Source organism: Myotis yumanensis, unplaced genomic scaffold, assembly GCF_028538775.1.
Source record: "Myotis yumanensis isolate MYYU_CA2020_CCGP unplaced genomic scaffold, mMyoYum1.0.hap1 SCAF_3, whole genome shotgun sequence".
NCBI lineage: Eukaryota > Metazoa > Chordata > Mammalia > Chiroptera > Vespertilionidae > Myotis > Myotis yumanensis.
In genome coordinates this window covers 152,426,643-152,670,435 of record NW_027223754.1, presented here as the reverse complement: position 1 = coordinate 152,670,435, position 243,793 = coordinate 152,426,643, and the positions used below count along the sequence as shown (strand labels likewise).

At 40.2% G+C, this 243,793-nt stretch overlaps 4 protein-coding genes, 1 long non-coding RNA gene and 2 pseudogenes across 9 annotated transcripts; 4 read left to right on the top strand and 3 right to left on the bottom strand.

Annotated features, from left to right (window-relative positions):
- Positions 1-453: 453 nt before the first annotated feature.
- On the bottom strand, positions 454-28,122 carry KICS2 (KICSTOR subunit 2). Its single transcript, XM_070409809.1, has 3 exons — positions 27,852-28,122; positions 17,994-18,279; positions 454-4,146 (listed from the first exon to the last, which is right to left on the bottom strand). Exons 1-3 carry the CDS (start codon positions 28,084-28,086, stop codon positions 3,330-3,332), a joined length of 1,338 nt encoding a protein of 445 aa, XP_070265910.1. The 5' UTR covers positions 28,087-28,122; the 3' UTR covers positions 454-3,329.
- Positions 28,123-28,202: 80 nt separating this feature from the next.
- LOC139006949 (uncharacterized) lies at positions 28,203-129,595 on the top strand. 2 transcript variants are annotated; one of them, XR_011470814.1, is made up of 4 exons: positions 28,203-28,395; positions 73,540-73,617; positions 128,408-128,531; positions 129,300-129,595. It is a non-coding gene; the product is annotated as an uncharacterized lncRNA (long non-coding RNA). The 2 variants fall into 2 exon arrangements; XR_011470815.1 differs by lacking the exon at positions 28,203-28,395 and adding an exon at positions 28,499-28,598.
- Positions 53,326-130,532, bottom strand: CUNH12orf56 (chromosome unknown C12orf56 homolog). Of its 4 annotated transcripts, XM_070409805.1 has the most exons (13): positions 130,252-130,532; positions 107,370-107,529; positions 96,369-96,441; positions 86,580-86,985; positions 79,447-79,520; positions 73,397-73,541; positions 70,779-70,885; positions 70,069-70,158; positions 63,713-63,836; positions 60,956-61,030; positions 60,350-60,424; positions 56,099-56,277; positions 53,326-53,765 (listed from the first exon to the last, which is right to left on the bottom strand). In XM_070409805.1, exons 1-13 carry the CDS (start codon positions 130,501-130,503, stop codon positions 53,639-53,641), a joined length of 1,887 nt encoding a protein of 628 aa, XP_070265906.1. In that variant the 5' UTR covers positions 130,504-130,532; the 3' UTR covers positions 53,326-53,638. The 4 variants fall into 4 exon arrangements, with proteins under 4 accessions (XP_070265906.1, XP_070265907.1, XP_070265908.1 ...); XM_070409806.1 differs by lacking the exon at positions 60,350-60,424; XM_070409807.1 differs by lacking the exons at positions 60,350-60,424; positions 60,956-61,030.
- On the top strand, positions 83,671-85,175 carry LOC139005242 (RNA-binding protein FUS pseudogene; annotated as a pseudogene).
- A 10,025-nt stretch (positions 130,533-140,557) lies between the features above and the next one.
- On the top strand, positions 140,558-180,662 carry XPOT (exportin for tRNA). The gene is made up of 25 exons (XM_070409804.1): positions 140,558-140,906; positions 144,766-144,899; positions 148,649-148,731; positions 151,362-151,418; positions 152,116-152,185; positions 153,206-153,424; positions 154,613-154,797; positions 154,878-155,046; positions 156,826-157,062; positions 158,366-158,404; positions 158,539-158,601; positions 159,555-159,679; positions 160,305-160,449; positions 160,600-160,719; positions 161,095-161,189; positions 161,757-161,826; positions 163,756-163,994; positions 164,827-165,112; positions 166,787-166,976; positions 167,770-167,886; positions 168,059-168,174; positions 168,836-168,883; positions 171,841-171,912; positions 173,650-173,706; positions 178,222-180,662. The coding sequence occupies exons 2-25, from the start codon at positions 144,840-144,842 to the stop codon at positions 178,246-178,248; spliced, it is 2,889 nt and encodes a 962-aa protein (XP_070265905.1). The 5' UTR covers positions 140,558-140,906; positions 144,766-144,839; the 3' UTR covers positions 178,249-180,662.
- On the bottom strand, positions 149,362-149,456 carry LOC139007816 (U6 spliceosomal RNA; annotated as a pseudogene).
- An 823-nt stretch (positions 180,663-181,485) lies between the features above and the next one.
- Positions 181,486-230,877, top strand: TBK1 (TANK binding kinase 1). The gene is made up of 21 exons (XM_070409803.1): positions 181,486-181,573; positions 184,684-184,802; positions 189,129-189,269; positions 193,608-193,737; positions 200,530-200,711; positions 202,274-202,434; positions 205,349-205,459; positions 210,510-210,689; positions 213,574-213,770; positions 214,984-215,042; positions 215,454-215,545; positions 218,115-218,213; positions 219,264-219,342; positions 226,318-226,439; positions 226,537-226,613; positions 227,213-227,252; positions 227,719-227,820; positions 227,947-228,043; positions 228,664-228,770; positions 229,002-229,073; positions 230,102-230,877. Exons 2-21 carry the CDS (start codon positions 184,716-184,718, stop codon positions 230,151-230,153), a joined length of 2,187 nt encoding a protein of 728 aa, XP_070265904.1. The 5' UTR covers positions 181,486-181,573; positions 184,684-184,715; the 3' UTR covers positions 230,154-230,877.
- The last annotated feature ends 12,916 nt before the right edge of the window (positions 230,878-243,793 follow it).

Genomic DNA, 243,793 nt, shown 5'->3' with positions numbered 1-243,793 from the left:
CTTGGTAATGCCAGATATTAGCTGCCTCCTAAGAAACTGCACAACACTAATACTATAAAACTAAACCAAACCTGATCAGACCTCTTGATCTAACTCCAAATATGAAGGGGGAGGGGAGTAGAAATATATGTTAAATGATGGTTTGAGGATATCATCAGCAAAATCCTGACTGTAAAAAAACAAACAAATAAACAAACAAACAAAAAACTATAGGAAAAGTGAACTAAACACTTCAATCAAAAGGCAAAAACTGTCATACTGGAGAGCACAGAGTTGGTTACTGCTCTTTTTAATCAGTCTTTCTTTAGCTCTTACTACAGACACTTTAAAAATAAAGATACAAATAGGTAAGTGAGCGGATAGAAAAAACATACCATGCAAACACACCATGCAAACAGCAAGCACAAGCAAGCTGGAATGATCATAAAAAATGGACTTCAAAGCAAAGGGTAGTAATGGAGATAAAGCAGCAAATTTTATAAGTGGTTTATACATGAGAAAGACAGAAAAATTAAAAATGTGTACCAACCTAATAAAAGGGCTTCAAAATACAAAAACTGACAGACATAAAGGACAAATTCACAGTCACAGTTGGAGACTTTAACACACCTCTCTGAGGAATTGACAAAAACAAAACAGTTTGGATATAGAAGGACTGAGTGATGCTATCCATCAACCAAAAAAACTTAGGAACAAAGAACCACGAAGATTCTAAATTAAGAAAAGTGGGTGGGTTGCTTAGGCACTTATCTGCCTCCTCTTCTACACTAGTTAAGTGTGTTCAAACTTATGACTCAGCACAGTTTTGTCACAGACCTGAAGAGAAAAATGAGAACAGGAGAGGCCTTGAGTTTAAGGAAAGAGCGGTCCATCTTTTATTGATACAACTTTCAAACCCAAGTATGTTTTCTGAGCCTTTTTTACACTCCATGATCTCATCCCATTCTTACATAGTCTTTGAAAAAGAGCCCACATTTCCTTATCCCCATTTTACAGATAAGGAAGTCAAGCTGACTTGCCAAAGAAACAAAACTGCACTTTTGCTGCTGGATCTAAGGGTGGACACAGTATTTTAAACTTCATCTGACTCTCCTGGGAGTGCAGTGAATTACCAACTATTTTCTTTCTTGAAAGTAAATTTTCTCCAGTATGTCCAAATGTGCAAAGTGATTATGTAAAGGATTTTGGTTCCTCTGTTAAGAATTAGGCTCTATTTTCACACACTCCCTAAAAGATACAGTCAGATACCAGGCTGGACCCCAGAGAAGACAGTGGTAAACATTCACCCTGTGTTCAAACAGCATCCTAACACGCAACACTCCTTGATGGACTCACTAACTCAGTGTTGACCACTCTCTTGGTTACCCATAAGAATCAATCAAGTTGTGGTTTAGAAACAAATTTCAAAATAAGCAGTCTGTGGGAAATATGCAGGTTTACTCTTCCAATTAGCAAAACATACACTTTACAGATCACTTCATTACTGAATTTAGAGGACAAATCTCAGAGTAAAGTGACTTTGTTTCTTGGCCTGAACCAAAATATATTTAAAAATAAATATACAATTCAAATGTGTTCTAGGCGAGTATTTAAGTACTGTATATATGTTTATTTACACTCTTCTCCATGTTATAATGAAGCATATTTTCTTTAAGGCTAATGGTGGTTTTATCTAGGAAAAAAAAATACATGCATGCCAAGGAATGTTTTTCAGCTTCTTAGCAAAGCACAAAAGGGAGGAAAAATGATTTAACTTTTTAGTTCCAATTGTTTTCAATGTTTTATGGAAGGTCAAAGTTGTACAGTCTGTTCAGATTTTTATAGAACCTGAGTGAATAAAATGTAGAGGTAAATCACTACTTTCTATTTAAAGCAAACTGGCTTTTTACAAATCATATGACTTTTATTTTTTTAAAAGGGAAAAAGAAAAGAAAGCACATGTTCTCCCCAGAAAATAGGTCAGTGGGTTCTACTCCAAGTAGTCCAGACTCAGGGGAGCCTCCTTTGGACTCGGAGGGGCTCCTCTGATCTCGGCCAATGCTGCTGACTTGTCTGCTGTGGTCGCTCTGAGCAATCATGAGAAACAGGACTGACTGGACTATTACATGACACACAAGCTTCGAAGGAAATATCAAATAATAACTCAATTACTCTTTGTGGCTTATTTTTATTCTGAATCAATAAGCTAGAGGTGAAGGTCTCCACAGCTCCATTATGCCTTCTTCCTCCTGAACACATACTGAAGAAAAGGGTTAAGGCAGCATGTGTTAAGATGTAGCACTACTTCTAAAAATATTTGGAGGAGATAGACACGAATCCCAAGTTCAGATGTGCTTAAGTACTGAGTTGATTACACAAGTATGAAGAGGTCCTTTGAATGCACAATTGATTTTTAACAAGTGCAGCGATTCCATTTTGATTTTATGAAAGTAGGCTGAGTCACATGAATGTTTAAGAGTGGCTGAAAAACCAAGACTGCATGCTTTTTCAGCCTAAAAATAACCAAGGGTAGAGCCAAATATGAACATACATTTCAGCAGAAAGGTGATAAACAGAAAGCCAAGCAGATACTCTGTGAAAATATCCCACATAACGGCTTATGCTGACTTTAAAATAGAGTGAAACATTCAAACTTTATAAGGGTAAAAACAAATGCAGTTAGGTGTGTAGATCACCCCAAAAGAACCCATGGCTATTAAAGTTGCCATTGGATCTTCTGAACTGGTAAGATCTGATGTTATCCTACTATTCTGATTTACCTTCAACTTTAATAACTGGCGGACATTTCTCACCAAGACTCTAATTTTGGCATCAAAAATATTCATTTGTAGATCGGAATCATAAAACTAGTAACTTCATGTTAAGTGGCTAGTTTATGAGATAGGAAACATATAATCCTTAATTCTAAAATGGCCATTTAATATCTGATCCCAATTACTCATCTGGGTGGGAGGGGAAAGGAGAGGGCGTTTGGAATGGCATTAGAACACAATGTTTGGAATATAAAACGACTGGAAAGAAACATCTGGAAAGAAACATCAAAGGCTAATAAATATTCAGTCTACATAAAATACAGGAAAACAGGAGAAAATACTGAGAGTACTTTGCTGTACCACAGAGATATACTGTAGCCTAGATTACCCTTTGGATACTTTACTTAATTGGCCTTAATTGCATATAAAGTGTGCAACACAATTAGGGAGGCTTTGTCTTTAATTTAGCTCTGGAAGAAGCATGGATGGATCGAAACCCTAATCACAGCCCATTGTAGATCATTAGAGCAATTAACACAATTTCTTCTCTTGAAAACCTTTCGCACAGATAACCTGCTAACCTTTGGACCCAGGTTTCAGACTTGCAAAAACCTTGGGGTTCTTAAGGGCAAGTGAGAGCTCATTGAGGAAGGAAATAAAGTGGGAGTCTCTCTCAGATTTCTTTGACTCAAAAATGACGACAATGGTAAAGTGGGGTTCTGGGCGGGTTAGGAAGTAGGTGCTCTGAACTTTGTCATCGTAGAAGTGAACCACTTTCTCCAAGCTGTTCAGGTCGGAGGTGCGGTCCGTCATGATCATGATGACGTTGGGCCAGTGCATGACAGGCCTGTCGCTGGGCAGAGACACCACGGCTGGATACTGGTCCACACCCTTGGGGGCCTCCCTGTAGGAATGGGGGTGGTGATAGCCGTGACCCTGAAAGCTCTCAGACCCTCGGTTATCAAAGATTAAAGACACGTTGGCAGCATCGTACTTCCTGATGAAGCTGGAAATCTTTCCAAACAGGTCTGGGTTGGCTTTTGCCGTCAACGTTTTCATTTCTGAAGCAGTCGTTTGTCGGCTCAGTGCCTCATGAAAGTAGAAACTAAATTTGGCAAGAAGCATGTTTTTGAGTTTCATCAGCCAAAGGAAAAGGTGTGGGGGCTGAACGGCCTTCTGAGACTGCCCTCCAAACAGATGTTTCTTGGTCTCCCGCTGCTTTTCAAAGATCTGGCCCCAGGTCTGCAGCTTGGTGTGAGCGCTGTGCAAGTTAACCAGCGACGGCAGGAACTTCCACTCTGAGACCTGAGCCTGGGCTTTCAGGAGATGACTCAGGACATCGACTTCCAGCTGGAAACTGCTTTCCAAAGGGCTGAGGATTGGGTGGTGAAATCTGAAGGGGGAAGGGAAATTAATAGAAATAAGTGGAAATATTACTCCATGTTCACGTTTTCTGCCCTCAAAAAGAAATGTGGTCAGATAAATAATATTACACTTGGGGGCAGGGGATGGAAAAATGGAAGGATCCCATGTTCAATTATTTAAAAAATTCATTCTGGCCCTTGCTGTTGTGGCTCGGTTGGTTGAGCATCATCCCATGCACTGAGAGGTCACCAGTTTGATTCCCTTTGGGGCACATGCCTGGGTTGCAGGTTCAGTGCCCAGTAGGAGGTGTGTAGGAGGCAGCTGACTGATGTTTCTCTCTCCCTCTCCCTTCCTCTCTCTCTAAAAACATCAATTAAAACATGTTTTTTAAAAATTCATTCTGACATAACTTTACCATTTCAGAATTATGTCATCATCATATTCTCCTATGGCAATAGCCTGATGCTTTTTAAAAAAATGAGAGTAGTAGCTACCTTCTTTTCAAATACAGGGAAATTAAATTAGCTATCATTCTCAACTTATTTTATTTATTCTGGTAATTGTATAACTAACATTATCATCAAAACAAGGCATCTTCCTTTCAGGATGTGGTCCTAAAGAGGTGCAAGTAATGAAAAGGTCACTAAAACATCTCTTGACTGTGTACATAATATGCTAAACTTACTTAATGTTCACAGTAACTCCATAAGTATTATTAAACCTGTTTTTCAGAGTAGAGTATAGACTATAAACCTATTCCTGAAACCTAGTATATAATAAAAAAATGTTTATTAAAGGAGCAGAACATTTACCAGAAAGCCCTCATTCAATCCTAGTTCCCAAATTCCCTTTATATATTTAATCACGGTTAAAAATAAAATGTAGCTAAACAAAAAATATCTAACAGTTCAGTCATTTTCCATTTATCTTAGGGTAGAATCTAAAATCCTTAAAAAGGCTTGAATAATCTGGTCCCTTATTAGCTTGAGCCACATTCCCATTCTACTCACTAAAGAAATAGTGACATTAAGTAAATAATTAGAAATGCAATATCATAAAGAAGGTCAAGGTAGTAGGTGGTTTCATTTCTACTTGTTCTAGACAAAATGTTTAAAAAAATTTTTTTGACCATGATCTACAGTTAGAAGTACGTTTTATATTGTGACTAAGTACACACCACACACATATACAAATAAAAGGCTTTTTGAAACCAGCTCTCCAACATCCCCGAGGGGTCCTGGATTGAGAGAGGGCAGTTCTTGGGTAACACACCCCAGAATTGGGCTCCCTCCTCTCTGGTTCCGGATGCATCACCCGAGAACCGCAGCTGCCAAGTCACTGCAGCTGGGCAGCTCCTGCATTGAGTGTCTTCCCCCTGGTGGTCACTGTGTGTCATAGCTACCAGTCAGATGGTCGAATGGTTAGGCAGTCACTTAGGTTTTTATATATATAGATATGTATATTTTTAATTGAATTACTATTCACTAAATTAATTTTATGACTCAAGAATTGCTACCTGTTGTTTGCAAAACAGTCTACTTTACCTGTAGTAACAATGTTGAGGGGGAAGAGGATAGGATGTGAGAGTATCCTCCCTCCCAGCAGAGGGGGAAGAGGGCAAGTGCAAAGACCCTGAGGTCAGTGAGAGCGTGACCCTTTTTCATCAATACTTTTTTCTGTACTTCAGGTCTCCTCTTCAGAGTCACCCATCCCCGCCCCCTCAATTATATCCTCTAGTTTCTGAATACCTGTCTTCCTCTTTAGTAACTTAATCATATAATTTATCAGACAAACTGGGACATATGGTTACCTTTGCTTTGAGCTCCTCTCTGAGGGGAAGTAAAACCTGCCTACTTTTTCATGCTTTTATCTACAACACGTGGTACATAGTAAAATTCAGTGTATGTGCTAACTGTGTTAAGAATTGAACCCTAGCCCTAACTGGTTTGGCTCAGTGGATAGAGCGTTGGCCTGCAGACTGAAGGGTCCCAGGTTCGATTCCAGTCAAGGGCATGTACCTTGGTTGCGGGCACATCCCCAGTAGGGAGTGTGCAGGAGGCAGCTGATCAATGTTTCTCTCTCATCGATGTTTCTAACTCTCTATCTCTCTCCCTTCCTCTCTGTAAAAAATCAATAAAATATATATATTTTTAAAAATAGAAGAATTGAACCCTAGTTTCTGTCCCATTGATTCTGCCTGTTGCTTATGATCTAAGTGAAGTTCTGTAACAATGAAATAGAATGGCTGAGGAGATCATCTCTGTATGGAATCTCCACTTAGAGCTTTCTTGCTCAGTTTTTTGTTGTTTTTTTGTTTTTCTGAGAAGCGCCAAGGGAGGTTTAGTGTCTGCCGAGTCTGGTGCACCCCCCTTCTCAAGGTGCCTATATCAAGCCCTTATATTCTTCCTAAAGATCCAAAGCATCTGCCAAAGTTGCAGGAATCTGCTTAGCAAGTGACCCATTTGAAAGATATGGACAGAATCGAGCATTTACTGAGCATATCCAGGCAACCCAGGAGATGATTTACAGGCCTGAGCCCATGGGATTTCACTGCTTCACTGTCAATGAGACAGAAGCCTCTTACACAGCTCAGTTTTGACCCCAGTTGAAAGGGAAAATGCTAGTTATCTTTTAAACAATTAGGAAAAAAATTATCACAAGTATATCTAGGGTTTTTAAAAATGTATTTAAACACTAATTAAAGGGATTATGGTTAAGAGAGCCATACTAGGTTGGACATTATAAGACAGGAACTGATTGTCACGTGATCAACAGGATGTAGTTATTCACACCACGACAACAACATCATTTTGGGTTTTTTCTATTACTTGCATTTTACCCTCAAGATAGAGAAGCTAAAAACATGGGTGGAAAAGCTAGTCTAATAATATACTCAAAGAATCAGAAAGATGAAACAGATCTCAAATCCTCTAACTCAGGTGCTTAAGTAATTAACTAATTTGGACTATTCAAACATGACATACTTCTGAATAAACATTAAGAAAGTCTAACACAGACACACAAAATCTTTGAATTGTAAGAAATGCTCTACACCCTTGGCCTAAAGGCTAAGGCCCCTTAACACTTAATGAGCATTAAGCAACACAAGATTCTATAATCGTGGATATCAGGAAAATTTACCAAGCAACTAGAAACACAGCAAGACTGCTAATCACAGAAAATGGCATGAGATTGGAGAAAATGCTACCACAAATAATACTCTGTTATTTTTCTACTTCCAGTTGGAAATCATCATTTATATCCCTAATGTTCTCCTTGAAAGAACATGAATTATCTTACAAATCTTCAGGAAAAATTCTGAACAAGTATAAATATATACTAAAAGTGCTTAAATACTCAACATTTATTAGGATGCATGTGAATGTTGAAGCTATTTTTCAGTTTTAAGAAGAGCTAAAAATACATGTTTAAATTTATTCTGCCAAGACTTTGAGATTAGCATTAGGATGTCTCATTTCCCCCATTTCCATTCTGCTGTGTGCTTCATACCTATTCACAACCCACACTATAGGGCAGCAATTTGCAACTTTTTCATTTCTTGGCACATATAAACTAATTACTAAAATTCTGTGGCACACCAAAAAAATACATATTTTTCCGATCTGACAAAAAACAACAACAACAGGTATAATTTGACTTATTCACACCAGATGGCTGTTGTGATTTTTTAAAATTTGACAATCTAAGAGAAAAGAGATCAGTGCCCCTGACTAAACAGCCAGGTATTGCATGTTTTAAAAGTTCTTGCAGCATACTGATAGAAAATTGCTGCTATAGGGGAATCTGTTAAATTGTTGTAATCCAAAAATATACATCTCAGCTATGGCAACAAGCTTAAATGAGTCTGAATACAGAATAAATTGACAACTATTTGCATAGAACATCTGCTTTTTAAAAAGCCCTGGCCAGGTACTCAGTTGGTTAGAGCATAGTCCCAATGAGCCAGGATTGTAGGTTCGATCCCCAGTCAGGACACATTCAAGAATCAACCAATGAATACATAAATAAATGGAACAAATCAATCTCTCTCTCTCTCTCTTCTCTCTCTCTCTCTTTCTCCCCCCCCCCCCCGCCCCAAATCAATTTTTTAAAAGGCCACAAAAAGAGAAAGTGTACATGCACAAATGCGTTCTTTCCTCTGTAAATCCCTATCAAGGAGTTCCTTCAAAACAAGCCATGCATGTGAGGAGTCAGAAGCCTGATTAAAAACAAATCTGTAGCACAACAATGGGAATGCACTAAGTGCCACAAAACTGCACATTTAAAAATGGTTAAGATGCTAAATTTTGTTACGTATATTTTACCACAATAAAAAAAAACCCTGTAATATCCTCTCATTTAAAACAATTAGTTTACTAGTTTTTAGATGAATTAGCCAGAAGTTTGCCCTGCAGAACCCTCCATGCTAGAAGGAGGTATTTATAATGGATACACATTTGTTCAGAAGAAGGAGCAATTCCTTTGGTTGAAAGATTGTACAGGAGACAGGATTTGAGTTGAGCCATAAAGCTTACAGAGCAGGTAGGATTAAAAAAAAAAAAAAGGAGCAGGTACAATTTAGCTATGTGACGATGAGGGCTTATATTTCTGGTCCCAATCTGTAACCACCGCTGATTCCACACCCTTTGCCATGTGACTCTGGAGCTTCTCCCACCCGAAGAGGAGTGCCTTTTCCCCACCCTGGACTGTGGAGGCACTGGGCCATGTGGCTTTCTTTGGCCAAAGAGATGTTAACAGATCGGATGAAAGCAAAGGCTTAAAATGAGGTCGGCTGGTCTTGTTCTTTTGAACTTTGGCCATGGCCACTGAATAGCTGATCCCTCTCTAACCTGGGGCTCAGACACTGTGGAGCAGACTAAGCTCAAAGCTCACAGCAATAAGCCAAGCCTAGTGAGACCAACAGTGTTAAGCGACCCAGCTAAGATTAACCCAGGTACGCAACTCTCGAAATAGACCTGCTAGCCTGTAAGTGTGAAATTTGGGGTGGTGCTTATACAGAATGACTGTGGCAATAGCTAAATGATATATGATAGAACCATGTGATGGGATTCAGAACATGCTACTCAAAAATATGGCACATGCCGCTGAGTCAGTTCTGATTCCTGGCGACCCTATGATGAGTCATGTCCACAACATCCTGTCCTCAATACCTCTGTTCAGCTCTTATAGACTCATGCCTAAGGCTTCTTCTTTTTTTAAAATATATTTTATTGATTTTTTTACAGAGAGGAAGGGAGAGGGATAGAGAGTTAGAAACATCGATGAGAGAGAAACATCGATCAGCTGCCTCCTGCACACTCCCTACTGGGGATGTGCTCGCAACCAAGGTACATGCCCTTCACCGGAATCAAACCTGGGACCCTTGAGTCCACAGGCTAATGCTCTATCCACCTAGCCAAACCGCCTAAGGCTTCTTTTATGAAGTCATTCCATCTCATAATTGGTCTTTCTCTTTACCTGCTGCTTTCTATTTATCTCAGCATTACTGTCTTTTCCAAAGAACCCTGCCTTCTCATGATGTGCCTGAAGTAGGACAGTTCCAGTTTTGTTATTTTTGCCTCCCTTGACGTTCCAGGCTTAAATTGCTCTAAGACCTACTAGTTAAGTCTTTCTGGTTGCCCAAGGTATCTGTAGAGCTGTCCTCCAACACCGTATTCCAAATGGATCAATTTTTTTCCCTTTAAGCCTTCTTCATTGTCCAACTTTTACATTTGTACATAGTAATTGGGAATGTGAGGGTGTGGGATGCTCTTAGCCGTGTCTCTCTAATGATACATCTTTGCCTTTGATGATCTTTCCTAATTCTCCCACTGCTGCCCTTCCGAGTCTTAGCCTTTTGATTTCTTGGCTAGTCTCCATTTAAAGTGATGACTGAACCAAGGTAAGCAGAATCTTTAACAATTTCTATACTGAATGAATTTGAGAAACCCACATGCCCAGGAAGGACTTCTGACCCTTCCCTGATTCAGGTCATAAAAGTCTCAAGTGAAAGGTGCCATCCTCATTCCCTGAGTAAAGGAGCATCCTTATCTCCCAAGAATAAGGGACACAGAGCAGAAGCTGAATGAACAGGCCTGCTGTTACCCTCAGTTTACTATACTTGGCTCCCACCCTTTTTCATCCTAGTACATTTTCCCACGACTCTCCATTCAAATCTAGCACAAAAACACGTAAGTTTAACAGCTTCTTTGGGTCTTCATTTCTTATGAAGGCTTCCCTGTCATGTAAAATTTATATTCAATACGTTTGTATGCTTTTCTCTTGTTAATCTGTCTTTTGTGTGTGTGTGTGTTTTAAAATATATATTTATTGATTTCAGAGAGGAAGGGAGAGGGAAAGAGAGATAGAAACATCAATGATGAGAGAGAATGATTGATCGGCTGCCTCCTGTACGCCCCCCACTGGGGATCATGAATGTGCCCTTGACTAGAATCGAACCTAGGACCCTTCAATCCGCAAGCCAATGCTCTATCCACTGAGCCAAACCAGCTAGAGCAATCTGTCTTTTGTTAAAGGGACCCCGCCTGAGAACTTAGAAGGATAGAGAAAAAAGATATTTTGCCTCCTCTACAAATTCGAGGACATTCTAAGCAAAATAAGTAATATGAACCAAAGTAGGAAATGGGGAAAGATTTCTCTAAGGCTTCTTCCTCTTTACTAAGAGTTTGGCTGCAATTTGAGGCATGTGATGGGCCTTAGATGAATTTGAAAAGGTAGGCTGGGCAAGATCACAAAAGGCCTTCAGTCTGCACTGTTAAGATTAGGCATGTCAAGTGTCTAGAGTAGAAGGCATCTCACAGAAACTGCACTCTTATTGGTTTTGCTTAGGAAATTTTCAGTGAGGGATAATTAACCCTGTTAAACTATACACACAACTGTTTCATTAAGTCTTATCATCCATCACAAATCTTTTTCTTTAGAAAATAAGGGCATAAAGACTAAATAAATCACAGTTCTGCCTTTGGTGAGAATTCTGCCATTTGAAGCATTCAGATAAAAAATGCAAACAAAAGTTTTATGAAACTAAAAAAAAGTTTTTTAAATTCTAGCTATAAAATTCTAGCTACTGAATGGTGTGTTATTCCCATACCAGAGGGGATTTTTTTTTTAAATTTCTATATTGGTTAAGGTATTACAAATGTGTCCTCATCCCCCCATTAACCCCCAACCCTCACCCCCACTCATGTTCTCATCCCCCTGTTGTCCATGTCCATTGGTTTGGCTTATATGCATGCATACAAGTCCTTTGGTTGATCTCTTCCCCTTACCCCCACCCTCCCCTACTTTCCCTCTGGGGATTGATAGTCTGATCACTGTTTCTCTGTCTTTGGATCTGGCCAGAGGGATTTTTAAAAGCTCTCTAATGTATGAATAATTGCTGACTTCTTTAAAAGCATTATTTCTTAAAAGCTATATTCTTGATTTAGGACAGTAAATACTAATTTGCATTAATTCTACCAGTTTTGTTTTGACCATAAAACAAAACAAAATTAGCCAGAATTTTCTTTTATGCTCACCGTATGAAACAGGTAAATAAAGTCAAAACAAATTCTACAGACTCAAAAAACATTTCATTGATGCTTCCTTGGAGAGAAATCCAGTTCCATTGCTCCTCAAGAGTATTCAAGGAATAGTAGACACTCTCATCCTAAACGAGCCAAGTTCATGTTTTTTCTTCTAGAAGGCACACAAAAACTGTTATATGAGTAATGTTAATTATTCAATTTGAAAGGCAGCATCATAAATGACTGTGATTCTTAAACGGGATTTGTATTTGTATAATAATGCAATGTTTACCAAAAGAGGAAACCTTTAACACCTTTCTACTCAAACACACTGGCTTGTAGAGAAAAAAAACCAAACATGCTTTCCATTCATCTTTGAAAGCAGGCTGAACATTGTAATAACTCACACAAGATCTGCATCTCAAATCAGGACCAGAGGTTTAGACTCCGTGCTATATATCATGCTTGTTAATTTTTTAATACAAAAGCATTCCACGGTTTAAAAGATGAAAAATTCACACCATTTTTTATAAGTGTTCTGACATAGATCAGATATATTGGGGCAAGTAAGCATTTCCTGAAAGATAAATTGGGTCCTTTGGGAAAAAAGATTAACTCATTCAATACAACAGAATAGCAAAATATGAATTATTTTTCTAGAACACTGGGGCCATAAAAGAAATGTGCTTGGTGTAGCACAGATGCCAAATCAAAAAAACTGTAGAAAAAAGGATGTTATTCCCCGCAAAGGGCAAATCATGTTTATTTATACCTAAAATAATCCCACTTGCAAAAGAAAATCAATATATTATACAGGATTTCAATTTTTTAGAATTTCTTAACTAAGGAATTTTATGTTGTTCAAATTAACCCACAGCCTCTAATGTAGATAGTTTTCAGGCTAGGAAATCAAATGCGAACATCATGGAAGTCAAATGTGGACATCATGCCATTTGACTTTCATATAACTGTGATTAGTAATTCCCTAATGATTAGAGAAAGGTAGCATGGGTGGAAGATGGAGACTGCTGATGAAAACACCCATTGACCATGCATGGTATTGCCACCCAGTTCCATCGGATTCCATCAGCATCCAATCAGAAGGCTACTGAGCACAGCCAAGTGCTGCCCTTGGAGTTTCAAGAATGTAATTCAGGCTTTTGCAGAAAATGGGAGAAATCTGCAAGCCTTTGAGAAGAGGGATATTTCAAAGAACATTCAAAGATGATAGATAGGTCACAAATTTAATATGATAAAAACGAAAACAGCTAAATCATTCCTAGGAGACATACACATTCACACATACACCCAGGCACATATATCTGTAAGGTTCAATACTCCGTGTATCCTAGTGGCATCTTTCTCCTATTTTTCCAAACAATCATTTTAATGCAGACTGTATATCAGTATCACAGGGAACTTTTAAAACATACACATTTCGGGGCACCCAATCCAGAATCACTAAATTTTACCCTCTTAGGGAAAGAGAGGAGGGGCCCAGGAATTAGTATTTTCTTAAGCTCGGAGATGGGTCAGCAAACCACTCTCACATTAGCTTTAGGAATCACCACATGAGATCTCTTCCCCTTGAGAATCATTATCTCCAACTGTACTTTAGTTTTTGGTTTTCAAACAATTACTTTATTTAAATAAATATATACATATATAAATCAGATTTGAGAAAGAATACATTTACAAACAGAAAATTTGTACACATGTAAAATCTATATATATAAAAGCCTAAGTGACTGTTAAGACCAAATGACTGGTCGGCCGCTTGCTATGACATGCACTGACCACCAGGGGGCAGACGCTCAATGCAGGAACTGCCCCCTGGAGGTCAGTGCACTCCCACAGGGGGAGTGTCGCTCAGCCAGAAGCCGGGCTCATGGCTGGCGAGCGCAGCTGGGGCGGCGGGAGCCTCTCCTGCCTCTTTGGCAGTGCTACCGGGCGGCGGCAGCTGGGGCTCCTCCCTGGCCACCTGCCACTTCAGCACTGCTACATCCCTGGGGGGATGTCAGACTGCCAGGTGTCGGACTGCCAGGCCTGATCCCCGTAGGGCCTGGCCTGCAGGGATCAGGCCGAAACCCGGCAATCTGACATCCTCCCAAGAGGTCCCAGATTGCAAGAGGGCACAGGCCAGGCTGAGGGACCCCACCCATGCATGAATCCATGCACCGGGCCTCTAGTTTGTTTATAAAAAGAAAATGTGTATATTTATATGCATGGACTATTGGCATGACAGGAAGAGCTTGCTAACATTTATTGCTTCTTAGGAAGGGAATTAAGTGGCTAAAGGACAGGGGGCAGCAGGTAGACTTTTCACTATGAATTCTTTTGTGCTTCATAAATTTTGACCCATATTTATGTATTACCTATTAAAATTAATAAAAAGAAAATTTAGAATATATCACAAGTTCAAAAATACAAGACAACAACTGAGGAAATCTGAATATGGACTCTATATTAGATGATGGCAGAAATCAGTGTTAAATTTTTTGTGTGGAAACTATGTTATAGTTTTGTATGGTTCTTAGAAGATCCAACTGAGTATTTAGGAGTGAAATGGCATGATGTTCGCATTTGACTTCCAAACAACTCAGGAAAATAAAATTATATACTGAGAAAAATAAAGCAAGTGTGGCAAAATTTTAATAACTGTGAATCTAGAGAAAGAATGTGTTCATTGTACAATTTTTTTTAGCAACAGTTTTTCTGGTATTTAACTCATATATGTAACATACACACTTTAAAGTATAAAATTCAATGGTTTTAATATAGTCAGAATTGTATAACCATCACCACTATATAATTTTATTTTATTTTTTTTTATTTATTTTTTTTAAATATATATTTTATTGATTTTTTACAGAGAAGAAGGAAGAGGGACAGAGAGTTAGAAACATCGATGAGAGAGATCGATCAGCTGCCTCCTGCACGCCCCTACTGGGGATGTGCCCGCAACCAAGGCACATGCCCCTGACCGGAATCGAACCCGGGACCCTTGAGTCCGCAGGCCGACGCTCTATCCACTGAGCCAAACCGGTTCGGCACCACTATATAATTTTAAAACAGTTTCATAGCCCCAAAAAGAAACCATATATACATTAGCAGTCACTCCTCATTCTCCCTCCAGCCCTCCAACTCCTGGCAACCATTTTCTGTGTCTACAAATTTGTAATCTACTTCCTGTGTCTATGATTTTGTCTATTCTGGACATCTACCTATATTAATAAAAGCATAATATGATAATTAGACTGGACAACCGAACAATCTTCCGGACGTCCTTCCAAATGACCTTCCGGATGAAGCCAGAGCTGCAAGGGCCAAGGCATGCTGCTGTGGCTGCAAGGGCCAAGGCAAGCCACTACGGCTGTGAGGGCCAAGCCTCTTGCACAAATTTCATATAAATGGAATGACACAATATATAATCTTTTATGACTGCCTTCCTTCATGTAGCATAATTTTACTAGGTTCATCCATGTTCTAGCATGTAGTACTTCATTCCTTTTATTTGCTGAATAATACCCCACTGTATGGATATGCCACATTTATTTATTCATTGATGTGTATTTGGGTTGTTTCCACCTTTTGGCTATTACCAATAATACTGTTATGAACATTCCTGTAAAAGTTTTTATGTGTGGGCATATGTTCTCATTTTGTATTTTTCATTGGGCATAAATATACTCAGGAATGGGATTTACTGGTCATATTACAATTCTATATACATTATCCTATTCTTGCAACTTTTCTGGATGAGTAAAAATTACAAAATTAAAAAAAAAAAACTAGGAAAAAACTTTATAAAGGAAGGATAAAAACATAATATATTAACCAAACTATCTGTGCTCAGAGGAAAGATGCACATTACATGATTTTGCCCAGTATACAACCCTTATTCTTTGCAGGGGAAGTAAGTGCTTACAATGTTTTCCATCTTACTATGACAGAAGACTATTACTTCATAATCTTACTTTGTCTTATTGTTTATTCAAAAAATAAAAACAGACCTTGTTTATTGACTTGCAAAACGATCAACAGAGATGAATTATTTACCTGGACTGGATAAAGAGCATCTCACTATTGATACAAACAATAATGCATACAGAGAGAATAGGGGCTCTGGGGTCACAGAGAAGGCGTTCAAGATAAGTTGCATGGCCCTGGGCATACTTAACTTCTCTGAGACTCCATAAAAGAACTATCTACACCTATACCTCAAAGCAGATATCATATAAAAGAGTATTACACAGTACCTAACATACAGTAGTTGTTCAGTATGTACTAGTTTCCTTCAAAATAGTTATATAAAAGTATTCCCCCCATTTTTCCTGCAAGCTTAAAAATCAATTTGCTGTATAGCAGAAACATTGATATGTTAGTTTTGAAACCAAAAAACAAGTCTACTTCTCCATACAGATGATCTCATTGTTTTGTTTCTGCTTTTTCACCTGAGCTCTAGATCCATTTCCAACTACCTAATGAACCTCTTCTTGAAAATATGCTAGCAACTCAAGCTCAAATTGCTCTAAATTTTGCTCACTACCTTCCTTCTAAGCCAGCCCCTCTTGACTTCTCAATTCTGTAAATAATATTATCATTTAAGGTGCAAAACCACCAAATCACCTTTGACAAGAAACTTCTCATTATTCCCACTATCCTGTTGCCAAGACTTGTAGACTTTTCTTGTCCTCATCTCCTTTGCCACTGTCTTGCAACCACGAGGCCCTATCACTGATCAGATTACCATACTAGCCTGCTGAACTAACCTTCCCTCCTGTGACCACTCCCTTTACCATCCCATCCCATCCGACCCACCAGTGCCATAGGAGTCAGTTTAAGATAAGGATGAGAACACAACACTCTCATCTTCAAAAACCTTTCAGGGTTCCCCACTATTTATCAACTATTCACTTATTCATCCACAAACACCTTTTGAGCACCTATATGTGCTAGGCTCTGTTCAAAGCGCTGAAGGCATAGAAGCTGCCATGGAGCTCACATCCTAGTTGTGAGCAAAGAAAACACACCCTGAGCAAATAACAGTAATTTCAGATGGCAAGAAGGAATGTGAAGAAAACAAATCAGGGGGTCAGAAGAGTGACTAAGGGTAGGATGGAAGAGAAGGCTTCCCTGACATTTGAACTGAGACTTAACTGATGAGTAGACAGCTAGGACAAGAGTTCAGGAAGAGAGACCAGCAGGTACCTCACTCTGAGGCCTTTCAGTATTCTGAAATCACCTTCTCATCTCAAAGCATCTGCTCCCTTCTTTCCTACCTTTGCTTTCAAAACCCTACCTGCCCTTAAAAGTCATCTCTGATTCTACGTCCTCCATGAAATCTCTTTTAATCCCCCCACTTTACCTCCCTTCCCCAGACCATTAATCAGATAAGTATTATCCTTCATTTGGGAATATAAGTTAACATATCTACCTTTCTCTTTTAGGCAAACATATAGAAAGTCATATATTTGAAAGAGGGGTATCCTTCAAAGTAATCACTAGGCCAAAAGCAATTATACAGGAGTTTCTAACACATGTACTTGTAAGTAACAGGTACATGAGAGGAATAAGTGGATAAGTCACCAAGGTGATTACTTTGAAAGGGCATTTATTCAAACAGTGGTTTGTTAAAAAATCACATTAGCCCTAGCTGGTTTGACTCGGTAGATAGAGTGTCGGCCTGCGAACTGAAGGGTCCCAGGTTCAATTCCGGTCAAGGGCACATGCCTAGGTTGCAGGCTCGATCCCCAGTGGGGGGCATGCAGGAGGCAGCCAATCAATGATTCTCTCTCATCATTGATGTTTCTATCTCTCTCCCTCTTGCTTCCTCTCTGAAATCAATAAAAAGATATTTTTAAAAATATTTTTAAATCACATTATTTTATAGATAACTAGAGACCCAGTGCATGAATTCATGCACAGGTGGGGTCTGGCCGGCAGAGTGAAAAGGGACACGGGAGGTTGGCCAGCCAGTCCCACCCTCTTGTCGAACTCCTGGTCAAACTCCCGGTGGAGGGGACAATTTGCATATTAGCCTTTTATTATATAGGATTCTCTTTTGGTTGTATAAACTCCTTTTATAATACATCTTTTAAGACTTATTTCATTTTTGGTCTTTCACTATTGCTTAGAAAAGTATCCATCCAGGATGGTGTTAACTAAGTCCAAAGAAGGTGCCAAATGCATACTTGTAAATTAATTAATCTATACAAAAGCAATACAGCTATTCTCCTTTGTTTTGTCATCATAGATTTTTATAAGAGTTTGGGGAAAAACTGAGAGTCTGCATGGGATCCAGAGGCTGCCACATTCTATCCCTCCCTCCTCCTTCACCTACACTGACCTGGAGCTGTATTTCTTGAGGATGGTGTCCAAAAGGCCAACGAGCTCTTCAGCATTGATGAACTTCTGTGTGCTGAGGGTGTACATCTTCTCATAGAAGTCTGCAATCTCCATCCGCGCCTGAACGAAGAAGCAGAGCTGCTCTGACAGGTGGGAAAGGAGTTCTTCCACGTGAGGAGCGGTCCCTCCCAGGGTGCCACGGCCAGTCACCACCTTCTTCAGCTCGTTATGCAGGGAAGTATAGATAGTTCGGATGGAGTCCTTCCTGCTGAAGAAAGACTGGCCCCCTGGTAGGCAAATGACATAAGCACATGACAGGTAAGGAAGAGAAAGCAGAAGTACAAAATACCTCTCAGCATTCAAAAGGAAAGGATCTGAACCTGCTGAGCTCAGTGAGTTTGCATCGACCATATTCTCTAATTTCCATGCTTGGGATTTAAATATTTTGAGGTTGATAATTTCACTGAAGAGTAAGTTAAATGACTGCCTGGAACCACTCATTAGTGTAGCAATGGACCTGTGATTGGTTTCCTTACGCACACACCAATTCCCACCCACCTCACTTTAATGAGGACTCAGATTAATTTCAGAGAATAATTACCCTAGATCTAAAAAGCCTTCCTTCCACATAAGTGTATTTGAAACAAACAAGAACACCCAATTATGAAAAACTGTTGTTATTCCTAGTAAATCAGCAAATTTTATTTCTGCTTTAGAGTTACATTTTCCTTTGAATCTCATCTTTTAATCTTATCTTTCAAACCAGAAAATGGAAAATACACAAAGATCTCCCTCATACAAGAACACAGACTACTAGCTCTCAGGGGAAAAAAAGAACAGCTTAGTACTCTTGACAAAGTTGACAATATAGGTTTTAATAAGCAGCACATTGTGAATCATTAAGAGCAACAAGCAATTATAAGTAACTGCTACTGTAACTTAGGGGTTCCAAAGGAAATCAGCAAAATATAAGACCAAGTATATCCTTTTCAACAATCAAAAAGGATCAAATGGCATAGATATAATTTGCTTACTTCTATATTAATACATAATCAACTATATTTCTGACAGTTATAAAGCCAGCTTCACAAATGTTGCCTTAAGCAATTCTGCTAACCATCAAAGGGTCAGAGGCAAGACATTAGGAAAATGAAGAGAAACAGGACAAGTTTAAAACTGTAATTCTTAGGAAATATAAAAATAAACCTCAGAGATGGGTGACAGTTTAAATTTTCTATTGATATACACAGAAGGCTTTAATGAGTGAATTTATTACTATTCTAAAATATCAGGAGTGAAAATTATTTATCAAGGCATTTGTAAAAATAACCTCTTAATGAATGAAAGATTTCACAAAGTTGTTTTTAATTCATTGTCCAGCTTATGATTCAAGAAATGAATCTGGGCTTCTAGTCAAGAAGGTGGTGTAGGTAAATGTGTTATTGCATCCTCCCACAACCACATAAAAATTACAACTAAACTACAGAACAACCATCATTTAGAACCACCTGAAATTTAGCTGAATGGAAGTCCTACAACTAAGAATATAAAGAAGACACCACACTGAGATTGGTAGGAGGGACAGAGACACAGCACAGGCTGGTCCCACACCCACATGTGCTGGAAAAAATCGGGAGGGATATCTCAGCTGCAGAGATCTCCCCTGAGGAGCGAGGGATCCCAGCTTCACACCAGGCTCCCCAGCCCAGGGTTCCAGTGCCAGGAAGGGAGGTCCCCATACCTTCTGATTGTAAAAACCAGCAGGGATGGAGGCTGAGTGAGACAGAAGGCTGCTGGAGTCCCAGGCAGTTCCTCTTAAGGGCCCTCACACAGACTTGGACTCACTCTCTCTGAGTTCTAGCACTGGGGCAGCATCTGGAAAGGCACCAGGGATATACCGGGGAGAATCTGAATTGTCTGGCATCAGGACGAGAGCTGGAGGGGGCAGCTTTCTCCCAGACAGAAGTGCTGGCAGAGGCCATTGTTTCTTTTCTGAGCCCTCCCCCATCAGAGCCAGCAGGAGGGTGCCATATCTGAGACTCCACCAACCTTGCTCACACTGTTCACCCTGTCCTAGTGATTCCCTGAGATCCTACCCCACCCAAGCTCTTTCCAGTAACTTTTCCATATGGCCTGTCTTGGCTCAGGCTTTAGACCTTCCTATAATCTCTCAAAAGAGCATCTGGCTTTAGTGTGCCTCATACCTCTCACTAAGTGGCTCTGGGCCCAGCACTAGCGGCAGCAGGTCTTGTTCATACCTTGGTCTTGCCTGGGCACCTCCAAGCCCAGCACAAGTAGCAGCCATCGGCAGATGGCTTTGTAGCTTATGCTGGGGGGCCCCGGGCAGAACTCAGGCAGCAGTTGACCTTGGCTTGCAACTCCTGGGAGGCTCCAGAGCCAGCACACCCAGTGGACAGCTTCAGACCAGATCAAAACACCATCCAACCACTTTCACAAGCAGATTCAGCAGACACCAGATCCCTGCTTAAGTAAGCTCGGATCTATGAAGTGGGCCCTTGCACAGCTGATCCTCCACAGGGGTGGGTGGTCAAAGCCAGTCCTTGCAGCTGATTGGCCTGGGGAGTAAATCCCTACCATTGATAGGGGGTGGGAGGACACACACTGGGAATTCCCAGCTTGGTTGAAAGGGGAGGCTGTGCCACTGGACCTTACAAGACACCTACTACATTAGGCCATTCTACCAAGTCCAGGAGATGTAGTAGCTCTACCTAACACATAGAAACAAACACAGGGAGGCTGCCAAAATGAGGAGACAAAGAAACATATCCCAAATGAAAGAACAGAACTCCAGAAAAAGAACTAAACAAGATGGAGTCAAGCAATCTATTAGATGTAGGCTTCAAAACACTGGTTATAAGGTTGTTAGTGAGAATGCCAACAACATATTAAAGGACATGGAAACCATAAAACGAACCAGTCAGAAATTAAGGATACACTAACTAAAATGAAGAGTAATTTACAGGGAAGCAACAGTACAATAGATGAAACCAAAAATCAAATTAGCAATTTGGAATATAAGGAAGCAAAAAACATCCAATCAGAATGGCAAAAAGAAAAAAGAATCCAAACATACACACACACACACACACAAAAAACACGAGGATAGTGTAAGGAGTCTCTGGGACAGTTTCAAGCATACCAACATCAGTATCATGGGGTGCTGGAAGGAGAAGAGAGAGAGAGCGAGGAATTGAAAACCTATGTTTAAAAAAAAATGGTGGAAAAACTTCCCTAACATGATGAAGGAAACATACAAAAAATCCAGGAAGTGCAGAGTCCCAAACAAGATGAACCCAAAGAGGCCAACATCAAGACACATCATAATTAAAATGCAAAAGGTTAAAGACAAACAGAGAATCTTAAAAGCAACAAGAGAAAAGCAGTTCGTTATTTACAAGAGATTTTCCATAAGATTGTCAGCTAATTTCTCAACAAAACCTCTGCAGGCCAGAGGGATTGGCAAGAAATATTTGAAGTGATGAAAACCAAGGACCTACAGCCAAGATTACTCTACCCGGCAAAGCTATCATTCAGAATCAAAGGACATATAAGAGCTTTCCAGACAAGAAAGAGCCAAAGGAGTTCATCACCACCAAACCAGCATTACATGAAATGTTAGTTTTCTTTAAGAAGAAAAAAATACATAAAACATAGGAACAATAAAATGGCAATAAGTACATACATATTAGCAATTGAATCTAAAAAAATAAACGAACAATCAGAACAGAAACAAGCTCATCAATACAGAGAACATTTTGATGGTTACCAGCTGGGAGGGAGACTGGGAAGTACAAATTGATTGTTACAGAATAGTCATGGAGATGTAAAGTACAGCAAAGGGAATATAGTCAATAATATTCTAGTAACTATGTATGATGTCAGATGAGATTTATTGGGATGATCACTTAGTAAGTTATATAATGTCTAATCACTGGATGTACACCTGAAACTAATATAATATTATGTCAACTGTAACTGAAAAATAAAAAATGTGAAAGAAATAATCGAACTACATACACAGATCTTTCCTATAATCTGGGAAAGTGAAATGTCAGAAGTCAATCAAATGCAATAAAAGCACTTCACAAATTCTGTTCACTAAAACAGTTAACATATCCTCGTTTATATCCTTCATTTTATAAGTGGCCGTGACTGTTTGGATTGGAGGACACAGAAAAATGGACAGTTTCATAGCAGTGAAAATGTAAAAATCAAGTGATGATCCTTTGGCCAGGTTTTTGTTTTTGATGACCTTAAATCTACTTTAACTCTCCTTTTATCAGAGGACAAAACAGAAGGATTCTGAATTGGAAGAATAGTTTAAGTCCCAGAATGCTATTACTTTAAAGCAGTGGTTCTCAACCTTCTGGCCCTTTAAATACAGTTCCTCGTGTTATGACCCAACAATAAAATTATTTTCGTTGTTATTTCATAACTGTAATGTTGCTACTGTTATGAATCGTAATGTAAATATCTGATATGCAGGGTGGTCTTAGGCGACCCCTGTGAAAGGGTCATTTGACCGCAAAAGGGGTCTCGACCCACAGGTTGAGAACCGCTGCTTTAAAGTGAGGATGTGGGTGGATATTAAATCACTTTTTTTTGCCTATAGTGTTTTATTTCCCCTCCCCCTCAAAAAGAAAAAAAAGGAAAAGAAGGCAGGAAAAATAAATTAATCTTATATCCCTTACTACTATGGTAACCACCTTGTCCCAGTTTATCCATGACTTTCCAGATTTTAGCACTGAAAATGTTATTCTTGGTAAATACTTCCTTAATCCCATGTCCGAGGAACCCCAGCAGTCCTAGGCAAATCTAGAAGGTTGGTCACCCTACTTACTACTGATTCCAAAGACAAACAACTAGCACTTAAAAACCGTTTTCTCCAATATATTGCTTAAACAGACTGACTAACATTCACATCATTTCTCCTAATAGCAGCAAAATTCATAGGTACAGGTGGGTTTACACTGACACCAACATCCCATTCAGGACTGTACCTTGGAGGGTTTCCCTTCCTTCCATGCCCACACTTAGTCTAGCTTTGCAGATTTTGTAAAGTGACGGGATAGAATAAACAGACCTCCGTGCCAAGGTCTAGGACAAAATTTCTTAGGTTAGGAAGGTAATAAAGAGTACCATGTAAGACCTAAAAGCTCCGACAGTCTGACCGACTTGGTTCTAAATCCCAGCTTCCATACTCGAAAGCTGTGTGATGTGGGAATGACTTAGCCACTCTGAACCTTAGTTATTGTTTTAAATGCAAAATTAGTAATAAAGCTGCTAAGAAGGCAAATTAAGTAACATTTGGTATGTAATGTACCTAGAGCAAAGCACATATTCAATCATGCTAACCTCTTTCCCTTCCATTTATAACTGACAGAAGAAAACGCTCAATACTGCATAATTGGACCTCTGAAACTCTATGGTAAATTGGGAGTTTCAAGTCCTGTAAAAAGAATAGCTATCTATTTGACAGAGGTAGGTGACCTCAACTCTGTACTCACTTCCAGTGTTAAACAGTGTGGCCTTCGTGATACCTTCTTTCATCAGATTGCCCTTACCTAGGGGAGTTAAGCATGACATGAAAACAAAGAACAGCGTTAAAAACTTATCAATAAACATCAATCACTAGTATGTGGTAACAAGTAAAGTAACACTTAAAAGGAAGGGACAGACCACCAATGCAATTTCTTTATCCAGGCCTCTCTTCTCAAAGCTCTCAGGAGCAAAATCCTATTTATTGACTAGCCTGGTTAGGAATATCCAATGAGGATTAGTGTTCCAGAGATACCAGAATTCTTTCTCTTTTCAATTTTTTGAATTTATAAAATATGAATATTTTGATTTATGAGTGCTCATTATTTCTCAAAATTTCAACAGTCTATCTCACACATGAAATTTCAAGGTATAAGTATATTCAAGGAGCATGTAAAACATCTAATTGGGTATTTTATTCTACAACTTCTTGATAATTTTTAAATGTCAGTTCTCAAGCTAAGTCATTTTCTACCACACTAAATTCCAGCAGCCAGAGGTTGAGGAAACTCTCCAGTAATGAAACAAAGGGGACAAAAGTATGACTTTCTAAAATCCTCCACAGGCACTGAGTCACTGACCCTTCCCCAAACAGAGATATTCTCCCTTCAAAGGCAAGAGAAGGCTCCAAGACAAGGGCTCCACCCAGACTTTCTCACAAGTGAGCCAAGACCGGAACAGAAAGCTCCCTGTCAGGTCTGTCCTTTGTCCAAAAGACATCTATAATCAGAAATCACTGCTAAGGTCGCCAATATACACCAGTTACAGAGTGAGGTCAAAAAGACTCACTTTTTTAAACCATGTTTTAAATGTTTAAAAAATACATATAAACTTTTTGTTTTGCTTTTTAAAGAAAACCATAGAGCCCTAGCTGGTTTGGCTCAGTGGATAGAGCATTGGCCGGAGAACTGAAGGGTCCCGGGTTCAATGATGGCAAATGCCCGGGTTGAGGGTTCAGTCCACAGTGTGGGACATGCAGGAGGCAGCTGATTAATGAGTCTCTCATCATTGATGTTTCCATCTCTCTCTCCCTCTCCCTTCCTCTCTGAAATCAATAAAAATATATTTTAAAAAAAGAAAAACCATCGAGCCTGGATGGTGTGGCTCAGTGGTTTAGCATCGAGCTATGAACCAGGAGGTTACTGTTCGATTCCCAGTCTGGGCACATGCCCAGGTTGCAGGCTCCATCCCCATTAGGAGGCGTGCAGGAGGCAGCCGATCAACGATCTTCTCATCATTGATGTTTCTATCTTTCTCCCTCTGAAATCAATAAATCAATATATTTATATATATATATATGTAAATCATAATAGATGTACAAAATTTTAAATAAATCATGGATACAAATACAATCTGACAGTTTAAAAGCAGGTATTCTGGTTTGGGCTGTCACTCACACAACGCACTAAATATATATATGTATATATATATATATTTTTTTTAAAAGAAACATTTTGATTAGCAAAGTACTTGAAGAACATGAGAATGTTTCAAATGGCAACACAAACCATTTTTTAAGAAAATGGAGAGTTGGGAATATACAGATGGCCAAGAGACATATGAAAAAATGCTCAACTTCAATGATCATCAGAGAGATGCAAATTAAAATGACAAAAGATATCACCTCACACCCATCAGAATGGCTACCATCAACAAATGACAAGCGCTGATGAGGATGTGGAGAAAAGGGAATCTGCTGGTGGGAATGCAGACTGGTGCAGCCACTATGGAAAACAGCATGGAGTTTCCTCAAAAAATTAAATATAGAACTGCCATTTGACCCAGTGATCCCACTTCTAGGAATATATCCTATGAAACCTGAAACACCAATCAGAAAGAATATATGTACCCCAATGTTCATAGCAGTGCAATTTACAATAGTTAAAATCTGGAAACAGCCCAAGTGTCCATCAGTAGATGAGTGGGTACAAAAGCTGTGGTACATTTACACCATGGAATACTGTGCAGCAGTAAAAAGAAGGATCTCTTACTCTTTGAAACAGCATGGAGGAACCTGGAGAGTATTATGCTAAGTGAAATAAGCCAGTCAGAGAAAGATAAGTATCTCATGATCTCATTCATATGTGGAATCTAATAAACAAAATAAACTGATGAACAAAATAGACCCAGAGGCATAGAAGCATGGAACAGACTGTGGAATCCCAGAGGGAAGGTGGGTGGGTGGGAAGATACCAACTGAAGAACTTGTATGCATATATGCATAACTCATGGACACAGACAATAGGGTGGTGAAAGCAGGGCCTAGAAGAGGTCAATGGGGGAAGAAGGGGGACAAGGGGGACATATGTAATACTTTCAACAATAAAGACTAAAAGAAAATGGAGAGTCAACCCAATAATCATGAAGTCGTACTGTATAAGCATGTTGATATCACAAACAATCCAATACCAAAAAACTGTAAGGTATTTACAAAGTTAAAATTAACATCTGGAACCTACACATTTACTATACATGTGAATAGAAGTGACAGGTCACCTGGGAGCCTGAACAGTGCCTGGCCATGTTTCCCAGTGTAAAATGCTCTGTGGGTCAATTTCAAGGCATAGTGCTCAAGCTCATCCATGCAAGGTGGGGTCCACGCAGAGCCAATCACAGCGATAATATGGCCCACTTCACAGAACCCAAGCTGGAGACAATGATGGTCTTACACATGATCTTATACACGGGACAGCCAGTTTTGTTTACCTAAAATCAGTCACATACAACTTAACTAGAGTAGCAAACTTTTTAAATAGGGATGCATAACTAGGCTTTAGGAAATCTAACTGAATGTTCTCAGATTATATGCAAAACTGTATTACATGTATATATTTCTGGGGAATAAGCCCACAGGTTTAATGAAATTTTCATAGATAAGCTTAAAAAATTAAGAATCATGGCATTGGGGTCAATCTCCACACTTCAGGAGGAGGGGAATCTATAAACAACAAAACTGCCAGAAAATTTACCTACCTTCAATTTTACAGTCAAAATCCTCCCCATACATATAAATAAATATATATATATGTAAATCATAATAGATGTACAAAATTTTAAATAAATCATGGATACAAATACAATCTGACAGTTTAAAAGCAGGTATTCTGGTTTGGGCTCTGTCACTCACACAACTGCATGTACACAATTTGCCAATCTGTAAAAAGGGGACTAATAACACTGCAACAGCAATTGAAATCTGTGACAAGTGCCACTGTAAAAAGAGGAAGAAAAAATCTACAAGTTGAAACTATTTGACCAGTTTTTGCCAATGAGTCAACGTACTAAATAACAAGTTATCAGTTGAATAGCTAAGGCAGCAGTTAAGATCTCAGAAAGACTTGCTCCTTTAGTGTTCACTAAAAACAAGATGTACACACATGGGCACCTTCAGGCAATATGAGGAAATTGGGGGTGGAGGGGAATCAAAATGGAATCTGCACGCAATTTATACATTTCTATTCTATATTTATGTGTCCTTTGTTCATACCGGAACCTGTGCCTCTGACAATTAAAGGATCTAAAATAGGCCAAAGGACTAAAACAACTCTGAAAGCCCTGTGATTCATATTTATTACTGATAATTATAAGTAATAATACCTTGTATGCATAGGCCTTGGCTTTTACATATGTTATTTCCTTCTGATCTACTTACATTGTTTCTGCTAGTTTAAATTAATTGAGTCTGCTCTTGTATCTTATTATCAGGGGCAAGATTTATCATGGGATGATAAGAGTGTTTACCATTTTCCCTGTAAATCCCCTCTTGCTAGTGTTAGGCATATTTCTTGCCTTTCCTGTCCAGTATCCATTTACTTCTTCGTTCATTAAATATTTATTGAGGGACTACGAAAAGAGAGGAGGACTCCATCTGTAACTCTCGGGGGCCTTAACCTTCGTAAGCCAGACAACTGTCTTCATTAACTCTAACGAGGTTGGTATTAACAACTTTTGCTCCTCTGGCGGCAGTGTCACTAGCTAGAAGAGCGGAGACAGAGTTTGCTTAACTTCTCACTTATGGCACCAATCCATGCACTGGGCAAAACAGATACATCCAGCGGTTTGGGACACGGCCCGGCAAAGAGCATCCACCCCATCCGCCAATCTATCCGCAGCGGCGGCCGGTGGGCGGGGCTTGTGGAAGCCGAGGGAAGGAAGGGAACGGTGGGAGGAGATCTGGGAGCGCCGAGTAGGACCTGCCACTAGAAGTGACAGAAACAGGGAACCCAAGGCACTGCCGACAGGGGACTAGACCCCCTTTCCTTCCTCCTCAAGGGTCACGGGGGGGGCGGGGCGGAGGTACCTAGTTTCTGCCCCAGGTAGGTGAGGCTGTGATAGACCTTCTCGGCTGCGGCCAGGTGGGCCAAGGCCGCCAGCAGCGACAGCCAGCTGCCCCCCGCGCTCTTGTTGGCCTCTCGTTCCTTCTCCACATTGTCCTTGGCCTTGTCGTAAGAGAAGACACCCAGGTGAGAGAAGAACGTCTCCAGCACAGCCTGTTCCACCGGCACCGGGGCGGCCAGCGGGATAGACTCCCCCATGCGAGCCGCGCTCCAGCTCCACCCACGTGGCTCAGCTCTCCCTCGCACTTCCGGGTTCTCAAGCAACGTGCGCGCCGCGTGCGTGCGCGTGCGCGTCGCCGCCGCCAGCGGCGGGCTGGGGAGCGCGCTGCCGCCGGGACCGCGCCTGGGCCGTGGAGGGCGCGGGTGAGGGCCCAGGAAGGAGGCGGCGGCCCCTGAGCTGCTGAGCAGCTTCCGCGCTTCAGGTCCCGCGGCTCTGAGTATTCGGACCCTCAGGGCCGAGCGCCAAGTGCCCAACTCGCTGCTCCGTGGAGCTGGCCGCGTTCTGAGGTGAGCTGAGAGGCCCCTCCCGTGACACCGCGTCAGTGTTGATGACGTCACATTTACATGACGTCAGTGGTTCCTGCCCTAGCCTCTGGCCTGGGCTCTCTGTGGGCTCCAGGGGCGGGGCGAGGTTGTGACACTGGTGGCTGGAACAGCGCTCACTCTCAAACGACAAGGAGTCAGTCCTCAGAGCGTTTAAACTAACTCATGTAAGTGGTTTACAGATTAGAAGGCTTTTGTTTTATCGCCACGTCTAATTTTCACCCAGTCACAGACTATGGGCTAATTGCCACCTGTATCCCGTTCTAGTCATCTGAGGTCCGTGCCAGCAGCTTCCAAGCAGAGCTACTCTTCAGTACTACCCAAACTACATGAGGCTTCTTATAAAGGTCTCAGAATGAAGAGTAAATTAACGTAACTTCTGTTAAGAGATCTGAATGGGTGCACTTTGTCATTCGGATTAATTGCAGATTCCTTTGACATTTAGGAAGCACCATACACCCAGCCCATAGGTATGTCTGCTACTCACTACCTGCGTTTTTTCCTTTCTGCTTCTTTGTACATGCTTTTTTAATGCTACTTAATCACACTGTATTAATCACACTGTATTTTCACGTGTCTCTTCTCCCTACTAAGTGGTAAACTCCCTAAGACAGGATATAGGTTCACTCACCTTTATTATCTTTTCATAATGGATAGTCCAGTGATGTTTATTGGACAAATGAGGGAATTTTCTATTTTAATTTTTTTTCAAACTAGAGCTATTTTGCCATTACTACAAACCATTTGACAATACAGTATTTAATGCCAGTCCCATAGCTTAATTTTAATGAATATATATAGCACACCTATTCCCTGCTCTCAAGAATATAATTGGATATGATCAACCCTGTTAACTGTGATACAAGGCAGAATTTTATATGTTATAAAGGTGAAAAAGGAGGCAGCAATTATTGGGGGTGGGGGGTGGGGGGAATGGAGGCTTCCTAGAAGGGAATATGATGGTTCTTGATGAATAGAAGCCAGTAATAAAAATTTTAAAAAGGTGTACTACTACTAGCACCAAAACCAACAGGCAATGAGAGTTATAAAGCTAATAAACATACCCAAGTAATATAAGAATTCTTCAGATAGTAAAGATGTGATCATAAATCAGTGGAGAAAGGAAAATTAATTCAATTAATAGTGGAGGAGATATGATTATGAAAAAGAAAACTTTACCCTGCATTCTTTTTTTTTAATTAAATCTTTATTGTTCAGATTATTACATTTGTTCCTCTTCCCCCATAACTCCCCTCCACCCAGTTCCCACCCCACCCTCCGCCCTCACTCCCCACCCACTGTCCTCATCCATAGGTGCACGATTTTTGTCCAGTCTCTTCCCACATCCCCCACACTCCTTCCCCCACCAAGAATAGTTAGTCCATTCCCTTTCTATGTCCCTGATTCTATTATAATCACCAGTGCATTTTGTTCATCAGATTATTTATTCACTTGATTTTTAGATTCACTTGTTGATAGATGTGTATTTGTTGTTCATAATTTTTATCTTTACTTTTTCTTCTTCCTCTTCTTAAAGAATAAAAATAATTATAGCTAAATTTATTGAATATTTAATAAACTCCAGGAATTGTGCTTAGTACTTTACATAAATTAACTCACTGAATCCTTAGGACAATGCTATGCTCATTATGGAAAATTTGGAAAATATTTAACAGAGAGAGAACCAACCTTAATCCCCAAATCAGAGATAATCACTGTTGATATTTCTGGTGGATGCTGTAGTGTGCTGCCCAGATCCCAAGATACAGTTGCCAGGAATGTTGGCTGCTGATGGCTCACAGTTGAATTTCTCTCCAAAATTGCCTTCTGTGAAAGGAAATACCTCACCCTAGGTTATATCCCCTCCCTGGGGGCAAGCCAAATCCAATGACTGGTCAATTGTGGAGGTACAAAGGCACAGTCTCTCAATTGGGACCATCTGGGACATCCAGCTTTAGAACGTCCATGGGACTGGTTTAAGTCACTGTGGCAACTGCCCTGCGGGTTACCTTCTCCCTCTGCCCAGTCCTGCCTCCGCACAGGTACTGTTCCTGAGAGCACTCTCCAGTAAAGCACCTGCATGCAAAGCTCTCTCTCAGAGTCTGTTTTCTGGAACATCCAACCTAAGTCAACATTTTCAGAATGTAAGTTCCAGTTGTTGTTTTTGGCACATATCTGTTTAAATTTTTTAAATCGATCTAAATTTATTCCACTCCAACAAATTTGATGGGTTTTTTTTTATCGATTGTTTTATATGTTTTCAGTTGACAGCATTTTATGAATACTTTTGCTTGCAACTACATGTTCTTCTATACCACAATTTAACAGGAATCATAGGGCAGTCAATCTTGTATTCTTAGATATTTTTCTGTTTCCTGGATTTCACTGTGGCAGACCCTAAAACTCAGTAGACCAACACAGTTCCCAACTGCTCTCTCACTTGCCTGCTTTTAGGATGGGAAAAAACAAATATTCCCATTTATTTCATTTTCCTAGCCTCATTAACAACACGGGCGGTGTAAATCCCAGCCATTGGGAAGTAAGCTGAAGATTTCTGAGATTGAGGGGGAAGTTCCAGGAAATCTTGCCCTCCTGAATTAAATGGGACAGCCCAAACTGGTATCATCTCTTACCTGTTTTTTTCTGCTTTCTAAGGAATGAGATAGCTAGGGCTTTGAGCATTTAAATCAATGCCAGTAACTACCAATCTCTGAATTTCTTATTATAATTAGAAAAATAACTATTGTTGTAACCTACTTGTGCTTGGGTTTTCTGTTTTTTATAGCTAAAGTCATTTGTAAATGTCACTGTTGCTGAAATTCATGATTAGAAGTGATGCAGTGGTGAACATCATTGTACATAAATACTTAAATAGCAACAACTTAACATTAAAGCCAGGGAAGAAGAGAAGTAGGATCCTGAATTCCCAGCATTTCTTCTTCTTGACCGTATGCAGCTCTGTCCTTAACCTTCCCATTATCTTTCCCTTGTGGGGATCAGAAAAATAGTGCATATGAGGCTTCCTTTATTCTTCTAAAAGACAAGTAGTTAGAAGAGAAAATAGATCTTTTATAAATCAGAATCTTATCTCCAAATAGAATTTTTTGCCAAATGTATCATGTCATGGTATTCATTATCCAATAATACAGAAATCAGCAAATTGGGGTTTGTGTGTATTTTTTTTTTTTTTTTTAGAGCTGGTATTGTGCAAACTGGGTTACATTTTAGACTATGTCATGAATTAACTCTCTATTTGACTGGGAATCATTAAGGTCTCTAGGGTTGGAATATTTTATCACCTCAAAATAAATATGGAGAATCAAAGAAGCTGCACTGAACTAACATTTGAAGTAAAAAGGAGCAGGGTGAAATTGAAAAATAGGTATTGAAATTGTGTTTGATTTCAGCTTTCTAGTGGTAGGCACTTGGCAATGCAAGACCTGAATCTGGTGAGCCTACCTCCATGACTCCTACTTACTCACCAGTCCTGAGGCTGGGCCTGGTTCCTGGTTCTGAGTAAAAGCAAGCAGATGCTTTTCAGTATTCTAGGGAATCAGAGTGCATAAGACCCGAAGCGTCCAAGATAAAGATGCTCTGGCTCATTTCCACTAGCGTCTTTAGGGTAGAAGATGACTCCAGATCTGGTCAGACTGTCTGCAAGTTGCTCCAGAATAGATTTCCATTTGTGAGCACAGACTAAAACTGGACTGGCATCAGCAACGGAGTGAAAAAGCAACCTAAGGAAATCATCTAGTTGAAAAGGAGCTCATATCCAGAATATATAAAGAACTCCTAACTCAACAACAAAAAATAAAACCAGAGTTAAAAGTGGGCAAAGAAAATGCTGTGCAAATGGTTGACAGCTGTATATAAAAAGCTGTTCAACATCACTAATCATAGGAAAATGCAATCCAAAACCACAATGAGATATCACTTCAAGCTCATTGGAATAACTATAATAAAAAAAAAAACAGAGAATAACAAATGTTGACAAGGATGTGGAGAAACTAGAAACCTTGAGCACTGTTGGTAAGTATGTAAAATGGTACAGCCCCTGTGGAAAACAGTGTGATGGTTTCTCAAAAAAATTAAAAATAGAAATATCATATGCTCTAGTAATCCCACTTCTGGGTATATATGCAAAAAAAAATTGAAAACAGGATTTTGGAGAGAGATTTACACATTCATGTTCATAACAGCACTATTTATGATAGCCAAGAGGTGGAAGCAATCCAAATGTCCATAAAAAGCTGAGTGGATAAAGAAAATGGTGTATATACAAAAATGGAATGTTATTCAACCTTACAAAGGAAAGAAGGAAGGAAGGAAATACTGTCACATGCTTTCAACATGGATTTTGAGAACATTGTCCTGAGTGAAAGAATCCAGTTACAAAAGAGACAAATACTGTATGGTTCTACTTATGTGAGGTATCTAGAGTAGTTATATTTATAAGACAGAAAGTAAAATGGTGATTTGTCAGGGAGCAGAAGGTGGGGGAGAGGGAAATGGGGAATTGTTATTTAAGGAACATAGACTTTCAGTTTTGCAAGATGAAAATGTTCTGTAGATGTTTGCACAACAATGTACATAAATATACTCCATGCTGAGCAGGAGGAAAAGGAGATCGAGATCATAAGTGGCCCACAAAGCTTAGAACATTTACTATCTTGGCCCATTACAGAAAAAGTTTGCTGACCTCTGCAAACTATATTATTCATGGCACATTTTGCATTTTTGTAACCTGCTGGTGTATTAGGTGCAAATATAGGAACCACTCACACCATTTTAAGGAAAAAGGAATTTAATACAAGGAATCAGGAGCTTACAAACTCCCTGGAAAGGTTAAAGGAAGGGTCACTTAGCGGGGCCTCCAGAAATGATTCCTAGGACAAGACTGCTGTACTGGTTTACTGGGGCAGCTCCACCTCTGCAGTAATCAGAAAGGTGGGGAGTCAGGGGACTCCACTGGTAGTGTTGAGATAACAACGTACCACTGTGGCTGTGGCCCAACGATCAGGAAGCCACTGCTGCACCTGCGACTACCTAGACTGAAATAATGCTACAAAAAAAGCCCAGTGTGTCCACTCTGAGTTTGCCAACAGAAACAAAGCAGATGACTCCAGCCTGAGATCCACCTTCCAAGTGCTTCTAGTTGGCACAAGCAGAAACCTGCTGCAGGGAGATGGGGGAAATGTGGGGTTTCTTTGTTTAGCACCTGCAGTATCAGAAAGAACACTATGGGTTTTGGATTGGATGCTGAGAGCCAGTTCAGAGCATCCACCATAGCTCGTTTGTGGCTTTAGGCTCTTTCCACCTCTTCTCATCATTGGCCAACTCCTTATTCTTTTATTTGAGAAACTTTCTCTGCCACTCCCTTTCCTACCTCCACCCGACCTTACTGGATGGATTGACCCTTTGTGAGCTTCCATAGTCCCTAACCACTCTACCTGCCTGCCTGATCGACCCTAACCCCTCTGCCTGACCCTAACCCTCTTCTCACTCTCCCCCCTCCCCCCTTAACTCTGGATTCTTCCTCCGCTAGACTGCAAGATCCTTGAAAGCAGAAACTCAGTCTTACTTGTCATTGTGTAGGTAATCAGTATATATTTGTTGAGAATAATAAATAGTTCCTATATTATAACATCCTAATTAGAATTTCTCCTATTTCCTTTGCTCCATACTCTTTTACGCTGATATCTGTATATAGTGAACGCTCAGTAAATATTAACTTTCTGGCTTTCTTTGTGATATGGCAAAGAAAAGTTCCTCCAATACTCTATAATTGTGTCCTTATTTGACTCTCTGTATACCTAAATAGTTTGATTAATACTATGGAACAGCTAATATATAAACAGTGTCTCTATATATACACATATACACTCAAATGTGTGTATATAAAATCCTCACAACTATCCTATTAGGTAGACACTATTTTTATTCCCATATTATAGATTAAGAAACTGGAGTTTAAGGAAGGTAAGTAGCTTACCTACTGTTACACAGTAAGAAATAGAACTAGGACTTACATCAAGGTCTGGCTCATACCAAAATTTATACTCTTAACCATTATGATGATGATGATTGTGATAATGGTTACAGCTCATGGTTCCAGACACTGTGCTAGGCATTCTACATGTGTATTTCCAGCTATATACTTCCTTGCATAGAATTGGTGCTTGATAGTTATTACATACTAGAGGCCTGGTGCACGGATTCATGCACTGGTGGGGTCCCTGGGCCTGGCCTGTGCCCTCTCTCAATCTGGGACCCCTTCGGAGATATCAGACTGCCAGTTTTGGCCCAATCCCCACAGGCCAGGCCGAGGGACCCCATCGGTGCACGAATCCGTGCATTGGGCTGGTTTTGGCCTGATCCCTGCAGGACAGGCCAAGGGACCCTACTATAATCCATGCACCAGGCCTCTAGTATGCATATAAGATCTTTGGTTAATCTCTTCCCACCCTCCCACCTCCCCTTCCCTCTGAGATTCATCAGTCTGTTCCATATTTCCATGCCTGTGCATTGAGCGTCTGCTCCCTGGTGGTCAGTGTATGTCATAGCTACCAGTCGAATGGTCGAACGGTCGCTTAGGCTTTTATATATATAGACTAGAGGCCCCTGTGCACGAAATTCGTGCCCTGGGGGGGGGGTGTCCCTCAGCCCAGCCTGCCCCCTTTCACAGTCAGGGAGCCCTCAGGGGATGTCCTACTGACAGATTAGGCCCGCCCCCTGTGCTTAAGCCGCAGTCTGGCCTCCCTCTGCAGGAGGCGACCGGGCTGATCAAGGGAAGGCGCCACCGCCATCACCCCGCTGCTGCTGCCACTGCTGGCTGTTGCAGCTGCCAAGGTGTTTTCATCAACACGAACTCCAGTCCCTTCACCATGAAAAAATGACAACTTTCTTTAGGCATTTTCAAGATGTCTCTTTCATAGGATATGACATTTCTTTCTTTCTTTTTTTTTTTTTCATTCTTACCTGAGGATATTTTTCCATTGATTTTTAAGAGCATGGAAGAGAGAGGGAAAGACAGAGAGAAACATCAAAGTGAGAGGAACACTTCAATTGGTTGCCTCTTGCATGAGCCCTGACCTGGGCTCTGGCCAGGGAGGAGCCTGCAACCTAGGTACCTGCCCTTGATCAGAATCAAACCCAGACCCTGTGGTCCACAGGCCGAGGCTCTATCCACTGAGCCAAACCAGCTAGGGCAGGATATGACATTTCTTAGCTCCTTCAGCAGCAGACCTTCATTTTTTCCTCCAGGAGTGAGGTGGAAAAACCCTAGATCACCTTCTTGGATTCTTATTACCCAAGTTACCAAGAACACTGCGAGTGGTGTATCGGGAGCTTAGCCAATGAGCGGTCAGAAAAGGTGTTTCCTCTGCAGTTCACACGCAGAGGTGGGACTGCTGGTGCGTGGCACTTGACAGGCCCCCTATCTCCGCTCCAGGCCTGCTCAAGCCACCGTGGCCAGCACTGGCAGGTCCCCCTGTCTCTCTCTGCTCCGGACCTGCTCAAGCCTCTGCAGCATCGTGGCTTGCCTCACCTCCCATGCAGTCCCCTCCCGTCCACCTGTGCACACAGTCTCCTTCTGAGAGGTCGTGACATTATGGCGTCCTGGACAATTTGCATATTACCTCATATCTATATCTATCTATATCTATATATATATATATATATATCTATCTATATCTATATATATATATATATATAGATATAGATATGAGGTTCCCATGCACAGGAGTGGGGGGAGTCCAGACCTGAGCCCAGAGGGTCGGAGGGAGACCGCATGGCAGACAGCCGCGTCTCTTGGGACAGACACAGACCCTGACCAGGGTAAGGAGTTCCGCGGGTCTGCTGGCGCCAGGAGATTTGAGATTTGGATTTTGTGACTGCGGAGAACTGAGACTAAAGGGGGCATCCTGAGGAACTGATCAGACCATGCAGTGCCCATAAGAGAGGAGCGTTTCCCAGACCGCAGATCCAAGCAACAGCAGCCCCCTGAGCACCGCAGCCTCCTGATCACCACAGCCTCCTGATCACCACACCCTCTGTCTGTGGAACAGCAACTGTACTTGAAGCCTCCCCCTACCAGCCAGAAGAGCCAACACAGCTGTGAACAACACCCACCAGAGGAGCTGCTGCCAACTGGAAAGCAGCTGCTACCGCAACCATCTGAGCAGCAACCACAACCCAAGGAGCCCCTGCCACCCAGGGAGCAGCCACTGAACATCTCAACATCTACATATGTCAGCGAGATCAAACATGGGTAGGCAAAGAAACCCCCAAAGGAAAGAAAAGGAGGACTCCCCAGAAAAGCAGCTAAGTGAGACAGAGATATGCAACATGACGGAAAAAGAATTCAGAATAAGGTTCCTAGAGTACATGCACCACATGTTCAAGAAGCAAGAAGAAACAGATGAAAAACTCAACTACTTATGCAAGAAGCTAGAAGAAACAGATGAAAAAATCAACAACTTAAGTAAGTCCCAAGAAGAAATGAAGAGTGACATAGCTTCAATAAAAAACTCCATTGAAAGTATCAACAGTAGACTGGGAGAAGCGGAGGACCGAATTAGTGAATTAGAAGACAAGGAAGCAAAACACACTCAAACTGTACGGCAAATGGAGAAAAAAATTAAAAGACAGGAGGAGAGCCTAAGGGAGCTTTGGGACAACATGAAACGAAACAACATACGAATAATAGGGGTGCCAGAACAACAGAAAGACGAACATGGATTAGAAAACCTATTCGAAGAAATAATATCAGAAAACTTCCCTGAGGTGGGGAAGAAAAAAGTCACACAAGCCCAGAGAGTTCCAAACAAGGAGTGGGGGGAGGGTCCCTCAGCCTGGCCTGCACCCTCTTGCAATCCAGGACCCCTTGGGGGATGTCTGACTGCTGGTTTAGGCCCGATCCCGATCCCTGCAGATCAGGCCTAAACTGGCAGTTGGACATCCCTCTCACAATCGGGGACCACTGGCTCCTAACCGCTTGCCTGCCTGTCTGCCTAATCACCGCTAACTCCTCTGCCTGCCTGCCTGATCACCCCTAACCACTCTGCCTGCCTGCCTGCCTGATCGCCCCTAATTTCTCTGCCTGCCTGATTGCTCCTAACTGCCTCTGCCTCGGTCCCCGCCACCGTGGCTTTGTCCAGAAGGACGTCCAGAATGACGTCCAGAAGGTCATTCAGCTGTTCTGTCTAATTAGCATATTACACTTTTATTATTATAGACTAGGGGCCCAGTGCATGAATTTGTGCACCTTGAAAGGAACTGTGGGCCATGAGGCTGCGGTGGGCACAGGGGTGGGTCTCGGCCCATCCTCCACGTCCCCATCCAGCCCCTCCTGCCATGGCCCCGGTCCCCTGTCTGCCAGCAGCCCCGCTCCCGCTGCTGCTACTTCCACACGCTGACAGTGCCAGCCCTGCTCACAGCCGCGGACACGTGGAGCAATTGGGGCCGGCACCATCAGTGGGTGCAGGCAGTGGCTGCTGCCTGATAGCCCCTCAGGAGCAGGGAGAGGTGGAGAAGCCCTGTGGGGCGCTTGCACTCACTGATGGCGCTGAGTGATTGGGGCCGGCGCCAGGCACCAGCAGCAGATGTGAGTGGCAGCCCTGGCACCAGCAGCGGGTGCGAGCAGGGCCGGTGCTGGCAGCAGGTGCGAGCATCCAGCAGGACCGCGGTGCATGGGAGTAAAGAATTTTCAGTAACCACCAGAGGCTCGCCCCAATGACAGCAACTGGCGCCCCGCCTTGGTCTGGCGCCCCTGTTCACCTTCTCCATGATCCCACTGCGGCCAATGCCCACCATGTTCCAGGCTCTGCCGCCTACTGCCGAACCCACCATGTTCCACGCGCGCCTCCCCTGGTGGTCAGGGCACATCATAGCAACCAGTTGTTCAGTTGTTCGGTTGTTTCGCTGTTCGGTATATTTGCATATTGGGGTTTTATATACATGGATGGTAAGGAATACAAAGCTCTCTTGATAGCTGTGGTCTCTTCCTGTCTCTGCTACTAATTCACTGTGTAACCTCAGGTAACTACTAACCCTTTGGAGTTCCAGTTTTCTCTTAAAGTCAGTGAATGATCTTAAGAATAATTTTAGTTCTAAAATGTTAGAAGCCTGTGAATGAATTCTACTTTGTTTTTTATTCTATAATTATTATTTCCATATACCAAGAGTTTCCTCACCATTTAAATTCTAAGTTCCTATAGAATCTTGATTTTGTTTAATTTTGTTTTCTCACATTTTCCATGGTACCTAGACCATTGCTCTGCATAGTATATAACAGGCTTATGAAAGGTATATATAGATATATAGATTAAGGTGAGTCCAAGGGGAAATATCCATCTTCACAGGGAGCTGTGCTTATTGCCATGTTGCCTGCCTTTGGAGATGACATTCAACTGTAATTTAGGGCTGCCTCGCAGAAATCAGCAATCAGCACCTTTGGAAACTTTCCTGTAGTCAGAGATAAGATTCTTATCCTTAAAGCAGAGCTGTGGTCACTGTTCAAACATCTACTCCTGTGACCGAATGCAGAAAGTTTTCTTTTAGGAAAATTATGCTGTGTGCATGTAAAAGGGTCTTGGCCTATGGATAATGCCATATACTGTAGGGTGTTTTCTACTGGGAACCAGTTTTTATTCTGTTCCCTATCTCTTATACGGCAATCTGAAAATCATAAATCATTTCGTAGCTTTTCTGAATCTTTGAGGAATCACATTTTAGAGAATGAAGTTTAAAAAAGGGAAGTAGAATTATCCCCAAACATATGAATTACTTATGCACAATGCAAAATATTTCTGAAACTTCGACTTTATATCTTGTAGTTTAGACAGTCTCAAGAAAAATGCTGCCGTAAATACAGATCAAGAAAGAGAATTAAGTAAAAACACATGTGAACAGGGAAATAAAATAACTTTTTAAAATAGCTATTTTGCCGAAGCCGGTTTAGCTCAGTGGATAGAGCGTCGGCCTGCGGACTGAAGGGTCCTGGGTTCGATTCCGGTCAAGAGCATGTGCCTGGGTTGCGGGCACATCCCCAGTGGGGGGTGTGCAGGGGGAAGCTGATCGATGTTTCTCTCTCATCGATGTTTCTGGCTCTCTGTCTCTCTCCCTTCCTCTCTGTAAAAAATAAATAAAATATATATTTTAAAAAATTAAAAAAATAAAATAAAATAGCTATTTTTAGCTGCTAGTTTATATTCTTGGGGAATGGCAAAATTTACCTCTGGGGTAAATGAAACTTTTATTTGAAGAGAGGGAAAAAAAAAGATGGGCCTTTTGGCATTGTGAGTTAGTCCATATGGGGAAGGATGTGACAATAAGAGTTTCCGTACTTGGGATAATAAAATTATAGAGCTTTGGACCAAGAACTTCAAAAAGAGATGGAGGAGAGGAGGTCTAAGCAAAATGACAGCAGTCAGGGCCTGAGGAGAAAATACAGTGAGAAATTTTCGATGTTAAAAAAGGCCAAAGAACTTTGGGTACTTATATTCCTGCTCTGCACTATATTATTATTCCCATACTTTCAATAATAGTCTGTTATAAACAACCACTTGTAAATAATGGTGCTTGGGGAATAAATGAGGAGAGGACAGGGGGCCAAAGAAAACCACACGAGACACAAAAATAGGAATTTAGACTAAGAGATGGTGAAGAATTCCTTCTTGGCCTTGGGGTAACCTTGAAGAATCATATCTGTGTATTAAAAGACTGGATAAACTTAGATGCCTGGGACACTTGAGGTCATTCCTGAAGGGTTAAAGGCAATCCCCAACCAATGGAAAACCCCCAAACTCTGTGTGGTCAGCATGGATGGGTCCACATGCTCTTGGTTCAGTTTTCTTGGTTCTTGAATACAGAATATCCACATAGAAAATTGAAGACCAATATTAAGAATTATTCATCTGACTGGAGAAACTGCACATTTTAAAACAGCGACAACAAATCAGAACACCATAACCTGTTCATATGTGGATCTATGCATTTCTTAGTAACTGTCACCATGGTAGCAAGGCAGTTTGACAAGAGTGACTTCTTAGCACAGTACATACCATGGAAGAGGGAACAGCTAATCATGTACTGTCATACCTTTCTTTATTTAATTGTTGATCCTACATCACTGACTGTTAGCCTGGGACACTTCTTTCCTTCATAGCATCAAGCACAGTGTTAGGAATATATTAGGCACTCAGATATATATACTGGTGGACTACATTAAATAAATGGTATTTCTGCTATGTCTTCTTTTTTTTTTTCTTTGATTTTATTTTATTTTGTTTTAATTAAATCTTTATTGTTCAGATTATTACAGTTGTTCCTCTTTTTCCCCCCATAGCTCCCCTCCACCCGTTTCCCACCCTCCCCTCCCCCGCCTCCCCACTGTCCTCACCCATAGGTGCACGATTTTTGTTCAGTCTCTTCCCGCATCCCCCACACCCCTTTCCCCCCCCAAGAATAGTCAGTCCACTCCCTTTCTATGCCCCTGATTCTATTATAATCACCAGTTTATTCTGTTCATCAGATTATTTATTCACTTGATTTTTAGATTCACTTGTTGATAGATGTGTATTTGTTGTTCATAGTTTGTATCTTTACCTTTTTCTTCTTCTTCCTCTTCTTAAAGGATACCTTTCAGCATTTCATATAATACTGGTTTAGTGGTGATGAACTCCTTTAGCTTTTTCTTATCTGTGAAGCTCTTTATCTGACCTTCCATTCTGAATGATAGCTTTGCTGGATAAAGTAATCTTGGTTGTAGGTTCTTGGCATTCATCACTTTGAATATTTCTTGCCACTCCCTTCTGGCCTGCAAAGTTTCTGTTGAGAAATCAGCTGACAGTTGTATGGGTACTCCCTTGTAGGTAACTGACTGTCTTTCTCTTGCTTCTTTTAAGATTCTCTCTTTGTCTTTTGCTCTTGACATTTTAATTATGATGTGTCTTGGTGTGGTCCTCTTTGGATTCCTTTTGTTTGGGGTTCTCTGCGCTTCCTGGACTTGTAAGTCTATTTCTTTCACCAGGTAGGGGAAGTTTTCTGTCATTATTTCTTCAAATAGGATTTCAATATCTTGCCCTCTCTCTTCTTCTGGCACCCCTATAATTCGGATGTTGGTACGCTTGAAGCTGTCCCAGAGGCTCCTTACACTATTTTCGTATTTTTGGATTCTTTTTTCATTTTGCTTTTCTGGTTGGGTGTTTTTTGCTTCTTCGTATTTCAAATCTTTGACTTGATTCTTGCGATGCTCTAGTCAGCTGTTGGGAGTCTGTATAATATTTTTTATTTCAGTCAGTGTATGCTTCATTTCTAGTTGGTCCTTTATCACAACCTCGAGGGTCTCACTAGATTTCTTGAGGGTCTCATTAAGTTTATCGGCGGTTTCTAGAAAATTCTTGAAAAACCTTAAAAGTGTGGTTTTGAACTCTATATCCAGTAGTTTGCTTTCCTCCATTTCTGTCATTTGTGTCCTGTTTCTTTGTCTCTGCATTTTTTTATGCTTCACTGTGTCGAGAGAGTGGCTTTCTGTGCTAGGTGTCCTATAGGGCCCAGTGGCTCAGCCTCCCCAATTACCTGAGGTAGACACTCTTGGTGCACCCCCTTGTGGGCTTTGTGCATAGTCTTGTTGTAGTTAAGCCTTGATTGTTGTAGGTATCACTGGGAGGGATTGACCTCCAGGCCAATTGGCTGTGAGAATCAGCTGTGTCTGCAGTGGGAGAACTTCTGTGCTGGAGACACCCCTCCGAGGCAAGACTTGCTTCAATGGGGCTTTGGTGCTCACTGAGTCTGCCCCCTGAGTGTGTCCTTTATGGATCCGAGGAGCTGCAATCTGGATGGTCCTACTCTGACCACCGGGCACACTGGCTCCTGGATCTCTAAGGAGGTGCTAATCTAGCCTCTGCCTGAGGCTATCCCGCAGGAGCCAGCTGTGATGCAAATCAAGTTGCCCTGGGGCCTTGGGCGCTATAGTTTGTTAGGTAATTATCGGATTGCAAAGGGCCAGGCGTTTCATATGCAAAAGCCTCCATGCACGGCTTAGGCGAGGCGGGGTCCCAGGGGATCAACAGGGCAGAGCGAGCAGTAATGGCTGCTCTCAGTCCTGCCCTCAGAGGCCCTGCTTCTCAGTGTCCCGGCAATCGCTGCAAGCACCCCCGAGAGAAAGCTGCCCTCGAGTTCCGACCAATGCCAGACAGTCCAGTTTCTCCCATATGAGTCTGGGTCCCCAGAGACTTGCCCAGAACTGGAGCTCAGAGCCTGAGACTCCCTCCCAATTGAAAAAAACAATCGTGTCCTCAGCCGCCAGCCCTCTCCGCATGCACCTCCGCACCTTTGTATTTTACTTCCGCACTGCACCTCCTCTGAGTCTTGGTATGCTTTTCTCTTTCCTTCTAGTTGTAGAATTTCCACTCAGCCAGCCTTCCTGTGGTTCTGGATGATGTCCATTCTGTCTTTTAGTTGTATTTTTGAAGTGTTGTGCGAGGCAGCAATCTCCAGTGTTTACCTATGCTGCCATCTTGGTTTAGACTCTGCTATGTCTTCTTTTCCAACCTATAGAGAGAGTCACCTGGCAGAAATTTGATTTTAAAAAATGGCTCCTAGGGGATCAGAACTAGGCCATGTTCCTGATTGGGCTGGCCTAACATGGATTTCAGATTGAGGGGGTGGAAGGACAGTGATTAGGTACTCTAAGACACTATATTATTAGAAGAATTACATGTAAGTGATAGTGGAAGAATAAGTAAACTCCTTTTCATCAGTGAGGCCATTCCAAGGTTCAGAAGCTTTGTGTAAGGACTTGCAGTGCTGTTTCCTGGGTGCTAAGACAAGTCAGTAGTTCCTGAAGTGTTTAATCTCACACCTGAGTTAAAACCCTAAGGACAGGGAGTTCACAGATTCAGCCTTCAAAACGAGGAAGCTTTTTAAGTTCCAACCCTCACCTTTTACACAGTTAACACTCAGCCTGGGAAGCCTCCTTAGTATAACTGCTTGAGTTAATGATAATCTTTTTTTTTTTTTTTTTTTTTTTTTTACAGAGAGGAAGGGAGAGGGATAGAGAGTTAGAAACATCGATCAGCTGCCTCCTGCACACCCCCTACTGGGGATGTGCCCGCAACCAAGGTACATGCCCTTGACCGGAATCGAACCTGGGACCTTTCATTCCGCAGGCTGATGCTCTATCCACTGAGCCAAACCGGTTAGGGCTGATAATCTTTTATTATAGCCTTTCCCCTAATATATTCTTACATTTCATTTAAATTATCCTCTATATAATTGCTCTACATTTCAATTCCGTTTTTATTTGTAATTTCACATTTGTTTTTACAGTCTTTAAACGAAGACACACCCTCTTTATTTCAATAGCCATGGTGCCCTAATTTGCTACTTAAAATATGGGTTCCTGTAGTTTCAACAGATCCACAAAGTGTGCCACCTCCAGCTGATAGATTGATATTCTAATCATGTTCAAGGCAAGGCTGAAAACAGCTCAAGAATTTGTCTTTGGAATTCTTTAGCAGTAGCTTCCAGTTGATAAAGCCCAAATTTGTCCAGTCTGGTGGATCAGCCACTAAATTATGATTATCATGGTATCACCCTCACCGGGACAAACCAAGCAGGACTGGCCTCTTGTGGAACAAGCTGCCGAAGTCACTGTTCCCAGAGAGGAACAGGTTAAGTCCTTCCAAACCTGCTAAGGAATTTGACCTAGTTCCTTGAAGCTGGAGTGTAACTTGAAAGTATAATTGGTCTCAAATGTTTCTTTCTTCCTCAAAATTACTTTTGAACCCCTGTGCGACAGAGAGAAGGTATCTCTTTTCTCATGGGACTCAGACCACCACTATTGATAAGATTGACACAGTCACTATGAAATTTGGGGCACAGACAATGAATGTGATTTCATTTTATCAAAAGGGTGTTTAGGTCTCTAGTTGTGAAAGTCTAAGAATACACAGATGATGTGGTTATAATACTCAAGTCTCCTATCTGTATTTTTGCCACAGTGTTTAGCACAGTGCCAGGCACAGATGCTCAGTGAATGTTTGTTGAATGAGTGAATGAATGGAAAGCTCTTCACAATTAATTCCTTCCTACTTTTCCAGTTTATTTTCTATTCCCACCCCCTGGCCCCCCTTCATATAGTTTAGTTTACACGCTGGCAAAATAGCTGCTCAGTTTCCTAAACACCTCTCCTGCTTTCCCACTTCTGTACCTTTGTTGTTGCCATACCCACTGTCCGGAATGCTCTTCTCTCATATCCCAGACTATGAAAACGCTACTGTTTTCTCATCTCAAATGCTACTTCCTTTATGAAATTTTTACTGATTATTTCAAGAAAAGATAAGCCTTTTCTCCTCTCATAAAAATGTCAACCTCTTGCGTATTTATTATCAACTACCTTATATGATAATTATTTTTGTAGTTAACTTATTCCCATTGATTGATGTATCTTCTTGAAGTTAGGCACTGGTTCTTATTCATCTTTACAGTGACTAGCACACAGTAGACACTCAATAATTACCAGTAGTCAGTTTTGCTAATGTTATACTATGAACCCCAGCAAATTTTTCTTTTTAAAAAAAAAATATATTTTATTGATTTTTTACAGAGAGGAAGAGAGAGGGATAGAGAGTTAGAAACATCGATGAGAGAGAAACATCGATCAGCTGCCTCCTGCACACCCCCTACTGGGGATGTGCCCGCAACCAAGGTACATGCCCTTGACCGGACTCGAACCTGGGGCCCTTGAGTTCGCAGGCCGACGCTCTATCCACTGAGTCAAACTGGTTAGGGCGAAAATTTTTCTTAATAAAATCTAAATGTTGTCCTCATATATAGACATTATTCAAACTGTAGAAATAGACCGAAATTGACCCTTTTGTCAACATTTTCTTTTTAGTTAATTATGCAGGGGATTGAAGACTCAGTAAAACTCTCCTTTGTATTTTAAATGAGCATGGACTTGTTTTGTTCTTTTAGTGACATCATTAGCACGATTACAAGTCTTATCTTGTGCTCCTCGGATCTTTTGAGTATTCTTTTCCTTAAATATGTATGTGTCTTTAAATTCTTAATTCTTGTGATCATTCATTGCTGTCATCTTGCCTGCCTCACTAAAAGGTAGCATTTCCATCCATTCATCATTTGCATATGAGGCAAAGGTCTTCATGGAGACTCTTGGGGCTGTGCTTTCCGCATATTATTAAACATTTCTTTCCACAAATGACCTCTTCTTGACACTTAATGATAAAATCAAATATTGTCTTCCATTTAAAAAAATTAGCCATCGTCACCTGCAAGGCATTCTCTTTGAGAGGAGAGGGAGCAAAAATTGCCTCAGAATTGAGCCTGGAAGTGAATTGAGAAACTTCCCTCTTGAAAGCAGAAACACTGCTATGTGCTTTAATTCCTAAAACTTCTAGCCCTCCTGAGAGAGGTTCGTAATATCTCATTTGGGAGATTTTATGTCAAACAATATAAAGAGGTAGACAAAGTTGTCCTTTACAAAATTGGGGATAATCTTTATTCTGACCAGTGTATAGGTAGCAGTCCTGGATTACAACGTTCAAGTCTCTTAAAAGCATTATTCCTGAAATAAATGCGCCTCCCAGCCAAGCCCTCACCAGTTTTTATTTTAACTGAAATTCTCTCTTTTCATCACACTCCTCTTACAATACAGCTGTGATTCTGCCTATTTTCTTTCTGTATCACTCTCTCTCACCTTTCCTCCTTTTCTAATCATATCTTGGTCCATCTTTTTTTATTCTCTTTATTCTAATTTACATCATACTATTTAGTCATAAAATACTTTCCATTTTTAAAGTAATTTCATAGTCGTCTTGACTTCATTCATCTTTTTCAAAACGTCAATTTTAAAAAAATTGATTTTAGAGAGAGAGGGAAAGGGAGAGGGAGAAAGAGATAGGAACATTGTTTGGCTGCCTCTTGCAACCTCCCACCCCCCCCCCCCCCCCCCACACACACACACACTGGGAATTGAGCCCGCAACCCCAGGACATGCCCTGCCTGGGAATGAACTGGTGCATTGGACAACAACACTCAACCAACTGAACCACATCGACTGGGGAAAAACGTCAATTTCTTATTGATACATGAAAATTATCTGAGTTTAAATTTCAGTGTCTATAAATAAAGTGTTATTAGAATACAGCCACACCCATTTATTATGTTTTGTGTATGGCTGCCTTTCTCACTAACAGAGTTGAATAATAACAGAGACCATATGGCCTGCAGAGCCTAAAATATTTTTCCTATCTGGTCATTTACAAGAAAAGTATACCAACCCCTGGACTACAACATAGTTGGATGAGACCACAAAGGGTCTAGGGTAAGAAGGAGGAAATATCACTGCCTAATGGAAATGGATTTGAAAAAAATAAAAACAGAAAACAAACAGGCAGAACAGAGGAGCAAATCAGGATGTTAGGGAGCTTAGTCAGACCACCATATTTTCACCTGAATCATTATTATAAGATCCTTCCAAATCTGGACTCTCCCCATCTTGTACATTTCCCCCGGAGTCCTATTGGTGATCTACTGCTCTGATCATACAGTGTTCATCAGAAACCTCCATGGGTTTCCCCTACCTGCAGAGCTGAGTCAGGACCACTGAGCCAGGGTCCTGCATGCTCTGACTGCATCTTAGTTTTCCAGGACTCACCTTTGACAGAACCAGACACCCAACCTGAATTTCAGGATTCTGTGCTTCCACTCATGCTTTCTATACTACCGGAAATGCTTTTTTCTCTTCGCCAAGTCCTAGACACACTTTATTATTGTTATTGTGAAATATTTCAAGCGTACAGAAAAGTAAAGAGAATAATATAGGACTATCTATGAACTAACCACCAAGCTTTGTCAGATCTTATCATTTTGCCACATTCTTTAGTTTTAACAAAGTATTACAGACTTAGATATTGAAAACATGTCTAAGTAGGCTTCTTGATGCACCCAATCGGAATTAAACTCTTCTTCCTGTTATTTCCTATAACACTTTCTTTGTACCTCTATCATCTGGCCTATTCTGCCCTTATAAAATATTGTCTTTGAGTATTCCTTATGATTTTCATTCCCAGAATGGACTCTTAGATAGTCCAAGGAAAAGACATTTAAAATGTTTTCAATTGTGTTTATTTAAAAATGTACATTAGAAATATGTATACACAAGTATTTAAGAACATTTAGCTACAATATCAACTCCATGATTTCCCAGATATTCTTTAGAATATGGCTATTATAAAGATACTAGAGGCCCAGTGTGCGAAATTCATGCAAGAGTAGGCCTTCCTTCCCCCGGCTGCTGACACCAGCTTCCCTCTGGCCACTGGCACCTGGTACCCGGGCTTCCCTCGCAGTGGGAGTCCCTGCCCACCCACCGCAGCCTGCTGGTCGGTGGCCTGGGCCTCCCTCTTTGGGGCAATCTGGAGCCCCCCAATTGATCGCCCTGCTGGTCAGTGGCCTGGGCCTGCCTCTGTGGGGCGATCATAGGGTGATTGGCAGGCCCCCAACCAATCACATTGTACCCGCCTTGGCTGGCCTGGTGCCAGTGGGTGTCATAGCATGGTCCTGGATGGTCGTCCCACTGCTTTGCCATTAGGTTGATTTGCATATTACACTTTTATTATATAGGATTAGAAAATTATTGATTAAATAATGATATCAGAAAAAATATTAATAAAAAACATAGATGACATGGCAAAAATTTGAAGGTTGTACTAAAAATAATTTAGCTTATAAAACTTAGCTTATTAGAACAGGTGTCCAACTTTAATTATGTTTGTATACCCTAAGTATCCAACTAACTCAGAAGAGATGCTTTGAATTGAATTGATTTTTCTCTGGGATAGTGAGATCCTTAAAAATCATATGGAACCTGCTAAACCTTCTGACAGACCACTTCTAAGACATTTAATACCCCTGACATATATGCCAGGGACAGATGGTGGGATTTTTCTCCTTATCCCTTTCTTGTCTGTGATGATAATGTGTCGGGGGCGGGGGGGGGGGGGGCTTGATAAATATGAAATAATGCTAATCAAAGTCATCTTCTGAAGGAATGAGGAACCAAGGTTGCCATAATCCTCTTATCATTTCAACAGACCAATATCAGCAATTTCAGTTTGTTAGTTTGGTCCAGTAAACACACACACACACACACACACACACACACACACACATACACACTTTTCCTCCTACTACTTTATGTATTTCTTAGAGAAATATTTCTCAGTCTCCTTAAAATCACTGTTTTATGGCATCTCTTCATTGTTAACCCTGAACCATCTCATCATGTTGGCAACTGAATTTGGTCTTGAGACTTGGTAGTGAGGAATCATGTTGTTATGTAGCAACCAATGCGCAGTGCTAGCCAAATTACGTCATATAGTTACAAAACTGCTGTCCTGTCTTCCAGCTCATTGGAGTAAATGTAACCCTTTCAGAAGTTTTGCTCCTCCTACCTCAAAATGACCTTATATATTCTCAGATATCAGAGGGTCCTAATTGTGGTGAAATCTTTCCCTTTATTTCCTTCCTTTTGGTCTGTGTTTTTAGGTAGTATTTTGAGAGTGTGGGAGTGGGGAGGGGAACCCCTGAGGCCCCTGAGTCATAAAGGAAGATTAGAACTGGCTGAAGGTTGGTTTAACCCCCAAAGCTTCACTCATATTGGACCAGGGAAGCTTCGGTCAAAGGCTTTAACTTCTTTGTTTCCTAACTCCTACCGCTAAGGCACAGGTCTTTCCTGATCTTAAAACTCCACACCAGTCCTGGCTTGTAACCAGAGTATATAACCTTACATTTTATCATCCAAATGAGGACACTTCTGAAAATGAAATGCAGTCCTGGGGGGAAAGGCATAAACCACTCAGGGAAACCGTGATGTTAAGACACCATACTTACAACATTTTGAACCCCTTATCCTATAGCAGAACCTATCAAATGAGGGTCTCGATTTCAACTTGAAAGTCTGTGGAGCTTCTTAGCGAATTTAAGGTTTTGTTTTCATTTCAATGAAATGCCTGTGTTTTTTTTTGCATTGTTTATATTGATCCATTATTTGTCTCCAAGTGGAAGAACTTTCATTGTCCCTGGCCAAAAAGAGAACAGAAGCAGGATTCACATGGTGAAAGTCAGAGATCAGCATGGCCTGTTAAATAAAGACATGTAGTAGTTCTGAAAGAGAAAAGCGAAATGTGGTAGCAGAGGGTACTGAACTCAGGAGCCTATGTTGTACATTCTGCCATAATCGTTTTGCAAGAGGAGGTGCAGTTTCGGCAAAATGTCATGCATGACATTAATGATATTAATTTGCACTTAATTTTATCAACTTTTAAATTATAAATGTGTGTTGATTTTATAAGTGCATAAGGATCTTTCTTACGCCAAGATTTATGTTGGTACATATTAAAGAAGCATGATAAAATATTCTGCAGGAATTTTAAAAGTTTAAATTAATCAGTGCAGGTTAGAGCAAAGTTTAGCTTTTATTCCTTTGTCTTCCAAATATAGCTATGCCCTCTGGTGGTTGTAGTTGCTAACAGAAGTGAAATACTCTATTCCCTTTATAAATGTGTCCTTTCAAAATTCATTTGTAGGTCAGGGTGCAGAAGCAAGAATAATTTCCTTGTAGAAACCATGTTACAAATAATGGCAGGTATTGCAAGATAGCTCACAGAAACCCATAGTAGTCCTGTGTCCCTTGATCTAAACCCTCCTCCTTCCTCCACTGCCCTCCTTGCTGCCAAACCAAACAAATCACCATACCCACAGTCAGTGCCACCACCACTACTACTCTGTTGCCATCACCACCAGAAGTAGAAAGAAGAGGGAAGGGAGTTAGTGCTTTGAAATGCAACACCTTTATTTATAGGCACAACTTGTGCCCTGAAACCCCATACCTCTTCTGTTGCCTTCAACTGAGTAAACCACCTAGAAGGAAACTTAAAGGTCCTCTTTGCCTCTCTCAGAATCTTGGGACAAATATTTTTTTTTTTTGTATTTTAATTCAATTTTATTTATTTTTTTTTTCTTCCTTTTTTTTATTCTTTTTTAAAAAAATATTATAATAAGTATTACAAAGGGTATTACATATGTGTCCTTCCCCCACCCCCCGCCCTTGACAATCCCCTGCCCTCCTGCCCTCCCTTACCCCCCAGTGTCTTATGTCCATTAGTTATGCTTATATGCATGCATACAAGTCCTTCGGTTGATCTCTTACTCCCCTCCCTTCTGCCCCCCAACCCTCTCTTGCCTTCCCACTGCAGTTTGACAATCAGTTTGAGGCAGCTCTGCCTTTGTATCTATTATTGTTCAAAAGTTTGTAATGGTCTTTATTATCCATGAATGAGTGAGATCATGTGGTATTTTTCCTTCATTGACTGGCTTATTTCACTTAGCATAATGCTCTCCAGTTCTTGGGACAAATATTAAGCAAATCTTACTTCCTTTTCTCTTGCCCCAAAGGCCCTCTTAGTTCTCCAGAGTCAAAGTCACCTTCCAAGTAGAGGAAGGCAATAAAAATGGGAAAAGAGACCAAAAAAAAAAAAAAAAGGAGAAAAAGAAAACCCTTTGACCCAACGTTTCCCCAAATCTACAAGCCACTTTTATCAAATGCCTTATAGCACATTTATTACTGTACTCTCAAGTATTCCTACACACAATTGAAAGATACTACCAATGAGTGAGAGTCAAATGGATATGTTTATCAATTATAGGAATGTTAAACTTTTCCCTCTTTACATAGTATCTAGATTATCTAGATTTCAGTAAAATGAAGAAATTCTTCATTTCCTCTCACACTATCTGTGAATCAATTAGGAACTCTGTAAGTATAGAATGACTACATCAGTTTAATCAGTTTGTTATTAGCTCTTCGAGTCAAAGGCTGAAGAAAGTTTACATGACTAAAAAATTTTCTGTCTACCCTTGAGAAGCATATTTTCCACAAAATATTCTTTTGCATTGATAGTGTCAATTAGATCCAACAGTTCTTTGTGGTGGTGAGCAGCAGAAATAGTCACTTGTCAATTAAGTCCCCTCATGCTAATGGGAAATAGGATTTTCAATTTAATAACTAAATGAATCTGTTCTTCAATGCTATAGAGATCAAGGGTCTCTGAGTCACCCAGATTGGATAAAAATAAATAAATAAATAAGTAAATAAAAAATAAGGGCAGTACTTATTAACCTCTAATTTCTCAGCCAGCTTTGGTATTATCTTAATAATCATAATAATGAATACCATTTACTGATTCCTTACTACACACCAGATACCATACATGCTATGTGCATTACCAACCTTTTCATTCAAATCTCCTAACAATAGGTTATATTATCTTTCAATTGACTGAAACTTAGAGATGTTAAGTAACTTCCCAAGGTCCAAAACTAATGCAGAGCTGAGATTTAAACTCAACCATTTTGGCCTCAAAACACCCATGCTCTTACCCCCTAATATATACATTTGTTTATTTTTAATGGTAGAGCTAACTACTGTGAGTGAATTTATTCTTAGAGGGGGTGTGGAAAATGGCAATGCTTGCATTGTAAAGGTAGTCAGAGTCCAGAATCTTGAACCCAGCCTTAACACTAGCTATATGTGTTTTTGTTTTTGGTGATCCTTTGTTATTGATGTGATTTTCATATTCAAAATTTTTCTACAATTACATCTCCTTAAAAATATTTATTTTATGGTTGAGGTCAATCAAATGTATCTGATCAGTAATAGAGATGAATTATTTAGTGATTTTTTGGTTTTGGCAACAATGCAAAAAATACACAGCAGAAAAGAACTATGATAGGATAACCCTTCAAAGTATTACATTTTGGGCTTTCCCCCATCTCCCAGACTGTACCAATGAATAGACATGTGTGATAAGAAAATCAAGGTGACAAATATTCAACCAAAAGAGCTACTGACTTAGAAAGATTCAGGTACATTCTGACAGAGTTTTTGTTCCCAGAGATAAGATTAAGTACGTTCTCAGAGCAAATAGAGCTGTGAAAGAGAAGGGGTGACATGGGCAAAAAGGCAATGCTTGGGGTGAGAAACCACAGTCCCCCTCTAGAGCCTGCATGTCACTAGCCCAGGGCACTGCTTAAAAGGTGAGGCAGAGCTGAGTTGATTCTCTCATTGTTATTCTGTAGGTTCCAAAATTCCCCAGTAGTCAACCCACTGTCCATCATTTGTCCAGTTTGAAGTGCTGCTTGCCTGTGTCCCAGAATTTTCCTATTTTCTGATTCACTGTCTGTTGGGAATAATCTCCTACCCAACAACCCAGGACACTCATAAATACTATTTTGTTGTCCTTTCTGTCCCCAGATTGAAGAGTAGAAGACTTGTAGTCCTGGATGGGTGATGGTGGAGAAGGCTTGGACACTTTGTAGGGTGATGTTGGTGATACCAGTTTGGTCTAAAGAAAGCAGGATTATTTGGAATCATTGTGATTGATTGAGCCAGGACAGCAGCCAGGACAGCAGAGGAATGTTACAGAGTGTTAAGAAGTGTTCAGAGTGTTAAGCAGAGAATTCTAGAGCTGGGAGAGAACTTGGAGAACTTCTATTCCCAGCCTTCCATTTAGCAGAGGAGGCCCAGAAAAGGTACCTGACTTGCTCAAGGTCAGATAGCTGGTTTATGGCTCAGGCTGAACCATAAATAAAGTGTTCTGAGTGAGTTTAATTGTCTCTACTGCACAGCACAGGCAAATCTGGCTTGGGAGCTCTTTCTTTGGAGGCAGATTTCTCTCTGATACTCCTTCAGGTCACGCTAAGTTGAATGGAGGGTCCATCTCCTAAGTTCTTCGAAGCGCAAATTCAATAATAGCTCACAATGATTCCAAAGTTTTGTTTTGGATTTAAGTTTGTTTATTGCCATAAGATATAGTTGGTAGAGCATAACTGCTTATAGACCAGTGATTCTCAATCTGTGGGTCGCAACCCCTTTTAGTATTTTATGTCTTTAGGAACTTTTTAAAGGGAAACACTAGTTTTTAGCACCACTTTATGTATGTCAGTGTACCAAAGTTTCTCTGATGTGGCAGATAAAAAATGTTAAAGACTTCTCTTAGGGATTGATGGAACATTCAAATAAAACCTTTGTTTATGGGACCCAGGGATAGCCAGGTACTAAATAAATAAAGAAGTGTTTCTCATAAATATTGATTTCCAATGAACATTTTATACTCATTTTTTAACATTTCACACATTGTTTCTGCTCAACCAATTTCAGGACTTCATGAAAAAGTTGAGTGGTCGGCTGGGTAATAGGATAACACAAGGGAAGCCTTTTTTCCAAGGCTGGTATGTGAATAAAGTACCTGCAATCATAAAAAGAAATAAAATAGCTTTAAAGACAAGAATTTTCACACTGTTCACATCAGTATGTACACTGGTCCAGGGTTATTGGGTGTGGGAGTATTGATCATGAGCGTCAGCCAGCATCCTTAACCCTCCAGCCTCCCCGCTTAGTGACCCAGAAGCTCTCTGATATGTGTGCCTTTCAGCGCATTGAGCACTTTACTTCTGCCAAGGAAGTGAACTTCATTAATAATGTACCAGGCATCGAAGCATTCATAAGGAAGCCAGGACTGCCCTCCCCACCGTGTGAGCTGAGGCCCTGCTTCTTGTTTTCTCAGGCAATATTCAGTGGGGAGTTGAAATGGAAGCCAAAGCTGTGGTGACCACCAGCGCTGAGTTAAAGAGAAGAGATTAGAGTTCTTCCCCATGGCCTCAGGAAAAGTATAGGGCCAGGGGAATAGACAACAGGGACAAAACCTTTAGCTATTTCCTGGCTTAAGGGATGGCTTAAAGAATTGGTTCTTAATCCTAGGTGCACATTAGAATTACCTGGAGGTGTTTTTTGTTTATTTGTTTTATTTGTTTTGTAATGTCTATGCCCAGACCCCACCTCAAGAAAAACTGAATTTCTATATATGAGACCTGGGTATTAGTAGTTTTTGATATATATATTTTAATTGATTTTAGAGAGGAAGGGAGAGGGAGAGAGAAATAGAAACATCAATGATGCAAGAGACTCATTGATTGGCTGCCTCCTGCACCCCCTCCCCCCACTGGGGATCAAGTCCACAACCCAGGCATGTGCCCTTGACTGGAATCGAACCTGGGATCCTTCACTCCATAGGCCAACGTTCTGTCCACCGAGCCAAACCAGCCATGGCTATTAGTATTTTTTAATAGTTGCTGTGGTGATTCTAATGCACAGCCAGCTGAAAATCACTAGTTTAAAAAAAGGGTCACAAACCTAAATTAAATGCCCACAAGTAACATATTATGAGTAAGGGTAAAAGTAAGAATAGGGGAAACAGTGGCAAATTATACAGTGTGTTATCACCTAGGAGGGCAGCTGCTATTGAGCTCCGGCCAACTATATCGTCATGGAAAAGTATGGCACTATTTTTTGCCAGCACTTCTGATTTTTAAATGTGCATAAGTAATTTTTTAAAATTGGGTTATGTAATACATGCCACAACACGGATGAACCTTGAAAACATTATGCTAAGTGAAAGAAGTCAGGCACAAAATTCTATATATTGGAAGAGACCATTGATATGCAATGTCCAGAATAGGCAAATCCTATTTTGAGACAGGAAATAGATATGTGGTTGTCAGGTTCTGTGGGAGGGGATAGTAGGGTATGACTGCTTCATGGATATTAGGTTTCTTTGGGGATGATGAAAATGTTCTGCAATTAGATAGTGATTATGGTTGCACAACACTGCAAAATGTATTAAAAGCCACTAAACTGCATACTTTAAAATGGTGAATTTCATGATATATGAATTTTACCTAAAAAAAAAAAAAAAAAGTGAGGAAAAAATTGGGTTGTGTGAACCAACTCAGAGCAGGCCAAACAAAACCCTGTTATAGGAGCCAGAGTGAAACCTATATTGTAAAACCACATTGAGAAAAAAATACAGGAACCACAAATTGGGCTAAATTTTCTTGAAAGCCAACCTAAGGCTGCAGTGTATACCTCCACATTCTTTTATGTCTCCGTGAAAACTGGTGGCAAAGCTGTGCCTGCTGCACCCTTTTCCTCTTAAGTCAGACACAAGCTGGTATTTTTCCTTGATAGGTGCTGATGCAGGGCTGTGCAGCTAAGTGCACTGGGCTTTGCCAGCCTATAAATAGAAGTAGGAACCCCTGAGGTGCAGAACAAGCTGGCTGATGAAACCAATGCTTGCTTTTCCTGCTCTTTCCTGCTGCTTTGTTACTGAGAGTAAGAGGGGTAAGTGAAACAAAAAACACTAATAATTGTTTCTTCTTTACCAATTTTCCCCCCAATGATCCAGTTGAATTCACAATCCATAATTTTTCATCCCCTTCAGCAGTGTTTGTTACTCTTAATTCTCACAGCCTGTTATAATCATTACAACTTCCATGAGATACTGGCTGCAATAAATACAATGAATAAGAAACAGTTCTTCAAAGAAAGTTTGATGTTTCACTAGTCTTTTCTAGCCTGGGAATATATTTCAGATGGCAGGGGTTCTTAGAAGTCCCCAAATCCTGCCTTACCACCGATCAAAGTGAAATATAAAAAAAATAGAATTAGTTGGCCGTGTCGCAGTTTTTCGTGAAGATTAGAAACGATTGGATTTTAACTGCAGATTAGATTCAGATTTCTTACCTGAATTCTTCTCTGTAGTTATTCCTAATGTGCTCAGCTAAAGTCTTGCTGTACTGCAGGCAGCTCTTGAGGATGTAAAACTGCTGGTACAGCAGAACTGCTTGGCTGGGACTTAACAGCTGAAGTGAAGCTGAGAGTCCCTTCACCAGCTGTTTCACAATACTGGCCACAAAAGTAACCTAGACAAGGAAAACACAGTGACACGTCGGCGGCATGCCACCCATAGAGCACCTACTAGTATTTCAGCGGGAGCCTCAACTAGAAATCTAGGCTGAAGCCCACACCACCCTTATGCCAATGCCCTTGCACTATTTCTCACTGAAATGGTACTCAGAGCATAAGACAACAGACAGTTGGGTTTACCAGTTGTCCCCCGACAAGCAGAATCAGAACTAGTACTGACTGTCAAGGACATTGGGCTCCAAAGTGGAGAGAAAGCACTGGAAGCAGAAGTGGAAACAGAAGGGGAGCTTGGAAAGGTCTGTGGCCTCCTGCAGTAGGAATGTGGTTTCTATTTTACTTTTAAAAGTAAATGGCTGACTTTCAGAGAAGGTTCTGCAAGGCAATGGTTCTTAAAATTTAGTATGCATAAAAATCACCTAGGCAACTCACGAAACATGCAGAACCCTGGGCTTCACCTCCAGATATTTACCATAAACAATTCTGATGGATTTGTTCCCTGCACCATCCATTGAGAAAAACTAAGTGAGAACACAAATAAAATGGGGCTTGACACAAGCCAGTGATGTTGATGTCACTGGTAGCTGGGGTTTTCATCAAACCCCACTTATGTTATCATTTCTTAGGGGGAAATTACAGTGGAAAAAGTAGCAATAGTGTGATTTTATTGGGCTCCTGCTTCTCACACACACACACAAAAAGCAAAGCTGTCATTCACAACAGAACCAAATGTTAAAAAAAAAAAAAATAAGAACAGTGGATTCTACAAGGGTTGTATTAATTTTTAGGGAGGTTGTTGGGGGCGGGGGGGTTGGGTTGCATTTTCAAACTACTATCCATAAATGTAGGCTACTATAAAAACAGAAAGGAATGATGGTGCCCTTTCAAGCTCCAATCAGCAAGTCGCTCTGCACGCCCATTAGGTAGTATCAATAAATGTGTCACCTTTTCTCCTGATGTTGCTGCTGGCCCTTTCTAAAGTGAGTTTTCCAGATCCATTTGCACATATTTACTAAATATTGTGTCAGGCAAACACAGATTGAGGTGAGAGAGTCTGGAGCAGTGGGACAACGCAATGCCCATTTGGAGATTAAATTTTTAACTTCTTCAGCAGCTTGCTTTAGCCAAGTAGGAGAATCAGCCAGAACTGACTGTGCAGGTGTATTCAATGATCCCTACAGTTTCCTTGCTTGTAAATTTTTCTCAAATGATCTATTTCTGCCTGTACTCTTTAGAACTGGGTTAATATGGAGGCTTTCAACAGTGTTCGTGGGGTTTTTTGTTTGGTTGGTTTTTTGCTACTCTTCATCCTGACATGTTTTACAGTCACAGACTGGCCTCATACTCTACTCAGTTCCTTTGGTGAAACAACCCTAGAGGTTGATAAAGAAACTTTCCTAATGCTTGGAGTCCTTAGGACCCCAAATTTCACACTTCAATTCAGATGATAGGGTTTGCAGCCACAGCACAGAAAAAGTGTCTTGCATTTTGCACATATGAGCTTCTGTTGCTGTGAATGACTATAACTTTGACATTCCTCAATGTGGGCCTGAGACTGCTTAGGGTCTGTGTGCTGCTAAAGGAGCCAAGGTGATGGACTCAATCCCTGTATAATGCAATTAGCTGTACTACTGACAAATGTAGCCTCCTCTGGCTCCAGCCAGATTTTTGTCACAGGGATCTGGCATGAGAATCTAGATTCCCTAGGACAGACTTAACATCACTCTAGAACAGTGACGGCGAACCTTTTGAGCTCGGCGTGTCAGCATTTTGAAAAACCCTAACTCTGCCGGAACCGGTTTGGCTCAGTGGATAGAGCGTCGGCCTGTGGACTCAAGGGTCCCAGGTTCGATTCCGGTCAAGGGCATGTACCTTAGTTGCGGGCACATCCCCGGTGGGGGGCGTGCAGGAGGCAGCTGATCGATGTTTCTCTCTCATTGATGTTTCTGGCTCTCTATCTCTCTCCCTTCCTCTCTGTAAAAAATCAATAAAATATGTTTAAAAAAAAAAGAAAAGAAAAACCCTAACTTAACTCTGGTGCCGTGTCACATATAGAAATTTTTTGATATTTGCAACCATAGTAAAACAAAGACTTATATTTTTGATATTTATTTTATATATTTAAATGCCATTTAACAAAGAAAAATCAACCAAAAAAATGAGTTCATGTGTCACCTCTGACACGCGTGTCATAGGTTCGCCATCACTGCTCTAGAACAACAGCTCAAAGAAGGAGCCTACTGATGGTCAATGGAGGCATGTCTGTATACAGAAAGAGAACTTATTACCTCATGTTAAATCCTCCATTAGCAATGAAAATTTAGTTTGGACTGTTACCTTTTGAAGAGATTTCCAATTAAATGTCTGGTGATTGAATGTATACATGCATGACTAAAGGACACTAAGTTTGGGGAGATGAGAAGAGATTAAGGAATAAAGCCTTTATTCAAATTAATTAAGCTATATATATATATATATATATATATAGTTTTAATCCTCACCCGAGGATATGGTTTTATTGATATTTTTTCCAGAGAGAGAAAGAGAATCATCAATGTGAGAGAGAAACATCGATTGGTTGCCTCCCATACAAGCCCTACCAGGGACTGAACCCACAACCTAGGTATGTACCCTGATGGAGAATCAAACCCATCACCTTCTGGTGTATGGGAAGACACTCCAACCAACTGAGCCACCTGGCCAGAGCCAGCAGACATTTTATTGAACGTCTATTACATGCCTAGCTCAACTCCTACCCTCATGGCACTTGGAGTCTGCTGAGGGAGAATGACGTATCCGCCATGATAGACTAGGTTATTCTGTGGTAACAATCTCACAAAATATCAATGCTTCGCTTGAAACAACCAAGGCTTATTACTTGCTTATACTTTGTGTAACTACTGGGTGGTAGGGGGTTCTGCTCATTGTAGTTACTCAGGACCATCTGGAATGTTGCCAGTCACCATGCCAGAAGGAAAGAGAATGCAGGGAAGCATGCACTGGCTCCTAAACCTTCTGGCAAGAAGTGACAAGGCTACCTCTGTTCACATTCCATTGGCAAAAGCAGGAGCAGAGACCCACCTAACTTCAGGTGAGGTGGGAAGTACAATCCCGGAATCTTGTGTCTAGAAGCAGAGAAAGCCAGAATATGTGTAGGCACTAATGGCTACCATAGGAAAGAAACAAATAAATAACACAAACAAATGTGAAATTCAACAGTGACAAGTCCTGTGGAGGAAGGGAAGAAGGTGACATGCTGTGTCTACATGTGCCTATAATGGGGGAATCTGACTTAAGGGTCAGAGGATCATCCACCCACTCCACTCAGGAAGGGGTACTGAGGCCTGAAAGATGAGTAGAAGTTAACTAGGTGGGAAAGAGAGGGAAAAGCATTTCAGACAGAGGTCATATAATGGAGGTGGCGGTCTTAGGGTTGGGCAGTGAGTAAGAGATGCAAATAGCTGGGAAAGTGAGGGATTAGATGACGCTATAGGGCCATAACATGCACACCTTGTAAGACATAATAAGGAGTTTAGTCTTTGTTCATTATGTCATTTTGAGAGATTTAAAGCAAGGGATGACATAATCAGATTTTTATTGTGAATAGATCCCCCTGGCTGTAATCTGGTGGAAAGGTAGGGGCAGACTAGGTAGATGTGATTGTAGTGTCAAGGAGAGAGTGACATTATGGACTGGAATGGTGGCTGCTGGGACAGAATGCCCAGATGTTATAGTCATACTCGCCAACTCCTACTTACTATTTAAAATAAGTGTTCATTTTTTTCACTTAATTACACAGCCAGTATTTTAATATTCTGTTTTATACATATATATTAGGATTTTTCATCAAATAAAGATCCCATTTAACATGTTGTTTCAGTACCTTAAACATTCAGGCCCCAAGTATAAAAACATTTTATTTTAATTAGATAATAAAATCATCAGACATATAGTTTGCTCCTGTTTTACAAACTTGACCACTTATAGAGAAAATGTGTGTTTTATTAATTAAGCACAAGAGCATCTGTTTAATAGCCTTGGGTGGTTTTGTTTTTACTTCTAGATACTTACTATGGGGGGATGACTCTGTAGCAAGGACATCATCCAGCTAAGAGCAAACTTGATTGACCCCAATCCAAGATTTCCCTAAAAGATGTACGGAAATAAACCAGTTATATTCATGGGGTCCAAGTTGTGCCCAAAGGGACAATCATTCTCAAGTACATTTTATCCTTATTTAATCAAATCTTTTTTTTATATATATTTTATTGATTTTTTTACAGAGAGGAAGGGAGAGAGATAGAGAGTTAGAAACATCGATGAGAGAGAAACATCGATCAGCTGCCTCCTGCACATCTTCCACTGGGGATGTGCCCGCAACCCAGGTACATGCCCTTGACCGGAATCGAACCTGGGACCCTTGAGTCCGCAGGCCGACGCTCTATCCACTGAGCCAAACCGGTTTCGGCTAATCAAATCTTTTAAGTCAGTATTTAAGAAAATAAGCTAGGTGAGTGCTTAAGAGCAAAATTAATACATGTAAGTTAGCCAATTTTGGAAACCATCTCTAATGGTATATTATTAATCGTGATATATAGTCATATAATATACATAAATAGTTGTGTGATATATACTAATCACAAAATGTAATATGTATAATAAATATATATATTGTACCTGCTGAAAGACAAGAAGTATCTCATATAAAAGTGCTGTAGCTGTATCTGTATATTCCAGGATAAGCTTCTGTAACTAGAATTTTAAATAATAATTAATGCAATATCATTGGCAGAACCAGAAAATGGTCATTTCTCCTAGTTCCTTTTATGTACTCATAAAAAAATTTATTAACTTAAAATACAGTTAGTGTGGCAAATTTCCCTGTTTCATTTGGTTTAGTCATTCTCAAAAGAGTGGCTCTCGAAAAGACAACACATTTACTAGTGGCTAAGAAAGTGGGTTAGGGAAAGAAGATACAATGGCCCACAGAAAACTAATGCCAAAAACAAAAAAAAATGCACACTTCATTTGCAAAATCATTCAGATCAACAGTCCTAATTCTTTTCAAAACAGTAGAAATGTGCTCCCCAGAATTCAGATAAGAGACTCAGAAAGTTAAGCTTATGTGCAACTTGAACTATAACTCCTGTAGTATGGGTAGATATAGGGCTTAGAGACATTTTTTTCTCTCAAGAACTCTAAACAGTGTTGAGGCTGTCTTCTAGCCCACAGGCCACTTGGTGCATGAGAACTGTGTCTGTGGGCATGCTATCGGCCAGTGGTCGGCAAACTCATTAGTCAACAGAGCCAAATATCAACAGTACGACGATTGAAATTTCTTTTGAGAGCCACATTTTTTAAACTTAAACTATATAGGTAGGTACATTGTTATTAACTTAATTAGGGTACTCCTAAGGCTTAGGAAGAGCCACACTCAATGGGCCAAAGAGCCGCATGTGGCTCTCGAGCTGCAGTTTGCCGACCACTGCTATAGGCCAACAAATTTTTTCCTCACAGTAGTGTTTGCCAGGAAGAGCTATAGTTTGAAATCGCTCCCTCTAATAGACCTTGGGACAAAAATGTGTGTATGATCTGCTCATGGCCACAGTAATAGCCCAGGTGCAAAAGATCAGCAAGTCCAAAAACAGGAAACTCAGACCTATCCTGCTCACTAGATATTTTCATATTTTGGAAATACCATAGCCAAAGCAGATCAGTTAACCCCAAACCAAACTGCTTATTTTCCCTTACAACCTATCCTTCTTATTGTAATTCTTATCTGACAACCAGGCCTGAATCTAAAAGTCATCTAATCTTCATACTTTATTTCCACATCAACCTATCAATTCAATTTCCCCAAAATGTCTGGAATCTAGCCTCTTTATAACTGTGATCCCTTTTATTTTCTTCATTTATTTATTCAATAGATATGCATCAGACTCTGTACTGGGTGTTGGGGATACAATGGAGAGCAACAAAGACATGGTCCCTACCATACGGAATATACAATCTAGTGGGGAACATACATCATTCTAATAAATAAATAAATAAATAAATAAATGCATAGTGGCAAACCGAGGTAAGGGCTATAAAAGAAAGATACAGGAAGTGAGGAGAGCTCTAAAAAGAAAGCCTCGTACCATTTGGGGGTCAAGGAAAGCTTCCTTGTAGCCCATACCATCCCTCACCTGGACTACTAAACTAATTTTTAACAGCTCACCCAGTCTTTACTCTTTAATGTCTAATCCACTCACTCACTCCACTGTTGAAAATGGTGTTCTAGATGCTCCATATATAATCTATAATAATCTATTCATGTTATATTTGACTAACCTCTGTTTCCCCAACCAGACTATAAACCAGTGGTTCTCAACCTTCTGGCCCTTTAAATACAGTTCCTCATGTTGTGACCCAACCATAAAATTATTTTCGTTGCTACTTCATAACTGTAATGTTGCTACTGTTATGAATCGTAATGTAAATATCTGATATGCAGGATGGTCTTAGGCGACCCCTGTGAAAGGGTCGTTTGACCGCCAAAGGGGTCGCGACCCACAGGTTGAGAACCGCTGCTATAAACTAATGAGGACAAAGACTGTGTCCATTTTGCTTCTTATTTGGACCCTATTGTCTAATACACTGTTTAGCTAATTGATTCTCAAATATTTATTGAGTAGATGAGTGAATTTAAGAGTTTTCTAAAACATCATTCTGATTATATGTATAAGAACTATCAAATCATGTCCCATCTTTTCAAAAAATTCTGTGTAGACCTGCACAAAATAAACTAATAAGCTGATTTATTCTATCAGAATAAGTACTTTCTAGCAATTTTGTTTCTAATGTTTTAGTAAAACCTTAGAAGAATAAGTAACTCTTGTTGAGTTTACACTACTTAGGTAAGGAAATGGCAAACTAAGGCAAGAGAGGTCATCTAAAATCTCTGAGACAGTGCTTTTATACCCAATAGACTCCTTACTACAGAGTTACATATACATACATATTTTGTATAGAGACAAACAGATGTATCTAATGTCTATAGAAAGCTAATTACTTTTTTAGTATACATACCAGATATGTATACTAAGGAAATTATTCATATAAAATGGATATATTAATGTTGACAAAATAGCTATCAAAGTTTTGAGGTTAATGACAAAATAGTTATTCTTTGATTTAATTATATGTCTATGTTCTGCAATGTCACAGTCTACATTAGAAGACAAGAAGCCAGGGACCTTATATATCACTAGAGGCCCGATGCATGAAATTCGTGCAAGAGTAGGCCTTCCTTCCCCGGCTACCCGCACTGGCTTCCCTCTGGCACCTGGGACCCGGGCTTCCCTCACAGCCCCGGAAGGATATCCGGTCTCATTAGTATGTTTCGCTTTTATTATTATAGATATTTAATCTATCCCAAAATACTCATCTCACCTCAGCATCCAAAGTCGTCTCTACTAAAATTGAATCAGCCACTAAATGGATATCAAACACAGGACAAGATTCTGGAATCTGAGGCTTGCTAATTAAAATTACCAAGAGATTAAATAGTGTTCCCCTGAAAAATAAATAAAAGGCAATTAATGAGTAAAGTCTGAAAAGAGAAACAGTGAAGCCAAGTTTGCAGACACTGAATAGAATTATACTTAAAAGTACAAAGCATTGTAGACCATTCTCCACTGAGCTTTTGGATCCTTGGACACATAGACAAATGTCTAGAGATAAGACATTTAAATTAAAATATAATTTCTTGATCTTTTGGCTCAGAGTAAATACAGTTTTAGAAGTTCACATAACTTGGAAAGCTCAGAAAATCTGGATTTAAGGGAAAGTTGGGTGAGTTCAATTCTAGCAGTATTTTCCAAAGGGTTTTTTTATGGATTAACAATTTCAGGCAACATTATAGTAAGTAGATTGTGTTCAAAAGAGGAATGAGAAATATTTGACTTAACCAAGTTCACTGGATATCTTTACTACAGAACTTCTCAGAGGCTTTAATATGCTAATGTTCATGCCCTGTATATCTCCAGGACAAAGAAACAGTGTAAAGCATTTTTTAAAATATGTTTTTATTTATTTCAGAGAGAGGAAGGGAGAGGGAGAGATAGACACATCTATCGGCTACCTCTTGCATGCTCCCTACGGGGATTGCGCCCACAACCAACGTATGTGCCATGACTGATAATCAAGCCAGAGACATCTTGGTGCATGGGATAATGTTCAACCAACTGAGCAATGCTGGCAGGGCTGAAGCATTTCTTAAAATGCTTATTTGATCACAAGTTTTTTGATTCTAGAATCCTTTTTTAGACAAAGCATTTCAGAGGGTTTACTGTTCTACAAAAGACCACTGGCTATTAATAAAACTAATATTAAGCCCTGGCCAGGTTGCTCAGTTGGGTGGAGCGTCATCCTATACATCAAAAGGTTGCAGGTTCGATTTCTGGTCGGGACACATTCAGGAGGCAACCAATCAGTGTTTCTCACATCGATGTTTCCTTCTCTGTCTATCTCTCTCCCTCTCTCCCTTCCCCTCTCTCTCTAAAATAAATAAATATATCCTTGGGTGAGGATAAAAAATAATAATAAATAATTAAACATTAGGTCTTTTGCTTTCAAATTCAGTGTACTGTACATTATTAAGATATTAATAAATGTCTTAAATGTTATTACATGTTTGAATAGTATACCATGTGATTTGAAAATAAAAAGAAAAAAATCATAATTCAAACTGAGGAGCCTGAGGTGCTGGGTTAAGAACACCATCTTCATATGTGTAGTGCAATCCATGTGTGCTTGAACAGGAGCTGCAAGCAGATGACTAGAAATACAGTTGACTAATTGATGACAAGATCAGAGTAGGTTTGACACGTAGGAGTAATAAAAACATTTCAAATAAGATTGTATAAAAATTCTCTATAACCATAAGCTTTCCTTTCATAATGGATTAAAGAAGGCTATAAACAATCCCTGTTTAGTAATAGTTGAGGCTTCTTGCTCTTTTTACAATCATTGAAATCATTACTATGATTACAAGTTCATGATTAACAACAATTTTAATAAAAATGTAAATCCCCCCCCTTTCCTCAACTCAAAAAAACAGATCTAGTTCTCATATCTGTAAAAGAAGAATCATGTCAGTTAGCACACTTCTCAAAAAAAAAAAACAAACAGGACATATCCTATAGGATATTTGTTCATGTTTTATTCAGCTATTTAAAAATGGACAATCTTCATGCAGCACGGCCTCCTTATCAGGCCCATCAACTCCAGGGCCACAGGGGCCACTGGCAGATTCAAATTCGTTCCTAAGTAATAAAAATCCAGTCCAGGAAGGCAGCCATCCTGTCATCGCCTCCCCTCGCCCCCCTCTGCCTCGCGTCCTGGTGAGGCCAAGGAGGAGGCCCCCAAGAAAGACTGTCAGCCCAAGGGGGAAGAGGCAAGAGTGGGCAAGGCCAGGAAGGCCCCAAACAGCCAGACAAGGCCTCAAAGGCCCCTCCTGGTGCCTGTGGGCCCCATAGAAAGCCAAAGGTTAAAGGCAAAAAAGGACAGCCCAGCAGATGCCAAGGCCCACAGGAAAGCCAAAGCTAGGATTCAAGTTTAAAACCCATGGTCACCAAGGGTGAAAATGGTGTGACTTCCCCAGCAAAAAAGAAGATAGAGAACAAGGTCCTTAAGGTCCCTTTAAAGTGGTCTTTACAGAGGCCACTGCCCAGGGTGTCAGGAAAGGGTCGAAGACCAAGGCTGCTGCTGCTCCTAAGGACAATGAGTCCAAGATGGTACCTGTACCACTGATCAGGAAGACAGAGGTCCCCAAGGGCCCAAGAAAGCCTGCCATGTCCACCAAGGCGTCATCATCAAAAGAAACCAGTATGAAGGCAGAAGCCAAGAGCTAGAGGCGGAGTGGAGAGACACTAAGACTCAGAGTTTTTATTTCCCCCAAAAACATCACTTTATTAATTTTACTGTAACTTATTTATCAATAAAGAATTTCCCTCCCCTCACAAAAAAATTAATAAAAATGGCCAATCTTACTTTTAGAAGACCCTTCCAAAACTAGCAAAACACTCCATTTAGAAGCTTTTCCTGATATTAAGTTTGAACTGACGGTCCATTCACTGTTATATTTAATTATAGTCCTTTATTTTCAACCACAGCTTCTTTTCAAAGTATCACATATCTAAGGCTAACGCTCAGATTCTGGTTCACTTGCTGTGATAATATATGACTTCAATCAAACAATACTGAAACATGAAAGGATTGTGGTGCGTTTCAAGAAGAATACAAGGAAGTGGGGTTGAACTAATAAAATCTCCACTTATGAGAAAATAGAGGAAAATACTGAAATGATTCAATGCTTTTTTTATTTGCTCAAATGGAACTTAATTTGTAATCTACCCTTTCTGCCAACTCAATTTAAAATCCACTAGGCCAATAATAGATACAAGAAATTTTCATCTAAGTGGTAGTTTCATCCTGAAAATAAAGACTTACAGGAATGACATCACAGCCTTAAAAAATGGTGCTAGCAGTTTGATACTTTCACTGTTTAAATTGTTATTATTTCCAATGTAAGAATTTTGCATGTAAGAATTTCCAATGTAAGAATTTTATATTTTAAAATACAGACTTTGAAAGGCAAATTCAGCCTGGCCAGTGTGGCTCAGCAGTTGAGTGTCAACCCCAGGAATTAAGAGATCTCCGGTTTGATTCCCGGTCGAGGCACATGCCCAGGTTGGGGCCTCGGAGCCCAAGGGGTGGCATGCAGGAGGCAGCTGATTGATGATGTTTCTCTCTCATAGATGTTTCTATCTCTCTATCCCTCTCTCTCTAAAAAAAAAATCAATAAAAAACATATTTTAAAAAAAGGCAAATTCATAGCCTCAGATTTCAGTGTATAAAAGGCAGAATTCTTATATGGCATCCAAGATTTCTGCCCTCTTGTATGTACACTCTCTGTAACCCGTCCCCCTTAAATTTGGGCAGGACTTGTAAATATGTTACAGTATCACCATTATGATTATATTTTGTTAGATGAAAAAGGTGAAAGGATTTTGCATATTTCATTAAGGTTCCTAATTAGTTGACTTGAGTCAATCAAAGGAAGAGACCTGATCTAATCAGGTGAACCCTTTCAAAAAGAGCTGAGCCCTTTCCTGGGCTCAGAGATATTCTCCTGCCAAGAAGCAAGCCATCACGAGGATGCGGAGGAAAAGGAAACCTCCTGCACTGCTGGTGGGAATGCAGACTGGTGCAGCCATTGTGGAGAACAGTATGGAGTTTCCTCAAAAAAATTAAATATGGAACTCCCATTTGACCCAGTAATCCCATTTCTAGGAATATATCCTAAGAAACCAGAAACACCAATCAGAAATGATATATGCACCACTATGTTCATAGCAGCACAATTTACAATAGTAAGATTTGGAAATAGTCTAAGTGCCCATCAGCAGATGAGTGGGTTAAAAAACTGTGGTACATCTACACAATGGAGTACTATGCTGCAGCAAAAAGGAACTCTTACCATTTCCAACAGCATGGATGGAGCTGGAGAGCATTATGCTAAACGAAATAAGCCAGTCAGAGAAAGATAAATATCACATGATCTCATTCATTTGTGGAATATAATGAACAACATAAACTGATGAACAAAAACAGATCCAGAGACATAGAAGCATTGAACAGACTGTCCAACCTATGAGGGAAGGCGGGGGGAAGGGGGCAGGGGGGAAGGGGTGAGAGGGTAAGAGATCAACCAAAGGACTTCTATGCATGCATATGCACATAACCAATGGACACAGACAATAGTGGGGTGAGGGCCTGTGCTGAGGGGTGGAAGCAGCCAGGGAGAGGTCAATGGGGAAAAAAGAGACTTATGTAATACTTTAAACAATAAAGAATTTTTTTAAAAAAGAAAAATGTTAAAAAAAGAAAGAAGCGAGCTATCATGAGTTTATAGCTGTAAGGAAATGTATTCTGCCAACAACCACCTGCATGGTCTTGGAAGAGGACCCCAAGCTTCAGATGAGATTGCAACCCCTGCTGACACCTTGATTTCAGCCTTCTGAGACTCTGAGCAGAGGACCCAACCAAACTATGCCAAGATTTCCTGATCCACAGAAACTGTGGGATAAAACATTTACATTGTTTTAAGCCACTGAGTTTGTTACAGAGCAATAGAAGACTGTTGATTTATACAGTTATATTAGGTATTTACTCTGCTAGCAATGCTATGGGTAACATGACTTGACCCTATGCAGATCAATATTGGCTGAAAAGGTAGTATTACAGCCACACTCTATTATAGCAATATGTATTGAAGGATACGAACAGCATTACACATATAAGGAAAGAAACTTGATATAGCAGGGCTAATGTGCTCAAACCAAGTTAAGACTAAACAATTAAAATACAACACTTTATAGTATAAATTAGTAAGAGTGATTTTTTTCCAACTTGAATAGAGAAAGATAGGGACCAAAAGGTGCATAAAAAGAGTAACATGATTTAGCAATAATTTCAGTGTGGGAGAAAACAGGAATATTAGAAATGATCTTGAATTTCCATCTTGGAGATAGGGGAAATGGTGGTACTACCAGCTGCATAAAGAAGTATGCAGAGAAAAGAACAAGAGTATATTTTCCTAGGAAAGCAGGGGTCAACAAACTAGCCTGTAGGCCAATGGTCCAGATGCTGTTTTTGTAAATAAAGTGTTATTGGAACATATGGCCATTCATTTATGTATTGTCTATGGCTGCTTTTGTACTGCACTGACAGAGTTGAGTAATTGCAACAGAGATTATATGGCCTGAAAAGCCAAAAATGCTTCCTATAAAAAGTTCAAGCAGATAATTTGCAAAACATGTAAACACATACCTTATTGGCAAAGAATATTATTGTCCCACTATTATACAGTCTTGCATTCTTCCTTTTAATTACATATGTCCCCAGGACCATCCAGGGTTTACTTAGGCACATAACCACACAACTATAGACACATCTTCCAGCCTCTCTTGAAGCTAATTATGACCACATGCATGAAGTTCTCACCAGTAGAACACGAGCAGAAGTCTTATATGTCTTGCTTTAAAAAGAAATTTACTTGCCCTCTACTCCTCTCACTGCTTCCCCATAGGGTGTAATGAAATCAAGAAGAAAAGCCAGCTTTAACCATAAAGACAAAGGTAGCCTGATAAAAGATGGCAGAGTAACCAAAGGGAAGGGAACCAAGATCTCCGGCTGATCCTGTGTAGAGGAAAAGTTGACTATCTTGTCTGGACTGTTATGTGAGAAAGGTGTAAATTTCTTTCTTTGGGCCACATATTTTAGAGTATCTTTATAATAGCAGCTTATGCTATATGGTAATAAACCCTCCAACGTCATTCACTCCAAGGTCACATAATTACATATTAAATGAAGCTACCATAACTTCTGCCTTTGCAATGTAATTTTTCTGCTGTGTGGATATAAGGGTACTCTGGAAAATTCTAGTAGAGAACCCCCTGGCTTTTAATGTACTGTGGGTCATTGGTCTTTTTCAAGCTCATCAGACAATGACAAAAGATAAAATTATACTAAGAAAATCTTTGTGCCCTTAATAATACAGAGAGACAGAGAGAACTCAGCATGTGCCAGTTAATCTGTTCACAGAACAAAGTGGAGGGACAAAAGAGTTTAATATACTTACAAGGGGATGAAAAGAGAAGTTAGAGAGCTATAAGCTTTGGAAGACATTCAACAGAGTAGTTAATGGGTTGCAACTACAAGGTCCTAATATTTTCAAACCTTACTTCTTAGCTGCCAATGTGTTCAGACGTGATGGCTCAGTTTCTGTTTCTCTGAACATCAGTCCCAGAGTCTGTATAATTTCAATGCATGCCCTAGAAAACAGAGAGAAAAAAACATGGAAATGGCATGATTTCAATACAAATTCAAAATTCCACAAAGTCAGTAATCCTTAATAGAATTGCACTCAGGTACCTATGTGGAAAAAAGTACAGTACAGGGAGGAAATTCTGTATATCAAATTGCCAACACTAATTGAGTGCCTACTCTATGATTGCTACATAGTAAGCACTCAAAAATATTTGCTGAATGCATGAATGAATAACTGGATGTCAGGATTAAAAGTCATTTTCATAATTCTGTGTATTTTCTAAAGTTTTTATAATAATTATGCACTACTTTTTAAAAAAATAATTTAACTTTTTCAAGTAGGTAATATTAGGCTCAAAATTTCAAAGGTTAAAAAAAATACAATAAAAAGTATCTTTCCTCCAGAACACCCAATTTTCCCCCTTTAGGACAGCCAATATTTCTAGTTTCTTGTGTAATCTTTCTTTAAAAATTAGCACAAAATGAATGCTGTTTTATAAATTCTATGTGAAGCAAAACTTGCACCATTAATCATTAAAACAGTATATATTTTGTCTAGTGCCTTCCATTTATCTTTAACACCCTAGGGAAAAATAATATGTGCGGTTATCCAATTAGTACTTACACCAGCTCATCAGCTCTTTGGCTTTTATTTTGAAGTGCATTCTTATCCCTAGACTCTGGTAAGTACTCTTGAAGTTTGTTCACTAAGAAATAGAAAAGATCACTGGTCTGTGAAAGCAAGCAGGAAAGATGATGAAGTTAAGGTATCTATTGGTAAAACTCTCAATGCTTACATAATAATAAAAAGAAGAAGAAATGATTTCTTCTTTGACCAGGAAGTGATTTAAAATATTTCTCATTAATACTAGCATAACTTGCATTGAAAACATACTTTTACTTATAATCAGGAGACCATTGTCCTGGTGAACAGAGCAAGAGCTAAAGTCTAGAGAATGATGCTGGGAGATGCCTTCTAGACTTGGTTTGACCATTAATATTGAAGAGTATCCAGAAGTAAGTGATCATCTCAGGCAAGTCATTCAGTTACCTTAGAATACTGTATTAACTGGGGGCTACTATAATTCCTGCCTTTCCAAAGTAATTTGGCCTTTGTGAATATATAATGAAATCAAGGCTAGATAAGCTCTCATTTAAAAATGTTTACTGTTACAAAAACAAATGTAGAGCACTCCTATAGCTTATGAAGATGGAGCAGAATGACATTAATACTTCTGTTAATGCAGTGGAAATGCACATTGTCATTCCTGCCAAAATAAACACTGAAGTATGGTGGGGAACCGATTTTTCTGTGTTCCTATCCAGTCTCATGAGATAAATCAAGCATGAAAATAAGCACTGGCCCATGAAATCAGGCAAGTTGGTACTAATGAGAAATATGACGTAATTGTTTCTCTTTTCTCTTCCTCTATTGTTCAATTTTTCCCCAGAACTTTTTTTTTTTAACTAGTGACAACTTAGATTCTTTGCTTAGACAGGGATATGTGTGCCCTTGTTTAGGTGATATGGCATGAGAAGAGGCTGAGGATGACAGGTGAAGAGAGGGAATAAAAAGGGAGGAGCAAGCTGGTCACCAGGCCCATCAGAAATGTTTGGGCTTACCCAGAGCCCTGATAGATTAGCATAGTGTGGTAGTTTTACACACTGACTCTGGGGCCAGGTTCTTGAGTTCAAATCCCAGCTCTGCCACTGATGATTGGATGACATTTGGCAACTTTCGGATATACTCTGTGACTCAGTTTCTTCATCTCTACCATAGGCTTAATAATGTCCCCTCATTGAGTTGATGTTAGGATTAAATAAGGTAGTATTTATAAAGCCTGAATAGTAGCTAGCACATTATAAGTGCTTAATAAATATCTGTTGTCATTATCTCCCACTTGCTTACTGGTTCAGAAATTTTCACTCATAAAATATCTCCCACCTACCTGTAACAACATGAAAGAATCTAAAAAATACTATGCCGAAGAAGCCAGACACAAAATAGTACCTAGTGTACAATTCCATGTAAGTGGCATCCTAGGACAGGCAAAACTAACCGATAGTGCCAGAAAACACAATAGTTGCCTGAGGCCAGGGTTGGGAAGAAATGACTGCCAAAGGGCAAAAGGTAACCTATTGGGGTGATAAAAATGTTTTAAATCCTGAGTGGGATGGTCAACTGGGACAGTTGGTCACCCTATAGTGGGCAAACTAGAATAGTTGATCATCCTACATGTGAAGCATTTAGGATCTAAGGCAGTGATTCTCAACCTTCCTAATGCCGCGACTCTTTAATACAGTTCCTCATGTTGTAGTGACCCCCAACCATAAAATTATTTTCGTTGCTACTTCATAACTGTAACTTTGCTACTGTTAGGAATCGTAATGTAAATATCTGATATGCAGGATGTATTTTCATTGTTACAAATTGAACATAATTAAAGCATAGTGATTAATCACAAAAACAATATGTAATTATATATGTGTTTTCCGATGGTCTTAGGCGACCCCTGTGAAAGGGTCGTTCGACCCCCAAAGGGGTCGCGACCCACAGGTTGAGAACCACAGATCTAAGGAATGGCCAGGACTGTCCTGTATGATTGGGGAGGTTGTGCACATCACAACTGCTCAATGAAATGGTGGCAACTATGTATGAGGCCACTGGCGAGAATGAACCTCATTCACACCAGCACCAGCACTAATCAGGGCTTCTCAATACCTTCTCAGTACCTTTCACCTGAAGGTTCAGGTGAAAATGAAACTAAGGACGTCTTATAGGGTAAGTCTGTAAACTTGCTGAATGAGAGCTAGGTTGTTTTGACTCAAAACACTCAAAAGTAATTTTTTAAAGTATATTTTTATTGTAGGAAAACCTTCATGTAAAACTTCTTCAAATTTACCTTCTCATCTCACTGTCTCTACTCATATATCTCATAGGCCAGAAGCTTCCCCTCTTAGTTACTCTTTTCTTTGATTCTGTAAATCCAACCTATGCAAGCTACTATCTTTTTGCTACCACTCTCCTCTCTTCCCATCTACCCCACTCCAACACACACATACATTAATTACATTACATTTCCAGTGTTAAGGCACAATTACATTAAATTTAGTCAAGATTGTAAAATACAGCATCAAAACACAAGGTGGCATTTTTTATACAGCATTTTACTTGATCCTTGAATATACTGCGTTTGATAAACAGTTGAAACACATTTTAAAGGTTAAAATTAAAACACCTACTTTCCAGAAAAGCCTTTTCAGAATGTAGTTTTTCTGGGCTGCTACTTTAAGTTCCATAATTAAACAAACTATCTTCCTCAAAGTATTGTCTTTAAGAAAAAGTTCAGATTTAAGTTGACTGAAGTGCTTGATTTTCTCCTCAGATCTACAGAAATACAAGAAAACTTTACATGTGAAAAATGATAGGAGACAGCAGTTGAGGAATACCAATTAATTGACAGGTATGTAAAACTTTGTTACTAATGGAATTTCAATATAGTTATTTTTTCCTGTTTGGGATATTTTGTTTTAATTTTTCAATTACAGTTGACATTCAATATTATTTTATATTACTTTCAAGTATACAGCACAGTGGTTGGACATTTATATAACTTACGAAGTGATCCCTCTGATAAGTCTAGTACCCACCTGGCACGACACATAGTTGTTGCAATATTATTGACTATTATCTTCCCTATGCTGTACATTATATCCCTGTGGCTATTTTTTGTAACTACCAAGATGAACTTCTTAATCCCTTCACCTTTTTCACACAGCCCCTGACCACCCTCCCATCTGGCCACCATCAGTTTGTTCTCTGTATCTATGAGTCTACTTCTGTTCTGTTTATTTTGTTCTTTCGATTTTATATATAAGTGATATCATAGAATATTTGTCTTTCTCTGCCTGACTTATTTCATTTAGCATAATACCTTCTCGGTCCTTCACATTTTCCCACATGGAGTACTTTTCATGCACTAGTTCATTCAGTCACAGTAAGGGGCTAAGCTGGGAATTACTGTTGCATTTATAGCATCTCAGAAAGGCTAAGTAACCTGTTCAAGCTCACACAACTAGTGATTCAGAAAAGCAGAGTGCAAAGTAATGATAGGATAGATGTTTCTTGTTTATGAAGTTGGTAGAAACTTCTTAGAATTTCTGACTCGAATTAAAAATATTGTTACCACTTATGCCACAAACCTTGATACCAGCTATTTACATGGAATCTTGATTCTTGCTCACTACCTCCCACTCTATTTTTTTAAAATCTAAGATGTTCTTCCCTATCCAATCACACACCTCTCTTATTTTTTTTTTTTTTTTAAATAATTTTTATTTCTTAAAGTATTACAAAGAGTATTACATATGTCTCCTTTTTCCCCCCCATGACATTCCCCCGGCCCCTACCCCCCCGCCCCCCCCCCCCCCGCCCCGTGTCTTGTGTCCATTGGTTAATCTTATATGCATGCATATAAGTCCTTCAGTTGGTCTCTTAATCCCCCCCCCCAACCCTCCCCAGGCTCCCCATTGTAGTTTAACATTCTGTTCAATGTTGCTCTGCTTCTGTATCTACACCTGTTCATCAGTCCATACTGGTCCCCTTTATTTGTCCCAACCTCACTGGAGTAGTCTCAACCTCACCAGGGCCGTCTGAGCCTCACCAGGGCCATTTCAACCTCACCGGGGTCGTCCCTACCTCTCGGGGGCCGTTTCAACCTCACCGGGGTCGTCCCTACCACACCAGGGCCGTTTCAACCTGACTGGGGTTGTCTCTACCACACCGGGGCTGTTTCAACCTGACCGGGGTTGTCCCTACCACGCCGGGGCCGTTTCGACCTGACTGGGGTCGTCCCTACCTCACGGGGGCTGTTTCAACCTCACCGGGGTCGTCCCTACCTCACGGGGGCCGTTTCAACCTGACCGGGGTTGTCCCTACCACGCCGGGGCCGTTTCGACCTGACTGGGGTCGTCCCTACCTCACGGGGGCCGATTCAACCTCACCGGGGTTGTCCCTACCACACCGGGGCTGTTTCAACCTGACCGGAGTTGTCCCTACCACACCGGGGCCGTTTCGACCTGACTGGGGTCGTCCCTACCTCACGGGGGCCGTTTCAACCTCACCGGGGTTGTCCCTACCACGCCGGGGCCGTTTCGACCTCACCGGGGTCGTCCCTACCTCACGGGGGCTGTTTCAACCTCACCGGGGTCGTCCCTACCACACCGGGGCCGTTTCGACCTGGCTGGGGTCGTCCCTACCTCACGGGGGCCGTTCCAACCTCACCGGGGTTGTCCCTACCACACCGGGGCCGTTTCAACCTGACCGGGGTTGTCCCTACCACGCCGGGGCCGTTTCGACCTGACTGGGGTCGTCCCTACCTCACAGGGGCTGTTTCAACCTCACCGGGGTCGTCCCTACCTCACGGGGGCCGTTTCAACCTCACCGGGGTTGTCCCTACCACGCCGGGGCCGTTTCGACCTGACTGGGGTCGTCCCTACCTCACGGGGGCCGTTTCAACCTGACCGGGGTTGTCCCTACCACACCGGGGCCGTTTCGACCTGACTGGGGTCGTCCCTACCTCACGGGGGCCGATTCAACCTCACCGGGGTTGTCCCTACCACACCGGGGCTGTTTCAACCTGACCGGAGTTGTCCCTACCACACCGGGGCCGTTTCGACCTGACTGGGGTCGTCCCTACCTCACGGGGGCCGTTTCAACCTCACCGGGGTTGTCCCTACCACGCCGGGGCCGTTTCGACCTCACCGGGGTCGTCCCTACCTCACGGGGGCCGTTTCAACCTGACCGGGGTTGTCCCTACCACGCCGGGGCCGTTTCGACCTGACTGGGGTCGTCCCTACCTCACGGGGGCTGTTTCGACCTCACCGGGGTCGTCCCTACCTCACGGGGGCCGTTTCAACCTGACCGGGGTTGTCCCTACCACGCCGGGGCCGTTTCGACCTGACTGGGGTCGTCCCTACCTCGCGGGGGCTGTTTCAACCTCACCGGGGTCGTCCCTACCTCACGGGGGCCGTTTCAACCTGACCGGGGTTGTCCCTACCACGCACACACCTCTCTTATTAAGAGAAAAATTCAGCCCTAGCCGGTTTGGCTGAGTGGATAGAGCGTTGGCCTGCAAACTGAAGTGTCTGGGATTTGATTTCAGTCAAGGGCACATGCCCGGATTATGGGCTTGATCCCCAGTAGGAGGCAGCTGATCAATGATTTTTTTCTCATCATTGATGTTTCTATCTCTCTCTTCCCTTCTCTTCCTCTCTGAAATCAATAAAAATAGATTTTTTTAAAAAGAAAGAAAAATTCAGACTTCCAGCCCTACCTGGTTTGGCTCAGTGGATAGAGAGTCGTCCTGCAGACCAAAGGATCCCAGGTTCGATTAAAATAAAACCTTATAGCCCTAATGAGTTGCTCAGTGGTTAGACCTGCAGCCTGAAGGGTTGAGGGTTCAATTCTGGTTAAGGGCAGGCACCTCGGTTGCAGGCTGGATTCCCAGCCCTGGCTAGGGCACGTGCTGGAGGCAACCAGTCGATGTGTCTCTCTCACATCGATGTTTCTCTCTCTCTCTCTCTCTCTCTCTCTCTCTCTCTCTCTCTCTCTCTCTCTCCCCCTCCCTTCCACTCTTTCTAAATATCAATGGGAAAAATATCCTTGGGTGAGGATTAACAAAAATAAGTAAGTAAGTAAATAAATAAATAAAATCACTTATATTTGTATAATGTTTGACAGCTGGAAAAGGCTTTTCATACATTATCCCAGAAACACTGTGTACATGTTTACAATGGTCAGGTTACAGAACTCACATTTGTGACAGAGTTCTAATTTAAAAACCTAATGAATATTTATTTCCTTTAAACTGAAGGTGGCTTGCAGGCAAAGACCATTTCTTGTGTGTCTTGTGCATATACTATATCCCTGAGAGTGCATTCTAAATCACTGCATTTTAAATATGTTGCCATCAAGAATTAACTTTGTAAGAAATATAGTTTTCTTGAGTCAAGATGGTGGCAGAACTCTCCCTCTTGCCTTCAGGGATACAAGCCACACATATACAAAGCTAGAGCCTATTTTAATATGTAATTAGCTTAAAATCACTTTAAATAAACACCAAAAATAAAACTAATACTCTTTTAGACTAGCATATGAAAACATGTAGATATTCTCTAAGATATCTCTATTACCATCTTTTTACAAAAGAAATCACAAACGTTATGTTATTTAACTCCTATGTATAAAAATAAAACAAGCATTTTCTTACAATATCATGATTATCGCACCCAACAAAATTATCAATAATTCTTTGGTACTGTCAAATACCCAGTCTTGTATTAAAATGTCCTCTATTGCCTTAAAAATATTTTTATGTTCTGTTTGTTAAACCTAAGATGTAAATAAGATACTTGTTGTATGTGCTTCTAATGGAGCTCAATGCATTTTTATTTCTGTGTGGAGGTGCTAAAATTTGTATATATTTATTGTGTTTCAACCACCTCATTCATTGTTTCTTCTGATACTGAAATTGTCCCATTTTGGCTATTAAGAGTACCTTCATGAGGGCTCGTTTGTTCTTTGGGGTCCTGTTACCCTTTGCATTCTGGCACAAGCTGTTTCAGACTCATGTTGTGTATTTCCTCCTCCAGACCTAGAATTAGTTATTCCTGTAAGGAACTTTGGTTCCTTCAGTGGGAAATAAATATGTACCTTTTAAAATTAACTTACTTTTAACTCATTTACATGACCCCCTAGTAAATATCATTATTGTAAACCTTTCATAACTTTCCCTTGACTTAAACTTAATATCAAAATTGTTAACACCATCAATTCACTAGGTGGTTTCTATGTGCAGAGCACTGTTTTAAGTAAGAGAAATACAAAAATTAATAAAACATACTGCTTGCTTTCTAGGGTCTCACCATCACTGGCAGAGCCAGTCACATCACAAGTCACTACTTCAATATAAGGATGACTGTGACAACAACCTAATAGAACTACGAAATCTGGATAAAACCCACACTTCTTAGCCTTCAATATAAAGCCCTTTATGATCTGGTCCCTGTCTCTATCTTATCTCATTCATTCATTCATTCATTCATTCATTCTCTGAAGGCTTATTGGCAGCCTCTATGTGCCAGTGATCAGGTCCCTGCCCTTAAAGAGCACACTGCATAGTAGGGCAGCACATAATCAAACAGGCAACCATAATACCGACTGGTAAGTGCTACATGAAATATCAGCACAGGATGTTATGGAGGGGCCCCTCTTTTTTTTTTTTTAATCCTCACCTGAAGATATTTTTTCCATTGATTTTTAGAGAGTTGAAGGGAGGGAAGCAGGGAGGGAGGAAGGGAGAAACATTGATGTGAAAGAGAAAAATTGATTGGTTGCCTCCCAAATGCAGACTGATGTTCTAACCATTGAGAAAACTGGAGAGGGCTGGAGGGGCCCTTCTTAACTTAGTTTTGAGAAATTAATCTTAGAGAAAGGGATAGTAAGCTAAGACTTGATGAACTGAAGTTGTTCATAAGGGGAAGAGGAGTAGAAAGTAGGCCATCATGTTAGGGCCCAGAGGAAAAATAAACGGAGCTTTCTGAGAACTGTGAGTTTATTTGGGTGAGGTGCTTAAGGCAGGAGTGGGGAGGACACAATAGTTGAGGATGAAAAAAATGAAGGGAGACATGAGGAAGATCTGTGTAAGCTGTTAAAGATTTTAGAGCCTTCTCCTAAGGGCAATGGGGAGTCATTCAAAGGCTTTAAGGGAGGAGTCACATGATCAGATTTGTGCCTCTGTTGCACAGACGAAGGTATAGAAAGGGCCAAGAATGAAGGCAGAGGCCAGCTAGGAAAATATTAGGAGCCCAGGCTGGGTCCGACGGTGTGACAGTGGAAAAAAGTGAATGTTACCCAGATATATCAAAGCACAATAAATCATATGGTGTTTGGCACAATAAATCATGTGGGTGATAGTGAAGGGAGGAGAGAAGGTAAAGGTGACATCCAGGACTCTGGTTTAAGTGATCTGGGGTAATAACATCATACCCCGTGTTAAGAAACAAAAGAGGAAGGTTACGTTCCAGAAGGAAGATGCTGAGTTCTGTTTTGAATATGCTGACTTTAAGGAACCTACAAGAAGTGATGTCCAGTGGGTAATAGTGTTTGCAGGCCTAAAATTCAGGACAGAGTTGAGGTAAAGGCTCATTGTGATGTCAGCAACATAGATTTAGGAGAGGCATAGAGGAGAGAACACTCCTCCATGGAACTCTATCATATCACCACTCCTTACCTGTATGGCTTTTGACCTCCAATAGCAAGACTGAGCTCACTAACATATAGGGGATCTTGTAAAAGAGTAGCTTTCTGAAAGAGGAAAAAAGTGAAAATAGTTAGAACTTTTGTTTACTGAAAATCAATTCCCCCTACTTTTAGTCAATATCATAGATCTTTAATACGTTCTACAGTACATGATTTATTTATATAATTTATTCTAGTGTTTGATAATACCGCAGGGAATTTTTTCCTTATATAAAATTTTAAAGTTTTAAATATAATTTTAGTTTGTTTATTATAAAATAAAATCACCTATCAAAATTAAACAGTACAGAAATGTATAAAGTAAAAGACAAAAGTTTTAGTCTCTCCCTACTTCTTCTATCCTGCTACTCAAAGTACCTTGCTATTATTAGTTTGGTTTATATCCTTTTGGCATATAAAAGCATACTAGCCCTAGCTGGTTTTGCTCAGTGGCTAAAGCATCAGCCTGTGTACTAAAGGGTCCCGGGTTTGATTCCGGTCAAGGGCACATGCCGGGGTTGTGGGCTCCACCCCCAGTAGGGTGTGCAGGAGGCAGCCAATCAATAATTGTCTCTCATCATTGATGTTTCTCTCTCTCTCTCTCCCTCTCCCTTCCTCTCTGAAATCAATAAAAATAATAATAGTAATAAATAAAAGCATACTAATTATAATGTATACATTTAAATATTAGATGATATATTTTTATAATATATATATTTAATATTAGCTAAATTATAGCACATATATTGGTCTGGGGCTGTTTTTTCTACTTAATACATGGTAGACAGTTTTTCGTGTCTGTGTATATAGGTTTACTTCAATCTTTTAAATGATTTCCTAGTATTCCATAGTACAGTTATACAATAATTTAACTATTCTCCTATTAATGAGGTTATTTTTCCTCAAGTCTTTAGTGTTATCATTTTCCATTCATTCTGGGTCCTCAAAACCAAAGGTCAGGTAGTGTTCAGCAAGTTTTATTTATGTTGAGGCTTAACAGACAGATTATTTCAGAAGAAATTTCTGAAATGGTGCTGATTTACTACTCCAAACAAGCGGAGTATGTGCTTTTTCTTTTTCTTTCTTTCTTCCTCTTCTTTTTTTTTTTTTAAATCCTCACTGAAAGATATTGTCTATTGATTGTTAAACAGGGTGGGAGGGAGGGGGTAAGGGGAAAGAGAGAGAAAAGAAAACACATCCATGTGAGAGCAACACCATCAATTGATTGCCTTCTGCACACACCCCAACCAGACTGGAGTTCAAACCTGCAACCCAGGTACATGCCCTTGAATGGGAATCAAACCCACAACCCTGCGGCTGACGCTCTAGCTACTGAGCCATGCCAGCCAGGGCAGTATGTGTTTTTTCTTACAACTTTGTCCTTGCTCTAAGTATTTTGGGGTGGGGGGGTGCGGTTTGAGTTGCTGGACATATGGTAGGCATATTTTTAATTTTTTTGGAAGCTTCATACTGTTTTCCACTCTGGCTATCCCAACTTACATTCCCACAAGAGTGCACTATGGTTCCCTTTTTTCCACATCCTTACCAGCATTTATCTTATCTTTTTTATGGCAGCTGTTCTAACAGATTTGAGTCGATATCTCATTGTGACTTTTTATTTGTTTTTTCCTAATGATTATTGATGTTGAGCATCTTTTTGTATACCTGTTGGCTACTTGTACATCTTCTTTGGAAAAGTGGCTATTCAGGTCCTTTGCCCAATTTTTAAGTGGATTACGTTGTATGAGTCCCTTATACATTTTACAATTGAGCTGTATAAGTTCCTATACATTTTGTGTATCAATCCCTTATCATACATATGGTTTGCAGATATTTTCTTCCATTCCACAGGTTGACCTTTTATTTTATTTATCCTTTCCCTTGCTATTTTCAAAATTCTAATTTCCTTTGGCCTTTTTTGTTTTTATTTTTAAATCTTATTGTTGATAGTATTACAAATGTGCTCTAAGTTTTTTTTTAAAAAAAGCTACTTTTTTCCCTCTCCAAATGTTTATGCTTGCCTTAAATCTAGAATTTTAATTTGGAAATATCCCTTAGTTCTTTAGCTTTCCAGTAGCTGTCTTCACAATTTATAAAGGGCAAAGAATTGCCACATTTCATTTCTTAAAATTTATTGGGGTGACATTGGTCAACATGAACATATATGTTTCAAGCATATTTCATTTTTGAAGAATTTGAGATGCGAAACAACCCAAATGTAATTATTTTTGGTGAAAGTTACAAATATAATGGGTTACCAAAGGAGACTCAACTCTTTGGAAACACTTAAAATCCAAATGAGTGTTAATTTCTAATTGGATTATTTAGGTTATTTTTAACTGAAAATATATAGAGAGTTAAAATGTCCAATTCCTTTTCCCGGAGCACTTCCCTGCTTCAATATGAAAGATCATTCTATATCTCAAGGCACAAGAGATCAATTAACGAAGATAAGTCTGACTGATTGGATTTTTTTCAATTTCCTAAAACTTATGAAGATATCACTAAGACTAACCAAAGGAGACCTGCCCGATGAGAATATTTAACTATGTCAAAAAAGGCACAACTTTTAAATGTTTATATTGAATTAATATTTTATTTTTATAAAAGTAAATGCTAACGTGACTCATCATTTATGTCTGAAATATTTACTCATTTTCCATCTTTCAAAGGATAGAACATTATTTTTTTTTTAAATATATTTTTATTGATTTCAGAGAGAAAGGGAGATAGAGAGATAGAAACATCAATGATGCAAAACAACAAGAAAACCCACCTCGTGGGAAAACATATTTGCCAACGTCATATCTGATAAGGGCTTAATCTCCAAAATTTATAGGGAACTCATACAACTTAACAAAAAGAAGATAAACAATCCAATCAAAAAATGGGCAAAGGATCTAAATAGACACCTTTCAAAAGAGGACATTCAGAAAGCCAAGAGACATATGAAAACATGCTCAAAGTCACTAATCATCCGAGAGATGCAAATCAAAACAACAATGAGGTACCATCTCACACCTGTCAGAATGGCCATCATCAACAAATCAACAAACGACAAGTGCTGGAGAGGATGTGGAGAAAAAGGAACACTTGTGCACTGCTGGTGGGAATGCAGACTGGTGCAGCCACTATGGAAGGCAGTATGGAGGTTCCTCAAAAAATTGGAAATGGAACTCCCATTTGACCCTGTGATCCCACTCCTAGGAATATATCCCAAGAAACCAGAAACACCAATCAGAAAGGATATATGCACCCAGATGTTCATAGCAGCACAATTCACCATAGCTAAGATCTGGAAACAGCCTAAGTGCCCATCAGTAGATGAATGGATTAGAAAGCTGTGGTACATCTACACGATGGAATACTATGCTGCTGTTAAAAAGAAGGAACTCCTACCATTTGCAACATCATGGATGGAACTGGAGAGCATTATGCTAAGTGAAACAAGCCAGTCAATGAAGGAAAAATACCACATGATCTCACTCATTCATGGATAATAAAGACCATTACAAACTTTTGAACAATAATAGATACAGAGGCAGAGCTGCCTCAAACTGATTGTCAAACTGCAGTGGGAAGGCCAGAGAGAGTTGGGGGACAGGAGGGAGGGGAGTAAGAGATCAACCGAAGGACTTGTATGCATGCATATAAGCATAACTAATGGACATAAGACACTGGGGGGTAAGGGAGGGTAGGGGTTTGTCAAGGGGGGGGGGAAAGGATACTTATGTAATACCCTTTGTAATACTTTAAGCGAAAAATTAAAAAAAAAAAAAAAAAGAAACATCAATGATGAGATAGAATCATTGATTGGCCACCTCCTGCATGCCCCCTACTGGGGGGATTTAGCTCACAACCCAGGCATGTGCCCCTGGCCGGAATTGAACCTGGGACCCTTCAGTTCACAGGCTGACACTCTATCCACTGAGCCAAACCAGCCAGGGCTAGAACATTATTTTCAATATTATATTATAGTACCCACCAAGTAATAAACCTCCACCGAGGTTTTATTTCAGTAGTCACAGAAAGAAAAAACCAGTGTCTGGTTTCAAATCCCAGCTCTAGACCAGTTGTGCAAGCTTGCATATATCATTTAATTCCTCAGTACCTTAATTTCCTCATCTATAAAATGAGAATAAAAGACCTACATCATAGCGTTGCTGTGCAGATTGAATGAGTTAATATACAGAAAGCATTAAGCGTGTGTAGCGACATGGCCTCAAATGACCATACTCAACAAGCAACTCAAAGCTATGCGGCAGGCCTTCCAGCCTGGGCAGCAATCCATAGGTCTGCTTCCCAGCAGAGCAATCAGCCCTATAGACAGCAGAGTTATGGTGACTACAGCCTGTCAGGGGACACTTCAGGCTATGGCCAGAGTACCTATGGTTCTTTTTTAGGACAAACCCAGAACAGCTAAGGCACTTGGTCAGCTCCCCAGGGATGTGGCTCAACTGCTGGCTGTGGCAGTGGCCAGAGTTCTCAGTCATCTTATGGGCAGCAGTCCTACCCTGGCTATGGTCAGCAGCCGGCTCCTAGCAGCACCTTGGGAAGTTACAGCAGCAGTTCTCGGAGCAGCAATTACAGGCAGCCCCAGAGCGGGACGATGGTCAGCAGTCAGGCTATGGTGGACAACAGCCTAGCTGTGGTGCACACCAAAACTCCTATAATCCTCCTCAGGGCTATGGGCAGCAGAACCAGTACAAGAGTAGCAGTGGAGGTAGAGGGGGTAGTAGAGGAAACTGTCGCCAAGATCAGTCCCCCATGAGTGGTTGCAGCAGTGACGGTGGTTATCGAAATCAGGACCAGAGTGGTGGTGGTGGCAGTGCTACAGGAAAGGCCAGCAGGACCATGGGGGACAAGGTCATGGCAGTAGCAGCGGTTACAACTGCAGCAAGGTGGCTATGAACCCAGAGGTCATGGAGGTGGCCAGGGAGGCAGGGGTGGCATGGGTGGAAATGACCGTGGTGGCTTCAATAAATTTGGTGGGCCTCGGGACCAAGGATCACATCATGATTCTGAACAGGATAATTCAGACAACAGCAGTATCTCTGTGCAAGGCATGGGCAAGATTATAAATAAGAAAACAGGACTGCCATGACTAATCTGTACACAGATAGTGAAACGGGCAAGCTGAAGGGAGAGGCAATGGTATGACCCACTTTCTGCTAAGGCAGCAATAGACTGGTTTGATGGTAAAGAATTCTCTGGGAATCCTGTCAAGGTCTCATTTGCTACTTGGCGAGTAGATTTCAGTCGGGGTGGTGGCAGTGGTCATGGAGGGCGAGGAGGACCCATGGGCCAAGGAGACTATGGAGGTAGTGGCGGTGGTGGGGGTGGACTCCCCAGTGGAGGTGGCAGCGGTAAAGGATAGCAGCGAGCTGGAGATGGAAGGGTCCTAATCCTACATGTGAGAGTCTGAACTCCTCTTGGAGGAATGAATGCAACTGTGTAAGGCCCCTAAACTAGATGGCCTAGGACAGGAACCAGGATGCTCGCTGGTGGAGGTTGCTATGGAGATGGTCGCCATGGTGGCAGAGGAGGCTATGATTAGGGCAGCTATCTAGGCCGAGAAAGGGATCATGGGGGCTCAGGGGTGGCCAGGGTGATGGGAACCAAGATTACTTCAAGCAGGTTGGCCCTGGCAAGATGGACTCCAGGGGTGACCACAGACAGGATTGCAGAGATGCCATATTAGCCTGTCTCCTGAGATTCTGAAACAGGTTTTCTCCTATACCCAGTGTGACTCTTATTATTATATAACCTTCCAACTCCTGACCACACATGGTTTTTTTTGTGACAGACTATGTAATTATAGCCATATCTCTGGTTCCCATTAAACACCATTGTTTTAGAGGGAGGGAGGGAGGGAGGGAGGGAGGGAGGGAGGGAGGGAGGGAGGGAGGGAGGGAGGAAGGAAGGAAGGAAGGAAGGAAGGAAGGAAGGAAGGAAGGAAGGGTTCCTACTGGATAGTAACAATACATGTTAGTTATTGTTGCTGTTTTTATTATCAGAATACTCTAAATTGGTCTATCTGACTTGTCCCAACCATGCTTCTGCTGCAGAATTAAAAAGTCATATTAAAACTAAGAATTAGTCAATTCAGGGAAGTCCAAACAGTTATTTTAAAATATTTAGATAGATTTTTTTTAAGCCAATTAATTTTTGGTTTGTCTTTTAGAACAGATGAGGCCTTCTTTTAATAGACGAGGATTTTTCCCTTTATGATTCATTTACATTCTTAATTTGGAGAAAGCTGTTTAAAAATTTAGAAAATTTAAATATTTAACATTTAATTTAAACATTTAACATTCTAACTGTTCTATGAAGGGGAGAAAATAGAGTTTTCTTGAAATTTTTCACAATTTATAGCCATTTATAAAACCCCCTGCTTCCTAGCTTCTTTGGAGTGAAAACAGCCTTTCATATTTCTTAATATTCTTATGTTAAAAGATTAATAATAAAAAGTATATATCACTGAAGATAACTGAAAAAGATCATGTTACTTTTTTATTAAATTCCTTATTTTTAAACTGAGCCCAGTGTAATAAAAAGATCCCTAAAGGGGAGTCTGACTCTGTCCCTAAACTTACTATTTAATCTTGAGCAAGTCACTTAAAATGGTTGCACTTCCATTCCTTCACCTAAAAAGGACACAGACTAGGTGGTTTCCATAAAATTATCCGATCTTATAACAATGACTCCCATCAACCTACATTCAATAGCACAGCTAAGAAATACAGAAACATATTGGCAATGTTGACCTTTATCTGAGCTCTCTTCTCTCTGAAAGCAGAAGTGGTTGAAAAATCACCTGCTCACACACATCCCGAGATAAGACCTGTCTCCTTCCCCATGATTCTCATGAGACTCTCTGATGACTCGCTTATTTACCCGCCTCTATAAAACCCAGGTCTCTCTCCTTTTCTTTAGGACAGACGCTTCTCATTAATGAGCATCTCCCCTATTGCAATCGCTGAATAAATTCACTTCCTTAATTGTCCAGGGCATTTTGTCTTTCATAATATGATTAAATTCCAAGGTTAAATTTCCAAAATGAGGAGGAAGAGCAGCATGTAAAAAACAATACTCAAGTCAAGGTTAACCTATGAGGACACTTACTATAATATAATTGTTCCATGAACTTTTTAAGTGCAGAAATATTGATGACGTGGTGGAAATAATGTACAAATGGAGTTCTGACTCTTTTTTCTCTAGGTTTGGGTTGCTTTGTAAAAGGGAGGCGGGGGAGGAATTTCCTAAGTAAAGCTCATTTCCGTTCCCATTGCATTTGAAAGGGATTTCACTTAGAGAGTCTTTGTGATCTGGAAGTCCCTCGGGTCCTTTTGTGTTTGTGGTGCAAGATGGCACGCTGACAGCCTGGCCAGTGGCTGCTGTAGAATGACAGCTCCTCCTGGAGGGCATAGGTAGGGGTCGACCGGCGCTTTGACCTTGAAGGGACAGCTTCTTGAGGTCTGAAGGACAGAGAGTTGAGTCCTTGGACAGTGTGCTGCTCTCTTGGTGGTACCTGTCAGGGAGAATTTAGTATTAAACATGATATTCAGAATTGAATAGTAAGGAACAAGGAGACACCAATGACCCAACTACAGTAGTTTAAGACTCTGAACGTGAATGTTTTCACATAAAAGGAATGCTTGCTAAGAGAAGGGGGTGACTTAATCTCACTTGCTTACACACTGACCCAGGGGAGATATAGCACAACTCTGCAGTATACTTTTCTGCTTTCAGAAATAAAATTCTACCCAATGTCATTTAAAGAAACACTTTCTATATCTAAAGAATTGTGCCTGTCCTTCACAAAGTCCAATATTTCCATTGAAAGGACTTTTCATTCTACTTCTGAAACCTGATTTTTCTTTCACTCTGCATTTCTAATTGATCTGATAAAGAAAAAACCATTCACATGGAGATATAGAGAGATTTTTAATGGTGTTTTGATTCATCTCTTGCTAATACTCTTCTGATATTAACAATAGCATCCCCAACACCTCAGTACTTTTTTCACAATCAATCCTTTACCTTCCCTGTTCTCTCCAGCTCACCGCGACCCATTTCTACTCTGCTGCCCCAGGAAGCAAGTAGTAGAGGCTTAGAAGTTGCAGAGTATGCTGAGATCTAAGTTCCCATCCTGGCTGTGCCACTCAGTGGGGCTGTGACTTTGGCTGACCTAAGCCTCAAGTCCCTAATTTTAAAATAGGAACCATAACAGTACCCATCTCACAGAGTTTCTATGAGAATGAAACAAGAAAATATACATGCTATGTGTCTGTAACACTGGAAACAGTAAGTGCTAGCTATTAATATTATCCTATATTGTCTTAAATTGCTGGTTTGTCATTTTCTATTAAAGTGTCTTTGTCTCCCTTATAAAATTGTAACTGCTATATAAGTGGAAAGTCATTTAGCTTTTATTAGTTCCTAAATTAATTTTAAACAGGTATAAAATTCATTCATTATCTGTATAGTGCTACGAACTGTGCTGAGTTCCAACCATCTGCTCCCTCCCCCACTGACACTGCATGTGCGCAGGTGCGTACACACAGGCACACAGCACACACACACACACACACACACACACAGGTCACTCAAGTTCCATCCCCTTTAACAGCCATAATTATCTTACATTGTCCTATTTCTTCATAGGATTCTATTATGTAACCGTGTTATCAAACTGTCTGAGTACATAAGGTGCTCACACTAAGATTTTCAGTTAAAGGAATATGTGTCTAGCCCTGAAATGGATGACACATACTCCAGTCCTCTTTAAAGTGACAGTTTTTCTTTTTATTCTTGCAGATAATATTTTCTAAAATTTTCTCCATGGAAATTGAAAGATCAGACAGAGGCCAAAAACCAGGACTACAGGCTTTATTAGAGGAGAAGGACCTGCCGGGCTGTCTCGCAAGGGGAGGACAGCAGCACGTGCAGGGGTGGGCACGCCTTTTGAGGGGCGGAATGGGAAGGGGTGGGGGGCTTAGTGTACTCGGCGCACACTGATTGGTGGCTTACTGCATTGTCCATATAGGACAAGGGCTTAGGGTATTTGGCAGGTGTGGATTGGTGGTCCAATGTATAGTCCATATAAGGTACCTGGTTAGTCACTCAGGTATTTCCGGGCTGCAGGTTATGTTATACTCTGCCCACCAGTTGGGGGAAGGGAGGATCTATCAGAAATTGAAGAGAGTTAATTAACCAGTGCCTAGATTATGTTAGATAATGTTAATGTTAATGAAAATATGTTACAATGTTCATGTCAGGCACAACATATGTTTCATGTGAAAATTCAGCAACATGATTTCATGTAGTTACAGAAAGTCTCACTTAAATCAACTGTTACTTACTCAGGTGTATGAAAAAACCTACTGTTTTGGGGGATTTAAGAAGGGTTTCTAAAAAAGAATTATTGTTTTGGCAGCATAAATGAAAATGCCATGGTCATTACTGCTTCACTAGTTAAAGAAGCCAACTCATAAAACTAAACTGTATCCTTCATTTTAAATTCAATAACGCCCTTCATTACTAGTCTGACTAAAGAGCAGTTCATTACTAAGAGTTCTGGAACTTTGAATTTGCACTTTGCAACCTCCTATTTGTAAAACTAAGTTGCTAAAAGTCAAGTGTTTTTCTAATGAGCTGATTATGTATCTCCAGGGAGAAAACAGCCACAAAGGAAAAAAAGATGAGAGAAATGGGAAAGAGAACTCCAAGTCAAAAATATGCACAAATCATTTCTCTCCTTTTCCCCTCTGCATCCAAGACAGATAAACTCTTTGAGGCTGAAAATGTCAGGTTAAAAGTCACAGTCCAAAAAGCAACAGGCAGAATTGAACAGCTTCAGAAAAATCTGTGAGGTGCGAGTTCAGCTCAGAATAAATTGTACATATAGGCTGCCGTATTGATTCTATCAAGAAAAATGGCAAATTATAAAAAAAAATGATTATTTGATTTAAGAAACTCTTTAAAAGGATAAGAAAGTAGTTCAGTTAATATGAAAATGGAGAGTTTAGTTTTGTGGAGAGCTGAAAACCTATCAAGTTGAAATAGATAATTAGATTAAAATGTTAAAATATAAGAAAAAATGTTGATGGATTAGAGATATATTATGGGTGTAGACCTCAGGAGTCTCAATAATCCAGGAGTAAACTGACTACCTGGCCCAGGAATTCCCAAACCTTGGTAGCTAGCTAACAGGAGCATCTAGAGAGCTTCCAAAACCAGATTACTGAGTCCCATCCCTCAGTATTAGTGCCTAGGCTGGAGTTCAGGAGTCTGAACTCTCCATGAGCCCTAAAGAGATTCTGACGCAAGGCCATGCTTGAAAAAACCATGAATTTTTGCCGTTATTCCAGGTCAGCTTTATTCCCACACTCCAAAGGGTGTGGGTTGTCTCCTCACATAGCGTAACCAGCAGGCTGCTGAGAGCACAAACTAATCTCAAAGTAACAACACGTTGGGAAGCAGCCACAGTGTCCCAGATTCCGGCTTATTCAAGCAAGTTCAAGCTGCATAGCCAATCTAACCTCAAACAGCAGGAGTGCTTGGAGAAATGAGCTCTCCTATTGAATTGACTCCCTAATCCTGTTTTGGATGCTCGACTTTGTTAAGAAAGTTTTCTAAAAGTGTTTTGGTTCTATCTTTTTGTAAAAGGCAGACTAGTAGGCATACATGACTCTTCGATAATTGGGGTCCTTCTGTGCTTCAGGGTTATCTTCATTATCACAGTCTGGAACTGGAGCAGGTAAGTTGAATTGGAACAGCGGGCTTCCAGAGACAGAGGCCAAGAGGAGGGGGCATTCATGCCCCTCACTCCCTAAGATCTCCAATAGCCACCACCCCCCTCTCCGAACAAGCCACCACAATAAATGCATATGTACACTACATAAAAACAGTGCATCCGTGCCTACCAATGGAAAAAGAGCTTCAAGCCACTCCAAATAAACATACATTCCAAGTACATGAGTCACTTGATTCCCCCTTTTGCTACCCTTTTTTATGGAATCTCTTCTATTGAGATTCTGGAACCATCACTGGCTCTAGGAAGGATCTGAGACCGGTCCAAATCCTTTTCCATATATATTGGTATATGCTTAAAATTCTACTAGTTTTCTTCTACTTCAGGCCAAGATGGCATAACAGGGACTAAATATACCTCCCACCCGAAACAACCAAAAACTAGGAAAATACACGAAGAAAGAAAAAAACAGCTTTTAAGACACTGGACATCAGACAACATAAGAGGGTGAGCTCTGAGTAGTGGGAAACAAGGTGAGAACTAACATCTGCCCCATCATACTGACTTGAAAAAGTTTCCAGGCCATGGTGTAGCAAGGAGCAATAGGTATTGATTGTGGTCATGGTTTCACTGGTATATGTATATAAGAAAAAAATGTATCAAATTGTGTACTTTAAATATTACAGCTTATTGTGTGTCAAAAAGCTTTTAAGCCCTGGCCGGAGAGGTCTGTTGGTTAGAGCATCCTCCTGATATGCCAAGGTTGTGGGTTCGATCCCCAGTCAGGGCACATACAAGAAGTAACCAATGAATTCATGAATGAGTGCAACAACAAACTGATGTCTCTCTCTCTCTCTCTCTCTCAAAAATCAATCAATAAAAAAAATTAATCTGTTAAAACAAAATTCTACTAATAGAGCTTTCCTTGAGTTTCTGGCTTTGATGCCAATTAAAATGGAAATCCCAGGGAAGGGGGAACCAGTTTAAATGTGTATTATTAAGTTATCACATTGTGGTGTCAATAAAAACCCAAGTACAGAATTGTATAGAGAGCAAGGATGCATACTAGGAAAGGCTAGAAAGAGGAATTCACAGAGAAGGGAGATAGAGCACAGGATAGAAAATGCAAACAAACTTTGCAAGTGTGTTGTCAGCTAGAAACAACAGGGGTGGTTTTGCTGGAAAGTGTGGTGCTGTGTGTTAGTTGCCACAATGATGGGGAGTATTACTAGTATTTAGTGGGCAAGAGCCAGAGAAGTCAAGTCCTACACTGTGTGGAACTGTTCTGCACAACAAGGAAGAGTCCCACACAAAATGCCAAGAGCACTCCACTGAGAAACCCTAGTGCAGTGATGGCGAACCTTTTGAGCTCGGCGTGTCAGCATTTGAAAAACCCTAACTTAACTCTGGTGCCGTGTCACATATAGAAATTTTTTGATATTTGCAACCATAGTAAAACAAAGATTTATATTTTTGATATTTATTTTACATATTTAAATGCCATTTAACAAAGAAAAATCAACCAAAAAAATGAGTTCGCATGTCACCTCTGACACGCATGTCATAGGTTCGCCATCACTGCTCTAGTGAAAGGAATTTCGTTGCACAGACTGTTGGTCCCTTCAACAATACCAGCATTACAAAGAGGTCTTGGGGTGCACTCTGCTATGTATGGCTTGTAGTGCGAAACAGAACACTTAGTCATCAACCTTTCTTAGCCAGTAAGTTTTTCTGATGTTTCAGCTTCAAATGTAATCAAAACCTCCAAAGATTTGAGAACCCTGACATGAACACAGAGACTGTTTTTAAAGCTAATTCCTTAAATCCTAAAAACCTGTAAGAAAATTACAGTTACTATAACCAACTTTCTCATCCAGAATAGTTGGTTGTGCTAGTAAAGTTAAAATTGTGTAAAGCAAATTGGTGATGTATTCCCAGTAGAAAAAAGAATCTTCCTAAACCAATAATCAATTTTTGGTGAGAAAGGAAGTTATAATAATGAAATTTAGATTTAGAAGAGACCTTGCAGGTCATCTTGATAAAACAGCAAGAGAAGGTGAGGGTGAGAGACAGTGCAGTGGGCCAAGGCCCTTCTCGGCAGCCTAGGTTACTGCACAGTGTGATATACCACAGGTTTGTGAATACTCCGCCCTCCTCCCCCTTCCCTGCCCCCCCCCCCCCCCCCCCCCCCCCCCCCGCCCCAGCTCACTTTTTCTTTGCAGCATTTTGCAATGTTTTCCTATCCTGTCTTTCAAGGCCTCAACCCCCATTAATTTTCCACATGCCTATGTATCTCTTGACTCACATGCCGTAGACCAATTCCAGCATGTCATAATTATAAGAGTTTCATCAAAAGGTTGATGAAACTTGAGGACTCAACAGGGTTGAGTCTCGCATGTAGTCACCTGTTGGGAATGGCTAAAGGCATTTCCCCAAACCTGAATAGGAAACTGATTGTGGCTGCCAGACAGTTAAAGGGCATCTTAATCTACATGTTATTGCCTCCTACTGGCCAAACACCTGAACAGCCATAGGCTATTCCCCAAACTGACAATGCTTCAGTACCCTTTGAAACCTTACCCTTTGTAGTGTATTATCTCCACCTTGCCTTAGGACAAATTGTGTTAATAAAAGCAAGGGTCCTAGGCAAGAAGGTACTCTTCAGTTCCTTTAGTTGAAGGTCCTCTGACCCCCAATGCCTTTCAAAATTATAATTTGTCTCCGGACTCTTTATTAGTCTCTGGATTTCTATGTCATCTGCGCACAGCCTTTTCCAGATTCCTGAGCCCTTCTTGATGCTGGGACATGAACCCCAGCATACTCACAGCTGTTAGAATGCTATGCTCCCCTCCTCCCTCTAATGTCTAGATACTGATTGTGTAACAGCATCACACTTTGAGTTATGAAGCTTAGGAAGCTCCTTTCTACATTTATACCCGGACTTCTTTCCCACTGTGCAGACTGAAATTTCAGTGCCAGATGAACTTCTCCACCAGATGAGGCCCTCACACTTAACCTGTGCAAACCAGTACAGGGCTTGATCCCTCCTGACATCCTTATTTCTCTGAAAGGCATCACCTTGCAGTCACCCCAGCTTGAAACTACAGTGGCTTATCTCTCCATCTCTCTTATGTTCCTTAAATCAACTGACAGTTGTAGTTCTTACTTCCCCAATCTCTCTCATTCATCCCTTTTTCTTTATTCCCACTACCACTAGCCCAGTTCAGATTCTTATTGCTTCCCACCAACCTTTGGTCTCTCCCTACTTCAGTCCATTTTCAGTACAACTGTCAGGTTATTTTCTGTAAGAGTGATTTTTATCACATTCTCTGGCTCAAAACTTTCAATAGTTTTCTCATGTCCTATGAAACAACATGTAAAATTTTCCCCTGGATTTGTAAGACCCTCCAAAATATGGGCCCAATTTTACCTTTTAACTTTATATTTAATAATCATGGTGTATTTATTTATTTATTTATTTATTACTGGCTAGGGCAGGATATGACATTTCCTTTTTTTTTATTTCTTAAAGTATTACAAAGAGTATTACACATGTCTCCTTTTCCCCCCCCTTGACATTCCCCCGGCTTTCCCCACCCCCCAGTGTCTTGTGTCCATTGGTTATTCTCATATGCATGCATACAAGTCCTTCAGTTGATCTCCTACCCGCCCAACCCTCCCCAGGGTTCCCACTGTAGTTTGACAGTCTGATCAATGCTGCTCTGCCTCTGTATCCATTTTTGTTCATCAGTCTATAATGGTCCTTATTATCCATAAATGAGTTAGTTCATGTGGTATTTTTCTCAGCTTCCCAGGGGCCATCTCAGTCTCACAGGGGCCATCCCAGCCTCCCAGGGGCCGTCCCAGCCTCACAGGGGCCGTCTCAGCCTCACAGGAGCCGCCTCAACCTCACAGGGGCCGTTTCAACTTCACCGGGGCCGTTGCAAGCTCACAGGGCCATCTCAACCTCACCGGGGCAGTCTCAACCTCACCGGGGCCGATTCAACTCCAGTGGGGCCATTTCTGCCTCACCGGGGTCATTTCAGCCTCACTGGGGCTGTTTCAGCCTCACCAGGGCCATTTCAACCTCACTGGGGCTGTCTTGAACTCACCGGAGCCATCTTGACTTCACCGGGGCTAATTCAACCTCACCGGGGCGGTCTCAGTCTCACCAGGGCCGTTTCAGCCTCACCGGGGCCATCTCAGCCTCACTGGGGCCATCTCAGCCTCACATGGGCCGTCTCAACCTCACAGGGGCCATCTCAACCTCACAGGAGCCGTTTCAACCTCATCAGGGCCGTCACAACCTCACCGGGGCAGTTGCAACCCCACTGGGGCCATCTCAACCTCACCGGGGACGATTCAACCTCACCGGGGCTGTCTCAACCTCACTGGGGCCGTCTCAGCCTTACTGGGGCCATCTCAGCCTCACTGGGGCCGTCTCAGCCTCACCGGGCCCGTTTTAAACTCACGGGGGCCGATTTCAATTTCACCAGGGCCATCTCAACCCCACTGGGGCCATCCCAGCCCCACTGGGGTCGTCCCTACCCCCCCCCCCCCCAGGCCCTCCTAGCCCCATGGGGGCCGTCTCAGCAACACAAAGTTTGGCATTCTGTCTTTTGTTGGGCGGCTCCTTGCTGGATAAAATCTCCAGGCGTTCCTGGTGGCTGAATATCTGGTATGCTTGCTTGGATTTCGTTTTCTACCAAGTGCACAGACTGCCTGTCTGCCGTCTCCCAGTGTCCCATGTGAGACTGGATCTGGTGGACCTGCCTGTGCGTTTGCTGGTACAGTGGTTCCACGTCGCTGGCCCAGCCGGGTCCGGCTCTGGCTTCCTCCAAACCTGATTCTGCTTCTTGAGTGTGTCCCTTATGTATGCGAGGAGTTGAAATCTGCATTCTGCTGGGCTAGGCTGCAAAAGCGCCGGTGGTTCTCTTTGTGCCACTAGCATAGCTTGGGTGGGGATGTAAATTGAGTAGGGCAGGGTCCCCGGGAATCACCAGGGCAGAGCAAGGGGCAATGGCGTCTCTGCGACTCCTCGCCTCTCCGTGACTCGGCATCTCGCGTCCTCGAGTGCCGGCGAGCAGCTCCGCGAGACAGCCACTCTTGCTCTCTGGCCCGTTGCAAGACCGTCCCGCCTCTCCCTGTAGGGGTCTGGGACCTCAGAATCCCGCCCCAAACAAGCTCAGTGGATTTGAGAGTCTGCATCCCCTTCCGATTGAAAAGCACCGCGCATCCAGTTGCAGCCCGCCTGGCGCGCGACTCCATACCTCCGTTCTTGGAGCCTCTGCACAACCTACTCAGTCTCAATGCTCTTCTTTCTTTCCTTCCAGTTGTAGAGCTTCCACTGGGCCAGCTTTCCCATGGTTCTGAATGATAGCTGTTTGTCTTATAGTTGGTAGTCTAGATGTTGTTGTGGGAGGCAGCACGCACAGGTCTGTACCTTACGCCGCCATCTTGGTTCCAGGATATGACATTTCTTAGCCCCTCCAGCAATGGACCTTCGTTTTTTTCTCCAGGTGTGAGGTGGAAACATAATCATGGTGTATTTTTAAATCACACTAGGCTGCTTACCTTTCCTAATACATATTCCATTTTTCCCTGCCTCAATCTTAGCTTCTGCTATTCTCTTCAACTTCAATAACTCCACTGCCATTTTCAATATCCTTCACCAACTGTCGTCTGGCATCTTGATTCTCCCCAAAACTGAACATAATCGTTCCCCTCTTTAAATCTCTTTGGAAATTTGCTCAAACTCATTGATGACATGTAGCAGGTATCCATTGTATTATCTTTATTTATGCAAATATCATGTATCCCAGTTAGAATCAGCTTCTCAAAGACAGGAACTATGCTTTACTCTGTATTCACCACACAGAACCAGCACTCAATAAATGTTTTTTAATTTAATTGGAATCAATTATTTATTTTTTGGCATTTATATAATCTGTTGAAATAAGAAAAAATATACTTTACTATTTAACTAACCAGATTTGAATTTAAAGCAAGTTCTCTCAAAATACCTTCTTCATTATTACATATATGAGATAAACAGAACTCCAAAGCCATTAGTAGAGGAAAAGCATTAAAAAAAAAATTGAAATGGGAAATAAGTTTTGGTTAGCAAGTTAAAAACATACTTCAAACAACAATCTCACCCGACAGAGGATTCATCCAGACTTTTAGGCTCTTTGCCTCTCCAAAAGACAGGGCCATTATTCTCTTCCTTGACTAAAAGGAAAGAAAAGTTATTTGGTAATTAATTACATTATTTGATTTAGTTTATGAAGAAGATGTAGTCACTGATTCTATGAGTGCTCATAAATTCTCACACAAACTTACAAGTACAAAATTATAAGCCAGGCACCATGATGAAACAAAAAGAGCTTTGGCTTTGACATTAAAGCCTGTGTGCTCAAATTCAGCACACCTTACAAAGTACTTTATTCCTCTGACCTCAATATCTCCAGTAAAAATTAGGATAATAATTCTCTGAACGAAAATGGGATAATATGATGCCTGGCAGAGTAAGTATGCAATAAACATTAGCTGAATTTAAAGTAAAACTCAAAGAACCAATCATAACTTACAACAAGAAAACTGTCATGTCTTCTCCATTATGTGAGTATATTTTGTTTATTTGGAGGGATAAATAATAATATCTAATAAGTATCTAATAATCTCTAATAATAATATATAATAACTAGAGGCCCAGTGCACAGATTTGTGCACCAGTGGGGGCCCTTGGCCTGGCCTACGGGGATCGGGCCGAAACTGGCAGTCCAACATTAGGGGTTCCCAGATTGCGAGAGGGCACAGACCAGGCCGAGGGACTCACCACCAGGCTGGTTTCGGCCTGATCCTCACAAACCAAGCCAAGGGACCCCACCGGTGCACAAATCCATGCGCTGGGCCTCTAGTATGCATATAAGATCTTTGGTTAATCTCTTCCTGCCCTCCCTCTGCCCCCACATCCTTCTGAGATTCATCAGTCTGTTCCATGTTTCCATGCTTGTGCATTGAGCATCTGCCTCCTGGTGGTCAGTGCATGTCATAGCTACCAGTCAAATGGTTGTTTAGGCTTTTATATATATACTAGAAGCCTGTTGCACAAAGATTTGCGCAATAGGCCTTCCTTCCCCTGGCTGCTGGCACTGGTTTTCCTCCGGCACCCGGGACCCAGGCCTTTGGTCTGGCCAGAGCGGAGAAGCCAAGCATCTTCTTTCTATTTTATTTTAATTTTTTTATTGCTTATAGTATTACAAAGAGTATTACATATGTCTCCTTTTTTTCCCTGCCCTTGACAATCCCCTGGCCTCCCCTACCCCCCAGTGTCTTATGTCCATTGGTTATGCTTATATGCATGCATACAAGTCCTTCGGTTGATCTCTTACCCCCCTCCTGCCCCCCAACCCTCCCCAGCCTTCTCGCTGTAGTTTGACAGTTTGTTCGAGGCAGCTCTGCCTCTGTATCTATTTTTGTTCATAAGTTTATAATGGTCTTTATTATCCATAAATGAGTGAGATCATGTGGTATTTTTCCTTCATTGACTGGCTTATTTCACTTAGCATAATGCTCTCCAGTTCCATCCATGCTGTTGCAAATGGTAAGAGTTCCTTCTTTTTTTACAGCAGCATAGTATTCCATCGTGTAGATGTACCACAGTTTTCTAATCCATTCATCTACTAATGGGCACTTAGGCTGTTTCCAGATCTTAGCTATGGTAAACTGTGCTGCTATGAACATAGGGATGCATATATCCTTTCTGATTGGTGTTTCTGGTTTCTTGGGATATATTCCTAGAAGTGGGATCACAGGGTCAAATGGGAGTTCCATTTTTAGTTTTTTGAGGAAACTCCATACTGTCTTCCATAGTGGCTGCACCAGTCTGCATTCCCACTAGCAGTGCACAAGTGTTCCTTTTTCTCCACATCCTCTCCAGCACTTGTCGTTTGTTGAGTTGTTGATGATAGCCATTCTGACAGGTGTGAGGTGGTACCTCATTGTTGTTTTGATTTGCATCTCTCGGATTAGTGACTTTGAGCATGTTTTCATATGTCTCTTGGCTTTCTGAATATCCTCTTTTGAAAGGTGTCTATTTAGGTCCTTTGCTCATTTTTTTTTTATTGGATTGTTTATCTTCCTTTTGTTGAATTGTATGAGTTCCCTATAAATGTTGGAGATTAAACCCTTATCAGTGATAACATTGGCAAATATGTTCTCCCATTCAGTGGGCTTTCTTGTTGTTTTGTTGATGGTTTCTTTTGCTGTGCAGAAGCTTTTTATTTTGATGTAGTCCCATTTGTTTATTTTCTCTTTAGTTTCCAATGTCCTAGGAGCTGTATCAGTGAAGAAATTGCTTCGGCATATGTCTGAGATTTTGTTGCCTTTGGATTCTTCTAGTATTTTTATGGTTTCCCATCGTATATTTAAGTCCTTTATCCATTTTGAGTTTAATTTTTTGTATGGTGTAAGTTGGTGGTCTTGTTTCATTTTCTTGCATGTATCTGTCCAATTTTTCCAACACCATTTATTGAAGAGACTATCTTGACTCCATTGTATGCTCTTACCTCCATTGTCAAATATTAATTGAGCATATTGGTTCTGGTCGATTTCTGGGCTCTCTATTCTATTCCATTGATTTATATGTCTGTACTTGTGCCAGTACCAGGCAGTTTTGAGAACAGTGGCTTTGTAATACAGCTTGATATCTGGTATTGAGATCCCACCTACTTTGTTCTTACTCAGGATTGCTGCAGCTATTCGGGGTCTTTTTTTATTCCAGTGAATTTTTGGAGAGTTCATTCTAGGTCTGTGAAATATGCCATTGGTACAGTCATCAGTCTTCACTCTTCACTATGGCAGGAGCCTTCAGTCTTTGCTCCGAGCCTACATATGCAAATTAACTGCTGTCTTTGTTGGGTTAATTTGCATAGTCAAAAGATTGGCTGGTGGGTGTAGTGGAGTGACACCAATTTGCATGTTTCTCTTTTATTAGTGTAGATAGTCTAGGGGCCCAGTTCACGAATTCGTGCACCTTGAAAGGAACTGTGGGCTGCAAGGCTGCGGTGAGCACAGGGGCGGGTTTCAACCCATCCTCCGTGCCCCCGCCCAGCCCCTCCCATCATGGCCCCCAGTACCCTGTCTGCCTGCAGCCCCACTCCTGCCACCGCCACTCCCACGCACTGCCAGTGCAGGCCCCACTCACACCCACAGACAGCGGAGAGCAATTGGGGCCAGCGCCAACAATGGGTGCGAGCGGCGGCTGCTGCCCCGATTACCCCTCAGAGCAGGGAGAGGTGGAGAAGCCTTCATGGGAGATCAGAGCCAGCAGCCACTGCTCGCACTGCTGACGGTGCCAAGCGATCAGGACCAGCACTGGGCGCCGGCAGCAGGTGCGAGCAGTGGCTCCAGCACCGGCTGTGGGTGTGAGCGACAGCTGCTGGCCCCAATTGCCCCTCAGGAGTAGGGGGAGTTAGAGAAGCTCTAAGGCAGGGGTCCTCAAACTACGGCCCATGGGCCACATGCAAATACAAATATTGTATTTGTTCCCATTTTGTTTTTTCACTTCAAAATAAGATATGTGCAGTGTGCATAGGAATTTGTTCATGGTTTTTTTTTTAAACTATAGTCCGGCCCTCCAACGGTCTGAGGGACAGTGAACTGGGCCCCTGTTTAAAAAGTTTGAGGACCCCTGCTCTAAGGAGCGATTGGGGCTGGCAGCCGCCGCTCACACCCACTAAAAGCATGGAGCAATCGGGGCCGGCACCAGCAGCAGCTGCGAGCACTGGGTGGGACCATGGCACGTGGGAGCAAAGAATTTTCAGTAACCACCAGAGGCTCACCCCGATGACAGCGACCAGTGCCCCACTTTGGTCTGGTGCCCCCGCTCACCTGCTCCACCATCGCACCACAGCCAAGCCAGCCATGTTCTGTGCTCTGCTGCCAACACCTACCATATTCCGCGCATGCCCCCTGGTGGTCAGCACATATCATAGTGATCGGTTGTTTGGTTGTTAGGTTGTTCCGCCGTTCGGTCTATTTGCATATTAGGGTCTTATATATATAGATTATTGACTACTAGAGTCCCGGGTCATGCACCGGTGGGGTCCCTCGGCCTGGCCTGCAGGAATCTGGCCGAAACTGGCTCTCTGACATCTCCCGAGGGGTCCTGGGTTGCGAGAGAGCGATGTACCCCAGAGCGATGTACATCTTGAGTGACGTACCCCAGAGTTGGGCTCCCTCCTCTTTGGTTCCGGGTGCATCACCCGAGAACCACAGCTGCCAAGTCACTGCAGCTCAGCAGCTCCTGCATTTAGCATCTGTCCCCTGGTGGTCAGTGCACGTCATAGCTACCGATCAGACGGTCAAACAGTCGAATGGTCACTTAGGCTTTTATATATATAGATAATAGTATCTCATAGTATCTGACAAGAACCAAATTTACATTTTCATAAGCTTCTGCAAGAGGTCAGCATTAGCCACACCTTCTGACCTCCCACAGAAACTCAATGTCCCCTGTCTGACCACCTCCCCATCCTTGTAGAAGAGGCATGAGTCAAGGATGCACAAACCATCCATGCAGCAAGGGAAGGAAAGAGGGAAAGCCCTTGCTCCCACACAGAATTCCTTTCGGGGATTTCCCTGGCTCTTTTACACGTTTCCTTTCTTGGCTTGCTTGCTTCCCTTTCCTCCTCCCTCCCTTTTTTTCCAGTTTATTTTTCTTTTGAGATTAAACTTACATCAAATGAAATGCAAAATCTTAAGTGTACTTTCACTGAGTTTGACCCATTTCCTTTTGAACTGCTTTGTGTAACTCTTGTCTTTCACTCCTGTGGGTCTGAGAGAAGCTCAAGGTGCCTCCATGCCTGAGAGAAAGAACCCTCTCATAGTGGAAGACCAAGGATGATGCTGGATGGCATCTGTAGGAAGGTGGAGGGTGCAAAACACTAAGGCTTGCTCTGGTCTAGGCCTAAGAGGTCAGCACAGCTCCCTTGAAGTCCAGCATGGCTCATCCGAATTGAAAACCACCTGGGAATCTGAGGCAATAGGTTTAATGATAAAAAGTGTTCTTCAGGAACCTGCAGCTGCAGGATGACTTTGGAGAGGATCAGGGTGTAGTAGTCATCTGTCATTTTGTCTTTCCAGGACCTTCCTTTTTTGAGGAACTGTCCTCTTCTATACTTACCACAGGTGCTATAGACTGCTACAGCTCCTCCCATAAAACAAATGATGATTAAGCTTCAGTGCCTCTCACTTGCATGAGTTCCTTCCAAAGTCATAGGAGGGGCCCTAACCATGTGTTCAAATGTTTGCACAAAATGTGCAAAGGAAACACATTTTAATCACGATCACTTAAGACCACAGGCTCTTCCCACTTCAGTTTCTCTTTGGTCTCACTTCCCCTTGTGGGGAGTGGCCACAGGCACTGTATATTTGTGATTTCTTCTGCCCAGGTTTCTTTGGAGTGCTGCAGTCATTGTGCATGGTGTTTTAACTCTTTTTCTTAAAGAGGGATCTGCAAATTGTATGAGTTTTAGTCCCTACAAAACCCAGACCCACCCCTGCCCTAGCCATAGCGGAATAGTCTCGGGGTGCACTTCTGATCCAAACTGGGCTGATCAATGTTTCTGCCTAGACTCGTGACCTTTGCACCTGAGAGGTAGAGCTAGGAGTCTTTTAAGCTGACTGGACCCTAAAAGAAGGTGTCTCCCACAGGCTATTAAGGCCCCTGGTTTCTAGTCTTCCACTATTTGGCTCTTCTGTTCCCCATTTGATTCCCTAAGCAATTTCAAAATCCTTCTGATGAATTCCCTTTGGCATTAAGATAGGCCAAATCCGTTTTTTTCTACTTGCAAACTAAGAACCTTTACAATACATAACTGTTTAAGACCCCAATTGTCAGGCACTTCTAATAGTAGGCATTTCACAAATACAGGTATAAAATGTGACAGACTTTATGCCTCTGATTGGTGCTGGAATTAAGGAGAACAAAGCACTGAGGTCAGACAGGTTGGAGCCTATCTCTTGCTTCAGGACCACATATTACAGAGTGTCTAGGAGGAGAGCTACAGGGGTCCCAGATACACAGCAATACCTACCCAGGGAACAAGCTGCTTAGAGGAGAACTAGCAACATAGGGCACATCACTGATGGTATGCTGGGAAGCCTCAGAGACCACTAAGGCTTCTCTGTTAGGAAGCAGTGCTACCTAAACAACAACCTGGACCCAGCTTTAAGTTGTCTTAAACCTGATCTCATCCAAGTTCACTAACCAAACTTGAACTTGCTCTTTTTTTGTATGAGGTCATTAAAAGGTTGCGACCAAACAACTGTGGTATCAATGTTCCTGCCTCTCTCTATGATAGCTTTAATTTTTTAAAATTTTTTAAAATATAATTTTATTGATTTTAGAGAGGAAGGGAGAGGGAAAGAGAAATGGAAACATCAATGATGAGAGAGAATCACTGATCGGCTGCCTCCTGCACGCCCCCTACTGGGAATCGAGCCCGCAACCCAGGCATGTGCCCTTGACCGGAATCGAATCCGGGACCCTTCAGTCCACAGGCCGACGCTCTATCCACTGAGCCAGACCAGCTAAGGCTAGCTTTAAATTTTAATTTGTAACAGTGGTGTGGAGAATCTCAGGTTCATCTGTGCTCTTCACTGAAAAATGAAGTATAGCCCGAAGTCTGTCTCTACAATTGATGGAATGCCTGGTCTCCTGGAAGCCAGTGACTAGAAGTTGGCAGGTATAAGGCAACAGTGACAAGAGAGCCTGAATACAGGTGATAGATAATAGAGGTATCAGCCAGGGTATTCTCTAGTGTGCACACAGAAGTTGACGCTCTTCTTAGTAGCCATTTAGCACAGTGTATATCTGATGGCATGTTCAGTAATGCTGGTGGGCTGAGAGACAGTTTTAGAAGCAACACTGCAAAAAGAATGCATCTGCTTTCTTAACTGCAGGAGGTTCGATTATTTTTTTCAAACTCTATCTCTGTGCCAAGCTTATATAAAAATCACACACTAAACCTGAGAGACTTATCAGTGCTCTGTTGTTTTAGTTTTATCCCACATCAGTGGTTTTAGAAAATATGTATGTTTCAGATTTAAAATAAAAATTACACACACACACACACACACAACCAAACATAAAAAGTACAATTCAAAGTGTTAACTGCGGCCCATATAAGCACATGTGTATACGATGGAGAAAAGCCTCTTTTTCTCAGAAGCTCCAGAACAATTGGGCCTAATTAGGAATTCCGCTAAAAGCGTGATCAGGAGACTAAGAATTTTTATTATAAATTATTTGTAATTTTGAGCTTCCTCTGTTAAGATAACCCAGTTATCTGGAGTGTAAGCACCTTTGCCACATGGCACAAATATTCCCTAGACTTCCACCCTAGAGGTTTGGAGTCCATCCTAATCATGGTCTTCATTTAATGCTCCTGTAGTTTATGTGTGCTGCTTCTCTAGGCAGGACATCACCATGAGCACTGAAGACTTCAGTGCTGACTCTTGTCAAACAGATGGGCAGACAGGTTGGAGCCTCTCTCTTGCTTCAGGACCACATATTTCAGCGTGTCCAGGAGGAGAGCCACAGGTCCTCTGTGCACAGCAGTACCTACCCAGCGAACAGGCGTCATGAAGAGCAGGAACACAGAGCATGTTATTGTTGGCAAGCTCAAAAAGGGGCACGGTTCTTATCCTCTAATGTGTGCTGTGTGACTCCTCATGACAGTGGCAGTTTCGTGTTTTCAGAAGTCATTGTGTAAAAGTGCCAGATGGTGCCTTCTGAGATGAAAGTAAAAAACAGTTGGGGAGAGGTATAATTCTATAAATAATCATGTGCATGAACATCAGATAAGTGTGGTTTTTTAAATTCTTCACTTCTTTTAACACAAAGTTTCTAGGAATTTGAAGTTCATAGAATGTCTACCTGTAATAGCTACTTTAATGTGTGTTTTTGTCTTACAAATGTTGGGGGCGGGGGAGCCAAGAATCATATGCTATGGACAAGGATAAATATTCATTTAAGGCAACCAACACCAGTTAGAGATATCCTAGTTAGTGTGACAAGAGACCTGGTGAGTACCCAGGGATTTAATAAGTCTTCTAATTACAACTTCTGCACACAGTTGCCATGCCATAGAGCAGCGTCAACCTGTGGGTAGCGACCCCTTTGGGGGTCGAGCGACCCTTTCACAGGGGTCGCCTAAGACCATTGGAAAACACATATAAAATTACATATTGTTTTTGTGATAAATCACTATGCTTTAATTATGTTCCATTTGTAATAATTAAATTGGGGGTCACCACAACATGAGGAACTGTATTAAAGGGTCGCGGCATTAGGAAGGTTGAGAACCACTGCCATAGAGTGTCAGCATAGAGAAGTACTCGTCTATGAGAGTGTACAAACACTGGACAGTTTTCTCACACTTGTACCTACTCAGTACTCAAAGAGCCTGAGTCTGACTTGGAGTGAAGTCTGATGAAGAGGGAATGGGCTGGCTTGGGATGGTCTAGCTCCTCTGGGTAGATGCTAGAAATGGAAGGGCCTATCCAGGAGCCACCTTGGACTCCATTCTTCCCTCTCATTCTATGCTACAGATGAGATCTTAACTGCTTTCCTGCTGTGTGCCCTGTCCTGCCCACATTATTTCATTTAATACAATAACCCTGTGAATATAATAACAAAGATAAGAAAACTGAGGCTCACAACGGCTAAGTGACTTGAGAAGGTCACACAGCCAGGAAAGGTGAGAGCTAAGATTCAAGTCTAGGCTTAGCTGAATCCAAAGTCCATGTTCTGTTTCTCTGCTTTTCACCAGCTACTAATTATGGGGATCAATACCCTAAAGGGTTACTTTATATCCGTGTATATTTCATAGATAGATAGATAGACCATGAAAATAAGCAGAGTAATGCTGTACTATATTTCTATTTCATTTTTATCCATTCATCTTTCAATTTTTAAAACTAATCCACAAGAAACGTTTAGGCAAAGCCCAAAATGTGAAACATAAAAGCAAGGCAGCTTTGGTTGAGCCAGGTGAGCACAGGGAGTCCTAACTCCTTATCCTCCCCTTCCCTCCCACCCCACTATGGGGTTTCTAGATCTCCTTTGGTACCGCAGGAAACCACCTGCATCAGTGGCAGAACTCCCTAAACACAAAATCTAAAGGTGATTTTTCATCTTTTTATAAAGGTATGTATGTATCACCGTTCTTGGGTGAACAGATTCCCAACAAATGTTTTTGAATGAAGAGTGAATGCTGGTATTAACCATAATAAGCCATAATTTTCAGGGCAGGACTTTGGCCTCCCTTGCTGGTGAGAGGTAGCACAGAGATAACTATCAGGACTTTTCCCTAAGCCAGGAATACAACCTTTCAGTTACCCCTGCACTTCTTCACTCAGTTTTCTGTTAAAATCTATGGTGTTAATAAGATTATTAAAATCAAACAGGAACTGACCAAATGGAATCCAGATTCTAACTCATTCTTTAAAAAAAAAAAAATACACAAAACACCAGTATTTAGTGAACACCCTTCTTTCTCTAATTTTCTTTCTTTTTTTCTTTCCCATGCTTCCCTCCCTCCCTCATTCCTTTCCATTCTTTTCTTTCTTTCCTTCCTTCCTACATATCCTTATTCATGGCACACTACACCCTGGCACTATGCTGTTGTAATGGATTGGTCAGCTCATCCTCAATGTAAAGAACATTATCTTCTCAACACCTCTAATCATCAGGGAACTGCAAATCAAAATCATAATGAAATGTCACTTCACACCTGTTAAGATGACCTCGTGTTATAAGAAAGTGAAAAGATAAGTATTGGTAAGGAAGTACACGGGTGGTGGGAATGTACAGCCATTCTGGAAACTGGTATGGAGGTTCCTAAAAAAATTAAAATAAAACTACCATTTGATTCAGCAATCCCACTGCTGGGTATATATGCAAAAGAAATAAGATCATTATCTCAAAGACATATCTGCACTCCCAAGTTCATAGCAGCAGCATTTATAGTAGCCAAGACATAGAAACAACCTAAGTATTCAGCAACAGGTGAATGGGTAAAGAAGATACACACACACACACACACACACACACACACGCACACACACACTGCAATATTATTCAGCCTTTAAAAAGAAGGAATCCTGTCATTTGTGACAACATAGATGAACCTGGAAGCCATCATGCTAAGAGAAATAAACCACAGAAAGACAAATACTGTATAATCTCACTTGCATGGAATCTAAAAAAGGCAAATTTATAGTAACAGAGAACAGAATGGTGGCTTGGGGATGGGGGGAAATGGTAGATGCTGGTCAAAGGGAACAAACTTTCAGTTATAAGATAAACTAGAGGCCCAGTGCACAAATTCATGCACAAGTGGGGTCCCTCAACTTGGCCTGCAGGATTGGGCCAAAACCGGCTCTCCAACATCCCCTGAGGGGTCCCAGATTGCGAGAGGGCGCAGGCCAGGCCAAGGGACCCCCATCAGTGCACAATTGGGGCCAGGGAGGTACTCAGGAGGTTGGCCTGCCTGGAGGGCATGTCCAGCCAGTCTTGCTCAGTCCAGATCCACCAGACCCCAGCAGCAAGCTAACCTAGTAGTCAGAGCGTCTGCCCCCTGGTGGTCAGTGCACGTCATAGTGAGCAGTTGAGCGGCCTTAGCATATCATTAGCATATTACGCTTTAATTGGTTGAACAGACAACTGGACGACCAGACGACTGGACACTTAGCATATTAGGCTTTTATTATATAGGATAAGTTCTGGAGACCAAAATGTCCAGCATGGTAACTATAGTTAATAATAATGTACTGTGTACTTGAAATTTGAAAAGAAGGTAGATCTCAAGAGTTCTCACTACACGCACGCACACACACACATGCACGCGTGCAACTATGTGAGGTGATGGCTATCTTAAATAGCCTGATTGTGGTAATCATTTCACAATGTATATGTATATCAAAACATCACACTATATACCTTAAATATATAAAACTTTTATTTGTCAATCATACTTCAATAAAGTTGGGGAGGAAAAAAAAGAACATTATCTTTTTTGCCTCATAAGGAAATGTATCTTGTGTTACTTTAAGAAGTATATTACAAAAAAAAAAAGTATATTACATACCTTTTTTGTTGTTTGCATGGGCATGGTGAAATGGTAATAAGAATTTCCTGACATCTTTTGACTTTTCACATTCTTTTTTCAAAACAGTTGAGTAGATGATCCGAATGTGTTGGTTGATTTCTCTATCGTGTGGACTCAAAAATTCTGGGTAATCATCAATCTGAAAAAAAAAATGAGTTGACTGAAGTCAAATACAACTGCTTATGTTTTCTGGGATAAGAAATCCCCAAAGCTTAGGGCAAGTTTAAACTGCATTCTTCATTTTTATTTTTTCCCTGGCAAATCTTTCTTCTTTTTGTTGTTAGGTTTCCCAATTCTCCTCTATTTGTTTTAGTCCTTACTAAAAGTGTGCTCAGCAACAGAACCCAGAAACTTTTTACACTATAGGATTGCTAAGTAAATAGTAACAGTGTTTTTGTTTGTTAAAATATATTGCCCCACTTCCATTTTGAAAAAAAGATTTTTTTTCAAAAGGTCTCAAAATTTTTTAATTAATTGGGCTTACACTAGAATTTTTCTGGGTAAGAGATAATATCCATTTGTAGGAACAGACTACAAAGATTCCGTGAACACAGGCATCCAGGTTTGAATTATCGGAAGTTTCCTGCTCGTAAAGAGCTTTCTCTTTTCCCCAAAGTGCTCTATTTTCTATTCTTGATTAAAAAGGGGAAAAGTCTCTGTAAATACTTTCCCCAGGGAGCCCCTGAGAGAAAATCACAAAAATTTGTTTCTTACCCTATAGGAAGAGAAGTGTTTAAAGCAGTTAGTTTTATTTGGTCTATTTACTATTCTAAATTGCATGGGAAGAACTGCCCAATCAGAAGAGATGCCCAGCTTTCCTTAGGTTAGATTTGCATAGGTAAAATAGTATAAACATTCTAGAGATTATGTGTTTTATGGGAAGTCTCTGGAGATTTGTTTTTATTTATCAGCCTTGGTGGTGCTTGGCCTGATCATGTTAGACATAGCAGATTGTTGTCAGTCATAATTTCAGATATTACACAAAATGTTGACTTGGTGACAGCCTTGTTTTTAATTTGAATTTACCACCTTCCAGGCCAGTAAATTTTTAGTGGGGGATTATGTCAGTCTTACCTATGCAGTTTGTAAAAAATATAAATATCTAGGCCTATTTCAGATTACTGAATCTCTTTACTTGTTATTCTTGGCTTATAGTTGGCATATTCCTGGCACATTATATATATGTATATACATCAAGGTGGGGCAAAAGTTGGTATATAGTTGTGAGTATGCAAACAAGTTTATTCTTGTATTACTATTATTTACTAATGATTGTGTTATTTCCCATATGAACAACTATAAACCTACTTTTGCCCATACATCTACACCAACACATACAATATCTCAGTATTATAATGTTATGTTTAAGACTTTCCCTCTATCTTCTCCCCCTGTCCTCCCCCTCTCCTAAAAAAAAAGTCTTTCCCTCTATATAAATTATGTTCATTCACTTTTACAAATCAGATGTAACTTTAACTGATTTCTTTGAGAATAGACTTTAAGAAAAAAATAAGTTTTAAAAAGAGAGAGAGAATAGACTTCATCATTATCCTTAGAGTCCTTAGAGACATTTTGTATAATTTTATTTTTGCAATAGCTTTATGATTTTTGTTCTACAGGCCATAGGAATCACCAAATTTTCTTCCAGTTGCCTATTCTTGACATGAACTTTCATCAGACCTTTCACATTTGAAAGTTCTAAAAACTCACTACAGCCATTTGAAGTATCTATCTCCTACAGATAGTGTATTTTATTGTATTTTATTTTATTGTAATGCTTGCTTGAATGTTCTACTATATGTTAAAGACCAGAGTTTGTGTCTTCAACATAGGAAGGTCTCAGAGCCTCCTGGAAAAAAGATTAACTAGATTCTTCAAACTACTAACAGTTCACACCTAAGCCATCATTATTTAGACAGTGCTCTGACCACAATGGTAGACTGAGTCAGGATTTCCAGAAGAAATCTCAGGACTTCAAAATTCACTGAAATATATGGGTACTGCAAGAAAATCTGGTAGTAAGAGTTTCTTGGATTTGATTTCCTAGCCTTGGGAAAGCAAATAATAGAGGCTTTTGAAAGTCTTAACCTGATATTCATTATAAAAACTTCCAGACAAAAGTTAAATTTATGGTTACAATAGTTGTTCAGTACTCTAGACTTGCAAATATATGATAAACTAACACTTTTGTGGCACCTACCTAAATAATCAGGACAATCTAAAGAGTGTTATTTTGTGATTAAGAATAATCTTTTTTTGAGATTATGATGGTGGGCATGGGACAGACTATCAGGAAAAATTGTGAAAGACTTTTACATGCAGGGGAAAAGATGATAAGTGTTCTGTTAGCCCTGGCCAGGTAATTCAGTTGGTTAGAACATTGTCCCAATATGCCAAGATTTCGGGTTCGATCCTCGCTCAGGATACATACAAGAATCAACCAATGAATGCATGGATAAGTGGAACAACAAGTCAATATTCTCATTCTCTCTTTCTCTCTCTCTCTCTCTCCAGTAAATATTTTAAAATAGTGTTCTATTTAGCTCACCCATCAGGTTATCTATGCCTTTCATTGTCTTTGAGTTATTTTACAGTGCTTGATTTGTAGAAAACATCTTTGTGTCTTTTTAAAAACATATAGAAACTGCCCTAGCTGGTTTGGCTCAGTGGATAGAGCATTGACCTGCGGACTGAAGGGTCTCAGGTTTGATTCCGGCCAAGGGCACATGCCTGGGTTGTGGGCTTGATCCTCAGTAGGGGATGTGCAGGAGGCAGCTGATCAATGATTCTCTCTCATCATTGATGTTTCTCTCTCTCTCTCTCTCTCTCTCTCTCTCTCTCCCTTCCTCTCTGAAATCAATTAAAAAAAACACAATTAAAAAAAAAACCATAGAAACTTAAAATTTCTAAGTGGTAAATCTATCAACTTCTGTCCTTTTCATTTCTTTCCCTGATTTATGTTTAAAAATGCCTTTTACACCCTAAAATCAGATAAATATTCACCTCTGTTTTCTATTTCCTTTCCAATTTCCTCTTTTACAGTTAAGTCTCTAATCCTTCTGGAGTTTCGGGGGTTGGGGGTGGTTTCTGTTAAGACTAGTCCAACTGGCTGTGATTCCAAGTCTATTTAGTATTGGTTTGATGAAAACTATGCTTTAAGTAGACTGAATATGTAAATACTTCTGGGTCAAATTTCTTATTAGCAGTTTTTTGGGGGGAGACAAAGTATAATAATTTGAATAATAATTACACATTTTACTCTAAGGGGAGGCAGGGGAGGTTGGGAGGGGGGCAGTAAGAGATCAACCAAAGGACTTGTATGCATGCATATAAGCATAACCAATGAACAAGACAGTAGGGGGTGAGGGCATGTGCTGGGGAGCGGGAGCGGGCAGAGAGGAGTCAATGGGGGAAAAGGAGACATATGTAACACTTTCAACAATAAAGAATTTAAATTTAAAAAACAGAAAAAACATAATTACACAGTTCATAGAACATAGCACATACCATCTTATCTAATAATAGACAAACATGGTAATTAACCGTACCTCTGCTACGCTTCCCATTGGCTAATCAGGGTGATATGCAAATTAACTGCCAACCAAGATGGCGGCCGGCAGCCAGGCAGCTGAAGCGAACATGAGGCTTGCTTGCTCCAGTGATGGAGGAAGCCAAGGTTCCCCACCTGCCACAGCTGGGCTCTGAGCTCCAGTCTAAGCAACAATGTTGCAATTATAGAAGCTAAACAAACCCCAGAAACCTGCTTTCAGCCAGCCGGCCTTGGAGCTGGAGCCGCAACAAAGTCTCAATTACAGAAGGTAAATAAATCCCAGAATAAAAAAAAAAAAGGAAAGACTAGGAGCTTCAATTGCAGGCTTGGCCCACCTGAAAACAGCCCTCAGCCCCTCATCCAGGCTGGCCAGGCACCCCAGTGGGGACTCCCACCCTGAAGGGGGTGCGGGCAGCCTGAAAACAGCCATCAGCCCCTCATCCAGGCTGGCCAGGCACCCCAGTGGGGACCCCCACCCTGAAGGGGGTGCAGGCAGCCTGAAAACAGCCATCAGCCCCTCACCCAGGCTGGCCAGGCATCCCAGTGGGGACCCCCACTCTCATCCGGGACACCATTCAGGGCAAACCAGCTGGCCCCCACCCATGCACCAGGCCTCTATCCTATATAGTAAAAGGTTAATATGCAAACTGACCCTAACAGCAGAAAGACTGGGAATGAATGGTCACTACGACACACACTGACCACCAGTGGGTAGACGCTCAATGCAGGAGCTGCCCTCTGGTGGTCAGTGCGCTCTCACAGGGGGGAGCTCTGCTCAGCCACAGGTCAGGCTGATGGCTGCCAGTACAGCGGTGGTGGTGGGAGCCTCTCCTGCCTCCTCAGCAGCGCTAAGGATGTCCGACTGCAGCTTAGGTCTGCTCCCCGCTGGCAAGTGGACATTCCCCGCTGGCTGCCGGGCTGCCAGAGGGATGTCTGATTGCCAGCTTAGGCCCAATCCCCTGGGGAGCAGGCCTCAGTCAGCAGATGGTCATCCCCCGCTGGGTCCCAGACTGTGAGAGGGCACAGGCAGGGCTGAGGGACCCCCTCCCCCCCAGAGTGCACAAATTTTTGTGCACCGGGCCTCTAGTCCTATATAATAATAGACAAACATGCAAATTAGCTGTTCCTCCACTACGCTGAAGCCACGCCCACCAGCCATGCCCACCAGCCAATCCAAGTGACTATGCAAATTATCTGACAAAGATGGCAGTTAATTTGCATACACAGGTGTCAATCGCCCCAGGAGGCGATGGCGGCCATGGCCACAGGCTCCCAGAACTTTCACCGGCCCCGGGAGACAAGGCTGTAGCCATGCCAGCGGGCTCCTGGGACTTTCATTAACCATCACCCCATGACAAAGATGGCGATGCCCATAGTGGCCAGGGCAGGATGCTGGCGGTGTTGCCCTGGCAATGTGAGCCCAGAGTCTGGTGCGGCTGTGTGGCCTCCAGGCAGAGTCCACTTCAAGGAATGCCCAGCATCTGCACCCTTGCTGGGTAGAGGGAGGGCAGAGCAGGGGCCTCGGGCTGGAGTCTGAACCGAAGGAGGGGAGGGGAGGGGCCTCAGGCCGGAGTCCGCGGCAAGGAACACTGGGCTCATGGAGTCTGCCTCCAGGGATGCCCAGCGTCCACGCTCTGGCCAGGCAGAGGGAGGGGAGGGCAGGGGCCTCGGGCTGCAGTCCACACTGAAGGAGGGGAGGAGAGGGGCCTCGGGCCAGAGTCTGCACCCCGGACACGCGGAAGGAGGGGAGGGCAGGGGCCTTGGGCCGGAGTCCATGGCAAGGGATGCTGGGCTCGCTGCGATGCCAGCCCAGAGTCCGCACCGAAGGAGGGGAGGGGCCTGGGGCTGGAGTCCCTGGTGAGGAATGCTGGGCTCGCGGCAATGCGTTCAGCTTTAGAAGTTATTAACTAACCATCAGTAAGTAAATAACTTCTAAAGCTGAACATGTGTGCTTGGCCGGGTGAAGAGAGGGGAGGGCAGGGGGCTCAGCCAGAGTCTGCACCCTGGCTAGGCAGAGGGAGGGGAGGGGAGGAGCCTCGGGCCAGAGTCCACGGCAAGGGATGCTGGCATCGTTGCAGGGCGGGCTGAGGGACACCCCCCCCCCCCCATGCATGAATTTCGTGCATCGGGCTACTGGTCTTATATAATAACTAGAGGCCCGGTGCATGAATTCGTGCACTGCGGGAGGTTGGCTGGCTGGGGGAGGGACCATGGCGGGAGGTTGGCTGGTGGAGGTGGGGTGGGGAGGGACTGCAGGAGGTTGGCCACCGGCCCCAAGTGCTGGGGTCCAACCCCAACGGGTCCAGGGATCCCCAAAGGTGTGGACGGAGTCGGCGAAGAATGAATGACATGGAAACTGGTTTCAGTTCATCAGCATAGCGAAGTTCTGGTCAGGATCTCCAGCGAAGTTCTGGTTAGGAACTCCAACCAAGTTCTGGTCAGGATCTCCAACCAAGTTCTGGTGCCATGTTCTCTCGCTAGGTTCTCCAGCTAGGTTCTCCAGGTTCTCCAGCCAGGTTCAGTCACCAGGTTCTTTAGCCAGGTTCTATCCAGGTTCTTTTGCCATGTTCTGTCTAGGTTCTCCAGTGAAGTTCTGTAGCCAGGTTCTGTCCAGGATCTTTTGCCATGTTCTCTGGCTAGGTTCTGGTTAGGATCTGACGTTTATTGTCTTGTTACATCCGTATTTATACCAGCCGATTTTAATCCTGTCAATTTCTATTACAAAGGTTAGGGCGTTTCTTATCTCCATTCCAGGGAGTAAAGATTATGTAGCTTAACTACCCGCCTGGCACTTAATTAAGGGGTTGTATCCCCTCCCTAACCTCAGGGAAAAATCTCCACCTGAGGAAACAACCTTTCTCAGAGAGGTGACCTTGGTTAAAACACATGGCACTAAGGAGAGCAAACATATTAAGAACAGTATGCTATATATGCCAGGTCCATTGAAACATATGCTGTGCAGATGTTTCTTTCCTGCAGCGACTGTGTCAAACAGCAAGGATGGACCGGCTTCCGGCACCCAAGGAGAGAGCTGACCCTTGCTCCCCCTGGGAAAGGGGCTGCGTCCGCTGCCACCCACCCCTGTTCCCCGTCCCAGCCTGAGCCCAAGGGCCTTGGTGGGGTCAGGAGAGGAGGCGACGGTCGCCGGGCCGGGCACAGAAGGAACGGATGCCGGACACCAACACCATCGTTGGTGCCCTGCCACCACGCGATTCCCCGCCTCCCCTCGCCACCACCTCCTCCCCTTGCCATCACTGCAGTGGGCGGGTGGCCCCTGGGGAAGGGAGAGGATGGGAGCAAGACAAACTCTTGTGTGGAGGGCTGACTTTCAATAGGTCCCAGCCAAGGAGCTGCTCTGCTATGAATGAAACCCCAACCCAGAAGCAGGTCTCTACGAATGGTTTAGCACCAGGGGCCGATGGGGGCCGGCCAGCCATGGAAGGTTGGCTGTGGGAGCGCACTGACCACCACGAGGCAGCTCCTGCATTGAGCATCTGCCCCCTGGTCATCACTGTGCGTCATAGCGACTGTTCAACCGGTTGTTCGGTTATAACAGTCACTTAGGCTTTTATATATATAGATAGATACTCACAATAAATCTATAAGGTCGTTAGCTATTATTTACCCTATTTTGCCAGGAGGAAACTGAGGTTCAGAAAGTTAACTTCACAAAACCAGTAAATGGTGGAACTAGAATGAGTAGGCAAGGCAGTTTTTCAAAAGCCAATTTTACAAAAAAACAGCTAAGGTTTAAAAATGTAACCCTACCAGTGGTTAGAGGTGGGGATTTTGTCTGGGAGCAACAGGGAAGTCTTTCTTCTGAAAGCACAAGGCTGGGATCCAAACAGTAATCAAGCAGCTGGATTCATTAGGTCAGAGTTTCAGTCAAATTATGCTAATTCCTTTATGTGGGCGGAAGTAGAGCCAGACCTCTTTTTAGCTGCTGTAATCATTGAATTTGGTTAGCTTTGCCATTCAAGACATCTCTTCCTTAACTACACTAGGGTGGCATTCAGAAAAAGCACTCATGTAAATTTTTCTGTACTCATTGGCATGGAAATGCCCATGCTATGCTGTAGAATAAAAATAAAAGATTACAAAATAGTGCATGGAGTATATAGAACACAGTTTGGAATGTTGCATAGAACACAGTTTGGAATGTTATACAACAAATTTTTGCATAGAACACAGTTTGGAATGTTGTACGACAAATGTGTGTGTGTGTGTGTGTGTGTGTGTGTGTGTGTGTGTGTGTGTGGTTCATTGTGGTGATCTGTAGATGATGGGATTTGCTAAAAGGTAAACTGAGACATATTAAAAATTTTGAGTTTGAGCAAAAATCTATTCGAATTGAGCAGCATCCAACGTAGCAGAGAGAGAAAAGAGCTCTGAGGATCTCTACAAACTGAAAGACTTTTATAGACCATGAGAGTGGGAACAAGGATGTTACACTAGGCAAAAAAGTAGGTTGGTTATTGCAAGTTTATTTTCCTTTAGGGGAAGGAAGGGGCCCATTAGGCAGATTATCTAAGTGCTGATCAGTTTGTGATAGAGTGAAACGTTTGGTCTCTCTTTCACTACATCTTGGTCAGCTTCTAATCATTAGAGGAATTCTGCTTGCAGCTTTAGTTTTACAATAACATTCCCTCCCATTCCCCCTCCTTTGACATAAAAGAAGCCTGAACTCTGTACTTTGGTGAGATGGATTTGAGACACCACTAAGGCTCCCATCTTCTCAGTTGATGCCTTCTCAATCAATAAGCCTTTCCTTTCTTCAACTCTGACATTTAAATTTTGGCCTTTTGAAGCGTCAGGCACACAAACTTTGGACCGATAACAAGGTGATTCTTGACTGACTGGCTTAAGATTCCATTTCTGGGAGAGCTGAAACTGTAATTAAATCTCAGTTCAGCAATGCGGAGTTTTGGGGGCCGGCTGTCTTGTTTGTAACATAATCTAAGTATATAACTTTTATTTTTAATTCTGAGAATCATCTTCATTCTATGATAAAGACAGGCGTTTAGCTGATTTTCATAAACTGGATTTTTTAAAATTACAAAATACACTATTGGAATACTGGGCAATACTGGAGTGGGGTTTGAGGATTACATAGTAGAGATACATCAGTGTTATTTTCCTGATTTTTTTCCCCTAATCTTCATCAGAGGATATGCTTATTAATTTTTAGAGAGAGAGGAAGGAAGAGAGAGAGAAAGAGAAATATGGATATAAGAGAAACATTGACTGGTTGCCTCCCATCTGGGAATTAAACCTGCAACCTAGGTATGTGCCCTGACCAGAAATAAAATCCGAGACCTTTTGATTGATAGGACAGTTCTCCAACCAATTGAGCCACACTGGCCAGAGCATTTCCTGATTTTTAAAAATAATTTGTTACTTTTCAATTACAGTTGACATACAATATTATATTAGTTGCAGGTGTACAACCCAGTGATTAGATGTTTAGATCACTTACTAAGTGATTCCCCCAATAAATCCAGTACCCATCTGGCACCATACATAGTTTTTACAATATTATGACTATACTAGAGGCCTGGTGCACAAGATTGGTGCACTCAGGGGGGATGAGGGGGATTCCTCAGCCTGGCCTGCACCCTCTGGCAGTCCAGGAGCCCTCAGGGGATGTCCAACTGGCCAGCAGTCCATCCTTAGCGCTGCCGTGGAGGCAGGAAAGTCTCCCTCCACAGTCACTGCACTCGCTATACCCGCCAGCTGTGAGCCCGGCTTCTGGCTGAGTAGCACTCCCCCTGTGGGAGCGCACTGACCACAGGGGGCAGCTCCTGCATTGAGAGTCTGCCCCCTGGTGGTCAGTGCACATCATAGCAACTGGTCGTTCTGCTGTTCAGTCGATTTGCATATTAGCCTTTTATTATATAGGATTCACTATGCTGTACTTAACATCCCCATGACTATGTTGTAACCACCAATTTGCTCTTCTTAATACCTTCACCTTTTTCACCCAGTCCCCCAAACCCCTTTCCCTCTGGCAACCCTCAGTTCTCTGTTTCTATGAAACTATTTCTGTTTATTTTCTCATTTATATTGTCCTTAGATTCTACATATAAGTGAAATCATATGGCATTTGTCTTTCTCTGACTTATTTCACTCTGCACAATACCCTCTAGGGCAGTGATGGCGAACCTCTGACACGCAAACTCATTTTTTTGGTTGATTTTTCTTTGTTAAATGGCATTTAAATATATAAAATAAATATCAAAAATATAAATCTTTGTTTTACTATGGTTGCAAATATCAAAAAATTTCTATATGTGATACGGCACCAGAGTTAAGTTAGGGTTTTTCAAAATGCTGACACGCCGAGCTCAAAAGGTTCGCCATCACTGCTCTAGGGCCACCCATGTTATCGCAAATGATAAGATTTTGTTCTTTTTTATGGCCAAGTAATATTCCGTTGCATGTATTTACCACATCTTCTTTATTTATTTGACTTTTGATAGGCACCTAGGCTGCTTCCATATCTTGGCTATTGTAAGTAATGCTGCAGTGAATGTATGGATGCATATGTCTTTTCGAATTAGTGTTTGGGGTTTCTTCAGGTAAATACCCAGAAGTGGAATTACTGAGTCCTTCTTTGTCTCTTGTTTTACAGCCTTTGTTTTAAAGTCTATTTTGTCTGGTATAAGTATTGCTTCCCCAGCTTTTTGTTTGTTTCCATTTTCATGAAATACCTTTTCCCATCCCTTTACTTTCAGTCTGTTGTGTGTCTTTTCATCTGAAGTGGGTCACTTGTAGACAGCATATGTATGGCTCTTGTTTTATTTATTTGTTTATTTATTTATTTATGGCTTGTAAACAATAAAACGGTATTTCTCACAGTTCTGGAAGCAGTCGATCCAAGAGGGCAGAGGCCAGGCCTAGGGACCCCATCGGTGCACAAATCTTTGCACCGGGCCTCTTGTCAATAATAACATATTGCAAATTTGAAAGTTACTAAGAAAGTAAATCTTGAAAGTTCTCAACAAAAAAAACATTTATAACTTTGTATTGGGACAGATGATAACTAGATGTATCGTGGTGATCATTTTGCAATATACACATAATTTGAATAATTATGTTGTATACCTGAAACTAATATAGTGTTGTATGTTAATGATATTTTAAAAAATGTATTCTCAAGTGAAACAGCACAGGAAGAAGCAATCAGCAAATGCAGAAGAAATACAGTTTATGAAAATTTTGGGCCATCTCTTTAATAAATCATATAAAAAGAAGGCAGGGGAGAGGGGTGATAGTTTTAGTGTAAAAAGGGATTTCAGAGACACAGCAATAGACAGATCTGTCTGACCATCACAAAAAGAGAGGCAAAGGATGGTATGTGACCATTGATGGGATATAATAGGAAGTACATAGCATCAACTCAGTATTCTTGCCAAAAACACTGAACCTACCATCCCAGTTTATAGGAAATAGAAATACAATTGGTTAGGTGGAGAATGTGGGAAATTCTCCAGACCAAGTGACAATGACTTCTCCAGCAAATAAATGAAAGAAAAAATGAAGAGGAAGGAAGAATTGTCATGGATTAAAAGGGATTTAAGAGACAAATAAACACAATGTGTGGACATTATTTGGATCCTAATTCAAACACAAACACTATAAAAAGACATTTTTGAGCAAGTGGGGAAATCTGAACATTTACTGAATATTTAATGTTACTGAGGAACTACTGTTAATTTTTTTAGGTGCTATAATAGCATTATGGTTACTTTTTCAAAACTGTTCCTATTTCTTTGAGATATACACTGAACTGTTTATGGATAAAATGGGAAGTTTGAGAATTGCTTTAAAATAATCCTTCAGGGCCCTAACCGATTTGGCTCAGTGGATAGAGCGTTGGCCTGTGGACTGAAGGGTCCCAGGTTCGATTCCGGTCAAGGGCTTGTACCTTGGTTGTGGGCACATCCCCAGTTGGGGGCGGGGGGTGCTGTAGGCAGCTGATCGATGTTTCTAACTCTCTGTCCCTCTCCCTTCCTCTCTATAAAAAAAATCAATAAAATATTTTTTTAAAAAAGAAAGTATATAAAAAATAATAATAATCCTTCAGGGGAAAACTTGGATGAAGTATAGGTAAACCAAGATCAGCAAGATGTTTATGATTGCCAAAGCTGGTAATGGGCATTGATATGTCATACTTGTTATTCTAATTTGTTGATGCTTGAAGTGACAACCAAATGCAATCTGTGGTTCTTGGTAGGATCCTGGTTTGAACAAACTGTCTGAAAAGACAGCTAAAAACAGAACAGCTATGTGCCTTCATAGCATATGCTTAATCAGGAATCACTGTTCATCAGCGCATGGCTATTCCCTCCTTTTGGAATATAGTTGCCCTTTTTTTCTGCCTGGAACCTACTATTCTTCCTTTAAGGTCAAGATAAAAAATTACTGCCTGGGTGAACCTTTCCCCATTCATTCCCCCAACAGAATATGATAGTTCCTCTTCTGGTTTCTCACTGGATTCTAGTTATTATATCTATTTTCAGATTTCATTATAATTATCTGCTTATAACTGTTTTTCTTCTTTCCCATTTGCTTGCCTTCCTCTCTAAATTATGAGATACTCACCGGCTGGTGTGGCTCAGCTGTTGAGCATTGACCTAGGAACCAAGAGGTTGCTGGTTCAATTCCCGGTCAGGGCACATACCCGATTATGGGCTCAATCCCCGGTAGGGGCCATGCAGAAGGCAGCCGATCAATGATGTTCCTCTCTCATTGATGCTTCTATCTCCCTCTCCCTTCTTCTCTATCTAAAAATCAATAAAAAATAAATTATGAGATACTCAAAAGCAGGTACCATTTTTAAAATTCATGTGTGTATTTATAATCCCTGGTAATTCGAAACATTGGTAGAATGCTCCATATAAAATCTAATATCTGTTCAAAGGAACTGTACAATATAGAAAGAAGAAAAACATAAATCGGAGGAAAAGTAAAAAGGGAAAAACTGAAGGCATGCCTCATGTACTGGCTTCAGTTTGGAGATAATTTTACTTAATGGGACATTAGGTAGCAGATGTAAGGCCCAAAAAGAGCTAAACTGTGGGATATTTTCAATTTCCATGGTTCTTTCAAGTCCTAACTTCCTCTCTTGCCAGCAAGCTCTAATTCTACAGTCTCCAACAAAGAGAGGAAAGCAAGTAATAATTCACTCAAGTTGCAATTTAATAAATTACCTGTTCCAAGTGTATTCCAGAGAAAACCTGAACAAGGACCAATGGCAAACCCAAAGTATTCGATCAACTGATAAAGTGGCCAATGAATATATGCAGATATTTTGAATGGATTTCCCTCAAATGAAACCATAAGTTTATACTGAAGTAGAAGCTATTTTACATTTAGCATTTGGCAAATCCTTCCACTGTCATAATTTTAAAAACTCATTGCAGTCTTAACCAGGTGTGTATTTTTTCCCCATTATGCTCTACCTGAGCGATAGCATGCCAATCCCTATGGAAATCTGAGTAGATGAGCTATTTTTATAATCTATAAATACTGCTGGCATGAATGATCCACCCACATTTTCCAAAAGGAACTAGCAGTTTAAAAATTGGGCACTGTTTCATCATAATATTGGAGACTCACTAGACAATTTCAATGTTAGGCTTGAAAAACCATTGCCTCAGGGCCAAGAGCCACAGCTAAGAAAGACTACAAGAAAAAAGCTTTCAAGGCTTGGTCCTGTGAAAAGGATGCTACTCCTGCTTGGGCCTTTTCAGCCAAACCCATCCCTTGAACCTCATCAGCAACAGCAATGTTAGCAGTCTCAGCTTTGAAGGACAATGACCTTGAATACAGAGAGATGGTGTTTGAGAATGAAAAAGGTGTTTATAGCCCTGGCTGATGTGGCTTAGCTGGTTGGAGCTTCTTCCCATGCTCTGAAAGGCCCCGGGTTCGCTTCCTGGTCAGGTGTATACAGGAGGCAACTGATTGTTGTTTCCCTCTTACATCGATGTTTCTCTCTCCCCTTCTCTCTTCTCTCTCTAAAAAATCAATTTAAAGAAAGTTATGTTGTTAAAACTTTTTTTTAAGTTTTTTTAAGTTAAAAAAAATAAAAATGTAAAATAAAAAGGTGTTTATAGCTTCATCCCCTTCTTCCTGACAGGAAGGCCAGCGGTTGCTATGTGCATGGTGGTTTTAGAACGCTGGCCCTGAGGTCAAAAGATCTAAGTTTACATTCCGGCTCAGGTGTTTGCTGAATACAGGGCCTTGTGCAAGGATTTACCCTTTCTCTGCCACAGTTTTCTTATCTTTAAAAAAAAAAAAGAGAGATAATGTCACCTTCCTTTTAGAATAAGATTAAATGAAATAATCCATTTAAAGTGTTTAGCACTGGGGGGTGGGGAGGACAGGAGCAGGCTGGAAGAGTTACATGGTGGGGGAAAAGGAGGATTTATGTAACACTTTCAACAATAAAGATTTTTTTTAAAAGAATTCTCTAATAACTTTTAAAAAAATGAAGTGTTTGGCACAAGGCTGGAACATGGTACATACCCAAGAGATATCTGTTATAATTAATGATCATTGGTTGTTCATAAGAACCTCAGTAATGCAATACTGAGCCAGATCATGGTCCACTCAGTCCAGTATTTGTCTCTGATGGCGGCAGCAAGGGACATTTGGGGAAAGAAGAGAATGCTCTTTTTTGTTATTACCTCAAATGATTAAAGGTTTATCTGAAAATATTTCTAACAGCTTTGACTAACTAAAAATAATATGTCATCATGCATGTATCTATGTCATTTTTGTTGTTGTTAATCCTTATCCAAGAATATTTTGCCATTGATATTTAGAGAGAGTGGCAGGGAGGGGGAGAGACAGAGAAAGAAACATCAATGTGAGAGAGATACATAGATTGGTTACTTCCCTGACCAGGGCCAGAGCCTGCAACCAAGATACATGCCCCTGACCAGAATCAAACTCAGGACCTTTCAGTCCGAGGTCCGATGCTCTGTCCATTGAGCTAAACCAGCTAGGGCTCTATATCATTTTTATCTATATTTATATTTGCCACTGGAACTGACTTCTTATATTAAAATACTACGTTCAAAAGCAAGAGGATAACCCTTATACCTTGTTTTTCAATATTTTGTTAACAAGTCCATATTTACCTTATCCTTTAGACTTTTAAAAAAAATTGATTTCAAAGAGGAAAGAATAGGGAGAAAGAGAGACATCAATGATGAGAGAGAATCATTGATCAGCTGCCTCCTGCACGCCCCCTACTGGGGATCAAGACTGCAACCTGGGCATGTGCCCTGACTGGGAATGGAACCCAGGACCCTTCAGTCCACAGGCCAATGCTCTATCCATTGAGCCAAACCAGCTGGGACTTTAGTCTTGGTTTCAGAGTTTTGATTCAGATTTCCCCTATCAGCTTTAATTTCAAAGAATAAACGAGCTCTAGCTTTCAGCAGTTGATTATCTAGGTTCTAATTTATTCAGTTCAATTCATCATGGATATTTTTTAGTTCCTACTGCAAAGTGCAAAATTGAACATAAAAAATATAAAATGGAGTTTCTGTTTTCAAAGAGCTTAGAGTTTTCTGGATAATAATGAAAACTATGTACCGAGGCAGCTGTAGCCTTGAGATTAAGAGCGCTGACTCTGGAGCCAGACTACTTGGGTTCAAATTCTGCCATTATTTTTATGACCTTGGGCAAACTGCTTAAATTCTCTGTACATTGGGTTCCTTATCTGTTAAACAGCTAACAGCATTATCTGGGATTGTTAAAAGGATAAAGAAGTTCTAAATTAAGCACTTAGAATAGCAGCTGGGTGGCACATAGTAAGTACTCAATAAATGGCAACAATTTGAAGTAGGCATTAGAGCTGTTCACAAATATTCCTGTTCTCTCTTCCAGACAGTGGAATGCACTCGTAATAGGATCATATTTGCCTGCCCCCTTTTAAGTGACTGGATAATGAAATGTGAGAAGAAGTGACATGTGTTACCTTGGGGTTGAAGCTTAAACCCAGGACATAATTTGCCGAGTTAATCTTCCCCTGCCATGGTGATTAAGCAAGCCTGTGCTGAGATACACCCTCTGATACTAAGACGTGTGACTAAGTATCACATATCTTGTGACTAAGATGAATACAGCCCCTTGCTAATCCACCATAGACAAGTAGCTTGAATAAGACAGACTATGTTGTGTAAAAGCACCGAGACTTTGGGGTTGTTTGTTGTGTATCTTAACCTAGACCAGTGGTCGGCAAACTGTGGCTCGAGAGCCACATGCGGCTCTTTGGCCCCTTGAGTGTGGCTCTTCCACAAAATACCATGTGTGGGCGCTCATGTACAGTGTGATTGAAACTTCGTGGCCCATGCACAGAAGTCGGTATTTTGTGGAAGAGCCACACTCAAGGGGCCAAAGAGCCGCATGTGGCTCTCAAGCCGCAATTTGCCGACCACTGACCTAGACTATTGATCAATACACTATCATTCCATCCACTGGGGACATAGAAGTGAATCAAACTGACAAAGGGCCTGCCCTCTTGGGGTTTCTCAATACAATATCCAAATACTCTATGCAAACAAACTATTAAGAAAAAGCCAAAATGACTACTTCTTTCTGCCTCCTACAGTGAGAGCTTAGAAATGTTACAAATGAGTCAAAATTGAGACGGAAAGCTAAAGAAGCATCCATAAAATGATCTCATCTTATGTAACTCTTATTACCTCTCAAAATGCACGACACAGATAAACAGCACAGGGATCACATCATACAAACACAACAGGAGCGTGATGGAGCTGAACCTGAGCCTCAGGAAACCTGTGAGCATTTAGTGGCTCTGTCACTCACTGTGTCACTCTGCCCAGTGTGACGAGTTGTCATTCTTTGTGGGTCCCTCAATAATTAGAAATAATGAAATATAATCTCCCTTTCCAGGAGGCAACTGTATGGTAGGCATGAGCATCTACTCATTCATGTATTAATTCTTGCAATTGACAAGTGATTATTGACCATCTGCTGTGTCAGAGAACACAGTTCACAGTGACAGGGATGAACAAGACAGACAAGGTCCTGCTCTCCTGCAGCCTACAGGTACTATGGGAGATGAATAATAGATCATCACAAAGGTTAATCTCACAATGCTGATAGTGGTAAGTGCTTTCAAACAAACAGATATGGTCAGTGTGATGGGAGAATGGCACTTTAGATTGGGTGGTCCTGGCAGGCACCCCTGTGGAGGTGACGCTGACCTTGGAAACACAATAGACACGAAGGAAATCAGCCCTCCGAGGACCTGGGAAGAGTGTGGCAGGTAGGATGGCAGGTACAAAGGCACGGCAGCATGGTAGAAGAGCATCAAGAGCCTATAGAAGTGGTGAGAGGTCAGAAAGGGATGGAGGGGTCACTTCACGGAGGCGTCTGTAGGCAGTAAGGAGTTTGCAAGCTCATGGAGTCTTTGAAGCAGAAGAGTGACATAATTCAATTCATAATGTATGTTTAAGGATGCTGTTTGGAGAGGAATCAATTTGGAGGCAATTTCAATAGTCTACATAAGGGATTGGACAAGTGGCACCAGAAAAAGGTTTTAGAAAGATCATAGTTGGATATATTTTGGAAGACAAGTGACAAGGTTCAGAACATGTGACCCCAAAGTATGGCACCTTGGCATACTGAATATTTTAAGCTGAAGGAATCTGAGAAAAAGGCAGATGCAGGAAAGTCTCTCTGGCCTTCCCCCTAGCATGGGAGAGGTGCCCTCCCTATACCCCAAGGAAAGAAACAGCCTATCTATGAGGCGGGGATGCCTGGAGGAATCCAAACAACAGGCCTTGCAAGCTTCCCCCAGTTTATCACCCTTAGCTCATACCCCTCTTTGTCCTATCACATTTTTCCATGACTCTCCATTCCTCATCAAACCTACTATTAAAAATGTATCGGTTTACACCCAGCCAGTTTGGCTCAGTGGTTGAGCATCGACCTATGAATCAGGAGGTCATGGTTCAATTCCCAGTTGGGGAACATGCCCGGATGGCAGACTTGGTCCCCAGTGTGGGGTGTGCAGGAGGCAGCTGATCAAGGATTCTCTCTCATCATTGATGCTTCTATCTCTCTCTCCCTCCCCCTTCCTCTCTGAAATAAATAAAAATATATATTTTTTAAATGTACAGGTTTAACTGTTTCTTCAGGTCTTCATTTCCTTATAAAGGTTCCCATGTCATATGATATTTATATTAAATAAATTTATATGCTTTTCTCCTGTTATTCTGTCTTTGCCAGTTTAGGGAACCAGCCAGGAACCCCAAGAGGGTTGAGGAGAACATTTTCCTCCTTTACACAAGACAAAAGGATATACTAGTGTGGAAGTTCCTTTCACAATTAAGACTAGAACTAACATATGATCCAGCAATTCCTCTTCTGGGTATTTACCCAAAAAATATGAAAACACTTATTGGTAAAGATATATGTACCTCCATGTTCATTCCAGCTTTATTTACAACTAGAGGCCCGTTGCATGAAGAGATTCGTGCAATAGGTCTTCCCTTCCCCTGGCTGCTGGCACCAGTTTTCCTCTGGCACCCAGGACCCAGGCCTTCGCTCCGGCCAGAGCCTTCAGTCTTTGCAGCTCCGGACAGAGCCTTCAGTCTTCATTCTGCCACTTTGCCCCTCCGTATGCAAATTAACTGCCATCTTTGTTGGGTTAATTTGTATACTCTCCTGATTGCTGGTGAGCATAGTGGAGGGATGGTTAATTTACATGTTTGTCTATTATTAGGTAAGATAGCCAAGACATGGAAACAACCTAAGAGTCCATCAGTGGATGAATGGATAAAGAAAATGTATTATATGTACAATGGAATACTACTCAGCCATAAAAAAGATGGAATACTGCCATTTGTAACAATAGGGATGGATCTTGAGGGTAATATGCTAAATGAAATGCTAGACAGCAAAGGACAAAAAGCAATGATTTCACTCATATGTAGAATATGAAATAAAAAAGTAACAAATGAGCTAACAAAATAAATAAAAACAAACTCCAATACAGACATCAGAATGGTGGTTACTAAAAGGAAAGGAAGGTGGGAGGAGGGTGAACTGGGTAAAGGGAGTCAAATATATGGTAAAAAAAGGAAACCAGACTTAGGGTTGTGAGCACACAATGGCGTATACAGATAGCAAATTATAATATTGTATGCCTAAAATTTAAATAGTGTTATTAGCCAATGTTACCTCAATACGTTTTTTTTAAAAAAGGATGTATGGATATGTTAGATGTGGGAGTAAGAGAAAGACAGAATTAAAGATGATGGAAGATGTTATTTCCTAAAATAGGGGAAGCTGAGGGATGAACATGGTTTGGGGTAAAGATGGGGAATTCTATTTTTGAATGTATTAAATTTGTCAAACCTACTGGGTAGATTTTCAAGAATAATAAATGAGATCATGTATTTTAAAACACCTAGTATATAATAAATGCTCAAAAACAGTTATTTTCTTTCCAAATTTCCTGAATCTCCTAAAGCTAAGTGTCCTAATTTGGAAAGGGGATAATAATATGGATCTTACAGGTTCCTGGTGAACCTTGATTGACTTACTATATGGGAATAGAGATTATTATAACTAACCTGTATGTAGTTCTTATCATGTGCCAAGTACTTCTGTAAGTGCTACATTTGTTAATTTACTCCTTCCAACAACTTTGTAAGTAAGGTGCTGTTACCTCCATTTTACCGATGAGGAAGTGAGGCACGGAGTAGAGGTTAAAAAACTTGACCAAGTAAGTCTACACCGGTAGAACGCAAAAGCTGAATAAAATGTATTATAAAGTGCCCAAATGTATACTGCAGACAATAAATTCGGAAAGAGAAGAGACAGATTACATTGAATATTGAACAAATATTTATTGAGCATCTCATCTGTGTCAGACGGTGGTCTAGGAACCAGAGACACAGCAATGAACAAAACAGACCAAAAACCTGCCATCCTGGGCTCAGCCAAGGTAACACGATTTGAAGACAGAGCCACTTGGGCTTAGCCTAGAAAATGTGTAGGAACTTGCACTAGTCAGTTTTGCTCAGTGGATAGAGCGTTGGCCCCGGGGTATGAAGGGTCCCGGGTTCGATTCCATTCAAGGGCGAGTATCTCAGTTGCAGGCTCAATCCCCAGCCCAGTCAGGGGACATGTGGGAGGCAACCAATCGATGTGCCTCTCTCACATCAATGTTTCTCCCAGTGTGTCTCTCCCCCTCCCTTCCACTCTCTCTAAAAATCAATGGGAAAATATCCTCTGGTGAGGATTAACCAAAAAGAGAAAAGTGTAGGATCTGAATACAGAAAGGGGGAAAGCTGGGATCAATTGGCAAGTCACAGTGGTCCCTTCAGCACAGCCTGTAACCTGTCCAAGCTAAGAATGTGTTTCACATTTTTAAAAGGAGGAGGAGGAGGAAGAGAAGAAAAAGGAAGTGCAGGAGGAGGGTTGTGAATATGGTGATCTGAACTACCTTGAAGGAGGAGGACATGAAATAAACACTGCAGACAAACAAGACAGACTGTAAAAGGTGCATTTGTTGCTTCTCCGAGAGGCCATGCCGGAGCCTGGGGTGGCTGAGAGCAGATACTCCGTGAGGGGGCAGTGGTGAAAGGACAAGAAGAAAGAGAGGCGACACGTGGAGGCAAGGGCTGCTGGAGTTGATTCTTTTTTCCTCTGTAGCTGTTAGGAGGGAGCCCTTAGGAAATTCACAGACTGTTCTAGATATTTGGTGCTCACACTTAGAAGCACTTAAAAGAATAGTGTTTTGATGCATACAACAAGAGCAGAACTCTAGGGAATAATTTTAAAAGTAACTTTTAAGGAAAAATGTCGGCCTTTTATAAAAGCTTTGCCCAAGCAACCTTAGAAACTCTTTTCTTTTTCTTTCTTTTTTCTTTTTTTTAGGAGATGAACCATAGCATAGGCCTACTGAGATCTCCAGGTGCAACTTAAGCTGATCTTTGATGCAAATGAAATATCACTTGTACCCAATCCAAGTTCTGGTCTTTTCTTAGCGTAGATAGGAGGACAATTACATGAGATATAACACAGAAATCAGGAAAATTCTATACATTGTGATATTAAGTAAAGACCTAGTGTTCATGGGAGAATGATAGTCAACTACATCTGTGGTTATTAATTGATACCAGGTAAAACAATTCTGCAACACCTGTTTGTACATATCCTATGGAGGTTAGAACAGCCACTGAACTATAATAATAACCCTAGAACTATTTTATTAAAACTCAGAAAAATAGATTTTTAAGGAATTTGTGCTTAGCATGATTACATTTATTTCTCACTGGTGCAATATTTTTTTAAAATAATTACCCATTTTAAAACACTGTAATAGGGAAAACTACTGTATTAATTTCCTGTTGCTACTGTCATACATTACCACAATCTTGGTGGTATTAAACCACACAAATTTATTCTCTTACAGTTCTGGAGTACAGGAGTCTGAAATGGGTCTCACTGGGCTAAAATCAAGGTGTCAGCAGGCTCGCATTTCTTCTGGAGGCGCAAACCCAATTCCTAGCCTTTTCCTCTTTCCACCTTCAAAACCAGTAAGTCTTTCTCATGCTATATCACTCTGCCACTGACTCCTTTTCTGCCTCACTTTCCCACTTTTAAGGACTTTGTGATTACCTTGGACCCACCCAGGTAATCCAAAATCATCTCCCTATTTTATTTATTTTTTTTTAAATATATTTTATTGATTTTTTACAGAGAGGAAGGGAGAGGGATAGAGAGTTAGAAACATCGATGAGAGAGAAACATCGATCAGCTGCCTCCTGCACATCTCCCACTGGGGATGTGCCCGCAACCCAGGTACATGCCCTTGACCGGAATCGAACCTGGGACCTTTCAGTCCACAGACCGACGCTCTATCCACTGAGCCAAACCGGTTTCGGCACATCTCCCTATTTTAAAGTTAGCTAATTAGTAAACAACCTCAACTCCATCTGCAACCTTAGTTCCCTTTGCCAGGTAATGATGTAACGTAACATATCCACAGGTTCCAGGGATTTCTCTTGGGAGCCATTAACCTGCCTACCCCAACTTTAACCAAAGTTAAACTCTGTTGTGCAAGACTGACATTCAATCAGTTGTGTTCAAATCTTATATTTGTTCAGCATCTTTATATGCTTGAAATTTTGTACCTACAATATGACCAAATAAATTGGTAAGCCTTTTTGTAGGATTCTTCCCAACTTTTACTTTAAAAGACAAACAAAAGAATTAATTTGCACTGTGATATTATACCACAGAGGTCTTTTAAGTAGGAAAAAAAACAACAACATGTTTTCATTAATTTTATTCTCTTCTTGCAGACTATTCCAAACAAGCTATGATTCTCTTGGCAAAACAGCCCCATCAAGAGTCTCACCAGCCTCTCCCTTGGGAACATAAAGACTCAGACAAGCAGGGGAAAGACAAGGCTAGACACCTGTCCCCAATGGAAAAAGGAAGAACACACCTGGAAAGCAGCTCTGACAACAGGAGCCAAGGGGAGGAGAACAGTAATTGGAGGAGAGAGACTGCTTCCAACCTGTTGCTGGTTTATAAGGTAAATCTATTCCTGGTGTAAAAGGGATACAGTAGCAGCACAATAAAAACTGGGACAAGGCGTGGCTCTGCTAGATTGTATCTCCTGCAAGGCTCCACTCTGATGACAGTCCCACCAAGGGCGTTTTTCCAGTCTGACCTGAGCCCAGTGTGGATCAAGCGATCTGCCTGAGATTGCCAAGCATCCTGTGCACATCTATCTCATTAATGCATTCATTCATTCAAACTGAACACCTAACATGCTCTAAACGCTGGAGGTTAAAAAAATAAAAAGTAAACAAGGCATAATTAGCACTTATCACATGGCATGTATCTGCATGGGGGTTGGCTTTCTGTCTCTGGGAAGGAACCCTACTTCATTTCGGCATCCTCATTGAGTAGCACAGTGCCTGGCGCAAGCTGGGTGCATCATGAACGAAGGAATCCCTTTAAACTGTACGTTTGATACCAGGCTAGATTCTCAAATCTGTAGCCCTGTTGGGGGCGGGAGTGGGGTATGACGGGCAAGACATCTTTACACGGAATGCACGCAGCAATCCAGTTCCCCTCTGTGGCTGCTAGTACTGTAGTAAGTTAAAGAGTTCGGGAGTCCAGGGAGGGAAGGGGACGGTCTTCCTTCTCCTCTTCCTTCCCGCGTGGAGGGGGCTGAGGGTGGGGGGAGGGGGGCAAGAAAAGGATGCTCGGGAACCCGACTGCCCTCTCGTGCTCGCTCCTCACCAGGTCGATGGCCACCACGTCCCGCAGGTCCACGACTTGTCGGATGGATTTGGGCGGGTTCTCGGTCAGGTAGATGAGCCGGTCGCTGAGGACCAAGTACTTGAAGGTGTGCTTCTCTGAGTCGGACACCACAATGCACGGCTCGTAGGCGCGGATGGCATCGTAGACCTCGGGCGCCAGGTGCCTGCGCAGGAACGCGTCCAGGCGGCTGTTGGTCCGCGCGGGGAAGCCGGACCCCGCGGGGCTGGCCATGCGGGGCGCCCGCGGCCGGGCCGAGCGCCGGGGACAGCGGACGCCTCTGCCCAGCCCCGCCTCGGCGCCGCCCTGGGTGGAACCCGCGCGCGCCACAAAGCGGCCGGCCCCACGGTTGCCACGTGCCCCGTGCCCCTGGCGCAGAGAGCGGGGGGCAGTGGGGGCAACTTTGGAGCTGGATTCCTGAGGCTGGTTCCCTGGAGCCCTCCGCCCGGCCCCGCACTCCCCTCCAATCCTCGTCCGAACCTCGGACTCGGACAACAATGGGCGGGGTGAGACGCCAAGGACCTGGAGGCTGCGTGGGCCCTCCGCCCAGCCTCCCCACACCCCGGGCTACCCAGCTATTGTGGACCACGCCAGTCCTTACAAATTGTATTGAAGCCGCAGTTTTAATCTGGTTTTCTGTTAGAAACTTGAACGAGATGGAACTTAATTTATTTTTCATATAAGCAAAAGCAATCCTAGATCCCTATTGAGACCCATCACAAAGATTTAGCATGTGATTATAGCATTGCTAGCAATAGCCGTCTCATCTTAATGAGTATAAGCGTAGGTCTTCCCTCTTCTCGGAGAGAAGAGAATCCTATCGTAAGTTGATTGGGCACAGCCAAGGCTCCCTAATGGATATACTCGTGGTCTCAATGCCCAGGACCAGGCCTTGGGGACAGCCAGAGCTCAGTCTGTATAGGGTGAATGAATGGGTGAGGCCCGCATCTTGAAAAGATTGAAGCTTATAGGTTTAGGAATGCTGATTGCGCAGCCTTGAGGCTGCAGGGTAGTAAAAGTACTGCTTAGATTGAACAGAACAGGAATACATTATAAATTAGGTTAGAGAGATGAGTGCAGCAGAAACTTGCTCCCAATAATCCTACAATTCCTCCAGCTACCCGCAACCCAGAATCAAATTATATCTTCTTTATTGCAAACTATCTTCTCCTTTTCCTCCTATACTGTATGTTGTAAGCAATTTCAAATTCTTTATGGAAAGAGAGCATATATACATTACAGGGTATACTCGGGTTATTGTACACTAAATCGCTACTAAAGGGAACTGAGGAGAAATACTTGGGGCTGGCTGAGCAAGTCCGAGGAACTCAATTGCAGCAAAGAAATAGGAACAGTATTTTTCTTGGAGAGGCTGTGTTTGGTGCGTAAAGAGAACAGTGCCACCTGCTGACAAAATCGTGAATGACCTAGCAGTTAAAGTTTTCTCAGAATCTGATCATCCATCTGACTCTTCAGAACTTCATAGCTGGATGAAAAGTGAGCTCCCAGGGCACGGCTCCTCCCTCTGAAATCAGGACTATTCCCTATCTGAACCACTCTAGACAGAGTGTGTAACCTCAGACCCACAGAAGGCAAAGGCCCTTCACCTTTGCCAAACAGCCACACCTCACAAGAGCTGTTGACAGGGAAATGGCTATGTCAGAGGTGGAATGTGAGGCCCAAGTTTGGGAGACGACCTCGCTTCAAGCTGTTACTGGGTGTCTCTCGGGCTTCCTACTCCAAACCCAGGACCAAGAGAAACAGAATGTCTGGACATTCCAGAAAAGACCGTGCCTGATCTATCTGCCAACAAGCCCATTAAAAGTGAGCTTTTGGTGACAAGAGTACTAGGTTTAACAAAAGTTAAGATGAAGCACACGAAGAAGGGTTCTAACAAAGGGTTTGATGGCTAATGACCTACCAGTAAGTTACACTTTTAACTTTGTGGCACAGAGAAGGCAGTGTCGTGGTTTCTAGGCACTCAATGTTCTGCACTGTTGCCAAAGTAACAGCAAAGTTCAGATTCTAGGAAGGGGATTTAATATAGGAGAAAGATCACTGGACTTGGAGTCAGGAGAACTGGATTAGAGGCCTAACCCTGTTGCTCACCATCTGAGATTTTTGGAAAGTCATTTAAAACGTTGAGCCTCGGTTTTATCATCCTTAAAATGAAACTACTAACATTTGCCCTGCAAACCACAGAGTTGGTGTGAGGAGCAAAGGCAACGAATGTCAATTCTAAAAGCACTATAGACGGGTAAAGTATTCATAGTCCCTTATCTTTTGGTAAGCTTTATGTGAATAGTGAACATAAATACACCTGAGATGGACACTTACTTCTTATCTTCTAAGTCTATCCAGACTCAAGAAGCATTTGGTACATATCCCCTATAATCAAGCACCTAATAGATGTTCTTGATAAAACTATCAAAAGAAATGGAACATTACTTACCTAGAACTAATCCCGAAAGGCACTCTCCCTAACCAGGAGAACTCTCACCAGAAGAACAGAGTAGCCTTAGGTCAATGCAATTCCTTTGAAAGGACAGTGGTTATGAGTAGAGCCAGGTGACCTGGGTTCAAATTCCAGTCCTTACATTCAATAGCTAAATGACCTTGAACAAATAATTTTAACTCTCAGTGCCTCAGTTTCCCCATCTGTAAAATGAAGTAATACTACCAATCCCATACGATTATTATGAGAACAACGTTTCTAAAGTACTTAGAAAAGGTACCTGAGTACAGAGTATAACTGAGTATAAACACTATGTGAGTGTTTTAAAAACAAATTGAACAAGTATATGATTTCCTGGTACATATATAGTCATTTGGTTCCCCATATACAAAGTAATATCAAATTTTTTGTTGCATGCTAGCTTAACTTTTTAAACTTTACTGGTAAATTAAGGCTCAGGACAAAAATCTAATCTACATGCACACACATACAAACAAAAGAATGGTATTTGTTCTTTTTTTAAATTTGCGTTTTTGGTAGAGAAGTGACCAGTGGGCCATAGGTCATAAGAACTCTATACAGATTTCAAACTAGAAATACCCTTCAATGGATCTATGGATTCCAAGTGTCCCACCTCTCAACTTGAAACTAAAGACAGACCGCATGCATAGAACCATACTTAAAGCTGTAGTAGGTAAATAGAACCTGAATTTTTAAAGGTGTCTGAATCGGTGTTTCCACTTAGAATTAATGTGTACTGGCTATTTAAGTATCTACAATTAGCAATCAACTAATACATGAAGGAGAGATGTCGTCATAATGAAGTTGAAGGAACCATGCAAATGCTTTGGATTTTAAAAAGCTGTTTCTTTTATTAAATAACTAGAGGCCTGATGCATGAAATTCGTGCAAGGGGCTCGGCCCTCACAGCCCTGGCTGCCTCGGCCTTCCCTCACAGCCTCGACCAGCCCTTGCAGCCCCAGCTTCATCTGAAAGGTTGTCCAGATGGTCATTCTGCTGTTCAGTCTAATTAGCATATTAGCTCTTTATTATATAGGACTCGTGGCCCAGTGCATGGATTCGTATACATTGAGAGGAAATTAATTAGAAGAAACATTTTAATATTGCTATTCGCCGTTTCTTTATAATAGGAGTGTCAGAGATGACAGAAAATTCAGACATATTCTGTCGACAATGTCGCTTTCTTTCAGCTGCAGAATGTCAATAAAAACAACCAAATTCACGATCGACAATGATAGATGGAAACACACGTGTGCGATTGGCACCAGCAAGAGCTTTACTAGTATCTGTATCGCACATGCTCGAGTCAACGTTTATTTTTAAATTGCCAGTGTGCGTCAGATGTACCAGCTGGTCGGTCGGTTGGACAGTCGGATGGATGGATGGTTGGTCGCTTATCCTTTTATATTTATAGATGCTATAATGCTCTGTCCTGCCTCAGGTTTCCTGCTTCACACCTACTTCCTCTAAGAGAAACTAATGAATGGACTAGAACCAATAAAGATAGCTTACCTGACCTACTTTTCAACTTCTTTCTCTGCCAAGAAACCCATAATGAGTGAGCTTTTGATGGAACTAGGCTTAACAAACATTGACGTGAAGCCTAAGAGGAAAATTTCACACAGGACTTAGTAGTTATCAGCTGAAAATTATATTATTTTTGGTTCAATTTAATACATTTCACAAATATTTACCCAGACATTATTATCCATAAACAGAATCAGGAAAAGACTTATTTTCAGTCTTCAAGACTTGACTAATGGTGAGAAAGATAGCCACACAAATTTAATACAAAACAAGAACATAGTAAAATATATTAATAACATAAGAATGGTTTAAAAAACAAGCAGGAACTCTCCCTCCAGGGATTATGCCTGAACCATTCCCATCCCCGGAGCCCACACATGTATCCCTTGACCTCTAAGGGATTCCATGATATTTTTGCTATGGTCAATAAATTCTTGCTTGCTTTTCTAAACAAAAAACAGCCCGGCTGGCATGGCTTAGTGGTTGAGCGTCAACCTATGAACCAGGAGGTCACGGTTTAATTCCCAGTCAGGGCACAGGCCCGGGTTGTGGGCTCCATTCCCAGTGGGGGGCGTGCAGGAGGCAGCTGATCAATGATTCTCTCTCATTATTGATGTTTCTATTTCTCTCTCCCTCTCCTTTTCTCTCTGAAATCAATAAAAAAATACTTTTTTTTTAAAGCATCTAGGCAGAGCCAGCCCCCAGGCCAGTGCAGAGGACCTTTCTTTCCTCTGTGCTGCCTCCTTTGTGCATGAGCATAAGCTTAATAAAATCTGTCTGGACATTTCTCTGGGATTTCCCCTCAATTTTTATCTTGGGGAGCCCAAGAACCCTAATGCTGGTTTAACAATAGTCTGGTAATACAAGTTGGTAATAAAGAATATTAGAACCAGTGGTAGAAAAATGGGAGGTCATCTTCATAGAACTGAATGTTGAAGCTGTAAAATTAGATAATGACTGAGTAAGTGCAGAAAACAGAAAACCTCTTCGTTTTTCTAGGTGGGCCAAGAATTCCATTGACATGAGGCATGAACAGAAGAAAATCAAACAAACGTTTAATGACATGTATACCTCCCATATACACGGGAGAGACCCAGAAAAACTGAGTAACTCACCAAAATGTTGGACGTTATCACCTTAAATATCCTCAGCTAAAGACAACCGATGTTGGAGGTCAGGAGAATCAGCTATGGGAGGTTCCCAGGAAAAGCACAGTAAAAAGAGTAAATATTGCCTTTTCCATTAGTAAGAGTCACTAGGGATTGAGTCATCCCCCTTCCTGGTATACCCTTAGAAATGGAGATTTCCCTTATATATGTATGCATCCTTTATAAAGGGTAACTTCTGCTTGGTTTTCAGAGCTTTCCCAGGGGCTGCTGTTGCTTAAAAAGAACCAGCTTAAAATAATCCTTATGAAAAAGAGACACACATTGGGGTAACAAATTCGGATCCCCTACACAGTTATGAGGAAGACATGTTAAGAGAGCAAAAGTAGGAATGCAGTAAAAAAAAAAAAAATAGTAGTCAAAAAGCAAAAGGAGTTTGAGGATAATATAGGATCCGAAATCAAGAGAGGAGAGAATTTCAAGGAGGAACGTGGACCCCCAAGAAGAAATATTTATTTGACGTGAACCCTGAGAAAGAATTTATCTGCTAAGATGGACTCCCCATGGCCAACCGAGAGCCCAAATGTTATAAATGATAAGAACCTAATGGCCATTTGCTGACAGGGGCTTCTCATACTCTGTATTCTGGGAAAATGTCAGATTTAACTCTAGGCTTCTTGCTCATTTACACAAATTGAATCAACAGTTATGAGGAAGTTCCTGGCCTGTCTTTCAACCAATGGACTAAGACCTGCTCCCTCAATAAGAACTGCTCTATAATGACTGGGCAGGAAACATGTTACTGACTAATCAGGACTTCCAAACTTGGACCAATCAGAAGTGTACAAACTTGGGTATCTCGTTTACATAATATGGACCTAATTGGGAACCTGGCTGGGAACTTTCTCTATGAAAGGCAACCCCCCTCCCCCCGCCTTGTTGATGCATTCCCTGTCAAGGGCATATGTGGGGTGGTGACCTGATCCCTGGTAGGGGGTCTATGGATGTTGCATTCTTTATTATTATTATTATACCAGTGAAAGAAAGTATGCAAGGACATAGACATATATACACTGAGTGGCAGATGTTGCGTTCTCACATCAGTATGTCTCTCTTCCTCTCACTTCCTCTCTCTAAAAATCAATAAATTACTCTCTTTTTTTTAAAGACAAAAATCCCCTTTTTCTCAGCAGAACACAATTTAGGTTACTCCTTGAATCAGTGTCTCCAGGGCTGCAGCTCCTTTTGTTCAAATGCTTTGTATTCTTTATTACAGTCTAAAATTAATTTTGGTTTACATCTAGAATCGAGTCTAGAGTTCTAGCCTACCTTGTAGTAGCTATGTGACTTAGGATAAGCTACTTAACATAGATCCACCTTGGTTTCCTTATCTATAAATTAAAATGATGATGATGATACCAGTTCCATTCCTACAAGATTAAGAGCAACAGATCAAAAAAGATATCTGAAGGCATATTGTAAGCCATAATGAAATATGTAAATGTTATCTATATATATAAAAGGCTAATACGCAAAGTGTCCCCTCAGAAGTTCAACTGGGAGACCGGGAGTAAGATCATTTGCTATGACATGTGCTGACCACCAGGGGGCGGCACAGAATGAAGGAAGGCCCCGACCAGCAGCTAGCAGGTCTTGATCACCAGCCAGGCCTAGGGACCCTACCTGTGCATGAATTTCATGCACTGGGCTTCTAGTCTATCATAATAATTTCAAGTACTCTGGCAACTGAAAGAAGACACAGAACAAGAATAAAGTTTTATTGTTGTTTTTTTTAAAAAAATACGTTTTTATTGATTTCAGAGAGAGTAAGGGAGAGGGAGAGATAGAAACATCGATAGGCTGCCTATAACAGTTTTATTGTTATAGGAAGAACTGATTTAGTACTATAATTCTACAATGTCGTCGTCCTCAATGGACCTTCATTTGAGAGACAGAGGTTAGGAGCTCAGATTCTAAAGTCAGACTGCCGGAAGCCGGTCCATCCTTGCTGCTTGACACAGTCGCTGCAGGGAAGAAACATCTGCACAGCACATGTTTCAAGGGAGCTGGCGTATATGGCATACTGTTCTTAATATGTTTACTCCCCTTCTTAGCACTATGAGTTTTAACCAAGGTCACCTCTCCGAGAAAGGTTGTTTCCCCAGGTGGGGATTTTTCCCTGGAGTTAGGGATTAACAGGACTAAGGAAGGGAATAAATCAGTAAAATCCCTTAACTAAGTGCCAGGCGGGTAGTTAATCACTTCAACTACGAACAATCATGCTTAAACTACATAATCTTTACTTAGGATAATCTCCTTCAGTTACTTCCTTGTTGCTTAACAGAACAATAGAGTAGTGACCTTGGAATGGTCTAATGTTTGGAATAGAATGGATAGGATTAAAATCAACTAGTATAAATACAGATGTAGCAGGACAATAAAGACAGAACCTGGCTGGAGATCCTGGCTAGAGAACCTGGCTAGGCTGCTGATCAACTGAACGCTGTCTCCATCCACACTTTTGGGAACCCCTGGACCTGCTGGAGCTGGACCCCAACAACTGGCCCCCAAACAGGGACCCCTAGGTAAGCACCCCCTCCCCGCACTTGGGATGGATAGGACTCCACCGTAGGGTGCTGCAGACCCCCCCTATAGAGGATAAGTAGGGTAAGAGGGTGGATAGTACAGAACTTAGATTGAGAAGATGGGTCATACTGAGTCTAAAGAAAGAAGACTCTGTATTGATCTTTTAACACATACGTGTGCTACCAGAGGAGTTAAGGTTACTCCCAGTCAGACAGAATGTTTTACACAAGAAGTATGTCCATGGCTTCTTGAGGAAGGAACTGTTAATTTAGATACTTGGACTAAAGTAGGAGAGCAATTAATGACTTATTACAGCTTCCATGGACCTGAGAAGGTCCCGGCAAATACCTTTTCCCTCTGGAATTTAATTCGTGACATCTTGGCACAAGAGGCAGAAATGGTTAAACTTTCTCAAACTTTAAACAGTCCCTCAGCCCTACCTAGAGAGGACACATAATTATTGTCTCCAGCTCAATCTAGGAGCAATTTAGCTATGCCTACTGATCAGAAGGAGAATAATTATGATGAGCCTGATTTCCTTTCACCCCAAGATCAGGAAGATTTAGAGGAGACGCCAGTGCAGTATCATAAACATGACCCTTGGGTTTGAATCTGTCGACTGAAAAATAATATTGACTAGGTGTTTTGTCACCAAAAAGGATTTATTGGGGTGGGAGGGAAGAAAGGGTTGCACCCCAGTGCATGCAGACATAGCAAGCCACATGCTCTGACCTGTTTGCCAAGGGGAAGTTAGAACCATAGAACTTTACTATAAACATAGAGTTCTTCCTGTAGGGTTCTAACCATTCCATAGAGTGTGAGAACTTCCACAAGCCCCAGTTCCTTCCATAGATCCTTCCCACTGATTATGTTTGCCTAAAGTTGCAGTTAGTCTTTATCAAATCCCAGCTCTGCTACCTAACTTTTATGCACTTCAATTTCTTCATCTATAAAATGGAGATAATGATAGTACCTACCTTATAGAGTTGTTATGAGGACTAATGTCTGAACACTTAGAACTGCTTCCGGCACATAATAAATGCTCAACAATTTTGACAATTCATACGTAAAAATATGCTTTAAGTTAAAATAATGAGTGTTAATTGTCAACATTTTAATACCTGGCATTTTATATTAGTCTGAGATTAGAAACTGCACTTTATGGACCAGGTAACCAGAATATGGAATGGTCAAACATAATATCCCTTTTAGGTCCTCTACAGTTGGATTTCAAGTGCTTCCTTATTTGTTCTGTAATAATGTGAGTTTATGAAATTGAATGACATTTTTATAACCCTAGGTTCAATGTTACTAGATAAATTGTAGATAAGCTGTTGGTGTGCCAGGACATTTAATATATGAAGTATGTTAAATATGAATTTACAAGTGAAAAGAGCAAATAAAATACTTACTTGACAGGATAAGGCAGTGCAATATATTGACCATATCAAAGACTTCAGAGCCACTCAGTATTGGGCCTCCATAGTCCATAGTTGACCTACATAACTAATGTAAGAATCTATGCACGTATTCACTTATTCAGTTATAACTACAGGCTGGCACTGTACTAGACTCTGAGGATATACTGAAATAGGGACAGGAATCCTAGCCTGACATGCTGAGAAAGAAAATTATAAACTGATGCAAAAGCTATTCGAGATACTTTATATATCAAATGCCTGGTGCAGTGTCACTGAAATGTAGCTGTTAAATTGCTACATTAATTTTATTCTACTTCTTTTTCCATTCCCCCTTCCCAAGTTTGGTTTGTTCTTTACTGTAGTCCCAATGACTGCAACCTAGTCTACATCCAGCACGTATTGAATAGTCAACAATGAAACCTAAATATCAAGTATTTATTGTGTGCCAAACACCTCACCTTATTGTGTGAGGTTGTATTAACTCAATCCTCACAACAACCCCGAGGTCAGTACTTGAATCACCCTCATTTTACAGATTACGAAACTGAGATACAGGTTATGTAATGTGCCGGAAACTAAGGTCAACACCTAGTGAAGAGGGCGCTAGGATTCACATCTGTGCAGCTTGAGCCTACATTGCCTCGTTGCATTATTAATAAATCGGTGAATGAATAAGCTAAGTAACAGTACCATAGAAGGAACCTACAAGTAGGGCTTCCTAAGAATGCTCTTTTTCATGAATGACAAATATTATGTTTAAAGTGAAATTTAAATTTTTCACCGCTCATCGGAATAACATGTGGGGCAACAGAAGAGCAATTACACAACTGACTCACACGTGGTTTGCACCACGTCATCCGAATCTCGATCTCTGATCATCCACCTACCAACTATCTAACCAAGTCGCCTGTATCACGCGCTGAGCGAACTCCACTCGCGGTTTGAACTGGAGAAGAAGGAACGGGAATCCCCACCCCGGGAAGGTTTCAGGCCGGACGCCTCATCCAGGCGTGCACCACAGGCCCAGGCGACCACGCCTCCAGGCCAGCGCCCAGGAGCGCGTGTGCCACTCGCCGCCCGGAAGTGCCGCGTGCGCGTTGCATGCTGGGAGTTGTAGGCTCCCGGCCCCGGCCCGCGGGCTGCGGTCCGCCTTCCATGAGGCTGCTGTCTCTGGCCCGCGCGGCGCGAACGCGGGGAACGCGCTTCGCGCTGACTCAGCGGGGGCGGCGGCGATAGCCAGGCCCTCGCACTCTTTCCCTTCCTGGGCCACCGGCCCCGCCCGCCTGCTTTTGCTAGCGAGCCGGCCCGGCGCCACGCTAGAAAAGGCAACAGCGGACGCGGAGCGGCGAGAGGCGCTCGGCCCCGGCCATCCCCGTCTCCGGCGTTAGCGCTGCGGCCGTGGCGGAGAACGACGGCGAAGACGCGGGCCGCTCCCTCCGCTCCCTGCGTGCGGCACCGCGCCGTTTCGCTCACCGGCCCTCGGCAGTACCGGCGGGGAAGCGGGATGGAGTGATAGGGAAGGTGACTTGGGCTCGGGGGCGGAGGGGCTGGGACCCCGCTCGGTCCGCGCGAGGCTGCGTGGAAGTTGGCTGGGAGGACCGGCCCGGGGACCCCCGGCTGGGGCGGGGGGCGGGCCGGGCCCCTCCGCGGCGGGGCGCCCGGAGGCTGGCGGGCCGGGTGGGGGTGGTACCGGCTGTGGCCGTCGCGGAGCGCGTCCCGAGTGCGTGGCTGCGGGTTGCCCGGTGTTTCATCACCCGAACTGCCACGAGGCTTCCTTGGGGGGGAATCGGGGGGAGGGATGGGGACAAGGAGGGTGGGAATCGCTGGGGGCCCCCAGTTTAATCAAAGGGACCCAGCCCGTTTGTAACAGTTGCAGCGTGTCTCACCTGCAGAGGACTGAAACCTGATTGCCCCCCACCCCAGGACAAAAAAAAAGAGGAAAAGTGTTATTTCTGTATAATAATTTGCCAGCAGGGACACGCCATTTCTTCTCGTCCCTTCCTCACAATTCTGCAGGAGCGATGTTTCCTGTAACCAGAAGAAAAAAAAGAGAGAGAAAATAAAGGAGTACTTTTTGAAGTGCTAATTAGTTTTTACTGGGGGTGGAAGTTACGTTTTATTAGAGCGACATGTCAGCGTGGTGTTGGAGCTGGAGAGATGCATGCAGTGTGTTGGTATCTGAGCAGTCTTCGGGAGGCGTGGAGGCATTCTTTCACAGTTGTTTGGTTCTTGATTTAATGGCTGCCCAGGAAAAGTTGGGGCTTAGTATGTTCACTATGTTGCTTGCCTTTCTCCAGAACGTTTGGTAGATGCGTAATCGAAGTGCTTATCGGATTGTAACAAGCGTTTCGACGGGCAGAGCTGTGCCATGTTAGATCATGTGTTCGTGCACAGCGTTTGGGTGGAGGGGGGTTGTCACCTTTTCGCACAGGTGGTAACTTTTCGGGTGTTTGCACACAATAGGTAGTTTACCATGTTTCATTGCACATTGGTTATTATCCAGGTGCCATCTCCATGAAGTGTTCTTTCTGTACTGACAACTGTAGCACGTTTATGTTTCCTTTGGTAGTTTTACTTGCCATGTTTTATCTTAGGACCCCTTCCGTCTTCCCTTGGTAAGTTCAGAGTGACTTGATCTAGCTTGAGCAGTTTTCCCTAAAGCTATGCCAAATTCAGGGAATCTTCCCACTCCCCCCCGCCCCAAGGAATCTTTTATAGGACTTACGGAGTTGTGATTTCTAGAAACTCAGTTTGTCTTTGATAATCTTGTGTATGCATTTTTCAGGGGAATTATCGAATCTTGTCATTTTTGGCGCTTTGTGTGGCGGTGAAAGGTGGATGGAGGGGGAACCACTGCCTTTGTGTTTTCCCATCTGTTCAAAATGCCAGCTTACTAGTATGATAGGGTAAATCTAGAATTTTCCAAGCAGTTCCCATACCCCACGTGCCTAGCTCTGAATTGTAAATAACCTACTGAAGGCCCAGGCATGCTTTCCCTCATTGAAGTCTTTACAACTCTATGAGGAGATGCACTTTTTCCTGTTTTGTAGAAAGGGCTCTCTCAGGTTCGCTAGCTGTTAACTTGGCCCCAGTTTGAAAATGACAAGATTAGAATACAAGTCCAGGTTTTTTTTCAAATACAAAAGACAGTCAGTCCTTGCCCTTTAAGGCTAATGAGAAAGCTAGTAAGCAAGCAGTGACTATCAGCACTTAGGAGGGGCAGTTAATCCAGTTTGGGAGAGTTAGACAATAGGGATCAAAGAAGCCTTGAAAGACGTGACTTCTAAGCTGAATTCTGAAGGACAGGTAGGGGTTAACCAAGTAACAAGAAAAGAGCAGTGTGTGCAAAGATGAAAGGCAGAACATCACTGGCCTTCGGGGTTAGGGTGCCAATTGGTGAGGAGTCATTTACAAGTGTTTGGATCTTGATCCTGAGGGCAGTGGGAAGCTACACTGCCTTCCAGTAACCTTAAGAGAGGGGCCCCGGCTTGCTTCTTCAAGGCTCTCAGCACATATCTGTCATTTGATTCAGGCAGGCCCAGGGGAAAACAGAATAGTAGGGGTCCTCTAACCTGGATCTGATCCTGGCCTCACCATTCCTTAGAGCAGTGGTTCTCAACCTTCCTAATGCCGCGACCCTTTAATACAGTTCCTCATGTTGTGGTGACCCCCAACCATAAAATTATTTTTGTTGCTACTTCATAACTGTAATTTTGCTACTGTTAGGAATCGTAATGTAAATATCTGATATGCAGGATGTATTTTCATTGTTACAAATTGAACATAATTAAAGCATAGTGATTAATCACAAAAAACAATATGTAATTATATATGTGTTTTCCGATGGTCTTAGGCGACCCCTGTGAAAGGGTCGTTCGACCCCCCAAAGGGGTCTCGACCCACAGGTTGAGAACCACTGCCTTAGAGGCTGTGCTTCCACCGCCCACCCCTTACTCTCTTGCCCTCTTTAGGCTCCGATCTTCTTTTGTTATGGTAATTACACCAAACCAAAAAGAAAAAACCTTTTATTGGGAGTAGCAAGGCCTGGTCCACCTATCTGATAGGTCTTGAGAAAATAAATGTGATTTTCACATTATTTAGAGTTTGTTTCTTGTTTCCTCAAATATTCATTCTATCAAAAACCAAGTTGTTGCCGAAACCGGTTTGGCTCAGTGGATAGAGCATCGGCCTGCGGACTGAAAGGTCCCAGGTTCGATTCCGGCCAAGGGCATGTACCTGGGTTGCGGGCACATCCCCAGTAGATGTGCAGGAGGCAGCTGATCGATGTTTCTCTCTCATCGATGTTTCTGGCTCTCTATCTCTCTCCCTTCCTCTCTGTAAAAAATCAATAAAATATATTTTTAAAAAAACAAGTTGTCTTTTGAGGTTTATCATTTTCTTATTTGAGAATGTTAAGACACTATTTTGTGAAAAAGTCATTACTTTCTGGTGACTTAAAAATATTCTTAAGGATAGTATTAAGTTATTTGTCAATTTTTATAGCTATTAAAAAACACTTTTTGAAATACATTTCTAAAATTGACTGGGAAGAGCAGTGATCTGTAAAAGGCAGCTCGGCCATTGTTCAAAAGCTAAATTGCCAGGTTTCACTCCTATCCCTTCTCTTTACATTTGACTTCTCTTGAAGTACTTGTAGACACTCCAATAAAGGTATTGAACTCAGAGGTCACTAGTTAGCCAGGCATTCTAATTTTTACTTTTTTTTATTGATTTCAGAGAGGGAGGGAGAGGAAAAGAGAGGTAGAAACATCAATGATGAGAAAGAGTCATTGATCTGCTGCCTCCTGCACAGCCCCCATGGGGGATCAAGCCCGAAACCCAGGCATGTGCCCTTGACTGGAATCGAACCTGGGACCCTTCAGTTCGCAGGCCGACGCTCTATCCACTGAGCCAAACCAGCTAGGACTCTAATTTTTTTTAAGCTTGTGATATTGATAAATGGAAGTAGGCAAATTATTAAAATTAGCATAATCTGGATTTGTCATTTTTTTCATACAATTGTACAATTGCATTTTTAAGTATGTACTGAAGATAGTACATAACATTTCATAAATTAGATGCTTCTATTTCAAGTAAGAAAAGAATTATTTTCTATACTTTATTGATGATCTTGAAAGAGAAGAAAATTTGAGAACCTTAATGTCATACTTTGGATTTTTAGAAGTTATACATTTGTGGAATATTTAGCAGGCTCATTTTTTTGAGACTCTAGGCTCTTTTAGTTGTAATTTGAATGATTTCAAAAGAAGCTTTTTAAAAATACTTAAGTGTCTTTGCATAATGTTACTTACTATAATATTCTGGATAAGCATCTATTTTAATCAAGTATTGTTTTCTTTCCACTTTTGTGTGTGTCCAGATGTTTGTGGATTCTTCTGTGGGATTAGAGGGCACGTCTGTTGTAATCAGAAAACTCCAAGTATAGCAGCAGGGATGGATGAACAGGCTCTTTTAGGGCTAAATCCAAATGCTGATTCAGACTTCAGACAAAGGGTAAGTTAAGTTGGCTTAATTTTTTAAACCATGTTACCACAGTTTTGCATTAGAGGACTTGAATACAAAGTACATCTGATGATAAAGGTTTAATTTGTGTAGAAATGAATAGAGATAATATAATTTGAGGTACCTGAATATATTATGAATATAGAAACACTGAGGAGTGTGATTTATTTTCTATTAAGTTGGCTCAACAAGTGTTAAGATCTCATGGGATTCAAGGTAGGATTTTATGTCACATTGCTAATCATTGATAATTACTTTAAAATTGTGATACAAAGGATTGGTTGAGGGACTTTCTGTAGTAGCAGACATGCATATTTTATTTTCCCAGTGCATGGCTCGGTCTACACAAGTGGTTTAACCCTTGCATTAGTGATATTTAACATCCTTGTTTAGTCCAGGCAGACATGTAAATGAGCAGTTATGGTATGCCATGTCCTAGCTTAAAGTGATCACATGTCAGGAATCCAATATGAAATAATGCTCGGATATTTGGGTTAACCTTAACAATTAAACATAATGTAGTCTACACCTATAATTATGACTATAGTTGGATGATAAAAGAAACATCTAAAGAACAAGCCTATAATTAAATATTTAAAGATGTGGGCAGTTTGAAGTCTAGGATAAGTGGAAGAAGAGGCATTTTCTTTCTTCATTCTGCTTCTCATAGGAAAGGATATCTTTTATAATTTTAAATGAGGTTAACAATCTCACTAAATGTTAGCACTTTTACTTGGGCTTTTAAGCAGAAATTTTTTAAAATACGAATTTTTATTGAAATTAGAGAGAGAGGAAGGGAGAAGAAGAGAGAGAGACATCAATGAAAGAAACATCAATGGGCTACCTCCTGCACACACCCCTAGTGGGGATTGAGCCTGCAACCAGATCATGTGCCTATGTCTTGTCTGCCCATCTTTAAACCCTTAGTCACATAGTTGAAGCATCCTGGATCTTTACCTGATTCTGGCTTGGTATTGCATGGTTATTGTAATAAAAGCCTTAAGTGTTTAGTTATTAGCCTTCTGTGTTATTTGTTTAGGTTCCTTTTTGAATATTTTTTGTGTGTTTTTTATTAAATTCCACCATCTGACAGATTTTTTTTAAAGTGCCATGATTACCCAGTTGGTATGGCTCAATGGTTGAGCATCCACCCATGATCCAAAAGGTCATGGTTTGATTTCCTGTCAGGGCACATACCTGGGTTGTGGGCTCCATCCCAGTGGGAGGTGTGCAGGAGGCAACAAATCAGTGATTCATCGTTGATACTTCTATCTCTATCCTTCTCCCTTCCTCTCTCTGATGTTTTTTAAAAACATTTTTTAAAAAATGCCATGATTTTCTTTTCAAAAAAGTAAAACCAAGAAATTGTTAGTGTTTTTAATATACAGAAGTTACGCTTTTCATCAATAAAAATGAGTTCTGTCGATCACAGGGATATGAGGTCCAGGCTTCATTTGATATCCCATTAAGCCAACCTGAGTAACAGTTAGGATGGAAAAGGACAAGTCTTAAGGAAAAATGAGTTCTCATAGTCCTGATGTTAGAGTTCAGTAGTGGGGACCTAATTCAGCTTGGTGGTAAGAGAAATGACTGCCAACCCACATTCTCAGTTCCAGTTCTTCTGTTTTCTACATGGGCAATAAAAGCTGAATTATCTCTGTTGGCACTTAGAGACAATAGGACCTCAGGAAGAAGGTATGAGATAGAAGAACAACATGATAAAAGCTTTGACTAGTTCGTTATTGCCAGGAAAAAATTGTTTTTCATGCTATTAACATGGATTTAGAGTGCAAAGACTACTTAAAAACTGAAAACTTTCTAGTTATTAACTCATTTTTTAATGTGTGAATAGAATATCTTTCTTTGGCTTAAAACTTGCTGTTATTTCAGTAAAGTGGTATGTTAGTAACAATTCTAGCCGCTGAATTCCCCACCCTCCTTTTTTTGGTAAGTGGTAATGCAACTTACATGATTAACTTCCATCTTATCACCTGCCCTGGCCTTTGAGATATTTGTAAAGGAAACCCTAGATTTTATGAAATATTGTTAGGTGACAACTGAGCTAGAGTCTTTTGCAGCTGCTTGGATTCTTATATTCTTAGTTCTTAAAGATATTATTTATACTTTAGAAAGTATTTGGTGAACTTCATCTACTCACCTTCATTTACTTTGGTTCTCTGTCAGAGGGAGCAGCCACTGAGACCACAAATGAAAACTCATTCCCTCATTCATGCAGTTACATAATACAGGAAACCATCACCTAAAAAAGCGGAGGTTTTTTGCTTTTTTTTTTTAAAAAAAAACACCTCTAATCCAAAGGAAAAAATAATTTTACATCTTGACCTAGTATATATGTATATGCATAAATGTATGTAAATAAATACATATAAACGTTTATAACTAAACAAGTTACACAAAATAGTAGTTATTGCTAAGTGTGGTGCACTCTGATATTTTTATTCTGTGTCAATTTTTAAATTGCTATTAAAGACTGATAAAATTATTTTTAACACAAACTTTTTTTAAAATATTGACTAGTCAGGATGATGTATTATATAATTATATACTTGAAACCAATACAATTTTATTAACCGGTGTCACCCCCATAAATTTAATAAAAATATTGCCTAATCAAAATTAGGTTTTGCTAAAGCTTAATGTTCCTTCTAATTTATTTCAAGGATTGTATCAGTATATAATTACTTTACAATCATCTAGCACTGGCCCTGGACAATGTGGCCCAGTTAGTTGGGCATCATCCTATGCACCAAAGGGTTGCCAGCTATATTCCCAGTCAGGGCACATGACTGGTTTGTGGGCTTTGTCACCCGGGGGTCATGCAGGAGGCAGCAGATCTATGTTGCACTCTCATGTCCATATTTCTCTCTCTCCCTCTCTCTCTCATAATAAACTATTCTTTAAAGATATCATCTAGCAGTGTTTCTAGTATATGTGTAAATTTTTGGCTGTTTGAGATACTTTTCATAAGTTGTTGAGATTACTATTTGTCCATTGTCATATGTGAAACCTGCATCTGTTGTTGATGCCATTTACAGCATGGAAGAGTGGCAGAAGTCACTCCCCATTTTCCCAACAGTGTGGTAGCGACCACATGGACTTTGTGCTGTATTCATTCTAGAGTACACAAGGCTCTGAATGCATGAATAGAGGGATGAGAAATGATTTAGCTATTTCCTAAAGCTTTGACCTTTTCAATTATTTGAGTACTTTCTCAAAATTCATATCATGCAGTTGTACTCTGATTTTAATCTCACATTTTAGGGAACTTACATGATATAGTTGAATTGAAATAGTCTCTGTTTAATTAAACCAAATGGCATACATTATGTTTTATCTTTTATAATCACCTCTTTAATAACATATTTGCTATGAAATAGGAAAAACACCCTTTATATATCATTTTTACTTGCTTTTGATGAGTACTTGTATGTTTTCTCTCTTGAGCCTCCTAATAATCCAGTGAGGTTTGAAGGACATTTTTGTGTTTCCTTTGCTGTGAGGAAACAGGTTCAACTTTCTAACTGATGGGTTTGTTTTCTATTTAATCTTTTCTCTAAAATCATTAAGTGGCATATATCAGAAGCCCCAGTGCAAAGTTTCAGCTACTTTTCTTTAGATTCACTGATTTATTACTGGTTTGTGATTCACAGAATATTTGTTTAGTGTTGAGGGCATTGAGATTGACATTACAAATGCATTTTTGCTTTTCTATCTTACAGGCCCTGGCCTATTTTGAGCAGTTAAAGATCTCCCCAGATGCCTGGCAGGTGTGTGCAGAAGCTCTAGCCCAGAGGACATATAGGTAATTAAAACAAAAATTTGCATGACTCTTAGAATTTAAATTTCTGTGAACTTGACAGGACTTAAATTTACCTGTGTTTGGAGAATGTTTTTATAAAAACATTTTATGACCTGTGTTTTGGGAAATCATTTAGTGTAGAAATGAGAAAAAATAGTAAACTAATGATTTGGCTCTTCCAGGATTGACTTTTCAGTAGAACTATCCTTTGCCTCATGCTGTGCACCTGACAGCATATCCCAACTAGAATGTAGTACATTAAAACTTCCTTATTTTCTTTTTCTTCAAATATATTTTTATAGATTTTAGAGAGGAAGGGAGAGGGAGAGAGATATAGGAACATCAGTGATGCGAGAGAATTATCAATCAGCTGCCTCCTGCACGCCCCCTACTGGGAATCAAGCCTGCAACCTGGGCATGTGCCCTTGGCCAGAGTCAAACCTGGGACCCTTCAGTCCGTAGACGGATGCTCTATCCACTGAACCAAACCGGCTAGGGCAAAACTTCCTTATTTTCTTATGATGTGAGTGATGGTTGGTTTTCTAAAGAGTTGGTAAAGGAGGTAATCAAATTATAATATTAATTTTTTATTTTAATTTAAAGTATATTAGCATTCAATTACCAATCTTTATTTAAAATATGGAACTCTTCACGAATTTGCATGTCATCATTATGCAGGGACCATGCTAATCTCTCTATTGTTACAATTTTATTTTTATTTTTTAAAATATATTTTTATTGATGTTTAGAGAGAGGAAGGGAGAGGGATAGAGCGATAGAAACATCAATAAGAGAGGAAGTTATCAATTGGCTGCCTCCTATACGGCCCCCACGGGGGTCAAACCCGCATCCTGGGCGTATGCCCTCACTGGGAATCAAACCAGCAACCTCTTGGTTCTTGGGTCAATGCACAACCGCTGAGCCACACCAGCCAGGCTATATTGTTCCAATTTTAGTATAAGTGCTGCTGAATCGAGCACTCACTTACCAATCTTGATGTTGGACTGAGGTCTTTTGTTTGTGTATATGCTACTAACATTCACTTTATCATTCTTACGTTGATCAGACCCATAATCTGTCCTCTGCATTGAGGAATAATGAATGCAGGTTCCTAAACTTTTTAGTTATTTGTCCCCCTCTCTCCAAGTCTTGTGGTTATCTAACCCACATTACATATATACAAGGATTTCCCCCTGCAATGTGATTTCCTATGAAGTCTTTCAAAAGCTTCAACATGATTTTTACAAAAATAAGAACTCTCATCATGCTCATTTATTAGTTTATATTACAAAAGAGGTGCAGCTGGCATAGTGAGACTTGGGGAAACACAACCACCCAGCTGTAAGCAAACAACTTGCTTCTGTGAGTAGAAGTTCCTGGAGGCTAGTGATGACTCCTCGCGGAGTTCTCCGCATGCTGTGGGTATTAGTTACTACATTTTTACAGACAAAACCAACTGTTCCAGTTTATTGAAAAAGTTGGTTTTGAGAACATATATATGTCTTAGAGTAAATAAGAACCAGCTCTTAATTAAAGTCTTATATACTTAGTTTAAGGCTTCAATGTCATCCATGATAAGGATAAAAATCCTAAGGTCTTAGAAGAGGTGCTAAATAAACCTAACTTTAAAAAACTCTTAAAGGATTGTTTCAGCCCTGGCCAGGTGGCTAAGTTGGTTGGAGCATTGCCCCATAGACAAAAGGATACAGGTTTGATCCCTGGTCGGGGCAATTACAGGAAGCAACCAATTAATGTTTCTCACATTGAAGTTTCTCTCCCTCCCTCCCTCCCTCCCTCCTATCTCTCTCAAAGTCAATGAAAACATATTCTTGGGTAAGGATTAAAAAAAAAAAAAAAAAAGACTGTTTCATTTATTTGGTTAATTCATGTTGTCTAAATGAAGATAACATCTCCATTCTTGTAGTGACCAGTTAGCTTTATATATGAAAAATGTCCTATGACTAATCCTGGCTCAAACTAACTATCTTGGTTGAATAGATTGTTCTTCACTAAAGAGACTTTGTCAGAGTTTGTAGCTAGCTCACTGCAACTCTGGCTCACCCCTAGAGAGACAAGTGAAAGTCAATAATTGGTGGGTACTGATTTTTGCTCTCCTTTTGTAAGGGCAATATATTTGTACTTTGGTTTTCTGCATGACGTTTGAGGCTAGACTGCCAGTCAGGTGATACCGGGTGTTTTGGATTTGGCTGCAATAGAACTGTCTAGGATTGAATTTTAAGTATGACTTTGATAAACAACTCTGATTTAACTCAATCTCTGGCAGTTCTACCATTTGTCATTTTAACACCTAGCCTTTAGCAGTTGTTCCAGGAATCCTAACATCTAGAATTTAGGGGGGGTGTCTTTTATTTGCAAAGAACTATATTTAAGGTGTATCTTAATTTGTTTGGTTGTTCTGCTTGCCAGATTTGGTAGAAATACCGAATATTGTATAATATTTGAAGTTCTCTTAGCTTTTTAAACAAATTGATAAGAATGTAATAAATGAGATCAATAAGTAGAAAGCAAGCCAAAGGTCTGTTTTGAGAAATTTTTTAACTATGTTATTCATTAATATTTTGTCTTTGATTTGTTTTCCCCAATTCATATTCTGCTTATTTTCTTTTTCCTAGTGATGATCACATCAAGTTTTTCTGCTTTCAAGTTTTAGAACATCAAGTTAAATACAAGTAAGTCTTTTTCTCACTGCTTGACACTGAAGTTTGTGGGGAGAGGCCATTTTTTAAAATTAGTTTTGCCCTTTTTAGGAAACCATAATACAGGTTGTAATTTAACAGTGTATGTGACATCCAGTTTATAGCTGTATTTTGATTTGTCCCAAAGTGTTTTAACAATACTGAATTTGTTGGTTACATGTAAATATCCAACATTTTACAGGGAAGACAAAATAGATTTCCAGTTTCTCTGAAAATATCAGAAGATGTAACAATACTCCACCTGTTTTCTACATGACAGTTCTCTGTTAGAGTAGAGTGGCAGCATGGGCACTTGTATTCAGAACCCCTGCTTTAATTAGGTGAAAACAATGAATCATAGCTCAGAGGACCCTTAGTTTGTCTATTGATTTATTCTGTAAACCACAGATCTCAGAAGATGGACTTACTTCCATTTGAAAAAATTGTGTAGCTGCCATTTTTTCTATGTGAACCTAACCACAGATTAAACTAATACCAATATTGATACTCCACCTGCCACTCCCACACTTATCATTTTTCCTTAAAGCAAGTGATGAGAGAGAGGCATTAGTTTATTTTAGAGAACTTCAGATAATTGAGTGCTATACAAATTTTCCTTTTCAAATATATTTTTTAAAACCACAGACACCAAATATAGCCATTATTATTTTTTCTTCTCTATTTTGAACAGATATTCAGAACTAACTACTGTTCAACAGCAACTAATTAGGGAGACGCTCATATCTTGGCTTCAAGCTCAGGTAAAATTGTAATTTCATTTAGTACCTCAAATTGAGAGATATTTAAATTTTTATTTTTGCAAGCGTTTGCAACTTTATGTCAAAAATGTGGATCATTTACCCTCTATTTCATCCTGTAGCTTTCTTAGAAAGTACTGGTTTTGAAGATCATGGGTAGATGAAAGCTTAGCAGTAATTTTAAATTGTATCAATATCTGAAACTATCATGCTTTCCTTGACACATTGTGGAAACTTGGTTTTAAAATGTAATTTTTTTTTTTTACTACTTGACAAAAGTGGCTTTTCTGTTCACTCTTAAAGGTGATCCCCTCGTATGGGGAAGTAAAGCACAGCATAGGGAATATTGTCAATAATATTGTAATAACTATGTATAGTGCCAGTTGGGTACTAGACTAATCAGGGGGGATCACTTTGTAAATTACATAAGTGTCTAACCACTATGCCGTGCACCTGAAACTAAATGAAATTGAATGTCAACTGTAATTGAAGCTTTCTTTTTAATGTTAAAAAATTTTTAAAAAACACATAAAAATGAGTCCTCCTGGACAACCTCTTCACAAAGACCCCACTTCAAAATGGCCAATCAAGTTCTTAATTCATAGTATGTCCTTACTTGTTAATTTTGGTTAATGTACATATAAAGCAGTTGTATAGTTAGACATTTTATTTTCCTGTAAAGAGCAAGCAGCTAGAAGAAAAACAATTGAATTTTTTCCTTCGGAAAATTAATAGGAACTGGTAAAACTCTACGTCTGAATCTTTTCTCTAAAAGTGTGAGAATGGAAAAAAATGAAGTGTGAGAATAAGAAATAACCATTAACACATTTGTTCATTTGATTATTCCCCATCTGCTCAGTTGCTTAAATACTTTGGTCATTTTTAAGCATATTTGTTGCATAGCTAATCTAGACCATGTTGAAGTTTCATGTGTTTTTTGCCTATTAGTGATAAATAGGAAAACGAAGTGTTGAAACTTTTTAATTTACATTTAATTTCACGGACTGTTTCTCTGATTGTCAGATGCTGAATCCTCAAGCAGAGAAGACCTTTATACGAAATAAAGCAGCCCAAGTCTTCGCCTTGCTTTTTGTTACAGAATATCTCACTAAATGGCCCAAGTTTTTTTTTGACATTCTCTCAGTAGTGGACCTAAATCCAAGGGGAGTAGATCTGTACCTCCGAATCCTCATGGCTATTGATTCTGAGTTGGTGGATCGTGATGTAGTGCATACATCAGAGGCAAGTAACTTCCCTTTAATTTTTAGGGTTTTTTTGTTTTGTTTCTTTAATTTTATTTATTAATTTGAGAGAGAGAGAGAGAGAGAGAGAGAGCAACATCAATTTATTATTCCACTTATTTATGCATTCATTGGTTGCTTCTTGTATGTGTCCTGACCAGTGATTGAACCCACAACCTTGGCATATTGGGACTTTAACCAACTGAGCTACCCAGTTAGGGCCTAATTTTTAGTTTTTAATATATATTTTATAGGAGATAATGGGCACATAATAAAAGGAGCATAAGTCTTATTTTTGAGACAAACTTTCTTAAGAATAATTATAGATTTACTCAACATTTTGAATTTTGTTTTACAAAGGAACTTAAATTTGTCTTCTCTCCCCCATGTAGGTTGAAATTAGAATAGTTAGATTTTTTTTTTTTTTTTTTTTTTTACTAGGTGAGCACTTACTCCTGTGAAATAAACAAGTTTTTTTTTCTCCTGTGAATTTGTAGGGATGTGATCTATATTGACTACTGCTGTGTAGTCACTGACTGAGGAAGAAGCATTGCTTATGAATCAGTGCTGGGTTCTTCTGTATTCTCAGTCACATAGCCCATTGCCTTATATAGTTCATGATCTGATGTAATTTTTTTTAATTGATTGATTTTAGAGGGAGGGGAAAGGGGGGAGGGAGAGAGAGAAAAAAACCACATTGATTTGTTGTTCCACTTACTTGTGCATTCATTGGTTCATTCTTGTATGTGCCCTCACCGGGGATCAAACCCACAACCTTGGGGTATTGGGACGACACTCTAACCAACTGAGCCACCGTCCAGGTCTTTGTCTCCTTATTAAAGAACACAACAGAAATAGTTTAATTCAAGTGTTTATAATAACTTTAAATTCATTGTATGTCAAACATTTATAAAGGTTATTTTCATGCATTTAATTTATTGCCATTTAACTTAAACATCATGTTTGTATTATATTGAGCAATACGCAATTACTTAAGATTTCTAAATAATGCTTATTTATAGTTTATGTTTAATAAGAGATCAAGTCTGGCACTGAGGAAGAGAAATGTGTTGAAAGTCTGGAAGTTTAGTGGTGAGGTAATTACTGTGGGCAACTATTCAGATGTCAAACATTATTTTGTGAGGTACTCTGCTTTGATCGCATATAAGGTGTTTTGTTTTGTTTTTAGGAGGCTCGTAGAAATACTCTAATAAAGGATACCATGAGGGAACAGTGCATTCCAAACTTGGTGGAATCATGGTACCAAATCCTGCAAAATTATCAGTATACTAATTCGGAAGTGACATGTCAGTGCCTTGAAGTAGTTGGGGCTTATGTATCTTGGATAGATTTATCCCTTATAGCCAATGATAGGTAAGTATAAGTCTACTTTTAAAATATTAGCCTGCAAAATACATCAATTTGAAAACATAACAATTTTATTCCATTGCCAGGTTTATAAATATGCTGCTAGGTCATATGTCAATAGAAGTTCTACGGGAAGAAGCATGTGACTGTTTATTTGAAATTGTAAATAAAGGAATGGATCCGGTTGATAAAATGAAACTAGTAGAATCTTTGTGTCAAGTATTACAGTCTGCTGGGTTTTTCATCATTGACCAGGTCAGTAAGTTTATATATAAAGTTTTTAAATTGTTAGAACAAACTAGGATAGGTAGTAATTTAAATATTCTTTCTTTCTTTCTTTCTTTTTTTCTTTTCTTTTCTTTTCTTTTCTTTTCTTTTCTTTCTTTCTTTCTTTCTTTCTTTCTTTCTTTCTTATATATAGTTTATTGATTTATTACAGAGAGGAAGGGAGAGAGATAGAGAGTTAGAAACATCGATGAGAGAGAAACATCCATCAGCCTCCTCCTGCATACCTCCCACTTGGGATGTGCCTGCAACCAAGGTACATGCCCTTGACCGGAATCGAACCTGGGACCTTTTAGTCTGAAGGCCGGCGCTCTATCCACTGAGCCAAACCGGCTACGGCTTTCTTTCCTTTTTTTTGTTGGAAACTCCCCTTGAAATTATAATAATGAAACACTGCATCTTGAAAGCCATAATATTTCTGTAGCATTTGTTTTAGGCAATGGATTATACCAGTTCTTAAACTTGAAAATCTGGGATGGTACCTTCGAATGTTCATTTCTAACAAAGTCCTGGGTGATGCTGATACTACTGGTCCACAAACCATACTTGTAGCAAGAGACTATACTATTTACATGACAGTGCATTTTGGCCAAAATTAGACTTGGTTATAATTGTTACATTTTCATCATACATTTGAATGGTTACTTATTTGAGTTTTTAGAATTTAATTCCAACAGCTTTGGGTGTGGTAAAGTAGTAATTTAGATACACAATTGGAAAGTTTTAATTTTACCTATGACAGTGATAAAGAATTACTAAGAAATCTTTGTATTGCTGATATGTTATTAGCATAGCTCTAGTGTTTTCCTTGCTGACGAACAATATTGTTTTCTTATACTGCTAATAATTGTTTTATTTAGTCCCTGGTAAAAGACCTAAAATAATGAAGTTAAAAATATATTTCTATAGGAGAACATTATAAGGATAATTAATGAAAAAAATGTAAGTTTGAGTTCTGGCTCTAACTGATATGACCATAGGTAGGTAATTATAATAGCAGTATCTCTTTGCAGCAATAGTTAAGGCTCAAATTAAATAGTATCAGAAAGGACTGTTGTAAGTTGTTACACATACTTTGATTTTATTAAAGCATATTTACTGAATTCAGTAGTTTAAAGAGAAGGTTCTAAAACCATATGTCCCTATTTTTAAGCTTTTATAAAGTCAGCAATGTTTATAGTACTATAATCGTTAAAAACAGTTGCTTTAGCCCTGGCCAGTGTGGCTCAGTTGGTTGAGTGTCGTCCCATGCACTAAAAGGTTGCCAGTTTGATTCCTGGTCAGGGCACATGCCCAGGTTGTAGGTATTTTTTATTTTTATTTTTTAACTATATTTTTATTGATTTTAGAGAGGAAGGGAAAGGGAGAGAGAGGTAGAAACATCAATGATGAGAGAGAATCATTGATTAGCTGCCTCCTGCATGATCGGGGATCGAGCTCACAACCTGGGCATATGCCCTGACCAGGAATCAAACCATGACCTCTCAGTTCACAGGTCAAGGCTCAATCACTGAGCACACAGTCCAGGCTGTGGGTATTTTTTTAAGTTGCTTTAAAGAGTACTAGTGTATAATAATGGTAGAAGAATTCAAATTCTAAAAATTTCCCAGTCAAAATGTTAGAATTGTTAAATGTTACTTTAAAATTGAATCCTTTAATTGGCATTTGATTCATTCTAAAGTTTAGGGTTTTTCCTCTTTACTCTTAGGTGTGTGATTTTAAATTGAGGACTGCCTTGATTCCTTTCAGGAAGAAGATGTTGACTTCCTTGCCAGATTTTCTAAACTGGTAAATGGAATGGGACAGTCATTGATAGTTAGCTGGACTAAATTAATTAAGAATGGGGATATCAAGAATGCTCAAGAGGCACTACAAGCTATTGAAACAAAAGTGGCGCTGATGCTGCAGCTACTAATTCATGAGGATGATGATATCTCGTCTAACATTATTGGATTTTGTTATGATTATCTTCATATTTTGAAACAAGTGAGTCTTTATTTTAACTTTTTGTCCAGTGGATAATATAGAAGGGTCACAAAGAATTGGAAAATAACAGGAAAAATGAAAATAGCCTTAATTCTAACACCTAATGACATTTGCTGTTATATATTAATGTGTTTCCTTTTTCTTTTCTTTTTTAAAGTTTTTAGCCAGAAAACAAATTTTCAGGTTCTATAATTCATAAGACTAATAATAAGCTTCAGAATTAATGATAGGTTTAGGTTATTTTTATTTTTGAATCATGTTTATTTCTAAATACAGTAGATATGTTGTTAAACATAGTTTATTTTATTAATTACATATAAATAATTTTTATACAATTAAAATTTTCCCCCAGAGAATTACTTTCAATAAGAACTTAAAATGTAGAGGGTATTAGTCTCTATATTTAAGAATAAGTAACTTCCCATTACAACATTAGGTGAGAGAACCATTCCTATTTTATTTATATTGATTAGTTTAATCAAGTCAAGCGTAAAATAACTTTTTTTCCACACTGAGTTTAGCTTCTGTTTGTTATAACAGGCCTCTATGCATACTTTAAGACATTTTCGGCAATGGGGAAGGGTATGAAGAAAATTCAGATCACTATTGATAATCCCACTGTGTATCCCATAGTGGATTCTTAGGCCTTTTTTTTGCCTTGTTCAAAACAAGGCAAGATCATACTTTACTGTTCTATAACCTGCTTCTTTGCTGAAAGCATTATAAGTATCTTTAAAAATCAAATTCATTTATATGTCTTTGCCTGCATTTCAAGTTATTTACCAGAAATGGAATTGCTAGATCTTAGGTACATTTTAAATACAGGATGGGACAAAAGTAGGTTTACAGTTGTGAGTATGCAGAACACAGAATTTATTCTTGTGTTACTATTTATTTATTTTATTTTTTAAATATATTTTATTGATTTTTTACAGAGAGGAAGGGAGAGAGATAGAGAGTTAGAAACATCGATCAGCTGCCTCCTGCACATCTCCCACTGGGGATGTGCCCGCAACCCAGGTACATGCCCTTGACCGGAATCGAACCTGGGACCTTTCAGTCCGCAGGCCGACGCTCTATCCACTGAGCCAAACTGGTTTCGGCTATTTATTAATTATTGTATTATTTTCCATACGAACAACTGTAAATGTACTTTTGCCCCCACCCTGTATAGAAAGGAGCTACCAGACTACCCTCCAGAAAAGTGTGCATGTTTTTAAAAATGTTAGTCTATTAGAAAAATATTCTGATGAGTAAGTATAAATTTAGGAAATCTAACAAATTATTGCTTACTTTTTAACAGCTTTCAGTGCTCTCGGATCAGCAAAAAGCTAATGTAGAGGTAATTGATTTCTTTTTGCTTCTTTTAAACTGGTAATAGTATCTGTGTCTACAATCTGCCTTTAAATATAGCTTAACTTCTGATTTTATGAAATTAAAGGAGACTGACAAAAGGTATTTTATTCTTAATTATAGGCAATCATGTTGGCCGTTATGAAAAAATTGACTTATGATGAGGAATATAACTTTGAAAATGAGGTAAGAATTTTGCATTGAGGAGAAATCAGTTTTAATTTCATTGTTTACTTACATCACATTAATATTTCAAGTTTTGATTATTTTAGAGTCCTTTAAAACAAGATATATTTTTAAAATTATCCTGATTATATTAACCTCAACTGTACGTAAAATTAATGGAAGCCTCATAATACTTCACATTTGGTACTTTTTTAAAAAACATTTCATAGCATCGATCTTTATAAAATATTGACAATATTTTTGGTGATCTTATCTTACTTTATATTTAACGAGAGTGATACATTGAGGCCCAGTTGGTGGAACTCAGATCATAAATGTGTATGGGAGAGTGGGAATGAGGTATTTAACGGCCTGGACTTGTTCTGGTTAGAAGTCTTGTCTAGGATTGCTAGAGAGTCAGCTTCCCATCAAACACAAGGTCATCAGGTGCTTTCTAGTAATTCAGTCATGACATAATACTGTTTAGTTGTGTGCTAGTGACCTATTCCTTTCTTTGGGTATTCAGAAACTTTGGACTATAAAAGGATAATGGTGATGCTAACCAACACACTTTGTACTTAAAGCGCCAGGCTCATTACATGTAATAGCTTCTATCATATAATATTATAGTTTTTACAGTGAACAGAAAGATACAAGGAGTATAAATAAGGTGCTGAAGTTCTCACAAAACCCAGTGTGAACCTCTTCTGACTCTAGATTCTTATCCTTAATTTCCTTCCTGTACTATTTCTGGTTCTGGCTTTCAAGATCTAGGACTATGTTCAGAAATACTTATTTGTGAGCAGGAGGGGAAGGTCTACTAAGCCTAGTAAGTTTTCCTGTATACATGAATATTGATGAAATAAATGAAAGTATTAAATTTGTAAGTGCAGAAAACTAATGACAGTTCACCATTTACATGAGTTTTATAGTCTTTTATGTTTTTAAAAAGAGAATTTTAAAATCCATCATAGGGTGAAGATGAAGCCATGTTTGTAGAATATAGGAAACAACTGAAGTTGCTGTTGGACAGGCTTGCTCAAGTTTCACCAGAGTTACTGCTGGCTTCTGTTCGTAGAGTTTTTAGTTCTACACTGCAGTAAGTTTGTTATTGTTTTGGTAACAGGTCATCTCTTTCCTTTTCTCCCTGGTGATGGTTTACAATAAGTGATTCACTACTTTATTAATCTGTGTGACTTACTAAGATTTTATGTGTATCTCTGAAACAATGCACTTAATCACCTTGATTTTTCTTGATCCTTGAGGGGAAACACTACTCTTTAGAACATAAATAATAAAATGGATAGCATCAGTTATTTTTACTTTTTGGTATAAATTATATTGCCTGGCAAAGTTAACAATATCTGCCCTAGCTGGTTTGGCTCAGTGGATAGGGCGTCAGCCTGTGGACCGAAGGGTCCCAGGTTCCATTCCGGTCAAGGGCACATGCCCAGGTAGTGGGCCTGATCCCCAGTTTGGGAGGGGGTGGGGGAGAGCATGCAGGAGACAGCCAATCAATGATTCTCTCCCATCATTGATGTTTCTCTCTCTCTCCCTCTCCTTCCTCTCTGAAATCAATAAAAATATATTTTTAAAACATTAACAATATCTATGACTTCTTAATAATTAAAGAGGCTTTTGTTGGTGTCTTTTTATCCTTTGCATCACTAATTTTGTATAAATAGTGTATGTTCAGGTCTCAGTAACATATTATGCCTTGGTAGGAATTGGCAGACTACACGATTTATGGAAGTTGAAGTAGCAATAAGATTGCTGTATATGTTGGCAGAAGCTCTTCCAGTATCTCATGGTGCTCACTTCTCAGGTGATGTTTCAAAAGCCAGTGCGTTGCAGGATATGATGCGAACTGTAAGTATACTGAAAATAATTTATTTGAGCATAATTTTCTGTTTTCACTATAAGCTAATCAGAGTTTATTAGAGTTTAGTATCTGTTAAAAGGGGGCATTTTGATGTTACAATAAATAAAGATAGATTTCTTAACTTTTTCTTGCTCCAGTTGGTAACATCAGGAGTTAGTTCCTATCAGCATACATCGGTGACATTGGAGTTCTTCGAAACTGTTGTTAGATATGAAAAGTTTTTCACAGTTGAACCTCAACACATTCCATGTGTACTAGTAAGTAAACATTTTACTTATTTTCAATTTTTGTTATTTTCCCATGTATTTCAGCTAATGAGCAGATAGTATTCTATTTTTCTTTTATAACTTTTTCCACAGCCAGAGGTTCTCAAAAACTTTTTTTCAGAAACTCTTGAATGCACTGACACTAACCCCTCTTCCATTAAAAAAATTTTCTGTCTAATCAGTCACCTAAAGTCCTCAAGGGTCTAACTTGTGTGTTGAGTAAGGTTTCTTGTTATATATAGTATCTGGTTCTTGCCTTCTAGAAGCTAAGAAAAAATTTTTGATATAAATAAAAATGTTTCACAAAAGTAGCAACAGGAATTTTAAACAAGTGCAGCAAAAGTAAAAGTGTCTCTGTTTCTTTAGATGGCTTTCTTAGATCACAGGGGGCTGCGGCATTCCAGTGCAAAAGTGCGGAGCAGGACTGCCTACCTGTTTTCTAGATTTGTCAAGTCTCTCAAGTAAGTACAAAATTTCAGCTGTTATGTTTTATTCTTATATTTAGGATTATTAAATAGAACATATAAATTATCTTCTAAGAGCCTGTGGTAGATTTGGTTCTTTCTGTTCTAAGGCATTTTCTAAGTATTCCTTTTTTGTATCATGATGTTAGGACTTCTTTTCATTCTCATTAATTTACTTCATTCATTAAAAAGTGATTTGTTTGCATACTTGTATATGTAACACTAATCACTAATAACATTATGTAATTACATAACCAATAGTTTTATTGCTATGGATCAATAGTATATGGCTTCTTTGAAATTCTAAAGAATATATTCCTTGGAAATACATTTTTAACCTAACCTGTCTTATATTTTTTATTAGTACCAGTTTTTGGCATGAAAACTATTCATTCTTAGGCTTATAAGGTTGTAATTTTTAAAAATCATCATTAATCTTAATCACATGTGACTAGCTTAGAACTGATTTTTTAGTTCTGCCTTAACGGGGGATTTAGTGTTTTTAGCAACTTTTCAAGCACTATTACTTATGTTATTATGATTTTCCTTTTTGCCTTTATTCAGTAAACAAATGAATCCATTCATTGAGGATATTCTGAATAGAATACAAGATTTATTAGAGCTTTCTCCACCTGTAAGTACCTATTCTTCCAAATTACAGATTTTCCCCAGATTTTGAGGCCACATACACCTTTAGCACTAATACTTTCGTGGGCTTTTTTTAAAATGAGGGTGGTGTGTGCAAGGGTTAGTTCTGTTTACCAACAGTGTTGAGATAGCTATAATAATAAAAGCTTAATGTGCTAATTAGACCAGACGTCTTTCCGGACGAAGCTGGGGCTACAGCCGCGAGATCGAGGAAGCCGCTGCCGCTGCGAGGGTAGGGCTCCAGGCAGCCATCCGTGGCTGCGAAGGCCTACTCTTGCACGTATTTTGTGCATTGGGCCTCTAGTAGTAAATAAAACAGTAATAGAAGTAGAAGAAAAGCAAGAGTTGACTGACAAATTTGGCAATATGAGAAATAGTCTGCTTTCTCTACACTGTTAAATGTTGATGAAGTGTTTTATGGAGAAGGAAAAATTCGGTTTCCAAATTATTTAGTACTATGATCATATTGGGCCTTCTCAGTGACTGCTGCTGTTAGACTGAAGCTTTTCTGTGTTTAATTTTTCAGGCTTAGGATAAAATTTTGATGCTGGTTTTTCTGAATATTTTGGTGTCCATTTCACTAGAAAGATTTAAGTTGGGGTGCTTTGTAAGCACATCTTGATGGATATTAGTACATGTTTTTGTTTAAAGCAAATACTGACATTGACTCAATTCTTTTTCACTTTGATACAAAATATTACTAGAGCTGCCATTTAAAAAGTGTTGAACAAAAATAATACTTTTGTTCTTTTAAGTAAATACCAGCACTTAGGGTTCACAGCTTATGTAATTTCACTGCATGAAAGGTTAGTAGTGAATTATATGGTTAAAAATTATCTTTGTCTACATACTAGAAAAGCTGATATATACAGTACTTCACGCGGTTATTGCCAGTTTTCCTTGGCAGTTCACGGTAACCCAATTTTTGGGTACCTTATATTTCTGTAGCACTTTATCTTTGTATTCTCAACTCCTAGAGCATTGATTAGTCTTAGTGGTACTTAAAAATGCTTTAGTTACTTCTAAATTGGGAATTTTTTTTTTTTTTTTTTTTTTTTTTTAAGAAATGAGAACATGACATAATTTATCTGTTTTTAGACAAGGTTTTATGTATTTCTTAATAAGGAGCTTGAGTGTTGGACCTAGAAGGGCCTCTGATATTTCCCCACACTCCTCTTGGCCTCCCCTACTGCATAAAAAAATAACAAAATTCAATAAAAATGACCCATATATGGGATGCCTGCTTATGCCTGAATGAGATCTGGTTTTGTATTTGCAGTCTTATTTTCAAACGTTTTAAAGTAATAACCGTTGTGAATGTGCATATATATTTATTGTGTGGTTTTTGTTGTTATTCAACTCTTAAACACTCTTTAAAATATTAACTTGTGTGGCCTTTGTACTAACGTTCAGAGTACCTTTGTACACCTCATTTTTAGCCACCAACAATCTTACAAATAAGAGTTTTACAAGAGAAAAACAAGGTAGAAGGCTAGCTAATAATTATGACTATTTGCAAAGTCTTTTTTTTAATTTTTTTTATTGATTTTTTACAGAGAGGAAGGGAGAGAGATAGAGAGTTAGAAACATTGATCAGCTGCCTCCTGCACATCTCCTACTGGGGATGTGTCCGCAACCCAGGTACATGCCCTTGACCGGAATCGAATCTGGGACCTTTCAGTCCACAGGCCGACGCTCTATCCACTGAGCCAAACCGGTGTCGGCAGCAAAGTCTTGAAAAGAGTAGAATTAGACCCACGATCTTACCTCTACTTCAATTTTCTTTCTGTTATATGGTCTTAGGAGAAAATTTGTTTTTATAAGCACTCAACCTACTTTTTAATAGTGAGTTGATGTCATAGATTACATCTCTCGCTTTTGCACTTTGCTTAAATGAGACTAAATTTTATTTTAGGAGAATGGTTACCAGTCTTTGTTGAGCAGCGATGATCAACTGTTTATTTATGAGACAGCTGGAGTGCTGATTGTTAATAGTGAATACCCAGCAGAACGGAAGCAAGCCTTAATGAGGAATCTGTTGACTCCACTAATGGAAAAGTTTAAAATTCTGTTAGAAAAATTGATGCTGGCACAAGATGAAGAAAGGCAGGCATCTCTAGCAGACTGTCTCAACCATGCTGTTGGATTTGCCAGGTGAGTTAAGATTATTGAGTGAGTGTCTCTACACAGACAAGACCATTTATTTGTCTGCATCTTTTAGAATTGGGCACATATCCAAGATTCCAAAACTGGATTGTCTAGAGAATTATCTAAGCTTTCTTTTCTAAATCTAGTGAATTAAAAGACTTAGCTGAAGAAGGGAATAGATTATGTAACATTCTGCATTTCTGTCTTGACAACTGAGTCCTTAACTTTGACTTCTTTGGTGTAAATTGATTGTGTATTTAAGGGGATTAGCTAAAGTGTTTATATATCAGTTACTAATTGGGAAATCTTGGTGTTCGGTTTTGGTATCTTAAAGAGTAGGTCCTGAGACTTCTTTTTACCTGTTGCATTGTGTCCTGAAGACCACCCAAGCTGCTATTTCTTTCTCTCTGCCCATAACTTTTATTGGCAAACAATAACAGCATATAAATTGTAGTGGTTGCTGATTATAAGCTATATAAAACAATTGCTCTATGGAATATTTCAGTGCAAAAGCTAATATTAGAGAGTTGTAGAAATAACTTGATTCTAAAGATTGTTTTCTAAATTTAAATAAGTAATTTGCAGATTTTGTAGTAGGACAGCCTGGTCATACATAGTAAGTGGATTTTCCCCCTCTTTTCTGCATACTTCATCAGTAGGATTTTAATAAAACATTTAGATGGATTCAGATTAGAGGACTATAGTAACTACATCTCATTCATTTAGAATTGTCTACCAGTTTTGTTAGTTTTGTAATTTATCGTGCATTGTTTTTTATTACTCCATAAAATTTTTAAAGAATAAAGTTAAAAATAGTTGCCTTATTTTACTTATCTAGTCGGACCAGCAAAGCTTTCAGCAACAAGCAGACTGTGAAACAATGTGGCTGTTCCGAAGTTTATCTGGACTGTTTACAGACATTCTTGCCAGCTCTGAGTTGTCCCTTACAAAAGGATATTCTCAGAAGTGGAGTTCGCACTTTCCTTCATCGCATGATAATTTGCCTAGAGGAAGAAGTTCTTCCGTTCATCCCATCTGCCTCAGAACACATGCTGAAAGATTGTGAAGCAAAAGACCTTCAGGAGTTCATTCCTCTTATCAACCAGATTACAGCCAAATTTAAGGTACCACAAACCTCAGAGCATCCCCTGGCTTAAAGATCTTCCCCTGGCTTAAAAGATTAGGTGTATTTATCTTTAGATATATACATTGTCCCCCAAAAGTGTATATACACACTTTGAATAATTATAAAGGCAGTGCTTATTAAAATACATTTTATTTTCAAAATTGAGCTATCAGCTGTTAAAGTGTGTATACATTTTGGGGGGGATACCCTGCATTTTGACATTTGCCCCCTTGGTTTGTTTTTGTAAATATGAGTTACTTGTGGGCATGGATTGTGTATTTTTATCATCCCTAATATCTGGCTCACTCCCTTACACATAAGACATGCTTAATAGCTGTTTTAATAAAAACATGCATACATTATCTGTTTTATGTAGCAGAAGAAAACAATTACTCTTCTGTTTTAGAAAATCAAATAAAAACAGCATTGAGTACTACCTGTCTAAAGAGGTAAATAAAAAGCATTGTAATTTGGGTGTCCACACAGGAGTTTAAAAGTAATGTAGTGTACTAAAGTTGGTTTTATGTACAAGGAGATTTAAGTCAGGTATAAGCTGACTAATAAGAATGGCTAACACACAGTGCTTTCTGTGTTCAAAATGTGTTCTAAGCATTTTCCTGCACATTAATTCATTTGATTCTAGGAGGTAAGTATTGAATTTTATAGATGAAGAAACAGACACAGAGAAGTTAAGGATTTCCCAATGGCATATAAAGCCTGAGCACCCAAGCATGTAACTCCATTTATAATTTAGCAATAGAATTAATATCGTGAAATTTAAATTGAAAATATTCCATGGCAGTATTTGATTGTGAAATATTTCCGGGTCCCTACTATTTTTCTTATTATTTCTTAATTGTTTATCAAGAGAACCTATTTCTTAGCTCAGATATTCATGTTTCGTAGATCAAGAATACAGGTAAGTGACAAACTTCTATGGAATTCAATCCAAAGAAATTCTTTACATAGCATGATCACTTTGCACTCTGAAAGATACCAGCCTTCCTCATCTCCTCAAAATCTTGCATGGAATCATAACTTCTGTAGAAATCTGCATGTCTTCTTTCTTGGTTCAGCCACACCAAACTTACAGGAAGCTGCAACCCCCAGGAATATAATGATGGCTCCAACAATATGAAATGTTGGCCATGCATCTGAGGTTTTGACAAAGCACTGAAAGACATGGTAGTTATAGTCTCCTCCACCAACGTCCTTCCTGAGAGAGAACTGGATCCGGCTCCCTACTATTTTAACGTGATCTTGAACTGTAGGAAATTGGTTGAATTTAATAATGTATATGTTATGTAGATTTTGTTTTAACTTTGATATTTGCTAAGTGAATTGTGTAAATATTCTAAATAGAAATTCTTAAGAAAGACTGTAAAACACGTTTTTTCTAAGTTACATTTATTTTTTTAATTGAGGTATAATTGACATACAACATCATATTAGTTTTAGGTAGTCTACAACATCAAGAGCCAGTATTTGTATATAGCAGAAGCCTAGTTAACAGCCGTCACTAAACATTGTTTCAGAATATTTTTTCTTGTGATGAGAACTTTTAAGATTTACTCTTAGAAAACTTTTCAAATATGCAATACAGGATATTATTAAGCTTCATAATAATTTTCTTACTCACTTCTGAAGTAGTAGTAATATTTCTTATGTTCAGATACAGGTATCTCCATTTTTACAACAAATGTTCATGCCTCTACTTCATGCAATTTTTGAAGTGTTGCTTCGACCAGCAGAAGAAAATGACCAGTCTGCTGCTTTAGAGAAGCAAATGTTGCGGAGGAGTTACTTTGCTTTCCTGCAAACAGTCACAGGCAGTGGAATGAGCGAAGTCATAGCAAATCAAGGTGGGGATGTGTGTGATGCCTAAATTGTCTGCTGATGTCTTTGTCACAGTTATGCATCTATGTGAGCAAGAGTTAAAGTAGACACTAAACTTTTGGAGTGTTGTTGTATATGGACCCCTAGGATGACTGCTCATTATTTCAAGGAGGGAATTATTTTCAAGTTGAGGGCCTTAAAACTAATTGGTATTCGGTTCCCTTTTTTCCTGAAGTAGTATTCTTTTATTGGTTCTTTAGTATTAAAAACAGCATGGTGGCCCTAACCGGCGTGGCTCAGTGGATAGAGCATCAGCCTGCCGACTCAGGGGTCCCAGGTTCAATTCCAGTCAAGGGCATGTACCTTAGTTGCGGGCACATCCCCAGTGGGGAGTGTGCAGGAGGCAGCTGATCGATGTTTCTCTCTCATTGATGTTACTAACTCTCTATCCCTCTCCCTTCTTCTCAGTAAAAAATCAATAAAATATTTTTTTTTTTAAAAAAACAGCATGGTGGTTACTGCCAGAATTGACTTGACAATTGAGTCTTACTGATTAATTTGCCATTTTCAAATTAAAAATAAATGGGACTGGATAGATCAATGTAGATAATTTTACAATATAGGAAATCCAGTGGGTAAGATGACAAGGGAATAGTGATTTTTCAATACTTTATGCTTAAAATTAAGGAGTACAGTTAATAAAAATTAAGGGATCTTACCAACTCTGTAAATGCTTTTGTCTGGTTACTATATATGGAATTAGAGCTTCAGGTTGCCTTTCCAGTTCTTCAAGTCAAGGTTTTTTTTTCCCCTTTTCAGGTGCAGAGAATGTAGAACGAGTTCTAGTTACTGTGATTCAAGGAGCAGTCGAATATCCAGATCCAATTGCACAGAAAACATGCTTTATCATCCTCTCCAAGTTGGTAGAACTCTGGGGTAAGATGATTTTTTTTAAGCTTTATTCCCTAGCCTGTTTCCTAAGACTCTCAGAGATGAAATAGAACCCTAGCCCTCACAATAGACAGGAGCGGGGAGTTGATTTCCCCCAATGATAAATTATAATTGACTTTTTTTATATACAAGATGAAAATTTGAATTCTCTTGACAGGTGGTAAAGATGGACCAGTGGGATTTGCTGATTTTGTTTATAAGCACATTGTCCCTGCGTGTTTCCTAGCACCTTTAAAACAAACCTTTGACCTGGCAGATGCACAAACAGTATTGGTAAGCACCCAGGAATCTTTGTTTACCTTGTGTAGATCTTACGTGTTTTAACTCAAAATTTTTTCTTTAATGCCAGGTTGATTTTATTAGGTTTCATTGCTTTTTTTTTTTCTTCTAATTTAGTACTTTCAAATTAGGATTCATTTTTAAGAGATTGATGATACCTCTGGACCTTTTGTGGATTCTGACTAAATCATAATGCTAAAATTGACTATATGAAATCCAGCTCCTACAACTTTAATGACCAAGACTCTTTCTAGGACCGTAAAAGAGCGCATACTACCAATAGTCTAAAGTTTTATTAGTTTCCTACTACTGCTTTCACTCTAAACTGGTGCTTAATGTTTTTTCCTCACTATTAAGAGTAACTTTCTCTTCCTTGTATGATGGTTTCCCCAAATCTCCAGGGTGCTTAATGTCAAGCAGTTGCCTTTTACTCACTTCCCCATAGCCAAGTAAAAGCTAGATTTCATAACTATAATTCACTACATTGAGACAGCATTTTTGTGTTGTTATATTTTCTATTCAACCTACTTATTCCATCCTTCCCTGCCTTCATCCTTTCTTTGAAGGGTAATGAATAGTGGTCAGGGAAGTAAAAAAAGAAGTGGATCAGTAACCAAGAATTGACTATATTAAATTCTTAAACTTGTTTACACAGGCTTTATCTGAGTGTGCAGTGACACTGAAAACAATTCATCTCAAGCGGGTAAGCTTTGGACCCCATGCTCGTTCATTTTCTTCTCACTTGTATATTTGTTATGGTTTTAAATCTGTTTGACTTGTTTTTGAAAGCTGTATCCTTTTTTTTCCCTAATGTTTGTATTGATTTTCAGAGAGGGGACAGGAGAGGGAAAGAGAGATAGAAACATCAATAATGAGAGAATCATTGATCGGCTGCCTCCTGCACAGCCCCTCAGTTCAGGCAGAACTGAAGTTAATTAACTTTTATAAAAGAAACAGCTTTCTCCCGGCCAGTGTGGTTCAGTGGTTGAGTGTTGATCCATGAAATCACAGTTCAGTTCTGGTCAGAGCACATGCTGGGGTTGCGGGCTTGATTCCCCCCATGTGGGCTGTTCAGGAGTCAGCCAATTGATGTTACGCTCTCAAATCGATGTTTCTCCCTTTCCCTTTCTCAATAAAATAAAATAAGATAAATAAAATAATAAATAAAATTAAAAAAACATTTATTTAAAAAAAATTCTTCCTTATTTGTAGATCTTAGAATCAGGGGATACCCGTGCATAATAGCTTAATGGGATGGGATGGGTTAAGTAAGTTCTTTAAATAGATATAATATATTATTATGTATTAAATGTAATATTGTGGAACTAAAGGAGAAGGAGCAACTTGGCTTCTGAGAGCAATCTAAGAAAGCCATTTGAAAGGCAATTTTTAAATTTTTTTTCTGACCTTAAATATAGATTCATTGGACTGACAGGAGGAGCTGGCATTCTGGGCAAAGTTAAGCAGTGTGTGGAGACAAATAAGACATCGCATGGTAGATTTGGTAGAAGATAGTGTTAACATGTTTAACTAAAGTATGAAGGCAGAAGTAATAGCTAAAAGCTGAAATGGGACTAGGTGAGCTCTATGTGTGAAAGGTTGGGTTATAATTTAGGATAGCTAAGTCAGAAAATAATGTTCAGAGAACAGTTTGGAATATGGTCTGAACCAGTTAGGACTAAATACTGATTTTGGAGTTCCAAGTGTGTAATAGTCAAGATGAAGTGAGACTTTCTAAGACCAGGTCAGAAAGAACCTTGGCTAAAGTAAGGGTTAAGGGGAAACTAGAAGTAGAACCGAAGTTGCGAAAGCTAAGGGAAGAGAGTCACAAAAGGGCAAATGGGTTGAACATTATTGGATGCTAGAGAATCAGGATGAGGAATGATTAAAAAAAAAAAAAACAGTGTGGAAGTATTACAGTTTAGAAATATTTATCTTGTCCTTAGAAGCTCTCATTTAGACACATAGAATTGAATCAAATGGAATATTATATTTGAAAATGTTTTGCTTTATTTTTTTCATTTATTCACTTGACTGACTTCCTCTTAAGGTAGAATTTTACTTTTCCTGATTTAAAAAGTAAAACAAGCTGAAACCGGTTTGGCTCAGTGGATGGAGCGTCGGCCTGCGGACTGAAGGGTCCCGGGTTCGATTCCGGTCAAGGGCATGTACCTGGGTTGCGGGCACATCTCCAGTGGGAGATGTACAGGAGGCAGCTGGTCGATGTTTCTCTCTCATCGATGTTTCTGACTCTCTATCTCTCTCCCTTCCTCTCTGTGAAAAATCAGTGGAATATATTAAAAAAAAAAAAAAAAAGTAAAACAAGTATACTCTATTTTTAAGTGATAACAGTGGGGTGGTATGAGATGATGAGCAGTGCATGAACAGTTAAGTTTAGGGAGAATAGACTAAAGAAAAAGGAGAGAAGGAAAGTTGAAGGGATCTGAGAAACTTTCACAGTGAAACGCTACCTCCTCTCAATTAGGAATGGCCTTTCTTTGAAGAGTAAATTGTGACCTAGGTCCATTGGGTTAGAGGCCCAGGAATCAAGGCAGAAGAAGAAACAAAGAAATCCTTTGATTCAGGAGCAGTAGTACTAAACAAGAAATGAGGTGTTAATGCAGGGAGAAGTGTATTGAGGAGAGATGGATTGATTTAATTTTGGTAACTGTTACTTTCAGTTGGACCAGGTTGAAGTCATCTGCATATTAAAGCCTTCCCGTTTAAAAGTGAAATTAGCTTTTTTAACTATTGGATTTATTACATTTGTTTGAGGCCTCTCTCTCAGAAACTCATTGCTATAGGATGACTACTTTCAAATTGATCCTAAGTTTCTTTATAGTTGCTAAGAAGCGGTGGAGGAGTCAGGGCTAGTTTGTGAAAATTTTCACTCTTCCCTTCACCAAACTTAACCCCTAAATGCCCCAGAAAACTACTGTTACAGATTTTAGCACCTCGAAGTACTAGAAGATAGCAATGTAGAGCAATAGTTTTAGAAGTCAGGTGACCTGCTTTTTAGTACAGATTTAATCAGACTGGGCAAATAATCCTATATTTCTGGGTCTTGGTTGCCTCATCTGGCTACTAAATTCCTTTTCCCTATTTTGTGAGCAGAAAAAGGAAGTTGTGTTTTTATTTGTATTACCTTCTAGCCTATCATTTTGACCTTTCTTGCTTGTATTTTAGTTTCTAAAGATAGGCGTTACTATGGTACTGCCCTATAGTCCACCCAGTGGTGGATTGAACAGGAGCACTTCTGTTTGCTGTCTCCTTTCAGTGCATAGAAGACATTATGACCTGATTTTAAAAGAATATTTGTTTAATCTTTAGCACTACATAACACTGAGTAGTGTTTTGTAGCTAGTAAATACTAAGCGCTCTTCAAAAGCTTTACATTTCTAAATTCATCCAATCCTCCCAATAACTCCGTTTTTTTAGATGGGGAAACTGAGGCTCAGAGAAGTTAAGTAACTTGCCCAAGTTACCAGAAATTTGCCAGAGCCAGTCTTCAAAACAAAGCAGACTCTGGTTTCAGAGCCTGTTCTTAATCACAGTACTGTATTCTGTTTAAAGTATACATATGTTGCTCCAATTTCTTTTAAAGCATTACTGATGTCAAGGAAGAAAATAATTTAGTTATAACCATCTTTTCATTTTCAGGGCCCAGAATGTGTTCAGTATCTTCAACAAGAATACCTACCTTCCTTGCAAGTAGCTCCAGAGATAATTCAAGTAAGAGCCGCCCTAGTAGATTTTCCTCTTAATTTAATTAAAGAAATATGACTATAATTCAAACTAAATTTTGATCCAAGAAAGCCAAACTGCATTCAAGTTGATGTTTTACTGTGTGTAGGATAGCAAGAGCCCAAACGTGGGAGAAGGAGGGGCTCTGAAATTGAATAGGAAAAATTGTATTTTTATCTTCACTAACCTTTAATAGAGATTTGATCTGTCATTGTGTAGGTGACAGATCACAGTAGTATTCGCGTTGCCGTGACTTTGTCTCCAATAAGTAATCACAGATATTTTCTGTATCACTAGTTTCAGAGATCTCAAAATATTATTTACACTCAGTAGTAGTTTGAAATTAGGAGTTAAGATATGCCACTAGACCTTATTACTGAGTCTGTTTTATTCTACCACATGCCAAAAAAATTTTTATAACCATAATTCATTATTAGTTTCCTTTGTAATCCCATGTGTTAAAAACCATTCTAAAAGGGGTCCAAAGGGGACCATGGCCCACGAATCTGTTCTGAAGGTTTATGCCAGGTAGTTCATTTTATATGTGCTTACTTTGTAAACCTGAAACTATATTTAGAGGTAAGGGGCTGGAAAGCTATCTCACTTTTGCACTATTACAGAATAATCTTTAATGGCAGTTAGTTATTTTCTTGGCATATAGTTATCCAGACTATTTGTCCTATAGCACATAGATCTAATACAGTGTCGAAGTTTTGATTAAAACTAGTTAGAATCTCTTGTGTAGATTCTAAGAATTGTTTCTTTATCAACAGTGATTTATAATGCTATTTTATAAGAGGCATTGAAAAAATTGAGTGAAAAATCGGATAGATCTCACATAAGAGTAATCATCAAACTCATTTTTAATGAATTTATGGTCTCTATAACACATCATCTTTAACTTTATAGATATTAATGAATTTTCTCAGTTATTATAAGCTAATATTTTATTAAAACAATAAATTACTAGTTACTCATGTGATCTTAATGCTCATGAAAATAGAAATATGTCATTTGATTTTGAGTAGCTAATATTCTCCAGATTGCTGACTGAAACAAAATTATATTTCTATCTAATAATTTGATTAAGGACGATAAGGATTTGGTCTGGCTTTGCCTAGTTACTAACTAGGTAAGAATGGCCATAGCAGTGTAGTTTTTATCCTTTAGGTAGGAGAGCCTTATTCTCAAAAGCGAAAGCAGCCTGTCTGAAAAACATTAGACTTGAGGATACTATATTTTGGTGAGGAACTGTTCAGGTTAATTTTGATGTTACAAATATTATAGGTTTGAAGCAGTGCAAATGTCCATTCATAGATAAATGGATAATAGAGTGTGGTATGTATACACAATGGATTATTATTCAGCCTTAAAAAAGAGAAATGCTATCATATACTACAACTTGGACAAACCTTGGAGGTTATGCTAAGTGAAATAAGCCAGTCACAGAAAGACAAGTTATAAAATTCTAATTATATTGAAGTACCTAAAGTAGTCATACTCTTAAAAACAGAAAGTAGAATGGTGGTGGCCAGGGGCTGGGGTGTGTGGGGAGTTGCATTGTGCATATAGTTAACACTGCTATACTGTACACATAAAAATGCTTAAGATGGTCAGTTTTATGTTTCCAATCACAATTTTAAAATGGTGCTGTGGATTTGAATTATTATGAATTTAATACAAATAGATTGATTCTCTTCTTTTCCCTCTTCGTGGCTCCTCAAGGAGTTTTGTCAAGCTCTTCAGCAGCCTGATGCTAAAGTTTTTAAAAACTACTTAAAGGTAGGTATTTGAAAAACTTACATATCTTCATATAATTAGGAAATGTTTCAGAGCCAAGAGAGAATATATATTACTAGTGGCCTGGTGCACAAATTCGTGCACATTGAAAGGAAATTAATTAGAAGAAATATTTTAATATCGCTATTCCCCCTTTCTCTATAATAGAAGTATCAGAGATGAAAGAAAATTAGTAAAATGTATATGAAAATAATATATAAATTGATTAATAAATAATAACATGATGTAACAACAGTAAAGACATAAAAAGAACAAAAACATGATATAAAAACAATGATTGACAAATTGATTAAACTTATTCTAACACTGAGGCCAGTGTCAGATGGGGACAAATCAATTTTTGGAATCAGAACAACCTCTCCTCCGCAAATCCTGTTAATACTTCAGCTTCAATTATGTTAGGTCGAAATCTTTTGATAATAAATCTAATACCATTACAAAGACCCTCATTTACCGTTAAGATTTCTCAGCATGATGATTGCACCAACTTTCAATTCTAATTTACGACACGGCATTTCCGAAGGAGTAATACTTTTAAGAAATTCAATGGGAAAATTTTCCTTTTCAGCATCATCCGTTGAATCTAGTATTACATTAAGACACACTGTCATCTCTGAGTCTTAATGCAATATCCGTTCCCCAGCCTTTTCCACTATGTGGGAAAAGAATAGGATACTGATTTGTTTCATTTTAGTGGCATTCAGATTATTGGGATCTGGTTTACAATGAATGAGCAAGTCCCTTTCAAAAGGAGGTCCTCTATCTTAGTTTCTGATTATGACAGCAACCTTGGTTACCTGAGGATAATTATCTCTACCGGGATCACTATTACGATCATATTTAATCGCCATTGTTACTTCCCTGCGACACTGCCGCTTTCTTTCAGCTTCAGAATGTCAACAGAAACAACCAAATTCACGATCATTGATGATAGATTGAAACACACACGTGCAATTGGCGCCAGGAGAGCTTTATATGTATCACATGTGCACAAGTCAACTTAGCCTTTTATAGATATAGAACAAACTTACTTAGTCCTGCTTTCTGATATAGCTAAACTTTTTTCAGCCCAGTGAAGCACCCCAACTTCTCTTTCAGGTAATTGTCAGCAACACAGCAGTAAATATCAACACAAAGCAGATTATTATTGTAGATCACACAGAGAGAACAAAGGGTAAAATATTTAACTGCAGCAGTGTTTGACTATGTTCTGTGCAGTGAGAAAACCTGAAGTCATTTTCAAGGTTCACCATTTCTTTTCAGTCGAGTCAAGTTTCTAAGCTTTCTAAATCTCCGTTTTCCAGTTAATGAAAAGAAATTAGGATTCCACCCAGTCTCCCATCTACCTACGCCAGGACTTTTGTGAGGATCAAATGAGATGAGGCACGGGAAAATGCTTCACAGACATTTAATTATAGTGTAAAGTGTTTCCACCTGGGTATAAAGCAAGTCCATGTTCCTGGGCTGAAGAAACTGCAAGGAGGTTAGTTGATAGGGAGAGGAAGCCAGGTGTTGCTATTTGATGTCATTACCCAGATGGTCTGGGACACTTAGCATATTAGCCTTTTATATAGATAGGATACTGTAGTTTGTTTTGTTTTTTTAGTCCTCACCCGAGGATATGTTTTCATTGATTACAGAGAGAGAAGGGACAGAGACAGAAACATCCATCGGTTGCCTCTGTACTGTCTGCTCCCCCACTGGGAATTGAATGCGCCACCCTTTGGTGCACAGGATGACTCTCCAACCAACTGAGCCATGCCAGCCAGGACTTGGGCTGTTTAACCAACTATTACTTATTTTGGGATCTCTTTGCTCTAAAACATGCTCCTAAGAATCTATAGTTATGGATGTTATACTTTAGAGTCTTCTGTGAAACCCCTTTCAACTGAACATAAGATCATAGAGAGTTGGGTAAGAATACTGAATGTGAATGTGCCTGAGCATTTGGTATGAAAATGCCAGTTTTCTTTTACAGTTTCATGATGTAATGAAATAGGAACAAGTAAATAGGAACAGTTTCCCATATTGAGTTGAAAGGAAGGATCTAAAAATATAAAAACAGAAGTATGAGTTACTTGGGTGTATCCTATCTTGAAACTTGAATTGTAAAACAGACAAAAAGTAGAGTCCTCAGATTTGGCCAGCAAGGCTCTTTATACATTTGTATAATCACTGAACTTTATTTTTTTATTTTATTTTATTTTTTTAAATACATTTTATTGATTTTTACAGAGAGGAAGGGAGAGTTAGAAACATCGATGAGAGAGAAACATCCAGCTGTTTCTCTCCCGCACACCCCCTACCGGGGATGTGCCCGCAACCAAGGTACATGCCCCTGACCGGAATCGAACCTGGGACCTTTCAGCCCGCAGGCCGATGCTCCATCCACCGAGCCAAACCGGTTAGGGCAATCACTGAATTTTAAAAAAAACCTCCAAATTGGGAAGAAGTACCAAATGTTTATTTGGTATTATATTTATAATTCTTGAGACAGCACTATCTTGCTTTCACCTAAGTAGTCATTCAGTACGTCCTGACTGCTTTTTATGTAACAGGTACTGTGCCAGTTGCTGCAAATACCATTATGAGTAACTTTCCCTGCCCACAAAGAATTCCTGGGCTGGATGAGGAACTATTCTTTATTTTTTATTTATTACCTTCAACAAATATGAGGACCAAGCACCATGCTAAATGTTTTGGTAGCAGGTAATTTAATGAATGGCTACCTGCTTATTTTGCCCAAGGCATTCAAAAGGATTTATAAGTCAAGGGGCTTTACTTCATTTAAGTATCCTATCCTTTGACTTTGGTTCTAAACTCTTTCCTTGTCAGTTTTTCCCTCAATAGTAGTAGTTTGTCAGCTTAAACGGACAAAAGGATTTGTGAGAGGAATGTTGAGAATTACTGTTTATTATCACAAATCCTCCCACTCCCATTTTCCCATAAAAGCAAAGTGCCTGTGAAGATAACCTATTAAATAACTAATCAATCAAACTGCATTAAAGAATTCAAAAAATTATAACTCTCTATTAGAGGGGTCTGTAACAGCAGATATATGTACATTGTAGCAGGTTTATGCTCCAAACATATAATTTATTCAAACAGCATTCATAAAATGTCTTTCTCCCAAGTCCAACTTCTCTATATTGATAGCATTAAGTCATTGGTAACATTATTCTTCTAGTTTGAAAAAATAAAGTTCCTTCTTTCATGCCTACTCCCTTTATGCCTGATGGTTCCTCAGATTCTTTGCAGATTCTTCCTCCTCATTCACTTGCTGTCCCTTCCTTTCTATCTGGGATAGGCTTGTTATCTCACTGATCTCCCTTCCCTTGTTCTCGCCAAGCAGGTCTATTTGAAAACACTGAACAGACCCCTGAAATTCATTTCCCTAATTCATAACTTTCAAAGCCTGCTGTTGACTAAAAATACATTCATGTTTCTTAGTTTGGCATTCAGTGTTTTTTCATATATATATTTTTATTGATTTCAGAGAGGAAGCGAGAGATAGAAACATGAAAGAGATGAGAGAGAATCATTGATCGGCTGCCTCCTGCACACCCCTACTGGGGATCAAGCCCGCAACCCAGGCATGTGCCCTGACCAGGAATCGAACCATGACCTCCTGGTTCATAGGTTGACACAACAAACCACTGAGCCACACCACCTGGGCTAAAAGTATTTTTTAAGTTATTTTTTTTTTAATTGATTTTAAAGGGGCAGGGGAGAGAGAAACATCCATTTGTTGTTCCATTTTATCTATGCATTCATTGGTTGATTCTTGTATGTGCCCTGACTGGGGTTTGAACCTGCAACCTGGGCCTATCGGGACAACACTCTAACCATCTGAGTTTCCTGTACTTTTTAATAATCAAATAAATAATAAAACCCTTAAGGGATAACATCTACTATCTGTAGCTTTGACTTGTTTCTTCCTCAAAATTTAATTTCTCAGCATTAATTTTGATAGTAGTGCCAGTCAGCAAAATGTGTCTAAAGCATGTTTTCCTCTGATCACTTGACTCTCATAGCATTAGTGTAATACTTTATTTCAACTTAATATTGTCACCATAAGTTATCTATAGACTTTATTAAATATTTCCCAACTTAATATTGTCACTATAAGTTATCTATAGACTTTATCAAATTGTCCAAAAAACAAAGTTCTTAACTTGTATTATGTGTTTAATATGTTTTTATTGATTTGAGAGAGAGGGAAACATTAACGTGAGAGAGAAATATCGATTGGTTGCCTCCTGTAGACACCCTTACCAGGGATCAAGCCTGCATGCTGCATATGTGCCTTGACTGAGAATTGAGCCAGCGACCATTTAGTGCATGGATGATGCTCAATCATGTGAGCCACACTGGCCAGGGCAATATCTACTGAATTTTACAAAAGAGAACTAGCACTCAGCAACTTAGAGACATTCTTCAAGTGAAAGGTGGTATTTTCGGACATTAATACTGACTGTACCATTACTTTATTTGCAGGTGTTCTTCCAGAGAGCAAGGCCCTAAGAACTGGATCTCCCTGTGCCTACTTCATGATCAGGATTTATGATCAGAAATTCCAGTTAATAATTTATAAAGAAGCAGTTTTGTGTGCCATTCACACTGGTCTTTTTAACTTGGCTCTGAGCTTATTGCAGTATATGTATTGGGATTTTTCTGTAAAATGTGTGTAATTTTCCCTAAATACGGGTATGTGACAACAAGAGAAGTTGCTTGCATGCCGATTCAAATTGTTCTATATAAAAAAGCTGTTAAAAGATACAGCAGAGTTATCCTAGTACCATTTTATTTTTACTTGAAACTTTTAAGTCCTTTAAAAACCATAGCAGGAAAACTGTACTTTTTTAAATTGCGGAATATAAAATGTTTGAAATTTTAAATTTTCTTTTATGTGTGCAGACTTAAAGTATGGGGGTGGGATACAAAAGATCAAAACTAATTTTTTGTAGATAGCCATTACATTTCTTTAAAATGTTTCAATGCCAATAAGTATTCTACAAAAAAGAATGGTTTCATAAATTAACTGATTTAAGAGTAGGTACCAGTGTTATACATTTTTTTATAAAAAAAAAATAAAATAAATTTTACATAGTGAATCTACCAAGTCTTTTTTGGAATTATTATAAATACTTTAGCCTTATTTTCTCATTTTATCTTTCCATGATTTCCCATTTAAAGGATTGCACATATGAGCTTGCAGATGGTTTATTTTATTATGTTCCTAAAAGGCTAAATGCAACTTAGTTCTGTTAAATAGAATTTTTTTTTAAATGCCCTAGAAAAAGCCTGTGTGATTCTGTTGATAGAATTAAAAATCAATTTCTTCTACCTCTTCTATTGGATCTACGTAGGGCACAATATACCTATTTGTTTGATGCTTATAACTAGTTGCTGTCCATTTAGTTAATAGAAGAAGTACCTTCCCCTGTCTTCTCCCATTTTTATTCATGACTGCAAGAAGGCAAGAGGAAAAACAATAGTAGTATTGGGAAATTAAGAAAAGAGGGACAACGCTGAGTAGCAGAATTACTATAGTTATTTAAGTTTAAATTCTAAAAGTCTAAGTAAGATTTTAAGGGAGGGTTGGGTATTTCTGTGGATTTTTTTTTTTAACCTTTAGCCAATATGGTCCCTAGGGATTTCGTGGATGAGCTTCAGTGGTCTATAAATTCCCTAAAATTGTATTCTAAATTGTGCACATAGACCTTTTTCTGGGGTTAATTCTAGAAGTGATTTAAAACATTTTCCTTATGTTATAGAATAAACATACTGAACTAAGTTGACTGAATTATGAAACTAGATCAATAGAATGTATATTATACTTCAATAAGGATTTTTTAAAAATAGATGATTAAAAGCTGAGTGCTTTGTGTATGAGTTCCCTTGTACTGTGGGAGAGATAATTGTATCTATTGCAATAATACTAATTGTTCAAAGTGTGCTAATGAGTAGCATAGCATAGTGGTCAAGAGCACAGGCCTAGGATCCAGATAACAGTTCATATAAGTAGGTTCAAATAACAGTTCTGCCAGTAACTGGTTTTTGAACCTTAAGGAAGTTCTCTCTCCACAGTTTCCCCATGTGCAAAATAGGAGAAATAATGGTAGCTACCTCATAACTAAACTGATTAAGTTAAACATGAAAAGAGCTTATTACAATACCTGTACACGAAGGCTTGATATAAGCTATGGTTACTGTACTATTAATTCCACATGTGTAAAAATGATACCTGCTCCTTTCTCCCTGGCTTTTTAAAGCCCTTCAAAAGATTTACATGAGTTCAGAGCTAAGAGAAATCAAGACATGGAAATAGAAATGAAACTTCATGTTATACAACCATGTATAATTCCTATCTTCATTCCTTGAAGTTTCCCAGAGCACTTTACATAGAGTGCCATAGTAATTAGGAAACTGTTCGATTATGAATTACCTTATTGTATTGCATTGCACCTCATTTCCAAAAGCAAGCACTCAAATAATTGTCACAAGGGTGATTCTCACCTGTTTACTGATGAGATAACATCGAGGCAAAAAACTTAGGGATTTGTGTGACTTGACTATGGAACCACAAGGGTTTTATGATGCCTGGTTTAGTTCTGTGCCTAACAGTTGTATTAAATCGTAAACGCTTACACTGGTTCACAAGTGGCTTGACCTTTAAGAAAACACTGGTATTTCAATGTGTATCAATTACTATGTGGTAAATATGTGAATAAAAGGTTTGGGCTCAGCTCATCACTTCTCCCATAAACTTTGAGCTATGGGCTTCACTGTTGCAAGAAGCTTTGACGGGTCCTTGGCATTAGATATGGGAAAACTTGTTGGAATTGTATGCAGTGAATAGATTTGTCTGTTGTTAGAATGACTCCACCACTGAAACATTGTTTAAAAGTCTAATAAAGTAACTTCCTTTGTAACAATGCATCACAGCGGGCTTTTGTTACTGCAGTTGTGTATATAACAGAGAGGTAAACAAAACAAAACAAAAACACAAACTTGTTTAAAGTTCAGTATTTGGCAGGGAGAGCTGGAACAGCAGCTCCAGGTCTGTTCCGTTCAAAAGCCTCTGCTCTAAACCGCTCTCGCGGTTTCACGGTTTCCCGTTTCTTGCTGGTTCGAGAAGCTCTGCGTCAGCAGTAGTCTGTGAGCTCTCACGTTCAGAAGGCTGCAGTGCTGTCAGTCGGCAGAAGGGATGGCTAGCTGCCTGAGATCTTGGCGGCACGAATATTGCTGGGCCTGATTTTAGTCCATAAAAAGCTCTCCAGTATTGTCATTTTCCAAAATAGCGCTTAAAAGAGGGACTTATAAGAGCTTATGTACATTAAGACGTCCACGAGTGAATTATTAAGAAGCGATCATCTAGCACCACGGCAGCCAACGTGGTCTTGAAAACATACAAATCTATCCCTTCGGACTCGGATGTTCCCCCGTGAGAGCCCCTCAGGTGTCCAGCATTCTGCACACCTGTGATTCGATTGTTACAATGAGGACTTCCGTTCTGCCTGCCCCACTGTCGCCCCACGCCGCACTCTGCTCTCCCGGACGGGGCGGGACTCGCGGTTATGGAAATCGGAATCATTGTGCAGGGCTCCCCGGTTTCACCCTGCAGACACCCCCGGCTTCCCCGCCCCTCGCTAGAGACGATCGGCGAACCCACCGCCGCTGCAGCTTCCGAGGCTGAGGCTGGACCCTAGGGCGTGCGCACGCGCACACGCGCTCGCCGGCCCTCGGTCACGTGGCCCTCGGACAGGGTTGGCGAAGCCGGAAGTGTCCCGAGGCGCTGGGAGGCCGCGGGAGCCGGCTGGCGGTGGTACGGAGGCTACCGGGCGCGGTGAGTGGGGTGGCTGCGGGCCGAGGGGCCGCAGCGCGTGGGGAAAGGACTGCGGAGCCGGGCTCGGGCCTCGCGGAGTGTTCGCGCCCTCCGTGGGGAACTGGGGTGCTGAGTCAGAGCGGGGGCGGGGCGGGCGACCCCAGGAGCCCCGCGCGGCTCGGTGCTGACCCTCCGCGCACCCGGGCCCAGCGGACACGGCCCCCCGGGGGTCTGGGGCATCCGAAGCCGGGCGGAATGGTCGACTCCCTCCATCGGGACTCCCGGCCCTCCGACCCGGGCCCTCGGGGATCTGGCGACGTCGGGCACCGACAAAGAGGATGTGTTGGTGGCCGAGTGTGGGCCCTGGCGCCCCGGGGAGACGACGCCCCCTTCCCTTGCCCTGAGACTGGCCGCTCTGTGCCCTGTTTCCGAGCATTGGCGAGGTCGGCCGTTATTCAGTGGATTGACTTATTTTTGTCGGATGATGAAAAAGATGTTTCATTAAGGTTTTAGTGCTGATAACGAGGGGCTGATCACGGGGAGCTAGAAGCTGACGACGTTTTTAATGTACATACACGTAATTCGTGGATAATGCAGGTTCCCACACGTTCCCTGTGGGGAGTGGCCGCAGGTTTGTTTTCCAGCCGCTTCCCAGGTATTTGTCCCCAAACCCAGTTCTCCCCAAAGAACGACCGCTTTCACGGGAGGGCGCTGAATGGATACCTGTTTAACATGGTTCACGTGGTCGGAGAGTTTGGAAATCCTGGGACGGCCCGTTTTCCTGGTTTTTGCTGATGGGCAAATGCTAACTTTCATTTTGCATAGTAGATAAGGAAGTAGACGGAAGGCAGGGTCAGCAGTAACAGGCTTGAGTGCCTGCCGGTACTGTGTCAAAATTTTGGAAACATTTATGCAGCCAGCACCTTGTGGGTGTGCTGGGTCACGTGTTAGCATGCTGTTTGGGTGGGGTCTTTGGAAGATAGTTTCAGAAGACATTTCCCCAGATCGCTGTAAAACCACAGGCTTATATCTGTGTACGGAGAGCAGCTATCTTAGCTGATAGATGTGTTTTATATTGTCCGCTAGGTACGGAGAGGTCCCTAATGATACCGTTGGCCATTTGCAGTTATCTCAAACAGCAAAGTTAACTAGGGAAGGTTTTTCATTATTTAAAAATATTATTGAAAAGACATTTGAGAAGTTTATAAATTATTACCCCAGTAGATCGCAAATATTTCTTACTTGTGAAAAGGAAGTCTTATTGCCCTGACCGGTTTGGCTCAGTGGATAGAGCATCGGCCTGCGGACTGAAGGGTCCCAGGTTCGATGCTAGTCAAGGGCATGTACCTTGGTTGCGGCACATCCCTGGTGGGGAGTATGCAGGAGGCAGCTGATCGATCGATGTTTCTCTCTCATGATGTTTCTAGCTCTCTATCCCTCTCCCTTCCTCTCTGTAAAAAAAGCAATAAAATATATTTTTAAAAAAAGAAAAAGAAAAGGAAATCTTATTTTTATTGCTTATTTCCAATAAACTGCTGAATGTAACATTCCGTATCTGAATTAGATGGCTGGTAAAATTGCATAAATGTATCTTAGTATATCAAAGATTGCTGAAATTTAGACCCCTGGCCATTCTTTAAGTTCCTAATTCTACTTGGAATATTGGCAGTTATGAATTCATCACTGACTACCTAGTCTGTTCTAACTTACTACAATGGATATATATTATATTTTAATTTGACGGCGGGGGCGGGGGGGGGGCAGGAAGGAGAGAGGGAGAGAAACATTGATTTGTTGTTTCACTTATTTATGCATTCATTGATTGATTCTTGTATGTGCCCAGATGGGGAACATGCAACCTTGGCATATTGGGACGATGCTCTAACCAACTGAGCTACCCACCCAGAGTTCTACAAAGGAATATTAAGATGTGTTTTAATCTGACATTACAGCAGGTTTAAGTTTAAGGTGGTTTGGTGAGACTAGTGTTTATGCTTTCTAGCATACCTTTTTATTCTAACATGGAGGTCAAATATTTTTAGTATTCTTACATGCTTTTCAGTATTAAAGGACACTGTTAAAAAGGGATGATGCTTTTTTCCACTATTGGATAGGGATGATGCGTTTTAAAAAATAGACTTTACTTTTTAGAGCAATTGTAGGCTCACAGCAAAATTGAGCAGGAAGAACAGAGATTTTCCATATACTTCCTGACCCCACACATGCATAGTTTCCTCTTGTTTATTTTTTAAGATTTAATAATATGCACTTGGCATATCTATATTTATATACTTGCAGGTTGGGGAAACTATCCTTTAATTTCAGAAGAGTTAGTGATCTTTCAGCAACAATCATTTTTGCACCTTTCCATTGTGATTGTCAGGCTCTGTGTAGATGAAATTTTAAGTTATGTAAATGTTATGCAGTGTCAGCAGTTAGTGTTGCCCTGCCCTTGAAGGAAACAAAGTAATTTTTACTATATTGTTACATTTTACACTATTGCATTATTTTGAAACACTTTAAATATAATTCTTCATCGCCGAAACCGGTTTGGCTCTGTGGATAGAGCGTCGGCCTGCAGACTGAAAGGTCCCGGGTTCGATTCCGGTCAGGGCATGTACCTGGGTTGCGGGCACATCCCCGGTGGGAGATGTGCAGGAGGCAGCTGATCGATGTCTCTCTCATCGATGTTTCTAGCTCTCTACCTCTCTCCCTTCCTCTCTGTAAAAAATCAATAAAATATATTTTAAATAAATAAATAAATAAATAAATAAATAAATAAATATAATTCTTCATTGATTAATCTTTCAACACATTTGAAGAAGTGGCCAATATCACTCTCATTGACAAAGACAAAATTAGAAGGGAACTAGATGTTTTTTTCAGCCTTTTGATAAGTAAATGAAATTGAATATATAAGATGTCATTGGCTAGTGTTATTCAGAGCCCACACAACACTTTAGCCTTTACTATTGCTGGAAACTTAGGTTTTTACTTTGGACTGTTTATACACCTCAATTTAGCTATAAATAAGGGGTGATCTTACTTGAGACTATAAGTAACTCACATTTGTTTCTTAAATGTATTAGTCCCTTAAAACAAACATGCACATTTTTTTTCTTTTCTCTTAGTATAACAAAGAGGATTGCCTGACCAAGCCGAGATGCAGAGCACTTCTAATCACCTGTGGCTTTTATCTGATATTTTAGGCCAAGGAGCTACTGCAAATGTCTTTCGGGGAAGACATAAGGTTGGTACAGAGAAAACTGAAGGTTTTTATCATTTTATATGTACTCTTCTGAGAAGCACGCTTGCACTAAAATGTGACGCTTGGTGTTTTTGTTATACTGTCTAAAGAGTTCCTGTTTTTGTGGTTTTATACGGTAGAGCTTCTGTCAGAGGCAGTGCTTTCTACTGAGTGGTGACAGAAGTTATATGTTGGGTAGCAGAGAAAAACAGGAGGGTGGCTGAAAAAAGTGACTAGGAAAGGTATGGTGTGCCTTTTGGGTCTTTCCCCAACCTCGCCCTCTGTGGTTGTGCATGATTTCACTAACAGAAGTCCAATGCGGCAGTGATAGGGGCTGGGGGTAGTAGGGAAGGCAGATCTGTAGTTTGGAGGGCAACCATGGATGGTTCCTATATGCTGTACTAAGGCTTCATTACCCCCGGTAAAACAGCACCCTACAAGGCAGATTAGAATAAAATGCCATTATCAAAAAGGAGCCCAGGTTTAAAAGGCTCTATCTTTGTATGAGGTAATTAGAACTTGTTAGTGGAAGTGAGAATGAAAAAATCCCAGAGGCACTTCAATAACTAAAAAAAAAATTTGTGTCAGATTCTATATTGGAGGGTAAAATTAAAGATAATTAAAATAATTTAAAATGAAGACATTTACAATCATTAAAGTTTCTATTCTGGGAAAAGAGCTAGAAAAATAATGGAGTTAAAAATCCTTTTATAATTCAAATAATCATCAACTAATTTTTCAGTACTATGCATTTTTTTTGAGTAAATGATATTTAGAGGCTCCTTAAGTCTTATTTTTAGAAACAGGAGCCTTAAATATTTTAGTAAGGAAGAGTTTTTTTATATTTTCCTGTAGCCTTGAGATTACCAACCATTTAGTTCCATCAGTGACAGTGAGATAAACATTCATATCAGAGGGGCTGTTTCCTCTCCTGGAGAGAGAATATGACTAAAAAGAGATTTTATGGCTCATAGAGAATGAATCAGAAGTGCCATTTGGACACTTTTAGCTTTTTTCCTTCTGATTCCAGACTTGTGCACAGGTTCTGGGTTCTCAAGTTCATTGTGGTCTCTGGTTCCTTGATCAAATCCACTGTGCTCAACTGTGGATATTACTGTCCTAGAAATTGGTTTTGTTTTGTGTCCTGTGCCAGAAAGTGAAAACAAGTGGCGGCACAGGATTTAGTGTTGAGAACACATCTGACTGTCTGTCTTCCTGTAACCCCAATTAACCAGACTTTAATAATCACTTGATATGTGTCAGGCACTGCAGTGGACCTAGTGAATATAACTACAAATAGTGTACATTTCCTGCCCCCAAAGAGTTTTGGGGTCAGCAGCAAGGTGGCATTGGAAGGGATGCAAATTTGAAACTGATGAAGTGATAGAAAATGATAGAGATTGGGTGATGTATAGGAAAGTGCTTGGCACTAGCCTGGCCAGTGTGGTTCAGTGGTTGAGCATTGACTCATGAACCAGGAGGACACCTTTCAATTCCCAGGGCACATGCCCAAGTACAGGCAATCCCCTGGAGAAGGTGTGCAGGAGGCAGCTGACAGATGATTCTCTCTCCTCATTGATGTTTCTCTTTCCCTGTCCCTTCCTCTCTGAAATCAATAAAAACATGTTAAAAATAATAAAAATAAAGTGCTTGGCACTAATAGTATTTCTTATATTCCAGTCCTCTTTCTTTACGTACATTACATATTCAGTGTCCTTTATGTAAGTGCCTATACATAGTAGGCACTCTGTAAATGTTGAATGAAAGAATGAATAAATGAATGAATGAATGAATGAGGACAGATTAGACTTAAGACAACCTGAAGCTCTTCTTCAAAGGAAACAAAAATATACTTTATCCAATATAGTTTGAAAGCCTAAAGTAAGAATTTGAGAGACATAAGAATTGACTTAAGTCCTAACTGGTTTGGCTCAGTGGATAGAGCGTCGGCCTGCGGACTGAAGGGTCCCAGGTTCGATTCCGGTCAAGGGCATGTACCTTGGTTGCAGGCACATCCCCAGTAGGGGGTGTGTAGGAGGCAGCTGATTGATGTTTCTAACTCTCTATCTCTCTCCCTTCCTCTCTGTAAAAAATCAATAAAATATATTTTTTTAAAAATCGACTTAAAAGATTGCTAAGACCCAGTTTAGTATTCAGTCTCTAATAGTCTTCCAAGGGATGTGTTTTAAGAAACCATGTTTGTTCTCAGTGACATTAATTTCAAGGGTTTAGGACTAGAACCAAAAAAAATCCTGTCTGCCCTTAATGAACGTTTAAGGATTTTAACCATATTAGCTAAACTCTTTTGTGTTATTGCTTAGAATGATCAGGTCCCTAAATTTATTCCATTATATTACCTTCTTAATCTGTCTCTTTTTCATCAAGTTACCTTTAGCTACAGTGTGTAGATTGGTGTGTGTAGTATACATATAACATAATAACCATGATGAAGTTAAAGGGGAGAGAGCTGTAGGAAGGATGTGTTGATTTCAACATGTGTGTACAGCAAGTCCTTGATTAATGCGGTTTTTGTTATAATATTGATGAGATGCTGTAGGAACTTAACTGTTGTTTATATCAGTTACCCTGAGGTAAAATTGGTTTAATTATACATCATTTCCCTTTAAGTCACAGAAACTATCGATGATGTTAAATGAGAACTTACTGTGTGTGTATGTATGTATATATATATACATATATATATATATACACACACACACATATACACACACATATATATATAGATCTCTAAATATTTACATATGCTTTGGCTTACAGACAGTGAATGATAAATGTGCAGTTGAATAAATGGAAAATTGTACATTCCCATGGGTAACACAGTAATCTCACGGGCATAATGTAGACTACAGAAAATACTGGCCTTGATCACAGTGGGTACATTGCAACATTGTATTATTTTCCCTGCTCATGCCTTTGTTAGGATTCACCTAATCTTAGACTAAGTTTGAGACAAGTGTCCTCAAGAAAAATCTCTCTGTTGAATGGTATAGATTTGGCAATGTCCTTACCCTGGCTGAACAATGTAATTGACCAACATGTAGTTCAGTTTTTCAGTTTTCATATTGTCTGAAAAATGGTCATTGGCCCTTTTTCCTCTGGAAAAAATATATGTGTATTTAGTGGGGAGTGAGGGAGGCTTCATCATATCACATCACATCACATAGATGCTCTCCAAATAGTGATCTTGGAGAGTGAGATTATGACGGAGTTAAATAGTTTTAAGAAAAAAATCATGAGATTCTGAGGTGAGGGAGGAGTGTTATGACTGAAAGTGAAGAAGTGTGGAAACTGTAGAGAGGGCATCAAAGCAGGAACAGCACAGAGGTCCTGACAGACAGAGAGCCATGAAATACCTTTAGGCAAGGGTGCTTGAACCCCAAGGTCAAAGAGGGAAGTTCACCCTTGGATTATGGGGAGAGTAATATTAAACTCAAAGAATCAGGTTAGAGTGAGTGGAAGGAGGTGGGAGGGTTTGGAAGAGAGCCTTTAAGGAAGGTTAATATGAAGAATTTTCGAATTTAATGTTTACCTGAAACTCAGCATATGTTTTGTACTTCTAAGATTCTCTCTCAACTATAGCTGTGCATTGTAACTCTGTGTGTGATCTATATAATAAGCCATAAGAGTGAGAGCAGGGTGCTACATAAGCAAGAAAGGAAATGTGTTTGATCCTTTGGAGATGATCTGTGAAGCAACAATCTTCCCTACTCATAGGTAAAGTTGCAGAAAGTTATCTGAGGCAGCAGTGGTGCAATCCAGCGAGGATAGTCTACTTTAACCTTACTCCCCAACTCCTACTTCTGCACACTCATACACACACACATTATTGTAGCTAGGGAATATTTCTTAAAAGTTAATTACATTACTTTGAGATTCTTACAAAAAATTTCATATGTGGACTATAGTTTTCAATCTTTTCTTTCCTGGTTTGACTAGTTTAAAATTACTAGGCCCTGATCAAACTCTTGTTTCACTTTCTGTTTCTTATCTGAAATGTACTTTCACATTTGGTACTATTAGAGCTCTTATTTTCTGATATGTAGATGCCTATCTTTGCCACGTGTATCATAGTGGAAGCTCTTAATGTGAAAGCAAATAGTCTTTTCTACTTTCCAAAGCATACAGTTTGAAAGAAATATTGAACAGTTGGTTGACTTAGTGTAGCTTTAAAAAAAGTCAGGAGCCCTAGTATAAATTACCTATGTTTAAAAATATTCAGGTTTGCTATAGCTAGTTCTAATGGTACCTTTTTATCTTTTTTATAATATTATAAATAAGTAAGACCTTTCTCTCTCTCTTTTTTTTTAGAAAACTGGTGACTTATATGCTATCAAAGTATTTAATAACATAAGCTTCCTTCGTCCAGTAGATGTTCAAATGAGAGAATTTGAAGTGTTAAAAAAACTCAATCACAAAAATATTGTCAAATTATTTGCTATTGAAGAGGAGGTAAGTATTCAAGTTTTAGTTAATCCTCTATGTTTATTATAGCTGTTATAATTTAGAAGAAATAACCTAGCAATGTTTTATAAACATGTTTGTTTGTTTTTTAAATGGTGCAAATTAGAGTTTATACAATTCAATATTCTATTCTCAAAGATTCTTGAATAGCCCGGCTGAAGTGGCTGAGTTGGTTGAGCATCGTCCCATGTACCAAAAGGTTGCTGGTTCGATTCCCGGTCAGGGTACATACCTGGGTTGCGGGTTCGAAGGCAATTGATTGATGTTTCTCTCTCACACCCATGTTTCTCTCTCCCTTCCTCAGGTGAGGTATCAAAAGATTAATTAAAAAAAATAAATATAAAAATTTAAAAAAAGATTCTTGATTAGCTATAACAATGGAAATGAAGTATCATGGAATCAGAAAAAGTAGTATAAAAAGTAAAAGAGTATAGAATATGGTTACTATATTTACTAAAAGAAAAAAGAAAGAAACTAAGTTAAATTGACATAATTTTAAAAGGAGCAAAGAGAAAGTCAAACAGAAAGGTAGCTTTGTAAAGGAATAAAAATCTTAAGAATCCAGGGATTAATATGTAAAGTCCATTTATAAAAGATAGAATTGATTTTAGGGGGAAACAGTGAAAATAAGGATGTTATTAGGATAATTATCTAGAAATAATGGAAATAGAAATCTCTTTTTTTTTTTAAATATATTTTATTGATTTTTTTATTTTATTGATTTTTTACAGAGAGGAAGGTAGAGAGATAGAGAGTTAGAAACATCGATGAGAGAGAAACATCGATGAGCTGCCTCCTGCACATCTCCTGGGGATGTGCCTGCAACCCAGGTACATGCCCTTGACCGGAATCGAACCTGGGACCCTTCAGTCCGCAGGCCGACGCTCTATTCACTGAGCCAAACCGGTTTCGGCTAGAAATCTATTTTAATCCCTGTAAACATGGGTAGTCAATAAATTCACCTTTTGAAAAACAATTTAGAGGTTTACACTCCTTATAGTCATTTTATTTTTAGTCATTACATCTTAAAAAGTAATTAAAAATGTAAATTATAGTTTTATGCACAGAGATGTTTATTGGTGCCCTGTTTATAATAAAAAATGGTTCAATAGGTTAGAATGTGTGATGGATAGTTACTTGGAGTTAGCTACACTCAGGGCTAAGAACATAGCCTTCCAGATTACCAAACCTGTTCAAGACTTCTGACACCAGCTACCGGGAGTTTGGCAAACTGCACAGTCAGTGAGAACAGTGTCCACAGGACTATGCTCATTCAAACACGAGCTTCATGTTCAGGAGCCCCCAGGACTACCTTCACTTCAGACCAGCTGGCTACATATTCGGGGCTTCCCATGGCTGTCCTCAGATTTGATAATTTGCTGGTGTTGAATGACACAGAACTCAGAAAAGCTCTATACTTACAATTAAAGTTTTATTGTAGCAAAAGAATGCAAATTATAACTAGCCAATGCAAGGGATCCATAGGGTGGAATATGGGAGGGCTTCAGTGTGACTCTTCCTTGTCCTCAGGAACACTTTATTATTTCTTCGAATAGGTTTTCTAATCCTTGTTCATCTTTCTGTTGTTCTGGCACCCCTATTATTCATATGTTGTTTCGTTTCATGTTGTCCCAAAGCTCCCTTAGGCTCTCCTCCTGTCTTTTAGTTTTTTTCTCCAATTGCAGCACAGTTTGGGTGTGTTTTGCTTCCTTGTCTTCTAATTCACTAATTCGGTCCTCCGCTTCTCCTAGTCTACTGTTGATACTTTCAATGGTGTTTTTTATTGCAGCTATATCGCTCTTCATTTCTTCTTGGGACTTAACTTAAGTTGTTGATTTTTTCATCTGTTTCTTCTAGCTTCTTGCATATGGTATTGATTTTTTCCTTCGTCTGGTGCATGTACTCTAGGACCCTTATTCTGAATTCTTTTTCCATCATGTTGCATGCCTCTGTCTCAGCTGCTTTTCTGGCGAGTCCTCCTTTTCTTTCCTTTGGGGGTTTCTTTGTCTACCCATGTTTGATCTCACTGACATATCTAGTTGTTGAGTCGTTCAGTGGCTGCTCCCTGGGTGGCAGTGGCTGCTCCCTGGGTGGCAGTGGCCCCTTGGGCTGTGGTTGCTCCTTGGGCGGTTGTGGTAGCAGCTGCTCCTCCGTTGGTAGCAGGACCTCTAGTGGGTGCTGTTCACAGCTGTGGTGGCTCTTCTGGCTGGTGGAGGGAGGCTTCACACACAGTAACTGTTCCCCAGACAGAGCGTGTGGTGATCAGGAGGCCGCTGTTGCTTGAATCTGCTTTCCGTGGGGGGAAGCAGGTCTCCTCTGAGTTCATGTAGTCGCGCTGCTTGAGAGCTGTTGCCTCTGGGTTAGTAGCCGATCTCTGGATGCGGGTAACACCTACTCAAGATGGCAGGAACACTTTAAATTGACAGGATGCACAGAATATTGCCGGTATTCAAAATTTTAGTTGGAGCTCAATCACATTCTCTCTGCATGGCGACCTTTACTCTCCAGGCCTTCCCAAAGGTTCAGATACTTTAGTCTCTGTTTCCTCTGGAAGTTGAAAAGGATATGCATGACCTAAAACCCCCACCATAAATCACATTGTTAGGCTGTCGTATGGCTAAAGTCCCCAGAGAAACAAAGACAACTTAGAGCAGACAGGACATTCCAGAGGCCTAGTGAGTAGCCAAGGACAAAGGCCAGACCTCTTGGTTAATTCTTTACTACACAGCAATTAAGCAATAATGAAGAAAAAAGATATTTACCAAAGCTTTAATCACCTGGGAACTTACTTATGTGTATTGTTATGTTAGAAAATCAGGACTAAAATACGTATACAGTATGATATTGATATATACAGTATGATATATAAATAGTGTTAGGTAGCTATAATATGATTTGATGCATAGATAAAAGACAAAGAAAATGCATAAAATATTAACATAATTGTCTCTGGATTATAGAATTACGGATATTTTCCAATTTTTCAACAATCAACATATTTATTTAAAAACAAAATTTTTTAAAAATTTATTTCACTCTGATACAGACAACATTTTGACTGTTGCCAGATAAGAAGTGGGGTTGGAGGAATGGCTGAAAAGGTGAAGGGATTAAGAAGTATAAAACGGTAGTTACATAATAGTCATGGGGATGTAAAGTACAGGATAGGGAATATAATTAGTAATATTGTAATAATTATGTATAGTGTCAGGTACTAGATTTATCAGGGTGATCACTTTGTAAGTTATATAAATGTCTAATCATTGAATTGTACACCTAAAATTAATATTATATTGTATGCAAATGGTAATTGAAAAATAAAAAATTATTCAAAAATAAATAAAAAATTTTATCTTATAAACTACTCAATAGTAGAGAAATTTAAAATGTTTTATAAAAGTATTTTGGAGATATGTAGAAAATATTATAAAAGAAAGAAAGGACTTAAACTGAATTTGAAGACTTATTTTTACATTTTCAAGTTTCTGAAATAGCATATATCTTATAACCAATGTGTATATGTAATTAGGTAATATTTATTTTTCTCTACACAGCTGTTATTAAATTGATGTATCTTATAATCAGTGGTACATTAGAATCAAGATTGAAAACAAATAAGCAGCTCAGATAAAAATGAGCAGACTAGAACTTTGCTGCAAGAGGGACTGATCTGCTATTATGCCACTTGTTTGTTTTTAAGGCTAGAACTTCATTATTTGAGTAAAAGTTTTCTTCAGGTGTTTTAAGAGATTTTTTAGAAGAGCTAATGTCCTATATGTACTATTATGTATAAGAAATTAAAGATAACTTTAAAAGAACCATTCTAACATCAGAGCAATGATTTTCTAATTCAGATTTAGCCAGCTTCCACTGTGGCTTGATTGTCTTCAAAAACAAATTCAATTTTTTTTAATATATTTTATTGATTTTTTATAGAGAGGAAGGGAGAGAGATAGAGAGTTAGAAACATCGATGAGAGAGAAACATCGATCAGCTGCCTCCTGCACATCTACTGGGGATGTGCTCGCAACCAAGGTACGTACCCTTGACCGGAATCGAACCTGGGACCTTTCAGTCCGCAGGCCGACGCTCTATCCACTGAGCCAAACCGGTTTCGGCAACAAATTCAATTTTAATAGGAATTTATAAGATGTTAATTCTTATATGTGTACAGTCAACAAATATTTAACAAATCCTAGGTAAAGCAATTTAAAGTGCCTTCATCATTGTAGCAAATCCCACATTTAAATGAAATCAGATTAAGTACTGTCATATAATAAAAACATTTTTTATATTGAGTTTCAATCAGTGATTTATTTTTTGCAGACAACAACAAGACATAAAGTACTTATTATGGAATTTTGTCCATGCGGGAGTTTATACACTGTTTTAGAAGAGCCATCTAATGCCTATGGACTACCAGAGTCTGAATTTTTAATTGTTTTGCGAGATGTGGGTATGTTTGTTTATTTATATGATTTTATGTATATTTGTATATATAATTTGATGACATAATTTTTTTTGCAATCAAAACCATGGACTTTTTTGCCATGCTTTCTTAGATATGACACCAAAGTACCGTACAAAAAGAAAAAAAATAGATAAGTAGGACTTTATCAATATAAAAAACTTCAGTGTTTCAAATGACAACATCAAGTAAGTGAAAAGACAATCCATAGAATGAGAGAAAATATTTGCAAATCTTTAATCTGATAAGGAATTTTTATCCTGACAACTCAACAATAAAAAGTCAAATAATCCAATTTAAAAATGGGCAAAGGATTTGATAGACATTTTTCCAAAGATGATATACAAAAAGGAAACAAGCACATAAAAAGATGCTTGAGATCATTAGTCATTAGGGAAAATTAAAAATAAAAAACCCCCAAATTACCACTTCATGTCCACTAAGATGGCTGAAATCAAAAAGACCACAAAACAAGTGCTGGTGAAGATGTGCAGAAATTGGGACCTTTATATACTGCTGGTGGGATTGTAAATGGCACAGCGATTTGGGAAAACAGTCCAGCAGTTTCTCAAAAGGTTGAACATAGAATTACTATATGACTTAACAGTTCCATGCTAGGTATTTACCTAAAATAATTAAAAACATATCCACACAAAAACTTATTCACCAATATTCATAATAGCCAAAAAATGGAAACAGCCCAAGTATCCACTAATTGATGAATAGGTCAACAAAATGTGGTATATCCATACAATGGAATATTACTTGTTTATAAAAAGAAATGCAGCCCTGCCCAGTATGTCTCATTTGTTTGAAGCGTCGTCCAATACACCAAAAGGTTGTGTGTTTGATTCCCAATTAGAGCATGTGTAGGAGCCAGCCATTTGTCTGTCTGTCACTCTTCCCCCTCCTCCCTCACTTCCTCCTTCCCCCTTCCTCTCTCTGAAATCAATTTTAAAAAAGAAAGAAATGCAGTAGTGATACATGCTTTAATGAGATGCACCTTGAAAAGTTATGCTAATTGAAAGAAGCCAGACACAGAAGGCCACAATATTTATATGATTTTATTTATGTGAAATATCCAGAATAGGCAAATCCATAGAAACAGAAAGCAGATTAGTGGTTGCCAGCGGTTTGAAGGGAGAGCATAGTTGAGGAGTGACTAATGGTTTTGGGATCTCTTTTTAGCATAATGAAATGTTCTGAAATTAATGGTGATTGTTGCACACTTTGTGACTGGCTATATTAAAAGCCACTGAATTGTATACTTTAAAAGGATGAATTTTATGATATGTGAATTTAATCTCAATAAAGCTGTTGTTTTAAAAATATGACAACCAAAAGAAGTAATATCTTGGAAAGAAATGAATCAGTATTTAAGTGGGAAAAACCCAGTGATTAAAAAAAAAAGTATAAAGTTAGTGGGAATTTTTTTTCTTTTAATTGATCTTAGAGGGCGAGGAGGAGAGAGAGAAACAGCAATTGGTTGCCTCCCTCATGAGCCCTGACCAGGGATTGTACCTGCAGCCTTGATATGTTCCTTGAACAGGAATCAAACCCCCCACCTTTTGGTGTACAAGACAATGCTCCAACCAGCTGAGCCACATTGGCCAGGGCTAGTGGGAATTCTTGAACTTGACACTGAAAGCAGTGTGGAAACAACCTTTTAGAATAGGATAAAATAAGAGAGAAACAATTAATATATACTACAGCCTGTTGAATCAAATCGAAGTTATAGATGATTGATGCCTTCCTAAGTATACTGGTGGCCCTGAGTTTTCATAATGAAATGATACCCCAAACTTATGCTCATGTTATATTTGGACATTATCTATCCGCTGTCAAATATTTCAAACTATCACTCAGTGACACTGCTTGTCAGCCAAAACAGCTTACTTTCAGCAATGTAGCCACCTTTACCCTTACAAAAAAAAAAAAAGGAATATGGCCTTCTTAGAAAAGTGTATGAGAAATATATTTTTATGCTACAAGTGTGACACCTTGAGCCTCTTTCTATCACTTTTTTTTACTATTTTATGTAGTGAATCCAATGTACTTTTTTGTGGAATTATTTCTCCGAGATAAATATATGTGAAACTGTAGTTAAAGATTGATCTTTTTTGGGAATCTTTATTCTTTTTGTTTTGTTTTAATTTATTGGGATAGCTGGCTAATAACATTAAATAAGTTTCAGGTAGAAACAAAATATAAGGAAAAAAATTAAAAATAAGTAAGTTTCAGGTACACAATTCTGTAGTACATCATTGTATATTGCTGTGTGCTCACCACCCAATCTAGTCTCCTTTCATCACTATATATTTGACCCTCTTTGCCCTCTTCATCCTCCCCTTACCTCCCTTTCCCTTTGGAAACCACCCTTCTATTAGCTGTGTCTATGAGTTTGTTTTATTTGTTCATTGCTATCTGTTTTATATCCCACATATGCATGAAATCATATGGTTCTTATCCTTTCCACCTCACTTATTTCACTTACAGTACTTTCAGGATCCATCCATGTTGTCACAAATGGCAGTATTTCATCACTTTTTTTTTATGGCTGAGTAATTATCCATTTTATCCTATACTAGAGGCCCGGTGCACAAAAATTTGTGCACTCGGTGGGGGGGATAGGGAGAAGGGTCCCCCAGCCCGGCCTGTGCCCTCTCACAGTCTGGGACCCCTCGGGAGATAATGACCTGCTGGCTTAGGCCTGCTCCCGGGTGGCAGAGGGCAGGCCCAATCCCTAGGTGCAGCCCCTGGTCAGACTCAGAGCAGGGCCGATTGGGGAGTTGGGGCGCCACCCCCTGTCATGCACAGAGCAGGGCGGATTGGGAGGTTGCGATGCCACCCTCAGTCACGCTCAGGGTAGAGCCGATTGGGGGGTTGGGGCACCGCCCCCTGTCACACTCAAGGCAGGGTTGATAGGGAGGTTGCAGTGCCACCCCCTGTCACGCAAAGAGCAGGGCCGATCACGGGGTTGAGCAGCTCCCCCCTGTCACTCACAGAGCAGGGCCCATCATGGGTTTGGGGAGCTCCCCCGTGTCACGCACAGAGCAGGGTCGATCAGGGGGTTGGGGAGCTCCCCCCTGTCACGCACAGAGCAGGGCCGATAAGGGGGTTGAGGAGTTCCCCCCTGTCACTCACAGAGTAGGGCCGATAGGGGAGTTGGGGCACCGCCCCTGTCACACACAGAGCAGGGTCGATCAGGGGGTTGGGGTGCTGCACCCTGTCACACTCAGGGCAGGGCCAATGGAGAGGTTGTGGCTCTCCCCCGTCACACACAGAGCAGGGCCCGTGGCGGGGGGGGGGGGTGCCTTGGGGCGCCGCACCCTGTCACACACAGAGCAGGGCCGATCAGGGGGTTGGGGTGCCACCACTGTCACACTCAGGGCCGGGCCGATGGAGAGGTTATGGCTCTACCCTGTCACACACAGAGCAGGGCCCGTTGGGGGGGGGGGGGGGGGGGGGGGGGGTTGGGGCGCCGCACCCTGTCACACACAGAGCCGCAGGGCGATTAGGGAGTTTGGGCGCTGCCCCCTGTCCCGCTGATCCCGGTGCTGGGAGGCCTCGCAGCTCCACTGATCCTGGTGCCGGGAGGCATATTACCCTTTTACTATATAGAATAGAGGCCTGGTGCATGGGTGGGAGCCGGCTGGTTTGCCCTGAAGGGTGTCCTGGATCAGGGTGGGGGACCCCACTGGGGTGTCTGGCCAGGCTGGCTGAGGGGCTGAGAGCCGTTTTCCAGCTGGCGGGTCCTGAAGCTCCCAACCGCTCCTTCTTTTTTTTTTTCTATTCTGGGCCAGCTTTAGCTCCGAGGCCTCGCTGCTGAAAACATTTATACAATGTTGCGGTCCGCTGGCTGAAACCCAGCTGTATGAAAGCCGGTTTCTGGGGTTTTGTTTAGCTTCTTATTTGCAATATAGTTGCTTAGAGTTGCAGCTGAGAGGCCGGCAGCAGCAGGCGGGGAACGTTGGAGTCCGCAGTCACTGGAGCAAGCAAGCCTCCCTGCTCGCTTCAGTGCATGGCTGCCGGCCGCCATCTTGGCTGACAGTTAATTTGCATAAGGATATGCTGATTAGCCAATGGGAAGGGTAGCGGTCGTACGCTAATTACCATGTTTCTCTTTTATTAGTGTAGATAATAAAAGAGAAACATGGCAATTAGCCGTACATCGCTACCCTTCCCATTGGCTAATTGGTGAGATATGCAAATTAACTGCCAACCAAGATGGCGGCCGGCAGCCATGCACTAAAGCAAACAGGAGGCTTGCTTGCTTCAGTGATGGAGGAAGCCAGGTTCCCCGCCTACCTTGCCAGCCTCTCAGCTGCAACTCTAAGCAACTATGTTGCAAATATAGAAGCTAAACAAAACCCCAGAAACCTGCTTCAGTTAGCCGGGCTTCAGCCAGCCGGACTGCAACATTGTTTCAAATACAGAAGGTAAACAAAGGCTAGAAACCTGCTTTCAGCAGCCGAGGCCTCAGAACTGGAGCCAAGCCTCAGAGCTAAAGCTGGCCCAGAATAAAAAAAAAAAAGGACAGGTTGGGAGCTTCAGTCACCCGCCAGCTTGGAAATGGCCCTCAGCCCCTCACCCAGACTGGCCAGGCACCCCAGTGGGGACCCCCACCCTGAAGGGGGTGTGACCAGCTGCAAACAGCCATCATCCTCTCATCCAGGCTGGCCAGGTACCCCAGTAGGGACCCCCACCCTGATCCAGGACACCCTTCAGGGCAAACCAGCCGGCCCCCACCCGTGCACCAGGCCTCTATCCTATATAGTAAAAGGGTAATATGCCTCCCAGCACCAGGATCAGCAGATCAGCGAGGCCTCCCAGCACCAGGATCAGCGTGACGGGGCAGCGACCAAGCCCCCTGATTGCCCTGCGGCTCTGTGTGTGACAGGGTGCGGCGCCCCAAGACCCCCCCACATGGGCCCTGCTCTGTGTGTGACGGGGTAGAGCCATAACCTCCCCATTGGCCCTGCCCTAAGTGTGAGAGTGGCGGCGCCCCAACCCCCTGATCGGCCCTGCTCTGTGTGTGACAGGGGGCGGTGCCCCAACTCCCCTATTGGCCCTACTCTGTGAGTGACAGGGGGGAGCTCCTCAACCCCCTGATGGGCCCTGCTCTGTGCGTGACAGGGGGGAGCTCCCCAACCCCCTGATGGGCCCTGCTCTGTGTGTGACAGGGGGCAGCACCCCAACCCCCTGATCGGCCCTGCTCTGTGCGTGACAGGAAGTTGGACAACCTCCCTATCGACCCTGCCCTGTGCATGACAGGGGGCGGTGCCCCAACCCTCCAATTGGCCCTACCCTGAGCATGACTAGGGGTGGCATCACAACCTCCCGATCCACCCTGCTCTGTGCATGACAGGGGGCGGCGCCCCAACTCCCCAATCGGCCCTCTTCTGAGCCCGACCAGGGGCTGCACCTAGGGATTGGGCCTGCCCTCTGCCACCCGGGAGCAGGCCTAAGCCAGCAGGTCGTTATCTCCTGAGGGGTCCCAGACTGCGAGAGGGCACAGGCCAGGCTGAGGGACCCCCTCTACCCCCCTCCACCCCCCCCAGTGCACAAATTTTTGTGCACCAGGCCTTTAGTATATATATATAACTGCTTTATTTAATCATCCATTGAGGGACACTTAGGTTGTTTCCATGTCTTAGCTATGGGGAATAATACTATAATGAACATTAGAGGTACATATATATTTATGAAATAAGTGTTTTCAAAATCTGGAGATAGATACTTAGAAGATGGATTGCTGAGTCATATGGTAGCTCTATTCTTAATTTTTTAGGACACTTTACTGTTTTCATAGTAGCTATACTATTTTATATTCCCATGAGCAGTGTGGGAGGATTCTCTTTTCTCCACATCCTTTCCAATACTTGTTATTTCTTGTCTTATTGATGATAGCCATTCTAACAGGTGTGAGGTGGCATGTCATCGTGGTTTGGATTTGCATTTCCCTTATAGGTAGTGAAGTTGAGCATCTTTTCATATATCTGTTGGCCAGCTATGTGTCTTTTTGGGAAAATTATCTGTTTAGGCCTCTGCCCTTTTTTCAATTCCTCACCTGAGGATATGTTTTTATTGATTTCAAAGAGAGGAAGGGAGGGAGAGAGAGAAACATTCATCAGTTGCCTTCTATATATTCCCAGATGGGATCAAACCTGAAACCTAGGTATGTACCCTGATCAGGAATCAAACCTGAAACCCTTTTGATCTATGGGCTGATGCTCCAACCAATTGAGCCACTGGCCAGGGCCTTCTGCCCATTTTTTTAATCAGATTATTTTTTTTTGGTTGTTGAGTTGTGTGAGTTCATTATATATGTTGGATTTTAGCCTCTTATTGGAGGTATTGTTTGCAAATATCTTCTCCCATTCTGTTGGCTGCCTTTTTGTTTTGTTGATGGTTTCTTCTGTGGTGCAGGGAATCTTTATTCTAAAGTTTAGGCAGATTGCCCAGATATATAACCAAAAGTAATTCGGGAAGTCATATGCTTAAGATCATTTTTTTTACATTTTTCTGATGGTACTAAAGGGAGACTGGACTCTTTCTTAAACTGATCCTTATCATTCTAAAGCCTTTTATGACTCAAACAGGAGATACAAAATACTACTACCACCTATTCTTTGACTAAAATGACATGGGACTAACTTACAGAAAAAACTTATATTGAGTGAATATGAATGAATTATATCGATGAATTTGACATGCACAGATATACACATAGACACATACATTATTATTATTACCTTTGTTTTATATTTATTGTTGAAGTGGGTGGAATGAATCATCTTCGAGAAAATGGTATAGTGCACCGTGATATCAAGCCAGGAAATATCATGCGTGTTATAGGGGAAGACGGACAGTCTGTGTACAAACTCACCGATTTTGGTGCAGCTAGAGAATTAGAAGATGATGAGCAGTTTGTTTCTTTGTATGGCACAGAAGAATATTTGGTAAGTCATGCATTACTAATAATGTTATTTAAAGAAGCTGAATATATTGTAAATACGGGTAGTCAACCAATTAACTATACAGTGTGTTTTGTAACTTTCAGGACAAAGATTAAATTTTCTAATCTAATGAATATGGTATGTAATGAGGGAATTAGAGATTTGTTTCTAAGGGTGCTGTCATTTTTCTGTTAAAAATTCTTACAAGTTTTATAACACTCTTAAATTATTTAATTTTACTAATGCTATGGATTTTTAGTAAAAGAAAAGCTATCTGTTCACTCCAGAAGCATCTAGGTGGTAAAGGCTCCCTTTTTTTTGGATCAGAATAGCTAATACAGTACAAGCTTGTTACAATGATATTCCCTGTAGAGCAAAATTCATTATAATTCTGAAGCAGAATAATCTATTCAGGGAAACTAGTTATTGAAAGACAGAGAGGACCATTGTTAGAAACATGTACAAAAAATGAAATGCCTTTGAAAATACCTAATTTGAAAGTGTAGAAAGCTAGAAAAGCTCTGTTTATTTGGGTGTGTTTGTGTGGAGTTGGTAACCGTTTGAACACTTAAGAAAATAGTCTTTTTTGTTCTTTTAAGAAAATATTAAAAGTAAGTACATTTAACACATAATCAGGAAATTTATAGTGTGTAGCTATCACTAATTTTTCATGGCTCTGAGTTTTCTCTCAAAAGTCTTAGAATCTGTGACTTTCTTCCAGTTGGATTCTGCTGTTGTAATTTTGTAACAAGAAAAAAGTCTGCGGCCCTAGCCAGTTTGGCCCAGTGGATAGAGTCCCTGGTTCGATTCCAGTCAAGGGTATATGCCCGGGTTGCAGGCTCAATCCCCAGTGTGGGGCGTGCAAGAAGCAGCCGATCGATGATTCTCTCTCATCATTGATGTTTCTACCTCTTCCTTTCCCTTCCTCTCTGAAATCAATCAAAATATATTTTAAAAAATAAAAAGCTAATAATGTCTACACTTAAAATATTAAATTCCTTTTTAAAAAATATGTTTTTATTGATTTCAGAGAGGAAAGGAGAGGGAGAGAGATTGATCGCCTGCCTCCTGCACGCCCCCTACTGACCAGAATCGAACCTAGGACCTTCAGTCTACAGGCCAATGCTCTATCCACCAAGCCAAACTGGCTAGGACTTAAATTCCTTAAAAAAAAAAAAAAAAAGAATAAAGTCTAACCATGATGGCTCCACAGTACAGATGGAAAAGTTAGCCTTTGATAAGAGCAGTTCCATTGTAACTGGAAAGTAGATGTAGAGTATAGGCACAGATTCAGGTAGGTTGGTATTTGGTAAAAGGTATAAAGGAGAATTCGTCCTCTGATTACTTCCATTTCCTCGTTGACGTATGCAATGAGGTCATGAAAATTGAGAGTCAAATGAGGTGGTGTTGGAAGTTTGAGCAAAGGAAGACTTGAAACAGACTTTCAGAGAGAAATTATTAGGAAAATATAGTAAAATTTCTAAGCATTATTGAATACCTATTTTTTGTGTACTGTATTACCATAGAACACAAGTTAGTTTTGTTTTTCTTTTTTTTTTTTAAAGCATCCTGATATGTATGAGAGAGCAGTGCTAAGAAAAGATCATCAGAAGAAATATGGAGCAACAGTTGATCTTTGGAGCATTGGGGTAACTTTTTACCATGCAGCTACTGGGTCACTGCCATTTAGGCCATTTGAAGGGCCACGTAGGAATAAGGAAGTGATGTAAGTGATTTCTCCATCTAAATTTTTAAAACCATTTTTAAAATGTATCTTTATATTATTTTGTGTCATCAAATATTAGAGGTGTATGCTAAGGAAAATTTAGCCATCATTTCTGGACTTTACTAGTAAGCTATTTGCAGCCTTACAAAAATTTATAGGCATAATTTTTCATATTGTCTTTAAATATCTTATATACAATAGACTATAAATGACATCCAGTCAATTATTAAAATATAATGCTTCTTGGATTTTCTTTTAGTACATTGTTTATTTACTTCTTTTTATGCACTTATTCGTGTTTTTCCTTCATATAACTGAAAAAATAGTAATCTGTGGAGTACTAGAATCATTACCAGATCTAAAAGAAATACAGTTCCTACCCTGAACTGATTTGATTTCTTTTTCCATTTCAAAAATATTAATGTAACATTAATTTTTTTTCTAGTGTTGCGGTTTCAGTCCAAAGATTGCATACATTTTAAAGAAATATCAACATACATTATACATTTATGTACTGCCATAATTATTAGGAAATCATTACTGTGTATAAAATTACTCTTGTAAACCAAATAGTGGAGGAAAGAAAGATAAATTTCTAGATGTGAAATCTGTATTTTACAATTTTTTCATACATTGGCTAACATCTTTTTATTTTAAAATGAATTAGTAAATGACATTGCTTCATGAGAAACAGCCAAACCATTCACACATATAAAACTGAGGTGAAAACTGTTTAATTTAGCAACTGATTTGGGACAGTAACTCACTGTGCCCTTGTCTGGAATTGAACCTGGACCCTTCAGTCCACAGGCTGACGCTCTATCCACTGAGCCAAAGCAGCTAGGACTGATGCTGTCTTTTATAAGCAAACATGACTTCATAATTACAACTGTAAAAGTATAACCTTTTACTTCATCTCATCTGAAAAATTTGAAGGAAAGGCATTTTTCCTTTGATTGGTTTAGGAAGTAAAACCAATTCAGCTGATACAATGACTTTTGCTAAAACCTGGGTATCTAAATGTTTTCCAGCAAAGACAACATACATATTCGTAGGAAGAAGACATCTATTGCTATCCTGATGACTTTGGTATAGCATCATCTTGAGCCTGTGTTACAGCAGTGCCCTTTTTAAATAAAATCTCTTCATTAATGAAGGCTGAGAGTCCGTTTGTGTTTTATTATTAAACATAAATTGTGCCTAACAGTTAATCATGCTTTTATTGTCAGAGATAGGTTTTAAAGAAATATCAACATTTCTTGCTGCCCCAAAAATGGATTAAATAAAACTGTGGCACTCCCTAATAAAGGAAAAGTAAAACTCATAAGTAATTGGGAATACCTGATAATTTTTTCTGACTACCATGTGGATAGATATAGTGCTAGAAGAATTTATTTCTTTATTTGTAAAGTATTCAACTTTTTAGCAACACTCACGCTAGAAAAATGTTCAGAGGTACTTGAAGTAGTAATAATGACTCTACTAGTGAATGATGCATCTATGTCACATTATAGCATATTGGTCCCTTTGTATCTCATTTACATGTTATAAATGTGTTTATTTATGGAGCTTACCATAATTCATTAAGCTCTTTCAAGAATTTGTAAGCGGATTCCCTTAAGAATTCTACCATTTATTGTATTTCTTTCTCTTTTCTTGCATTAATCTCACATATCTCTACTTACTTGTCCACAATCAGATCCTTCTTATGTGAATGCAACTTATTTTTCACATTCATTTCCTTCTTTCCTGAAAAATCTCTTAAGACAGAAATCCTGACTGTGTCTGCTGAGGAAGCAGCAAGCAGTCCAAATTAGTTGTGTTAGCTCTACTTTAAAAAAAAAAAATGTTTGTTATTGATTTGAGAGAGAGAAAAGGAGAGGGAGAAAGAGAGAGAAACATGGATCTGTTGCCTCCTGTATGCACCCTGACCAGAGAGCAAACCTGCAACCTGGGACATCCAGCTCTTTCTTCAGATCATCTTTATTTTTATCACCTTCATCAAGAATCAAATTAAATTTTGACTTTTAGCCCGGCCAGTGGGGCTTAATCTCTCGTGGGGGGTGTGCAGGAGGCAACCAATCAATATTTCTCTCTCATCAGTATTTTTATCTCTTTCCCTCCCCCTGCCTCTCTCTAAAATCAATAAATATATTTTTTAAAAAGACATAAAAATTTAAATTTGACTTTTAATTTTTGTATACACACATATTCCTATCTGTGTATGCAAAGAATCTTTCGGATACTGTGCTATGTATAGTTCTATCTTTTTTTTTTAAATATATTTTACTGATTTTTTACAGAGAGGAAGGGAGAGGGATAGAGAGTTAGAAACATCGATGAGAGAGAAACATCGATCAGCTGCCTCCTGCACACCTCCTACTGGGATGTGCCTGCAACCAAGGTACATGCCCTTGACCGGGATCGGACCTGGAACCTTTCAGTCCGCAGGCCGACGCTCTATCCACTGAGCCAAACCAGTTACAGCCTATCTTTTTTTTTTAAGAATGCTGTTGTTCGTTCTGCAGGAATTTCATAGTCCAAATGACTGTGTTTGGGGCTAATATGGTGACCTAGAAACATTCTGTAACATAACTTTTTTTGTTTGCTCAATTTTTTCAGATGGAAAAATTAATATTTTTGTTGTGAACATCAAGATACTGTTACATGGCATTCTGAGATCCCAAATGAAAATTAGTTATGGCATATCTAAAATAATCGTACAACCACTATTCTACTTCAGTCAGACAGATTTAAAGTATTTTGATTGTTTTATGGATCCTGTGAACTCAATCACAAAATTTCGTCTAGTAGCTCATTATAGGTGCAACTGAGGGAAATACTATTGCAAAGCCCATTGATAGGCTGTGCAATAATGAACTGCTTATTTTATTCTGCTTTTATTCCTCTCTAGGTATAAAATAATTACTGGAAAGCCTTCTGGTGCAATATCTGGAGTACAGAAAGCAGAAAATGGACCAATCGACTGGAGTGGAGACATGCCCCTTTCTTGTAGTCTTTCTCAGTGAGTATAACTCCTGTTTTGCAGTTTGGTGTTTAGAATATTAATTAACTAAAATCACAAATACTTGAGTGTAATTTATTGTTGTTTGTTTTATTAGATGTTATTAAAGCATATGCTTTGATTTGTGATTTTTGTCTTTGTGGTGATATAAAAATTAATTACTAGTATAATGTATAAATAATTTTACCAGACCTCTTTGAGGACATAGGACATACATTTTGTAGGTTGCCTGGAATTCTGTGCAATGTGGGGAACCAGGTTAAGACCTCGGTGTCTTTTATACTGACTTCCATATTGGCCGACCACAAATAGTGGTATATAGATCAGAGTAACTAGAATTCTAAAAAACAGGCACTTCTAAAACAAGAAGTTTAATATATCCTCATTTTTAAGGAGTATTCATATTACTCAAAAGGTGAGAAGTAAGAGTTTTCAACTTCCATCATTTCAAAAGTTCAAATGGGTTTAATTTAGCAGCAGAACTAAAAATATATATATTCTCAGATATGAATCCTGTTACCACAAAGAAAGATTTAAAGTAAAATAAGTTAAAAGTAGATGCCCTGGCCAGTTTGAGTCAGTGGTAAGAGCATGGCCTGTGGACGGAAGGATCACATACCTTGTTTGTGGGCTGCATTCCAGTCGGGGCACATGCAGGAGGCAGCCAATCGATGTGTCTCTCTCACATCAGTGTTTCTCTCTCTGTGTCTCTCCTCTTCCCTTCCATTCTCTCTAAAAATGAATGGAAAAGATATCCTCAGGTAAGGATTAACAAAACAAAACAAAAAAGTAGAGAATAAATTATTTTAGGTTTTACTCTGGAAATAAAGCCGAAACACTTACCAATATGTAGAATTTGTGATTAATGAATTAACTGCCATTTTTTCTGAGTGTGATAATTGTATACTACACAAGTGAACACACACTTACAGGTCATGATTTACTGACCTATTATAATTTCTTTTTGTATGACTTTTAACATATAAATATGTATATTTATATAGCACAAACTAAAAAAATATTACCTCTCATTTTATGTATTGATTTCTGTGAAAACTCATTTAAACCAACAGTTTCATTGCCAAAATCCTTTCTGAAAACCACTGTTTTGACAGTTTTATTGCATTGTTTTTAAGTTTCCAAAATAAAATTATGTCATGCAGCTAGAATTACCAAGAGAAATTCATTTTATTGGAGAGAAGAAATTTAATATTATAATAATGACTTGTGTTAAATTTTGATTTATAAAATACTCATTTTTGTAAACTCAGGCAAAACACAAAATTTAAAGTGGTCAGGAAATGAATATTTTCTATGTAATAATTGTATTGCTGAAATCCAGAATCAATAATTTGACAATCTACACTGTGGATTGCATATTTTAGGAGGATAACAGGACTTATCTATCAAATCAGTCTTTAGCACCAAGTTATACATTCTTTAATAAAAATTGCTTAGGTACCAGAAAGCATATGATCTTTTTTTTTTTGGTTAATCCTCACCTGAGGATATTTTCCATTGATTTTTTAGAGAAAGTGAAAGGGAGGGGGAGAAGTAGAGGGAGACACATCGATTGGTTGCCTCCCACATGCACCCAGACTGGGCCGAGGTACATGTATCCAACCTACAACCGAGGTACATGCCTTTGACTGGAATTGAACCCACAACCCTTCAGTCCACAGGCCGACACTCTATTCACTGAATCAAACTGGCTAGGGCTTTTTTTTTCTTTAAATATATTTTTATTGATGTTTTTAGAAAGATAGGACTAGATAGAAACATTGATCAGCTGCCTCCTGCATGCCCCCTCCTGAAGCCTGCCACCTGGATATATACCCTGTCAGAATTGAAACAGTGACCTCTTTGTTCATGGGTCAAGGCTCAACTACTGAGCCACACCAGTCAGACAATCTCTTTTCTTTTAATAGTAAGGATATTAAGTATTACTAATTAGCAATGAAAACAATACCAAAAATGTAATGACTGAAAAAATAGATAACCTAGCCGATTTGTTCAGTGGTTAGAGCATCAGCCCGTGGACTGAAGTATTAGGGTTAGATTCTAATCAAGGGCATGTCCCTTGGTTGCAGGCTCGATCCCACACACACAGCCTCCCTCTCTGCCCTCCAGGGGGCACATGCAGGAGACAACCAATGGATATGTCTCATATCGATGTTTCTTTTCTCCCTCCCTCCCTGCTACCCTTCCACTCTCTACAAAAATCAATGGAAAAAAATATTCTCAGGTGAGGATGAACTAAGGATAAAATAAGCATTCCTTTAAAAGAAAAGATAACCATCTCTTTCTTATCCTATATAATAAAGAGCTAATATGCAAATAGTCATAATGGCTCAGACACTCAACACTGGGGGGAGAGGAATGGGGACCAGCCAAGCACAAATGAGCTCGCGAGAGAGGAATGGGGACCAGCCAGGCTGCGGCCAGGGAGAGGGGCAAGCCACACGCCCCATGGTCCCAAGTGCCAGTGCCTGCAGCTGCGGCCTGGGAGAGGAATAAGCCGCCCGCTCTGCGGTCCCGGGCGCCTGTGGCTGCATCCCGGGCAAAGCTGCCTGCCCATGGTCCCCTGTGGCTATGGCCGGACTGGGCAAAGCCGGCCTAGATCCTGGGTGCCTGCAGCCAGCCAGAGGGAGGGAAGCCTGGGTCCCGGGTGCCTGCGACCAGCCGGAGGAGGGAAGCCTGGGTCCCAGGCAAGGCAGAAGCAGTTGGGAGTGATCAGGCCAGCAGGGGAGCAGTTAGGGGTGATCAGGCCAGTAGGGGAGTAGTTAGGAGCCATCAGGCAGGCAGGCAGAGGTGGTTAGGGGCGATCAGGCAGACAGGCAGGCGAGCAGTTAGGAGCCAGTGGTCCCAGATTGTGATAGGCAATCGGACATCCCCCAAGGGGTCCCAGATTGGAGAGGGTGCAGGCCGAGCTGAGGGATAACCGCCCCCCCCCCCCCCTGCACAAATTTCGTGCACCGGTCCTCTAGTATTTATTAGTCAAGATTGAATAGCAAGTGGGAAAAACCTAATTCAACTGGTTTAAGTGGAAAGAAAATAGATTGACTTTGTAATTAAAAGTTCACATGTGTATGTGACTCAAAGCTCAGCTAAATCCTCAGACTCAGGCTATATCAAGACTTGGTCCCTTCAAATCACTCAGATCTGCTTTTACCTGCTTTCTCCTTCCCTTCAGTAGGCTCTTTCCTGAGAGCCACAGGAAGGCTGCTCACATTCCCAGACTCACATTCTCACAGGTTTGAAAACTCGGTGGGGGAAAAAGATTTTCTTTCCCAGTAGTTTTAGCAAAGATTTTTGGAATTGATTCACATTTAACTAACTTATATGCTACCACCTGACCACCTCCAACTAATCATAACCAAACCTGGCTTTTATACCCATCTATGCACAGGGATTAGAGTTAGAGAGTAGAGAGGTGTAGATTCTCTTACGAAAGGAGGGAATATACATATCTGTTAGGCAAAAATTTAAAATGTCCACTACATATTTTGAAAATTGTTCAGATAAGGAATTCTTTCAAGGCCTGTTACATACTCAAGAATATATTTTTAAGACTACTTGAAATTCCATAATTGAGCATCTGTTTGAGCATATTTTATAATTTAGAAAAAGAATAAAGTCCTTTATTAGTCAAAAGTTATTCGTAATTGAATGGGCACTAATTGATTACTAGATGATTATAGTAATTTTACTGCCTAAATAAGTGCCAATGTAAGAAACTAATTTGAGCAAACTGATCACATATGCTGAGGAGCAGGATCTCAGAAGCTCTGGAGAATGGCAGCTTTCCAGCTTATTTTATATACTAGAATCAAAGGAGACCTCAGGAAGGTGCATGAAATCCATTGGTGATAGATTAAGGAAGCAGGAGAAAGCATAGCAGAGCAATCTCTAGGATTGGATAAAAGACAAAATGGAGAAACACATACTTCCTTTAAACAGGATATTTAATAGTTAACATTCACAGCATGTAGAGATGGTATGCAGGGAACAAAATAACAATGAAGGGGTCTGGTCCTCTGGTGTCCGCGGTAGTGGCTTCAAGAGTAGGAAAATAAAATTACTCTGACATTTCAAAGGTATGTCATCCTAGATGCATAAGAACAATACACAGAACTCACGGTAAAGTTAACTTTTGCTAGGGAAGCTATAGGCCTGGATGTGACTACCCGCTATGATTTTCCCAATGAGAAGTTAGTGGTCAGGCCATCCTGTGTGGTTATTTCTCTTGATCCCTGAGCCTGCCAGGCCTGCCATGTGCCCCCACTGAGCTTGTCAGCTTTATTGTATAACCCCTTTTTCATTCACAGAAGTATACTATAAAAGGCATATAAATTCAGCCTAAACAATTATATATTGCAGTGCCATATTAAAAGGACATTAAAAAATAAAGGATGCCAGGCCATTGTGACTCAATGGTTGACCAAGATGTCACTGGTTCGATTCCCCATCAGGGCACATGCCCGGGTTTCAGGCTTGATCTCTACCAGGGGGAGTGCAGGAGACACCCAATCCATGTTGATGTATCTCATGGATGTTTCTATCTCCCTTCCCTTCTCCTCTCTCTCTTTCTCTCTCTCTTTCTCTCTCTCTTTCTCTCTCTCTTTCTCTCTCTCTTTCTCTCTCTCTCTCTGTCTCCCCTAAAAAATAAATAAATAAATAAAAAATAAAGGACATTAAAAACCCTGAAATTAAACAATTATCTTAGCCTCATGATCACCTGATTGATTTCACCTAGATGGTTTTGTATATACAGTGTTAGAATGTGTTTGGAAAAGTGAGGAAGCTTGGGAATGAGAGAATCAAAGAAAATAACCAGTAAAAGATAAATTAACATAAAAATACCATAATCCCTGATTTATTGACAAGTAATATTAAACTAAGGTTACCTGGCTTTTTGAAAAGTTGGAAGATTTTTTAAAACTTTGATCTAATCTAATAACAATTCCTTTGATTTGGTAGTAAATATTATGACTTTGTACCTAGATAAAATACACATTCATTCTTCAAATTTTTTTTAATACTATTTTAGGGGTCTTCAAGTTCTACTTACCCCTGTTCTTGCAAACATCCTTGAGGCTGATCAGGAAAAATGTTGGGGTTTTGACCAGTTTTTTGCAGAAACTAGTGATATACTTCACCGGATGATAATTCATGTTTTCTCGCTACAACAAATGACAGCTCATAAGATTTATATTCATAGCTATAATACGTAAGTACCTCTTTATGTTTTCTTCCTAGATGATAATGTTATATAATAATTATCTTCATAAATTAGGAGAGAAAATAGAAAAGATACCTCAGGCACCCACTTCCCACTTAGAGAATAACGTTTAAGTGCTTAGTATACATATGCTCACCCAAGCCTGAGCCAAATCTTAGCAAAGGCTTGTGGGGGAGACACATCATAACATTGCTGCTGAAACGTTTCTTTGATTTCATGAATCTGTTTAGGGAGAATCTAGCTTTTTCCCAAAAACATTTTGAAAATACCTGGTTTTATTAATTGAGTTAATAAATACTATGTAGTGATGTTATAAGTACTATTCTCAGTTCTTTATATATTTAAGTCACTTAGTCCTCACAACAAATCTGTGAGGTGGGTCCTATTGTTCCCATTTTACACATGAGGAAACCTAGCACAGAGGAGAAACTGAAAGTAATTCAGCAAATAATTGGAATAACTGGAATTCTAACTCAGTCTGATTTCAGAGCCATTGCTCTTAACTCTGCTATGTTGGCTCCCCATCTTCTTCTTCTACACTAATAAAAGAGAAACATGGTAATTAGCGTACGACCGCTACCCTTTTCATTGGCTAATCAGTGAGTATATGCAAATTAACTGACAACCAAGATGGCGGCTGCTGCCGGCCTCTGACCTGGCAGTTTGAAACATTGTAACAAATATAGAAGCTAAACAAAACCCCAGAAACCAGCTTTCAGCCGCCTGGATCTCAGAGCTGGAGTTATACATTGTTTTGATTATAGAACGCAAATAAACCAGATACCTGCTCTCAGCAGCGGAAGCCTCAGAGCTAGAGCCAGAGCTAAAGCTGGCCCAGAATAAAAAAAAAAGGAAAAAAGGAGCGGTTGGGAGCTTCAGTCAATCGCCAGCCTGAAAGCAGCCCTCAGCCCCTCACCCAGACTGGCCAGGCACCCCAGTGGGGACCCCCACCCTGAAGGATGTGTGACCAGCTGCAAACAGCCATCATCCCCTCATCCAGGCTGGCCAGGCACCCCAGTGGGGACCCCCACCCTGATCCAGGACACCCTTCAGGGCAAACCAGCCGGCCCCCAGGCCTCTATCCTATATAGTAAAAGGGTAATATGCCTCCCAGCACCGGGATCAGCGGAGCCGCGAGGCCTCCTGGCACCGGATCAGCGTAACAGGGGGCAGCACCCAAACCCCCTGATCGCCCTGCAACTCTGTGTGTGACAGGGTGTAGCATCCCAACCCCCTGATCGGCCCTGCTCTGTGTGTAACAGGGTGTGGCGCCCCAACCCGCCCCCCCCCACAGGCCCTGCTCTGTGTGTGACGGGGTAGAGCCATAACCTCCCCATCGGCCCTGCCCTGGGTGTGACAGTGGCGGCGCCCCAACCCCCTGATCGACCCTGCTCTGTGGGTGATAGAGGGCGGCGCCCCAACCCCCTGATCCGCCCTGCTCTGTGTGTGACAGGGAGCGGTGCCCTAACTCCCCTATCCGCCCTACTCTGTGAGTGACAGGGGGGAGCTCCTCAACCCCCTGATGGGCCCTGCTCTGTGCATGACAGGGGGGAGCTCCCCAACCCCCTGATGGGCCCTGCTCTGTGCACGACAGGGGGCAGCGCCCAACCCCCTGATGGGCCCTGCTCTTTGCGTGACAGGGGAAGGTGCCCCAATCCCCTGATCGCCCTGTGGCTCTGTGTATGACAGGGGGAAGCTTCCCAACCCCCTGATCGCCCTGTAGCTCTGTGTTTGACAGGGGAAGGCGCCCCAACCCCCTGATCAGCCCTGCTCTGTGCCTGATAGGGAGGAGCTCCCCAATCCCCTGATCGCCCTGCGGCTCTGTGTTTGACAGGGTAGTGCCATAACCTCTTCATCGGCCCTGCCCTGAGTGTGACAGTGGCGGCGCCCCAACCCCCTGATCAGCCCTGTTCTATGGGTGATAGAGGGTGGTGCCCCAACCCCCCTCCACGGACCTTGCTCTGTGTGTGACAGGATAGAGCCATAACCTCCCCATTGGCCCTGCCCTGAGTGTGACAGAGTGCAGCGCCCCAACCCCCTGATCCGCCCTGCTCTGTGTGTGACAGGGGGCGGTGCCCCAACTCCCCTATCGGCCCTACTCTGTGAGTGACAGGGAGGAGCTCCTCAACCCCCTGATGGGCCCTGCTCTGTGCGTGACAGGGGGGATCTCCCAACCCCCTGATGGACCCTGCTCTGTGTGTGACAGAGTATGGAGCCCCAACCCCCCTGATGGGCCCTGCTCTGTGAGTGACAGGGGGCAGCGCCCCAACCCCCTGATTGGCCTGCTCTGTGAGTGATAGGGGGCAGCACCCCAACCCCCCAATCGGCTGTACCCTGAGCGTGACTGAGGGTGGCATCGCAACCTCCCAATCCACCCTGCTCTGTGCATGACGGGGCGGCACCCCAACTCCCCAATCGGCCCTGCTCTGAGCCTGACCAGGGGCTGCACCTAGGGATTGGACGTGCCCTCTGCCACCCAGGAGCAGGCCTAAGCCAGCAGGTCGTTATCTCCCGAGGGGTCCCAGACTGTGAGAGGGCACAGGCCGGGCTAGGGGACCCCCCTTCCCCCCCCAAGTGCACAAATTTTTGTGCACCGGGCCTCTAGTTATTAAATATTAAGAACCCTGTGTATTGTGCCTACCCAGTATAAGTATGCAAACAGAAATATTTTAGAATTGCTGTATAGACACTTTAGATGAAATTTTTAGTTTAACAGACTTTGTAATGTTCACATCAACAAAGCAGGGTTTCTGTGGACTGGCCCTGACCTGAAGTACCACTAGAAATGGATGTTGTACTAAGTCATTTTAAAAAAGACTTCCCCTCTCTTTTTATCTCAGTTATGTTGTCTTTTTGGATTTTTCTCACACAGTGCTACTGTATTTCATGAACTGGTGTATAAACAAACCAATATTATTTCTGCAAATCAAGAACTTATATATGAAGGACGCCGCTTAGTTCTAGAACCTGGAAGACTAGGACAGCATTTCCCTAAAACTACTGAGGAAAATCCTATCTTTGTAGTAAGCCGGGAATCTCTGGAGACCGTAGGATTGAAATATGAAAAAAGTGAGTTGGGATTTTTCTTGTTCTTACTCGCCATTAAAAAAACCAACACTGGCCCTGACTGGTGTGTTCAGTGGTTAGAGCATCGGCCTTCACACCAGAAGGTCGCAGGTTCGATTCCTGGTCAAGGGCACCTACCTGGGTAACAGGCTTATCTCCCACCCCGGTCAGAGCTTAAGGCAACCAGTTGATGTGTCTCTCACATCGATGTTTCTCCCTCTCTCTCTCTCTCCCCCCCTCCCCCCTTCCACTCTCTCTGAAAAAAAGAAAAAGAAAATCAGTGGGAAAATATCCTCAGGTTAGGATTAACAAAATAAGCGAAAAAAACCTAAAAGTGATTATCTTCATAAAGTTGATTGATGATGACATTATTGTAGACCTTTCATAAACATTAAAATTTTGTAAATTAGTTGTACAAAATTAGTAAAATTTAAAAGCCTTGTCGGTAATACAATTTGATATTAAATATTTTATTTCATAAAGTGGTAAAATAGTTTATCATGTATGTTTCACTGTAGCTTTCTGCTTTTAGTGTTTTACTCATATTCACAATAACCTTTTGTGCCATAAATTTCAGCACATATTTCTTGTGCCCAGTGTGAATGGGACACTTTGCCAGGCTTTGGAGTCTAAGAAAAATTAGATCTGCATTTTGGAGTCTTTTAAATTATTAACTGTTGAAAAAAATAAACTATCCAGATTTTTACATTTCTATTTGAATTTTGGGATTTGATTTCAACTTAAATAGAGGTATTGAGCTGGTTGTGTTGGAATATATTTAAGAAAAAAATGAAATTCCTTAGAAATATTGTAGGTAATTTGTTACAGGATGAGCATTATTGTTTCAGGTATTGTTGTTCTTTTAAATATGTTGATATGATTTTTATTTTTTTAGAGATAGAAAGGGAGAGGGAGAGAAAGAGAGTCATTGATCTGCTGCCTCTTGCATGCCCCCTACTAGGGATCAAACCCAAAACCTGGACTTGTGCCCTGACCTGGAATGGAACCTTCCACCACTTGGTGCATGGGAGGATGCTCAACCACTGAGCCACACCAGCCAGAGTGTCGGCCTGCGGACTGAAAGGTCCCAGGTTCGATTCTGGTCAAGGGCATGTACCTTGGTTGCGGGCACATCCCCAGTAGGAGGTGTGCAGGAGGCAGCTGATCGATGTTTCTCTCTCATCGATGTTTCTAACTCTCTATCCTCTCTTTTCAGTTTCCCTCCCTAAAGTACATCCACGTTATGATTTAGATGGAGATGCTAGCATGGCTAAGGTTAGTATTTAATTAAATATCTATATAAACATCTGAGTTCAAATTATCTTATCAACAGTGGAAGCAATAAAATGTATTGTGTCTTTATATATGCCTATTTGATTTAGGAAATCATTCACTTAAATTGTTATCCATTGCAAATTATTTTGTGTTCTTTCTTTTTGACTTTATAGCCTTTTTTTTAATTCACAGAAAACTTTCTCCATGGAGGCAGTGCATGTTTAACATTATCATGTTAAGGTTGAAATGTTCATCACAGTTCTATCTGTCCTTAGCTTTTAGAAATTGGTAGTTAATTGTGTTTTTAATTAAACTGATAAAAATATATGTTTGAAAATTTTTATGTAAAAGGTTTCCTTGCCCTGTACCATAGTTAGCACCAAATAATAACATTTTGCATTTCCTCTTTAGGCAATGACAGGAGTTGTGTGTTATGCCTGTAGAATTGCCAGTACCTTGCTGCTTTATCAGGAATTAATGCGAAAGGGGATACGATGGTTGATGTAAGTAACAAGTGGAAATTTAAAAATTGATCTTCACATAGACCTCACTAAATAACTGATAACCACCCCATCTCTTCAGACTAGGTTGGGTCAGCTGCTTGATTTTGTTACAATATTTTGTTTTCACATTTAGTTTATAAAACATTTAGCAGCTATTTTATTCATTGATTTTATAATGACCTTGTGAGACAGGATATTAATATCTGAAAACTTACACCACACTTACGATGTGATGGCAAATGAATTCCTTTTCTGAGGACCTTAACTTGGTTGTCATTTCATTTTCTTGGGAGGCTTAGTCATTGTTGTAATCCAGTACAACCTGTATTTCTTTCCAGGGTTTTTGTTCTCAGAATCTCTTCCTAAATAAAGTATACACTCAGTTGTGTTTTTTTTTTAAATATATTTTATTGATTTTTTACAGAGAGGAAGGGAGAGGGATAGAGAGTTAGAAACATCGATGAGAGAGAAACATCGATCAGCTGCCTCCTGCACACCTCCTACTGGGGATGTGCCCGCAACCATGGTACATGCCCTTGACCAGAATCGAACCTGGGACCTTTCAGTCCGCAGGCCGACACTCTATCCACTGAGCCAAACCGGTTTGGTGGCACTCAGTTTTTTTAAAAAAACAAAAACAGCATTTTTAAATTCACATGCTATAAAATTTACCCATTTTTAAAATGTGCAATTCAGTGATTTTTTTTTTCTTTTTCTTTTTTCTTTTTTTTTTAAAATATATTTTATTGATTTTTTACAGAGAGGAAGGGAGAGAGATAGAGATTTAGAAACATCGATGAGAGAGAAACATCGATCAGCTGCCTCTTGCACATCTCCTACTGGGGATGTGCCCGCAACCCAGGTACATGCCCTTGACCGGAATCGAACCTGGGACCTTTCAGTCTGCAGGCCAACGCTCTGTCCACTGAGCCAAACCGGTTTCGGCTAATTCAGTGATTTTTTTGTACATTCAGAGTTGTGCAATCATCACCCCTAATTTTTATCAACCCAAAAAGAAACCTGCACCCATTCACTCCCCACTTTTGTTATAACCTCCTAGCCCACCACTAGTATACTTTCTGTTGTTGTAGATTTGCCTGTTCTAGACATTTTATATAAATGAAAGCATATGCTATGAGCACACACTCACCCTATCAAGCAATTTAAAAGCTAATTTTTTTTGTACTACGTCACTTAATATAGTTACTCTTGGTCAGAATATTGATAATCTAGTTCGGTATGTTCCCCCTAAAAGTGATGCTAGGAGATGTTTTGAAAATGACCTTTTTTAATTCTTCATGATTTGTAGATATCACCTTTGCTTTTGATAGAAATGGAGAATAAATGGTGTCTTTTAAGAATCATAACTCGTTCTATACAACATCATTTGAAGTTTTTGAATTTTATACACCCACAGTAATGGCATCATGTTCTCTGGGCTCCTAGTGTTCTTCAACTTAAATTCTTGTAACAGTTTCTCTGTGCCCACCTCATTCCTAGCCTTCCCTTCTTGCAAAAACAAATCTAAATGTTGACTCCAATTGTTTTCACAGTATTGTTACTAGCAGCTCTCGTTTCTCTTGCCGTTGTTACCTATCCTAGTCACTGCTCCCTAAAGCTTTTATTCCTTTTACTTTTGAGCTTTTAGTTTATTAAGTCATGAGAAAATAGTTTTTAATATACACCACTGTTGGTAAACTTCTTTATCAGTTAGTAAGGTCTCTTTGTTTTTATAACTTTTAAACTTGTAAATACCATTCTTAGCAAAAACAGGCATCAGGTCTTAGTTTGTCGACCCTTGATGTAAACCAAAAGCCCTTCAATTATATTATTTACTACTAGTGGCCTGGTGCACAAAATTCATGCACTCCAGCGGGGGAAGAGGGTCCCCCAGCCTGGCCTGTGCCCTGTCACAGTGGGAGAGCCCCCCGATCCATCGCCCCAAAGAGTTAGGTCCTGCCAACCCATCCGGGGCTCCTCGATGAATTGCCCCAAAGAGGTAGGCCGGAGCTGGGGGAGGCCTGCGGACCCCCGGCACAGGCACACGGAGAGGCCTCCACCACCCCCCACCCCCCACCCCCGTCCTCAACGCTGCAAGTCCCCGCCCATCCTCGCCTGCTACGCGTGCAACCTGCTGATTGGTCGTTATGCGTGAGGGTGTCCCGACCAATTTGCATATTACCCTATTATTAGTATAGATGTCATGCTGCTTCTTGAGAGGTTGCCTTGATATAAAGTAGAAATCGAACAGGAGTCTACTATGAGTAGTAAAAATTCTGGTGGTATAAGATGTAATGCTATTCAGCTTATTTCTTTTTATTGTAGATTAGTTCTTATTTTTAATCTATTAATGCTTTGGATTTCTAAATTGTTAACCTAATATGTAGTAATGGTTTATGCCCTAGATATGTATAAGACTCACAAAAATGCTTTTAATAATAAAAAGTGAATTGGCTCTCATAATATATCAAGACTTAAGAAATTTGAACAGAAGGATATCAGAGTAATTAGTGGTAGGCAAGAGAAAACAAATAATTCTTTAGATATACTAATGAGAATTTTTTTTTAGAGAATTAGTTAAAGATGATTATAATGAAACTGTTCACAAAAAGACAGAAGTTGTGATCACATTGGAATTCTGCCTCAGAAGCATTCAAAGTATGAAAGTGTGAGTAGGTTACTTTCTTAACTAATAGTTGTTAAAATGTTAAATATTGTTACATTTCTGTTTAATTTGTTTAATTATCCTTGACACATATTGCATGCTATGCAAATGTTTGTATTAAGGCACAACCTTAGTTTAAGTTTCTTCCTCACAAAGGCAGAAAAATATCCACTTGTCTCAGTAAGAAATGAACATCATCTCTGTTAGTATTTCTCCTTCCCTTTGTTAGGGAAAAGGTAACCTGAGCCAGAAACATCTCATGTTATACCTTGCAAAGCAGATGCTCTGAATAGGAAAATAAAAAGCCTGTAATCAACAAAGGAAATAGGAAGAGGTATTCTAGAACTGTAGTTTTGTAGTATTTTTTTTAATATATTTTATTGATTTTTTACAGAGAGGAAGGGAGAGAGATAGAGAGTTAGAAACATCGATGAGAGAGAAACATCGATCAGCTGCCTCCTGCACACCTCCTACTGGGGATGTGCCCGCAACCCAGGTACATGCCCTTGACTGGAATCGAACCTGGGACCCTTCAGTCCGCAGGCCGACGCTCTATCCACTGAGCCAAACCTGTTTCAGTGTTTTGTAGTATTTTTAAAATTTGGGAATTACTTCTAGTTTACTTTGCTTATTTAGCTTATCCCTGAGAATGTCTTTCGAAACAGAATATTTCAAATTGCCCTCTTCCTAGGCTATACTATTTGTACAGCATAGGAAATATAATTAGTGAAATCAGAATTTACTATTGACCACTATTAATTCTGAAATGTAGTATTATGTCTATTATCCTGGCATAAGACTATATGAAATTAAGTTGTCTTATATTTTATCTCTTAACCTGCAAGTGTTTAAGTAGAAGTATATAAAATTCTTTCTTTACAAAGACATCAAGTTTTCTTGAAATCTATTGCTTTGTAAACTTTGTATTCAGAATTTTATCCTTAAAATATGATGATAATAAGAACTCAAATGTAATTTATAAAAAATCTTTTTAGATTAAATCTGTGTATTCATTATACTCATTTAATTTTTCCATACTTGGTTTTCACACAGATATGAAAAATTGTTGAAAACCAATCTAGAAGCAACAGACTTAGATGAAATTTCAGACATACACACCAAATTGTTGAGAGTAAGTATTTACAAAATTGTGAGAATCATAGGCTCATAATCAGTTTCTTTGCTGGTGAGAATAGATCTAAACTTTCCGAGAGAGATAATGTACTAAAGGATACCTGAAGTATTCTTTTCCTATTTTTAGGTACTATTTATAATATTTAAATACCATTACTGCCATGCAAATCTTTACAATGTTTCCAAATGTCTGCTTTGCTTTAAGCCCATTTCTCTCTCCCTTTCTTCCTGTCTGTCTTTAAAATTGATAATGTTCTTCTTATGTTGCTTCTATGGCAGTTAAAGCAAGCTCATAAATGTAATTTAACAACAGGGTACTTAAACTTGCTTAGAATTAGATGCATGTTAGGAAAATATCAGATCTTTTCTAAAATAAAAAGTAAGAAAAGAAAGATTTAGGTTCCTAAAGGCTGGGAATCATTTCTATACCTAAAGGAATTAGGACAAAAGTCTCTCTTCTACTGAAAAATTACAGTAGCATTTCAGGTAGTTTCTGATCTCTTAATACAATGTATTGTAAAAGAACTGATTACTAATCCCAGGATTGCCCCTATTTACCTAGCTATTCCTGCCTGGTGACTTAAGCAAGGCCTTTAATTCTTTGCTTCCTTATTTTCTTTTTCTTTAAAATATGCAGTTTTTTATCCTTTTGTACCAATTAAATGAGATAAAAATGCTATACTCCTGCAAGTTTTTAGCATTTGAAGTATTCTTTCATGAAATGGATGTTAAATTAAAAGAAAAAGAACTTGATACAGTATCCCTTTTTTCTTTTTCCAGCTTAGGCTGATTTTTAGTTGTTTTTTTCCTTCAGTTTTATATCTAGAACAGTGATTTTCAAAATATGAGTCATGAACAACTAGTAGGTTGTATAGTGTGTAGCAGTGTTTTTAAATGGAATGGAATAGAAAATGTTAGCATACATCACATATAATAATGAAATTACTGTTCCAGGAAACTTTCAATTCAGTTATATATATACACATTTAAGTGATACAGAGTTAAATTAAAGTGAATGTCATGGTCAAAAAAGTTTTTTAAATGTTGATATAGAATAAAGCAAATAAAAGTTAAGAAACAAATTGTCTTCCCCAATATTTGTTTTTAAATATAGGCAGTTGTATTGTGTTTTTTGTTCTTTTTCTGCTTTTGTCTTAGAACTTTATTTACTGGCTCATAGTCCGAATAGGTACTTATTTCTAGTGCAAGCGTCATTTGAGCACTTGGAATTGAAGTTGTATGTTTTCTTTAGGGAGCCCAAGTGTTTCTCACTTGTGTGACATTTTTGGGAAGATGTGGATTTCCTATGAGAATTGGAGCATGGATGATTAAATAACTTAAGGTCGCTGAGTCTTATGAAATTAGGGCTTTAACTTCAGACCAATTACTTTTCACTATGTTGCATTGTTTTTTTCTCATAACTTGTTTATTTGCTTAAAATCTCCTAGTGGAGATCTTAAAATTTTTTCCTACTGTAAAACAAAATGTTTAAATAAAATGTATATGTAGAAATGATACCATATATGCTCCCCACCCCAAAATGATTCTCAGAGTAGGTCCTGGACCAACAGCCCCAGCCTCACATAAGAACTTGTTAGAAATGTACATTTTGGGGCCCCACCTGTTGAATCAGAAACTGTGATGGTAGGGCCCAGAAATCCATTATTTGAGTTGTTGGGGTTTTTTCTTTAAATACTTTTTTATTTTTTAATTACAGTTGGCATACAATATTATATTAGTTTAAGTGTACAAACCAGTGATTAGACATTATATAACTTACTAAGTAATCTTTCCAGTGCATTTTGTGCCCATCTGATACCATATATAGTTACTATGATATTATTGACTACTAGTGGCCCGGTGCATGAAATTCATGCACGGGTCCCTCAGCCAAGCCTGCCCCCTCTCATAGTCCAGGAGCCCTGAGGGGATGTCCTACTGATGGCTTACGCCTGCTCCTAAGCTGCAATTAGGCCTCCCTCTGCAGGAGGTGACCGAGATGATCAGGGGAAGGCACCTGAGGATATTTTTCCGTTGATTTTTAGAGAGTGTGGAAGAGAGGGAAAGACAGAGAGAAACATCAGTGTGAGAGGGACACTTCGATTGGTTGCCTCCTGCATGAGCCAAGGCTCTATCCACTGAGCCAAACTGGCTAGGGCAGGATATGACATTTCTTTTTTTTTTTAATACATATTTTATTGATTTTTTTACAGAGAGGACGGTAGAGGGATAGAGAGCTTGAAACATCGATGAGAGAGAAACATCGATCAGCTGCCTCCTGCACACCCCCTACTGGGGATGTGCCCACAACCCACGTACATGCCCTTGACCGGAATCAAACCTGGGACCCTTCAGTCCGCAGGCCGACGCCCTATCCACTGAGCCAAACCGGTTAGGGTGGATATGACATTTCTTATTCCCTCCAGCAGCGGACCTTCGTTTTTTCCCCCAGGAGTGAGGTGGAAAAACCCTAGATCACCTTCTTGGATTCTTATTAGCCAAGTTACCGAGAACACTGCGATTGGCATACCGTGAGCTTAGCCAATGAGTGGTCAGAAAAGGTGTTTCCTGTGCAGCTCACATGTGTAGAGGCGGCACTTAAGTCCCCGCCCACCCGCGTGCACCTCGCCAGACACGCAGCCCTGCCCAACCGCGCATACCCGCTGTACACGCAGGTGATGGATTGTGATGGCATGAGAGTGTGACGTCCACATAAGCTTTTATTAGTATAGATACTCCCTATGCTGTACTTTACATCCTTGTAACTGTTCTGTAACTACCAATTTGTACTTCTAAATCCCTTCATCTTTTTCACCCATCTCCCTAACCCCCCTTTGATCTGGCAACCCCCTTCGATGTTCACCATATCTATAAGTCTGTTTCTGTGCTGCTTCTTTGTTTATTTTGGTTTTTTAGAGTCATTTGTTGAAAGATATGTATTTATTGCTATTTTATTGTTCATATTTATATCTTTTTCCCCCCATCTGCTTCTTAAAGAAGATCCTTTAACATTTCATGTAATACTGGTTTGGTGGCAATGAACTCCTTTGCCTTTTTCTTGTCTTGGAAGTTCTTTATATGTTCTTCAATTTTAAATGAAAGCTTGCTAGGTAGAATAATCTTGGTTGTAGGTCCTTGCTTTTCATCACTTTGAAAATCTTTGCCAGTCCCTTCTGACCTGCAAAGTTTCTGTTGAAAAATCAGCTGACAGTCTTATGGAAGCTCCCTTGTAAGTAACTAAATTCTTTTCTCTTACTGCCTTTAAAATTCTCTCCTTGTTTTCATCTTTTTGCATTTTAATTACGATGTGCCTTGGTGTGGGCCTCTGGGTTCATCTTGTTTGGGACTCTCTGTACTTCCTGGACTTATATGTCTATTTCCTTCACCAGGTTAGGGAAGTTTTCTTTTTTTAATATATTTTTTATTATTGATTTCAGATAGGAAGGGAGAGGGAGAGAGATGGAGACATCAATGATGAGAGAGAATAATTGATCGGCTGCCTCCTGCAAGCTCCCCACTGGGGATCGAACCTGCAACCTGATCATGTGCCCTGACCAGGAATCAAACCGTGACCTCCTGGTTTATAGGTCAAAGCTCAACCATTGAGCCACACCAACTGGGCAGGGAAGTTTTCCATTACTATTTTTTTACACGGGTTTTCTTTTTTTTCTTGTTTTAATATATTTTATTGATTTCAGAGAGGAAGGGAGAGGGAAAGAGAGATAGAAACATCAATGATGAGAGAGAATCATTGATTGGCTGCCTCCTGCACACCCCGCATTGGGGATCAAGCCTGCAACCCAGGCATGTGTCCCTGATCATAATTGAATCCAGGACCTTTCAGTCTACAGGTCAACGCTCTATCCACTGAGCCAAACCGGCTTGGGCTACATGGGTTTTCAATTCCTTGTTCTCTTTCTTCTCCTTTTGGTTCTCCCATGATGTGAATGCTGGTACACTTGAAGTTGTCCTGGAGGCTCTTTATACTATCCTCATTTATTTGTTAATTCTTTTTTCTTTTTGCTGTGCTGATTGTGCTTTCTTATCTTCCAAATCTCTGATTGGATCCTCTCCATCTACTCCACTGTTGATTCCCTATAATGTATTCTTCATTTCTGACTAGTTATTTTTTTATGTTTTCCAGTTACATTTTTATGTTTCCTGTGTCTCTTTGTTGAAATTCTTCCTAAGTTCATTGAGCATCCTTACAACCAGTGTTTGGAGTTCTGCATCTAGTAGATTGCTTATCTCCATTTAGTTTAGTTCTTTTTCCAGGGTTTTGTTGTATTTCTTCATTTGAGACATATTTCTTTATCTCCTCATTTTGGCAGCCTCTCTGTGTTTGTTTCTACGTATTAGGTAGAGCTGCTATGTCTCGTGGACTTGGTAGAGTGGTCTATGTAGTGGGTGTTCTGTAGGATCCAGAGGCATAGCCTCCCCGTTCACCCAAGTTGGGAACTCTAAGTGCGCACCTTTTCCCCACTGTTTGCTGTATACACCCTCCTGTTGTAGTTGAACCTTGATTGCTGTTGGCACTTCAATGGGAGGGCTTTACTCCTAAGCCTATCAACTACAAGGATTGGCTGCAACCACTATGAAGGATCAGCTGTCCACTCCATGAAGGAAGGTTTATTTCATCAGGGCTCTTCTGCCCACTGACTATGTTGATTTTAGAAGTGGTTGGATGATGCTTCAACATGGTCTGCTGGCTCTGGGGCCTCTCAGGAGGTTCAGGCCCAAATCCGCTGTGGCTTGTGTTCTGCCCAGAGCCACCCAGCATGAGTTACAAAGCAATCTGAAAATGGCTTCTACTTGTGCTGGGCTTGGAGGTGCCCAGGAGAGGCGAAGCTGTGGACCAAGGCTGGCTACTGCTAGTGCCAGGCCTGAGGCCACATAGTACAAGGTACAGGGAACACCAAGGCCAGATGCTGCTTGTATGAGAGATTTTAGGAAAGTCTGAAGCATGAGCCAAAACAGGCCGTTGCCTGCAAGTTAGGTAGAGCATCTCAGGGAATCTCCAGGGTGGGGTGAATAGTGTTAGCCAGGTTAATGGAGACTCAGATGTGTCTGCCTGCTGGCTATGTTGGGGGAAGGCTTAGAAAAGGAACAATGGCCTCTGCCAACACTTCTCTCTGGGAGAAAACTACTTCTCCAGCTCTTGTCCTGATGCCAGACAATTCAGTTCCTCCTCCTATGTCCCTGGTGCCTTTGGAGCTACTGCCCCAGCGCTGGAGCTCAGAGGGTGTGAGTCCAGGTAAGTCCATGCATGGGCCCTTTAAAAGGGACATCTCTGACTCTAATAGCCCTCCATCTCACTCAGCCACAATCCCCCCTGGATTTTACAGCCAAAAGTTATGGGACTTTTCTGCCTGGCACTGGAATCCTGGACTGGATGGCCTGGTGTGGGGCTGGGACCCCTCTTTCATCAAGGTGGACCTCCACATCTGAGATTTCCCTCCGAATTTTTATCTGTGCCCACGTGGGTGTGGAACCAGCTTGTTCCATGTCTCCGCCCCTCCTACCAGTCTCCATTTGACTTCTTTAATTCCGTAGTTGTAGGACTTCCATTCAGCCATATTTCAGGCATTCTGTAGTTTAGTTGTATTTTTTATGTGGTTGTAAGAGAAATTGTACTACCTATCCCACCATCTTGACTGAAAGCCCCAGCAATCCAGAAGATTTGGATGCTGCTAAAGTTTGACAAGCACTATTTTAGCTCTCTCTTTTTATATATATTATTAAATGATTGTTACCCTATGAGCAGACAATTGTTATTTTTATTTGTTGTATAATACTATTAAAGAGCACTTTCCAGTTTTGGGTTTTTGGTGGGTTTTTTTGTAAAACTTTTCTTTTCATAGAAATAATATTGTAGCCAATGGATTTATTAGTATTTTTACTTATTATCTCCCTGTTGTTGGTTTTTTAGGTTGCTTGCCATTTTCACACTTCTATGTAATGCTGTAAAAATAAATAACTTTATCCATAAACTATTTTCCATAGTGTGGAAGTATAAGGTACTTAAAGCATATACTTAACATATTCTTAATGTTGATGTTAGAGAAGACATAAAGCATGGAAAGCAAGACATATTTGACCATAAAACTTAAGATGTCTATATGTTAAAAAAATGTTAAAAAGCAAATTGAGAAAATATGATAAAGGTTTTTTAAATAAAAATACCTCATTCAGATTGATTAGGAAAACATTAAATCTGCAGTTAAAAGACAATGTTTAGAAATTATTTTAAAGATCAGTTGACCTAATAAAACTCTTGGGAAAAAAATGTTTACAATATTAATAGCAAAATGTATTATAACAGGAAGGTACTATTTTTGTCTTTCAAATTAGCCAGGCTTCATCAGAGTTTTTGGTTCAACAGGTGGGACCCCAAAGTGTGCATTTGTAGCATGTTCCTATGTGAGCTGAGGCTGCTGGTCCAGTGCTGACAAGAGTGTAGTTAAAAGGGCATGATTGTTTGTTGCTAATCGCAGTGTAAACCGCCACTGAAAACTTTATTTGAAATCAGTAGTATGTATCAGAATCCTTAGTATTTAGGTATTTTTATTCTTTAAGTCTGGCCTTTATCCTTTCTTTAAAAGTTTTACTAATGCTTAGTTCTGTGGTAGGTAAATGATAAATACTAAGCTTAAAATGAACAGACTCTTAAATGAGATTTCTTTTCATTTTCTGTTTTAAATAGGAATTATCTTTTTGTTTGGCATCTGAACGTATAGAGCTCAGTCTTGGCTACCTACATTTTATCCTTGGGGCTTTATTATGGGATAGAGTATTAATATTTTACAGAGAAAGAAACAAGCTTAATTGAATGATTAAATGTATTTGTATATTCAGACTTTGAGTTTAAATAATCCATAAAGAAATATGATTAAGACTTTAGACTCCATTGGCACTGTGATTATCATTTCTGATTTTTTGGTAATCTGGACCTGAACTCATTGATTTTATTTAGCTTTCCAGTTCTCGGGGAACAATAGAAAACAGTCTTCAGGATATCGAAAGCAAATTATCTCCAGGTGGATTGCTGTCAGATACATGGGCCCATCAAGAAGGCACTCATCCAAAAGATAGACAGTAGGTTATAACTTTATTGGTAGTTTTTGCTCTTGTTAATAATGTACTTTTTCACATCAAATCAGTTAATTTATTTGGGCTTTTCTTCCTTAAATAGTGTAGAAAAGCTACAAGTCCTGTTAAATTGGATCACAGAGATTTACTATCAATTCAAAAAAGACAAAGCAGAACGTAGTAAGTAAAATTTAACATTTGTTAATCTAATAAAATTAGCCCTCCTAGTTGTAATTCAGCTTATAGTGAAGAACAAATTTAGTATATTTATAAGGATGGCTGCTTAAGTTATTTTTCAGAGATTTGATTCTGTCAGACATTAAATGTACTAAATGATTTTTAAAACCAACCTTTTGTATATTTCAAACAAGGGGTCATGAACTCCACAACCTCTGGAGGCCAGCATATAGCAGGGATAAAATTGGCCAGTGGAGACTGAGGAGAACTGGAGAGGAGATACCCCCGTCCAAAGGGGAGAGTCACTATTTAAATTCACCTGATTTATTGCCCAATCTCTCTGTATCTCAAAAAGAGCTAGAAAAACAGGTTTTATTTGAAATATTCTGTTTTTAAATGTTGGCAGCTACTTTTCCTTTTTAATGTTAACACCTTACAGACCAAATGAAAGCATTTGTGGCCTGTATTTAACTCATGGGTCACAAGCTAGTGACACCTACTTTAAACTCTTAGATTTTTTAAAGTAATCTCAAAGAAAAAAAATACTGTGTGTGATTTTATGATTGTACATTTACAAAAGTAATATATTTTTTTACTTTTAGAATTACCTTATAATGAAGAACAAATCCACAAATTTGATAAGTAAGTGTCCAGATTATGTTTAATAATTATTTTTGGTTATGTTATTAATGTAATTCTTAAAGTTTAAATTAATTACAATTTAAAATATGTTTTAATCTTGGCTCTACACAATTATTACTGTGTGCACATATTTGAGGCTCACTTACCTAGCTCCAGATTGAGAGGATACTGAGGTGGGAGAAAGGGGCAGGCTTCTCCTACCTCAGGTGCTTCTGTTGCGTAAGGGCAGATAATGGAGAGTACAGACTTAATTACCTTCTTAACCTTAACTCAGTAAATATTTTTTGACCATTCTCCCTTCTCATTCTCCTCTTGCTATTATAACGTCTGTTAGAAACATTTGGCCTTCGTAATATTCCAAAGTCACAACTTTAAGGAAACAAATTTTACATATTGGAAAGTTTTTAAATGTTGGAAATAGAAACGGTGATATTGGTTTAAGCCTCTGATTATTTCTAAATTCTAGGCAAAAACTGTATTACCATGCAACAAAAGCAATGACCCACTTCACAGATGAATGTGTTAAAAAGTACGAGACATTTTTGGATAAGTCAAAAGAATGGATGAGGTAGGTAAACTATTTGGGGGCAATGAGTGGTTGATTGTATAATACACATTTTAATGTATATTATATATTTTAAGTAGGAATAATATTTCATTAGATTGCTTATTAATTGATTCTTTTGGTTTTCAGAAAGATGCTTCAGCTTAAGAAACAGTTGTTATCCCTAACTAATCAGTGTTTAGATATTGAAGAAGAAATATCAAAGTATCAAGACTATTCAAATGAGGTACAGCTACCAAAGTATTTAGGGGGGAAAGTACCTTTTTTGCTATTAGGGAAAATGGAAATAAATTCTTTTCTGTTTACATTTTATTATGAATGAGAAGGGAGAAATAGTACATAATATGCATGTATCAGCTCTACTTGCCTGTTTGTGGGATATAGAGATACATATTTTTTAATCCTCGCCTGAGGATATGTTTTTATTGATCTGAGGGAGAGAGAGAGAGAGAGAGAAAGAGAGAGAGAGAGAAGCTTCAACATGAGAGAGAAACATTGATTGGTTGCCTCCCATAGGTACCCTGATAGGGATTGAGCCTGCTACCTTTTGGTTTACAGGACGACACTCGAACCACCTTACCCACCCAGCCAGGTCTGTGGTATATATTTTGAGCCAAGTTTTAAGAACTTAGATGTTTTACAGTTGAAAACATCTGGTAGACTATTATTTTATCATCCATAACAAAAGATTTTTAAAAAGAGTATTGATTTAAGCATTATATCACTGATGGTTTTCAAATTAAAATGTAAAGCTATAAATGGCTTATTAAAGCCTATAACATTTGATCTAAGATCTGTAGTAAGTATTTTGTTCTGTGATTGATATGGGATTTTTTTATGTTTTAGTTACAAGAAACTTTGCCTCAGAAAATGTTTGCAGCCTCCAGTGGAATCAAACATACCATGGCTCCAATTTATCCATGTTCTAACACGTTAGTAGAAATGACGCTTGGGTAAGAAATTTATTATTTGATAACTATGATGTTTCCATTTGTTTTTGTTTCCGTTTATGATCTTGATCTTTTATTTTGAAATTTTTTATATTTGTTGTGAATATGTTTGTAAATATTATCTAGTGACTTAGTTTAAGCTATAGAACTAAAACATAATATAAATACAATTCTAAAACATTTGCATACTTTTTTGAACAGAGATGCTTATTTATCTTTATTTTGTATGTATAGTATGAAGAAGTTAAAAGAAGAGATGGAAGGGGTGGTTAAAGAACTTGCTGAAAATAATCATATTTTAGAAAGGTGAGTTAATGCAGATATCATTCTGACCTGTGATTTTATATGCAGTCAAGTACATACGTATCTATACCTGTATCTCCCTGTCTTCCTATATTGATAGATTAGGCCAGTGGGAAAGCAATATAAAATCAGGACCCTTATTTTGGTGACTTCCATGACGCCTTTTAATTTGTTTGGGATTGTTTGGATAAAACCATGTGAACTATGATTGATTCCATTTTATAGAAGCACTGGTTAATAGAATTATTTATTTGCTTATTTGAATCAGTTTGTGGTAATTATTTTTTATATACTGTTTTCTCACTAGAATTATTTTCAATTTTGGAATCAGAAATTATTTTTTATAACATTTTCTCATTAAAATTATAATTTTCGATTTTGGAATCAGAGTTGCTTATAAGATGCCAGCACCCTGATTGGTACTGGGTAACTTGCAGAGCTCTCTGAAAATCTCCCTGTAAATGCAGTTTTTTGAGGAGTTGGGTGAAAATGTTTAAACTCCTGCTATCTCTAAAAGGTCAAATCTAAATTCATATTTGAATTCAAAGAATATAACAGTCTACCTTCAGCCTACTCATCCAACTATATTTTTCACTCCTCCCCAAAATGACAGTCTGTGCTTGCTTTGGCAGCACATATACCAAAAATAGCAGTCTGATGCTTATTTCGCAGAGATGCTTATTTATCTCTATTTTGTTCCATACTACACTGTCCCTGTAGTATGTCATACTTACTCTCAACTCCACATCTTTGCTTCTGAATCCCACCACACCAAAAAGAAGTTATACAGTTCTTCCTAATGCTTTCTGGATTATGTCACTCTCTGTTTTCTCTTAAGAAGTTCTTCCCAAGCCACTGAATTGTATTTTTCACATATTTATAATAATACCATTGTGTTTCAGTAAGAAATAGAGTAGTTCACAGTTGCTTAAACTCTTTATTCTCCTGAAAAGTATTCTATAGTCTGCTTTAAAATGTTAGGGGCCAAATAAAAGAATCTTTTGATGATGCCTTTTTTCTTCTGTTTTTAGGTTTGGCTCTTTAACCATGGATGGTGGCCTTCGCAATGTTGACTGTCTTTAGCTTTCTAAGAAGTTTGAGAAAAGTTTCACTTTGCACAAGAAAATAATGCTGAGGCATTAAACGAATGCTTCTATATGTGGTCTCTTGTTTCTACAATTCAGCATTTGATGTGGTCATGTAAATATGTATAATATTGTAAATACATAAAAAATATATAAATTTTTGGCTGCTGTTAAGATGTAATTTTATCTTTTAACATTTATAATTATATGAGGGCATTTTACCTCAATGAGCACTAGAAGAAAGCCATTACTGCTGTGTTGAGATATTGATTATCTATTCTTCTGTGTAAGGCTGGATCAGATATCTCTGACTGCCTACTGGAACATTTTTAAATGGACCCAAAATTGGCATCCTTACAAATCAGAAGACTGATGACACTTTTGTAAGTGGTAGAATGGAGAGGTTGCTTCTATGGTGGGGAGCAGAACCAAACTACTGTTTTCACAAGGATCACAATTTTTTTGAGAAGGATAAAGTGGCATTATTTTATTTTACAAGGTGCCCAGATACTGGTTATCCTCGTATCTTTTTACTTTCAGATAAATTATTGAGCAAAATTTTTAAGCAATTTAATTATTAAAAGCTATTCATTTTTATTTAGGTCATGAATTTAAAATTGTCGTAAAAATTTTAGGATCATTTCAACTCTTTTAAGCTGTATATGTCTTCTTTAATTCTGCTTACTACTTCATGAAAAAAATCAATAAATTTCTCAGTTTTCATGTAAATAATTTGTATTTTTCTGTGTACAACAGTTTGAGAAACAAAAAATAGTCTTTTTTAAAGAAATATTATGGATAGTGGTGCTAAATTAGTCTCAGACTATTGGATGTAGGGACAATTTTGTTTATCTTCTAACCCACTGACTCCAGTGTAGTTCTTTCATAAATTTATGCTGCACAAATCCTACGGTGACATTCTCTGAAAAATCTACCCAGAGTTTTAAACTAAAGGATTATGCTCAGCAAGAAATTATTTTGTCCAACAAAGATTTTTTTTTAAAATATATTTTACTGATTTTTTACAGAGAGGAAGGGAGAGAGATAGAGAGTTAGAAACATCGATGAGAAAGAAACATCGATCAGCTGCCTCCTGCACATCTCCTACTGGGGATGTGCCCGCAACCCAGGTACATGCCCTTGACCGGAATTGAACATGGGACCTTTCAGTCCGCAGGCCGACGCTCTATCCACTGAGCCAAACCGGTTTCGGCTCCAACAAAGATTTATATGTGGGTTTTTGTTTCCAATATGTCAGATTATTGAAGTGTAGTTATATACAATCTGTATGTCCGTGTTAAAGATATCATGTCCTAAGCCTAGAGAGTAAATTTGTCGTGAACATTGGGCAACTAAAAGTGGATTAGGATTTTATTTGAAATCTCAAATTGATTATTATTGTGGTAAGGAATTTTAAATGTCATATAAGAACATTATAGAAATAAATGCATAGGTTGAGTGACTTTACTTATATGAACACAATTATCCCCTGTCAAATAATATACCTGTTGCTGAGAGTGGAGTGAAGGGGTGTTTAATCCCTCTTGATTTTAATGTTCAGTTTGACCATCTAACATGTATGCCCCCTAATTGTATAATTTAAATGATCATATTACTGAAAATTAGATAAAATTTTGCTTAAGTTATGTGATCAGTTAATATATTCACAGATATAGTTTTTATTTCAGTGCCTCTAGAAAAAAACACCAATAAACCCTAGCGGCAGGAATTACATTTTTATAAGTTGATAAGAGCAGTTCTATTCCGCATTAGTATTGGTTAATACTTACTGTTTTATTCCCCAGGTTAAAAATTCAACTAATATCTAATTAATTCAGGAATTGGGCAGCATCTCATCTAGCAAGGATACTCTGAGGAGTTACGCAAAATGAAAGTTTTTATAGAAAGGAGGTGGGGCAAGGGAGTCATCAGCAAAAGAAAAATGAAGGTTATGTGAGGATAGTAATGAGTTCAGGGTAATGACAGCTTCTCATTGGCTAAGCCATGGTGTTTCTATTGGCTGGGCTTATTACTGGCAAGAAGAAAACCTTCCTTCCTGCTGAGGTAGAACAGTAGGTACTCTTCCTGTTTGAGGTAATTGATGAATAGTGTCTGGGGGAAAATTGAGAGAAAATAAAGTAATTTGAAGGTGAGGTTATATTAAAAGCCAAGGCTATTTCTATAATCCAGTTTTCTGCCTATTCCTGGGGACTTTTGCTTCAGAGAAGTTTGCTACAGAGAGTTGGAAATGTTTAGCTTGAAAAAAAAAGTAAACAGCCCTTATTTTCAATGAACCTTAATTTGCTCGTGGAATTAAAATACCTCAGAATAAACAAAAAAGAATTAGTTAATCACATTGAGTTCCCCTTCCTTCTCCTAGAAAACTAGAAAGGTCAATGAACCTTTATTCGGGTCAATTTATGTAGCATATTTTATTTTTTAAATATGTTTTATTGATTTCAGAGGAAGGGAGAAGGAGAGAGAGAAACATCAATGATGAGAGAGAATCATTGATCGGCTGCCTCCTGCAGGCCTCCTACTGGGGATCAGGCCCACAACCTGGGCATGTGCTCTGACCAGAAATCTAACCATGACCTCCAGGTTCATAGGTCGATGCTCAACCACTGAGCCACACTGGCCAGACTATAGCATATTTTAGTCAGGAATTGATGTGAGATTTTAAAGTACTGTAAATAATGCTACTACATAAAGCTCTACATTTTCTATCCAGTTTTGCCTGACTGGAATGTGAAAGGGTAAGAGGAGAAGGAGTTACAGGGAGTAACGAACTTTCCAACTCAGTGTGTAAAGCACCTTCTACAGAGCCCAGCTTTCACCTTTGTTCTCTGCAGGTGGGAGAAGTGTTGGACAAATGGCCTAGACTAAGGTAAGCGAGTTCTTTTACTTCACAATGTTTCATCTTGCAACTGAATTATAATTACGTTTTTTAAGATGTAGCTCTACATCTTACATAAGTGCTTAGCATTTACCTCTTGTCAGAGATTATCAAACATAATCTGATGATGTGATAGGTGATCCAGCAGCAGATTCCCCTTTAACAATGAAATGACTGATCTCTAATCACCAAGGGAGGTTATCTAATTAACAAATGTATTAAATGTAAGACCTAGTACATTTCAGTTATCTAGTTTTCCTGGAATTAATATTTTCTTTCATTCTTTTTTACTGCCAAAATAAGCAGAATCTAACTTAATAGTTTGAAAGTTCCTCTTTGTATATATAGTGTGTCCCAAAATTCACGCAAGATTTGAATTTTGCGTGAGCATTAACAACAATAACAACAAAAAATAAAAGCCTAATTTTACTTGGTTTATTGAATCAGATTCTAATATCTGTTGCTCTTTGATTTCAATCCCTTCAATTTGATAAGCATTACCAAGTACCAATTATGGCCCAGGAGCAGGGACAATGAAGACCAATGAAGACCACGGCTTTGCGTATGTGCCAGCAAAGCTGTGGAGGCCATTTACCCGATGTGCTATTCCATACATAACCCTATACTGTATACTTTATGAATCAATAAAAAATTTACAATTTTTAATGATAAACCTGTGTTTTCTATCAAAATTACTTCTTGCGTGAATTTTGGGACACCCTATATCATCCCTCAGATACAGAATAACATAATTTGGGATGCTAGAGCTCCAAGAGAACTTAGAAAAATCATTTTCAATCCTTTCACTTTAAAGATGAGTAAACTGTCTGCAAAAGGTTAAACATTTTAACTTTCCAACACAATTACATGGAAAAAAAACGGAACTTTAGATCATCTAATTACTGGTCCAGTGTTTTTTTTGTCTTGTTTTGTTTTGTTTTTACCACACCACAGTGCTATGGTGTGTAGATATCAGAGACTGTGAACATATAAACACTCCCTGTATAATACACTTTACAGATAGCCCTCGTCAGTGGATAATCTGTACCTATAAAGTTTGGTCATTTGTTTTTCTAAAACAAAGCTTGCTAGTATTCTCATTAGTTTGGAGATTAATAGCCTATTTCCAACAAACTTTTTACTTATAATCTGATGAAATAGTGTTTTGTTGAGATATTACCCCAGGCTAATGAGATTATTGAAATATATGCCTTATAGAATCATATCCCCTCTTTTATTCTCTCTTCAATGTTTGGCAGTGTTTTGTATATTGGGCAGTTAATAACTATCTGTCTTAGGAATTAATTTATGAAGACCACCATATGAGTTAGATGAGTTAGAAAAGTGAGTTGGTTCTTAGAAGTCTGCCTATTCCTGGGGATGCTTGCTCCAATCTTCTGCATTGACTGGTGGATTGTGGCCGCTTACAAAAGACAGCTCACACAAGTCACTCATCAATAACCTACAGTCATCTAAAGGTCGCTACAGAAATATACCAAGGTTTCCCTAAAAACTTCTATCCCAGTCAACCCACTCGAAAACGAATGATCTCAAGGCAAGACCAATGATCGATGATTTACTAAAGTGAAGGCTCCCAAAGAGCTTTATCACCATGTGACTTAACACCCTCTAGCTCACCTTCATTTCTCCTCTGTTTCCTCATCTCTGGACTCTTCTAATTGAGTCAGGGTTTTAGCCTCAGCTATCCATGAAAAATCCAGAGCTTGAGAGCCTTGTGGTCCAGTGGAAAGAGCACGGGACTTCAGCAAGGGACCTTGTTTCTTCTATCAGGAGTTGTGTGACTGAACAAGTCACTTAACTCCTTGACGAGTGTTCTCATCTGTAAGACATGGGGATTGGACTTGATCTTAAAGATCCCTTCCAGCTTGGTCAATGCCATGACACAAAGATACAATAGCATAGTAGCTGTATGGTTATCAAAGAGAACGAAAAGGAGGAAGGTTTCTTGAAGTCAAATAGCTTGTCACCATATTATTCATCTACCGAAATAGGACTGCATTGTTAATTGTCATATCAGATAATTTATATTAAGTCCTGGTTAAGGAGCATATATACCAAATGCATATATATATATATATATAGAGAGAGAGAGAGAGAGAGAGAGAGAGACCATATTTAGCTATAAGCCCTGAATTTTAGGCTTCTACATGGCAGGATGAGCATTGTTATATGTGTAACTTACTCCAAAGCACTTACGAGTTCCCAGTAATCGTCCTGGTCATGTAATTTCGATGGCAAGGCCATTGCTTTCACAGCCCAGCTTTTCATTCCTTTTTCCAAGTCATTACTAATCACCAATTGCACATGGCTTCCAGGATACCTCCTTGGGGACAACAGCCTATCCTGTTAATTTTTAAAAATACTTTCTCTTACTCCTTCTCATCATGGCTTATAAGAGCACCAAGCTCTCTCTCAGAATGGTCAGAAAACATGAGTTAGAATATCAGTGGTTACCTGGCAAGAGGTAAGGAGGACTGGCTGAAGGTCCATGAGGGTTAATGGAAATGTGTTATGTTTTCATTGAGGTGATGTTTGTGTGTGTGTGTGTGTGTGTGTGTGTGTGTGTGTGTGTAAACTCATTCGACTGAAAATTTGTGCATTTTATTGTATGTAAACTACACTGAAAGGAAGTTAATCTAAATATGTATATATGTATATAGATAAATGCTCTGAAGAGATTTAAGATAAGAGCAGCATTGTGGTGCAAAGCACAGGCTGGATCCAGTAGCCTAGTTCCCAATCCCAGCCCCTCTGCCTTCTGTGTGGGACTTGGTCAGGTTCCTCAGTGTCCTTCTGAAATGGGGGGTAATTATGCCTCCCCTGTGGGATTATTCATGAGGATTACGTGAGCTGATAGAAATAATGCATTTAGATCAGAATCTGACACAATAAGTACTGATTGTATTTTAGTGGCTATTTCTAGTCATAATGGTGTGTTCAAGAAAGCTTCTTTTTAAAAAGGAAAAAAAGAAGGAGCTGCTAATTTTTTATCCTTTTAAGCAAAAAAAGGCTATAGGTTCCCAGATTGGGAGCCTGAATATTATATGTTAAATGTGATTGAGGTGTTTCTGTTTCTCTAGATTTCTGTTACTGTTCCTGCAAGGTAAAAATATTGAGGTCAGCCGAAACCGGTTTGGCTTAGTGGATAGAGCGTCAGCCTGCGGACTGAAAGGTCCCAGGTTCGATTCTGGTGAAGGGCATGTACCTTGGTTGCGGGCACATCCCCGGTGGGAGATGTGCAGAAGGCGGCTGATGGATGTTTCTCTCATCAATGTTTCTAACCCTCTATCTCTCTCCCTTCCTCTCTGTGAAAAATCAATAAAATATATTTAAAAAAAAATATTGAGGTCATTACTGAAAAGAGAACACTGAAAAAAAGGAAACCAACATGATTGAAATTGGAGGTGTTGGTATAGCCTCAGGAGAGTCCACATTAAATCTCAGGAAGATGGACTTTAAATGGCTGTGAGTCCAGCCTCAAAAACAAAAATAGACAAGTGAGGCTACATCAAACTAAAAAGCTTCTGCACAGCAAAGAAAATCATCAGTAGAGTAAAAAGGCTACCTACGGAGTGGGAGAAAATGCTCACAAACCATATATCTGATAAGGGACTAATTTTCAAAATAAATAAAGGAACTCCTGTAACTCAATAGCAAAACAAAAAACACAAATAGCTTGTTTTTAAAATGAGCAAAGGACTTGAACAGATGTTTCGCCAAAGAAGACATACAAATGGCTAACAGGTACATGAAAAGATACTCAACATCACTGATTATCAGGGAAATGCAAATCAAAACCAAAATGAGATATCACCTCACACCTGTCAAGTGTTGGTGAGGAAGGGGAGAAATTGGAGCCCATGTGCTCTTTTGGTGATAATTCAAAATGGTGTAGTCACTATGGAAAACAGTATGAAGGTTCCTCAAAAAAAATTAACTGATCCAGCAATAGGACCCGGTAATCCTACTTCTGGGTTCAATCCAAACAAATTGAAATCAGGATCTCAAAGATATATCAGCACTTTCATATGCACAATAATCAAGATGTGGAAACAACCTAAGTATCTGTCAACAGATGAGTGGATTTTTTTAAAATATGGAATATTATTTAGCCTTTAAAAGGAAGGAAATCCTGCAATATGATGAGCCTTGAGGATATCATGCTAAGTGAAATAATAGTCACAGAAGGACACATACTGTATGATTCCACTTATGCGGACTATCTAAAATAGCCAAACTCAGAGAAGCAAAGAAGAGAGTGGTGGTTGCCAGGATCAATGGGTATGAAACTTCATTTATGCAAGGTGAATAAATTCTAGATACCTACTGTACAACATTGTCCCTATAGGTAACTGTACTGTATGTACACTTAGAATCTGTTAAGAGGATCTCATGTTAAATGTTCTTACCACAGTAGAATCAATACTTTTTTAAAAGTTCATGAGCTCAGAAAGATCTCTTACCATTTGCAACAGCCTGGATGGACTTGGAGAGCATTATGTTAAGCGAAATAAGCCAGTCGGAGAAAGATAAATATCACATGATCTCACTCATTTGTGGAATATAATAAACAACATAAATTGATGAACAAAAGTAGATCCAGAGACATAGAAGCATCGAACAGACCGTCAAACCTCAGAGGGAAGGCAGGGCAGGGTGGGAGCGGGGGGCGGGGGGGGGGGGGGGGTAAGTGATCAACCAAAGGACGTGTATTGCATGCATATAAGCATAACCAATGGACACAGACAGTAGGGGGGCGAGGGCATGTGCTGGGGGGTGGGAGTGGGCAGGAAGAGGTCAATGGGGGGAAAAGGAAGAGGCCTGACATTCCTCTTGAGAGGCTGAGACTAGATCCCAACAGATTGTGGCATTTCCGTTCTTCCCTCCCTTCCCCTTCCCTCCCCTCCCCTCCAGCCCACATCCCCCCTTGAGAATGTCCTCCATGTCAGGGAGGTGTACTAATCAGACAAAAATACTGAAAATAGGTAAATCTGGCCAAAATTTACCTAACCTGGTGCTAGGCCAAAATTAAAGAAAGCGTTAATTTTGAAAGCCCTAACCTGATCATCTGATACGGAAAAGTTACATAGGGATCATATAACATGCACAAAGGAAGAGAGAGAGCATCGCAGGTAATATTTTTCTCCCTCCATGTGTTTATGCTATTGTTTTCCAAAGTTTGATCATGCTCATTACCATTTACTGTCTGCAGCCTATACTGCAACACTGCAAGTGTTGTTATTCCCATCCCACTTTCTTTTAACCAAAGAAGAGTCAGAGGATCAAAAAGGCTTAATAACTTGCCCAGGCCCTGCAGCTGAAGGTAGCTCAGTCAGGGGACGTGAATTTGAGTTTCTGCTCTGCCTGAGTGTGAGCTGCCCCCACCTTCAGAACTCTCTTGGGTCTCTTCCCCCAAGTAGTGGGAGTATAGCCCTTCTACTTGCTGGTTGATACGTCCCTAGAAGAGAGAGGAGTTTGTGCAAGTCCACAAAGTTCAACTTGTGAAGCTTCCAATTTTTATTTCCACACTTAGAAATTCTTTTTTTACTTGATAAAGTTTTATTTTTCAAAATGTACAGCTGTTGGAACCTGTTCTCCAGCAGGTGGGGCATCCCCAGTCTTGGTGTTTCTGGTGTAAATTACTTGAGCTCTGTGCTTTGAAATGAGTTGGGTAAGTCCTTTTCTGAGGAGGTCCTGAGGGCTGCGCTGGCCACGGATCCCCAAGGCTTCAGTCTCAGAGACAACAGCTGGGCTATAAGCTTATAGTTGGGAACTTCCTGACAGTTTGTCGTATGTGGCTTTGTCAAACAGGACTGAGCTATTGAGCTTGTCCCAAACTTTGCCTTTGGACCACGTCTTCTTTTTGGCCTTGCCCCAGTTTTGTTCATGGGGTCTTTGTCTTTCTTGGCCGACTTTCCCAGCATCTTTCTTCTTCTTGTTCTGGGGAGCGCATCGACACTCCAAGAGCAGCTGCTACCACTGCAGCCTCAGTAGGATGTCAGACAAAAAGCTACTTATAGCCCTGGCCAATGTAGCTCAGTGGGAGTCTCAGGTTCAATGCCCAATCAAGGGCACAAGCCTGGGTTGCAAGTTCAATCCCAACCCAGGTTGGGGCCCATGCGGGAGGCAACTGAGTGATGTCTCTCTCACATCAATGTTTCTCTCTCTCCCCCATCTCCCTCTCTCCCTTCCTCTCTCTAAAAATCAATGGGAAAAATATCCTTGGGTGAAGATTAACAACAACAAATAGCCACTTATAAATTATTTAGAAACGGCAAACTTTTTTGGAACACCAGGAGGCATGAAAGCAAATGCCTTTGGAAATGCTTTATGTTTCCCATTACATGGTTTTCCAGACAGATCTGGAAAGTTCTGTCAAAGTAGAACACCTCTGAAAACATCAAAAAATCTGTGTTACAGGATGGATCTTGTCCAGGCTCAAAATGATTCTTTTCTCTTTTTTTCAGAGCATACAAAATAAAAACAGAAGTTCTGTTCTCCAGATGTTGTTCTCATCTCAGCTCCTCCTGCTGGGACATGGGAAGAAATTGCAGGGAACGAGGCCCAGCACAATGGTAGGCCTGTGATAGATGTGCCGAGTGCTATTGTTGAAATAGGGGTTAGAGTTTTTTAATCTTCCATCCTACCCTTCCTCCTACTCCCACCCAGCCCAGTGTGCACGTCAAAGAGTAAAAACATTCATGCACAGAGCACTTAATCAAGTCTCTGGTCACTGGTTTCTATGAGATGATTTGGATGATCTGCCTTCTTAGGGTTTTGTTTTTTTTAATGTTTTTATTGATTTCAGAGAGAGGTAGGGAGAGGGAGATAGAAACATCAATGATGAGAGAGAATCATTGATCGGCTGCCTCCTGCATGCCCCACACTGGGGAGCAAACCTGCAAGTTCGGCATGTGCCCTGACCGGGAATCAAACCCCGACCTCCTGGTTCATAGGTTGACGCTCAATCACTGAGCCACACCAGCTGGGCTGCTCTCTTAGATTTTTCGCCAAGAGAAAGTGATTGTGAAAGTTGTATACTAAGAATGCGGACCCAAGAAATTAAGAGATTATGAGTCATCCCAACTTCCATTTCCACAATTATTCTCTTGGCCGTGATTTCCACAGTCATCCACCTGTTTGGTCTCAGCTAAAGAGGTTGGCGATACACAAGGGGTTTGAGATGCAACTAAACGTAGGAAATTAATCCTGGCACCCTGCTTCCCGAGGGAAGGGAGGTGGGAAAGGATAGCCTCACTTCCATTCCCCTCCTGCTACTTTGGGCTGCTGAGCCCCTCTCAGAATCCAGAAACAGAGTATTGCTTCTAGACCAGCTACATTCCCAAATCTGGGGGGTCAGGCAGGGGGTGGGGCATGGAGGGTGGACAGGTGTTGGGAGAGAACTGATTCATTCCAGAGCAAAGGAAGATGCCCACATTTTTCAAGCCTCTGACCTGTTCTTTCTCTGAAATTTTTCTGTTCATTTGTTTGAAATAATGGGCTTCCTTGCATAGGCATTGCCTTGCGGATAAAGAAAGCTGTCCCCGAGATTACAAAAATCTCGCTCTGAAGCCCTAATCGCTATGGCTCAGTGGATAGAGTGTTGGCCTGCGGACTGAAGGGTCCCAGGTTCCATTCTGGTCAAGGGTGTGTACCTTGGTTGCGGGCACATCCCCAGTAGGAGGTGTGCAGGAGGCAGCTGATCGATGTTTCTCTCTCCTTGATGTTTCTAACTCTCTATCCCTCTCCCTTCCTCTCTGTAAAAAGTCAATAAGATAAAATAAAAAAAATCTCGCTCTGACTCACAGGTCCGCCAGCCTTCAGCAAGAGCTCTCTGCCGAGACCAGCGCCCAAGTTTGCCTATGAGCCAGGGCCACCTATAGGCTCAGACCAAAGGCGGGAACTCAGGTGGCTGAAAAAGGAAAAAACAAAGGGCAGCAAGGACAAATGTTTTTAACAAAGTGGTCTTCACCACCTTGGGTGGATGTGCCCCACACCCCAGCACCTGAGCTGATCAGGTGACCAATTCGGGGAGAACTGGGGAAGCTGGAGGTGGGAGGCGGGTCCCAAGTCCCACCCAGATTACACTTGTCACTTGCTGGAGGTTCTTACATTCAATCATCCTTCCTTCATGCTCCCAGCTTCCCCCAGAGTGGTGTTTCCAAATACAAGCGTGCTCATGCCCTTCCCAAGCCACCACTGTTTTGTGGCTCCCTGTTTGGTTCTCAGCTGCTGTTCCACCTCCACGCCATTCCTATACACAACACACTCCCAGAACAGCCGTCATCACACTCAGTGATGTCAAGGTATAGGCTGTCAAGAGGGCGCCCACACTCCAGTGAGAACCACTGACTTTTAAGGTGCAAACTCCTTTGTATGGCATTCCAGGCCCACGCCGATCCAGCCCGCATGGCCCGTCCCATCTCCACCCACTTCCCGCACCGCATCCTCTGCATAGCTACATCAGCACCCCCATCGTGCTGCCAGGCACCCCCAGATGTCGGTAAGAATCCAGGCAGGACTTAAATGAACAAAAGGGGTCAAGCGCAAGGAAAACGGGAAATGGTGGGGACTGTGGCAAGCGGGAGAGCTCTTGTTCGAGCTCATCCTCTTCCACCAACTGGTGGGCAGCAGGGCTTAGAGTTCTGAAATATTTTCATTCATCTGCTCATCCAATTTGCTCCATGCCTATTGGAAAAGATTTGTACTTTTCTTGTGGTGCTTGTTGCCGTCTGTACTTTAAATTGAAGTTATTTGTGTACGTTTCTTATCTACTTTCTAGACTGTGGGTCTGAGGGAAATAAAACCAGAAGGAAGCATCCTCTGAGAGTGAGGGTCCTCTGAAAGCATCCTCACCCTTTTTCTCCTCTTTCCCCCTCTCACTTGTTAGCAGATCTGGCTAGCAAAACCATGCCTAGGGAGAAAGCGTCTCCTGTCCTCACTGCCTCCTTAGAGAAGCATTCCTGTTCTTTCACGTCTTCTCCAGCCTTTTCAGGCCCCACATACTCAGCCCCCTTGTGTCATATGAGCTCTGGCTGCGAAAGGGGGAATGAGCTGGCAGGTGGCAGTGGTGAGCGTGGTTGAGATTGTGCATACGAGTTGGTTTGGCTCTACCCTGCATTTCTTCTACTTTCCTGTCGTTCCCTGCTTTGGAGTTTTTTTTTATTACTGTGGGGAGATCAGGAACATAGAGATCTGCTGTCAGAACAGATGTGAGAGTAAAGATCCTTCGATGCCTCACTGCCACTGTGATGCCTGGAAGAGGAACTGCTGAAGGAGAGGTGAAGTCAGCTCCTTACTCCTGCCCCACAGGCTGCAAAGGCCTCAGAGGGGAGTGACAAGCCAGGCGAACAAGGGAGGAAGTCTGCAGTGAGTTCATCTCCCAGCAGCCCTCATGATTCTACTCACTCCCGGGACTACAGCCACTTCTCACATGAGACCGTAGGCCCACCTGCTTCAGAGCTACCTGGGGATTGTGGAAACCACTCCCGCACCCTCCAATCTAAGGACCAGGACTTGGGGAGGAGGGCTGTGAGTCTTCAGTTTTAACAAGCGCTCAGGTGATGCTCACGCTGAATTACAGAATCCTGGCTCTGGGTCTTGGTGACTCAGGAGTCCTTTTCACTCCGCCAAGGCTGCAGCGAGCACAAGGCCTAGGAATATGGTGTGAGGTCAGATCCTGGCTCCATCCGCCACATGTCAGTGGGTAACCGTGAGAAAGGAACTTAACCTCTCTGTGCTCCAGTGTTCTCTTCTATAAAATGAAGATGATAATAACAACTGGCCTGGTAGCTCAGCTGGTTAGCCCAGAGCATCATCCTGATATGCCAAGGCTGTGCATTCCATCCCCAGTCAGGGCAATACATAGTGGGACCACAAAATCTCTCTCTCTCTCTCTCTCTCTCTCTCTCTCCCTCTTCCTCTCTAAAAAGTGAATAAATAATTCTTTTAAAAAGATAATAATGACAGTACCTATTGCTTAGGATTCAGCATTAAATAAGTTAACGCACATGAAGCACAAGGTTCCTGGCACATATGAGGGTCCAGTGAATGGGGGCTCTCATTTCCCAAGTGTCAGCCATTCGCAGCCCTCCCCACACTTGTTGCCATACTTGCATAATCTTCTACCAGTGCTTACTTAGCATTTTTTCCTAAATAACTTGCCCTTTTAACTCAGTGTCATCCTAAGAAGTGATACCTCGGCAATAATTGCTTGGATGTACTATTATATTTTTTTACACATTAACATTAGTGTATAATTCCTGAAAAATTAAAACATTCATTTTTAAGGACACCATAGTATGTTTACCACCATTGGTAAACACTGGTTTAATCCAACGTCAGTTCAGGGAACAGACTCAGAGAGGTTAAGTGGATTTTCCAAGATCATCCAGGGCATTGTGGGAAAAGCCAGAAACAGCGGAATTCAGGTTTGCCTCTAGGCCAGTTCTCTTTATTCCCCATCAACCTCTGGTTACAGTGTTCTTAAAAGGCACATGGAAATGTACTGAAAAGGAGACATTTCTTTGTTAGCCTGATGTTAGGAAACTGAAATAACCCTTATATATTAAATTGGCTACAAAGCATTAACTGCCTTTAAGCATTAACAGGAGAGCAAACTGAAAGTGTAGGTTCACCTCATTTCATCCCTGACAGCCCTTGGGTGGGCGCTGGATAACAGTGCGCAGGGCAGGTGAGGCTGAGAGGCGGAGCCAGGAGCT

Excerpts from the sequence above, each read along its gene's own strand:
- TBK1 (XM_070409803.1), top strand. The coding sequence starts at position 184,716 with ATGCAGAGCACTTCTAATCACCTGTGGCTTTTATCTGATATTTTAGGC. Across the intron at positions 189,270-193,607 it reads TATTTGCTATTGAAGAGGAG|ACAACAACAAGACATAAAGT; the intron begins GTAAGTATTCAA and ends TATTTTTTGCAG. Across the intron at positions 205,460-210,509 it reads CTTTCTTGTAGTCTTTCTCA|GGGTCTTCAAGTTCTACTTA; the intron begins GTGAGTATAACT and ends ATACTATTTTAG.
- XPOT (XM_070409804.1), top strand. The coding sequence starts at position 144,840 with ATGGATGAACAGGCTCTTTTAGGGCTAAATCCAAATGCTGATTCAGAC. Across the intron at positions 158,602-159,554 it reads AATATAACTTTGAAAATGAG|GGTGAAGATGAAGCCATGTT; the intron begins GTAAGAATTTTG and ends AATCCATCATAG. Across the intron at positions 171,913-173,649 it reads TAGCTCCAGAGATAATTCAA|GAGTTTTGTCAAGCTCTTCA; the intron begins GTAAGAGCCGCC and ends TGGCTCCTCAAG.
- CUNH12orf56 (XM_070409805.1), bottom strand. The coding sequence starts at position 130,503 with ATGGCCAGCCCCGCGGGGTCCGGCTTCCCCGCGCGGACCAACAGCCGC. Across the intron at positions 86,986-96,368 it reads CTGGATGAATCCTCTGTCGG|GTACCACCAAGAGAGCAGCA; the intron begins GTGAGATTGTTG and ends TCTCCCTGACAG. Across the intron at positions 79,521-86,579 it reads CATGGAACAATTATATTATA|AAAGCTACTCTTTTACAAGA; the intron begins GTAAGTGTCCTC and ends TTCCTCTTTCAG.
- KICS2 (XM_070409809.1), bottom strand. The coding sequence starts at position 28,086 with ATGGGGGAGTCTATCCCGCTGGCCGCCCCGGTGCCGGTGGAACAGGCT. Across the intron at positions 18,280-27,851 it reads CTACCTGGGGCAGAAACTAG|GGGGCCAGTCTTTCTTCAGC; the intron begins GTACCTCCGCCC and ends TTTGCCTACCAG. Across the intron at positions 4,147-17,993 it reads CTCAAGAAATACAGCTCCAG|ATTTCACCACCCAATCCTCA; the intron begins GTCAGTGTAGGT and ends TTCCCCCTTCAG.